Source organism: Oncorhynchus mykiss, chromosome 14 (assembly GCF_013265735.2).
Source record: "Oncorhynchus mykiss isolate Arlee chromosome 14, USDA_OmykA_1.1, whole genome shotgun sequence".
NCBI lineage: Eukaryota > Metazoa > Chordata > Actinopteri > Salmoniformes > Salmonidae > Oncorhynchus > Oncorhynchus mykiss.
The window spans coordinates 27058943-27299406 of record NC_048578.1 but is presented as its reverse complement, the minus strand read 5'-3'; the positions used below and the strand labels follow the sequence as shown (position 1 = coordinate 27299406).

At 44.3% G+C, this 240464-nt stretch overlaps 17 protein-coding genes and 1 long non-coding RNA gene across 37 annotated transcripts in view; 10 read left to right on the top strand and 8 right to left on the bottom strand.

Moving 5' to 3' along the window:
• Nucleotides 1–14963, top strand: part of macrod1 (mono-ADP ribosylhydrolase 1) — a 119061-nt gene extending 104098 nt beyond the window's left edge. Inside the window, exons 6-11 of one of the 2 annotated variants that reach the window (XM_021561605.2) lie at nucleotides 4621–4742; nucleotides 4819–4849; nucleotides 8611–8684; nucleotides 10938–11019; nucleotides 11250–11281; nucleotides 14773–14963. In XM_021561605.2, the coding sequence (XP_021417280.2) occupies nucleotides 4621–4742; nucleotides 4819–4849; nucleotides 8611–8684; nucleotides 10938–11019; nucleotides 11250–11257 (317 nt within the window). In that variant the 3' untranslated portion in view covers nucleotides 11258–11281; nucleotides 14773–14963. The remainder of the gene's footprint in view (nucleotides 1–4620; nucleotides 4743–4818; nucleotides 4850–8610; nucleotides 8685–10937; nucleotides 11020–11249; nucleotides 11282–14772) is intronic. The other variant, XM_021561604.2, reaches the window with a different exon arrangement.
• A 12703-nt stretch (nucleotides 14964–27666) lies between these two features.
• ccdc88b (coiled-coil domain containing 88B) lies at nucleotides 27667–49403 on the bottom strand. 2 transcript variants are annotated; one of them, XM_036943227.1, is made up of 28 exons: nucleotides 49149–49403; nucleotides 46001–46149; nucleotides 45646–45754; nucleotides 44867–44936; nucleotides 44701–44759; nucleotides 44424–44507; nucleotides 44154–44294; nucleotides 43753–43901; nucleotides 43400–43481; nucleotides 43142–43300; nucleotides 41413–41559; nucleotides 41099–41288; nucleotides 40776–40906; nucleotides 40500–40571; nucleotides 36448–37173; nucleotides 35798–35977; nucleotides 35331–35671; nucleotides 34987–35146; nucleotides 34578–34913; nucleotides 33866–34027; nucleotides 33441–33718; nucleotides 32942–33085; nucleotides 29873–30059; nucleotides 29445–29590; nucleotides 29135–29239; nucleotides 28653–28810; nucleotides 28159–28461; nucleotides 27667–27871 (listed from the first exon to the last, which is right to left on the bottom strand). In XM_036943227.1, exons 1-28 carry the CDS (start codon nucleotides 49206–49208, stop codon nucleotides 27792–27794), a joined length of 4908 nt encoding a protein of 1635 aa, XP_036799122.1. In that variant the 5' UTR covers nucleotides 49209–49403; the 3' UTR covers nucleotides 27667–27791. The 2 variants fall into 2 exon arrangements, with proteins under 2 accessions (XP_036799122.1, XP_036799121.1); XM_036943226.1 differs by having other exon boundaries at nucleotides 28144–28461; nucleotides 49149–49401.
• A 1523-nt stretch (nucleotides 49404–50926) lies between these two features.
• On the bottom strand, nucleotides 50927–55992 carry rom1b (retinal outer segment membrane protein 1b). The gene is made up of 6 exons (XM_036943637.1): nucleotides 55252–55992; nucleotides 53263–53505; nucleotides 52775–52962; nucleotides 51852–52098; nucleotides 51548–51709; nucleotides 50927–50989 (listed from the first exon to the last, which is right to left on the bottom strand). The coding sequence occupies exons 1-6, from the start codon at nucleotides 55399–55401 to the stop codon at nucleotides 50927–50929; spliced, it is 1053 nt and encodes a 350-aa protein (XP_036799532.1). The 5' UTR covers nucleotides 55402–55992.
• An 800-nt stretch (nucleotides 55993–56792) lies between these two features.
• Nucleotides 56793–63773, bottom strand: LOC110489054. Its single transcript, XM_021561607.2, has 7 exons — nucleotides 62990–63773; nucleotides 61277–62849; nucleotides 59747–59775; nucleotides 59265–59393; nucleotides 59065–59131; nucleotides 58417–58524; nucleotides 56793–58212 (listed from the first exon to the last, which is right to left on the bottom strand). The coding sequence occupies exons 1-7, from the start codon at nucleotides 63283–63285 to the stop codon at nucleotides 57550–57552; spliced, it is 2865 nt and encodes a 954-aa protein (XP_021417282.1). The 5' UTR covers nucleotides 63286–63773; the 3' UTR covers nucleotides 56793–57549.
• A 6735-nt stretch (nucleotides 63774–70508) lies between these two features.
• Nucleotides 70509–74343, top strand: LOC110489055. Its single transcript, XR_002468514.2, has 2 exons — nucleotides 70509–73050; nucleotides 73248–74343. It is a non-coding gene; the product is annotated as an uncharacterized LOC110489055 (long non-coding RNA).
• A 4605-nt stretch (nucleotides 74344–78948) lies between these two features.
• scyl1 (SCY1-like, kinase-like 1) lies at nucleotides 78949–97388 on the top strand. 2 transcript variants are annotated; one of them, XM_021561612.2, is made up of 18 exons: nucleotides 78949–79339; nucleotides 80612–80752; nucleotides 81139–81261; nucleotides 81837–82057; nucleotides 82448–82538; nucleotides 82692–82847; nucleotides 83007–83165; nucleotides 88604–88711; nucleotides 88829–88942; nucleotides 89103–89258; nucleotides 89433–89621; nucleotides 90959–91034; nucleotides 92136–92342; nucleotides 94054–94199; nucleotides 95841–95933; nucleotides 96263–96568; nucleotides 96749–96827; nucleotides 96968–97388. In XM_021561612.2, exons 1-18 carry the CDS (start codon nucleotides 79232–79234, stop codon nucleotides 97090–97092), a joined length of 2598 nt encoding a protein of 865 aa, XP_021417287.2. In that variant the 5' UTR covers nucleotides 78949–79231; the 3' UTR covers nucleotides 97093–97388. The 2 variants fall into 2 exon arrangements, with proteins under 2 accessions (XP_021417287.2, XP_021417286.2); XM_021561611.2 differs by having other exon boundaries at nucleotides 96965–97388.
• On the bottom strand, nucleotides 97310–103938 carry rarres3l (retinoic acid receptor responder 3-like). 6 transcript variants are annotated; one of them, XR_002468515.2, is made up of 7 exons: nucleotides 103792–103938; nucleotides 100575–100649; nucleotides 99631–99739; nucleotides 99347–99483; nucleotides 98941–99072; nucleotides 98249–98726; nucleotides 97310–98186 (listed from the first exon to the last, which is right to left on the bottom strand). XR_002468515.2 is itself a non-coding variant. In XM_021561613.2 (6 exons), the coding sequence occupies exons 2-6, from the start codon at nucleotides 100587–100589 to the stop codon at nucleotides 98607–98609; spliced, it is 513 nt and encodes a 170-aa protein (XP_021417288.2). In that variant the 5' UTR covers nucleotides 100590–100649; nucleotides 103792–103938; the 3' UTR covers nucleotides 97310–98606. The 6 variants fall into 6 exon arrangements, 5 of the variants coding, with proteins under 5 accessions (XP_021417288.2, XP_036799120.1, XP_036799118.1 ...); XM_021561613.2 differs by having other exon boundaries at nucleotides 97310–98726; XM_036943225.1 differs by lacking the exon at nucleotides 103792–103938 and adding an exon at nucleotides 103637–103758 and having other exon boundaries at nucleotides 97310–98726.
• A 10895-nt stretch (nucleotides 103939–114833) lies between these two features.
• LOC110489059 (phospholipase A and acyltransferase 4) lies at nucleotides 114834–117054 on the bottom strand. The gene is made up of 6 exons (XM_021561614.2): nucleotides 116907–117054; nucleotides 116477–116551; nucleotides 116112–116220; nucleotides 115828–115964; nucleotides 115422–115553; nucleotides 114834–115207 (listed from the first exon to the last, which is right to left on the bottom strand). Exons 2-6 carry the CDS (start codon nucleotides 116489–116491, stop codon nucleotides 115085–115087), a joined length of 516 nt encoding a protein of 171 aa, XP_021417289.1. The 5' UTR covers nucleotides 116492–116551; nucleotides 116907–117054; the 3' UTR covers nucleotides 114834–115084.
• Nucleotides 117055–117105: 51 nt separating this feature from the next.
• On the top strand, nucleotides 117106–120868 carry ints5 (integrator complex subunit 5). The gene is made up of 2 exons (XM_021561610.2): nucleotides 117106–117356; nucleotides 117624–120868. The coding sequence occupies exons 1-2, from the start codon at nucleotides 117277–117279 to the stop codon at nucleotides 120586–120588; spliced, it is 3045 nt and encodes a 1014-aa protein (XP_021417285.1). The 5' UTR covers nucleotides 117106–117276; the 3' UTR covers nucleotides 120589–120868.
• A 4675-nt stretch (nucleotides 120869–125543) lies between these two features.
• ganab (glucosidase, alpha; neutral AB) lies at nucleotides 125544–145700 on the top strand. 6 transcript variants are annotated; one of them, XM_021561615.2, is made up of 22 exons: nucleotides 125544–125810; nucleotides 126862–126963; nucleotides 128631–128739; nucleotides 128900–129027; nucleotides 131393–131572; nucleotides 135767–135836; nucleotides 136103–136166; nucleotides 136372–136468; nucleotides 136708–136888; nucleotides 137092–137245; nucleotides 137385–137620; nucleotides 139776–139902; nucleotides 139995–140074; nucleotides 141117–141257; nucleotides 141412–141610; nucleotides 141848–142156; nucleotides 142290–142366; nucleotides 142478–142552; nucleotides 142718–142831; nucleotides 142942–143054; nucleotides 143147–143247; nucleotides 144170–145700. In XM_021561615.2, the coding sequence occupies exons 1-22, from the start codon at nucleotides 125791–125793 to the stop codon at nucleotides 144277–144279; spliced, it is 2787 nt and encodes a 928-aa protein (XP_021417290.2). In that variant the 5' UTR covers nucleotides 125544–125790; the 3' UTR covers nucleotides 144280–145700. The 6 variants fall into 6 exon arrangements, with proteins under 6 accessions (XP_021417290.2, XP_036799111.1, XP_036799112.1 ...); XM_036943216.1 differs by lacking the exon at nucleotides 125544–125810 and adding an exon at nucleotides 125860–125879; XM_036943217.1 differs by lacking the exon at nucleotides 125544–125810 and adding an exon at nucleotides 125900–126110.
• Nucleotides 145701–145924: 224 nt separating this feature from the next.
• On the top strand, nucleotides 145925–157931 carry si:ch211-114c17.1 (pre-mRNA-processing factor 39). The gene is made up of 14 exons (XM_021561616.2): nucleotides 145925–146051; nucleotides 150785–151035; nucleotides 151193–151318; nucleotides 151483–151601; nucleotides 151835–152002; nucleotides 152634–152796; nucleotides 153002–153106; nucleotides 154433–154705; nucleotides 154791–154917; nucleotides 155042–155313; nucleotides 155768–155952; nucleotides 156181–156255; nucleotides 156423–156600; nucleotides 156955–157931. The coding sequence occupies exons 1-14, from the start codon at nucleotides 145988–145990 to the stop codon at nucleotides 157027–157029; spliced, it is 2181 nt and encodes a 726-aa protein (XP_021417291.2). The 5' UTR covers nucleotides 145925–145987; the 3' UTR covers nucleotides 157030–157931.
• Nucleotides 157863–161552, bottom strand: ubxn1 (UBX domain protein 1). 2 transcript variants are annotated; one of them, XM_021561619.2, is made up of 10 exons: nucleotides 161434–161552; nucleotides 160757–160819; nucleotides 160622–160675; nucleotides 160333–160478; nucleotides 160088–160172; nucleotides 159655–159846; nucleotides 159231–159282; nucleotides 159003–159122; nucleotides 158678–158861; nucleotides 157863–158439 (listed from the first exon to the last, which is right to left on the bottom strand). In XM_021561619.2, exons 2-10 carry the CDS (start codon nucleotides 160813–160815, stop codon nucleotides 158399–158401), a joined length of 933 nt encoding a protein of 310 aa, XP_021417294.2. In that variant the 5' UTR covers nucleotides 160816–160819; nucleotides 161434–161552; the 3' UTR covers nucleotides 157863–158398. The 2 variants fall into 2 exon arrangements, with proteins under 2 accessions (XP_021417294.2, XP_021417296.1); XM_021561621.2 differs by having other exon boundaries at nucleotides 157954–158439; nucleotides 160757–160815; nucleotides 161434–161480.
• A 3774-nt stretch (nucleotides 161553–165326) lies between these two features.
• ehd1a (EH-domain containing 1a) lies at nucleotides 165327–180912 on the top strand. Of its 2 annotated transcripts, XM_021561617.2 has the most exons (7): nucleotides 165327–165479; nucleotides 165804–166236; nucleotides 171116–171213; nucleotides 176091–176332; nucleotides 179103–179273; nucleotides 179521–179685; nucleotides 179935–180912. In XM_021561617.2, the coding sequence occupies exons 2-7, from the start codon at nucleotides 165848–165850 to the stop codon at nucleotides 180472–180474; spliced, it is 1605 nt and encodes a 534-aa protein (XP_021417292.1). In that variant the 5' UTR covers nucleotides 165327–165479; nucleotides 165804–165847; the 3' UTR covers nucleotides 180475–180912. The 2 variants fall into 2 exon arrangements, with proteins under 2 accessions (XP_021417292.1, XP_021417293.1); XM_021561618.2 differs by lacking the exon at nucleotides 165327–165479 and having other exon boundaries at nucleotides 165711–166236.
• A 4671-nt stretch (nucleotides 180913–185583) lies between these two features.
• On the bottom strand, nucleotides 185584–187684 carry map1lc3cl (microtubule-associated protein 1 light chain 3 gamma, like). Its single transcript, XM_021561622.2, has 4 exons — nucleotides 187482–187684; nucleotides 187192–187247; nucleotides 186995–187101; nucleotides 185584–186824 (listed from the first exon to the last, which is right to left on the bottom strand). Exons 1-4 carry the CDS (start codon nucleotides 187537–187539, stop codon nucleotides 186638–186640), a joined length of 408 nt encoding a protein of 135 aa, XP_021417297.2. The 5' UTR covers nucleotides 187540–187684; the 3' UTR covers nucleotides 185584–186637.
• A 2624-nt stretch (nucleotides 187685–190308) lies between these two features.
• Nucleotides 190309–198725, top strand: si:ch211-168f7.5. The gene is made up of 4 exons (XM_021561623.2): nucleotides 190309–190964; nucleotides 194526–194754; nucleotides 195231–195497; nucleotides 195687–198725. Exons 1-4 carry the CDS (start codon nucleotides 190704–190706, stop codon nucleotides 198206–198208), a joined length of 3279 nt encoding a protein of 1092 aa, XP_021417298.2. The 5' UTR covers nucleotides 190309–190703; the 3' UTR covers nucleotides 198209–198725.
• Nucleotides 198726–199278: 553 nt separating this feature from the next.
• Nucleotides 199279–201410, bottom strand: LOC110489067 (tetratricopeptide repeat protein 9C). 2 transcript variants are annotated; one of them, XM_021561625.2, is made up of 4 exons: nucleotides 201267–201410; nucleotides 200500–200849; nucleotides 200164–200346; nucleotides 199279–199916 (listed from the first exon to the last, which is right to left on the bottom strand). In XM_021561625.2, the coding sequence occupies exons 2-4, from the start codon at nucleotides 200843–200845 to the stop codon at nucleotides 199816–199818; spliced, it is 630 nt and encodes a 209-aa protein (XP_021417300.2). In that variant the 5' UTR covers nucleotides 200846–200849; nucleotides 201267–201410; the 3' UTR covers nucleotides 199279–199815. The 2 variants fall into 2 exon arrangements, with proteins under 2 accessions (XP_021417300.2, XP_021417299.2); XM_021561624.2 differs by having other exon boundaries at nucleotides 201208–201368.
• Nucleotides 201411–202164: 754 nt separating this feature from the next.
• On the top strand, nucleotides 202165–208680 carry LOC110489068 (transmembrane protein 179). 4 transcript variants are annotated; one of them, XM_021561627.2, is made up of 4 exons: nucleotides 202165–202694; nucleotides 202925–203384; nucleotides 203487–203565; nucleotides 208303–208680. In XM_021561627.2, the coding sequence occupies exons 2-4, from the start codon at nucleotides 203338–203340 to the stop codon at nucleotides 208456–208458; spliced, it is 282 nt and encodes a 93-aa protein (XP_021417302.1). In that variant the 5' UTR covers nucleotides 202165–202694; nucleotides 202925–203337; the 3' UTR covers nucleotides 208459–208680. The 4 variants fall into 4 exon arrangements, 2 of the variants coding, with proteins under 2 accessions (XP_021417302.1, XP_021417301.2); XR_005035962.1 differs by lacking the exon at nucleotides 208303–208680 and having other exon boundaries at nucleotides 202165–202644; nucleotides 203487–203944; XR_005035961.1 differs by lacking the exon at nucleotides 208303–208680 and having other exon boundaries at nucleotides 203487–203944.
• Nucleotides 208681–228029: 19349 nt separating this feature from the next.
• dnajc4 (DnaJ (Hsp40) homolog, subfamily C, member 4) lies at nucleotides 228030–239926 on the top strand. Its single transcript, XM_036943212.1, has 8 exons — nucleotides 228030–228145; nucleotides 228879–228951; nucleotides 229107–229242; nucleotides 229476–229566; nucleotides 231506–231678; nucleotides 233256–233423; nucleotides 238627–238713; nucleotides 238878–239926. Exons 3-8 carry the CDS (start codon nucleotides 229151–229153, stop codon nucleotides 238975–238977), a joined length of 711 nt encoding a protein of 236 aa, XP_036799107.1. The 5' UTR covers nucleotides 228030–228145; nucleotides 228879–228951; nucleotides 229107–229150; the 3' UTR covers nucleotides 238978–239926.
• Nucleotides 239927–240464: the final 538 nt, after the last annotated feature.

The window sequence follows — 240464 nt, the reverse complement described above, 5'->3', positions numbered from 1 at the left end:
ACTTTTCTTTTGGGTTCAGACTAGCATGACAACCAAATATGAAAGAGGATGTACACACACACACTCACACACACTCTGAACTGTATTATCCATGCATGGTCAACTGTGTATCATGTCCAAACTTCTCCTCTCATTCCCATCTCTCTCTCTCTTTCAGTAATATGTGCCTGACTCAGGTGATGTATGGGGAAACTAAACAAACAGAAAATCGATAATGTAAACAACAGTGGAGAGAGGCAGTAAATTACACCCCACAGACAGCACTGTCTAACTGAGGTGACAGAGCGGGGGGGGGGACAGTGAGGAGGAGGGTTGAGAGCGAGGGAGAAAGTGAAGTGTAGAAAGGAAGACTGGAGAAAGGGACGATTAAAGAGTAGAGAAGTGCGGAAATTATAAATTGTAGTGAAAAACAAAGTAGAGAATTGTGTTTTTAGATTTCGAGAATAAAGAGAGTTGGACTATATGATGGGCTCAGACTCAGTGGTATAGTGTGGAGGTGGCTCAGACTCAGTGGTATAGTGTGGTGGTGGCTCAGACTCAGTGGTATAGTTTGGTGGTGGCTCAGACTCAGTGGTATAGTGTGGTGGTGACTCAGACTCAGTGGTATAGTGTGGTGGTGGCCCAGACTCAGTGGTATAGTGTGGTGGTGGCTCAGACTCAGTGGTATAGTGTGGTAGTTACTCAGACTCTGTGGTATAGTGTGGTGGTGACTCAGACTCAGTGGTATAGTGTGGTGGTGACTCAGTGGTATAATGTGGTGGTGGCTCAGACTCAGTGGTATAGTGTGGTGGTGGCTCAGACTCAGTGGTATAGTTTGGTGGTGGCTCAGACTCAGTGGTATAGTTTGGTGGTGACTCAGACTCAGTGGTATAGTGTGGTGGTGGCTCAGACTCAGTGGTATAGTTTGGTGGTGGCTCAGACTCAGTGGTATAGTTTGGTGGTGACTCAGACTCAGTGGTATAGTGTGGTGGTGGCTCAGACTCAGTGGTATAGTTTGGTGGTGACTCAGACTCAGTGGTATAGTGTGGTGGTGACTCAGTGGTATAGTGTCGTCGTGGCCCAGACTCAGTGGTATAGTGTGGTGGTGACTCAGTGGTATAGTGTGGTGGTGACTCAGACTCAGTGGTATAGTTTGGTGGTGGCTCAGACTCAGTGGTATAGTTTGGTGGTGACTCAGTGGTATAGTGTGGTCGTGGCCCAGACTCAGTGGTATAGTGTGGTGGTGGCTCAGTGGTATATTCTGGTGGTGGCCCAGACTCAGTGGTATAGTGTGGTGGTGACTCAGACTCCGTGGTATAATGTGGTAATGACTCAGTGGTATAGTGTGGTGGTGGCTCAGACTCAGTGGTATAGTTTGGTGGTGACTCAGACTCAGTGGTATAGTGTGGTGGTGACTCAGTGGTATAATGTGGTGGTGGCCCAGACTCAGTGGTATAGTGTGGTAGTGACTCAGTGGTATAGTGTGCTGGTGACTCAGACTCAGTGGTATAGTGTGCTGGTGACTCAGACTCAGTGGTATAGTGTGGTGGTGACTCAGTGGTATAGTGTGGTGGTGACTCAGTGGTATAGTGTGGTGGTGACTCAGTGGTATAGTGTGGTGGTGACTCAGTGGTATAGTGTGGTGGTGACTCAGACTCTGTGGTATAGTGTGGTGGCGGCTCAGACTCAGTGGTGTTGACTCAGACTCAGTGGTATAGTGTGGTGGTGACTCAGTGGTATAATGTGGTGGTGGCTCAGACTCAGTGGTATAGTGTGGTGGTGACTCAGACTCTGTGGTATAGTGTGGTGGCGGCTCAGACTCAGTGGTGTTGACTCAGACTCAGTGGTATAGTGTGGTGGTGACTCAGTGGTATAATGTGGTGGTGGCTCAGACTCAGTGGTATAGTGTGGTGGTGACTCAGACTCAGTGGTATAATGTGGTGGTGGCTCAGAGTCAGTGGTATAGTGTGGTGGTGACTTAGACTCAGTGGTATAGTGTGGTGGTGACTCAGACTCAGTGGTATAGTGTGGTGGTGGCTCAGACTCAGTGGTATAGTGTGGTGATGACTCAGACTCAGTGGTGTAATGTGGTGGTGGCTCAGACTCAGTGGTATAATGTGGTGGTGGCTCAGACTCAGTGGTATAGTGTGGTGGTGACTCAGACTCAGTGGTATAGTGTGGTGGTGACTCAGACTCAGTGGTATAGTGTGGTACTGACTCAGACTCAGTGGTATAGTGTGGTGGTGACTCAGACTCAGTGGTATAGTGTGGTAATGACTCAGTGGTATAGTGTGGTGGTGGCTCAGACTCAGTGGTATAGTGTGGTGGTGGCTCAGACTCAGTGGTATAGTTTGGTGGTGACTCAGACTCAGTGGTATAGTGTGGTGGTGACTCAGTGGTATAATGTGGTGGTGGCCCAGACTCAGTGGTATAGTGTGGTAGTGACTCAGTGGTATAGTGTGGTGGTGACTCAGACTCAGTGGTATAGTGTGGTGGTGACTCAGACTCAGTGGTATAATGTGGTGGTGGCTCAGACTCAGTGGTATAGTGTGCTGGTGACTCAGACTCAGTGGTATAGTGTGGTGGTGACTCAGTGGTATAGTGTGGTGGTGACTCAGTGGTATAATGTGGTGGTGGCCCAGACTCAGTGGTATAGTGTGGTAGTGACTCTGTGGTATAGTGTGGTGGTGGCTCAGACTCAGTGGTATAGTGTGGTGCTGACTCAGACTCAGTGGTATAATGTGGTGGTGGCTCAGACTCAGTGGTATAATGTGGTGGTGGCTCAGAGTCAGTGGTATAGTGTGGTGGTGACTTAGACTCAGTGGTATAGTGTGGTGGTGACTTAGACTCAGTGGTATAATGTGGTGGAGACTCAGTGGTATAGTGTGGTGGTGACTCAGACTCTGTGGTATAGTGTGGTGGTGGCTCAGACTCAGTGGTGGTGACTCAGACTCAGTGGTATAGTGTGGTGATGACTCAGACTCAGTGGTATAATGTGGTGGTGGCTCAGACTCAGTGGTATAATGTGGTGGTGGCTCAGACTCAGTGGTATAGTGTGGTAGTGACTCAGACTCTGTGGTATAGTGTGGTGGTGACTCAGACTCAGTGGTATAGTGTGGTGGTGACTCAGTGGTATAGTGTGGTCGTGCCCCAGACTCAGTGGTATAGTGTGGTGGTGGCTCAGACTCAGTGGTATAGTGTGGTGGTGGCTCAGACTCAGTGGTATAGTGTGGTGGTGACTCAGACTCAGTGGTATAGTGTGGTGGTGACTCAGACTCAGTGGTATAGTGTGGTGGAGACTCAGTGGTATAGTGTGGTGGTGACTCAGACTCTGTGGTATAGTGTGGTGGTGGCTCAGACTCAGTGGTGGTGACTCAGACTCAGTGGTATAGTGTGGTGATGACTCAGACTCAGTGGTATAATGTGGTGGTGGCTCAGACTCAGTGGTATAATGTGGTGGTGGCTCAGACTCAGTGGTATAGTGTGGTAGTGACTCAGACTCTGTGGTATAGTGTGGTGGTGACTCAGACTCAGTGGTATAGTGTGGTGGTGACTCAGTGGTATAGTGTGGTCGTGCCCCAGACTCAGTGGTATAGTGTGGTGGTGGCTCAGACTCAGTGGTATAGTGTGGTGGTGGCTCAGACTCAGTGGTATAGTGTGGTGGTGACTCAGACTCAGTGGTATAGTGTGGTGGTGACTCAGACTCAGTGGTATAGTGTGGTGGTGACTCAGACTCAGTGGTATAGTGTGGTGGTGACTCAGTGGTATAGTGTGGTGGTGACTCTGTGGTATAGTGTGGTGGTGACTCAGTGGTATAATGTGGTGGTGGCCCAGACTCAGTGGTATAGTGTGGTAGTGACTCAGTGGTATAGTGTGGTGGTGACTCAGACTCAGTGGTATAGTGTGGTGGTGACTCAGACTCAGTGGTATAGTGTGCTGGTGACTCAGACTCAGTGGTATAGTGTGGTGGTGACTCAGTGGTATAGTGTGGTGGTGACTCAGTGGTATAGTGTGGTGGTAACTCAGACTCTGTGGTATAGTGTGGTGGTGGCTCAGACTCAGTGGTGGTGACTCAGACTCGGTGGTATAGTGTGGTGCTGACTCAGACTCAGTGGTATAGTGTGGTGGTGACTCAGTGGTATAATGTGGTGGTGGCTCAGACTCAGTGGTATAATGTGGTGGTAGCTCAGAGTCAGTGGTATAGTGTGGTGGTGACTTAGACTCAGTGGTATAGTGTGGTGGTGACTTAGACTCAGTGGTATAGTGTATAGAGTCATGTTGGGCTTTTAACTGGAGTACTGTGATGGTTGACCTTTGTGTTACTAACAGTGACCCCCCCCGAGACCCCCTCTAACCCCTACTATCCCCACCCAGACCCCCAAAGGTCCCCTTGCTCTTGACTGAGGCTCAGTGCACAGAGCTAATGTACTCTGAGACAAGCCAGCCCAGTAGGAAAAGGGCTTCAGTGTAGTAATAGATTGATGCAGTGTCCCTGTAGGAATTGTGTTCAGAATACCAGAGTAGTGCAGTTTGTTGATTGCAGTGTGCTGTAAATGAACGTAATCTCGCTCTTCGTCTCTCTCTCTCTCTCTCTCTGACTCTTTCTCTCTCTATATATATATGTCTGTCTGTGTGTTCCAGATGTGATCCACACAGTGGGGCCCATAGCGATGGGGGAAGTGGGGGAGGAGGAGAGGAGCCGCCTCAGGGACTGCTACCATCACAGCCTGCAGAAGGCCACCGATACCAAGCTACGCACTGTGGTGGGTGGAAGGGTTATTATCATCAATCAGTTTTAAATGTATTTTCTCTGTTTTACACTGTGTTTTATACCCCCAGGCGTTCCCGTGCATCTCCACTGGAATCTACGGTTAGTCAACAAAAGTGTTTGTCTCTGTGTGTTGTCTGTGTGTTGTCTGTGTGTTCTCTGTGTGTTGTTGTGTTTTCCAGCATCACTACTCAGAGGGTAGTGATGCAGAGGGGTGAATTGAGTTCAGCACACTAGATATCAGTTTTCAGTAGAAAGAGGTTTCCAGATTAGGGGTTGAGATTAAACAGGCAGATTAACAGAGATTAGGGATGAGATGGTGTCAACTGGGATGTAATCCCTCCATTTGCTGCTGGTGAGTGTAGCCATGGCAGCGCTCCAAGACTTCCCACGGTTTCTGACTAGTGTTCTTCACACAGAGTTCAGAGAAGGTCAAACTCAATGAAACTGTCTCAAACTCTATAGTTTAGAGTTAAATGCTGATTTGTGTGTTTTTACTCAATATTGTCACCAATTGAATTGTAGCGGGAAGATGATTGAGACAGTGGGAACATCCACAGTTAGTGCGCTATATAGGGAATAGGTTGCCATTTGGTACTCAGGAATATAAAATGTAGATAAAAGTGAAGCAGAGAGAAGAAGAGAGTAGACAGCCACTCTGTTAGAGAGAAGACGAGGGTAGACAGCCACTCTGTTAGAGAGAAGACGAGGGTAGACAGCCACTCTGTTAGAGAGAAGACGAGGGTAGACAGCCACTCTGTTAGAGAGAAGACGAGGGTAGACAGCCACTCTGTTAGAGAGAAGACGAGGGTAGACAGCCACTCTGTTAGAGAGAAGACGAGGGTAGACAGCCACTCTGTTAGAGAGAAGACGAGGGTAGACAGCCACTCTGTTAGAGAGAAGACGAGGGTAGACAGCCACTCTGTTAGAGAGAAGACGAGGGTAGACAGCCACTCTGTTAGAGAGAAGACGAGGGTAGACAGCCACTCTGTTAGAGAGAAGACGAGGGTAGACAGCCACTCTGTTAGAGAGAAGAAGAGGGTAGACAGCCACTCTGTTAGAGAGAAGACGAGGGTAGACAGCCACTCTGTTAGAGAGAAGACGAGGGTAGACAGCCACTCTGTTAGAGAGAAGACGAGGGTAGACAGCCACTCTGTTAGAAGAGAGTAGACAGCCACTCTGTTAGAGAGAAGAAGAGGGTAGACAGCCACTCTGTTAGAGAGAAGACGAGGGTAGACAGCCACTCTGTTAGAGAGAAGACGAGGGTAGACAGCCACTCTGTTAGAGAGAAGACGAGGGTAGACAGCCACTCTGTTAGAAGAGAGTAGACAGCCACTCTGTTAGAAGAGAGTAGACAGCCACTCTCTTAGCAGAGAGAAGAAGAGAGTAGACAGCCACTCTCTTAGCAGAGAGAAGAAGAGAGTAGACAGCCACTCTGTTAGAAGAGGGAAGAAGATAGTAGACAGCCACTCTGTTAGAAGAGAGAAGAAGAGAGTAGACAGCCACTCTGTTAGCAGAGAGAAGAAGAGAGTAGACAGCCACTCTGTTAGAAGAGGGAAGAAGAGAGTAGACAGCCACTCTGTTAGAAGAGAGAAGAAGAGAGTAGACGGCCACTCTGTTAACAGAGAGAAGAGGAGAGTAGACAGCCACTCTGTTAGCAGAGAGAAGAAGAGAGTAGACAGCCACTCTGTTAGAAGAGGGAAGAAGAGAGTAGACAGCCACTCTGTTAGAAGAGAGAAGAAGAGAGTAGACAGCCACTCTGTTAGAAGAGAGTAGACAGCCACTCTGTTAGAAGAGAGAAGAAGAGAGTAGACAGCCACTCTGTTAGAAGAGAGAAGAAGAGAGTAGACAGCCACTCTGTTAGAAGAGAGAAGAAGAGAGTAGACAGCCACTCTGTTAGCAGAGAGAAGAAGAGAGTAGACAGCCACTCTGTTAGAAGAGAGAAGAAGAGAGTAGACAGCCACTCTGTTAGAAGAGAGAAGAAGAGAGTAGACAGCCACTCTGTTAGAAGAGAGAAGAAGAGAGTAGACAGCCACTCTGTTAGAAGAGAGTAGACAGCCACTCTGTTAGAAGAGAGAAGAAGAGAGTAGACAGCCACTCTGTTAGCAGAGAGAAGAAGAGAGTAGACAGCCACTCTGTTAGAAGAGAGTAGACAGCCACTCTGTTAGAAGAGAGAAGAAGAGAGTAGACAGCCACTCTGTTAGAAGAGAGTAGACAGCCACTCTGTTAGAAGAGGGAAGAAGAGAGTAGACAGCCACTCTGTTAGAAGAGAGAAGAAGAGAGTAGACAGCCACTCTGTTAACAGAGAGAAGAGGAGAGTAGACAGCCACTCTGTTAGCAGAGAGAAGAAGAGAGTAGACAGCCACTCTGTTAGAAGAGAGAAGAAGAGAGTAGACAGCCACTCTGTTAGAAGAGAGAAGAAGAGAGTAGACAGCCACTCTGTTAGCAGAGAAAAGAAGAGAGTAGACAGCCACTCTGTTAGAAGAGAGTAGACAGCCACTCTGTTAGAAGAGAGTAGACAGCCACTCTGTTAGAGAGAAGACGAGGGTAGACAGCCACTCTGTTAGAAGAGAGTAGACAGCCACTCTGTTAGAAGAGAGTAGACAGCCACTCTCTTAGCAGAGAGAAGAAGAGAGTAGACAGCCACTCTCTTAGCAGAGAGAAGAAGAGAGTAGACAGCCACTCTGTTAGCAGAGAAAAGAAGAGAGTAGACAGCCACTCTGTTAGATGAGAGTAGACAGCCACTCTGTTAGAAGAGAGAAGAAGAGAGTAGACAGCCACTCTGTTAGCAGAGAGAAGAAGAGAGTAGACAGCCACTCTCTTAGCAGAGAGAAGAAGATAGTAGACAGCCACTCTGTTAGAAGAGGGAAGAAGAGAGTAGACAGCCACTCTGTTAGAAGAGAGAAGAAGTGAGTAGACAGCCACTCTGTTAGCAGAAAGAAGAAGAGAGTAGACAGCCACTCTGTTAACAGAGAGAAGAGGAGAGTAGACAGCCACTCTGTTAGCAGAGAGAAGAAGAGAGTAGACAGCCACTCTGTTAGATGAGAGTAGACAGCCACTCTGTTAGAAGAGAGAAGAAGAGAGTAGACAGCCACTCTGTTAGCAGAGAGAAGAAGAGAGTAGACAGCCACTCTGTTAGAAGAGAGAAGAAGAGAGTAGACAGCCACTCTGTTAGAAGAGAGAAGAAGAGAGTAGACAGCCACTCTGTTAGATGAGAGTAGACAGCCACTCTGTTAGCAGAAAGAAGAGGAGAGTAGACAGCCACTCTGTTAGCAGAGAGAAGAAGAGAGTAGACAGCCACTCTGTTAGAAGAGAGAAGAAGAGAGTAGACAGCCACTCTGTTAGAAGAGGGAAGAAGATAGTAGACAGCCACTCTGTTAGCAGAAAGAAGAAGAGAGTAGACAGCCACTCTGTTAACAGAGAGAAGAGGAGAGTAGACAGCCACTCTGTTAGCAGAGAGAAGAAGAGAGTAGACAGCCACTCTGTTAGAAGAGAGTAGACAGCCACTCTGTTAGAAGAGAGAAGAAGAGAGTAGACAGCCACTCTGTTAGCAGAGAGAAGAAGAGAGTAGACAGCCACTCTGTTAGAAGAGAGAAGAAGAGAGTAGACAGCCACTCTGTTAGCTGGTCCAAACAAATGGGTGTTTCTCTAATTGTATTGATTCGACAGTTCTCTTGGCCACCCATAACACAGTGCTCTTGGCCACCCATAACACAGTGCTCTTGGCCACCCATAACACAGTTCTCTTGGCCACCCATAACACAGTGCTCTTGGCCACCCATAACACAGTGCTCTTGGCCACCCGTAACACAGTGCTCTTGGCCACCTGCACACCACAGTAATTGCTGTGTTTTTGTGTCTAGGATACCCACCTGAGCAGGCTGTGCACGTCGCGTTGGAGACTGTCAGGAAGTACCTGGATGAACACCATGAGAAGGTGTGTGTGCTCTTGTTTGTTTGTGTGTGTGTCTAATTATTATTTTTTTCCTTTCCTTCTGGTATTCTGTCTCACAGCTGTTGTTTTTGGTTTTCTGGAGAGAGTCAGGAGAGGGCGGACTGCGACAACACGCACACACACACACACACACACTCGTGGCTAAGGCTGTGTTTTAATTGGCTCCTGACGGGCTTAGAGGACTAATACACACCTTTTCCTGACAGAAGAGAGAAGAGGGAAAAGAGGAATAGATGACTGGAGGGAAGTTGGTCTGTCTGTTATCTTTACTATCTTCTTCTTCATCATTCACTCCTTCCTCCTCTACTCTTCCTCCAGTTCTCCAGTGTACACTATTTTATACTAGTTGACACAACACAACAGCATGAGATATCTACATATTAAACCAAAACAAAAAGGAAGTCCCTAAATTCATAGTACTACAAAATATTCTATTTTGACCTTCAGATTCTGATCTATTGTCAATGTTACTCTGCACTCGGCCAGCATCCATGCAGCTGACTGTTTACCTGATGCCAATAACACCTGCTTCCTACCAAACCCCATGATATATACTGTATAGATAATGATAGCTTCTGCTGGATCTGTGGCGTAATTGTAGTGGACCAGCATCCAGCTCTGCTCCAGTCCAAACACGGACTTAATGGCAGTGTGTTCATTGAGTAATGAAGATGTGAAGGAATGGGAGGCTTCACTGTCAGCAGCAGGGTACCTTATAGAAGTCACTGCCAGCAGCAGGGTACCTTATAGAAGTCACTGCCAGCAGCAGGGTACCTTATAGAAGTCACTGTCAGCAGCAGGGTACCTTATAGAAGTCACTGTCAGCAGCAGGGTACCTTATAGAAGTCACTGCCAGCAGCAGGGTACCTTATAGAAGTCACTGCCAGCAGCAAGGTACCTTATAGAAGTCACTGCCAGCAGCAGGGTACCTTATAGAAGTCACTGTCAGCAGCAGGGTACCTTATAGAAGTCACTGCCAGCAGCAGGGTACCTTATAGAAGTCACTGCCAGCAGCAGGGTACCTTATAGAAGTCACTGTCAGCAGCAGGGTACCTTATAGAAGTCACTGTCAGCAGCAGGGTACCTTATAGAAGTCACTGCCAGCAGCAGGGTACCTTATAGAAGTCACTGCCAGCAGCAGGGTACCTTATAGAAGTCACTGCCAGCAGCAGGGTACCTTATAGAAGTCACTGCCAGCAGCAGGGTACCTTATAGAAGTCACTGCCAGCAGCAGGGTACCTTATAGAAGTCACTGCCAGCAGCAGGGTACCTTATAGAAGTCACTGTCAGCAGCAGGGTACCTTATAGAAGTCACTGCCAGCAGCAGGGTACCTTATAGAAGTCACTGCCAGCAGCAGGGTACCTTATAGAAGTCACTGTCAGCAGCAGGGTACCTTATAGAAGTCACTGTCAGCAGCAGGGTACCTTATAGAAGTCACTGCCAGCAGCAGGGTACCTTATAGAAGTCACTGTCAGCAGCAGGGTACCTTATAGAAGTCACTGTCAGCAGCAGGGTACCTTATAGAAGTCACTGCCAGCAGCAGGGTACCTTATAGAAGTCACTGCCAGCAGCAGGGTACCTTATAGAAGTCACTGTCAGCAGCAGGGTACCTTATAGAAGTCACTGCCAGCAGCAGGGTACCTTATAGAAGTCACTGTCAGCAGCAGGGTACCTTATAGAAAGAAGTCACTGTCAGCAGCAGGGTACCTTATAGAAAGAAGTCACTGTCAGCAGCAGGGTACCTTATAGAAGTCACTGCTGGTCATTATTAAGTGTTCTGATATCGTAGAGATCTTTTCTCTGGGCTGATGAAGACGTAGTCCGGACATACAGCTGTTATATTACAACTCGTTTTGTATGAAAACGCTTTGTTCTCAGTATTTAGCATCGCTTCTGAAGATCAACATTATTCTACAGTTATACCAGCGGTAGACAACGTCCATTCAGCCCATTCAATCTTTTTGTTGTTGTTGATGGGGTAATTATTATTCTGGGGTCAAATAAAACCTCCAGGCCACTGTTGAAAGTCTAAAACTTGATAGAAAGTAGGTAGAAATACTAATGGACCTATACATTTTCAGATAACTGCTCTTTTTCTGACGAACAAATTGTTCCAAAGAAAGTCTGTGCTGCCCTCCGCTGAACTTTGAAATCCTGCTGTGGCCCTCGAGACAAAATGATGGTCTTCCACTTATTTATATGGATGTTTGTGTGTGTGTGTGTATCTCATAAAGCTGGACAGAGTGATCTTCTGTGTGTTCCTGCCCACTGATAAGGAGCTGTACCTGAAAAACCTCCCTCTCTACTTCCCTTCCGGTGAGTCAACACATACACAGTGACACCATACATATCCTACACAGCCAAATCATCACCTCTGACTCATTTGACACCAGTGGGAGTAGCTAGTAGTTAACACTGGTTTGCTCTGGTAACACCACTCCATGTTAAAGGACTTGTCATGGTGGCTCCATATCTGGAGCTACTGTACTGACAGGCCTCTTAGCCAATCATCTCTCTTTACCCCTTATCTTTGTACCCGCCCTTAGCCTGCTGATCAGAGCGCCCTGTTCGAACACAGGTAACACGCATGGTGTGGAGTAGTGTCATGTGTGTCGCTAGCTGTAGCTATGGCAACGATGGTAGTTTTGCTATCAAGGGTCTGACAGTGATTGAACTGATCGTGCTGTGGTGTTTGTGGAACCCTTCTGTAGTTTCCTAACTCCTAACCTAGACCCTTTCCTAACCAACTGACAATGTAGCAGACTGTACAAATTGTCCTGTGCTAGTATTCTAGAAGAAGTCTAACCAAGGATCCCCATAGGTTAAGACTAGCCTTGAGGTGAATGTTCGCTGTTCAAACTGACTGTGTGGAATATTGTACTTGTCTTTTCCTGTGAGAGATGTATGGTGAGATCCTGGTTGAATAACTGTGGTTAACCCTCTCAGCCCTGCTTGTGTTGACAGATATTACTCACAGTATAATACATTATGTATATTACACTGAACTAAAATAGAAACGCAACAATTTATAAGATTTTACTGAGTTACGGTTCATATAAGAAAATCAGTCAATTTAAATTCATTAGGGCCTAGTCTATGGATTTCACATGACTGGGAATACAGATATGCTGATGGTCACAGACACCTTAAAACCAGTAGGTTCATGGATCAGAAAACCAGTCAGTATCTGGGGTGACCACCATTTGACTCAACACATCTCCTTTACATAGAGTTGATCAGGCTGTTGATTGTGGCCTGTGGAATGTTGTCCCACTCCTCTTCAATGGCTGTGGAATGTTGTCCCACTCTTCTTCAATGGCTGTGGAATGTTGTCCCACTCTTCTTCAATGGCTGTGGAATGTTGTCCCACTCTTCTTCAATGGCTGTGTGAAGTTCCTGGATATTGGCGGGAACTGGAACACGCTGTCGTACACGTCGATCCAGAGCATCCCAAACATGCTGAATGGGTGACATGTCTGGTGATTAGGCAGTCCATGGAAGAACTAGGACTTTTTCATCTTCCATGAATTGTGTACAGATCCTTGCTACATGGTCGCTGTGCATTATCATACTGAAACGTGAGGTGATGGCGGCGGATGAATGGCACGACAATGGGCCTCAGGATCTCATCACGGTATCTCTGTGCATTCAAATTGCCATAGATAAAATGCTGTTGTGTTTGTTGTCCGTAACTCATGCCTGCTCATAATATTACCCTGAGTTTCCCTGAGTTGATTTCTGACAGTTTTTGCAGAAATTCTTCGGTTGTGCAAACCCACAGTTTCATCAGCTGTCCGGGTGGCTGGTCTCAGACGATCCCGCAGGTGAAGAAGCCGGATGTGGAGGTCCTGGGCTGACGTGGTTACACGTGGTCTGCGGTTGTGAGGCCGGTTGGACGTACTGACAAATTCTCTAAAACAACATTGGATGAGGCTTATGGTAGAGAAATAAAGATTAAATTATCTGGCAACATCTCTGATGGATATTCCTGAGGTTATCTTGCCAATTGCACGCTCCTTCAAAACTTGAGAGATCTGTGGCGTTGTGTTTTAGTGGCCTTTTATTGTCCCCAACCCAAGGTGCACCTGTGTAATGATCATGCTGTTTAATCAGCTTCTTGATATGCCACACCTGTCAGGTGGATGGATTATCTTGGCAAAGGAGAAATAGACAACTGTGTACAAAAGTTGAGAGAAATACAGTGCCTTGCGAAAGTATTCGGCCCCCTTGAACTTTGCGACCTTTTGCCACATTTCAGGCTTCAAACATAAAGATATAAAACTGTATTTTTTTGTGAAGAATCAACAACAAGTGGGACACAATCATGAAGTGGAACGACATTTATTGGATATTTCAAACTTTTTTAACAAATCAAAAACTGAAAAATTGGGCGTGCAAAATTATTCAGCCCCCTTAAGTTAATACTTTGTAGCGCCACCTTTTGCTGCGATTACAGCTGTAAGTCGCTTGGAGTATGTCTCTATCAGTTTTGCACATCGAGAGACACATTTTTTCCCATTCCTCCTTGCAAAACAGCTCGAGCTCAGTGAGGTTGGATGGAGAGCATTTGTGAACAGCAGTTTTCAGTTCTTTCCACAGATTCTCAATTGGATTCAGGTCTGGACTTTGACTTGGCCATTCTAACACCTGGATATGTTTATTTTTGAACCATTCCATTGTAGATTTTGCTTTATGTTTTGGATCATTGTCTTGTTGGAAGACAAATCTCCGTCCCAGTCTCAGGTCTTTTGCAGACTCCATCAGGTTTTCTTCCAGAATGGTCCTGTATTTGGCTCCATCCATCTTCCCATCAATTTTAACCATCTTCCCTGTCCCTGCTGAAGAAAAGCAGGCCCAAACCATGATGCTGCCACCACCATGTTTGACAGTGGGGATGGTGTGTTCAGAGTGTTGCTGTTACGCCAAACATAACGTTTTGCATTGTTGCCAAAAAGTTCAATTTTGGTTTCATCTGACCAGAGCACCTTCTTCCACATGTTTGGTGTGTCTCCCAGGTGGCTTGTGGCAAACTTTAAACAACACTTTTTATGGATATCTTTAAGAAATGGCTTTCTTCTTGCCACTCTTCCATAAAGGCCAGATTTGTGCAATACACGACTGATTGTTGTCCTATGGACAGAGTCTCCCACCTCAGCTGTAGATCTCTGCAGTTCCTCCAGAGTGATCATGGGCCTCTTGGCTGCATCTCTGATCAGTCTTCTCCTTGTATGAGCTGAAAATTTAGAGGGACGGCCAGGTCTTGGTAGATTTGCAGTGGTCTGATACTCCTTCCATTTCAATATTATCGCTTGCACAGTGCTCCTTGGGATGTTTAAAGCTTGGGAAATCTTTTTGTATCCAAATCCGGCTTTAAACTTCTTCACAACAGTTTCTCGGACCTGCCTGGTGTGTTCCTTGTTCTTCATGATGCTCTCTGCGCTTTTAACGGACCTCTGAGACTATCACAGTGCAGGTGCATTTATACGGAGACTTGATTACACAGAGGTGGATTGTATTTATCATCATTAGTCATTTAGGTCAACATTGGATCATTCAGAGATCCTCACTGAACTTCTGGAGAGAGTTTGCTGCACTGAAAGTAAAGGGGCTGAATAATTTTGCACGCCCAATTTTTCAGTTTTTGATTTGTTAAAAAAGTTTGAAATATCCAATAAATGTCGTTCCACTTCATGATTGTGTCCCACTTGTTGTTGATTCTTCACAAAAAAAATACAGTTTTATATCTTTATGTTTGAAGCCTGAAATGTGGCAAAAGGTCGCAAAGTTCAAGGGGGCCGAATACTTTCGCAAGGCACTGTAAGCTTTTTGTGCATATGGAACATTCCTGGGATCTTTTATTTCAGCTCATGAAACATGAGACCAACACTTTACATGTGGCATTTATATTTTTGTTCAGTGTGTGTGTGTATATATATATATATATATATATATATATATATATATATATATATATATATATATATATATATATATAATATAATATAAAATGTAGTCATGGCTACTGAATTTCACAGGTTTCTGATGCACCTTGTTCTGTCTTTCCCTTAGGCTCACCTGTGAAGAGTAAACTCTGAAAAAGTGACATGTGGAGTTGTGCAATAAAGCGGCTCCACATGCAATATCTTCATCTTCCTCCTCTTCCTTTCTCCACACCGGCTCTGCACTAGAGAAGACCTGGGTACATATCTTAACGCTGGATGAATGTCTTGATCTGAATAAACTGCTTTATTATCAATGAACCTCAGGCTTCTGACCAAACTCATCTGACGAGCTGTTTGTACATGTTTGAATAATGAGATGTTGGGGGACTTTGTGTGTGTGAGAATAGTAAACAAACAACAATTTGACCATCTGGGGACATTTTGTTAGTCCCCACAGGGTCAAATGCTACTTCTAGGGGGTTTAGGGTTAGGAGCTAGGGTTAGTTTTAGGGTTAGGAGCTAGGGTTAGTTTTAGGGTTAGGAGCTAGGGTTAGTTTTAGGGTTAGGAGCTAGGGTTAGTTTTAGGGTTAGGAGCTAGGGTTAGTTTTAGGGTTAGGAGCTAGGGGTAGTTTTAGGGTTAGGAGCTAGGGGTAGTTTTAGGGTTAGGAGCTAGGGGTAGTTTTAGGGTTAGGAGCTAGGGGTAGTTTTAGGGTTAGGAGCTAGGGGTAGTTTTAGGGTTAAGGTTAGGTTTTGGGAAAATAGGTTTTTGAATGAGACTGAATTGTGTCCCCACAATGTTAGCTGTACAAGAGTGTGTGTGGAGAAGAAGAAGCTAATTAAAAGAGATCAGAGGATTACGTGTTGGCATTTTGGGGGATTGGATTCACTGAGTTTGTCAGGTGGGACCGCTCCCTGTGAGTCGTTTCGTCTTTAGTGTGCGTGTGTGTGCGTTTGAGTGTCTACATTTGTGTGTCTGACTGAGTGCGACTGCCTACCTGAAAATGTGTGTGTTGTCATTGTCAGGCAGACCAGGTGGTGGTTTGTTTGAAATGAAATGACAGTTTGTTCCTGTCACCCCACCCTGTGCTCTCGCTTTCATGTTTAGACAACTTTCTTTATTGATTTTCAAATTTTCACAACAGCACAAAAATAAATAAGCAATGCTGACAAGAAGCCCCAGCTATCATTACAACTCTCCTAATATCACTAGCTGTCTGAATATTTATTTTAGCTAAGGAAGAGGTAGAGGGAGGTAGGGAAAAGACAAGAATTGGGGAGTGAGGGGGAGAAGAGGTAACTGGAAGGAGGGGAGAAGAGAGAGATACATTTTTTATAAGCAGATAGACTGAGAGGACGAGGTTGAGAGAGACAGGGATAAAAAGAGAGTGAGACTCATTATCCCCAACCGAATGCTTGCTTAGGAGCCCTTCCCAAACGATGCAGATTAAAAAAAATAGTAACATGAGGAATAAAATACACAATGGAGCTATATACAGGAAGTACCAGATCAATGTGGAGCTATATACAGGAAGTACCAGATCAATGTGGAGCTATATACAGGAAGTACCAGTACCAGATCAATGTGGCGCTATATACAGGAAGTACCAGTACCAGATCAATGTGGAGCTACAGTGGGGAGAACAAGTATTTGATACACTGCCGATTCAACTGTGAAAGACAGAATCTAAAACAAAAATCCAGAAAATCACGTTGTATGATTTTTTAAGTAATCAATTTGCATTTTATTGCATGACGTAAGTATTTGATACATCAGAAAAGCAGAACTTAATATTTGGTACAGAAACCTTTGTTTGCAATTACAGAGATCATACGTTTCCTGTAGTTCTTGACCAGGTTTGCACACACTGCAGCAGAGATTTTGGCCCACTCCTCCATAGACCTTCTCCAGATCCTTCAGATTTCGGGGCTGTCGCTGGGAAATACGGACTTTCAGCTCCCTCCAAAGATTTTCTATTGGGTACAGGTCTGGAGACTGGCTAGGCCACTCCAGGACCTTGAGATGCTTCTTACGGAGCCACTCCTTAGTTGCCCTGGCTGTGTGTTCCGGGTCGTTGTCATGCTGGAAGACCCAGCCACTACCCATCTTCAATGCTCTTACTGAGGGAAGGAGGTTGTTGGCCAAGATCTCGGAATACATCCTCCCCTCAATACGGTGCAGTCGTCCTGTCCCCTTTGCAGAAAAGCATCCCCAAAGAATGTTTCCACCTCCATGCTTCACGGTTGGGATGGTGTTCTTGGGGTTGTACTCATCCTTCTTCTTCCTCCAAACACGGCGAGTGGAGTTTAGACCAAAAAGCTCTATTTTTGTCTCATCAGACCACATGACCTTCTCACATTCCTCCTCTGGATCATCCAGATGGTCATTGGCAAACTTCAGACGGGCCTGGACATGCGCTGGACCTTGCGTGCGCTGCAGGATTTTAATCCATGACGGCGTTGTGTGTTACTAATGGTTTTCTTTGACACGGTGGTCCCAGCTCTCTTCAGGTCATTGACCAGGTCCTGCCATGTAGTTCTGGGCTGATCCCTCTCCTTCCTCATGATCATTGATGCCCCACGAGGTGAGATCTTGCATGGAGCCCCAGACCGAGGGTGATTGACAGTCATCTTGAACTTCTTCCATTTTCTAATAATTGCGCAAACAGTTGTTGCCTTCTCACCAAGCTGCTTGCCTATTGTCCTGTAGCCCATCCCAGCCTTGTGCAGGTCTACAATTGTATCCCCGATGTCCTTACACAGCTCTCTGGTCTTGGCCATTGTGGAGAGGTTGGAGTCTGTTTGATTGAGTGTGTGGACAGGTGTCTTTTATACAGGTAACGAGTTCAAACAGGTGCAGTTAATACAGGTAATGAGTGGAGAACAGGAGGGTTTCTTAAAGAAAAACTAACTAAGGTCTGTGAGAGCCGGAATTCTTACTGGTTGGTAGGTGATCAAATACTTATGTCATGCAATAAAATGCAAATTAATGACTTAAAAATCATACAATGTGATTTTCTGGATTTTTGTTTTAGATTCCGTCTCTCACAGTTGAAGTGTACCTATGATAAAAATTACAGACCTCTACATGCTTTGTATGTAGGAAAACCTGCAAAATCGGCAGTGTCACAAACCGGCTCAAAGCCCGTAACAAAGGGAGACAACGTGGAGATAAGGAGTAACAAAATATATATTTATTTAACTAAAGCAACTAAGGAAAATATACAATGATGTGTGTAATCAGTAATCAGTAGTGTAAGTGAGTTTTGCGTGCATGAATGTGATAATGCAGGGTGTTGAAAGGTGCCAAAGCAAACAAACAAAAGGCCACCAAGAACCACAACACAATCTACAAAGGTGTCTGCATGGAGAGAGTCTCTTCCATGAATGTGGAAGAGGTTCATTTATCCTGGGAGACACCTGGCCCAGGTGTTTCCCATGAAGCTGACGACCCTCCCAACTCCGCCCACCGGCATCCTAATAAGGAAACAAGAACAAAGACAGAATACAGCAGACAGAGTGGGAGGGTCGTCACAGCAGTGTATCAAATACTTGTTCTCCCCACTGTATATTGTGAGGACCAGTACCAGCTCAACGTGCAGAGGTACAAGGTATTTAAGATAGATATGTACAGTGCCTTCAGAAAGTATTCATACACCTTGACTTATTCCCCATTTTGTTGTGTTAGTCTGAAAATACATGAAATAGTTTCTCTCACCCATCTACAGACAATACCCCATAATGACAAAGTGAAAACATGTTTAGACATTTTTGCTAGTTTATTGAAAATTAAATACAGTTCTCATTTACATAAATATTCACACCCCTTTACTAGGACACTCCAAATTGAGCTCAGGTGCATCCAATTTCCTTTGCTCATCCTTGATGTCACTGCAACTTGATTGGAGTCCACCTGTGTCCAAATCATTTGTTCTGACAGGATTTCAAAAGAAACCTGTCTATACAGTGCATTCGGAAAGTATTCAGACCCCTTTACTTTTTCATGTTTTGTTACATTACAGCCTTATTCTAAAATTGATTCAATTGTATTTTTTCTCATCTACACACACAATACCCCATAGTTTTTTAGAAATGTTTGCAAATTGTTTTTTTTACATTTTTACATTTTTTACATTTACATTTACATAAGTATTCAGACCTTTTACTCAGTACCTCAAGTATTTTTGGGTATGTCGCTACAAGCTTGTCACACCTGTATTTGGGGAGTTTCTCCCATTCTTCTCTGCCTTTCCTCTCAAGCTCTGTCAGGTTGGATGGGGAGCGTCGCTGCACAGCTATTTTCCGGTCTCTCCAGAGATGTTCGATAGGGTTCAAGTCTGGGCACTGGCTGGGCCCCTCAAGGACATTCAGAGACTTGTCCCGAAGCCACTCCTGAGTTGTCTTGGCTGTGGGCTTTGTCCTGTTGGAAGATGAACCTTCGCCCCAGTCTGAGGTCCTGAGCACTCGGAGCAGGTTTTCATCAAGGACCTCTCTGTCCTTTGCTCTGTTCATCTTTCCCTCGATCCAGACTAGTCTCCCAGTCCCTGCTGCTGAAAAACATTCAATGCTACAGAAATGTATTGTATTACCCTTCTCCAGATCTGTGCCTCGACACAATCCTGTTTCAGCGCTCTAAGGACAATTCCTTCGACCTCATGGCTTGGTTTTTGCTCTGACATGTACTGTCAACTGTGGGACCTTATATAGATAGGTGTGGGCCTTTCCAAATCATGTCCAATTAACTTAATTTACCACAGGTGCTCCAATCAAACATCTCTGGAAACATCAAGGATGATCAATGGAAACAGGATGCATCTGAGCTCAATTTCGATTCTCATAGGTAAGGGTCTGAATACTTATGTAAATAAGGTATTTCTGTTTGACATTTTTAATACATTTGCAAACATTTCTAAAAAGCAGTTTTCGCTTTATCATTATAGGGTATTGTGTGTAGATTGATGAGGACTAAAACATGTTTAATCCATTTTAGAATAAGTCTGTAACTGTAAAGTCAAGGTTTCTGAATACTTTGCAAAGGCACTGTATAAGGTCCCACAGTTGACAGTGCAAGTCAGCAGAAACTATAGCATGAAGTCCAAGGAACTGTCCATAGAACTCTGAGATAGAATTGTGATGAGGCATATATCTGGGGAAAGTAATAAAACCATTTATTGAGTGTTGAAAGTTTCCAAGAGCACAGTGGTCTCCATCATTGGGAAATATGGATGCTTTTCAGCGGTAGGGACTGGGAGACTGGTAAGGATGAGGGAACAGTGAATGGAGCCAAATACAGGCAAATCCTTGATGAGAGTCTGCTTCAGAGTGCAAACGTTCCAACGGGACAATGACCCCAAGCATACAGCCAAATCAAAGGTGGAAGGGCTTCAGAACAAGACTGGAAGTCCTTGAGTGGCCCAGCCAAAGCCATTTGAAAATGTGTGGAAAGACTTGATGTTCACCGCCGCTTCCTGTTTTACTTAACAGCTTTTGAGAGAATCCCCAAATACAGATTTGCAAAGCTGATACAGACATACCCAAGACGACTCAAAGCTGATACAGACATACCCAAGACCACTCAAAGCTGATACAGACATACCCAAGACGACTCAACGCTGATACAGACATACCCAAGACGACTCAACGCTGATACAGACATACCCAAGATGACTCAACGCTGATACAGACATACCCAATATGACTCAAAGCTGATACAGACATACCCAATATGACTCAAAGCTGATACAGACATACCCAAGACGACTCAAAGCTGATACAGACATACCCAAGATGACTCAGAGCTGATACAGACATACCCAAGACGACTCAAAGCTGATACAGACATACCCAAGACGACTCAAAGCTGATACAGACATACCCAAGACGACTCAAAGCTGATACAGACATACCCAAGACGACTCAAAGCTGATACAGACATACCCAAGACGACTCAAAGCTGATACAGACATACCCAAGACGACTCAAAGCTGTAATCGCCGCCAAAGGTGCTTCTACAAAGTATTGACTCAGGGCCACTATTCAATATAGACTGTGCCCTGTGTGTGTGTGGGTTTGAAAAAAGTTAGCAACGTAATAGAATTAAGCATTTTTTTCACAAAACGTTTTACCTAAATCCAATAACATTGTGACATTCTTTGTTTTCACGTTGAAGTCACGTTATTTGGCAACTCAACCAAATGTACATTTGAACTGACGTGTTTGTGTTGTCTGTATGTGTGTGTATGTGAACGTGTGTCGGTGTAGTGAGTGTGTGTGTGTATATATAGTCTTGTGAGTTTGGATAGAGTGCAAGATGTATCCAGGCTGCAACACAACCGGCTGTGATTGGGAGTCCCATAGGGCGGCGCACAATTGGCCCAGCGTCGTCCGGGTTTGGTCGGGGTAGGCGGTCATTGTGAATAAGAATTTGTTCTTAACTGACTTACCTAGTTAAATAAAGGTTCAATAAGAAATGTTAAAAAGATAGAGTCAGTGCAGATCGTGCAGGTAACCATTGAATGAACTATTTAGCAGTCTTATGGCTTGGGGATAGAAGCTGTCTCCAAGCCTGTTGGTCCAAGAGCCGAGGCTCCGGTGCTGTTTGCTGGAGGGTAGCAGAGTGAACATTCTATGACCTGGGTGTCTGGAGTCTTTTGCCAATTGTTGGGTCCTTCCTCTGACACTGCCTGTTATAGAGGTCCTGGATGGTAGGGAGCTCGGCCCCAGTGATGTACTGGGTTGTACACACCACCCCCTGTAGCGCTTTGTGGTTGAGGGTGGTGCATTTGCCATTCTAAGCTGTGATGCAGCCAGTCAAAATGTTCTCGATAGTGCAGCTGTAAAACATTTTGAGGAGCTGAGGGCTCATGCCAAATCTTTTCAGTCTCCTGAGGGGGACAAGGCGCTGCTGTGCCCTCTTCACCACTGTGCGGTTTACAGTCTGTTTACAGTCTGTTTTATTAGTATACTGTTTCTCAAGGTTTAAGCTGTTTCTCTTCTGGGTGGAGAGTTGTTTTTTCTTTCAGTCAGGCCATCACCAAGTGGGAGGGAGACAAAGAGAGAGAGGATGGAGAGTATATGCAGGGATAGAGGATCAGGTAGGAAGGTTGGGTGATGTGTATGGAGGAGGGTCTAATGGGAGGAGGGATGGAGGGGTGGGGGGATGTTTATGGATGGGGGAGCAGGGTGGTAAACTGCTAGTGAAATGAAAATGGCTCTTTAGCAGAATCCAGGACACTTGGGCGCTGCTGCTGGATAAATGTTTCTGATTTACCGCCTGAAAGCCTGTCAGAGCGAGGGAGTGGAGGAGAGGAGAGCGGGAGGGAGTGAGAGAGAAGGGGAGAAGTTTGAGCAGAGCCCGTGGGAGAAGAATCCTGAGACAGAAGGGGAGAGAGAGGGAAATGCGGGGTGTTCAAGAGGGAGACAGGTAATAAACTGAGTAATGTAGCGGTGTTCAACCACTTCCCTCTGTCCCAAAACACACACACATTCACAATAAAAAAAACAGCACAATTCACACGTTAACACCACATGTACAACCCCATAAGGAACGTTGTCCTTGGGTAACCTGGAGTCCTCAACACAGTTCTTTTAGACCTACTTAATTGTGTTCCTCTTGTTCCCGACCATTCCCACGAACCGCTACATTAATGTCTACTTGAGAATGTGTGATATTCATGTGTTTAAGTGTGCGTGTGTTTGCTGGGAGATCTGTGTGCGCGCTGTCCTGTGGAAAGTTTGACTGAGACACTATTCAATATAGACTGTGGCCTGGGTGTGTGTGTGTGTGTGTGTGTGATCGAAGTGTGTGTCTCTCATTCATACACACACACTCCAGACGTGCTGAAGACTGGGGACGGTGGACGGGGCGGACGTCTCCTCTCCCAGAGCGTTTACTTGCACCCTGGGGAGGTTAGGATTATTTTATTTTTATTTTGAGTGTTTAATGTATTAAAAGGGCCGAGGTAATGAATTATAATCTTTAATGCAGCGACCGATCGATACCACAAGAGAATAAATCAGCTTTTACTGAGAGGGACAAACCCTTTAATACACTAGGAGAGAGGGGGAGAGAGAGGGCGGGAGGGAGGGGGAGAGAGAGACATAGGAAAGGGAGAGAGGGAGAGAGAGGGCGGGAGGGAGGGGGAGAGAGAGACATAGGAAAGGGAGAGAGGGAGAGAGAGGGCGGGAGGGAGGGGGAGAGAGAGACATAGGAAAGGGAGGGAGGGAGAGAGAGAAGGACAGACTGAAGGAAGGAGAGCGATGGAGAGAGGAGTGGTAAAGAAGAAAGTGTGTGGATAGAGTTACCTTAGGGGTAGCCTCATTGACTAAAAGGCCCTGAAAGCTCTGAGATTTTGACAGTTTTGTGATGACGCAAGGTTGCAAGGTCAGACTCTGAGTTAAGACAAACACTTATTCTCTCTCTCTCCTGCTGTCTGTTGTTGTGTTTATGCTTTTCTCCTCTCAGCAAATCCTCGTCGATCTGAGTGTCTCCACAGCCCGGGGCTGGACTTTAATTAATTAGACGAAACCTTATTCCTCTCTCTTGATCAGAGTTCAGCTTTCTAGGTCCCTCATTGTACCTGCTCTAGTCCTACAGGTAGCTAGCACCTCCGTCTTTGGAAATAATACAGCAACAAAAATAAAGATATACCTTGAATATCTGATATCACCAAGGGCCGGTAACTACAGTACCATCTCTGAGTAAATAATACATCAAAAACAAGGAATGTAATATTTCCAAAGTCTCAATTCATCGTGCTTTTTAGTCGGGGAATAGGCCTAGTCTGTGTCCTGGAAACTGGACCCTGGTGTTTGCTGGGTCCAAGTCAGTGTTACTGTCTCTCAGTTTTTGCTAGGTCAGTGTGATTTCAGTCTGGCAGTAAAGAAAAAGCTGGCCATTAGTGGCTCTTTAGAGAAGGCCACCCACATTCACATTTGATGTCCAGGGCTGAAATAGTTAAATAGACATACTCAAGACAGAGAGAGTTCTTCACTGACAGAAAAACACAGATGGCATTACACCACTCCACTTGTCAATTACAGTGCCTTCAGAAAGTATTCATACCCCTTCACTTATTCCATATTTTGTTGTTACAGCCGGAATTCAAAATGTATTGTTTTTTTTCTCTCACCCATCTACACACAACACCCCATAATTAGAAAGTGAAAACATGTTTTTGTACATTTATTGAACATTTAATTCAGAAATATCTCATTTACATAAGTATTCACACCACTGTGTCAGTAAATGTTAGACTCACCATTGGCAGTGATTACACCTGTGAGTCTTTCTGGGTAAGATCTTTGAACACCTGGATTGTACAATACTTTTACATTATTATTTTTTTAAATCTTCAAGTTGGTTGTTGGTCATTTCTAGACAGACATTTTTAGGCCGATTTTAAGTCCAAACTGTAACTAGGCCACTCAGGAACATTCAGTGTTGTCTTGGTAAGCAAACTAGTGTCTATTAGGTTATTGTCCTGCTGAAAGGTGAATTTATCTCCCAGTGTCTGTTGGAAACCAGACTGAACCAGATTGTCCTCTAGGATTTTGCCTGTGCTTAGCTCTATTCCATTTATTTTTATTCTGAAAAGCTCCCTAGTCCTTGCCAATGACAAGCATACCCATAACATGATGCAGCCACCACCGTGCTTGAAAATATGAAGAGTAGTACTCAGTGATGTGTTGTGTTGGATTTGTCCCAAACATAACACTTTGTATTCAGGACTTAAAGTTCATATTTTAGCCAAACTTTTGGCAGTTTTACTTTAATGCCTTATTGCAAACAGGATGCATGTTGAATATTTTTATTCTGTACAGGCTTCCTTCTTTTCACTCTGTCGATTAGGTTAGTATTGTTGAGTAACTACAATGTTGTTGATCCATCGTCAGTTTTTTCCTATCACAGCCATTAAACTCTAACTGTTTTAAAGTCACCTTTGGCCTCATGGTGAAATCCCTGAGCGGTTTCCTTCCTCTACAGCAACTGAGTTAGGAAGAACACCTGTGTTTTTGTAGTGACTGGGTGTATTGATACACCATCCAAAGTGTAATTAAGAACTTCACTATGCTCAAAGAAATATTCAATGTCAGATTTTTTATTTTTACCCATCTACCCATATTTGTCCTTCTTTTTGAGACATTGGAAAACCTCCCTGATCTTTGTGGTTGAATCTGTAATGAAATGCATTGCTCAACTGAGGGACCTTACAGATAATTGTGTGTCGTGTAGAGAAATGAGGTACTTAAAATATCATGTTAAACACTATTATCGCACACAATGAGTCGATGCAACTTATTATGTGACTTGTTCAGCAAATGTTTACTCCTGAACTTATTTAGGCTTGCCATAACAATGAGGTTGAATACTTATTGACTCAAAACATTTCAGCTTTTTATTTTTAATGAATTTGTTTAAAAAATGACAAACATACAGTGGGGCAAAAAAGTATTTAGTCAGCCACCAATTGTGCAATTTCTTCCTCTTAAAAAGATGAGAGAGGCCTGTAATTTTCATCATAGGTACACTTCAACTATGACAGACAAAATTAGAAGAAAAAATCCAGAAAATCACATTGTAGGATTTTTTAATGAATTTATTTGCAAATTATGGTGGAAAATAAGTATTTTGTCAATAACAAACGTTTATCTCAATACTTTGTTATATACCCTTTGTTGGCAATGAGAGGTCAAACGTTTTCTGTAAGTCTTCACAAGGTTTTCACACACTGTTGCTGGTATTTAGGCCCATTCCTCCATGCAGATCTCCTCTAGAGCAGTGATGTTTTGGGGCTGTTGCTGGGCAACATGGACTTTCAACTCCCTCCAAAGATTTCCGATGGGGTTGAGATCTGGAGACTGGCTAGGCCGTTCCAGGACCTTGAAATGATTCTTACGAAGCCACTCCTTCATTGCCCGGGCGGTGTGTTTGGGATCATTGTCATGCTGAAAGACCCAGCCACGTTTCATCTTCAATGCCCTTGCTGATGGAAGGAGGCTTTCACTCAAAATCTCACGATACATGGCCCCATTCATTCTTTCCTTTACAAGGATCAGTCGTCCTGGTCCCTTTGCAGAAAAACAGCTCCAAAGCATGATGTTTCCACCCCCATGCTTCACAGTAGGTATGGTGTTCTTTGGATGCAACTCAGCATTCTTTGTCCTCCAAACACGACGAGTTTAGTTTTTACCAAAAAGTTATATTTTGGTTTTATCTGACCATATGACATTCTCCCAAACTTCTTCTGGATCATCCAAATGCTCTCTAGCAAACTTCAGACGGGCCTGGACATGTACTGGCTTAAGCAGGGGGACACGTCTGGCACTGCAGGATTTGAGTCCCTGGCGGCGTAGTGTGTTACTGATGGTAGGCTTGGTTACTTTGGTCCCAGCTCTCTGCAGGTCATTCACTAGGTCCCCCCGTGTGGTTCTGGGATTTTTGCTCACCGTTCTTGTGATCATTTTGACCCCACGGGGTGAGATCTTGCGTGGAGCCCCAGATCGGGGGAGATTATCAGTGGTCTTGTATGTCTTCCATTTCCTAATAATTGCTCCCACAGTTGATTTCTTCAGACCAAGCTGCTTACCTATTGCAGATTCAGCCTTCCCAGCCTGGTGCAGGTCTACAATTTTGTTTCTGGTGTCCTTTGACAGCTCTTTGGTCTTGGCCATAGTGGAGTTTGGAGTGTGACTGTTTGAGGTTGTGGACAGGTGTCTTTTATACTGATAACAAGTTTAAACAGGTGCCATTAATACAGTTAACGAGTGGAGGACAGAGGAGCCTCTTAAAGAAGAAATTACAGGTCTGTGAGAGACAGAAATCTTGCTTGTTTGTAGGTGACCAAATACTTATTTTCCACCATAATTTGCAAATAAATTCATTAAAAATCCTACAATGTGATTTTCTGGATTTGTTTTTTCTCATTTTGTCTAGTTGAAGTGTACCTATGATGAAAATTACAGGCCTCTCTCATATTTTTAAGTGGGAGAACTTGCACAATTGGTGGCTGACTAAATACTTTTTTGCCCCACTGTATTTCCACTGACTATGGGGTATTTTTTATAGGCCAGTGGCACAAAATCTAAAATTCACGCTGTAACACAACAAAAGGTGGAAAAAGTCAAGGGGTGTGAATACTTTCTGAAGGCACTGTGTTGAACCACCACTACAGACACATACTGACAAGTTCAGATGAACACTGGGCCGTGTACCGTACATGTCATTTAACTTTTATTCTAGTCTCAGAAATGTCTCTTTTTTTACACCCCTACTCTTCAAACGTACATGTTAATGACTACTGGCACAGATGTACAATGCATTTAGTTTTATTGACTGTAAGGAATGAGAAGGAGTTTCATTGTCTTTGTTCTGGGTTGTTATGTCACTGCTTTTGTCACCTTGTGGTTGCTGTCTGTCTGCAGGTGTCAGATGGAGATGTCTGACTGAGTGGCAGGCCCAATGTCATCCTCCACACTCACTCACGCTGGATGCATCTCAATTTCATAAACAAAATGTTCAGAGGCTGGGGCCTCATTTTGATTAATGTTGCCATGACAACTACATAATTCATGAATTGTATTAGCCTTCCATTTGTCTTTTTCTGAATCGTAATTCACCGGGGCTTCGGTGGAGAGCCTCTCTCTCTGCTTTTATCCTTTAGTGTCAGTCTTCTCTCCCCTCCATCCCCCCCCACCCTCCCCAGCTGAAATGCTGAGGTGTTGCTTCCTTGGTGTGGGATGCAGGGAACCAGAGAGGCCCTACAGTCGTGATGGATCTACAGCCCATGTTTCTCATTTCAAAGATTCTCCCGCATCTGATCTGTATTGGTGTCTAACTAGCTCTACACTGACACCTATTGGCCACAGAGGAGAAACTGCTGCTTATCACCCCAGAAGAACAGAGGCATCTCTTCAATGATATATACAAATACAGTACTAGCTGGTAGAAAAATATTTTGTTTACAGTCTATGGAATCGGAAATACTGTATTTTCTGGCACCTTTTACAAAAATCAGACAAAACATTTGAATTTGACACTTTTTTAATTTGAGTCCCTATCTGGATTTTGATCAGATCTGTATGCAGAGGTCGGATGTGTGCAAAGGATCATGTTAACTCCAGTTGAAGCAGAAAGGTAGTAATTCTCTTTTAGTTTGCCGGTTTATCCTTACTGGACTGACAGCAGGGGTCTGAGTTGAGATGTCCTTCAATGTTGTCCCCACTCACGGCTAAAACCAAACACACACAGAGGTCCTGTCAAAACCAGTCACTTCACTTCAATTTGTCAGGGTTGGTCAGGGACATCAGTGTCAGCTCATGTCTAACCCCTCCCTCCGTCCTCCCTCCACCTCTCCCCTATAGTCCACACCTGCATGTTCACCTCTCCCCCCACTCCTTCCTCTGATCCCTCCTTACCTCTCTTCCTTCCACCACCTCCCTCCCTTGTTATCCCTCTCCCTCCCCCGTTTCCCCCCACTCCCTCCCTCTTCATCCATCTCACCTTTATCCTCCTCACCTCTTCCTCCCTCCTCCATCACATTCTCCTGGCTGTTGTTGGCTGAGGTCATGGGTGTGTCTGTAGGGCTGCTCTGCCCTTCCCAGATCACTCTGTCTGCAGATTGGAGACGCTGGAGGGGTGAAGTCTTCTGGTCTCCGGGACTGAAGGACTGGGAGCCCAGCTTTCGATGGGAGCCCAGCTTTCGACGGCCCCCCAAACCTGAACGCAGCGGCAGCCCACACAGCCCCCCCGCCTGGTCAGAGTCACCCAGAGAGGTGGCATGTCGCAGGGGGGAGGGGGAGACGGGGGCACTGCGGTGGTCTGGAGGAGAGAAGAGAACAGGTGGGAAAGATGTAACGGAGATAGAATACAAGGGACAGTGAGGGAGAGTCGTATGAGTAGTAGTATCAGTACAAATGACTCATGTAGGGATTTGAATGTGATTTGTGTATAATAGTGTCTGTGGTCTCTCACGAGTTGTTGTTCTGTCTGTCTGTCTTGTATAGTCTCACCAGAACCAGCAGCAGTATGTGTGTCTGGTGGGTAGTCTGCACTGTCAGCCAGGTTCTCTATACTGCCAGCAGCGTAGAACAGAGCACGTCCCTCTCTCCCTCCTCCTCCTTTAGGCTTAATCAGCTTCTTCATCCTGTCTGCTATCCAGTTGGACTTCCTACAGAGATGGAGGAGGAAAGGAAGGAAGAAGACATAGTGAAGGAGATCAAGATGAATAAGAAGTGAGGGAGATGGAGAGAGTTGGTGGAGGGGATGACGACAAAAAGAGGAATTTGGCCTTGATCTGTGTCTGCACCCAAACGAATTGCAGGAGTCCAGAAGAAACACTGGAACCTCTCTCGACAAGTCCACCTGTCCATGACAGCATCTTTACAGCGGGGCATCAGCCTCCACAGCCCCAATCTTAACGGCACATCATTGACTTCAATGGACAACCTGTGTGTGTGTGTGTGTGTGTGTGTGTGTGTGTGTGTGTCTTTACTTGGCCTTGATGGGTGTAGGCATGCTGGGGTCCAGGACTCTGTACTGATCCATGATCTTCTCCACCAGCTTCTGTTTCTCTCTACGCAGCTCACCCATCTTCTCCCTGGAGAGAGGGAGGAGAGGAGAAAGAAGAGAGATGAGAAGTTAGGCGAAAATAGAATCATATTTACATTTGTGTGTGTGTACTGACTGGTACTCTCTCTGCTGTGTGTGTACTGACTGGTACTCTCTCTGCTGTGTGTGTGTGTGTGTGTGTGTGTGTGTGCACTGGCTGGTACTCTCTCTGCTGTGAGTGTGTGTGTACTGACTGGTATTCTCTCTGCTGTGAGTGGTGCTGGTCCTTGCGCTCCAGGCTCTGCTCCATCAGGTCTCTGTTGTGATTGGTCAGACTCTGGTTCTGCTCCAACAGGTGACGGTTCTCCTCCTCCATGTTCCCCTTCAGCTGGGTCAGCAGCTACACACAGGTTTCAGAATTATTTATAGTAAACAAGGTAAGGTGTGTGTGTGGTCTAACTTAAATATACGTCTGTGTTCCAAAAGTCATCACAAGGATAGTAAAACAAGGACAATTTGACAATGTGGACATTTCGCTGGTCCCTAAAAGCAACAATGCTATTTTGTGCTCAGGGTTTAGGGTACAGTTAGGGTTAGTTTTAGGGGAAATAAAAAAAAAATGGTCGCAACTTGGATAGTAAAACTAACGTGTGTGTGAGTGAGACCCTCCCTTCCTCCTGACCTGGTACTGGTTGGTGAGGCGGTCAGTGCAGAGCTCCAGTCTCTGGTTGTTCTCCCTCAGAGAGTTGATCTCTCCCTCCAGCCTGGTCCTCTCCAGCTGGGCAGCACTCAGCTCACCCCGCAGCATTGAGCCCTGAGCCAGCAGCTCACTCTGTACCTGAGCTGACTCCCTCTGCACGCCCTGAAGCCTGGGAGAACAGAACAACACAACCAGATAGGATCAGATCAGACAGACCGACAGACAGAGACAGAAAACCAAGGAATTACTTGACAAAATAAGACAGTGATACAGCAACTCAGGCTATTTGTCAGTCATACAACCAACTGCTTGGACAAACTGAATAGAATAAGGACAAATAGAATAGATCAGGGATGAAATTAATAGAACAAGGACGAACTGAATAGATCAGGAATGAACTGAATAGATAAGGGATGAACTGAATAGATCAGGGATGAAATGAATAGATCAGGGATGAACTGAATAGAACAAGGACAAACTGAATAGATCAGGAAATAACTGAATAGATAAGGGATGAACTGAATAGATCAGGAATTAACGGAATAGATCAGGGATGAACTGAATAGATCAGGGATGAACTGAATAGATCAGGAATTAACTGAATAGATCAGGAATTAACTGAATAGATCAGGGATGAACTAAATAGATCAGGAATTAACTGAATAGATCAGGGATGAACTGAATAGAACAAGAACAAACTGAATAGATCAGGAATTAACTGAATAGATCAGGGATGAACTGAATAGATCAGGGATGAACTGAATAGATCAGGGATGAACTGAATAGATCAGGGATGAACTGAATAGATCAGGAATTAACTGAATAGATCAGGAATTAACTGAAAAGATCAGGGATGAACTGAATAGATCAGGAATTAACTGAATAGATCAGGAATTAACTGAATAGATCAGGGACTAACTAAATAGATCAGGAATTAACTGAATAGATCAGGGATGAACTAAATAGATCAGGAATTAACTGACCAGATCAGGGATGAACTGAATAGAACAAGAACAAACTGAATAGATCAGGAATTAACTGAATAGATCAGGGATGAACTGAATAGATCAGGAATTAACTGAATAGATCAGGGATGAACTGAATAGATCAGGGATGAATTGAATAGATCAGGAATTAACTGAATAGATCAGGAATTAACTGAATAGATCAGGGATGAACTGAATAGATCAGGAATTAACTGAATAGATCAGGAATTAACTGAATAGATCAGGGATGAACTAAATAGATGAGGAATTAACTGAATAGATCAGGAATGAAATTAAATGACTAGAACAAGGACAAACTGAATAGATCAGGAATGAACTGAATATATATGGGATGAACTGAATAGATATGGGATGAACTGAATAGATCAGGAATTAACTGAATAGATCAGGGATGAACTAAATAGATCAGGAATGAACTGAATAGATCAGGAATTAACTGAATAGATCCGGGACTAACTAAATAGATCAGGAATTAACTGAATAGATCAGGGATGAACTGAATAGATCAGGAATTAACTGAATAGATCAGGAATTAACTGAATATATCAGGGATGAACTGAATAGATCAGGAATTAACTGAATAGATCAGGAATTAACTGAATAGATCAGGGATGAACTAAATAGATCAGGAATTAACTGAATAGATCAGGAATTAACTGAATAGATCAGGAATGAAATTAAATGACTAGAACAAGGACAAACTGAATAGATCAGGAATGAACTGAATAGATCAGGAATGAACTGAATATATATGGGATGAACTGAATAGATATGGGATGAACTGAATAGAACAAGGACAAACTGAATAGATCAGGAATTAACTGAATAGATCAGGGATGAACTAAATAGATCAGGAATGAACTGAATAGATCAGGAATTAACTGAATAGATCCGGGACTAACTAAATAGATCAGGAATTAACTGAATAGATCAGGGATGAACTAAATAGATCAGGGATTAACTGGATAGATCAGGGATTAACTGAATAGATCAGGGATGAACTGAATAGATCAGGAATTAACTGAATAGATCAGGAATTAACTGAATAGATCAGGAATTAACTGAATAGATCAGGAATGAAATTAAATGACTAGAACAAGGACAAACTGAATAGATCAGGAATGAACTGAATAGATCAGGAATGAACTGAATATATATGGGATGAACTGAATAGAACAAGGACAAACTGAATAGATCAGGAATTAACTGAATAGATCAGGGATGAACTAAATAGATCAGGAATGAACTGAATAGATCAGGAATTAACTGAATAGATCCGGGACTAACTAAATAGATCAGGAATTAACTGAATAGATCAGGGATGAACTAAATAGATCAGGGATTAACTGGATAGATCAGGGATGAACTGAATAGATCAGGAATTAACTGAATAGATCAGGAATTAACTGAATAGATCAGGAATTAAATGAATAGATCAGGAATGAACTGAATAGATATGGGATGGACTGAATAGATATGGGAAGAACTGAATAGAACAAGGACAAACTGAATAGATCAGGAATTAACTGAATAGATCAGGAAAGAACTGAATAGATAAGGGATGAACTGAATAGATCAGGGATGGACTGAATAGAACAAGAACAAACTGAATAGATCAGGAATTAACTGAATAGATCAGGGACGAACTAAATAGATCAGGAAATAACTGAATAGATCAGGAATTAACTGAATAGATCAGGGACTAACTAAATAGATCAGGAATTAACTGAATAGATCAGGGATGAACTAAATAGATCAGGAATGAACTGAATAGATCAGGGATGAACTGAATAGATCAGGGATGAACTGAATAGATCAGGGATGAACTAAATAGATCAGGAATTAACTGAATAGATCAGGAATGAACTGAATAGATCAGGAATGAACTGAATAGATCAGGAATTAACTGAATAGATCAGGAATTAACTGAATCGATCAGGGATGAACTGAATAGAACAAGAAGTTATATTACATGAAACAAGTTGAAGAGAATAAGTGATGACGGAGCAGTTAGTTGTTTGACTGAGAGGGTGTTTTTTTTTACCTCTCATAATCCTCTTTCAGTCTCTCTAGTTCTCTTTCTCTCTCCGCTTTCTTCTGCACCTCTCCCTCCATCTTCTCTCTTTCCATCTTCATCTCTGTTTCTTTCTCCTCCAGATGGGATTTGAGGCCCAGGAGCTCCTGATACCTGGAGAACATGAAGCAATTATGAACATTGCTATGACTTCTACTTAAACACTCATTAAGGTGTCATGACTCATTTCATAAACGTTATTTTATCAGGGTTTTTCTCACAAGTCAGTTTACAGTGTGTTCAATGGTATATGAAATTACAATCAGACTGGTTTCATAAAGTTAAGAATGCCTTATGTATACTTCTTTACATAAAGTGTTACTTTGTGTTCACTACCTTCCTTCTAGCTCCCTACCTTCCCTCTGGCTCCCTACCTTCCCTCCGGCTCCCTACCTTCCCTCCGGCTCCCTACCTTCCCTCCGGCTCCCTACCTTCCCTCCGGCTCCCTACCTTCCCTCCGGCTCCCTACCTTCCCTCCAGCTCCCTGTACTGTGTCTCCAGGTTACGGTTGTTGGTCCTCAGGTCAGAGTGTCTATTCAGCAGCTCCTCTAGCTCCACCTCCTGCCTCTGCTGCAACATTGTCATTCGCTCCTGGTCCCTCCTGAGCCCCTCCGTCCTGGCCAATGACTCCTCATGTTCCCTGGCCCACACCTTAGACTCCGCCTCCAGAGCAGCACACCTGGCTTCGCTCTCGCTGCACCTCGCCAACACTGCTGCATGCTGGAAGCTCAGGGCCGCCTGGTCAACCTGGGAGAGGGGAGGGGAGGGGGGGGGGGGGGTGTTGGAAACCAAACACTGTAACTCTGAGACAGTTGACAGTACTACAGTCTGAAGTGGCGAGAGGTAACAGTTTCAGTATAATAACTATATAAAACAATAGTAGCTGTATGATACCTGTAGCTGAGTGTTGAGTGTCTGCAGCTTGGTGCAGGTCTCCTGCAGGCTGATGGAGTGATGATGCAGGGTGTCTATCTGCTCCCTCAGGTGGCTACCGGCTGACTGGGACTGAGACAGCTGGCATAGCAACACCTCCCGCTCTGCGCCCACCGCTGCATTCTGAGGGGGAGGTGAGAAAGAGATGATTTGACTAGAGAATGTTGACAATCAAATGACTAGTTGTCACAGCATATCTCAGCAGATTAGAATCTGTCAGGTGAACACACACAGACACACACCTCCCTCTCCTAACCCCCTGCTGCATTCTGAGAGGTGAACACACACAGACACACACCTCCCTCTCCTAACCCCCTGCTGCATTCTGAGAGGTGAACACACACAGACACACACCTCCCTCTCCTAACCCCCTGCTGCATTCTGAGAGGTGAACACACACAGACACACACCTCCCTCTCCTAACCCCCTGCTGCATTCTGAGAGGTGAACACACACAGACACACACCTCCCTCTCCTAACCCCCTGCTGCATTCTGAGAGGGAGATGAGTTGATTACAAATATGTGATGAGGGTATAAGCAGAATATTCTTCCTAGAGAGGTACACTGGGGGACAGGGTACGGTCCACTGTAGCTAGCTTCTGTTATCTAGGACATATGATATGGCACAGCAAATATAAACAAATCAAATAATAACGACAGGTGAACACACACCTCTCTCTCCAGGTCTATCAGTCGTTCCCTCAGAGACCAGTCCGTCTTCTCTACTCCAGCTTTTGGGGTCGTAGGGAGGTCGTGGCCCTCTTTTGATTGGGCATCTTTAGCCTCTGGGTGCTCTAATGTGAGTGTGTCTGAGGATGTAGCCTGCTGTGTGTTAGCAGGGCTTTCTGGTGGGATATTAGCAGGGACGGCATCTCTCTCCCGCTTCTCTGAAAGAAGAAGGTCAGCGGTAACTGTCTTCAGTTCCGCCTCTGCCCTCTCCAAATCCTGCTTCAGTCGTGCATCCTCATTGGACAGTTTCTGAGACTGCACCTTCTCATTGGCTAGCTCCTGTGGGAAAAGGAGAGGATGAACACTTGTTTCTAGGCTCAAGGCACACATACACACACACACATACACACACCTGAGTCAGAGATCTGATTTTATCCTGGGCTTCTGTGTTCAGCTCTTTAAGCTCCTGGCTCTCCTTCTCCAGACCCTGTAGCCGAGTACCGAGCTCCTGCTCCAGGTCCTGTAGTTGAGCACAGAGCTCCTTGGATTGAGACAGCTCCTGACACACATGCCTACAGAGACAGAGAGATCAACTAGGTCAGACCCATAATATGGTAATAGTACAGAAACACACTGTTTGTACATGGAGGGGACTGTTCTGCTACCTCTATTTTAAATGAATTGTGTGTGTGTGTGTGTGTGTGTGTGTGTGTGTGTGTGTGTGAGCGCGCGCAGCTTCAGGTGTTTGTGTATCACCTGTGCTCTGTCTCCAGACTGCAGGCCCTCTGGTTGCTGTGTTCCAGGGCTGATGCTGTACTCTGTAGCTGCTGCCTCAGCCTGGCCACCTCCCTCTCCCTCTGCCTCTGCTCCTTTCGTTGGCTGTCCAGCTCGCTCTGGCACGCCTCCTTCTCATGCTCCAATCGCAAGGCCTCCAGCAGAGCCTGGTCCCGCCCCCGGGTCAGAGACTCCACCTCTAGTGCTACCTCGCGAAGCTCCGCCTCTAGCTCCTCCTCATTGCGCCGTGAGGATTCCAGACTCCTCCCCTGGCGCTCTAGCTCCGCCCTCAGAGCTTGGGTCGTCAGCTCCAATTGGTCACCCTGTCAAACAAGGTAGTGTTCAGGATCACAGTATTCAGTGACATTGTGTAATCTAGTCCTGATCTTTCTGTTGGTAGTAATGTGTGTGTTTTGCAGTGCATAGTGTGTGTACTGCAGCAGTGGCACCTTGCGTTGGGCAGTGCGTAGGGTGTCCACATAGCTACGGAGGGTCTCTCTCTCTCTCTCCAGCGTGGCTCGCTCCCCCTCCAGAGTAGCGATGACCGAGGCCTGCATCCGTTGTAGCTCAGCCTGGCTCCGCAGACGACATAGCTCCTCCTCCATCTCCAGGCGTTCCCCCTGTAGCACCTAACACAAACCAGAGAGGAATGATGTGGAAGGGACAGAGGGACGGACCATCTGACAGACAGACTACAGTAAGGAGGACTAGGAAGACTATGGTACTCTATGGAAGACGATGGTACTCTATGGAAGACTATGGTACTCTATGGAAGACTATGGTACTCTATGGAAGACTATGGTACTCTATGGAAGACTATGGTACTCTAGGAAGACTATGGGACTCTATGGAAGACTATGGTACTCTATGGAAGACTATGGTACTCTATGGAAGACTATGGTACTCTATGGAAGACTATGGTACTCTATGGAAGACTATGGTACTCTATGGAAGACTATGGTACTCTATGGAAGACTATGGATGGACAAGGGATTAAGTAACTGTCTATGACAGCTGCAATGTGAAGGAAGAAAGCCCTATGAGTCTGGTACATGAAACTACTGGCAGAGTAATGATTTTTTCGTGATTGGTTCCATACCTCTATCTGTCTCCTAGCCTCCGCCAGGCTCTCTGAAGCCTTCCTCAGTCTCTGGCCCTCGGCCTCCAGTAGCACCAGTCTCTGCTCAGCCTCCCAGGCTTTCCTGCTCTGCTCCCCCAGCTTGGAGCGCAGGTCCTGGGCTACAGACACCTGCTTGTCTGCCTCCTCCAGGGCCTGCTGGAGCTCAGAGGCCAGGCGCTCCACTTCAGGCCCAGGGAACACACACACGTCTTTTTCACTGAGTTCCACTGACTTTTCTTTGTCTTCTCTCTCCTTTGTTTTTGGTAGTTTCTCTTCTTCAGTGGCTGGGCTGGGGTCTTGTATCTCTTTCCGGTCAATATCTGCCTTCCCAAGATCTTCTTCCTTCTCATTTGTAACATGTTTTATCTCTCTCTCTATCTTCTCACATTCTGCTTCTTCTTCTCTCTTTTGGGGTTTCAGCACCTGATCCTCTGCTTCCACCCCTCTCTCTTCAGGATGGAGCAGCTCTGCCCCAACTCCAGCTTCTCTTTGGGTTCTAATGATGTTGGCTTCCCTTTCACTGTCCAACCCTCTCCGGGCAGTACCCTCCCCTTCTCCTCTTGAGGACTCAGAACCTTGGACTCCCCTCTCCTCCTTCTCTCCCCTCTCCTCCTTCTCTCCTTCTTCCTCAATACTTTGACGCTTTGTCAACAGCAGTTCCAGGCTCTTTTTCAAAGTGGCATTTTCATTCTTGACGTTCTGAAACTGAGAGTGGAGAGGAAGGTAGACAATGACAAGAACAGTTAATGTGTCAGACGACACAGTGAGGTCACATCTAGATACATGTCAGACGACACAGTGAGGTCACATCTAGATACATGTCAGACGACACAGTGAGGTCACATCTAGATACATGTCAGACGACACAGTGAGGTCACATCTAGATACATGTCGGACGACACAGTGAGGTCACATCTAGATACATGTCAGACGACACAGTGAGGTCACATCTAGATACATGTCGGACGACACAGTGAGGTCACATCTAGATACATGTCAGACGACACAGTGAGGTCACATCTAGATACATGTCGGACGACACAGTGAGGTCACATCTAGATACATGTCGGACGACACAGTGAGGTCACATCTAGATACATGTCCGACGACACAGTGAGGTCACATCTAGATACATGTCGGACGACACAGTGAGGTCACATCTAGATACATGTCAGACGACACAGTGAGGTCACATCTAGATACATGTCAGACGACACAGTGAGGTCACATCTAGATACATGTCGGACGACACAGTGAGGTCACATCTAGATACATGTCGGACGACACAGTGAGGTCACATCTAGATACATGTCGGACGACACAGTGAGGTCACATCTAGATACATGTCAGACGACACAGTGAGGTCACATCTAGATACATGTCAGACGACACAGTGAGGTCACATCTAGATACATGTCGGACGACACAGTGAGGTCACATCTAGATACATGTCGGACGACACAGTGAGGTCACATCTAGATACATGTCGGACGACACAGTGAGGTCACATCTAGATACATGTCGGACGACACAGTGAGGTCACATCTAGATACATGTCAGACGACACAGTGAGGTCACATCTAGATACATGTCGGACGACACAGTGAGGTCACATCTAGATACATGTCAGACGACACAGTGAGGTCACATCTAGATACATGTCGGACGACACAGTGAGGTCACATCTAGATACATGTCGGACGACACAGTGAGGTCACATCTAGATACATGTCAGACGACACAGTGAGGTCACATCTAGATACATGTCGGACGACACAGTGAGGTCACATCTAGATACATGTCGGACGACACAGTGAGGTCACATCTAGATACATGTCAGACGACACAGTGAGGTCACATCTAGATACATGTCAGACGACACAGTGAGGTCACATCTAGATACATGTCGGACGACACAGTGAGGTCACATCTAGATACATGTCGGACGACACAGTGAGGTCACATCTAGATACATGTCGGACGACACAGTGAGGTCACATCTAGATACATGTCGGGCGACACAGTGAGGTCACATCTAGATACATGTCAGACGACACAGTGAGGTCACATCTAGATACATGTCGGACGACACAGTGAGGTCACATCTAGATACATGTCGGACGACACAGTGAGGTCACATCTAGATACATGTCGGACGACACAGTGAGGTCACATCTAGATACATGTCGGACGACACAGTGAGGTCACATCTAGATACATGTCAGACGACACAGTGAGGTCACATCTAGATACATGTCGGACGACACATTGAGGTCACATCTAGATACATGTCGGACGACACAGTGAGGTCACATCTAGATACATGTCAGACGACACAGTGAGGTCACATCTAGATACATGTCGGACGACACAGTGAGGTCACATCTAGATACATGTCAGACGACACAGTGAGGTCACATCTAGATACATGTCGGACGACACAGTGAGGTCACATCTAGATACATGTCAGACGACACAGTGAGGTCACATCTAGATACATGTCGGACGACACAGTGAGGTCACATCTAGATACATGTCAGACGACACAGTGAGGTCACATCTAGATACATGTCGGACGACACAGTGAGGTCACATCTAGATACATGTCGGACGACACAGTGAGGTCACATCTAGATACATGTCAGACGACACAGTGAGGTCACATCTAGATACATGTCGGACGACACAGTGAGGTCACATCTAGATACATGTCAGACGACACAGTGAGGTCACATCTAGATACATGTCGGACGACACAGTGAGGTCACATCTAGATACATGTCAGACGACACAGTGAGGTCACATCTAGATACATGTCGGACGACACAGTGAGGTCACATCTAGATACATGTCAGACGACACAGTGAGGTCACATCTAGATACATGTCGGACGACACAGTGAGGTCACATCTAGATACATGTCGGACGACACAGTGAGGTCACATCTAGATACATGTCAGACGACACAGTGAGGTCACATCTAGATACATGTCAGACGACACAGTGAGGTCACATCTAGATACATGTCGGACGACACAGTGAGGTCACATCTAGATACATGTCGGATGACACAGTGAGGTCACATCTAGATACAGTGCCTTCGGAAAGTATTCAGACCCCTTGACTTTTTCCACATTTTGTTACATTACAGCCTCATTCTAAAATGGATTGAATACTTTTTCCCCCTCATCAATCTACACACAATACCCCATAATGACAAAGAAAAAACAGGTGTTTTGATATTTTTGCAAATGTATTAAAAATAAAAAACTGAAATACCACATTTATAGAAGTATTAAGACCCTTTTGGTAGTGATTGCAGTGATTTCAGCCTTGAGTCTCCTTGGGTATGATGCCAGAAATGTTCAAACGGGTTCAAGTCCAGGCTTTGGCTGGGCCACTCAAGGACATTCAGGGACTTGTCCCGAATCCACTCCGAAGCCACTCCTGTGTTGTCTTGGCTGTGTGCTTAGGGTCGTTGTCCTGTTGGAAGGTGAACCTTTGCCCCAGTCTGAGGTCCTGAGCGCTCTGGAGCAGGTTTCATTAAGGATCTCTCTGTACTTTGCTCCGTTCATCTTTCCCTCGATCCTGACTAGTCTCCCAGTCCCTGCCGCTGAAAAACATCCCCACAACATGATGCTACCACCATGCTTCACTGTACGGATGGTGACAGGTTTCCTCCAGATGTGACACTTGATTCTTGTTTCTCATGGTCTGACAGGCTGATGTAAATAAGGTATTTCTGTTTATTTAAAAAAAAAATTTGCAAACATTTCTAAAAACCTGTTTTCGCTTTGTCATTATGGGGTATTGTGTGTAGATTGATGAGGACATTTTTTTAAATTGAGTTAGAATAAGGCTGTAACAGAATGTGGGAAAAGGGAAGGGGTCTGAATACTTTCTGAATGCACGGTAACGGTTTAGTGACCCACATGATGAATAGCGTTCTCTTAGACCTAAAGACTTTTGTTAGCCTCCTAATGCCTAGGCTTTAGCTCAGAGGGTTAACACAGTCGGTCACATCAACTCACCTCTCTTAGCGTATTCTGGTGTTCTGCCTCCAGACAGGCCAACTCCTCCCTCACCTCCGGCAAATCAGCTTGCTGCAAAATATAGCAGACAGTTGGATCCTCCAATAGCAGTGCCCTTAGCCTGGACACTAATACAAGTACTTGGCAAGCCACAAGGCTCCCTGTGTAGAGTCTCATTCTTCTTTACTTTTCCTTGCTACTGTTGCCTTTGCCTGCCCCCTGGAGGTTTAACCTAGACTCAATCCATTTTGATAGATCGACTCTCGTGACCCTTACCCTCTGACCCCTGAACTCCTGTTCGGACTGCAGGTCCTCCAGGCGTCTCCTCAGCTCAGCGTTCTCATTCTCAGCTCCCAGAAGCCTCAGTGACGATGCCTCGCCCACCTCCACACTCAGAGGCTTCAGATCTGAGAGAGAGCGAATGAGAGAGAGAGGGAGTGGAGAGGGAGGGAGGGATATATATTTCATTGCTTTGGCAACAGTGGTACCATTCATGCTATTAAAGCTTATTTGAATTTGAATTAGAGAGGAGGGGTCGTTGACAATAATCAAATTAATTTAACTGAAAAGACACACAACAGACAGGCAGACTGACTGACCAATCTCTTCTCTTAGCTCCACTCTTAGCCCAGCCTCCTCGTCAGACTCCACCTCCAATTGGTGGAAATGTGGAGCCGCTGTCATCGTGCCTGTATTGTTGTTATGTCTAAGCTCCTGTCTAAGCTCCGCCTCCAGGCCCATATTCATCTCTAACAGCTCATCGACCCTCTGCCTCTCAGTATCCCGCTCCTACACACACACAGACACCAACAAATTAGGGGAAATATCTACGTGAGCCCGGACAGCAGATACCAAATTTCTTACTTGTGATTCAGAAACACATTACCACACACACATTACTATCATTACCTACCCCCTCCAGGTCTATGAGTCTTCGTCGCAGCAGTAGATTGTCTCTCTCCAGCTCACGTAGGCTCGAGCAGCGTTGTCGTGTGTCCGCCAGCTGCTCCTCCAGCAGGACCCGGGTCTCCTGCAGTGCCACACACAGCTGCTGCTGCTCCTAGGGGGGCGCCATACAGAGACGGGACAGAGACACAGAGAGAGATGGGGACAGAGGATAGAGACAGAGAGACGGGGATAGAGACAGAGAGACGGGGACAGGGGATAGAGACAGAGAGAGAGAAAGAGTCAGAGACGGGGACAGGGGATAGAGACCGAGAGAGACAGGGACAGGGGATAGAAACAGAGAGAGACAGGGACAGGGGATAGAGACAGAGAGACGGGGACAGGGGATAGAGACAGAGAGAGACAGGGACAGGGGATAGGAACAGAGAGAGACAGGGACAGGGGATAGAGACAGAGAGACGGGGACAGGGGATAGAGACAGAGAGAGAGAAAGAGTCAGAGACAGGGAGAGACGGGGACAGGGGATAGAGACAGAGAGAGACAGGGACAGGGGATAGAAACAGAGAGAGACAGGGACAGGGGATAGAGACAGAGAGGGACAGGGGATAGAGACAGAGAGAGAGAAAGAGACAGGGACAGGGGATAGAAACAGAGAGACGGGGACAGGGGATAGAGACAGAGAGAGAGAGAGTCAGAGACAGGGACAGGGAATAGAAACAGAAAGAGATGGGGACAGGGGATAGAGAGAGCGAAAGAGACAGGGGACAGAGACGGGGGATAGAGACAGAGAAAGAGTCAGAGACAGGGACAGGGAATAGAAACAGAGAGAGAGAGAGAAAGAGACAGGGGACAGAGACACAGAGAGAGAGACCGGGGATAGAGAAAGAAACAGAGACCGGGGATAGAGACAGAGAGAGAGTCAGAGACAGGGACAGGGAATAGAAACAGAGAGAGAGAAAGTGACAGGGGACAGAGACGGGGGATAGAGACAGAGAAAGAGTCAGAGACCGGGACAGGGAATAGAAACAGAGAGAGAGAAAGAGACAGGGGACAGAGACACAGAGAGAGAGACCGGGGATAGAGACAGAGACAGGGGATAGAGACAAAGAGAGGGACAAAGATAGAGAGGGGATAGACAGAGACAGGGGATAGAGACAGAGACGGGATGGACACAGAGACAGGGGATAGAGACAGAGAGAGGGAGAGAGACAGGGGATAGACACATAGACATAGAGACAGACAGGGGACAGAGAAGGAGACATGAGATAGGGACAGGGGACAGAAACAGGAGATAGGGACAGAGACAGACAGGGGACAGAGACAGAGACAGGTAACAGCATTCAATGTCCCAGTAGAAAAACAAGGCATAGCACCTACAATACCTAGCACCAATACTACAGGTATGTACAGATCTGAAGAAACTGCAAAGTATAATCACTATTGAGGGAGCTCACCTACTGTAAGCCCATCTGCAAACACAGAGGGAAGTAGCTAGGGGGAAGGGGCTGAGGGTTGTTTTGGGAATGGGCCAACCATCAGCTGAGTGTGGCTACAGTTGACGGTAGAGGTGGTGTGGTACCTTCAATTGTGCCTGTGTGTGGCAACAGTGTGTGGTGTATTGGTGGCGATACCTTCAGTAGAGTCTCTGTGTACTAAACAGTGTGTGGTGTATAGGTGTAGAAACCCTCAATAGTGTCTCTGTGTACAAAACAGTGTGCAGTGTATTTCGGAGATACCTTCAGTTGTGTACGAGTGACTTCCAGGCTGCGTAGTCTATGAGTGCAGCTCTGTAGTTCTGTCTGCAGCTGCTCAGCTCTGCCTGCACGGTCACGAAGACAGTCCAGCTCGTCACGCAACGCTCGCATTCCCCGCACCTCACCCTGAAGACTGCGGTTCTGCCCAACACACACAAGATAGAGGTGTGGTTAGAGGAGGACAAAAGTAGCAGAAAGTTCTGGTCCAGTTACTGGTAGTGAGACCAGAGAAAATCTTACCTCTTTCTGAAGTTTCTTCAGCTGCTCGTCCATAGTTTGTACTTCCTGCTTGTGATCCAATAGTTGATCCCCTTTGTCTTCCCTTTAGAAACAGACGTCATTATTGCAATAGTATTGTACTACTAAACTACAGACACCTCTTACAGAATAGTCCTCTTCCAATTTAAAAACCTTAAACACACACTTGTCTTTGTATTCCCTAGAAATGGACGACATACTGTATGTAGTTCTAACAGTTACCAGACATCTCTCAAAGAAAAGTCTTCCTCCAACTTAAAAACGTTTTGATGCACACACTGACATGACGGTCTCACACACACAAGCATACACACACACACACTCACACGTCTTACAGTTCTTGTTTGAGGCGTCGTAGTTTGGCCCTGCTGTCTGCTAACTGGACAGCCAGACCCTGGGGCTGCTCGTCAACGTGACCACCTCGGGTTGCCATGACAGACTCAGCCTGCTGGACCTCACTCTTCCAACACAACTCTGCTATCCTCTGAGAGAGAGGGCGGAGGGAGAGACAGAAGGAAAAAGAGAGACGGAGAGAGATGATAGGAAGGTGATGAAATCAGGATCAGGTTCTGTGTGAATCTCGGAGAGGAAGAACCCTTAAAGCTTTTTAAATCAGGTTTGACACAGTGATGCTTTCATGTGGAATACACTCTCCTATAGAGGCTGAAAGGCCTGGTTTCATCATTCAATTCCTCTTTGTTGTTCTGGACCTATTTGTGAGTATTTGTCTGTGTACCTCCAGGTGTGTGTCCCTCTGTGCCAGCAGGCCTTGGATCTGTCTGGCCATGGAGCCAAACAGCACCTGTAGCTCCACCCCCTCCAGCCCTCCCAGCTCCTCCCACTGCAGCGGCAGCACCGCTCTGGGGTCCTGGGTCACCTGCAGGAACAACAGTTTCTTACCTCTCTATGGTAATAACAGTATGTGACTGAGCATTCCAGCACAGAATGGCTGACGTGGTGAACGTTAATAGTGGATATGAATAAATGAGTAGGGAACTGAACTGACCTCCTGGATACAGTTGGCAATGGCAGTTTGAGTCTCGATGTCCAGCGACTGGATTTGCTGTATGAATGTTTCCTTCCTCTCACACTGTTGTTGATCAACAAAGAGTAGTCAGTAAAGTTGGCTCAGTGTGTGTGTGTGTGCGTGTGCGTGTGTATTTGTGTGTGTGAGCGTGTGTATTTGTGTGTGTGAGCGTGTGTATTTGTGTGTGTGAGCATGTGTGTGTGTGTGTGTATTTGTGTGTGTGTGCGTGTGTATTTGTGTGTGTGAGAAAAATCACCTGTACAGCACATCCCAGTAAAAGCAGGAGCAATCTCCTCAACTCCTCCACTGCTGCCTCTGAAGACACAGATACCACTCTTATGACTCTCTTGTTCCCATCATACTCTCATAGACAACATAGGAGCCCAATCAGAGATTCTGTACTTTCAACTGGCTCTTTTTACCTGTTAGGGGGTCTTGCCCCAAAATGGCAATGTTCGGAAGAGGCATCAGAATCAGCTGCCGTAGGTCTTCCTGTAGACAGAATCAGAGGGAGAGCTTGAAAGGATTCAAAGATTTATTTATTGAAATTTCCCTAACCACATTGCAGTTACTGTATTCAAATCAACATTGAAATGACAAAACCTTCCAGTTTAGTTCAGTTTAGTTCAGTTTAGAATATAAACACAGATGACATCAGAGGGGAAAGTAGGCCAATTTGTTCATGTATGTTTCTATGTAGTACGATGACTATATTTAGTTCTCAGACACAAGCCCTGGTAGAGAGAAATTAGGCTGCAGTGACCACATGCTGCTGGTGGTTTAAGGTTTCACAGCCCTGCCAGTGTGACCAGGAAACACGAAGTAAGAAGTGAAACCACAAAAAACAAAATGACATCGTAGCAACATCAGACAAGACGGAATTGTTGTCATGACAAACAGTCCTGTCAATAAATTGTATCCAAAACATTTCTGAATAAATCCCAGAATATTATTTGAAACTTGCTGGTGTCCCTCCCATGATGCTCCACTGTTCAGAGGGTTTGAATGACTTATCAAAAGCAGGAACTCAAACAGTGAAGACTCATGTTTTTGTGTGTTTTGTACATTGTATTGGACTAAAGTTCATTTCTCGCAGAGATTTTCCTGGATGTCTCCCTAGGCTCAAGTCTGGACCTTGTGTGGTAAATTACTCTGAGATGTGATTGTGTATCAAACAAAATCATGACACAAATACCAATACCTGGTAGAAGGCCCTGAGGTGTCGGTTGAGGATGGAGAAGTTCTGGACTCTGAGCATCTGGTCATCTCTCCCACTGCGGTACAAATGCTCCAGCTTGGGGTTGGGGTCTCTGGGAATGACAGACAGACAGACAGAGTGGGGATTGAGCCAGTGTGCACGTCTACTTGTGCCATAAAAGCTCTCACCTCTTGGCAGAGGTAACTATCCCAGCCCAGTATTTCACCAGCTATAATACCTTTGATCAGATAAAGTACAATAAATGTATTACATTGAATCCTTCAGTATACACTACATGCTATGGAATGTGTACTTCCTGCTTGTGACATTTGAGGCCTGTGCAAAGGTGTGAACTTACATGACCCTCATGACCTCGTTGAGAAAGATCCCATTGGTCAGTCTCAGGTAGCGGTCATGGGAATTCTGGGACTTGGAGTTCACCTCCATGTACTGGTTGAAGAGCATGACATTCTCCTCCCTGTCCACTACACCATCAAAGAGCTGTACCTGAGGGAGGGGGCATCCTATTAGGGCCTTTAATCTGTTTTATAGCGCGATCAACAATTAATGTCGCGGAGACTGCATTCACAGTAAACGCTGTATACACTATATAAACAAAAGTATGTGGACACCCCTTCAAATTAGTGGTTTTGGCTATTTACTGACAGGTGTATAAAATCGAGCACACCGCCATGCAATCTCCATAGACAAACATTGGCAGTAGAATGGCCTTACTGAAGAGCTTAGTAACTTTTAACATTGCACCGTCATCAGAAGCTATCTTTCCAAAAAGTCAGTTTGTAAAATTTGCTAGAGCTGCTAGAGCTGCCCCGGTCAACTGCAAGTGCTGTTATTGTGAAGTGGAAACGTCTAGGCGCAACAACGGCTCAGCCGCAAAGTGGTACACCACACAAGCTCACAGAATGGAACCGCCAAGTGCTGAAGCACGTAGAAATGGTCTGTCCTCGGTTGCAACACTCACTACAGAGTTCTAAACTGTCTCTGGAAGCAACGTCAGCACAACATCATCGGGAGCTTCATGAAATGGGTTTCCATGGCTGAGCAGCCGCACTGCACACAAGCCTAAGATCACCATGCGCAATGCCAAGTGTCAGCTGGAGGGGTGTAAAGCTCCACAATATTGGAGCAGTGGGAACACGTTCTCTGGAGTGATGAATCACGACTTCCCCATCTGGCAGTCCGACGGAAGAATCTGGGTTTGTCGGATGCCAGGAAAACTCTGTGCCCCAATGCTGTAAAGTTTGGTGGAGGAGGAATAATGGCCTGGGGCTGTTTTTCACGCTTCGGTCTAGGGCCCTTAGTTCCAGTGAAGGGAAATCTTAATGTTACGGCCTACAATGACATTCCAGACGATTCTGTGCTTACAACTTTATGGCAACAGTTTGTCAAGATCGGTGTGGACGAACTTGACTGGCTTGCACAGAGCCCTGACCTCAACCCCATCGAATTGGAACGCAGACTAACTAGACTGCGAGCCAGGCCTAATCGCCCAACATCAGTGCTCGACCTCACAGCAATGTTCCAACATCTAGTGGAAAGCCTTCCCAGAAGAGTTGAGGCTGTTATTGCAGCAAAGGGGGGACCAACTCCATATTAATAAACATGATTTTGGAATGAGATGTTTGACGAGCATACTTTTGGTCATGTAGTGTATGTTGGCTCAATCGGAAATGACCTTTAAATGTGAACCGCGCCACAACACAGATATTCTGCGCTACGGATTGAATCGAGCCCTAAATTCAATAGAAACATAATAAACAGTGCCTTTCGGAAAATATTCAGATCCCTTGACTTTTTCCACATTTTGTTACGTTACAGCCTTATTCTAAAGTGGATTAAATAAATAAAAATCCTCATCAATCTACACACAATACAACATAATGATAAACGAAAACAGGTCTTTTGAAATGTTTACAAATATATTAAAAACTAAAAACAGATACCTTATTTAAATAAGTATTCAGACCCTTTGCTTTGAGACTCGAAATTGAGCTCAGGTGCATCCTGTTTCCATTGATCGCCCTTGAGATGTTTATTCAATTTGATTGGAGTCCAACTGTGCTAAATTCAATTGATTGGATGTGATTTGGAAAGGCACACACCTGTCTATATAAGGTCCCACAATGGACAGTGCATGTCAGAGCAAAAACCAAGCAATGAGGGCAAAAAAATTGTCCATAGAGCTCAGAGACAGGAATGTGTCGAGGCACAGATCTGGGGAAGGGTACCAAAACATTTCTGAAGGTCCCAAAGAACACAGTGGCCTCCATCATTCTTAAATGGAAGATGTTTTACTCTTCCTAAAGCTGGCTGCCCGGCCAAACTGAGCAATCGGGGGAGAAGGGCCTTGGTCAGGGAGGTGACTAAGAACCTAATGGTCACTCTGACAGAGCTCCAGAGTTCCTCTGTGGAGATGGAAGAACTTTCCAGAAGGACAACCATCTCTGCAGCACTCAGGACCTCAGATTGGGGCAACGGTTCACCTTCCAACAGGACAACGACCCTAAGCACACAGCCAAGACAACACACGAGTGGCTTCGGGACAAGTCTCTGAATGTCCTTGAGTGGCCCAGCTAGAGCCATGACTTAAACCCGATCGAACATCTCTGGAGAGACCTGGAAATAGCTGTGCAGCAACGCTCCTCGTCCAACCTGACAGAGCTGAGAAGGTCTGCAGAGAAGAATGGGAGAAACTCCCCAAATACAGATGTGCCAAGCTTGTAGTGTCATACCCAAGAAGACTTGGTCTGAATACTTACGTAAATGTGTTCTGGATTTTGAATAAATTAGTAAGAATTTCAAAAAATCTGTTTTTGCTTTGTCATTGTGGGGTATTGTGATTAGATTGATGAGGGGGGGGGGGGGACAACTTATTCCATTTTAGAATCAGGCTGTAACGTAACAAATTGCGGTAAAAGTCAAGGGGACTGAACACATTCCGAAGGCACTGTACAACCTAAATAATATATATGGAGACCACATGGGGATCACTGCAAACAGAGAAAACTGCTATCTGGAATCTGTGGTATAGATCAATGAAACTCGAGATGGTCATATTTTACTGAGAAATAAATAAGAAAGGGAATAGGAAGTCACAGATATAAAGGTAAAACAACAAGATACATTCTATGAGCCATTGTAGAGAAAGCTGTGAAAAGGAGAAGTTTGAGAACTAAGTGTTGTTTGCTGTTATGACAAAAGTTATGACAAGCATTTACATCTGATTCAAGTTCAACCCATCCGTGTTGTTATAACTTCTGTAAATAAAGAGTTATACATTATTTACAAAATGCATAATCTCATAAGTGTTTTTAAATTTACACGTCGTTTATTTACAGGATTTGTATGTATTGATACTCCATAAAAGCAAAACAACAGCAATAGGCTATGTGTTTTTATATGTTATAAAAGACTATCATCATCACGTATATCTAGGTCTACTACTATAGCATCTGAAAGTGATTTAAATAAGCTTTGACACATACCCAAGTCACCAACGCACTTTCCATGAATTCTTCTAGAATGTCCATTATGTTAGAGTCCATGGTGTCGCATAAATAATTTACAAACTTCTATAAAAAATATAAATAAAATATATCCTACATTATTAAAGCAATTTTACTAAATACTGAATCCATTGTGTTCGTCATTTCAGTTCCCCTCCCTCTCTCTTCCTCTATCTCACTTTTTCAGTTAGTGCTGGTGGTAAGCACATTGCAAAACCACACCGGAATTTCTTAACGAACACATTTCATTAGTGCTTTAGGCCTACCCGGAACAATCACCACCTTTACCAGTGAGTTTGTTTCCAGAAAAGAAAGTCGCTCAATGACAAATGAGTAGGTGGTTTGAGATGGATGGAAAATATTAGACTACTTTGTGCGCACTGGGGTTCCTTGCCTAGACGTTTGTAACAATGTTTATATTACAATTCACTTATTCAGTTGTTTGTAGCCTATGCATCCGATTGATCAAGATATACTATAAACAAGTTCGAAATGGTCAATTCAGTAGGACGGGCGTTCGTTGCGCTTTCAGGTGTAATGCAATGGCGAACCCTGGTGGAATTATGGTGAAAGGTCGGTAGTCTACTATCTATGAACATCCTACTTGTAAAATAAAGCTGTTGAATGAACATTGTCGTAAAACACAGATCAGAGTGAATTAACCATTTGACAAAGAAACAAAAATAAACAGCCACTACAAATTAAAACATGTTTGCTATGTGTAAGATAGTGCACGTTTATAATACAAGCGACATTTCTTTTTTTTGTCAAAACACAATGGAAAATGTAATTACAATTTTCTACATGACCACACTTTGACGTGAACTTTCTCTTAACCCTGTCCATTGTTGTGGTATGTTTGATAGTCATACATCCCGAGTGTTCCTGTTGCTGTGCAGAGAACTGTTGTAGCAGTAGCATATGGATTAGCTATATAGGATTATGAAGGTGTTATGAGAGCTGTCCTAGTATACCTAGCAGCCCAGATTACATTATACAGTCACTCCTCTCCATACTGTCATAAACCTACAGTAGCCTAGGCCTACTGTATCACTGGCATCACTTTCAGTCATTACACACACCATCATCCTATACCTCTGGGTGAACTGAAATAACCCAATTCAGTTGAATGCTTATCTAGTACAAAAAGACTCAACTCCGCAAATCCATTAAAAGCAACTAACTTTAATATATTCAATGCCAGATGCCAACTTCACATGTTACTTAGCAGTGCATTAACAAACTCTATAGCCAGGCCAGTATTCAATTGACTGTAGGCCTTCTTCACACTGGGTGAATGTTTGTTACGTTATTACCTGTGTGGTTTACATTTTGTCTGATCCAAATCAAAGATCAGAAAATCAGTTCACTTCCGTGTGTGTGATTTTTCATTTACTCATGTACCAGTATGTGAATATTGTTTTTGAATATTTACCAAATGTATGTGTGTGTTCTTGGGTGCTTTTCAGTAGTTTGACTTTGTTTGTTCTTGACCACATGAAACATCACCCTCCCCCTCAATAGTTGATGTATTGTCCATCATGGAGCAACAGGACACAACATTCTCTCAAAGATTATCTTTCCAAATTCTGTCAAGTTAAAAAAAACTATGGATTGTTAGATCTTGTCATGTCTAGTCTGTGCGGAGCATGATAAAATAAGATTAATGATAAGATAAGATTCCCTATGTATTTTAGTGCTCAATACAGCCTCACTCCCCTTCTCAAACCCATATATTGTTACATATTATCTTTCATCTAGCTGGACGTGGCTGCCTTCTCGCCGTCCGCCCCAGCTTCTGCCTCGTCACCTGCCTCCACCTGTATTGATAAAGACGGGACACGTTAGTGAGATACAACCAAATTCATTACCAAATGCATTGCGGGTACTGTAGTACATCATACAACACTGACGGTCTGATCCGGAGGATGTATTGTTACAGAATGTTAAGATATAAATGTTTTGTGTAGGACAGGTACAGATGTAGGATCTTCATTTTATTACTCTTTTGTTGCTGAGAATTTTCCTGCACGGCAGGAAATGCAACCTTGTGGTGTATTTGAGTTTTAAAAAGGCTTCTAAAGTTTGTAATTTCCACTTTGAAATTTCAGACTTGATTTGCACTAACGAAAAATGTCCATTAATTCACATAATAATAATAATTCACATTTCCTTTTGCTGCAGGATTATTCTCCTGCTGTAGCAAACTGGCTCAAATTTAGATCCTAAATCTGTATGATTGGTCAGTCAGATCCAATAGGGGCATTTTTTTCATCTCTGTTTATTCTCCTTCTATCTGCAACATTTAGAGCGTTCCACATCCCTGAGCACACCCCTGACATGTTTCACAGAGCGTTATGGGTACTGTAGTTCACTACCTGTCCGAACTGCAGCAGTTTGAACACAGTGGTCTTGACATCCATCAGGGTCTCCTTAACCCCCTTCGCCAGGATGTAGCCCTCGCTGTCAGCTTCGGGGTTCTCCGGGTCCACGCCCTCCAGAGACGTGTGCAGGTACCGCAGGCTCACCAACACTGATATCTGTGGAGATGATGTTACATGGGTCAAGGTTCAACTCAAAGCAAAGGTTACAAAATGTATATCTAAAGCCATCATATCACAAGGGTAGAGGTTGATGGTAACAAAATAACCAATGAAAACTACTGTTTGTGCATATGTATACCTGTACGGAGATGACCGACAGAATCCCGGGGCCAATGGTGTTCATGAGGCCCATGTAGTAGTCGACCAGCGCCTGTCTGCAGCCGCGGTTGTACAGGTTCAGCTCCTCACTCTGGTGCTCATAGTTGTAGTGGGCAGTGTTGTCAGTCAGGTGGTTCTGGAGACAGGGCCGAGGGGAGCCGGGGTTACAGCAGCTGAAGGGGACTCCATCCATCAGGTAACGACCGTCCACGTTGCTACGCACACGACTGGAAAGGAGATTAACGGTTTGATTGAGCGTTTTCCTTGTACATTTTTACCTTACATAAATCACACTGGCTTTAATGATGGATGACACATCTATGAGATGGCACTTGGAGACATGGTGTATGGAAATCACATGTGAGTCATCATCACCTCAGATAAGTCAGACAACTATGGTTAGTGGGCTTCACCTCTCCTCTCCACCCCCCCCCCCCCCCTCTCTCTCACTCCTCCTCCCCCCTCTCTCCCCCTTCCATCCCTCTGTTCCCCCTCTCGCACTCCCTTTCCTCCTCCCACGTCCCCTCCTCCATCCCCCCCTCTCGCACTCTCCCTCACCTCCTCCCACGTCCCCCCTCCACCCATCCCCCCTCTCTCTCACTCCCTCTCCTCCACCCCTTCTGTCCCCCCTCCACCTCCCCTTACTCCACCTCCCCTTACTCCCTCTCCTCCCCCCCTCTCTCCTCACTCCTTATCCTCCCCCCTCCATCCCCCTTTCTCTCCCTCCATCCCACCCCTCCATTCCCCTCTCTCCCCCTTCATCCCCCTCTCTCCTCCTTCCATCCTCCTCCATCCCACCCCTCCATCCCCCTCTCTCCAACTCCATTCCCCTCTCTCCCCCTTCCATCCCACTCTCTCCCCCCTCCATTCCACCCCCCTCTCTCCCCCTCCTCCATCTCTCACTCTTTGACTTCTTTAGAGGTGAAGTCCAGGTATCTGTTGCTGATCCACTGCACCTCGAACCAGTCCCTGTAGTTGGTGTTGCCGCAGCAACGCAGTTCCATTTGCAGCCTGTCGATGGTCTCCTTCTGGAAACAGCGGCCCGGGACGTCCGTGTCCCGGTAGAACCGGATACCGTTCCTCAGGCCCACCTGGGATTGGACAGAGATGATGTCATAAAAAGACCAGGAAGTACTCATGGGAGCCAAGGCTTGTTCTCAATTAATCTTTCCTGGATTCCTCAGTTCTTATGTCCTTGCCTTCTTCTCAAAACGAATTGGAGAGGGGTGGGGGGACCGTGACCTTTTCCTCCAATACGGTTGTGGTGCAGGCGAGGAGATAGGATGCGAGGAATCACAGAAAGACTAACTGAGATAGGACCCGAATGTTGTCATTATGTTATTCGGCATTTACTGTCTCATCCTTCTTCATCCCATCCCAGAGGCCCTTACCTTGAGTGACTCCTCAAGGTGTCCCTGCAGGGCATAGCTGAGCACCACTGCAGACAGCAACCAGACACACACCATCCAGGCTAGGCCATACCAGGGCAGCAGGAAGGGCTTCCAGGGAGGGAATCGGGCAGAGTCCAGGGAGTCCTGACACACCCGCCCAGCAAACAGGTTGATCCCCATGGTTACCAAGCCCACCAGCATCAAGATGTTAGGCACCACGTGGATCTCTGTGTTGTCCATCACCTGGAGGGTCAAAGGTCAAACCTAGGGTCACCTTACTATACCAGTTATAACAAAGGCAATATACTAGTTATAACGCAGTAATAAACTACATCTAAACAATCTTTCTATGTTACATTACAGAGCTAAGCACCAGAAGATATGTTCTGCCATGTACCATTCCATGATGATGTTTCCATTTATGTACGTTCATCTAAGGCAATATGAGTCAGAGTCAGCACCCTACATAACTACTTCTAGTGCTCCACTATATCCACTTCAGTACTATGACACTGTAGGTAAAGTGCAATCAACTACATCATTTGTCTGTTTTTTCTGTTGTATTGGTGTTATTGAGTTCAGGAATGTTGTTGTTCTTTTTCAGTAACATTCATGTAACAACTTGTCAGATCCAGAAAATGAATGAGCGTTGAAGCTCGGCGTTTGTCACCAGCGGAGGCACCGAAAAACAATGTTTCCTTTTTGAAAAGCCCCAGATTGAAGCCACCCGTAGTCAATGGTTCATTGGAGATACACTGTACCGGTGCACCCTACATATCTGAGTGATAGGTTACGGCTTCCAAAATGTCACAAGTGTGAAGCTTCGACCAACCCCTCTCCCTCCCTCCCCCTCCCTTCATACATACAATCCATACACAGCATGAGTCATGAACACAGCCACATACATACCCACAGCCACCCACCAATATGCCCCCCTTCCCCCCCACACACAGCCACCCACCAATACGCCCCCCTCCCCCCCCCACACACAGCCACACACCAATACGCCCCCCTTCCCCCCCACACACAGCCACACAACAATACGCTCCCCCCACACACACCAATACACCCCCCTTCCCCCCCACACACATCCACACACCAATACGCCCCCTTCCCCCCACACACAGCCACCCACCAATATGCCCCCCTTCCCCCCCACACACAGCCACCCACCAATACGCCCCCCTTCCCCCCACACACAGCCACACAACAATACGCTCCCCCCACACACACCAATACACCCCCCTTCCCCCCCACACACATCCACACACCAATACGTCCCCTCCCCCCCCACACACAGCCACACACCAATACGTCCCCCTTCCCCCCCACACACACCAATACGCCCCCCTTCCCCCCCACACACAGCCACACACCAATACGCCCCCTTCCCCCCCACACACAGCCACACATCAATACGCCCCCCTTCCCCCCCACACACAGCCACACACCAATACGCCCCCCTTCCCCCCCACACACAGCCACACACCAATACACCCCCCTTCCCCACACACACAGCCACAGCCACACAGCCCCCCTTCCCCCCACATACACACAGCCACACACCAATACGCCCCCCTTCCCCCCACAGCCACACACCAATACACCCCCCTTCCCCACACATACACACAGCCACACACCAATACACCCCCCTTCCCCACACATACACACAAAGCTCGCCCGAATTCAAGCCAACTGCATAATGACAGCCGAGTGTGAATGAAGCTTTGATAGGTGAAGGTGTGTGAGACAGACGCCACACTAAGAGATAACACATTGGAACCAGCCAGGATAGACCACAGAAACAGTAGTGACACAGACAGTTGTGTGTGTGGTGTGTGTGCCGAGTGCCAGAAACGTGTGTGTGTCATGTGTGAGTATGACACGTGTGTGTGCCGTGTGAAATACAACAGTTGTGTGTGTAATTTGCCATGTGTGAACAGGTGTGTGTGTGTTATAGTTTGTGTGTGTTATAGTTCCAGCCAGTACCTCTGCCCTGCGGAGCAGCTCGGTCTTGAGGTACACTCCCAGGGAGAAGGTGAAGGCCCCAGCCAGCACGGCCAGCCAGGACAGCAGCCACAGACCCTGGGCCAGACGCACACGCCTCTGCAGGGGGAACTGCAGCTTCAGCAGCACCATGGCTGGTGCTCACAACAACCAACACAGCACACAGAGAGAGAGAGAGCAAGAGGATAGAGATAAGGACAGAAGGAGGAGATGTTGAGATAATCAAGTAGAGAGAGATAGCAGTGAAGGATGAGGAAAGAATATTGGTAGGTTCAAAGAAGGAAAGTTCTGGGCAAAGAAATAAGGTGGACTACTGCAATTCATAGGAGTAGGTTATGCGAAGGTTGTTGTATTAGACAGACAGGTACGGCTTGGCCTTTCCAGGGTGCGTTGGTGAGTTATTATCAGGTTGATCTCCTGTAAGTTGTTCCTGTGGGCTGAGATAAGAATGGAGACCTGTCTGATGTTGAAGGACAGGTTCAGGTTGGGACGATAATCCAAAACTTTCACGTAGAAAGGAAAATATTAGGAATCTCCGTAGTAATCCAATTGAAGTTGTGAGACAAAAACTGAAGGCCAAGAAAATAATGAATCTAATAGATATTTGATAATCCACGTCCTTTTTTGACAGCAAAACTATAATCCTTCAAATCATCAGGTTATGGTTGCACCACGACAGTGACTCTTCGATTCACACAATAACTGACGATGACAACCCCAGTTTGTTTTGGATGGAACCCCTCTGGTGTGGTCTGTGGGTGGTCAAGGTGCATCCTTAAATTCCTGCTGGGGCCATGGTGGAGGACACGAACTGGCCAATGTCGATTGTACAGTATGGATATGGTAATCCCCCATCATAGTCCTTGGGATCCTATTAGGAGAGGAGCACCAATAGGAAAGCAGGCCAGTGTCTGATCAGCAAACCTGTTCTGGGCCTACAGGTTGGATTTGACGGTTATGACGGGTAGACTCACAGGGAGTTGAGACAGAGGATTGGGAGGGGGGCAGGGCAGGGCTATATTTTATACAGGTAGATAGAGAGAGATGGATAAACGCTTACAGGCCGAGGGACTGGGGGAGAGCGATATACATACACTGAACAAAATTATAAACACAACATGTAAAGTGTTTCATGAGCTGAAGAAAAAAAATCCCTGAAATGTTCCATATGCACAAAAGGCTTATTTCTCTCAAATGTTGTGCTGAGGAGTATTTATGTCTATAACAAAGCCCTTTTCTAGGAAAAAACTCATTCTGATTGGCTGGGCCTGGCTCCCCAGTGGGTGTGGCTGCACCTCTGCCCAGTCATGTGAATGCCATAGATTAGGGCCTAATGAATTTCTTTAAATTGACTAATTTCCTTATAGGACCTGTAATTTAGTCAACTCTTTGAAATTGTTGCATGTTGCGTTTATATTTTTGTTCATTGTAGGTTAGAATAGGAGAGAGAGTGATGGCTTAACACCGGAAGTGGGTAATGTTCAGTAAAGACAAATCAAGAAACCTTGTCAGACATCCTTAGAATCAGTCCTTTAATGATCTACAACATGAAATGTATTCGGGGAGGATGACAGCAACTTTATTCAGTTTTAGCTAAGAGAGTTTATTAGGATGTACAGCATAGCATTCATAAGTAGGGCCCTGTGTTTTGGACAATCATGTCACATGACCTGGATTTGAACCTTTATTTCAAGCATTTTCATCAAACTGTCCACTTTTCTTTGTGTGTCAGATGGTCCAGCAGCATCCTCAGACAATTACTGGCATTGTTGGTGTAATTAATATCTCTGGATAAGGCTTAAAATAAAGGTTCAAATCTAGGTCATGTGACATGATAGCCCAAAACACAGTGGGTAGCAGCTGGATTGATGTTTTTCAGATATGAAGGTTACTTCATTGGCTTACTGGAGTTTACAAAATAGCAGTCATTGTTATAAAATAGAAAATTCTACTCACTGTCTAGACACGAACCAAAAACTCTTTCAATTCTGCATCACTTCATAAGGGAAAGAAGGAACTGTACCACATTGTAAACTTTAATCAATAATTATATTCTGTGAGTATGCAAATGAATTGTTTAAGTCTAATACTTTCTTTACCACTGCACAACAAGACATTTGGGAAGGAAGAATGTAATACTTACAATGCTATCACTCAAATGTATAGTGACATTTAGTGAGTCAAATAAATGCAGAACTACAGGCCTGAAACCATCACAAAGAAACCGTCACAATTTGAACAATCCTAGCCTATGCAAGATTAGATTACAATTACAGAAGTTCACAGGTTCCTTTCACTCCGCCCCCCTCTCGTCAGTTCCTCCTCCTCCCCGTTGGCCTTGTGCCCCCTCCCCCCACCTCCACTCTCATCCTCTGGGTGAGTCAGCTGGTGCAGGAAGTCATCTAAAACCCTCTGGGCCGTCAGATAGGACACATCAACAACAGCACCCTGCTTACTCTCAGCTGCTCTCCCTGCCTCTGCCACACACCCCTTGACAGCAGGCACACGGTAACCCTCCCCCCCTGTACCCAACTCCACCAGAGGGTAGGGGTTGGGAGGGGTGTCAGTGTGAGGTTGGTAGTTGGAAGGCCGGGGCTGTCTTGCTGCTTGGCTGGCAGCTAGCTTCTTATATACAGCCATACTGATGTCAGCGATTGAGAAAGGGGGACTCATCGAGCCAGAATCCTCATTTCCTGTCTGACCTATCACCCCAAACCCCTCCTCCTGCTTCCAGGGCATAAAAGCAGTGACCCTTTGTGGACCCGCCTCAAACTCCCTCAGTCCTATGCTTGACCAATCAGACGGCTTCTGCTCCAGTTTTGGAGCCTGTGATTCGATGTCTCCCGTAGATTGGCCGGTTTTCAAGGCGTTCTTCAGGAACTGCTTGACAGCGTCTCCAGAGTCAAAGTGCTTCTCTAGGAGCTCCTTGATCAGACAGGGAACCTGGAGGACAGCACAGACATCCTCTCAGTTTATACAATTACAACAGACACAGAGAAACCAGTAGAGGAGTTACAAATGATCATGTAGGTAGCAATGAGCTGAACACGAGTTGAGGAGATTATGGATACAGTGTTTTAATGTAAGGCCACTATCAACTTTACAAAGAAAGTGTGGGTTTTGCACAGTAGATGGTGCTGTGCTCACATTGATGTTCTCCAGAGAGACAATGGTGGCGTTGGCCTGCTCCAGCTCTGTGCTGAGATGGGCTATATGCTGCACCATATACTTCCTCTCAGAGCAAAGGCTCTCAGTCTGCAGGGATAGAACAGAGTACATGTTCACTACATATGGTATAACAGTAGTACTAATTGTGCTCTAAGTCTTCAACAACTGAACATAGGACATCAGTCAACACAACACTGTTTGTTGTAGAGGTGACAGAGCGGGAGAAGGATATTCAGAACAGTGTATGTTTCTATGTCTCTCTCTCTCATGGACTTGGGAGAGGCAAAGGTCAAGAGCCATGCGCCCTCTGAAACACAACCCAGCCAAGCCACAATGCCCACTTAACCCAGAAGCCAGCCGCACCAATGTGTCGTAGAAAACATGTCAGCGCGCACTGCCCCCAGCCAGCCACAGGAGTTGCTATTGCGTGATGGGACAAGGATATCCAGCCAAACCCTCCCCTTGTGCGGGTCTCCCGGTCGCAGCCGTCTGCTACAGAGCCTGGACTCAAAACCAGAATCTCTAGTGGCACAGCTAGCACTGCGATGCAGTGTCTTGCACCACTCGGGAGGCCACTCTCTCGCTCTCTTTTGACTCTCCATCTTTCATGTTTGACCTGATTCTTACCGCTGAGTGCAGTTTCTCCCCCAGAAGGCTGTTGGTGTGCTGGGTACCTGTGTGTGTGTCCTGGAGCCTGCAGCAGAGAGAGACAGCATCATAAGCAGGGGTCTGGCTATGAATTCTGGGCCTATTTTGTATGCCCGTCCTCCTATAGCTCCTCCAATGCCAGCCTCCACTGCCGTCATCATGTTATCATGAGCCCTGACCTCTTGAACTTCTCCTTCATGTGGCTAAGCTCCTCCCTAGCCCTGGCTAGCTCCGCCTCCAGGCTCTCGATGCAGACCACTGTTTGCATCAGGTTCTGGTGCAGCTCAGCATTCTCCTCCTGCAGTGTCCTATTTACACACAGGAGGATCATGGGAGATGTAGTTTTATTTGTAAAATGCAGTCACATTTCCTGAGGAGGCCATTTTAGCACATTAGATGCAGCTCATGTCAGCTTCTAGAGATTTCACACAGCCTTGTTAATCCAGACTGAACGCTGTGCGTTGTACCATTGTTACACCCATTTTTCATACAGTTTATCTGAACATGTTCTTCATCCATCTTTACTGATGGAGGTGATGAGAGAGCTCTGGAAGCCATTAGTGCAATCCATATCCAGTGACATTTCACAATCAAAAGCTCTTTAGAGTGCATCGATAAACAGAGAGGAGAGGAGGAGGAGAAGGAAAAAAATCACACTCACTGGAGTTCGCCTATGTCATCCGTCAAGGCCTGTGGAGAGAGACAGCAAAAGAGAAGATTAAAGATAACTCATTGATTTTCTAATTTAATAACTTTTAATACAGTTCTATTAGTTGTATTAGTAATGTTATTATCAACTTTTTTTTTCTTTGACTATTATTTGACTCATTACTATACACATCATTCACTTTGGATATTGTTACTATAAGCTTTGACAATGTACAGTGCAGTTTCTTCACTTGCTAATAAAGTTTCATAAACTGAATTGAATGTTTTTTGGACCGAGATGAAAATGACAGAGAGAATAATAGGGACATAACAGGGCGAAAGGGATTGTTTATTGAACTTGAGTTTATACGCTCCAAGAAAAGCTATGGATTGTGTGTCAGATATGGATCAGTGACGTTAATAGAGCCAGAGCCACAGCAGGGCCCTCTCTGTGCTAGTTGGGCCTCCCTGTGCTAGCTGGTCCTCTCTGTGCTAGTTGGCCCTCCCTGTGCTAGCTGGTCCTCTCTGTGCTAGTTGGCCCTCCCTGTGCCAACTGGCCCTCTCTGTGCTAAATGAACCTCTCTGTGCTAACTGAACCTCTGTGCTAGCTGTCCCTTTCTGCACTAGCTGGTCCTCTCTGTACTAGCTGGTCCTCTCTGTGCTAGCTGGCCCTTTCGCATTGGGTAGTGTGTTATTCCAAATGCAACACAAGGCCTATAAAGGTTACTTTATGTGGACAAGCGTCACAGACAGAGGATGACGCTTGAGTTATCCTTATATAACTGCTACTTTGTGGTTTAGGACACTAACTGACACTCCCTGTGTGGTTTGAATCACTTTGAGAATTTGTTTTATTTTATTTATTTTACCTTTATTTAACTAGGCAAGTCAGTTAAGAACAAATTCTTATTTTCAATGACGGCCAAGGAACAGTGGGTTAACTGCCTGTTCAGGGGCAGAAAGACAGATTTGTACCTTGTCAGGTCGGGGATTTGAACTTGCGCTCTAACCACTAGGCTACCCTGCCGCCCCATTAAAGAATTAAAGAACATTGGGACAAATCCTACTTGGGTATCACAACGACATCAATGCATGATTTACCTAACTCTACAGTTAGGACCTACTATCTATAGTATGATTTACCTAACTCCACAGTTAGGACCTACTATCTATAGTATGATTTACCTAACTCCAAAGTTAGGACCTACTATCTATAGTATGTATTTAGACTCTGACTCCATCGGCATACAGATGTAGGATCTTAATTTGATCACTCTTTTGTTGCTGAGAATTTTCCTGCAGAGCAGGAAATACAAACGTGTGGTGTATTTAAGTTTTTAAAAGGCTTCTAAAGTTAGACATTTTCACTTTGAAATGTCAGACTTGATTTGCCCTAACGAAAAATGTATCAACCCCTACAAAAATGTCCATTAATTGTAATCTACATAAGACATTTCCATTTACTGCAGGATTATTTTCCTCCTGTAGCAAACTTGCACAAATGAAGATCCTACATCTGTAGTTGACATCCGTTATTTTTCACCCTATATGAAGTAGGACACCAGCGGTAGGTTGACTGGCTGTGGCGGTCGTTCTGCTCGGAGTTAGGGCTGGCCGTGTCTTGTTCTCTGTTCCGGGACGAGTCCGACTTGCTGGAGGGAGACTCCGACTCTGGCCCTTGTACTGGAGGAGGGGAATGTGTGTGGATCAGGGCGTGATGGGGTAGCTGGGGTTGCTGGGTGTGTGGAGATGAAGGTGGGCTATGGCTGGACCTGTGGCTCTGATCAAGGTGTTTGTAGCTCCGGTGTTTGTGATGGCTGGGCTCAGGGCTGGAGCTGACAGTGCCATCTGTAAGAAGCGGGCCATACCGCCCATGCCTATTACCGACAGGACCCTGGAAGTCAGGCAGGGAAGCTGGTTCGTCTTCATAGCCAGCTGGTGGGTGGGGCGGGTAGGGTTGGCTGGAGAGGAGGGTTGGGGGGCTGCCTAGACGAGGAGTGTGGTTCTTGCTTTCATACCCAAACTTTGCAGGGAGAGATATTTTCCGTGACCGTGCGTCAGAGGCATTCCTCAGTTTCCTAGGCAGAGCCTGCGGTTTAGTAGCCGGCTCCCTCTCTTCCCCCTGCCCATCTCCCTGCTTTTTCGAAGGAAGCTGGGGCTGACTTTTCGGTTGAGATTTGGGGGATGCTGGGGCTTTGGCTGGACCCGGTCCTACGGTCTCGACAGGGACCCCCAGAGTATTGAGTCGGGCGGGGCTGATGACCTGTTTAGTGATCTCATCCAGGAAGGCAGAGAACTGTATCTTCCCCTTTACCATGCTCTGCCTGGCTGCATCCTTCAGAGCATCCACATCCTGCTTCCCCTTGGGCCCTGTCGCTTTGCCTGCCACCCGGGGGGACAGCACCTCCATGGACTTGGCCTTGCGGATGTCCCGTGGCGCCTCCTTGTTTTTCAGGATGCCTTTACTGGGGAGCTGGATAAAAGACACCGCCCTCTTCGGCCCAGCCAAGACCTCTTCACTGAAGGCCAGGCTCCGGCCCAGGCTGGCTGTCTTGTAGAGGGATCCGTGCTTCAGGTGTGGGGGTGTCCGTACTTTCCCTTTGTCAGTTCCTGTGTTCTGCAGCAGCCCCTCTTCACTGCGGCTGTGGCCTCGATTTAGCTCGGAGTAGCTGGGCTCTCGTCCTCCCCTCTCCTGGGCCCGAGGATGGGTCCCAGGACTGCCTCCTCCGTGAATTCGACCCTGTTTGACAGTGGCATACACCTGCAGCTCGCTGTCGTCCTCACGGAACTGTCGTCCTCCCGCAATGTTGGAGCAGGACATGGTATGCTGCGGCCGGCTGACGTGCTTCATGGAGAACTTGTCGTCAATGCCAGCCTCAGAGGACCATTCGGTGGAAGAGTCGGAGGGGGAAGATGAGAGGGAGGAGGAAGATGCTCTGGAGAGTGTGACGGTGGTGTGGTGGTCCGACATCTCGTCATCGTGATGAAGGTGCTGAGGATGGTGATGGTGGCGTCTAAGGGGTTGCTCCTGGTCATCTTGGAGATGGTTACCATGGGTATGGTGGTGACCGTGGCTTTCACTGCTGCGTCTATCATTGTCCCGTAACCTGCTGTAGCTGATATTGAGAGATTAGGTAGTAATGATGTATTCATTCAATAACCACACTCAATTATAGTCTTCATCAAATGTGCATTCTGTTCATAACTGTTTAAAAAAGGAAACTTTAATAAAAGAGAAACTCAATAGTGATCCTACCTGTGTGTCTCCCTTTCTTGATCCCGGTGCTGGTGGTAATGATCGGGGTTGTGATGGCAGTGCTTCCCTGGTTTCATCCCACCTGGAGAAGGACTATGAACAGGAGTGAAAAACTTCTCCATCATTTGTCTCTTCCCTGCAGGGAGGTCGTCGATGCCCTCCTGATGTCTCTCCTGTAAAACATAGTGTTGATCAGCTTCTGCTCTCTGTCTGGGGCTGCGGTCCCTGTCCCTGTGCCCGTCTGATGGTAACCTCTTGGGTCTAACTGCTCCCTGTCTGTCAGCCTCAGAGATCATAGCTCCAGAAGATGAACAACCATCACTCTGTCAGCTGGTTACCGGTATTACATATGTTCTGTATGAATGAGCAATTAATACGAAATCCTTCAAGATATGTGCACCACAAATGCCTACATTTCCAAAATGGGTCTAATTTAAAAGAAAATCTGAAATGTTTCCAAATATCTAACCCAACGCTGTTTCTGCTGAAAGGGGAAAGTAATTATCTCAATGAAGTATCCAGCTGTTAAGTTATTCTGGACAGTTCATCAGCCTCTCATCTTGGTGCTATCCATCTGTCTCCCTCACCCTCCAACTCTAGAATAGCTGCGTGACAGTGGAAGAAATATGCCACATCCCTGACCCAACATCAGTCAAACCACATCGAATCCTGATGTAGTGGTGTTTCATCCAACCAATTGAAAGCGCGAGACAGACAATTGTCCTTGTGAATGCAGAACCGGATCGAACCGTCACAGCTGGAACAAGAACATTAGTGCAGTTCATTTAGCCTATTGCTCTGGATTATTGATATAAATGTGGGGTTACCCTTGGCCTCTAGCGGCGCACTTACAGGCCTATTATCATTGATGATTATGGATTATATGTAGGCCTTGTCCCCCAGTTTCACTACAGTCAGTCTGAGAGTACGGTAGGGCTTGTCAAACATGAAACACATGCAGCCTAGGGTCCATTTTGTAGCCTGCCATCTGGTTGAATGTGGGCCCAGACTTGTACTCCCAACTCCAGCTGCCTAATAGAAGTGAATTCACATGTAATTCTGTTGAGGCCGACACTATACCGTGACAATAGGCTACTGTAAATAGAGGGATGTAAATCAACTTTTTGTTTGCCAATGTTTGGCCCTACAGACCATGATGTTTACAAAATGGCCCCCCAAATTACTTTGACACCCTTGATATCAGACCTATCAATTTAAAACTCACGCATCATCAATGACCATTCAATGCAAATTTGCGGTAAGAATTGTTTGTTTGTGTGACTCACACCCATGCCTAACAGGGACTAGTCATTATCTATATGCAAATAAGGTGGAAACTGAAACAGCTTATTTACCACATTTGTTAACTAAACAAAGCCTAAACAAAAGCTTTAAAAAGTCTAAAATATATCCTGTTTAAACCCCCACCAGACAAGACAGGGTTACATTGAATATTTTCAGTTTATGATGAGATGCTTAAACTACCAACATCCAGAGGACAGAACTACACTCCCTACTCTCCCCGATCAATAGATGAGTTGCCTAAGAGAGCAGATAGTGTTTTTCGCCTGGAGCGACTGATAGATTGTGTCATTAAAAATGTACATGTTCAGACACAACCCAGTCTGTTGTATTGTGTGTGTGTGTGTGTGTGTGTGTGTGTGTGTGTGTGCGTGTGTGCGTGTGTGCGTGTGTGCGTGTGTGCGTGTGTGCGTGCGTGCGTGCGTGCGTGCGTGCGTGCGTGCGTGCATGCTTTTTGTATTTGGGTGTACTAGATTGTGTGATGTATGTCTTGTTCGACATGTGCTATTATGGGCTAGGCCGTTGTTCTTTTCTATGTAGGCTACACTCTTAGAAAAAAAGGTTCCCAAAAGGATTCTTTGGCTGTCCTCTTAGGAGAAGAGAAGCCTTTTTGGTTCCAGGTGGAACTCTTTTTGGTTCCATGTACAGTGCCTTCAGAAAGTATTCATACCCCTTGACTTACTCCACATATTGTTGTGTTACAGCCTGAATTCAAAATGGATGAAATTGATTTTTCAATACCCCATAATGATAAAGTGAACACTTTTTTTAGAAATGTTTTCAAATGTATTGAAAATTAAATACAGAAATACAGTTACATAATTATTCACACCCCTGAGTCAATACATGTTAGAATCACCTTTGGCAGCGATCACAGCTGTGAGTCTTTCTGGGTAAATCTCCAAGAGCTTTGCACATCTGGATTGTACAATATTTGCACAATACAATTTTTAAAAATTCTTTAAGCTCTGTCAAGTTGGTTGTTGATCAGTGCTAGACAGCTAGAAAGCTGATTTAAGTCAAAACTGTAACTAGGCCACTCAGGAACATTCAATGTTGTCTTGGTAAGCAACTCCAGTGTATATTTGGCCTTGTGTTTTATGTTATTGTCCTGCTGAAAGGTGAATTTGTCTCCCAGTGTATGTTGGTAAACAGACTAACACAATTTTCCTCTAGGATTTTGCCTGTGTTGAGTTCTATTCCGTTTCTAATTATCTCCCAAAAAACTCCCTAGTCCTTGCCGATGACAAGCATACCCATAACATGATGCAGCCACCACAATGCTTAAAAATATGAAGAGTGGTACTCAGTGATGTGTTGTGTTGGATTTGCTCCAAACATAATGCGTTGTATTCCGGACAAAAAGTACATTTCTTGCCTAATTTTTTGCAGTTTTACTTTAGTGCTTTATTGCAAACAGGATGCATGTTTGGGAATATTTTATTCTGTACATGCTTCCTTCTTTTCACTCTGTCATTTAGGTTAGTATTGTAGAGTAACACAATGTTGTTGATCCATCCTCAATTTTCTCCTATCACAGCCATTAAACTCTGTAACTGTATCTGGCCTCATGGTGAAATCCCTGAGCGGTTCCCTACCTCTCTGGCAATTGAGTTAGAAAGGACGCCTGTATCTTTGTAGTGACTGGGTGTATTGATACACCATCCAAAGTGTACTTACACTGAACACAAATATATAAAATATGCACAAAAGGGATATTTCTCTCTAATTTTGTGCACAACTTTGTTTACATCCCTGTTAGTTAGCATTTCTCATTTGCCAAGATAATCCATCTACCTGAGAGAATGATTACACAGATTAAACAGAATAATCATTACACGGGTGCACCTTGTGCTAGAGACAATTAATGGCCACTCTAAAGTTCAGTTTTGCCACACAACACAATGCCACAGATGTCTCAAGTTTTGAGGGAGCATGCAATTGGCATGCTAACTGCAGGAATGTCCACCAGAACTGTTGCCAGACCATTTAATGCTCATTTCTCTACCATAAGCGTTGTTTTAGAGAATTTGGCAGCACATCCAACTGGCCTCACAACAACAGACCACGTGTATGGCGTTGTGTGGGCAGCTTAACTAGGTCTTTCCTTGCAGCACTCGACCCCACCACTGGACAATAATCAAGATCAGACAAAACTAGAACCTGCAGGACTTGCTTTTTGAATCTGTTGGGTCAAAAAAGCAGAGCATCTCTTTAGTACGGAGAGACCTCTCCCCATCTTTACAACCATTGAATCTATATGTTCTCGACCATGACAATTTACAATCTAAGGTAACACCAAGTAATTTAGTCTCCTCAACTTGTTCAACAGCCACACCATTCATTACCAGATTCAGCTGAGGTCTAGAACTTAGGGAATGAGTGTTACCAAATACAATCCTCTTATTTTTTTGGAGATGTTCAGGACCAGTTTATAACTGGCCACCCATTCCAAAACAGACTGCAACTCTTTGTTAATGGTTTCAGTGACTTCATTGGCTGTGGTTGCTTTTGCGTATATGGTTGAATCATCAGCATACATGGACACACATGCTTGGTAAAAATAGAAAAGAGTAAAGGACCTAGAGAGCTGCCCTGTGGTACACCATGCTTTACATTTGACATAAGAAAACCCTCTGCGTTCTATTAGGTAGATAGCTCTGAATCAATGATTTGGCAGAGGTTGAAAAGCCATAACACATACAGTACGTTTTGTCAACAACAAGTCATGGTCAATAATGTCAAACAGCTGCACTGAAATGTAATAGTACAGCTCCCACAATCTTCTTATTATCAATTTCTTTCAACCAATCATCAGACATTTGTGTCAATACAGTAGATGTTGAGTGCCTTTCTCTATAAGCATGCTGAAAATATGTTGGTTATTTGTTTACAGAGAAATAACATTGTATTTGGTCAAACAATTTTTTCCAACAGTTTGCTAAGAGCTGGCAGCAAACGGATCCGTCTGCTGTTAGAACTAGTAAACGCTGCATTACAACTCTTGGGTAGCGGAAATGACTTTGGCTTCCCTCCAGGCCTGAGGACAAAGACTTGTCTCTAGGATCAGATTAAAGATATGACAGATGGGATTGGCTATAGAGTTAGCTACCATCCTTAGTAGCTTTCCATCTTAGTTGTAAATGCCACGAGGTTTGTCGTGATTAATTGATAACAATATTTTTCCACCTCTCCCACACAAACTTTACAAAATTTTAACTTGCAATGCTTTTATTTTTTATGCATGAGTACAATGGCTTGCTGTTTGTTGTTGGAATTTCCTGCGTAAGTTTGCCCACTAATTGGCAACATCAAATGATTTTGGGATGACTACGCCATCTGATTTGATGAAAGATGGAGTTGAATTTCATTTCTGCCCATAACTTTAATTTAAAGTATTCCAATTTTTTTCCCATCTTTCTTTATATCATTGATCTTGGCTTCATAATACAGTTTCTTCTTATTTTTGTTGAGTTTAGTCACATCATTTCTCAATTTGCAGTAGGTCAGCCAGTCAGATATGCAGCCAAACTTATTGCCACTCCCTTTTCCCCCATCTCTTTCAACAATACAGTTTTTCAATTCCTCATCAAACTATGGAGCCTTAACAGTTCTAACAATCAGTTTCTTAACAGGTGCATGTTTATCAACCATTTCATAAATTCATCAAGTGCAGCACCTGGATGCTCCTTATTAATCACATCAGTTCCAACAAATGTTTGTAACATAATCCACATAAGAGTCACAGCAAAATATTTTGTATGATCTCTTATACACTATTTTAGGCCCAGTTTTCAGAAATTAGGCTTTTCTGGAAATAGCCACTATATTGAGATCACTGCATCCAGTGGGTACGGATACAGCTTTAGAACAAATTTCTATAGTATTAGTAAAAATGTGATCAATAGATGTGGATGATCTTGTTCCTGTAGTGTTTGTAAACACCTTGGTAGGTTGATTAATAATCTGAACCAGTTTACAGGCACTGGTTACAGTGAGATGCTTCCTCTTGAGTGGACAGCATGATGAAAAACAGTCAGTATTCAGATCCCCAATAACCTCACCATGCTCAAAGGAATATTCAATGTCTGTTTTTTTTGTTTTTTTACTCATCTACCAATATGTGCCCTTCTTTGCGAGCCATTGGAAAATCTCCCAGACCTTTGTGGTTGAATCTGTGTTTGAAATTCACTGCTTGACTGAGGGACCTTACAAATAATCGTATGTGTGGGGAACAGAGATGAGGTGGTCATTCGAAAATCATGTTAAACACTATTATTATACACAGAGTGAGTCCATGCCACTTATTACGTGACTTGTTAAGCACATTTTTACTCCTGAATTTATTTAGGCTTGCCATAACAAAGGGTGTGAATACTTATTGACTCAGGACATTACAGCTTTTCATTTTTTATTCATTTGTAAAATTGTATAAAAAAAACAATTCCATTTTGACGTTGTGGGGTATTGTGTGTAGACCAGTAACACAAAATCTCTATTTAATCCATTTTAAATTCACGCTGTAACACAACAAAATGTGGAAAAAGTCAAGGGGTGTGAATACTTTCTGAAGGCACTGTAGAAACATCTTGTGGACAGGGTTCTACCTGTAACCAAAAATGGTTCTCCTATAGCACCTAGATAGCACCTTTTATTCTAAGACTGTACTCTCCTTCATCAACCTGCTAGACTAGTCTGTGCTTGTCCCTTATGATTTCATTGTGATGTTTAAAAAAATAAATTGAACCTTTATTTAACTAGGCAAGCCAGTTAAGAACAAATTCTTATTTACAATGACGACCTACACAGGCCAAACCCAGACGACTATGGGCCAATTGTGTGCCACCCTATGGTACTCCTGTGATACTACTGTGATACAGCCTGGAATCGAACCAGGGTGTCTGTAGTGACCGTTGCGCCACTCGGGACAGCCTACTCAGATCCAATAATAGGCTTTGGGGCCTCCTGCATTGCTTTGAGAGATGATTAATTCCTAGTTTGATCGCCATCACGACATCTAACTAGCTAGTGATGCAGGAATTCTGTGAAGTAGCTTTGTGCCATCTGGTGGTGAAGGCAAACTCATTCCTATGCCCTCCAGAGTCCAGTCTGTACTTTTCCACACAGATTCACAATCACATACTGAGACTTTTGTTAGATTCTCAAGATTCTTTCGTAGAATCTTCTAGATTTGAGAGGCAAAAAATGTCCTTGGTGAGCTGATATTGATAATTGGGTGTCTAAAAAGACAGATTGACCTAGATAATTCAAACATTTTGTTGTGCCAAGATATCTAATGGAAAAGCTCATTACAAAACACAAACAAACCTGCTAATGAATAGATAGATAGTGGTTTGGTTGCTGATGTAGGCTACATTAATTATCATCACTTTTATTTTACAGCATATCAGGTTTGTTATGGGCTACTGTAGCCATCTTGAGTTTTTTTCTGATGATGTTATATTTGGAATGCCAATGATGAGTCATTTTACAGCTCCTCCGCTTATTTTTGTTAAAGTAAAAGGAAACTGGTTTGCTCTCCCACAGTTATCAACTATCTCTTCTACAAATGTCTAGTTGTTACATTGTTTAAAAAACGGGTGTGATTTATTGGTTGGTAGGCTACATAATGTTCGGCATTAAGCAAATTCAAATTCAGCAATGCAGTATATGGGAAGTAGACCCGGTAGAATGAACCAGTGAATTCCAGTTTAATCCGGGTTGTATGGACTGTTCACATCTTGCTATGTATTTATCCGAGCACCAAATGCGTTGACGTCAGCTGTTGTTATTCAAAAAGTATGTCGAATGACTCCCTCTTACAACAGCAGCCGTTGTAACCCGCGAAATGAGAACACGTCATAATACATAATGGTAATATTTACAGTACTGTATTATGATTGGCAAGTTTGACGCTGTTGTTGAAAAATTTACAGTACATAGATAGGTTGGTTCATGGTTGAGATGAAAGCAATGCAAGTAAGTACATTTTGATAGACTCCCACATTTACCAAAACCCTTTTTCATGACCATACATTAAAATTAGTAGGTTTGTTCGCTTATGTTTCACGGTGAAGTAAAAAGAGTGTAAGTAAAAGTACGCAGCCATTTTATAAATCGCGACAAATGTGGCCCTATTTCGTGAATCACTAGGTCGGAGGTATTCTCATTGTGACGTTTGCCGCATCACAACTCGTGTATAAATAACACCCGCAAACCCCCTTCCAACTCAAAACTCTTTATTGATGCCGTTCTATTGTTCTGTGGCGACTGACGGTTCGTTTTCGTCAAGATGTATTTTTTTCCTGAATATCTTATTAGTTTACTTTAATTTTAGAAGTGACGAATGATAGCTAAGACTAATATGTAACAGGTCTCGTGTGACTGTAGTATGGTAGTTTAAAGTGATCAGATAAAGTAACTATCTAACGTTACCTGCTAGCTTGTTTTTCGACGCCGACATTATTTGTTGCCTCAGCTTTTTTGCGATGGTTGCTTTTACTTGAGTACTGAATTACTTACGATTCGTATGCAATAAGATTAACATAGCTATAAGAAACGATCAAGCTGACGTGTCCGTTCTGAAAGATGAAAGCCACAACAAGATTATCGTTAGGTGGCAGGGTATTGTTGTTATCCTCGTCAGTTACGTAGTTAAACACAGAAGAATGGTTATTTCAGCTGAGTTGGCATCTCTACGCTAAGTAACAGCGAACATGTCACATTTGTTAACTACGGTACCTAGCCAAGAAGGCTTATTTACCAAGCAAAATCGCGGCGTTTGACGATGTAGTGGAGAAATGGCTGCCCGGGTGACTCAGTGCTGGTGCAGCTATCTGAAGTCAAAATGTTTTAAAGCTCATGAAAGAATCAGGTTGTATAAGTGTAATTGAAATAACCAAGTTACAAGACCAGAACCTTATGAAGGGAGTGAAGCCGTTCGAATAGCCAGCTAAATATTTGAATAGAAATAAGTGGGACCTACGCTCAATATCTACTTCAATGCGTATACTATTTTCTTAACCTAAAATGAAGACTAGTTTACAAGATAAATTTGAGCCCTTGGGAATGGGCCGTAAAATATACCACTTACAAGACTGCCATCTTGTGAAGACACGGAGAATGGCCAGCTAAATATTTGAAGATCAAGTTGAGCGTAGGTCCCTTATATCCGAGGCAGTTGATATACCTCAGTGCGTTAGAAGTGTTGCTTTTAGTTGGTTGCGCATCAGGAAAAACAATTTTATAGTGAAAAGGGAACCAAGGTACAAGACTATCCTTTCAAAAGTTTACGCTTTGATTCTAGCCAGAAAAAAATGTTTTATCTAAACTGAATAAGTACTGGTAGTTTGTCTCAAATCAGTATAGGCGACATGTGAAATAACCAAGTTACTGATCTTGAATCATATGAGAAGTTGTGAAGCCTCTTGAATAGCCAACTGAATATTGGAAGTTGTGCTGCAGTGGCCTTTTGATCATTTGAGTTATATTTATTGATTTACATTTTTTTTTTTACGTGAAGTACAATATGTGCTTATTTTGTGAAACTTTTATTTCAATAGCAAACGAAATATTGGAAGATAATTTAGGCCAACAGTGCCTGTTTGTCGGTCATTTAAGCTGCTTCAAGAAGTAAAAATATTTTGAGCCTAAAATGAACAAGATGTGCTGCCGGTTACATTTCCAAGTACAGCAGTTGCTTTGCTAGCACTAGCGGTAGGTCAAGGAGGTGCAGGCTCGTGACGTTGCTTTGCTAGCACTAGCGGTAGGTCAAGGAGGTGCAGGCTCGTGGCTTTGCTAGCACTAGCGGTAGGTCAAGGAGGTGCAGGCTCGTGACGTTGCTTTGCTAGCACTAGCGGTAGGTCAAGGAGGTGCAGGCTCGTGACGTTGCTTTGCTAGCACTAGCGGTAGGTCAAGGAGGTGCAGGCTCGTGACGTTGCTTTGTCACGCTTCAGATTTGATAAACTTCATCTAAACACAATTGGCTCTAGTTGGCGAAGAAAAGAAGATTTTGCTGTAGAAGAATGGACTGAAGAATGGACTTTTACGGGGTGGGGGGGGCACTTAGCTAGTATGCAGTTTGATCAGATGAGGAAGGACTACTTCAGGATCAGGCAGAAGGAAACTGGGAGGACCAGCGGGGAGCCAGGCAGGATCCAGGTGGATCGCGGGAGGAGCAGATGGGACCCAGTTGAGCGAGCGGAACGCAGCAGTTTTCATCAGAGGGAGCGCGCCAGATGGCAGGGTAGCGAGCTGAGAGCGGAGCAGTCCCAGGTCGAGCGTTGCCCCAATGCAGCCAGTGGGTCCCAGCAGAAATGAGGCAGACGAGTAAAAGGGTCAACTAGCTTCGCAAGTGACAAGTGTTTGTATGATGGGTAGTGGTATCGAGTAATGTTTAACTGGGCCAACATCTTTGAAATTAGTCCATATTAAATCTGTCAACACATTTTCTCGCGAAGTTTTCTTCCTCTTTCAGGTAAAGTGTTAATTTTCCTGGTTGTGCCCTCTTCCTGTGTGATGTCTGCTGTGATGAGTCCCCCTTGGCCTACTTGGTAGAGTGCACTGGCGAGAGGACTGTCTTAAAGGATTTCACCCTCCTGCAGCGCAGATGTAGTACCCCCCCTGGGCGGAGGAGTTTCTTCATTGAGTTCAATAGGTCTACTCCCCTGAGAAGTGGTCTACATGGGAGTGTTGCGAGTCGAAATTCTTCTGTTCGTTCGTGCTGCTTTGGTGCTGAGCAGCTACATCTGCTGGTTAAAGTGAGCAGTGAGTTTAAATGCATGCAACGATCATGTGGGGAGTAACTATTTCCCTCAAATATTGATATAACATTTATATTTGCCTCTTTGTAATGGTAACTGAAAAGGATTGTCCCTGCATTTAATTTGTAGTATTGGTCAAACTGGTGCATTTGTGGATGGTGGGGGGGAGACTTTCCAAGTTCTTCTTTTCACAGGCTCGCACCTTAAAGCAAACCTGACCATCCAAGGGAGTCCCTCTTTAGTACTGCTCACCACATTAATGAAAACGGTTGAGCACGTTCCGAAACAGATCATTCTAAGGATGGATCAAGGGAAATCTCTGGTGTTAAAATCATGTAGGAAGGTATTTTGTACTGGTTTTCTATAGTGAGTTAATCATTTGCATATACTGTTTTTCTTCCAATATTTTGTAGGGATACACACTTGGGTTCTGGGAGGGTTGTGGGGGTGTTAATCAAATATTTTCCTAGAGTTTTTTTCACACAGCTTCGTGTAAAGCAGCATTTTAAAGATCCAAATGATTAGCGTTGATGTTTGAGGAGCAAGGAGTCAACCCAGTGGTCCGGTCCACGTCTTTCGGGGTTCCTTTTGCCTTGTGGTGTGGATATTCCTTGGTGTCTACAATGATGTAGCAGGAGGCGGGCCACCTTTTGGGATGTGAACTTGCGGTGTTCTCCCAGGGAGTGTGGTAACTTAACTTTTAGGCTGATGCATTATATATCCTTGAGTTGAAATTTGCATTTGGGGTTTCTGGGGTCAGGGGAGGGCTTAACTGTGACTCTTCCAGATTATGACCCACCCCTCAATGAAAGATTGGAGGTCTACATCTCCCCCGTCTTAAGGAGAACAGCTGATGCCTTGAGGCCAGTGGTATTTAACTGTTTCTTGTGTAAAGTTATTGTGTACGTGAATTTGTGTATTTTAATTGTATTTTAGCAACTGTTAATAGAATTTTGATAGTGGGTTGGTTACTGTCTGGGTTTGTATGGGTGGGAATGGTGGAAGTCTTGTTTTCCAGTGTGCTGTGTCCTACGCTTTCAGTACTGAAGATCAACAGGAACGCCCCTAACTCATTGTATGTCAAGGTTTACTGTTGCTTCAAAACACCTCATTAGGTCTCAAGTAAGGTCCCTTACAAATGTTTTCACATTTTTATATTTCATTAATGACATTTGGCACCTTGCCTTAATTGCACGCCTTTGCAAATTAGTTAAATGTTTTGTATTGATGCAACTGAACATTGTCAAGGAATTATAATTGGTAATAAATGCATAGCTTTTTGTGATTGAAGACAGTTTTGGTATGCATTTGTTATTATGGGGGACTCTTGTGTGGGGGCTTTTCTTGTGCTTTTTCAGGTATGACTTAGCTTGGTGCTTTTAGATCACGGAAGTGACCTGGGCTTGATGGCAGCTCTTACAAGGTGGAAAGTGACGGTTTCAGATAAGTTCAATCCAGCTTGTATGTCCAAATGTGGGAATTTATGACATGGCACCTGGTTGTCTGAAGGGGCCCTATTGCTGCCGTAGTTGATTCGTCTTCAATAGAGAATAATCTACTTAGCGATACAACGACTCTGCCGCTACTTGCGGTATGTAGAAGTTGCACTGCTGTGCTTTCACTGAGTGCAAATCTCTTCTGGTGGAGACTTCTCAACTCAAACTTATGCTAATTATAAAGCATATTTTGTCTACGGGTAACAAATGTCAGTGCTGTGAGGGTGGGTATAGGGCTGTTTGTTTTTGATCTTTCAGAATTACAAAAGCCCAAACGAAGACTGCCATCTACCCGTGACATGACCACAGGAATCGCCCCTCCTTTGAACTCTACACAGGCAGGACCGTTTGAACACCTTCACTACATTAGACTATTTGTAGTTAGCTTTTGACTCTCCTCAGCTACCAACACTTGTGCAACTGTGCAAGGAGCAAGCAGTCTTGTATCGTAGTAGCCTTCCATTCCTCTTCAACTGCATATTTGGTTTTCCTTTGCAGCTGTCGTGCAACTGTGACAGCGTTCCCAAATTAAGGTAGCTGAGGAACACTGCGCAACTGTGCAGCTGTAATTTGGACTGTGCAATTGTTTTGCTTTTGGATTGGTAGTTGAGGGTGGTGGGGGGGGATTCTGCACTTTTTCTCAACAGAAATCTGAGTGCGTCTTGGTGAAGCACGAATGAAGTCTTCTGACCTGGCGCACGTAGTAAGGTGTTGGTGTACCTTTTCAGTCTTCATTTCAAATCGAACTCCAGACCCCTGCCATGTTTTAGTTTTGTTCAATGTACATCTTGAACTGGCTTTCTGTTAACCTCCTATTGTTAATAACCATCATCAAGCCATGCTTTGACTGGCATATGCCCTTAGGCTCAGAGCCCTACTGCTTTGCATCTTTAAGTTGAGTAAAACGTCATGTATGTTATGTGAGTACTATGGTGGTTTGTGTAGAAACCTCTTTGTTTCAGATCATTATCTTGTCTCACTGTCCGCTGACTGCGCCTCCATCTGAATGTAACGCCGTCGCAGGAAACTCGGCAAATGAATGTGTCCCCTGAATGACGTACCTACCATCTACCCCCTCCGCGCTTGAGCTTAGTCAAACCCCACCCCCACACTCGACGGTCTTCAGACTCCTCTCCCTCTGTGCTGTCTGTGCTCCTTTCCTTTCTCCCTTTTGGTTTCTCAGGTGACAATTTCTCATCCGACGTAAAATAGTCATGAATTGGCATCTGTTCTGCCTCTAACTGCGTGATGGAACACTGAGAACCCAGTCACTTTCAGATCAAGAGCCACAAGCTTGTCTTGCTGAAAATTGAGCATCACTTCAGTTTCTTGGTTACTAAGTTAAGTCGTTTTGGTTCCCTTTTGATTTTGAACACATCATGGCTATGTTTTAACACAACCTTTTGACTGCATGCATATCAGCTCTGCATAACATTTTGAACTTCAAAATGCGCAACATAACTTTCATATAGTTCATGTGTAAAATAGGCACATTCCAGTTGATGTTGGGTGGGTGGGTGCAACACTTTCTTCCTTCCTTTCAGATACCTCTTGAGTGAACTTGTCATTACTGGGTGCTTGCAGCTGCAGGGAGTCACGGGAAGTGTCTTGGTTTGATCCAGGTCTAGGAAGTTGAGAGCAACAGTGTAGAGAAACCGGTTGGTTGTGGTTTGTACTGTTTCTATCAGTCAAAGTAAATGACAGCTTAACATATTTTCAATTTCAGGGATCTGTTTTGTGAGGGCGGGGGGGGGGGTGTAATTGTTCCTCTTTTGTCTTTACAGCTTCAAATCTAACAGCCCAATCCTTGTGAGTTTTACTGACCTCTGAATCTGGACCAATGTCAGTGATAAGATCTACACTTACGTTGTGACTTTGTCTTACTGGTATCATGGGTAAAATGTGGAATTGCTCTAATGGCATTAAGTGTCTATGGGTTTGCTGGGGCTGGGGAAACCAGTTGTCTTTTCCTCTAGTTTCAGGCTTGCGACGATGCTAAAGTCCTCGGGTTCGTGTAGAGCAGCAGGTGCAAGGGTTTTTCTTTTCCTGGGAGAACAAACCCTCTGGTTTTTGTTCCTCCAGGTTTTGCTTTTTGTCCTTGTGTAAAAAAAAAAAAGCAAAAGACTCCGGTGGTGGCACTCCTGATCGTCCTCAGGATGGGGTTCAATTCCCTGCGGTGTCTTTGCTTTTCTCAACCTGCTGCTTAGTTGGGTAAGCCAGTGAAAACGGGAACCTAGGTAGTTAAAGTAAGTTCTAGGGTCATATTGTGAACTTTTTTAATCATTCAAGTATTACCTCTTAAAATATTGGCAGGTGCTATAGTTATTGAGGCTGTTTAGTATGTGCCCCTAGTGGAAACTGTCTCGTCAATAAAATTCTCAATTGCAACCAAATATGAACTGTTCCAAAAATGTTTCTACTTAGGCTTGTTTCCAACCCATAAATGTCAACTAGTTTCTACTGGAATTTATTTTGTTTAGTCATTGGTTGGGACATGACTTGCAGTTCAAGAAATGAGTAATTTACTGTATTTTATGAATAAAGTCTATGAACTGTACAAAATTGTGCTGTCATACCTCATTACAATGTCTTCAATATTGACTTAATTCCCTGGATTTATTTGGGTTATACATTACAATTTTACTTGACATGTTTTAATGTGCTTTTCATATTTGACAAGTCCAATTTGTGGCCTGAAGTATATTTTCATTACGGAGTAGAGTGAGTCTACATAACCAAGGAATGGGGGTGTATTTATTAATTAACCAGGTAGGTCAGTTGACCACGTTCTCATTTGTGACCTGGGCAAGATAAAGCGTAGCAATTCGATGAGATGACGCAAAGCAGTGTGACAGTTACAAACAAATGTATTGTCAACATAATATAATGTGCAAATGTAGGGAGCTAAGGCAATGAATAGGCCATGGAGGCTAAACAATTACAATTTAGCATTAACACTGGTGTTAGATGTGCAAGTAGCACTACTGGGGGTGCAAGAGGATAAGTAACATAAGGTGGTTGGGTGTGAGGTTTACAGATTGGCTGTGTACAGTGATCAGTAAACTGCTCTGATCAGTAAACAGCAGAGGGAACACCCCCCTATCCACATCGATGGAACAGTAGTGGAGAGGGTAGCAAGTTTTAAGTTCCTCGGCATACACATCACAGACAAACTGAATTGGTCCACTCACACAGACAGCATCGTGAAGAAGGCGCAGCAGCGCCTCTTCAACCTCAGGAGGCTGAAGAAATTTGGCTTGTCACCAAAAGCACTCGCAAACTTCTACAGATGCACAATCGAGAGCATCCTGGCGGGCTGTATCACCGCCTGGTATGGCAACTGCACCGCCCTCAACCGTAAGGCTCTCCAGAGGGTAGTGAGGTCTGCACAACGCATCACCGGGGGCAAACTACCTGCCCTCCAGGACACCTACACCACCCGATGTCACAGGAAGGCCATAAAGATCATCAAGGACATCAACCACCCGAGCCACTGCCTGTTCACCCCGCTATCATCCAGAAGGCGAGGTCAGTACAGGTGCATCAAAGCTGGGACCGAGAGACTGAAAAACAGCTTCTATCTCAAGGCCATCAGACTGTTAAACAGCCACCACTAACACTGAGTGGCTGCTGCCAACACACTGACACTGACTCAACTCCAGCCACTTTAATAATGGGAATTGATGGGAAATGATGTAAATATATCACTAGCCACTTTAAACAATGCTACCTTATATAAATGTTACTTACCCTACATTATTCATCTCATATGCATACGTATATACTGTACTCTATATCATCGATGGTATCCTTATGTAATACATGTATCACTAGCCACTTTATACTATACTATGCCACTTTGTTTACATACTCATCTCATTTGTACATACTGTACCCGATACCATCTACTGTATCTTGCCTATGCTGCTCTGTACCATCACTCATTCATATATCCTTATGTACATATTCTTTATCCCCTTACACTGTGTACAAGACAGTAGTTTTGGAATTGTTAGTTAGATTACTTGTTATTACTGCATTGTCGGAACTAGAAGCACAAGCATTTCGCTACACTCGCATTAACATCTGCTAACCATGTGTATGTGACAAATAAAATTTGATTTGATTTGATTTGCTCTGACAGGATTGATCAGCAAGTACCAGAGACAATGATGCATGTCAAGTACAATTGCACTGCATTCAGCATGTCTCATTTACTGAATCTCATGTTTTACTAAATATACAAACCGGTTCGGTCTGGCTCAGTTGGTAGAGCATGGGGCTTGCAATGTCAGGTTTGTGGGTACAATTTCCATGGAGAACCAGTAAAAAATTAAGCCCCCTCAAAATTAAGCCATTCATGTTTTGAGGTTGACTAAATTCGACACTGACCTCTGGTAGTCGAAACAACGCAACCTACTGGTTGGAGACATATTTCCAACCGAGTTCGACCTCATTGCTGTAAAACGACAGGGTCAATGTGGTCCCATGACCACGGAGACAAATATATTTTATTTGTTGATATTAAAATATTAATTCTGGAAGAAAGAAGTCAACGCTCACTCTGCTTTTCCAAAGGTGTGGAACGTAAGGATCTGATTTCTCTGGGGTGGCCAGCTTGCTAGCAGGCTGCGGTTCGCCATAGTTGTTGTTTACTTGATGTAGGCTGGAAGATATCAGAGATGTGGGCCTTTTTCGCTCGGGATCCAGTCAAAGACTTTAATTATGACATTTTACCGGAAACCCAAGAAACGTCCGGAATATGGACACTACATCGGGGCAAACGAAAGGTAAATCAAATTGTGGGGGCAGAAATATATTTTAACAGAATAATTATGTCTTGTTAGCTAGGCAACGTAGCGGTTAGCTGATACAAGGCAAGGTCTCGCTAGCTAGTTATTTTTGGGATGAAATTGTATGTAATTTCCATACAAGATTATCACTATCATATATATCTATCATATATATCTATCATATATATATATAAAACATTGTCAGGATATTTATCGCCTATAGAAGCTAAAACAGCACTGTTAGCTAACGTTACTGCTAGGCTAGTATAGATACCTAACTAGTAGGTTTTGTTTATGAAGGGCCAATCTCCGCTAGCTAACGTTGGCTAGCCAGTCACTGTTGTAACCTAACGAGCTAACAACCTCAGCTAGTTACATGCGAAATTTCGACCAACTAATTTCATGGAGTGGTGTAAAAAAATGTTTCAAGTACTAGCGTTACTTAAGTCGTTTTTATATTTTTGACAACTTTAACGTTTACTTCTACATTCCTAAAGAAAATAATATACTTTTTATTCCATACATTTTCCCTGACACCCAAAAGTACTCGTTACATCTTGAATACTTTAGCAGGACAGGAAAATGGTCAATTTACGCACATATCAAGAGAACATCCCTACTGCAACTGATCTGGTGGATTCATTAAACACGCTTCGTTTGTAAATTATGTCTGAGTGTACGTACCCCTGTACCCCCTATTTTAGCAATTACATTTACTTTTGATACTTAAGTATATTTTAAAACCAAATACTTTTAGACTTTTATTCAAGTAATATTTTACTGGGTGTTTTTCACTTTTACTTTAGTAATTTTCTATTAAATTATCGTTACTTTTACTCAAGTATGACAATAGGGTACTCTCCACCACTGATATCATGACTAATAATGATGTTTGCACAGTGTCAGTCTTGTTTTGACTGGTAGCTAACTAACTAGATGCTAACATTATCTAGTTTGTTTGTCATCAAAGGTTGCATTGTTTCCTTTACTTATTTTTCAAAGTAGAACCTTTGATGGCAGACTTGCCTAGGTGTCGTTCTGTGTTTCACCTGAAATAGCTACTAGACTGAGACAAATTGTGTATTGACATGACAACAACACTTATTGCAAGGTACAGAACCAAACAACACCTCTCCTGTGAGTGTGGTTGAGGCCTCTGGCCTCACCAAGGAGACTGTAACTTTATCTCTCTTAAACCACAATAACATCTCTCCTCATACCAATGATGAAACATGACATTATCACATTTTGACATCTCTCTCTCTTCAGACAGGTGGGGAGCCAGTATCAGTGTTTGTGTACGATGTGTCAACAGGGACAGAGGAACAGACCCAGCTAGCAAAGGCAGCGTTCAAACGCATGAAGACCCTTCGACATCCCAACATCCTGGCCTACGTAGATGGATTGGAGGTGTGTTTCACCCCAAATGCATATAGTGTAACATCACAATATAGTTGATATTTAAAAGGCAAACAACACTCTTTTTCTGTCACCATTGTCGCATTCTTTTGTATCTGTTTTTGTTTTCATTGTTTTTCATGCAGACTGTGGTGAGTATCGACTGAATCAAGAGAAACAGTAGCTAGTGTGCTAGTCGTTGGTGTACTCACCATATAATAGAGAAACAGTAGCTAGTGTGCTAGTCGTTGGTGTACTCACCATATAATAGAGAAACAGTAGCTAGTGTGCTAGTCGTTGGTGTACTCACCATATAATAGAAAAATACTTAAGACTGTAATGCACATTTTAACCAAGTCATGAATGCATTAATGTTGTCTCTTTCTGGTGCCTTGCAGACAGAGAAGAGCCTGTACCTGGTCACAGAGCAGGTCACCCCCCTGGCAGCCCACCTGAAGGCCCAATCAGACCGGGGGGGCTCTGGGGATCTGGAGATGTCCTGGGGCCTTCATCAGATTGTGGTCAGTAGACTGGAGGAGAGATGAGTGCTCTGATTTCCTCATGTGTTTCTGTATGTTGAGTTCCGCTTGTCCTTTATCAAGCCTCTTCCACCTCTACTCCATTATCCTTCTCCCTTCCTCTGTCTCTCTCTATCAATCTCTTTTTCAATGGAAAGGTGACTCTCCATCTTCTCTGAGAAGGCCCTTTTCTATGTTAATCATGCAGTACTGAATGTTCTCTAAACACTAGCCCGAAAGGCTCATAGGAAGTCACAACATCAGCTGCTACAGAATAACACAGTCTCACAGATACATTATCAGTGTGTCCCAGGCCCAGAATGGAGCCAAAATGTAACCATAACATTCAACACTGGCAGACAGTTGATACTGGCAGTTAAACAGGTCGAAGGTAGAAACATCAGTACTCCGTGACAACAGATGATTGTAGACTAACTTCCCCCAAGGGAATACTTCTGTCTACGTCTTCCCATACCTAAAATCATGTTTAATACATAGCAATCCATATCAACAGTAAATCAAATACAGGAAAGTAATTAATAAAATAATTGCTCACACACGCTATTTCCCCCCTGTAGAAAGCCCTTAGTTTCCTGGTGAATGACTGCCACCTCCTTCACAATAACCTGGGTATCTGGTCTGTGTTTGTGGACCGAGCCGGAGAATGGAAGCTTGGCGGTCTGGACCACATGACCCCAGAGAACGAGGACGCCTCCACATCACTACCCTCTGCTAAAGCTGTTCACTCTGACATGGACAAATACGACCCCCCTGAGTCACCAAACGGTGGAGAGAAATGGTGAGACTGACAGACAATCAGTTAAGAATGAGAGGGTGTAAAATACTGATTTCATTGCAAATTGTATTGCTGGTATCTCACATACAAAGATTTTAGTTCAATGCTTGATGTATTCTGAAGATACTTAATATTTGTAGTATGAAGTATATCTCTTGGGCTCCCGAGTGGCACAGCGGTCTAAGGCACTGCATCTCAGTGCAAGAGGTGACACTACAGTCCTTGGTTCGAATCCAGGCTGAATCACATCCGGACATGATTGGGAGTCCCATAGGGCGGCTCACAATTGGCCCAGCGTTGTCTGGCTTTGGCCTGGGTAGGCCGTCATTGTAAATAAGAATTTGTTCTTAACTGACTTGCCTAGTTAAATAAAAAAATATCTCTGTGTTCCAGGGCTGGGGATGTATGGCGGCTGGGCTGTCTGATCTGGGAAGTGTTCAATGGTCCACTGCCCCGAACCTCCTCCCTACGCTCCCTCGGAAAGGTACCCTCCTCCCCCACCTTCTAACATTTTACCAGAGCATCACACATTTTTAAGGAAATCCTAAAGTGATTCTAATATCATCCTGTCAAAATATCAAAAGTCATGAATGAATTGGAAGTGATTTGAAATGTATTATGGTATGTTGTCCCTCAGATCCCTAAAGCATTGGTGCCACACTACTGTGAGTTGGTAGGGGCCAACGCTAGGGCCCGGCCAAACCCAGCTCGCTTCCTCCAGAACTGCAGAGCTCCTGGAGGATTCCTTAGCAACAGCTTTGTGGAGAGCAACCTTTTCCTTGAGGAGATCCAGGTACAATTCCTAACCTCCATCTCCGCTATAGAAAAAGCTTGAGAGAGATGACACAACTTTCATTGAAATGTGTTGGCTTTTCGATAGAATGTTTTATTCTGTGAAGTGTGAAATATCTATGTATCTTATGTCTATCTAACATATATCTATGTGATCCAGATCAAAGACCCAGCAGAGAAGCATCAGTTTTTTCAGGACCTGAGTGAGAACCTGGACTCATTCCCAGAGGACTTCTGTAAGCACAAGGTGCTGCCACAGCTACTCACTGCCTTTGAGTTTGGCAATGCTGGTGCTGTCGTCCTCACACCTCTGTTTAAGGTATGTGTGCTGTGGAGGCAGCGAGGGGGGATTCAGAAGGAATCACCGGTCTGGCATTGAATTGCTCCTCTGTTTTATGCAGAAGTGGGAAAACTATGTAATATCTATGTAAAGCATAATCATTGGAAGTGGTTTGAGTTAAAGCCATTTCTTCAGGGGGAAAGCTTTTGGCAACTAATGATTTCCCGCCCTTCCTCAATCAGTCAAATATATTTTATTAAGCCCTTTTTACAAATAAAATAAAATATTATTGGTTGCATACACATATTTAGTAGATGTTATTGTGGGTGTAGCGAAATGCTTGTGTTCCTAGCTCCAACACTGCAGTAATATCTAACAATTCACACATCTAAAAAGTAAAAGAATGGAACTAAGAAATATTAGAACGAGCAATGTCAGAATCCGTGTGTGTATATAGATAGATAGATAGATATAGTACCAGTCAAAAGTTTGGACACACCTACAAATTCAAGGATTTTTCTTTATTTTTACTATTTTCTACATTGTAGAATAATAGTGAAGACATCAAAACTATGAAATAACACACATGGAATCATGTAGTAACCAAAAAAGTGTTAAACAAATCAAAATATACACTGCTCAAAAAAATAAAGGGAACACTTAAACAACACAATGTAACTCCAAGTCAATCACACTTCTGCGAAATCAAACTGTCCACTTAGGAAGCAACACTGATTGACAATAAATTTCACATGCTGTTGTGCAAATGGAATAGACAACAGGTGGAAATTATAGGCAATTAGCAAGACACCCCCAATAAAAGAGTGGTTCTGCAGGTGGTGACCACAGACAACTTCTCAATTCCTATGCTTCCTGGCTGATGTTTTGGTCACTTTTGAATGCTGGCGGTGCTTTCTCTCTAGTGGTGGCATGAGACGGAGTCTACAACCCACACAAGTGGCTCAGGTAGTGCAGCTCATCCAGGATGGCACATCAATGCAAGCTGTGGCAAGAAGGTTTGCTCTGTCTGTCAGCGTAGTGTCCAGAGCATGGAGGCGCTACCAGGAGACAGGCCAGTACATCAGGAGACGTGGAGGAGGCCGTAGGAGGGCAACAACCCAGCAGCAGGACCGCTACCTCCGCCTTTGTGCAAGGAGGAGCAGGAGGAGCACTGCCAGAGCCCTGCAAAATGAGGGCGGTATGAGGGCCCGACGTCCACAGGTGGGGGTTGTGCTTACAGCCCAACACCGTGCAGGACGTTTGGCATTTGCCAGAGAACACCAAGATGGCAAATTCGCCATTGGCGCCCTGTGCTCTTCACAGATGAAAGCAGGTTCACACTGAGCACATGTGACAGACTTGACAGAGTCTGGAGACGCCGTGGAGAACGTTCTGCTGCCTGCAACATCCTCCAGCATGACCGGTTTGGCGGTGGGTCAGTCATGGTGTGGGGTGGCATTTCTTTGGGGGGCCGCACAGCCCTCCATGTGCCCGCCAGAGGTAGCCTGACTGCCATTAGGTACCGAGATGAGATCCTCAGACCCCTTGTGAGACCATATGCTGGTGCGGTTGGCCCTGGGTTCCTCCTAATGCAAGACAATGCTAGACTTCATGTGGCTGGAGTGTGTCGGCAGTTCCTGCAAGTGGAAGGCATTGCTGCTATGGACTGGCCCGCCCGTTCCCCAGACCTGAATCCAATTGAGCACATCTGGGACATAATGTCTCTCTCCATCCACCAACGCCACGTTGCACCACAGACTGTCCAGGAGTTGGCGGATGCATTAGTCCAGGTCTGGGAGGAGATCCCTCAGGAGACCATCCGCCACCTCATCAGGAGCATGCCCAGGCGTTGTAGGGAGGTCATACAGGCACGTGGAGGCCACACACACTACTGAGCCTCATTTTGACTTTAATTTTCCACTTTAATTTTGAGTGTGACTCCAAATCCAGACCTTCATGGGTTGATAAATTTGATTTCCATTGTTCATTTTTGTGTGATTTTTTTTTAATTGTCAGCACATTCAACTATGTAAAGAAAAAAGTATTTAATAAGAATATTTCATTCAGATCTAGGATGTGTTATTTTAGTGTTCCCTTTATTTTTTTGAGCAGTGTATTTTAGATTCTTCAAAGTAGCCACCCTCTACCTTGATGACAGCTTTGCACACTCTTGGCATTCTCATGATCTGCTTCAAAAATATAAATGAAATATGCAACAATTTCCACGATTTTACTGAGTTACAGTTCAAATAAGGAAGTCAGTCAATTGAAATGAATTCATTAGGCCCTAATCTATGGATTTCACATGACTAAGCAGGAGCGCAGCCCTGGTTGGGCCTCAGAGGGCATAGGCCCACCCACTGGGGAGCCAGGCCCAGCCAATCAGAATTGGCTTTATTACAGACAGAAATACTCCTCAGTTTCATCAGCTGTCCAGGTGGCTGGTCTCCGAAGATCCCGCAGGTGAAGAAACGGAATGTGGAGGTCCTGGGCTGGTGTGGTTACACGTGGTTGTGAGGCCAGTTGGACATACTGTTAAATTTGCTAAAACGACAGAGTTGTCTTATGGAAGAGAAATGAACATTCAATCTCTGGCAACAGCTCTGGTGGACATACCTGCAGTCAGCATTCCAATTGCACACACCCTCAAAACTTGACATCTGTGGCATTGTTTTGTGTGACAAAACTGCACATTTTAGAGTGGCCTTTTATTGTCTCCAGCACAAGGTGTAACTTTGTAATGTTCATGCTGTTTAATCAGCTTCGTGGAAATGCCACACCTGTTGGGTAGAAGGATTTTCTTGGGATAAATGTTCTCTAACAGAGATGTAAACAAATTTGTGTACCAAATTTGAGAGAAATAAGCTTTTTGTGCGTATAGAAAGATTCTGGGGTCTCTTATTTCAGCTCATGAAACATGGGACCAACACTTTACATGTTGCATTAATATTTTTGTTCACATGATGGAATGTATAGACATGATGGATAGAATATGTAGTATGTCTGAAGAATACATTGTGTGTGTGTGTGTGTGTGTGTGTGTACGTGTGTACACACACAGTTGAAGTCGAAAGTTTACATACACCTTGGCCAAATACATTTAAACACAGTGTCACAATTCCTGACATTTAATCCAAGTAAAAATTCCCTGTCTTAAGTCAGTTAGGATCACCACTTCATTTTAAGAATGTGAAATGTCAGAATAAAAGTAGAGAGAATGATTTATTTCAGATTTTATTTATTTCATCACATTCCCAGTGGGTCCGAAGTTTACATGCACTCAATTAGTATTTGGTAGCATTGCCTTTAAATTGTTTAACTTGGGTCAAACAATTTCCCACAATAAGTTGGGTGAATTTTAGCCCATTCCTCCTGACAGAGCTGGTGTAACTGAGTCGGGTTTGTAGGCCTCCTTGCTCGCACACGCTTTTTCAGTTCTGCCCAAAACTTTTCTATGGGATTGAGGTCAGGGCTTTCTGATGGCCACTCTAATACCTTGACTTTGTTGTCCTTAAGCCATTTTGCCACAACTTTAATGTATGCTTGGGGTCATTGTCCATTTGGAAGACTCATTTGCGACCAAGCTTTAACTTCCTGACTGATGTCTTAAGATGTTGCTTCAATATATCCACATAATTTTCCATCCTCATGACGCCATCTATTTTGTGAAGTGCACCAGTCCCTCCTGCAGCAAAACACCCCCACAGCATGCTGCTGCCACCCCCGTGCTTTACGGTTGGAATGGTGTTCTTCGGCTTGTAAGCCTCCTCCTTTTTCCTCCAAACATAACAATGGTCATTATGGCCAAACAGTTCTATTTTCATTTAATCAGACCAGAGGACATTGCTACAAAAAGTACGTTCTTTGTCCCCATGTGCAGTTGCAAACCGTAGTCTGGCTTTTTTATGGCGGTTTTGGAGCAGTGGCTTCTTCCTTGCTGAGTGGCCTTTCAGGTTATGTCTAAAGACTCGTTTTACTGTGGATATAGATACTTTTGTACCTGTTTCCTCCAGCATCTTCACCTGGTCCTCTGCTGTTGTTCTTGGATTGATTTTGCACTTTTCGCACCAAAGTACATGCATCTCTAGAAGACAGAACGCATCTCCTTCCTGAAGCGGTATGACGGCTGAGTGGTCCCATGGTGTTTATACTTGAATTCTATTGTTTGTACAGATGAACGTGGTACTATCAGGTGTTTGGAGGTACGTTTGAAGGTAGGCCTTGAAATACATCCACAGGTACACCTCCAATTGACTCAATTGATGTCAATTAACCTATCAGAAGCTTCTAAAGCCATGACATCATTTTCTGTAATGTTCCAATCTGTTTAAAGGCACAGTCAACTTAGTGTATGTAAACTTCTGACCCACTGGAATTGTGATACAGGGAAATAAACTGTCTGTAAACAATTGTTGGGAAAATTACTTATGTCATGTACAAAGTAGATGTCCAAGCCGACTTGCCAAAACTATAGTTTGTTAACAAAAAATCTGTGGAGTGGTTGAAAAACGAGTTTTAAAGACTCCAAACTAAATGTATGTAAACTTCCGACTTCAACTGTATACACACACACACACTAACGTTGAAAAGTTTGAGGTCACTTCGAAATGTCCTTGTTTTTGAAAGAAAAGCACGTTTTTTGTGCAATTAAAATAACATCAAATTGATCAGAAATACAGTGTAGACATTTTAATGTTGTAATGACTATTGTAGCTGGAAACAATTGATTTTTAATGGAATGTACCTACATATGTGTACAGAGGCCCATTATCAGCAACCATCACTCCTGTGTTCCAATGGCACGTTGTGTTAGCTAATCCACGTTTAGCATTTTAAAAGGCTAATTGATCATTAGAAAACCCTTTTGCAATTATGTTAGCACAGCTGAAAACTGTAATAAAAGCAATAAAACTGCCCTTCTTTAGACTAGTTGAGTATCTGGAGAATCAGCATTTGTGGGTTCGATTACTGGCTGAAAAAGGCCAGAAACAACTCGGCAGTCTATTCGTGTTCTGAGAAATGAAGGCTATTCCATGCGGGAAATTGCCAAGAAACTGACGATATCGTACAAGGCTGTGTACTACTCCCTTCATAGGACAGCGCAAACTGGCACGAACTAGAATAGAAAGAGGAGTTGGAGGCCCCGGTGCACAACTGAGCAAGAGGACAAGTACATTAGAGTGTCTAGTTTGAGAAACGGACGCCTCACAAGTCCTCAACTGGCATCTTCATTAAATAGTACACGCAAAACACCAATCTCTGAAGAGGCGACTCCGGGATGCTGGCCTGGAGTCATATCTCAGACTGGCCAATAAAAATAAAAGATTAAGATGGGCAAAAGAACACAAACACTGGACAGAGGAAATCTGCCTAGAAGGCCTGCATCCTGGAATCGCCTCTTCACTGTTGACTTTCAGACTGGTGTTTAGCAGAAGGTTCCTTCTTCCATCTCTCCCTGTTTTTTCTGTGTCTGTCAGGTAGGTAAATTCCTGTCTGCGGAGGAGTACCAGCAGAAGATCATTCCTGTCATTGTAAAGATGTTCTCCTCTACAGACCGGGCCATGAGGATACGACTGCTTCAACAGGTACAGAGTACCACACGTCAGAGTACAGAGACGGCCATTACACCAGAATGAGTGTTTGCTGCAGATCTCTTGTTTTATTCCTCTTTCCAACCCCGTCCTCTTCTCTCTTTCCTTTAGATGGAGCAGTTTATTCAGTATCTAAATGATGCAGCGGTGAACTCGCAGATCTTCCCTCATGTTGTTCACGGTTTCACAGACACAAACCCAGCCATCAGAGAACAGACTGTCAAGGTATAACTGGCTTACCCAGTCTGTCAGACTGTGATTAACATACTCACACGACCTGATGGCTTCACTCACTTCTTCATTCAAGTGGAACTGACAGGGTTCCTTCCCTGTGGTTAATGGTGTTCCCACCGCTCTGTTCTCTGTCTTTCTTTTCATCTCCCAGTCCATGCTGCTGCTGGCCCCCAAGCTGAATGAGAGTAATGTGAATCAGGAGCTGATGAGGCACTTTGCACGACTGCAGGCGAGAGACGAGCAGGGACCAATCCGCTGCAACACCACCGTGTGCCTGGGAAAGATCGCCCCCTACCTCAACGCTGGGGTAACTCACTTTCTCTCTTTACCCATCTCCCCTTTTCTCTCCCTCTGCCTGACCATTTCTTCTCTCCCTCCCTCTGCCTGCCCATTTCTTCTCTCCCTCCCTCTGCCTGCCCATTTCTTCTCTCCCTCCCTCTGCCTGACCCTCTTATTCATGCCCTTCTCCTTTCCTCCACAGACGCGGCAGCGAGTGTTGATCTCTGCGTTCTCTCGGGCCACTAAGGACCCGTTTCCCGCTTCTCGGGCGGCCGGGGTTCTGGGCTTCGCAGCAACGCACAACTACTACAGTGTGACGGAGAGCGCAGCACGAGTACTGCCAACGCTCTGTACCCTCACTGTTGACCCTGACAAGAATGTTAGAGATCAGGTGAGAAGCACTACAAACACCTTACACCCCACACACATTGAACCACAGGACTGGGACATTTAACATTCTGTTTATAAATATTTCACAAAAACACAGGCTAAAGCTGCTTCTCCAATAGAAATCCCGATCACACTTGTAGGCGATGTCATGGCAGTGATGACTAGCTAAGCTCATGCGTAGAAACGCATCATCAGCTCTAGCAGTTGTCTTGCATAGAGTTGCTCCTGTACAGGTCGTCAAATCAAAAGCACTCCTTTGGTATTGTTGTTTTTGACGAAAATGAAAAGGTGTCACTCACGAAGTTAGAGTTGTGCCTTTTTAGATTTCGAGAAAATGAACAAAATTGACTTCTCAAACCCCAAACCAGGGCCTGATCTTGATCACAAGCGTTCCCGGAAGTCTCACAATGTTGCACCTCTGGATTTAGAAACTCTGTGATTTCACCCTGCAACATTTCATCTGCAATTGTGTGTGACAATCTATTTTTCCCTACACTCTCATTGCAACATTCCATCTGTTATCAGGTTTCCATCCAACCTTTTTACACCAGTAAAGTACGTTGTATAAAAGAAAAGGTTACGACAGGCCTGATGGAAACTGCAAATTTGGCAATGAACTTTCCAAATGTCGACACAAAAATATATACTCGATACGGTGGGATGTTTTTGTCTGTAAGATGTAATTATGCTACAAATGTCAGTGGACGTGCTTTTATGTGCAAATATTGATATAATAACCATCGTATCGAAGTAAACTTGGAGTCATGCTGTATGCTCCTCCCGCTACGACTCGGGAAATCATGCAGTTTATTAGGTTACAGATTAAATAAGTTCTGATGAACTTCACAGGGTGGTGAAAGTGCACAGTGATGAGCTTGATGCTTCTTTCTGATAAATATTGAGGGTTGTATTCTGGTGACATGATCATCTATACTTGGCTGCTCTTTGACAAATAAAAATAATCTTGTTCTGTAGTCGATAAGACTCTCATCATGTAGGCTATACCCACACTGGACCTGCCAGGTGTTCGTTAGCGCACATGCCAATACCAGAGTGGGGACATTCACTATATAACGCAACATTTCTGGTGACAAAACCATCAGTAGAGTTGAAAATGCGATTAAACCCATTTAACTTGTATTTTTTATTCGGTACATGGTCATTTTTATGTGCACTACATCATCACACACATACTTTTATCCACAGCAAGTTAATTTGATGGAAACACATCTCTAGTGGGAAAATCTGCGTATTTAATTTATGCATATTTTAGACTATTTGCTTGAAAATCTGTCACCAATTGGATGAAACATTTTTTTTCTGTCCTTCCTCCCTCAGGCGTTTAAAGCCATCAAGAGTTTCCTGACAAAGCTGGAGACTGTTTCTGAAGATCCAACCAAGCTGGCTGAAATAGGTCTGTAAACAAGCACTGTTCTCACATTAAAGGGATACTGCGGGATTTTGGCAATGAAGTCCTTTATCTGCATCTGCATTTTTTGTGTTCAGTATTTTATTTTTATTTGATTTAATCTGTATTTACCCCGGTAGACCAGTTGAGAACAAGTTCTCATTTACAACTGTGACCTAGCCAAGATAAAGCAAAGCAGTGTGAACAGACAACAACACAGAGTTACACATGGAGTAAACAAACATACAGTCAATAATACAATAGAAGACGTCTATATACAGTGTGTGTAAATGAGGTAGGATAAGGGAGGTAAGGCAATAAATAGGCCATAGTGGTGAAATAATTACAATATAGCAATTAAACACTGGAGTGATAGATGTGCAGAAGATGAGTGTGCAAGTAGAGACACTGGGGTGCAAAGGAGCAAAATAAATAACAGTATGAGGATGCGGTAGTTGGATGGGCTTTTTACAGATGGGCTATGTACAGGTACAGTGATCTGTGAGCTGCTCTGACAGCTGTTTTTTAAAGCTAGTGAGGGAGATATGAGTCTACAGCTTCAGTGATTTTTGCAGTCGTTCCAGTCATTGGCAGCAGAGAACTGGAAGGAAAGGCGGCCAAAGGAGGAATTGGCTTTGGGGGTGACCAGTGAAATATACCTGCTGGAGCGTGTGCTACGGGTGGGTGCTGCTATGGTGACCAGTGAGCTAAGGCAAGGCAGGGCTTTACCTAGCAAAGACTTATAGATGACCTGGAGCCAGTGGGTTTGGCGACAAATATGAAGCTAGGGCCAGCCAACGAGAGCATACAGGTCGCAGTGGTGGGTGGTATATGGGGCTTTGGTGACAAAACGGATGGCACTGTGATGGGCTGCATCCAATTTGCTGAGTAGAGTGTTGGAGGCTATTTTGTAAATGACATCGCCGAAGTCAAGGATTGGTAGGATAGTCAGAATGGTAGGATAGTCAGTATGAAGGAAGTTAGATAGCATTCACTCATAAAACGAACTAGCGCTAGCTGTACCTGAAGACTTCCAGTCATTGCGCTATGCTCGTTAGGAATCTGAGTACAGCCTTTGAGTGTCTATTTATCTCCCATTCACCCTAGAAAAGGATGTGATGTCATCAGCCCAGCCGGCGGGGGCAGCAGCCAGTTGGGCAGGCTGGGCAGTGACGGGGGTGTCCTCTCTGACCTCCAAGCTCATCCGAACCGGCCCGGGGGCAGAGGTGGGCGGCCCGGCCGACAACACCCCTGTTGCTGCTGGTACTGCCTCTCCTCGCACAGGGAACCCTGTGACAGATGGGGTACCCGTGGGTAAGGAACTGAGTTATGAACATGATACCTCTTAATCACTCAGATTTTATATACAGTGCCTTGCGAAAGTATTCGGCCCCCTTGAACTTTGTGACCGTTTGCCACATTTCAGGCTTCAAACATAAAGATATAAAACTGTATTTTTTTTGTGAAGAATCAACAACAAGTGGGACACAATCATGAAGTGGAACGACATTTATTGGATATTTCAAACTTTTTGAACAAATCAAAAACTGAAAAATTGGGCGTGCAAAATTATTCAGCCCCCTTAAGTTAATACTTTGTAGCGCCACCTTTTGCTGCGATTACAGCTGTAAGTCGCTTGGGGTATGTCTCTATCAGTTTTGCACATCGAGAGACTGAAATTTTTTCCCATTCCTCCTTGCAAAACAGCTCGAGCTCAGTGAGGTTGGATGGAGAGCATTTGTGAACAGCAGTTTTCAGTTCTTTCCACAGATTCTCGATTGGATTCAGGTCTGGACTTTGACTTGGCCATTCTAACACCTGGATATGTTTATTTTTGAACCATTCCATTGTAGATTTTGCTTTATGTTTTGGATCATTGTCTTGTTGGAAGACAAATCTCCGTCCCAGTCTCAGGTCTTTTGCAGACTCCATCAGGTTTTCTTCCAGAATGGTCCTGTATTTGGCTCCATCCATCCGTTGCTTTTACGCCAAACATAACGTTTTGCATTGTTGCCAGAAAGTTCAATTTTGGTTTCATCTGACCAGAGCACCTTCCACATGTTTGGTGTGTCTCCCAGGTGGCTTGTGGCAAACTTTAAACCACACTTTTTATGGATATCTTTAAGAAATGGCTTTCTTCTTGCCACTCTTCCATAAAGGCCAGATTTGTGCAATATACGACTGATTGTTGTCCTATGGACAGAGTCTCCCACCTCAGCTGTAGATCTCTGCAGTTCACCCAGAGTGATCATGGGCCTCTTGGCTGCATCTCTGATCAGTCTTCTCCTTGTATGAGCTGAAAGTTTAGAGGGACGGCCAGGTCTTGGTAGATTTGCAGTGGTCTGATACTCCTTCCATTTCAATATTATGCACAGTGCTCCTTGGGATGTTTAAAGCTTGGGAAATCTTTTTGTATCCAAATCCGGCTTTAAACTTCTTCACAACAGTATCTCGGACCTGCCTGGTGTGTTCCTTGTTCTTCATGATGCTCTCTGCGCTTTTAACGGACCTCTGAGAGTATCACAGTGCAGGTGCATTTATACGGAGACTTGATTACACACAGGTGGATTGTATTTATCATCATTAGTCATTTAGGTCAACATTGGATCATTCAGAGATCCTCACTGAACTTCTGGAGAGAGTTTGCTGCACTGAAAGTAAAGGGGCTGAATAATTTTGCACGCCCAATTTTTCAGTTTTTGATTTGTTAAAAAAGTTTGAAATATCCAATAAATGTTGTTCCACTTCATGATTGTGTCCCACTTGTTGTTGATTCTTCACAAAAAAATACAGTTTTATATCTTTATGTTTGAAGCCTGAAATGTGGCAAAAGGTCGCAAAGTTCAAGGGGGCCGAATACTTTCGCAAGGCACTGTATGTTTCTGTTTAGGTCATTGTGTAGATTAGGGTGGCATCCCCCACAGAAACATAGGATGAACTGGCAAAGCTGTACCCATCAATCCAAAACTTACATTCACCTTTCACCTCACTGTTCTTTTCATCCCTCCATCTCTCCTTCCTCCAGGCTCTGAAGTTAAACCACCACCGGCCTCCATGACTCTACCCTTTGCTTCTGGCCTTGCTATCCAATCAGACTCCCTTAAGGTGACAGAGAAGGACGAGGAGCCAATTGGAGACCGTTGGGATGACGAGGACTGGGGAACTTTAGAGGTACAGTTGAAGTCGGAAGTTTACATACACTTGGGTTGGAGTCATTAAAACTTGTTTGTTAACTGTGCCTTTAAACAGCTTGGAAAATTCCAGAAAATGTCATGGCTTTAGAAGCTTCTGATAGGCTAATTGACATCATTTGAGTCAATTGAAGGTGTACCTGTGGATATATTTCAAGGCCTACCTTCAAACGTAGTGCCTCTTTGCTTTTCATTATGGGAAAATCAAAAGAAATCAGCCAAGAATTCAGAAAAAAAATTGTAGACCTCCACAAGTCTGGTTCATCCTTGGGAGCAATTTCCAAATGCCTGAAGGTACCATGTTCATCTGTACAAACAATAGTACACAAGTATAAACACCATGGAACCATGCAGCCGTCATACCACTCAGGAAAGGAAGGAGACACGTTCTGTCTCCTAGAGATTAACGTATTTTGGTGTGAAAAGTGAGAATCAATCACAGAACAACAGCAAAGAACCTTGTGAAAATGCTGTAGGAAACAGGTACAAAAGTATCTATTACCACAGTAAAATGAGTCCCATATCTACATAACCTGAAATGCCGCTCAGCAAGGAAGATGCCACTGCTCCAAAACCGTCATTAAAAAAGCCAGACTACGGTTTGCAACTGCAACTGCACATGGGGACAAAGATCATACTTTTTGGTGAAATGTCCTCCGGTCTGAGGAGGATGGCAAAAATAGAACTGTTTGGCCATAATGACCATCGTTATGTTTGGAGGAAAAGTGGAGGCTTGCAAGCCGAGGAACACCATCCCAACCCGTGAATCACCGGGGTGGCAGCATCATGTTGTGGTGGTGCTTTGCTGCAGGAGGGTCTGGTGCACTTCACAAAATAGATGGCCCATGAGGATGGAAATTATGTAGATATATTGAAGCAACATCTCAAGACATCAGTCAGGAAGTTAAAGCTTGGTTGCAAACGGGTCTTCCAAATGGACAATGACCCCAAGCATACATCCAAAGTTGTGGCAAAATGGCTTAAGGACAACAAAGTCAAGGTATTGGAGTGGCCATCACAAAGCCCTTACCTCAATCCCATGGAAAATTTGTGGGCAGAACTGAAAAAGCGTGTGCGTGCAAGGAGGCCTACAAAACTGACTCAGTTACACCAGCTCTGTCAGGAGGAATGGACAAAATTCACCCAACTAATTGTGGAAAGCTTGTGGAAGGCTACCTGAAATGTTTGACCCAAGTTAAACAATTTAAAGGCAATGCTACCAACTACTAATTGAGAGTATATGTATACTTCTGACCTGCTGGGAATTTGACGAAAGAAATCAAATCTGAAAGAAATCATTAATTTTCTCTACTATTATTCTGACATTTCACATTCTTACAATAAAGTGGTGATCCTAACTGACCTAAGACAGGACATTTTTACTATGATTAAATGTTAGGCATTGTGAAAAACTGAGTTTAAATGTATTTGGCTAAGGTTTATTTAAACTTCCGACTTCAACTGTAATTGACATGAATGGGATTTGGGGTGGGATTTGACAGCTGGGACCGAGGGACGTCAACTGTCACTGAACACGGGAAACATGTGTTCTGGTTGATCAATTAAGTTATTAAACTCTGTCTTTCTCTCACTCTCTCGCTTTCTCTCTCCCCCCTCTCAGGACGCAGAGAAGGTACAGGCAGCTGACCCAGATGACTGGAACTCCTCTGATTGGTCAGGAATGTCATCAGTCAAAAAGGCCAGTGTCAGAGGAGTACGTATCTGGTTATATTTAGACCTAAGGGTTATTCAGGGAGGCAGAGTGTTTGAAAAAAAGTCAAAGATAATGGCACTGTAAAGTAACTACCACTCACACTTTTTGAGGAAAAATGTACTTACTGTGATGTGTGGTTGTCTCACCTAGCTATCTTAAGATGATTGCACAAACTGTATTCTCTCTGGCTGTGCCTGCTAAATAACAGGAATGTATTTACATATTCCTCTGCAAAGTGCTGAAAGTTCCAACCTACTGAACAGTGGTCCATGATCTAAAACTGTTATAGTGCTGAAACTAAATTCATTGCTGTCTCCGTCTCCATCTAGGTGTCTCTAGCCTCCTCTGAGGCAGTAAAAAAGCAGAGCTCTGATTGGAGCAGCTCGGGTTGGGATGCCGACGACAGCTGGTCCAATGAGAAGGAGGCTGACATCCAGGGTCAGAGTTCACCAGGAGAGGATGGGTGGGGCAATGACTGGGAGGAGGAGGGTAGGACTGCGCCGGCCACTAAGAGTGCTGCTTTGCCGGAGGGGGTTCGGTTAGCCAGCGAGTATGACTGGGACATTAAGGGAGACACGCAGACTGACTTCCTCGCCAATGTGTCTCAGAGAGCAACGCCTACCCCCACTGCTATGGTGAGGAGAGGAGCTTTATAAATAAAATACTTTGACAGGAGTAGGCTTTGTGTTTTGAAGAACTGACAAGCAGGTTTGTCAAAATGGAAAAGTTTGGTGTTGATGCTAAGTGGGGAATGGTTTTGATGTGGAAATGGAAGGATGTATGTTTTAATGCATGTGTTTTCTGGTTCATGCCAGGTTGGTGATGGCTGGAGTGCAGAGCCTGCTGGAGACTGGGGAGCCGAGGAGAGCTGGCAGTCTGTGGGCGGAAGTCCAGGTGAATCTCAACCTGCTCTAACATCTCTACTCCATTATTTCTCAATGATCTGAAACCAGGGAGTCATTTAACAAGATGCTATTCATGTTATAAGCTTCAAGACAGACGATAACAGATGTCTCTCTCTATTTCCTAAGCAGGCCTAACCAAGGCAGAGCTGGCCAAGAAGAAGCGTGAGGAGAGGAGGAAAGAACTGGAGGCCAAACGGGCAGAACGCAAGGCAGCTAAGGGTCCTCTCAAACTGGGCGCTCGGAAACTGGACTGACTGGAAAGAAAAGCAGACCGTGTGCTGTGATAACTTTTCCCTGACTCCCACAGAGAGGGTGGACTGTATGGAAGGATCAACAGTCCATAATCAAAATAACAAGAGAAACTGTGAACTGGACGACGGTGCAAGCTGCTTATTGTTTGAGAAAGGGATAAGAGACAGGACTCATCCAGACTATTCTGGGGTTTAAACATTACATCACACATTTAATTTGTAAAGAAGTGTATTTGTCTGAAAAGGACTGTGACAAAAGAAATCTGAACATGTTTTTATAAATAAATGATATCAATGTTGTTAGGTTGTAATTTCTGGTACAATAATCCAGACATACTCTGAGAAACTCAAGCTAGATTTATTCACCACAGTGGGTGTTGCAGCTGCACAGCACACCTAGAGGTCACAAGGACATACTGTATATTTATACCTTCAGACTAGGTGGCGTCACCTCCTTGTATTTCTAAGATAAATAATCAGTCTCTTGTTTCTGGACAGGAACTGAGTCTGTTCCTCCTCTTGGTGTTCTCGTGTCCCAGCCTGAGTCCGGAACCTTCCTGCTCCTCCGTGCCTTAGTTATTGGGAGTACACATTCCTACAGTCGACTGCAGTCCACTAGATAATTACACTTCTTATACACAAAGAGCTGAAACTTAACACTACCTTCATTCTCTAAGAATATAAAATATATTCATATTAAGAGTATATAATGATATAAAACTAACAATATTACAGTGCTCTAGAACATTTATTAGGATCCATCAGCCTTAACCCCAGACACATGGCTCCTATTCAACCCTCATGGAATCATTCTGGTACTCAGACTTTGTACTTTACCTGTCCCCAAACACAATGCACATCAATCATTCCAACTGACACACAAATTACTACTGTTAGGATTATTATACAAATTCAAATTGTCTAAAAAAAACTATATAAAGTGTGTGTATATGAGCTGTCACACTGCAGAAATAAGACTGATAGTCTTCATGCATGGGTCTGTATATGTGACTTACCTATCAAACGACATATGGTACTTCCCTGAAGGGTAATGATGCAGTCTGGTTCTTTTACTTTTGATACTTAAGTACATTTTATCCATGACATTTACTTCAGTATATTTAAAAAGTAGTATTTTACTGGGTGACTTTCCCTTTTACTTGAGTCGTTATCTTAACTTTTACTCAAGTATGAAAACTGGGTACTTTTTCCACCACTGCTTATAAGTAACTGACAATAAAAAAATAGCTAGCATAGCCTAGCAGCCTACAAGGTTATGGCCCCTCCAAGGCTGTATACCTTGGAATTATAACCAGACACTTTTCCTCCTTTTGTGCTTTCAATTCATGTCTGTTTAACTGTAAATACAAATATTATGGAAATACTCAACCCTTCCTTCTGAAAACACCAGAATTATACAAGTGACGATGGCAGTACTGTAGTTAAAAAAATAATCTATTAGGCTTATTGGTGACTGGCTGCTCAGGAAGCTATTATACAGTTGGTCACTTATATTCTTATTTTTCTTCATTCTTCTTGTTTCCACCTCCAAAGATGGCCGCTGCGATACCTGCAACAGCAAGGACTCCGAAGCCCACCATTGCAGCCATTCCCACAGTTTCCACAGCCTGACGAACCTGGGCAGAAAAATACTAACATTAATTTGAATGAATGAATGACTGATTCAGAAACAGTATCACAGCATAGATGCTTTGAATGTATAACAACAAGTACACCAGTTACTCTACACTCACGTATGTCTTGACCAAGTTGAGAATGTTATTATGACTCACAAAAATACTACGCTGAGCACAGTACAACTAGCGTTGAGCACCAGTCCACTGTACCTACCTGTCGAGACTCAGCCTTCCCATATCTCAGATCTGTGACAAAGTGCTCACAGTTCCCCCTGAAGACACAGTAGGGCATCTCCTGGTCCACATAGGCCTGGGCTTCCCTCAGTATCTCATGTATGGGTCTGACCTATAATGATAATATAATAATACTACATGCCATTTAGCAGATGCTTTTATCCTAAGTGAACTTGCATGCATACATTTTTATAAGGGTGGCCCCAGTGGGAATGGAAAACACTATCCTGGCATTGCAAGCACCATGCTCTATCAACTGAGCCACACAGGATCACACAGGCTGTGTCCCACATGGCACCTTATTCTCTACATAGTTCATTACGTTTGACCAGAGGCCCATGGGGTGCCATTTGGGACACAGCCTTACTGTACTTACTGCTACTGACCTGGTACTTCTCATCCAGCTGGTTGTTTACGCACCACTGATCATGCCCTACCACGTCCCAGATCTCTTCCTTCTTCACCTTAGCCTTGTCACTGAGCACAGACATCATGCTGTTGGCCCTGGCCCCAGGTCCCTCGGCTGGGGAGCAAAGAGACATGGGTGAGGGAAAGGTCCAAGGGAGGGGGTGCACAGACAAGACATCATCAGTGTCAAAGTTGAGTTGAATGTACTCTATATCTATAGTATATCAATTGTTGAGTACACTATATTGAGACTATTACTCACAGGGTGGGGCCAGGTGAACAACAAAGCCGTCACCAACGTACAAAGCCCAGTGCTGGTAGTTCCCTCTGAATATCTCTATCAGATCCCCTGGCTCCGGCTTCTTATCATACTGTCAACATATATATATAAAACAATTAAGTATGACTTAGCAATGTGTGTATTGCCATGGTTACACATACAGGGGTGTTGCTAGACACCATCTTGTTGAAGTGACAAGTATGCAGTTCTTAAAGGGAAAGTGCTCTGATCAGGAACAAAACTATAAAAAGTTATTCAGTCATGACTGATAAGGGAATTATATGCTTAAAGGTAATGATTCAACTATTCCACCCTGAAACCATATAATTGTATGAAATGTATAAGAACTATAAATCTATAATCTGATGGTGTGTGTAGTTTTAGTCAGAATTAGAACAAGGACCTTTTGCTCCTTATTAGTATGTAAGCAGGGTGCAAGTGTGAAACAAATGATAAGAGGAGCTATCGACAGACAAGTTGTACTACTGTGTTCCTTACAGGACATTCTGTCTCCACCCGTGGAGGGGAGAAACTGTTAGGCTTGCAGAAGATTATGAAATGTTGCAGATTAAAGAAACAATGTATCCGTGTCGTGGAAAAACACTGTCTGTCTGAGCAAGGCGTAGCTTAAGATTTGAACTTGTTTGTGTGTCTGTGTTATAAAGACTGGGTTTGTATTCTTGACTTTAGAACGCGCTTGTGAATAAACTGTACTAGTCTTTGCCTAATTATTATTAAACCCAAGGTCTTACAAACCTCTGGGATTGGTCAAAGCTTATTGATTATGAGTTATTATCATTGTGATTGAAAATTCTCATGACAATGACTCATGCATTGTACAAACACAATGTAAATATGTTCTAAACAAACAGGTAAGAAAGACTACATAGAGACAGAGGACAACAAAAAGACTGGACTTTACTTACCAATGTTGGAGCCATGGTTACTGTTATTTCCTTTACACAGCTTTGATTTCCCTTCACTGAGCTTCGATCTCAACCCTTTATGTCAAAATGAAACCAATGGGCTATATTTAGGGAGCCTGTTACCATAACACAGGAGCTCACAGAATATTAAGCAATCTATTGGCAAAAATTAGAAACTGATTTAATTTCACTGTGTTTTGGTGTCTATAAAAACATGAATTATGCAACGAAATAGATCGCTAGCTAACTGACCACAGACAGCACACAACAGAGACAGTCTTTGCGTGCTGTCAAGAGTCATGGTATGATGTTCGATCCCAGTTAGCTACCTAGCTATTTGTAATCTTCCTCACACACGTATTTCTGTCCAGATAATTTAAATACATTTAAAATCATATAATTTACAGTAAGTTCGGTGTCGTGGCCTCGATGTTGCTTACTTTCACTTAGAACACAGAAGTACAAGACTTCAACTTATTTTTCTTCCTCGATGAGGTTTAACGGCGGTTGGCATCCAATAAATGTTTCATTACCGCCACCTACTAGACCGGAGTACAACTCCCTTATACTTTGCTTGAAAACATAAATAAATAAACTATTACCCTACCATCTAACACTACACTCACAATTAAAAATAACATAGTAATAAAAAAGAATAATAGTAATTTTGTGACCCCAGAGAGTCAGGACACCCATTTAACGTCCCAGCCGAAAGACAGCACACGACACAGGGCAATCACTGCCCTGGGGTATTGGGATATTTTTTTAGACCAGAGGAAAGAGTGCCTCCTATCCCCCATCTAGGGACCGACCAAGACCAACCCTGTTTAGCTTCAGAAGCAAACCAGCAGTGGGATGCATGGTGGTATGCTGACGTCAAGTCTCGCACACCCAAAAACCTCTCTGCAGCTGCCACCACAACCTACATGTTTTGTGACTTTACGTTCCATCCCTGCAGTACAGTTGACAACCATTGCTATAAATTCTAAAAATTCAATCTTACTGAAATATAAACTCAGCAAAAAAATAAACGTCCCTTTTTCAGGACTCTATCATTCAAAGATAATTCGTAAAAATCCAAATAACTTCACAGATCTTCATTGTGAAGGGTTTAAACACTGTTTCCCATGCTTGTTCAATGAACCATAAACAATTAATGAACATGCACCAGTGGAACGGTCGTTAAGACACTAACAGCTTACAGACGGTAGGCAATTAAGGTTACAGTTATGAAAATGTAGGACACAATAGAGGCCTTTCTACTGACTCTGAAAAACACCAAAAGAAAGATGCCCAGGGTCCCTGCTCATCTGCGTGAACGTGACTTAGGCATGCTGCAAGGAGGCAAGAGGACTGCAGATGTGGCCAGGGCAATAAATTGCTATGTCTGTACTGTAAGACGCCTAAGACAGCGCTACAGGGAGGCAGGTTGGACAGCTGATCGGTCTCGTGAAACGGATGTGAAACGGCTAGCTAGTTAGCGGTGGTGCGCGCTAAATAACATCACTTGCTCTGAGATCTTGAAGTAGTGGATCCCCTTGCTCTGCAAGGGCCGCGGCTTTTGTGGAGCGATGGGTAACGATGCTTCGTGGGTGACTGTTGTTGATGTGTGCAGAGGGTCCCTGGTTCGCGCCCGTGTATGGGCGAGGGGGCGGTCTAAAGTTATACTGTTACACTCGCAGTGGCAGACCACGTGTCATAACACCTGCACAGGATGGGTACATCCGAACATCACACCTGTGGGACAGGTACAGGGTGGCAACAACAACTGCCCGAGTTACACCAAGAACGCACAATCCCTCCATCAGTTCTCAGATTGTCCGCTATAGGCGAGGCTGGACTGTTGTAAGGCAGGTCCTCACCAGTCATCACCGGCAACAACTTTGTCTATGGGCACAAACCCACCATCGCTGGACCAGACAGGACTGGCAAAAAGTGCTCTTGGAGCACTGGGTCCGTGGAGAGTCCATCATGGTCTGGGGTGGTGTGTCACAGCATCAACGGACTGAGCTTGTTGTCATTACAGGCAATCTCAACGCTGTGCGCTACAGGGAAGACATCCTCCTCCCTCATGTGGTACCCTTCCTGCAGGCTAATCCTGACATGACCCTCCAGCATGACAATGCCACCAGCCATACTGCTCGTTCTGTGCGTGATTTCCTGCAAGACAGGAATGTCAGTGTTCTGCCATGGCCAGTGAAGAGCCCGGATCTCAATCCCATTGAGCACGTCTGGGACCTGTTGGATCGGAGGCTGAGGGCTAGGAACATTCCCCCCAGAAATGTCTGGGAACTTGCAGGTGCTTTGGTGGAAGAGTGGGGTAACATCTCAAGGCAAGAACTGGCAAATCTGGTGCAGTCCATGAGGAGGAGATGCACTGAAGTACATAATGCAGTACATAATGCAGTACATAATGCAGTACATACTGACAGTAACTTTTGTTCAGGGACACATTATTCAATTTATGTTACTCACATGTCTGTGAAACTTGTTCAGTTTATGTCTTAGTTGTTGAATCTTGTTATGTTCATACAAATATTTACACATGTTAAATTTGCTGAAAATAAACACACTTGACAGTGAGAGGACGTTTCTTTTTTTGCTGAGTTTATATAATTTGTTGGCCTATCCCTCTGTACTGGTACAGATCTACTACTCACACCACTCCTCTCAGGATCTCACCTCCTTGACCCATCTTCCTCTGCCTCAGCATATGACAACTTCCTCACTACTCTGATCCTGGAAACCTCAACCTGCTTCTCTCACATGGGACATTTTTGATCCCCAGCCCCATGGGCACCCCTAAAATGTACACATACCACTACTTTCCCAAAAGCTCGACACATGTAACAACGTAATGTATTCGGTACAAAAGCTTGTATGCGATAACTTATATATCCGAACATCACTTTGTCGGGCAAAGACTCAACATCAACATTTAAAAAAACAGACAACGACTCCTCTGTTTCAGCACTCACCCCACCCTGTTTGCGACGTACCAAACAACGAGTATCACAAACACTGGGAATCTTCCCTTTCAGTTGGTCAACTTTTACATTTACCTCTACCCCAGTTACCACTCCTTTCAATGGCGCCTTTTTCTTGAGTCAAACAATTCACATCTCTTGCCCTCATTCGTATAACGCGGAGCGCTTGCTCACCCTGACCAGTCAGAAACACAAACAATTAACACAAGACCACTTCTGGTTAACCTCACCGATTCCACAGCACCCAACTCTGTTTTCACCCTGAAACCACAAATGGATCAGCCAAAAGGCATCAGGCGTCAACGATCAACTGGAGAAAAAAAAGCTAACAAATTCGAGGGGCGTCTCTGCTGGGAGCCTGCGCAATGACGTAGGGTTCAAAGTACTCCGTCAGGCCAGTAGATGGCAGTAAATATGTTTTTTCTGCATTACCCCTCGAAAGACACAATAGAAGAAGAAAATAAAGCCTTCCGTTTTTGGAGTGTCCTTTTGATATTTTTCCTGAACGTTACTTAAAAAATATCATAATATTTCAGTTCTAGAGTTGATTATTCGTAGCTTGTTGCTAGGGGAGAGTTGCTCATGTTCTATTTTCAGTTTGGGAAATTGAAAGATGTCTGCCTTGTTTGATGGAACTCTATCTGTACTTTACTACTGTCACGTGTGCACCTCTCCAGCCTCTAGGTCATCAGGCTGCTCGTTATGGCACACACCTGCCACCATCGTTACGCGCACTTGCGCATCATCAGACTCACCTGGACTCCATCATCTCCTTGATTTACCTGCCCTATATATGTCACTCCCTTTGGTTCCGTCTCCAGGTGTTTCTGTTTCATGTCTGTGCGTTGTTTGTGTTTGGTATAATGCACTGTTTATTTATGAAATATTCACTCCCAATACTTGTTTCCCGACTCTCAGCACACACATTACCCCTACTTTATTATTTATATTTTTCCAACTTTAACCTAACTACATTCCTAAGGAAAATAATGTACTTTTTACTCCACACATTCTCCCTGACACCCAAAAGTACTAGTTACATTTTGACACAAAAATGGTCCAATTCACACACTTATCATGAGAACGTCCCTGGTCATCCGTACTGCCTCTGATCTGGCGGACTCACTAAACACAAATGCTTAGTTTGTAGGAGTGTGACCCTGGATATCTGTCAACAAAAATAAACAAGAGAATTGCTTAATATGAAGAATTTTAAATTGTTTATGCTTTTACTTTTGATACTTAAATACATTGAGCAATTCCATTTACATTTGATACATCTGTCTATATAAGGTTCCCCAGTTGACAGTCCATGTCAGAGCAAAAACCAAACAAGATTCTCTGGTCTGATGAAACCAAGATTGAACTCTTTGGCCTGAATGCCAAGCGTCACGTCTGGAGGAAACCTGGCACCATCCCTACGGTGAAGCATGGTGGTGGCAGCATCATGGTGTGGGGATGTTGTTCAATGGCAGGGACTGAGAGACTAGTCAGGATCGAGGCAAAGATGAACAGAGCAAAGTACAGAGCTATCCTTGATGAAAACCTGCTACAGAGCGCTCAGGACCACATACTGGGGTGAAGGTTCACCTGACAACAGGACAACGACCCTAAGCACACAGCCAAGACAACACAGGAGTCAAGTCTCAGAATGTCCTTGAGTTGCCCAGCCAGAGCCCGGACTTGAACCCGATCGAACATCTCTAGAGAGACCTGAATATAGCTGTGCAGCGACGTTCACCATCCATTCTGACAGAGCTTGTGAAGGTCTGCAGAGAAGAATGGGAGAAACTCCCATTCTTGAGGGTTTTATGACCCCTCACGCCCCTGGTAAATCTCAGGCCACAGACAAATTCCTTTGTCCTGTTACTATGGAGAACCAGCCTCAGAACATTAAACATGAAATAAAGGGACTTTGGAACAATGGTTTCTGTCGGCCACAATGGTGGTCATGACGATAGATGGAATATGAAAATGTATGTAATTTTTGTTTTGTTATTAAAGGTTAATAGATGACGTTGTTACGCCCACTTCTGACCCAAGGGTATAAAACCTGTGAGTAAAGAATTTACAGACAAGACTACGTGACCCAAGCTGCAGCCAAGGTCTAAAAAGTCAACGAACCCAAAACGCAACGCAAGTTTGAAGACAGAGAAATCTTTTTCTACCCAAGCTACGGATGAGTAGCTGTGTCTAAGCGGGTGAATTCAAGTCGAACCACCTAGCCTCCATCTCCCATCGAATCGTGGTATCTACACTGTTTCATTCCTTTGCTGTTAGCTCTGAGCTACAGAGCTGTCTGTCGTCAGAAGACCCCTTCCAGAGCAAGGGTGAGGGAACTGTCACGTTCGTCGTAGTGAGAAGACCAAGGCGCAGTGTGAATTGAATACATGTTATATTTTAATGAAGACGGACACTAAACAAACTACAAAAACAACAAAACGAACATGAAGCTATACTACAAATGTGCAGACACAGGCAACTAGACATAGACAATAACCCACGAAATACCCAAAGAAGATGGCTGCCTAAATATGGTTCCCAATCAGAGACAACGATAAACAGCTGCCTCTAATTAAGAACCAATCTAGGCAACCATAGACATACATAAACACCTAGATGGTAAACAACCCCAAACCTACAAAACCCCTAGACAGTACAAAACACATACATCACCCATGTCACACCCTGACCTAACCAAAATATATAAAGAAAACAAAGAATACTCAGGTCAGGGCGTGACAGTACCCCCCCACAAAGGTGCAGACTCCGGCCGCAAAAACCTAATCAAAAGGGGAGGCTCCGGGTGGGCCTTTTTCACGGCGGCGGCTCAGGTGCGGGACGTGGACCCCGCTCTACCTCAGTCTTGGCCCACTTAGGTGGCGCCTCTAGAGCGGGGACCCTCGCAGCGGGCGCCACTGGACGGAAAGGCGCCTCTGGACAGCCTCTGGACAGCGGCTCTGGCAGCTCCGGACAGGAGCGAGATTCCTGCATCGCTGGCGTGACAGGCGGCTCTGGCAGCTCCTGGTTGGCTGACGGCTCTGGCGGCTCCTGGCTGGCTGACTGCTCTGGCGGCTCCTGGCTGGCTGACGGCTCTGGCGGCTCCTGGCTGGCTGAAGGCTCTGGCGGCTCCTGGCTGGCTGACGGCTATGGCGAATCCTGGCTGACTGGTGGCTCTGGCGGCTCCTGGCTGACTGGCGGCTCTGGCGGCTCCTGGCTGACTGGCGGCTCCTGGCTGACTGGTGGTTCAGGACTGGAGGGAGACTCTGGCGGATCCTTCAAACTAACAGCTCTCTCTCTTCACTCTCCTCCAATTTCATCAACAACTCCTCGAATGTCTCATAATCTCCCCTCCGTTCACTCTCCTCCAATCTGTCCAATAACTCCTCGACAATCTCAGACTCACCCCTCAACTTCGCTGACTGCTCCAAGTGACCCCCCCCCCTAGAAATGTTTGGGGCTGCCTCTCGGGCTTCCAGCCGCGCTGCCGTGCTGCCTCCTCATACCGGCGACTCTCTGCTTTCGCTGCCTCCAGCTCTGCCTTGGGGCGGCGTTATTCCCCTGGTTGTGCCCAGGGTCCTCCGCCGTCCAGAATTTCCTCCCAAGTCCACGAGTCCTGCGATCGCTGCTGCTGCCTTTTACCACGCTGCTTGGTCCTTTGTTGGTGGGTTATTCTGTCACGTTCGTCGTAGTGAGAAGACCAAGGCGCAGCGTGAATTGAATACATGTTATATTTTAATGAAGACGGACACTAAACAAACTACAGTTCTAGAGTTGATTATTCGTAGCTTGTTGCTAGGGGAGAGTTGCTCATGTTCTATTTTCAATTTGGGAAATTGAAAGATGTCTGCCTTGTTTGATGGAACTCTTGGGGTATCTGTACTTTACTACTGTCACGTGTGCACCTCTCCAGCCTCTAGGTCATCAGGCTGCTCGTTATGGCACACACCTGTCACCATCGTTACGCGCACTTGCGCATCATCAGACTCACCTGGACTCCATCATCTCCTTGATTACCTGCCCTATATATGTAACTCCCTTTGGTTCCGTCTCCAGGTGTTTCTGTTTCATGTCTGTGCGTTGTTTGTGTTTCGTATAATGTTCTGGTTATTTATGAAATATTCACTCCCAATACTTGCTTCCTGACTCTCAGCACACACATTACCCCTACTTTATTATTTATATTTTTCCAACTTTGACCTAACTACATTCCTAAGGAAAATAATGTACTTTTTACTCCATACATTCTCCCTGACACCCAAAAGTACTCGTTCCATTTTGACACAAAAATGCAGAGTGCAGCGACACTCACCATCCATTCTGACAGAGCTTGTGAAGGTCTGCAGAGAAGAATGGGAGAAACTCCCCTAATCCAGGTGTGCCAAGTGTCATGACTGTCCTGATCAGGTCAGGTTACAGGAGACCACAACCCTACAGATTATCTCTCAACCCCAACAGAGGAGGAGAGATCTAGGGTTCTGAAGATGTGGGGGTTTTATGACCCCTCACGCCCCTGGTAAATCTCAGGCCACAGATAAATTCCTTTGTCCTGTTACTATGGAGAACCAGCCTCAGAACATTAAACATGAAATAAAGGGACTTTGGAACAATGGTTTCTGTCAGCCACAATGGTGGTCATGACGATAGATGGAATATGAAAATGTATGTAATTTTTGTTTTGTTATTAAAGGTTAATAGATGACGTTGTTACGCCCACTTCTGACCCAAGGGTATAAAACCTGTGAGTAAAGAATTTACAGACAAGACTACGTGACCCAAGCTGCAGCCAAGGTCTAAAAAGTCAACGAATCCAAAACGCAACGCAAGTTTGAAGACAGAGAAATCTTTTTCTACCCAAGCTACGGATGAGCAGCTGTGTCTAAGTGGGTGAATTCAAGTCGAACCACCTATCCTCCATCTCCCATCGAATCGTGATATCTACACTGTTTCATTCCTTTGCTGTTAGCTCTGAGCTACAGAGCTGTCTGTCGTCAGAAGACCCCTTCCAGAGCAAGGGTGAGGGAACTGTCACGTTCGTCGTAGTGAGAAGACCAAGGCGCAGTGTGAATTGAATACATGTTATATTTTAATGAAGACGGACACTAAACAAACTACAAAAACAACAAAACGAACATGAAGCTATACTACAAATGTGCAGACACAGGCAACTAGACATAGACAATAACCCACGAAATACCCAAAGAAGATGGCTGCCTAAATATGGTTCCCAATCAGAGACAACGATAAACAGCTGCCTCTAATTAAGAACCAATCTAGGCAACCATAGACATACATAAACACCTAGATGCTAAACAACCCCATAAACCTACAAAACCCCTAGACAGTACAAAACACATACATCACCCATGTCACACCCTGACCTAACCAAAATATATAAAGAAAACAAAGAATACTCAGGTCAGGGCGTGACAGTATCCCCCCACAAAGGTGCAGACTCCGGCCGCAAAAACCTAATCAAAAGGGGAGGCTCCGGGTGGGCCTTTTTCATGGCAGCGGCTCGGGTGCGGGACGTGGACCCCGCTCTACCTCAGTCTTGGCCCACTTAGAGCGGGGACCATCGCAGCGGGCCCCGGACTGAAGATCATTGTAGAGGGCGCCACTGGACGGAAAGGCGCCTCTGGACTGAGGAGCGGCTCTGGCAGCTCCGGACAGGAGCGAGATTCCTGCATCACCGGCGTGACAGATGGCTCTGGCAGCTCCTGGTTGGCTGATGGCTCTGGCGGCTCCTGGCTGGCTGACGGCTCTGGCGGCTCCTGGCTGGCTGACGGCTCTGGCGGCTCCTGGCTGGCTGACGGCTCTGGCGGCTCCTGGCTGGCTGAAGGCTCTGGCGGCTCCTGGCTGGCTGAAGGCTCTGGCGGCTCCTGGCTGGCTGACGGCTCCTGGCTGACTGCCGGTTCTGGCAGTTCAGGACTGGAGGGAGACTCTGGCGGATCCGGACTGGAGGGAGACTCTGGCGGATCCGGACTGGAGGGAGACTCTGGCGGATCCGGACTGGAGGGAGACTCTGGCGGATCCGGACTGGAGGGAGACTCTGGCGGATCCGAACTGGTAGGTTACGGACTGCGACCCGTCGTGGTAGGTTCCGGACTGTGACCCGTCGTGGTAGGTTCCGGACTGTGACCTGTCGTGGTAGGTTCCGGACTGTGACCTGTCGTGGTAGGTTCCGGACTGTGACCCGTCCTAGGAGGTTCCGGTCTGCGGCCCGTCGTAGGAGGTTCCGGTCTGTAGACTGTTGCCGGACGCTCTGGACTGGGTACTGTTGCCGGACGCTCTGGACTGGGTACTGTTGCCGGACGCTCTGGACTGGGCACTGTAGCCGGACGCTCTGGACTGTGTACTGTAGCCGGACGCTCTGGACTGGGCACTGTAGCCGGACGCTCTGGATTGGGTACTGTTGCCGGACGCTCTGGACTGGGTACTGTTGCCGGACGCTCTGGACTGGGTACTGTAGCCGGACGCTCTGGACTGGGTACTGTTGCCGGACGCTCTGGACTGGGTACTGTTGCCGGACGCTCTGGACTGGGTACTGTCGCCGGACACTCTGGACTGGCGAGGCGCACTGTAGGCCTGGTGCGTGGTGCCGGCACTGGTGGTACTGGGCGGAGGACACGCACCTCAGGATGAGTGCGAGAAGCAGGAACAAGACACACCGGGTTGTGAAGGTGTACTGGAGACCTGGTATGTATAGCCGGCATCAAATCTTCCAGAACTTTAACACAAGTTTCAGGCTGAGTACGAGGAACTGACACAGGTGGCATCGGACAGCTAACACGCTCCTCAGGGCGAATGCCGTGCATACTACGCCAAACCAACAGCTCTCTCTCTTCACTCTCCTCCAATTTCGTCAACAACTCCTCGAATGTCTCATAATCTCCCCTCCGTTCACTCTCCTCCAATCTGTCCAATAACTCCTCGACAATCTCAGGCTCACCCCTCAACTTCGCTGACTGCTCCAAGTGACCCCCCCCTAGAAATTTTTGGGGCTGCCTCTTGGGCTTCCAGCCGCGCTGCCGTGCTGCCTCCTCATACCGGCGACTCTCTGGTTTCGCTGCCTCCAGCTCTGCCTTGGGGCGGCGATATTCCCCTGGTTGTGCTCAGGGTCCTCCGCCGTCCAGAATTTCCTCCCAAGTCCATGAGTCCTGCGACCGCTGCTGCTGCCTTTTACCACGCTGCTTGGTCCTTTGTTGGTGGGTTATTCTGTCACGTTCGTCGTAGTGAGAAGACATTATATTTTAATGAAGACAGACACTAAACAAACTACAAAAACAACAACACGAAAGTGAAGCTATACTACAAATGTGCAGACACAGGCAACTAGACATAGACAATAACCCACGAAATACCCAAAGAAGATGGCTGCCTAAATATGGTTCCCAATCAGAGACAACGATAAACAGCTGCCTCTAATTGAGAACCAATCTAGGCAACCATAGACATACATAAACACCTAGATGATAAACAACCCCATAAACCTACAAAACCCATAGACAGTACTAAAAACACATACATCACCCATGTCACACCCTGACCTAACCAAAATATATTTTAAAAAAACAAAGAATACTCAGGTCAGGGCGTGACAGGAACAGACTCCTAAGCCAAAAAGGACACTGCCATCGTGAGGACGCCCAGAAAGGTGCGCCGGAGAAGTGCGTCTTCGAGCAGCCTGAACTGTCCCCTGAACGGTCCACGCAGAGAATCCTCGTAGGTCTTCCCCAAGTAATTACATCATTATATTCTGACCCATAAGAGCGGCAGTTTGGGGCAAGGCTAGGGTTAGAATAGCATAGCTGACAAATTCACCCAAATGTATATTTCTCTCGTGTACTTTCTTTTTTCTCTCTCTCTTTGAAATCCCCATTTTAGGTAACACGCGCCATAGTGTGTTGGCCCGTTATACTAAGTTCTAATCAATAGCCTATAATGTGTTTTGTCTATGTGTATCTTTTATCATCATTTTAGCTTTCTAATCAATAAATATTCACCTAAGATTGGTGTGGTACGAACTCATTGGTGAGATCCGGGTCCGTGCAGATTCACGGACTATACGACGTTCAGAACGAGATTGTTGAGGTAACTGGTTAATTAGCGGCTGTTGTAAAATCGATATTCTGATATTCTTTGAGTTAATTTGGGAAATAGAAACTCAATAAAAACTAGTTTTCCCATGGTGCCCCAGGTTAATGAATTAATAATTGCTTGATTCAGTTAATCACACAATTAGAAACTTTAATCATTCGATGAGCAACAGTCTTCACATGAACTAATACAACGTCACGACACAAGCTTGTAGCGGCATGCCAAAGAAGACTCGAGGATGTAATCGCTGCCAAAGAGCTTCAACAAAGTACTGAGTAAAGGGTCTGAATACTTATGTAAACGTCATATTTCAGTTGTTTATTTTAAATACATTTGCAAAAATGTCTAAAAACCTGTTTTTGCTTTATCATTATGGGGCAGTGTGTGTAGATTGAGGGGGGGAAAACAATTTATTCAATTTTAGAATAAGGCTGTAATGTCAATTTCTTTTTTTTTTTAAGTCAAGGGGTCTGAATACTTTCGAATGCACTGTACACCTTCTGACTAGGCGGAGTCACCTCCTTGTATTTCTAAGATAAATAATCAGTCTCTGTTTCTGGACAGGAACTGAGTCTGTTCCTCCTCTTGGTGTTCTCGTGTCCCAGCCTGAGTCCGGAACCTTCCTGCTCCTCCGTGCCTTAGTTATTGGGAGTACACATTCCTACAGTCGACTGCAGTCCACTAGATAATTACACTTCTCATACACAAAGAGCTGAAACTTAACACTACCTTCATTCTCTAAGAATATAAAAGATCTATATATTCATATTAAGAGTATATAATGATATAAAACTGTAAGGATATTAGACAGTGCTCTAGAACATTTATTAGGATCCATCACCCTTAACCCCAGACACATGGCTCCTATTCAACCCTCATGGAATCATTCTGGTACTCAGACTTTGTACTTTACCTGTCCCCAAACACAATGCACATCAATCATTCCAACTGACCCATAACACGAAAATTACTACTGTTAGGCTAATTATACAATTATAAACAGATTCAAACAGGCTCAAGTCAAATTGTAGATTCCTCCTATATATTTATTGGGTCACTGAGTTATTTAATATCAAATCATAAAGTGCAAAATAATTCTGCCCATCACCATCAACTATCTTTTTAGAGTTGGGTAGGTCAAGGGAAGGTTCTGTTTGTGCCTTTGTTTGATGGCAGCACTATTTACTGGTGTTATGTGGTCAGATGAGCTGTGCTGTGATTTTTAAATATGTTGTGGATGGGTAGGGAGGGAAGTTCATATGGAAGAAGACAGTAAAATCAGATGCATTGTTTTATAAAGGCGGAATCTTGTGTACCATGTAAACAATTCCAAAACAAAACCATGACAATAAAATACACATTGGGTGTTTTATGTGAAAGGCTGTGCACTGTTTTACAAAGATATTCAGAACAATTTCTACTTCTGCCAAGAGTCAACATCCAAATCCACTGAAGTTCCTTCTGGGACTTGCAGTGGGCCAACAGAGGTGTTTATTTTGTTTACTAAGACAAGTATAAGTTAAGTAGACATTTACAAATATAAATCAAAGAGGATGTCAAGACTAAATCTACTAAGATAAAATGCTAATAAGATTCAGTTAATCAATATTTAATAAACAAACTCTTCAAACTCTTTTTTAAAGATGAAACACCAGTTATGATTTCAAATATTTTCAATCAAACATTTAAATAAAGTAAGAATTTGTTCAAATCTAATTTTATTGGTCACATACTCGTGTTTAGCAGATGTTATTGCGGGTGTAGCAAAATGCTTGTGTTTCCAGCTGCAACAGTGCAGTAACATCTAACAACAATACTCACAATGGACACAAATCCAAAGTAAAGGAATGGAATTAAGAATATATAAATATTTGACGAGCAATGTCGGAGAGGAATAGACTAAGATACAGTGTAATAGAATACAGTACACACATATGAGATGAGTAATGCAAAATATGTAACATTATTAAAGTGACCAGTGTTCCATTATTAAAGTGGACAGCGATTTCAAGTCTATGTACAGTTGAAGTCGGAAGTTTACCTACACTTAGATTGGAATCATTAAAACTAGTTTTTCAACCACTCCACAAATTTCTTGTTAACAAACTATAGTTTTGGCAAGTCGGTTAGGACATCTACTTTGTGCATGCAGTCATTTTTCCAACAATTGTTTACAGACAGATCATTTCACTTATAATTGCCTGCATCACAATTCCAGTGGGACAGTTTACATACACTAAGTTGACTGTGCCTTTAAACAGCTTGGAAAGTTCCAGAAAATGATGTCATGGCTTTAGAAGCTGCTGATAGGCTAATTGACATCCTTTGAGTCAATTGGAGGTGTACCTGTGGATGTATTTCAAGGCCTTCCTTCAAACTCAGTGCCTCTTTGCTTGACATTATGGGAAAATCAAAAGAAATCAGCCAAGACCTCAGAAAGAGTGTATGTAAACTTCTGGCCCACTGGGAATGATGAAAGAAATAAAAGCTGAAATAAATCTATCCACTATTATTCTGACATTTGATGTTCTTAAAATAAAGTGGTGATTCTAACTGACCCAAGACAGGGATTGGATTAAATGTCAGGAATTGTGGAAATGTATTTGGCTAAGGTGTATGTAAACTTCCAAATTAAACCATTTATAGGGCAGCAGCTTCTAAGGTGCTACTGATGGCTATTTAACAGTCTGATGGACTTGAGATAGAAGCAGTTTTTCAGTCTCTTGGTCACTGCTTTGATGCACCTGTTCATAATGCTGTCGGTCATTAAGAAGCGATACAAGCAGCATTTGATGTATCCACTTCAACCCTAACCAGGAGTAGTTCTGTGGGTCCTTTAATTGTTTTATTTAACTAGGCAAGTCAGTTAAGAACAAATTCTTATTTAGCTAAACCCTAACGACGCTGGGCCAATTGTGCGCTGGTTATGATACAGCCTGGAATCGAACCAGGGTTTGTAGTGATGTCTCTAGCACTGAGATGCTGTGCCACTCGAAAGCCCTGGGTCCTTTAGACAATTTACTTCATGATAGAAACATTATAACTTCAGTGGAATACCATTTTATCCCATTATAAAGAGAGTCTACATAAATATGTTAAAACTTTAGTAGGGAAACTTCATAGCTTATAAGTAACTGTCAACATTTTTTAACAGCTAGCTTAGTCTAGCAGCCTACAAGGTTATGGCCCCTCCAAGGCTGTATACCTTGGAATTATAACCAGACACTTTTCCTCCTTTTGTGCTTTCAATTCATGTCTGTTTAACTGTAAATACAAATATTATGGAAATACTCAACCCTTCCTTCTGAAAACACCAGAATTATACAAGTGACGATGGCAGTACTGTAGTTAAAAAAATAATCTATTAGGCTTATTGGTGACTGGCTGCTCAGGAAGCTATTATACAGTTGGTCACTTATATTCTTATTTTTCTTCATTCTTCTTCTTGTTTCCACCTCCAAAGATGGCCGCTGCGATACCTGCAACAGCAAGAACTCCGAAGCCCACCATTGCAGCCATTCCCACAGTTTCCACAGCCTGACGAACCTGGGCAGAAAAATACTAACATTAATTTGAATGAATGAATGACTGATTCAGAAACAGTATCACAGCATAGATGCTTTGAATGTATAACAACAAGTACACCAGTTACTCTACACTCACGTATGTCTTGACCAAGTTGAGAATGTTATTATGACTCACAAAAATACTACGCTGAGCACAGTACAACTAGCGTTGAGCACCAGTCCACTGTACCTACCTGTCGAGACTCAGCCTTCCCATATCTCAGATCTGTGACAAAGTGCTCACAGTTCCCCCTGAAGACACAGTAGGGCATCTCCTGGTCCACATAGGCCTGGGCTTCCCTCAGTATCTCATGTATGGGTCTGACCTATAATGATAATATAATAATACTACATGCCATTTAGCAGATGCTTTTATCCTAAGCGAACTTGCATGCATACATTTTTATAAGGGTGGCCCCAGTGGGAATGGAAAACACTATCCTGGCATTGCAAGCACCATGCTCTATCAACTGAGCCACACAGGATCACACAGGCTGTGTCCCACATGGCACCTTATTCTCTACATAGTTCATTACGTTTGACCAGAGGCCCATGGGGTGCCATTTGGGACACAGCCTTACTGTACTTACTGCTACTGACCTGGTACTTCTCATCCAGCTGGTTGTTTACGCACCACTGATCATGCCCTACCACGTCCCAGATCTCTTCCTTCTTCACCTTAGCCTTGTCACTGAGCACAGACATCATGCTGTTGGCCCTGGCCCCAGGTCCCTCGGCTGGGGAGCAAAGAGAAATGGGTGAGGGAAAGGTCCAAGGGAGGGGGTGCACAGACAAGACATCATCAGTGTCAAAGTTGAGTTGAATGTACTCTATATCTATAGTATATCAATTGTTGAGTACACTATATCGAGAGTATTACTCACAGGGTGGGGCCAGGTGAACAACAAAGCCGTCACCAACGTACAAAGCCCAGTGCTGGTAGTTCCCTCTGAATATCTCTATCAGATCCCCTGGCTCCGGCTTCTTATCATACTGTGAAAAATAAAATGATGAAACCATTAAGAATGATTTAGCAATCTGTGTATTGGCACAATGTTGCTAGACACCATCTTGTTAAAGTGCCAAGTATGCAGTTCTGAAAGGGAAAGTTCTCAGATCAGGGAACTATAAAAAGTTCTTCAGTCATGACTCATGCATTGTACAAACACAATGTAAATATGTTCTAAACAAACAGGTAAGAAAGACTACATAGAGACAGAGGACAACAAAAAGACTGGACTTTACTTACCAATGTTGGAGCCATGGTTACTGTTATTTCCTTTACACAGCTTTGATTTCCCTTCACTGAGCTTCGATCTCAACCCTTTATGTCAAAATGAAACCAATGGGCTATATTTAGGGAGCCTGTTACCAAAACACACGAGCTCACAGAATATTAGGCAATCTATTGACAAATAAATTAGAAACTGATTTCACTGTGTTTTGGTGTATATAATAAAACATTATGCAACGGAATAGATAGCTTGCGTAGCTAGCCTCTGTTCACTGTTCATACGTTCACTGACCACAGACAGCACAAAACAGAGACAGTCTTTGCGTGCTGTCAAGAGTCATGGTATGATGTTCGATCCCAGTTAGCTACCTAGTTATTTGTAATCTTTCTCACAAGTATTTCGGTAAAGATAATAATTGAAATACATTAAAATCATTATACTTACAGTAAATTCGGTGTCGTGCGGATGTTGCTTGCTTTCACCTCGAACACAGAAGTCATAAGCGTCAGCTATCAGCTGACTCAAAAAAAGAAAACAAATCAGGGCGGCGTCTCTGTTGGAAGCGTGCGCGCTGACGTTGGTTTCGAAGTACTGTGTCAGGCCAGTAGATGGCAGTAAATATATTTTCTGCATTGCCGTTCGGTAAACATGATAGAATAATAAAATAAAGACTTCCGGTTTTGGAGCGCCCTTTTGATATTTAGACCGAACATTACTTAAAAAATATCATAATATTTCAGGTGTAGAGTTGGTTATTCGTAGCTTGTTACTAGGGGAGAGTTAATGTTCTATTTTCAGTTTGGGAAGTTGAACGATGTCTGGCTTTTTTGACGGAACTCTCCTGACAGTCACCATGCAGACCTCTCTCGCTCACTCACCGCAGAATGCACTTAGGTTTGTTGCTTAGCATAGCTAGCTAGCCAACCAGCCAGTAGTAGTAGCTACAGTATGTGGCTGATTCCCTACTGTACCAGAAAGTTATAAGGCTGTTATTATGCTAAGGGTATTGTGGAGAGATGTGGTTAGCATTTTTCAATTATATTTATGAAATATTCTAGTCAGAGAATAGAAAAATTCAACCAATTAGAATCACATTTGTTAGTTTATAGATTTTTTTGCAACTGTGAACTTTTATTGTGAGTGTGTGTGTGTTTTGTGTAGCCCCCAGGAGCTGTCCCAGGAGATCAAATCCTTCATCAGTGGCGTGGACCAGACCCAGGGTCGTAAACTCGGCGTCCGTGAGCATGCCCGCTGTGCAGTGCGTCTGCTACGATCCGTGCCTGCCTGTCGTGGGGCGGTGCTTGAGCACCTAAGGGGCGTTTACAACGAGCATGTATCAGCCTTTCTTCAGAATCTGGAGGCGGACGGCGAGGGCGACGGGGACTCCAACCTGGAGGACGTCATCATGGAGGTCCATGGCGTCCTGGCAGAGTTCATCAGACTCAACCCCCGAGCCTGGGCTCCCCTCGTCTCCACCTGGGCTGTAGACCTGCTGGGGCAGCTGAGCTCCAAGCATGCTGGTCGCAGGGCAGCTCCCCAATCCTCCAGCCTCAACGAGCTGCTGCAGCTGTGGATGTCCTGTGCAGCTACCCGCTCCCTCATGGAGGCCTATACCCAGTGCCTGGCGGCCATGATAGCCTGGTGTCCTGATCAATGTGTGGACGCTCTCCTGGACACCTCCGTGCAGCACTCCCCCCACTTTGACTGGGTGGTGGCCCACATCGGATCCTCCTTCCCGGGCACCATCATCAGCCGCGTCCTGGCCTGTGGCCTTAAAGACTTCTGCTCCCACGGAACGGCTGACAAGGGTCAGGGAGACAAGAGCAACCGAGTGCCTAAGATCGGCTCTGTGGTGGGGATCCTGGGCCACCTGGCGGCGCGGCACTCTGACAGCATCCGGCAGGAGCTGCTGAGGATGTTCCAGGAGAGCCTCAGTCCCCCGACTATACCCCCCAGCTCTGGGTCCACCTCCTGGGAGCACTCAGCTCAGCTACGCCGAGGCGCAGTGCCCTTCCTCCTCCAGCTGGCGGTGCTGTCACCCTCTCTGCTGGGCGCCGTGTCTGCTGAGCTGGTGGAGTCTCTACGGCCTCCAGTCTTGCTCCAGCTCCAGGCTGTTCTACAAGGGCTTCCCAGGGACGAACTGGACAACATGATGAGGCTGGTTGTTCACCTCATCGCCCAGAGCCCTGCTGGAGGGGCACGCATCCTCCGTTTCCTCGCTGACACGGCCACCCCCGCATCCGTCATTATCTCCGGCCCAACGCCTTCCCCTCACGAGGGGGTCCGGGAGGCCTGCGACCGCCTCCTCCAGATGCTCCTGCTGCATCTCCACAAGCTGGTCTACACCTGCTCAGAGGGGGACGACGGCTACTACAGCCGCCCCCACTCTCCCTCCTCCCAGGCCCCCCGGGTAGTCCCCTTCCTGGAGGAGATGCAGTCACACGTGGGAGAGCTGTGTGCCGAGACATTGAGGCTGGAGAGGAAGCGCCATCTCTGGCTGCACCAGCTGCTGTGTCTGCTGTCTGTGTACAGGGGCCCCAGTGTGGCCACGGAGGCCCTCTGTCAGCTGCTCACCCTGGCACGGAACCCAGACCAGCTGGCCCTGGCCTGGCAGCTCCACACCCCGCTGTCCACCTGCCTGCCAGGCCTCATCCCTGCAGCAGTAACCCGCTGCGTGGCCCAGATCCACACACACACCCTGGGACCCAAGCAGCTCTGCCAGCTCCTCCTCAACCTGGCCTCTGCCATGCAGAGTGTACAGGAGGAGGAGAGGAGGGGTCCTGGAGGCATGGGAGGAGGAGGTGCTAGTCCTCAGTCCTCCATGGCAGTGCAGGTTGGAGCAGCGGTCTCGGGACACCTCCATGATTTCTGCCCTCTGCTCCTCCACAGTGACCCGGCGGTATCCCACGCTGCCGTGCGGCTCCTGTCCCGCAGCCTCCTCCCCCGTGCCACCCTGCCTTCCCACCTGCTGCTCGTCTGTCGGGCCGCCGTCACACACTTCTTCCTGGCGCTGCGGAGGAGAGTACAGGCAGGGAAGGGGAGAGACGGAGGGCAGGGAGGAGAGGCGGTGAACTGTTCGGTGCTCCTCCTGTCCCGTCTGGCAGGTTACTCCCCTCTAACCCTCAAATGTGTCCTGCTGCAGCTGGTGGAGGGAGCTCTACATAAAGGAAACGCTGACCTGTTCGGAGGGCAGAGCGAGGACATTAGAGGGGACACCCCCATCTCCCCGTCCTTGGCCCCTGACCGGGGGGGCTTCCTGCTGGACATCAACTGCAGGTTTGGCACTACGGTCAACTTCTCTGGCAGTGTGTGGTCTGTGTTCCATGCTGGGGTGATAGGAAAGGGTCTGAAGCAGCGCAGCGCTACGCCTCACCCCGACGCCGCCAGTGTCATACAGAACGTCCAGACTCTGCTGGCTGTCACTGTCCAGTGCTGCAGCGCGCCATCTGGGAATGGTGGCAACAGTGGCGGCGCCCGACACCAATCCTCCGTCGTTCCCGACGAGCCGCCGCCCATCAACGCTGAGGCGGCCAAAATGATGGCGGTGACGCTGGTGGAGTATATCTGCCCCGACGTGGCCAACGGGGAGCTGTCATGGCCGCCAGAGGAACACGCCCGCACCACTGTAGAACGTGACATACACATCCGCCGCTGCTTCGAGGCCCACCCTGTCCTCTTCCCTTTACTCCATGTTGTGGCTGCCGGGCGTCCTGCTCTCTGTTACTGTTCTGCGGTGCTCCGGGGCCTGCTGGCCACTCTGCTGGCCCACTGGGAGGCTTCGAGGGAGCCTTTGGCAGTAGACTCCCCCTGGCACCTCCAGGCCTCCTGCATGCTGGTGTCATGTATGGGCGAGGGCCAGCTGCTGCCCCCGGTGCTGGGCAACGTCCACGAGGCCTTCCCCTACCTGACGCCCTTCGAGGTGAGGCTTCTCCTCCTGGCTGTGTGGGAGTATGTGAGGGGCAATGGCCCCATGCCACAGAAGTTTGTCTTCAGTGCCGAGAAGGGCCTGTTCTGCCGGGATTTTGCACGGGACGGAGACGTGGCGAGATACGTAGCGCCCATCCACAGTGTCCTGCATAAGAACATTGACCGGCTGGGGCATCTATGCTGGCGTTTCCAGCTCTGAACAAGGGAATGAGAGAACTGAAGGAGGGATGGATGGATGAAGAGGATGCAAGAAGGGGACGCTTGGGATTGATTGTGAAAGATGAGGAAGGTGTGGTTATAGGTCATTGTGGAGATGTTGCTTTGCCGTTTTCTAAGTTTGGTTTTTGCTCTATCACTGTCATCTAGTTCTGTATGCACTCTGAAGCATACAGTGCCTTCAGGAAGTATTCATACCCCTTGACTTTTTCCACATTTTGTTGTGTTACAATGTGAGATATTAAAATGGATGTAATTGTCAACGGTCTACACAAAATACTCTTTAATGTTAGTGGTGGAAAAAGCACTCAATTGTCATACATGAGTAAAAGTAAAAGATACCTTAATAGAAAATGACTCAAGTTAAAGTCACCCACTAAAATACTACTTGAGTAAAAGTCTAAATGTATTTGGTTTTAAATATACTTATGTATCAGAAGTAAATGGAATTGTTAATGTACTTAAGTATCAAAATTAAAAGTTGAAACCATTTAAAATTCCTTATATTAAGCAAACCAGACGTCACAATTATAAAAAAAAAATGATTGACGTATAGCCAGGGGCACACTCCAACACTCAGACATCATTTACAAACAAAGCATTTGTGTTTAGTGAGTCCGCCAGGTCAGAGGCAGTAGGGATGACCAGGGACGTTCTCTTGATAAGTGTGTGAATTGGACCATTTTCCTATCAAAATATAATGAGTACTTTTGGTTGTCAGGGAAAATGTATGGAGTAAAAAGTACATTATTTTCTTTAGCAATGTAGTGAAGTAAAAGTCATATAAATAGTAATGTACAGATACCCCCAAAAACTACCTAAGTAGTACTTTAAAGTATTTTTTACTTAAGTATTTTATGCCACTGTGTAATGGCAAAGTGGAAGAAAAATGATTATATTTATAAGAATGAAACACTAATATATCTTGATTGGATAAGTATTCAACACCCTGAATCAATACGTGTTAGATTCAACTTTGGCAGTTTTTACAGCGGAGTCTTTCTGGTTAAGACTCTAAGAGCTTTGCACATCTGGATTGTACAATATTTGCACATTATTATTTTAAAGCATATCCATAACATGATGCAGCCACCACCATGCTTTAAAATACGAAGAGTGGTATTCAGTGATGTGTTATGTTGGATTTGCCCCAAACATAACGCTTTGCATTCAGGACATGAAATTCATTTTTCTGCAACTTTTTTTTGCAGTTTTACTTTAGTGCCTTATTGCAAACAGGATGCATATTCTGTGCAGGCTTCCTTCTTTTCACTCTGCCAATTAGGTTAGCATTGTGGAGTAACTACAATGTTGATACATCCTCAGTTCTCTTATCACAGCCATTCAACTCTAACTGTTTTAAAGTCACCATTGGCCTCGTGAAATCCCTGAGTGGTTTCTTTCTTCTCCGGGAACTGAGTTAAGAAGGACCCCTGTCTTTGTAGTGACAGGGTGTATTGATACACCATCCAAAGTGTAATTACAGTTTTTCCCAATTGCTAAAACACAATTTTGCTAACTAGGCTGGTTTTATCAAAATACTTAACACAATTCAAAAAACCACACATCCAAACTGCAAAAAACCTCATATATCCTGCAAAATGAAGCCCTGCAACCAAAACTACATATAGCATTATCGAAATCAAACGTTTGCATGAAATGGCACACACTTCATTCATATAACCAGATTTTTGTCTAACCAACTACACACTGTTGGACATAATGAAAAGCACTCATCTTTAGTATGCTTTGCCATAATACTAAAATTGTAGAAAATTATTAATATAATTTTTTATATTTCACCAAACAAGTCAGTGTAACATATGCACAGTATATATATTTACATTGGACTGAACAAAAATATGATCACAAAAAAACAGTAAACTGAAAAAGAAAAGGCAAGAAAAATAATAAGGCAGCATCTTGCCGCACAGCTGGGTCTGGCCACAACGCCTCGGCCACATCACAGGCAATATCTTCCCTTGCCAGACATCGAGGGAAGAAGTGCCTTGAGTGCCTTATCCATCCCTGAATCGCACCCACATCAATCTCATCACATGCCTCTTCCATAGCCTGCACAAGAGGCATGTGCACAAGGGGCTGCCGGTCGTATACCTTCCACCGTCATGCCGAAAATAACTCTTCTATGGGGTTCAGAAATGGTGAGTATGGTGGGAGGTATTGCACGAGAAATGGTGGGTGGTCAACAAACCAGTTTTGGACTGGGGCTGCACGATGAAAGCTCACGTTGTCCCATACTACAACGTACCGGGTTGATGGTCTGCATCATTCATACGCTCTGGTGGTATGAGAACGTTGTGGAGTCTGTCCAGAAATGTGAGAATATGGGCTGTGTTGTATGGTCCAAGGTTGGCATGACGGTGGAGGACACCATGCGTATTGGAGATGGCAGCACACATTTTGATGTTCCCACCACGTCGGCCAGGAACATCTATAATGGCTCTGTGGCCAATGACGTTTCTCCCCCTTCTTCTGGTCTTTGCTAGGTTGAACCCAGCCTCATCTATAAAGATGAACTCATGTGGGATTGCATGAGCATCCATTTCCAGTTCTCCCTGAAAACAAAGAACAAAAGCAGTCAATATGGTGTTATCCAGTACACTGGGAAACAATGTTGTGTAGTGTACTGCAGTCAATATGGTGTTATCCAGTACACTGGGAAACAATGTTGTGTAGTGTACTGCAGTCAATATGGTGTTATCCAGTACACTGGGAAACAATGTTGCGTGTAGTGTACTGCAGTCAATATGGTGTTATCCAGTACACTGGGAAACAATGTTGCGTGTAGTGTACTGCAGTCAATATTGTACTTACATCCACATATGCTCGTCTGACCTCTTTTTTTATTTGAGTTTCTCTCAAATGACACCTTATAAAGTTGTTTCATTCTGATTTGGTTTCGCTTGAGAATGCGAGCCAATGTGGACAGACTGACTCGTTGAATGTTGTTGAATATGGTGTTGTCTTGGATGATGTGGCTTTGAATTTATCGTAATCTGATTTCATTTTCCAAAACCAAGTTTACAATGTTAGCTTCCTGTACCCCGGTGAACATTTGGCCTTTAGAAAAACAAAAAAACAAAAATATAGGGCTTGGACAATGCAGCCTAAAGATATTTCCCCCACAGTAGAGTAAATGCTACAGGAAATTTGTGCAGTTAGTGTATGACATCAGCCATTCATGAAGTAAACAGGTGTCACCCAACTGATACACTATGACATGGGGTGTACTACATAGTGTGAAAGAAATGTTGGTTACATACCTGTACTCCAGTCTAAATGTCCGGATGACACAGGCGACAGTAAAACGGCTCAAGTTGGGCTGCACTCTCTGTCCAGCCTCTCGCATTGTCAGCCCATGGTTGATGACATGATCAACTAAGGTTGCTCTGATTTCATTTGAAAGTTGTCTTCTTTGGCCATGAACTCCTTTACCAGCTCTACCCATCCCTCTCCCCTCTCTCATTCTCAACCTCCCTCTTCCTCCCTCTGTAATTGCTTCCATTGTTGTTGTAAAACAAAAGGTGCTCACCTGTGGTCTTTCCATAGTGCTTACTTCCTGATTGAAGTGGTAACATTTAACCAGAGGTGTTTGGCCAGGTGGCCAATTAGCTCATGTAGTGTCATTTTGAATGGCTGTGTTTTGAAATGGCAAACATGTGACTTTATGTCAGATTGTTGTGTTTTATGCAGAGAACCATGTGAAGTGCATTTAAAAAGTGCCATTTTGAATTGCAAAATGTGTGTAAAGCAGAAAATGTGTTTAGACTTTTGGAGACTTGAGAAGAGGTTTTGCTCTCTGTGTGTCAGTTTAAATAACTGTGCTGTGCATGTCATTTTAGTGTGTTAGCAATTGGAAAAAACTGTAATAACTTCACCATGCTCAAAGGGATATTCAATATCTGTTTTTTTAAAATGTATTACCCATCTACCAATAGGTGCCCTTCTTTTCAAGGCATTGGAAAACGTCCCAGTTCTTTGTGGTTGAATCTGTTTGAAATTCACTGCTCGACTGAGGGACCTCACAGATAATTGTATGTGTAGAGTACAAAAAAAAACATGTCAAACACTATTTATTATTGCACATCGAGTGAGTCCATGCAATTTATTATTTGAGTTGTTTAGCAAATTTCTGGTCCTGAAATTATTTAGGCTTGTCATAACAATGGGGTTGAATACTTACTGACTCAAAAGATTTCAGCTTTTTTTAATTATTCATTTGTAAACATGTCCCCCACAAATATTTAACTTTAACATTGTGCAGTATTGTGTGTAGGCCAGGGACCCAACATCTAAATAGAATCCATTTTAAATTCATGCTAACACAACAAAATGTGGAAAAGGTGAGTGGGTGTGAATACTTTCTGAAGGCACCTTAGTTCACCAAATGCTGAGAATGTTACATCTACTGTTTTGTATCATTTTATAGACTGAGTAGGATTTTGTATCTAGCTGTTACTGTAGAGGGATAAAAACATGTAGTATACAATAAATAACCAGAAAAAGAGATGAGCACATTTTTAATTCAAATATTTGACCTTTGAACTTGGCTAAGTTTCTACCTTCTGCAGGTCTGTGTCCTTGATTTTTCTGAACTGACAAAGAAATATATTTATATTTTGGGGGAAAGGTACATTGATTATATTGTAATTTCACACCAGCAAACACATCCCACAGGTACATCATGAGGTATCACTCAAATATGCTGTATGAGATTACAAACAGGACCATTTGTTTGAACCACAATACGTGCTCTGTGTAGATGTTTCACAAAGTGTTTTTATATTGGTAGAGCCTGTAAGTGTGTTTGTCCCTGAAGGGAAATTCAGCAAGCACATTGCAACCAGAGTAGTACAAATAAATCAGTGGACTGCTCCAGAACTGACTACCAATTCAAGCTGATGTGTCCGTGTCTGAGAGGATAAATAAATACAAGGAGCGAGATAAACCGTGTGGACACATTCCAGAAGACTAAATAGTTTCGAATCTAATTGCCTATGATAATTATAAATATTGAACAGAATCCACCAATATCGAATGAGGTCCTACATATTTAAAGACTCCAAAAACTCTCACTCTGCTTTTTCGGGTATCTTGTTTTTCTCCGCGGTCTTTGTTAGTTCAATGTGAAACGGGGCTGGGCCAAGGTTGGAACTAAACCAAGATGGCCGCCTTCATAGTAAGGTAAGACAAACCAATTCGGCGGTTAAATATGCATTTAGCCAGCTATTGATTTCGAGAAATATTTCGCATGTACGGTGATCCAGGGACTTTCGCTCGCCATACCTCGACCAGTCCACTCTCTTATCTTTTTACTGTCTCTAGCTAGTAGCAGTCACAGGAAGAAGCTCGAGCCCCCTTGAATTGAATTAAGTTAGCGGCTTGAGAGCCCTCTATGCAGCTAAGTTAACATTTCAAGATGATCTCTAATTATATAATTTTCTACATACGTTTAACTAACTCTGATCAGTGAAGTGTCATAACGTGCGTGTCTGTCTTGTCTCTATGTCCAAGGATTTAGCTAGTTGGGGTATGGTTTTGGCTAGTTAAGTTATAGCGTTAGTGAGTCATTATACACGTTTAGATGAGCTTAATCAACAGGATTTGGAAATTGGAAACAGCAACAGCCTATCAGCAAGTGGCAATTGTATCAACTTTTGATGATGCATAACTAGGTTAAAGTCCATTGTAGTGTAAATTCCCACATGCATTTCACCGTCTAGGCCAGTATTTCCCAACTCCGGTCCTTGCGTAACCAACAGCACACTTTTGTTGTAGCCCCGGACAAAAACGCATGATTCAAGGGCTTGATGATTAGTTGACAAATATAATCCGTTATGATTGTCTGGAGCCACAACCGACATATGTACTGTTGGGTATACTCGAGAACCGACATTGGTTAACACCGGTCTAGGCATTTGACTTGTCAGCATCATTATCTATCACTAACTTTGCCAAGTTTAATGCAGTGTTTCTTAACCCTGGTCCTCGAGTAGCCCCAACAGTACACATTTGTATTTTAACCATGGACAAGCACACCTGATTCAACTTGTCAACTAATCATCAAGCCTTTGATGAGCTGAATGAGGTGTGTTTTTCAGGGCTACAACAAAAATGTGTACTGTTGGGGGTACTCGAGGACCAGGGTTGGTAAACAATGGCTTAATGTATGTAGTATTTCATTCTCCTCTTAACCTTTACTTTCCATTTCTGTTTCTCTCTTCTGCCCTCTCAGGATGGGGCCTCTGTTAGTGTTGTGGCTGGCTGTCTTCCTCAGTGGGACCTGGGCGGTGGACCGTGGGAACTTCAAAACCTGTGACCAGAGTGCCTTCTGCAAGTAAGTCCTGGATGATACACAGCTACACCACTTAGCACCTTGATGAAGATGAAACACAATTAATGAAAGTACACTACGTATTTATACTGAACAAAAATAAACACCTAAAGTGTTGGTCCCATGTTTCATGAGCTGAAATAACAGGTTCCATATGCACAAATGTATTTCTCTACTACAAATTTGTGCGCATTTCTCCTTTGCCAAGATAACCAATCCACCTGACAAGTGTGGCATATCAAGAAGCTGATTAAACAGCATGGTTGTTACACAGGTGCACCTTGTGCTGGGGACAATAAAGGGCCACTAAAATGTTCACTTTTGTCAAACAATACAATGCCACAAATGTCTCAAGTTGAGGGTGTGTACACTTGGCATGCTGACTGTAGGAATGGCCACAAGAACTGTTGACAGAGAATTGAATGTTCATTTCTCTACCATAAGCTGCCTCTGTAATTTTAGAGAATTTTCCACTACTTCCAACCGGCCTCACAACTGCAGACCACGTGTAGCCACGCCTGCCCAGGACCTCTACATCTGTCTTCTTCACATACGGGATCTTCTGAGACCAGCCACCTGGAAAGCTGATGAAACTGTGGGTTTGCACAACCAAAGAATTTCCACACAAATTGTCAGAAACCGTCTCAGGGAAGCTCATATTCGTGCTTGTCATCCTAGGCAGGGTCTTGACCTGACTGCAGTGCTGCGTCATAACCGACTCCGTGGGAAAATGCTCACCTTTGATGGCAACTGGCACGCTGGAATAGTGTGCTCTACACAGATTAATCCCAGTTTCAACTCTACTGGGCTGATGGCCGACAGAGTGTATGACTTTGTGTGAGCGAGCGATTTGCAGATGTCAACGTTGTGAAGAGTGCACCGTGGTTGTGGGGTTATGTTATGGCCAGAAATAAGCTACGGACAATGAACACGATTGCATTGTATCGATGGCAATTTGAATGCACAGAGATACCGTGACGAGATCCAGAGGCCCATTATCATGCTATTCATCGGCTGCCGTCACCACATGTTTCAGCATGCAAATACACGGCCCCATGTCGCAAGGATCTGTACACAATTCCTGGAAGCTGAAAATGTCCCAGTTCTTCCATGGCCTGCATATTCACTCACCAGACATGTCACCCATTTAAGCATATTTGGGATGCTCTGGATCGACGTGTACGACATGTACATGTGTTCCAGTTCCCACCAATATCCAGCAACTCCGCACAGCCATTGAAGAGGAGTGGGACAACATTCCACATGCCACAATCAACAGCCTGATCAACTCTATGAGAAGGAGATGTCACGCTGCATGAGCAAATGGTGGTCACATCAGATACTGAGTTAAAAAATGTTTTTTATCTCGGCCCCTTCCTTTTTTATGGTATCTGTGACCAGCAGATGCATATGTGAATTCCCAGTCATGTGACATCCACAGATTAGGGTCTAATTTATTTAAATTGACTGATTTCCTTATGAACTGTAACTCAATAAAATCCTAAATTGTTGCATGTTGCGTTTTTAAAATATTTTAGTTCAGTAAGTGACTGACGGTAATGCGTGAGCCTTCAACAAGTCTCTCCTCACTTATGATCCAGAATGTTCACAATATGTACTTCTATGTGCAAATAGAACATGTTTATCAGGGTTTGTGTTTGTGCACTCAGGCGTCAGCGAGCGTTGAAGCCTGGCCAGTCCCCGTACAGAGCCCTGCTGGAGACCCTGGAGCTCACCAACACTAAACTCACACTGCAGCTCATCAATGACAACAACAAGGTCTGGTACACTCGCACTTCAATCGACAGATGTAATATGATGTTATTATATGTCCATACATGTATTAACAGGTGTGCTTGAAACCCCTATGGGATCTGGTCTCTTGTTTAAAAAAAAAAAAAAAAACTTCTTTTTTTTACCCCTCTCTCTTCCCCCGCAGGTGCGTCTGCTGCTCGAGCTCTATCGTCTCCAGGGCAACATGACCCGGGTGAAGATAAATGAGTTGAAGCCGCTGAAGCCTCGCTTTGAGGTCCCCGATGTGCTCATCAACGACCCTCCTACAGAGCCGTAAGTCTGAGAGCCATCTGCAGTAGTGGGTGGGTGATGGGTGACACTGAGCCATGTGGATTTTATTTTAAATTATTTAACCTTTATTTTATCAGGGAGTCGTACTGAGACCAACGTCTCTTTTACAGATGAGCCCTGAATTACAGAAAATGCACACATCACTACAAATGCAAGTGGAAAGAACAACATGGTCATAAAACAACCACACATTCATCACTGACACGGTCCTCAATCAGCTGTCTGAATTGCCCTAGAGGCACCAAAACATCCCATTTAAGAACATTTTGAAGATTGCTCCACAAATAAGGTGCAAAAAAGGTAAATCACCTTTTAGTTAACTCAGTAGAGACCAAAGGAGTTAACCTGTTTGTCTAAAATTGTGTAAAGATGTTAGGTACAGTGGGACTTTTTGTAAAAGGGCTTTTATAAATGAAAAAAGCAATGTATCAACATATGTGACATCAGAGGGCCAACCAACTTTCTGGTAGAGAGTGCAGTGATGAGCACTTAAATTGTCGCCCGTAGTCAAGCACAGTGCGCTATGATAAACTGCATCTGATGGCTTTAATGAGGTGGCAGCTGCGTTCATATAGATGTCGCCATAGTCTAGGACCGATAGGAACATCGACTGAATAATCTGCTTTCTACTATTTAGCGAGAGGCAGGACCTATTTCTATAGAAGAAGCCCAATTTTTATTCTCAGCTTCTGAACTAACACATCAATATGTTTTTTAAAATACAGCTTTATCTACCCAAATCCCCAGATATTTGTAAGCAGGGACACGATCAATATGATCGATATGCAATGAAGGCAGCCTGGTCAACCATGGGGGCAATAGCATACACAACAGTATCATCGGCATACAAGTGCAGGTTAGTTTTTTACGGACCAGTCGATATTCTTAATGTAAACCGTAAAGGTACCTAGAATCGACCCTTGCGGGACACCTTTCGTAATATCCAGGAAACCTGTTTTAACATCATCAGTAGATACACATTGAGTTCTATATGTCAAGTAACTTTTAGACCAGTTACATGCAGCCTGGTGTAGGCCAATTTGAGGAAAGCCTCTGAATTAGTAGTGCGTGATCAACAGTATTGAAAGCCTTTGACAGGTCAATAAAGAGGGCTGCACAATGTTTCCTTTTATCCATAGTTAACCACATTTATATCCACCTTTGTGAAGGGGGAGTACATGGGCTGACTTCCAAACCTTGGGGATAGTACCAGATACAATCATTCAGGTTAAAAATATGGGTTAATGATTCAGCAATCAGGGGGGCGGAGAGCTGAAGTAAAAATGGATCAAGCAACTCAGCCCCAGTGGATTTTACATATCCTAAGCAAGGCATCTAGCACATCATAGATAGTAAATTGTTGAAATGAAAACAGATTGTCTAGAAGTTGACGGATTAACCTTTGAGTCCGCTAGAGCCTGGCAGAGGGAAGAGCAGTCGATTGACTGGCCAGGGTCAATTAAACCACCGCTTAAAGCTTGCTGAGATAAAATGATGATTAAAAGCACAAAATGATTATGATGATTAAAAGCACTTCCATTCTTTGCAGTTATTATGCCAGAGTCAGACAGAATGTGCATAGGCAGGGAAGAGGAGGAATTTGTACGCTTTAGTGCATTTCCTGTTTTCCAAAATTGGAAGAATCCCCAGCAGAGTCAGAGATGGAGCTTAAAAAGTAGCTTGATTTAGATTCTTAGTCAAGATAGTACATGGGTTTCTCAATTGTCTGAAAGATTGCCAGTCCACTACAGAGTCAGTTTTCCTTGCTTTGGCCCAGGCCTGATTTCTCATCTGAATGAGCTCAGATAGATCTAACCTTTGGTTTTCTTCAGAGTTATCTTTGACTCTGACTTTTAAAAGGGGCGTGTGTAACTGCCAGAAGAATGGATATGGAGGAGAAATGTTCTAGAGCGAACTCTGTGTCAGGAATACAGGAAATGGTGGCTAAAGCAGAGTAGAACATGTCATGTAAAAACCCTTGAGGAGAAATGGGGAGAATGAAATTAAATGGGGGGGAATTAAATGAAATGGGGAGAATTAAATTAAATGGGGAGAGTGAATGAATTGGTTAGGACAGAGACTAGCAAGGGAGTTAAAATGAAATATAGTTAGTGTAGGCTAGTGGAGGATGCAGTGACACACTACCTGAGGACATGCAGAAGATGAATGACCTGGCTTTCAGGAAGTGGTGTAGATTTGTTGATAATGTTATAGCCACCAGCACCAAGAGAGAATGCATCTGTATGAATAGACAGCGGAGACAAGATGGCACAGAATAATGTCATCTCTCAATAATTTGTGTATTGATTCCACCCATTTTCTCTCACACTCGTCTCTCCTTCCTCAGTCTTTCTCTCCTGTCGCAGGATGAGAATGGGGTGGTTCTGTCTTTGGGGGCAGACTCTCAGTGGCTGATCGTCAGTGCTAAACCGTTCCGATTGGACATCATGGAAGGGCGGGAGGTTCTTCTGTCACTTAACTCCCGTGGTCTGCTGGCCTTCGAGCACCTCCGGATCCGCAAGGATACGTAAGTGACAGCAATGCACCCACATATCCCGCCACAATGCAAGTTTGTATTCATGTTCTCACAGTATACATGTTTATTTGTTTTTCTTGCTTTTTCACTGCTTGGTGTTCTGTTAATCCATTAAATAATTTCCCTCCATTCTGTTCAATGTCTCAGCATCTCCTATAAGATAAAAAACAAAGTTTACAGCGCGTGGGAAAATATCAAGTGGGTATTCTCTAGGTAAATTCCTTCAGCTTTGTAGGTGTGTATTTGTCTGTGCTGAGTAGGAGTATGGAGTTGAGTGTAAAAGTTTAGATAGACATCCAAAAATGACATGCCCAAATGGCTCGAGGATGTGGTGACTTGGCTTGGTAGCTTTTTCTTAAATAATTTCTTGTCTAGGCATGAAAACCAGTTCTAAGCTCTCTACCTGTCTTCAGATGTTCACAAGCCTTTTTCCTCTCATACTTCTCTTTTGACTTCAAACGTCTTCATGATAGTCATTTCACCACACTGTTGACCCAACGCAGTCATGTTATACAGTGCCTTTGGAAAGTATTCAGACCCCTTGACTTCATCCACGTTTTGTTACGCTACAGCCTTGTTCTAAAATGGATTAAATAGATTGAGGATTTTAATCTACACACAATACCCCTTAATTCCAAAGCGTGAACAGGTTTTTAGAAATGTTTGCAAATGTATAAAAAAACTGAAATATCCCATTTAGGTAAGTATTCAGACCCTTTGCTATGAGACTCAAAATTGAGCTCCGGTGCCTCCTGTTCCCATTCATCATCCTTGAGATGTTTCTATTTGAGTCCACCTGTGGTAAATTCAATTTATTGGAGATGATTTGGAAAGACACACACTTGTCTATGTAATATCCCACAGTTGACAGTGCATGTCAGAGCAAAAACCAAGCCATGAGGTTGAAGGAATTGTCCATAGAGCTCCGCAACAACAGGATTGTGTCGAGGCACACATCTGGGGAAGGGTACCAATTTTTTTTTGCCATTTTGAAGGTCCCCAAGAACACAGTGGTGTCCATCATTCTTAAATGGAAGATGTTTGGAACCACCAAGACACTTCCTAAAGCTGGCCATCTGGCCGAACTGAGCAATCGGGGGAGAAGGGCCTTGGTCAGGGAGGTGACCAACAACCCGATGGTCACTCTGACGGAGCTCCAGAGTCCCTCTGTGGAGATGGGCGATACTTCCAGAAGGACAACCATCTCTGCAGCACTCCACCAATCAGGCCTTTATGGTAGACAGACAGAAGCTACACCTCAGTAAAAAGGCACATGACAGCCCGCTTGGAGTTTGCCAAAAGGCACCTAAAAACTCTGACCATGAGAAGCGAGATCCTCTGGTCTGAAACCAAGATTGAACTCTTTGGCCTGAATGCCAAGCGTCACGTCTGGAGGAAACCTGGCACCATCCCTACAGTGAAGCATGGTGGTGGCAGCATCATGCTGTGGGGATGTTTTTCAGCGGCAGGGACTGGGAGACTAGTCAGGATCGAGGCAAAGATGAACAGAGCAAAGTACAGAGCAGTCCTTGATGAAAACCTGCTACAGAGTGCTCAGGACCACAGACTGGGGTGAAAGTTCACCGTACAACAGGACAATGACCCTAAGCACACAGCCAAGACAACACAGGAGTAGCTTCGGGACAAGTCTCTGAATGTCCTAGTGTGGCCCAGCCAGTGCCCGGACTTGAAAATAGCAGCAACGCTCCCCAACCAACCTGGCAGAAAGTGAGAGGATCTGCAGAGAAGAATGGGAGACTCCCCAAATCCAGGTATGCCAAGCTTGTAGCGTCATACCCAAGAAGACTCGAGGCTGTAATTGGTGCCAACGGTACTTCTGCAAAGTACTGTGTAAAGGGTCTGAATACTTATGTAAATTCAGCAAAAAAAGAAACTGCCCTTTTTCAGGACCCTGTCTTTCAAAGATAATTGGTAAAAATCCAAATAACTTGACAGATCATCATTGTAAAGGGTTTAAACACTGTTTCACATGCTTGTTCAATGAACCATAAACAATTAATGAACATTCACCTGTGGAATGGTCGTTAGTGTCTTAACAGCTTACAGACGGTAGGCAATAAGGGTCACGATTATGAAAACGTAGGACACGAGGCCTTTCTACTGACTCTGAAAAACACCAAAAGAAAGATGCCCAGGGTCCCTGCTCATCTGCGTGAACGTGCCTTAGGCATGCTGCAAGGAGGCATGAGGACTGCAGATGTGGCCAGGGCAATAAATAGCAATGTCCGTACTGAGAGACACCTAAGACAGAGCTACAGGGAGACAGGACAGACAGCTGATCGTCCTCGCAGTGGCAGACCACGTGTAACAACACCTGCACAGGATCGGTACATCCGAACATCACACCTACCGGACAGGTACAGGATGGCAAAACAACTGCCGGAGTTACACCAAGAACGCACAATCCCTCCATCAGTGCTCAGACTGTCCGCGATAGGCTGAGAGAGGCTGGACTGAGGGCTTGTAAGGCCTGTTGTTGCCTGTGATGACCTGCCTTACCTCGCCTATGGGCACAAACCCAACGTCACTGAACAGGAGTGGCAAAAAGTGCTCTTCACTGACAAGTCGCGGTTCTGTTTCAACAGGGGTGATGGTCGGATGCGCGTTTATCGTCGAAGGAATGAGCGTTACACTGAGACCTGTACTCTGGAGCGGGAACGATTTGGAGGTGGAGGGTCCGTCATGGTCTGGGGCGGTGTCACAGCATCATCGGACTGAGCTTGTTGTCATTGCAGGCAATCTCAACGCTGGGAACGTTACAGGGAAGACATTCTCCTCCCTCATGTGGTACCCTTCCTGCAGGCTCATCTTGACATGACCCTCCAGCATGACAATGCCACAAGCCATACTGCTCGTTCTGTGTGTGATTTCCTGCAAGACAGGAATGTCAGTGTTCTGCCATGGCTAGCGAAGAGCCTGGATCTCAATCCTATTGCGCACATCTGGGACCCCCTCCCCCCCAGAAATGTCTGAATTTGCAGGTACCTTGGTTGAAGAGTGGGGTAACATCTCACAGCAAGAACTGGCAAATCTGGTGCAGTCCACAAGGAGGAGATGCACTGAAGTACTTAATGCTGCTGTTGGCCACACCAGATACTGACTGTTACTTTAGATTTTGATCCCTGTCCCTTTTGTTCAGGGACACATTATTCCATTTCTGTTAGTCACATGTCTGTGGAACTTGTTCAGTTTGTCTCAGTTGTTGAATCTTATGTTCATACAAACATGTTAAGTTTGCTGAAAATAAATAAATGCAGTCGACAGTGAGTGGACATTTTCTTTTTTGCTGAGTTTATATTTCAGTTTATTTTTTTAAATAAAATAGCAACCAAATCTCAAAACCCGTTTTGCTTTGTCATTATGGGTATTGTGTACTGATTTGATGAGGGGGGGAAAAAACAATTCAATCAATTTTAGAATAAGGCTGTAACAAAATGTGGAAAAATCAAGGGGTCTGAATACTTTACAAAGGCACTGTATTTAGTGGCTGCCTAGTCTAATCCCATAGCACTGAGTAGACAACAATATCCTCAAGGCTTGTTTGTTCCAGTCAGTGTGTGCTTCCACTGGGGTAGTGTGTGTTCTCGGAGGAGGTCTGTGTGTAAGGCAGGGTACTGGTTGTCACTTGGGGGTTAGTCCCTTGGGGTGTTCAGCTAAAAAAATAACCACAAGGTAGGGAGTTGCTCCCCTTTGTCATTAGAGTGAAATCTTAGAGGGTTAAGTAGTTTGACACTAGCTGTATTTTGATACTAGTGAGAAGGCTGTGTGTGTGGGGGTTCATCATGATTTTCCTTATTTCAAATCAAATTGTATTTGTCACATGAACCAAATACAACTGGTGTGGACCGTGGTGTGAAATGCTTACTTATAAGACCTTAACCAAGACTTCTGTTCAATAAATGGTTTAACTCATTAACTTGTGTTAAATAGTTTGTGTGGGGGTACAGGTTGTGGTACAGGTTGTGGTAATTTGTACATGTAGGAGAGGTAAAGTGACTTATGGCTTGGGGGGGAAGAAGCTGTTAAGGAGCCTTTTGGAACCAGACTTGGTGCTCCGGTGTGTGTGTTCCCTCATCCCTGTGTGCTTCTTGTACCTAATTTAGATGTTTAATTACTCAGTTGTCAGGAAGTTGTCTCTTTTGGGGATGTTTCTCTCTCCCACAGTCAGGTAGACCCAGAAGGAGCTGAGAAGAAAGAAGAAACTGATGCTGCCAACGAACCGGCAGAAGGAGAGGTGTGTGTGTGTGTGTGTGTGGGGGGGGGGTGAAGAGAGAAGTAACACTAGAACGAAGGTTGCCCCCAGTCTTTTGATTAGGATCAGTAAACTGAATGAGAGATGCAGTTAAATGTTTTGTAGCACTGCTTACTGCCCTTGCCAACGGACTGAAACGCACATCAACCCCCTTTTCGTTGCTTTTCCCATTTTCTTTCTCTCCACCACAATGCTTCTCTCCCGCTCTTTCCATCGGTCTCCATGTTGGTTCTTTTGTTCCTTCCTAGACGGCAAAGGAGGATGGAATGTGGGAGGAGACGTTCAAGTCGCACACAGACAACAAACCCAATGGTACGGATACATCTCTGTGGACCTGTTGTTTCAGATCAATGGAGAGGTGAAAGAGGAGGCTTACTTGGTATTCTGATCCTGGGTCCTCATCTCCTGGAGATATTATTTTCTGATTGATGAGTTTTATGACTTGCTTTAGGCACAGTGACTAGTGCTGAATTGGTTTTGAATGTAGTGTGTCCTGGTTGGCTGTTTTCTCCCACAGGCCCTTCCTCCATTAGTCTGGACTTCTCTCTGCCAGGGGTAGAGCATGTCTATGGCATCCCGGAACACGCAGACAGTCTTAAACTCAAAACCACTGAGTGAGTGATACTGACATTGGCCCCTTATATTGGTTAATTGAGACTGTAGTTAATTAAGACTACATGTTTTCACATGGCTTTCCACCGTATGTATTTTCTGACGGTGCAGGACATCCTAATTAGTTCTGTTTGTTTATGCATTTTCTTTTATTTTCAATGTTGTAGGTTGAAGATTTTTTAATTAAGATGAAATTAGACTATATGACTTATACAATAATATATGCGCATGTGTTTTCCAGTGGAGGGGATCCATACCGGTTGTTTAACCTAGACGTGTTCCAGTATGAGCTGTTCAACCCCATGGCCCTGTACGGTGCCATCCCTGTCATGCTGTCCCACAGTGCACAACGCACCATGGGCATCTTCTGGCTCAACGCTGCTGAGACCTGGGTGGACATCAGCTCCAACACCGCTGGAAAGGTAAGAGACACACACACACACACACACACACACACACACACACACACACACACACACACACACAGTTAGTCAGTAAATCCTTTTCTCCATGGTTCCTAGTGAGACACCTCTCAACCACCCTGTGTATAGACATTGAAGGGTATAGTCAGAGAGAAACCAAACACACCTTCTTACCCCTACTCTGGTTCTCTCTGGTTGTTTAGACTGTGTTTGGCCAGATGCTAGACTATGTTCAGGGCTCCAGTGAGACGCCACAGACAGACGTGCGTTGGATCTCAGAGAGCGGCATCATTGACGTCTTCATCATGCTGGGACCCACTCCCACTGATGTCTTCTCCCAGTACTCATCACTCACAGGTCAGACTCTCACTACAGAAACCCAGTTCATATGCCCTGTGCACTTTGCCAGTTCACCAGTCTATTTTCTAAGTCCCTGTGGAGGTTAGTGTCGCAGATCGTGCTACTTCCCTCATATCACCCTCACACACTGCTCCAGGTACCCAGGCCTTCCCTCCCCTATCTGCACTGGCCTACCACCAGTGCCGCTGGAACTACAATGACCAGGAGGATGTGGCGGCTGTGGACCAGGGCTTCGATGAGCACGACATCCCCTATGACTTTATCTGGCTGGACATAGAGCACACGGACGGCAAGCGCTACTTCACCTGGGACCCTCACAAGTTCCCCCAGCCCAAAGACATGCTGCAGGGCCTGGTGGACAAGAGACGCAAGGTGAGCACATGAATGTGTTACAGCTGTCTGGCCAGGGCTCCCTTGTAGTAGATGTTTCTGGGTTCTGTCTTATTGGGACTCGACTGTTTAAATCGGTGGTCACAAAACCGGTTGATAGTGATCGACTTGTCCATCTCCAAGGCATTTCTAGTGGATCGCCAAACATTTCTGTTGGTGGTAGGTCCAGCCAATTCAGCTGCCCTGCGCGCCGGGTAGGCTAACTGTTGCCATTTCATGTGTCTGTAGGTACAAACTTTGCCGGTGGGCCTGGAGAGGAAATCAAGTGCACTATGCCTTTCCTGGCCAATCAGATTGCTCAGATGACTGAGTCTGCAGTAAAGTAGCAGGCGTAAAATAAAGCTATGGTTAAGTTGATACTGTGAGATGTCAAAACGATTTAAACCTTGACTAGAAAGAGACTGTCAACGAATACAGCAAAGAGCTGCTGTTTTTGAGTGAGTTAATGTTTCAGTTCTTACTCAGCACTGTCAACACTTTGTAGTATTCAACACTTTGTAGTATTCAACACTTTGTAGTATTTAACACTTTGTAGTATTTAACACTTTGTAGTATTCAACACTTTGTAGTATTCAACACTTTGTAGTATTCAACACTTTGTAGTATTCAACACTTTGTAGTATTCAACACTTATTTATAAACCATAAAATGCTAGTTCTTCCTGTTTCTCCTCAGCACTACATCAAGCAGTGCAGCAGTAATGAATGAGTAGGAAAGTGTATTTATATGCTTGCCGTGTTAATATTAGCGGCTTGGGTCTTTTTTTAATATCGGAATATTTCCCTTTCTCTGTTCATTGGAGAAACAACATGAATTTATGCATGAGGCAGAAATAATGCGGTGCGACTCGAGTTTCGCCATCAGCTGCAAGACGATGTCCCTTTTTGGTCAGTGGAGGAAAGAGAGAGCGGAGGGATTGCTGCTGCTCTCTCCCTCCGCTGAGACTGACCCTCAGTCTGCTGCTCTCTCCCTCCGCTGAGACTGACCCTCAGTCTGCTGCTCTCTCCCTCCACTGAGACGGACCCTCAGTCTGCTGCTCTCTCCCTCCACTGAGACTGACCCTCAGTCTGCTGCTCTCTCCCTCCACTGAGACTGACCCTCAGTCTGCTGCTCTCTCCCTCCACTGAGACGGAACCTCAGTCTGCTGCTCTCTCCCTCCGCTGAGACTGACCCTCAGTCTGCTGCTCTCTCCCTCCGCTGAGACTGACCCTCAGTCTGCTGCTCTCTCCCTCCACTGAGACTGACCCTCAGTCTGCTGCTCTCTCCCTCCACTGAGACTGACCCTCAGTCTGCTGCTCTCTCCCTCCACTGAGACTGACCCTCAGTCTGCTGCTCTCTCCCTCCACTGAGACTGACCCTCAGTCTGCTGCTCTCTCCCTCCACTGAGACTGACCCTCAGTCTGCTGCTCTCTCCCTCCGCTGAGACTGACCCTCAGTCTGCTGCTCTCTCCCTCCGCTGAGACGGAACCTCAGTCTGCTGCTCTCTCCCTCCGCTGAGACTGACCCTCAGTCTGCTGCTCTCTCCCTCCGCTGAGACTGACCCTCAGTCTGCTGCTCTCTCCCTCCGCTGAGACTGACCCTCAGTCTGCTGCTCTCTCCCTCCGCTGAGACTGACCCTCAGTCTGCTGCTCTCTCCCTCCGCTGAGACTGACCATCAGATGCAGGCGCCATCAGCCCAGTAAAATAAAAAGCTAATTCTTTAAATGTATGCTCACTCAGCTGTGCCTCACAAGTAATACAACAATGGATTTATTACCGGTGGGATCATTTTGTCCACCTCAAATGTTGAAATATAATTTTCAAACATGTCTCGAACAACAATGTATTGGCAGGGCAATTCAAGCAAAGCCAGTATGCAGTGATAATATATTGGGCCTATAGCTTACTGCACAAACCTCATTGCTACAGGACTGTTTTTAATTGGTTAATGTTGCATAGGCCTACATTTTTTTTTAAAGTCATGTTAATAAGAAAAATCTGAGGTAGATCTCGGCATGCATTTTGACTCGGTGATCTTGACTCAGAAAAGGTTGGTGACCACTGGTTTAAATGGTTGAAGAATGAAAAAAGGTTGACAAGTCATCTAATCTCAATTTTGCTGTTTTCCTTCTCCCTCATTATCCCCCTCTACCATTAGATGGTGACCATTGTGGACCCCCACATCAAGGTGGACAGCAGCTACAAGATCCACAATGAGATCCGCTCCAAAGGCTTCTACGTCAAAAACAAAGATGGTGGAGACTACGAGGGCTGGTGCTGGCCTGGTAAGAAACTGGGAAATTAGTCTGACCCACAATCAAAGAACACATTGCAGTTACTCAACATCTCTCTCTAAGCTTTCCCTTTTCTAATCTAGGTAATTCTGGTTACCCAGACTTTACCAATCCTGAGATGAGAGCTTGGTGGGCCAGTATGTTTGCCTACGATCAGTATGAGGTAAGTTCCTTTTAGGCTGTGGCGGTTACGAAATTTCGTTAGCCGTTGATAGTCAAGCAAATAACGGTCAGTCTCACGGTAATTGACAGTTAATTAACAAACACATTTAGCATCTCCTGGCTTCCACACATAGCTTACAAGTCACTGATGAGACCTTTTGGAACATCTACATTTTAAAAGTCTAATAAATCCATGTAATATAGCCTACACCTTCACAATAAATCCATGCCTTTTGCAGCCCTTCTCCCTGAGTGCTGCCTGCTCCGATGCACCTCATCTCACTCACACAGCTCTCCATCAGGTGATCAGGTCTTTCTCATAGGCTGCAAGTGAAGACGGACACATCTGTGACGCAATTGCACGCGTCCTTATCTAATTCTGTGGTGCTCATTGAAGATATTGGAAGAACTGTCCACATTTACTTTGTATCAGCCAACAAGATGAGTTGGCCTAATGAACAGCAAAATAACTAACCTATGTCAATCTACTATCCCCCACAGTACAAAAGTTGACCTATTCTGTGCGAGAAATAAATATTCCAAACATAGTCTGGGACAGTGGTGGGATGCTGTAGATCCAAAATTAATTCAACCACTAGCATCATCATCTATCATCACTAGCCTATAGAAAGCTGTTGGGCACCTCTTTTTATTAGTGGCCATCACTGTTTTTTCACGCGGTCCTGTGGCATTTGACTCCCTTCATGACTCGTGACCACCGGTGTGGCGGTAATACGGTCACCACAACAGCCCTACATGAAGTGTGGGGTGGTCACTGTAACGTCCCTACATGAAATGTGGGGTGGTCACCGTAACATGAAATGAAGTGTGGGGTGGTCACCGTAACAGCCCGACATGAAATGTGGGGTGGTCACCGTAACGTGAAATGAAGTGTGGGGTGGGCACCGTAACATGAAATGAAGTGTGGGGTGGTCACCGTAACAGCCCTAGTCCCTTCTGCCCGGGTTTGATTTTTGCCATGTCGTCTCATTCCCTGTGTCGTTCTTTTGCTGAAATATCTCTTCCCCCATCTCTGATCTCAGGGATCCATGGAGAACATGTATACATGGAACGACATGAACGAGCCGTCAGTGTTTAACGGACCAGAGGTCACCATGCATAAAGACGCCCTGCACGGGAACTGGGAGAACCGTGACCTCCACAACCTCTACGGACTCTATGTGGTGAGTGTGTTGTATGTGCCCATCTTCACTAGTAGAACTGGGACTTACAATTGCAATGGTAGACTTTTTCTTGACGAAATGACTGTTGGACTGTTTGAATGTTTTAGTTTTGCTGCTTGAACTTGCAGTAACCACCCTCTCTTCTCTCCTTCAGCAAATGGCCACAGCAGAGGGTCTGATTGAGCGTTCAGGGGGAGTGGAGAGGCCGTTTGTCCTGACCAGAGCCTTCTTCGCTGGCTCCCAGCGCTACGGTGCTGTGTGGACAGGTGATAACACTGCTGAGTGGGAACATCTGAAGATCTCCATCCCCATGTGTCTCAGTCTGGGCCTGGTTGGTGTTTCTTTCTGTGGAGGTGAGTCTGACTCAGGCTTAGTGAAAACCTCTATTTTCCTCTCCACTAAAAGTCACAACTAAGCAATTAATACATCGGAAATATTTTGCACAATTTTATGTTGCCGTTATCGACTTGTTTACATTACATTTATTATGGTTTGTTGCCTGTTTCTTTAAACCCCACCACATTGTTATTGGTTATTCTCCCTCTGTTAAATCTATGTACCACTCCTGTCCTTGTTTCTCCCTCTCCTAGCTGATGTGGGTGGTTTCTTCAAGTCTCCCAGTACTGAGCTCCTGGTGCGTTGGTACCAGACAGGGGCTTACCAGCCCTTCTTCCGGGCCCATGCCCATCTGGACACCCCACGCAGGGAGCCCTGGCTGTTTGGCCCAGAAAACACTGCTCTGATCAGGGAGGCTGTCCGCCAGCGTTACGCCCTCCTGCCCTACTGGTACCAGCTGTTCTACCACGCCCACCACTCTGGCCAGCCCGTCATGAGACCTCTGTGGGTGGAGTATCCTCAGGATACGGCCACGTTCTCCATGGATGACCAGTTCCTGCTTGGTGAGTGAGCTCATGTTTATATTGATCTGTTATTCCCTAGTAGAACTCTGTGTCAATAGATATTCCTGTCTTTGCTTATCCGTTATGACTGATGCCATGACTGAGTCACATTCCATCTATCCTACTGTTTCAGGGAGAGATCTGCTGGTGCACCCTGTGACTGAGGAGGGGGGCAGGGGTGTTACTGCCTACCTGCCTGGAAAAGGAGAGGCGAGTCCATCTCAGGAACTGTCATAACATTGTCACTTATGTCTTGTGTAGGTTATATGTCAGCCGTCTAATTGAAACCCTCTCCTAGCTGCTCTGTTCTGTGTCCTTCAGGTCTGGTTTGACGTCCACACGTTCCAGAAACACAACGGAGCCCAGAACCTCTACATCCCTGTCACCATCAGCTCTGTAAGAAACTCTACAACACACTCACAACCAGTCTGTCATGACCAGGGGGCTACATGCTTAGTTAAACAGTCACATACAGTTAAGATTACATCCTGTATGTGCTGTTGAGAGAATTGTGTAAGCTTGGAAAGACACTCCCTGTTTGACTCGCTCTCTCGTTACCAGATTCCGGTATTCCAGCGCGGTGGTTCAATTATTCCCAGGAAGGCCCGGGTTCGAAGGTCATCATCCTGCATGGAACATGACCCCTACACCTTATTCGTTGCGCTTAGCCCCAAGGTAAAACAAACACAGACATTATCACTTATACACTAAATGTTCCCCATTTAGATGGATTTCTGAAGCAGGAGAAGTGGGATTCGGGATTTGACCTTTTTTACGTCCATTAGAGATTTGCCCAGGGCGAGCTCTACATAGATGACGGCCACACCTTCAACTTTGACAAACAGAAACAGTTCATCCACAGAAGACTTTCCTTTGCCAATAAGGCCCTGTCCTCCAGGTCTGTCAGATCATTTTTCTCTCTCCAAATTGTTTAGTCATTATTACTCCTGGCTTTTTGTTTAACACAGATTTCCCTTTCTCTCCCTGCAGAAACCTGGCCCCTGGTTCCCAGTTTATCACTCCCTCCTGGATTGAGAAGATAGTCATATTGGGGGCCAGTAAGCCCAGCAAGGCCACTCTGAAGACTCCTGGTGAGTTCTTCCAATGTCTTATTCATACTATGGATTAGTGTGCCGAATTAATTTGCCAGTAAGTCATTGTGTTTGAAAGTTTCTGGTTTTCACACCCAAGTAGGCATTTGAGACGGAAACAGTTTGGGAATAAACTATACTGAACAAAAATATAAACGCAGCATGCAGCCATTTCAACAATTTTACTGAGTTACAGATCATATAACGAAGTCAGTCAATTTAAATAAATTAAGGCCTAATCTATGGATTTCACATGACTGGGGAGCCAGGCCCAGCCAATCCAGAATGAGTTTTTCCACACTAAAGGGCTTTATTCCAGACTAATACTCCTCAGTTTCATCAGCTGGCAGGGTGGCTAGTCTGACTATCCTGCAGGTGAAGAAACCGGATGTGGAGGTCCTGGGCTGTCATGGTTACACATAGTCTGTGGTTTTGAGGCCGGATGACATACTGCAAATTTCTCTAAAACGACGAATGTGGCTTATGGTAAATTAATGTGCATTTCTGGTGGACATTCCTGCTGTCAGCATGCCAATCGCACGCTCCCTCAAAACTTAAGATATGTGTGGCATTGTTATGTGACAAATCCACATTTGAGTGGCCTTTTTGTCCCCAGCACAAGGTGCACCTGTATAATGATCATGCTCTTTAATAAGCTTCTTGATATGCCACACCTGGCAGGTGGATGGATTATCTTGGCAAGGAGAAATGCTCACTAACAGGGATGTAAACAAATGAATGCACACAAATTTGAGCATATGGAAAATGTATGGGATCTTTTATTTCAGCTCATGAAACATGGGACCAACACTTGTTATTATATTTTTGTTGTCATTTTTTGTGTATCTTTCACTGTGTGTATAATGACAGGTCATACTCAAATGACTGTTATTGCTATGTTCTGATGTCTTTTTCTCTGTAGATGGCAAGGAGAATCTGCTGGAGTTTGAGTTTGATGCCTCCATGTCGGTGTTAACCCTTCGTAAGCCAGGCGTCAACGCAGGGGTGGACTGGACTGTGGTGCTTCAGTAACCATGGAGATGAGAAATGGGGGGGGGGGGGGGGGGGGGGCTGAACCTGACTGAACAGGAAAGGATGAGAGAGATAGAGGAACTGAGTGGACACGGGCTGCAATCGTAACGCACCAAGCAAGATATTGGAACGACTGCTCTGTGGTACTCAGACTGGACAGGTGATACAGGACTATTCTCTCTCACACACACACACTGTCATAACAATTTTGTACACACAAACACACGTGGACAGGGATTTGCTCTGTAGATCTGAACTGGTTACTAGGTAGATTGTTCTTTGTTAGCGGCATTTAGGGCAAAATTCTTCAATTCAAATCAGGGTATCATTGTCGTTAATGTTTTGGGAGTACTCGGACGTTCAAGTCTGATGGATGATTATTTTAGGTTTTCCATCAAGTATGCTGTAGATGTAAAAGATCATTGAATAAGTTTGCTGACAACAAAATTAAGACACTCATTCAGACTAGTTAGTATCTGTTTAATTCCATATCTGGCCATCTCTTATGACTTTAAATTCTTATATTTTTCATGTTTTTATTCCATTACATATTCCCCCTGTAATTACTGAAGAGAAATTGACAGGAAAGCCAAACCGCTCCCTTTGCTTTCAGCTTATGTGCCACATTCTATTCAGGTTTTTATTACCAATCAAGAATGCTGCACTGATCAAGATCTGTAAATGTCATGTGCATCTCTCTAATTGCCATAAGGTGTATTGAGTCTTATATCTGATATTCCTAATTTTAAGGTTAGTCATTCCTTCTTATTTTGCCCCTAATGCAGTTTCTGACAAGAATGTGCGTGCTTACCTCAGTCATTATTATGCCATTTTTAAAAATGTGCTGGAGAAAAGACACAAAGTATGGTCGACTGAACTAATGAATGGCGAGGATTTGGCTTTATAAGTTGGGTCATATTTGGGAATTATTCTAAAACCACTTGACTTGGTGGATGCTCATCCTAATAGCAGTTAGGGCCATTCAGATTAGATTGTCAGTTGGGGTACAGGGTCATGGTCCACTGTCTTCAGTGTCATATGCTCTTTCTAGTGTTGATTTAATAGTCTAAATGCGACTTAGGAAAGATATGTTTACTAAGATGCAGTGAGCTCTCTGGAGACAAGCGACCGGTCCTGGTTGGTCAAAGCATCGTTAAGCGGTTGTATTCCCTACTGTCGTTGGTAATCAAGCATTTTGAAGAGTTTTTCTTCATTATTTTGTGGTTGAATTCAAAAACTTACTGCAGCATTCTCAGGATGAGTGTTGGAACTGGGAACCAATTGAAGCCAGTTGTATGTGATAAGATGACGGACCAAGTGAAAATAAACCTGACCAAATGTGAGAGGGCATTGTTGTTTTTAATTATGAATTAATGCGGTTTACGTAGATGGGGATGTTAATAAAATAACTATATTCCCAATCTAATGAGTCCTTGTTTTGTTCTTATTGTACCAAAGATATGTTAACCCAAAGCTTTCCTTTGCAATGTGTGTGTGTATACAGATGACGAATTTGGCCTACAATAATGCCAGCCATTTTAAAGGAAAGTCATTGATCAAGGATCCGCGTATCCATTTCCATATGAATACTGTCAGTGGAATACATATTTGGCCGAAAATACCGTGAATCAACGCTCAGCAAAATTTTTATTCGGTTATCTTGCAGACAGTACTTGTCGCATGGAAGTGACGTATTTTTTTTTTTGTCATGGCGGCAGAAGGCTCGGATTCAGAAGACCTGAACACCAACGGGCTAATGGAGGCTCCTTCAGGTTGTAAAAACATGAAATAATCTAAATATATTCACGAAGTTATTCAATGGTTCATATGTATAGTCGTTTGTATCTTTAACGTCAGCTAACAGTCGCAACTACGCCTGTGAAAAGATGGCTGGCTAGCTAACGTTAACTAGCTGACATGGCTAATATGAGTTTACGTTGCGCCAACTGGAGAAACCGAAAGTTGCCTCCCCCTAGCAAGTACCAGAGTTAATGCACTAGCACAGGGTTGGGCAACTTTGATGGGGGGGTGGTGGTCCACAATAAATCTGAACTCATTATGGGGGGCCTCAGTGGCTCGCGGGTCTGCATACACACATCCATACCTACACATGTAGTCAGAGCCGGTCCTAGCCTTTTGGGGGCCCTAAGCTACATTTTGTTACCCCCACCTTGTGAGCAAAATATTTAAACTTTTTCCACCAGACAGTGGATAGAGGGGGAGAAAATTACCTTTTTAAATACATTTCCTGCAATTCTACCAGGCTGGCCCCTGCTAAAAAAAAATATTGGTCCAGTGAAAGTCATCAATCTTTTAAGATCAATTGATTAGTCAATTTTGGAACATATTTTTCCATATGTTTTAAATAACTATATGTGTTGAGCTTGTCTGATGCTTTAAGCTTTTGATTAAATAAGACACCAATGCCTTGAGGGAACCAGAGATGTAGGTAACCTTAAGCTGACCCAACTCTTTCTTTCTGTTCCTGCTGGCTTTCGCCAATTCTGCCATTACTCTCCTGAAGTTTCCGGTAATAGGCTACACAAGGAGTCGGCAACCATGTAGCTTGCACTAGCGAACCTGTAACATTGTATAAAGTATTCTGGGCCCTCAGTTTCCCACCAGTGAGCTCAAGACGGACACAGTTGTAGGCTCACCGTAGCTGACGACCAGCACCTCAACTGTTTTACTGCTTGAGCTCCTGTTCCTCTTCTAGAATATTAGCTCAAAAGTATTGTGGAGATCCTGCAACTACATATAAACAATACCAGCACCCAAAATGAGTACCTGAACCTATTTCAGTCCATGACAAGCACTGATAAGTAATCGGGTAGACCTATTTTATGACGTTTCCACTGGATCATGACCTTTTTTTCCCCCTTACACGCTGAGTGGTTATCGAAAGGGAGAGGGCTGGAAAGATTTTTTCAAATACATTGAGGAAGTAGTGTAATGCTCAATGGATGTAAAAACAGTCTTCGTTTGCTTACTATTTGATGTGAAAACATTACTTTGATAAGCTCCACAGCTCATTAGTGGTGGTGCTTGAAGCCAATCAAAAATACTATACCCCATTTATATGCCTACATTTGTGCGCAGGCCAGGTAGCCTATAGGCCTACTTCTATGCATGCGTGTCCTTACTCAACATTGACATGAGCACTCCAAACAGAAGGCAATGACTAAATTGTGTTGTTCACTTCACATGTGTAGCATAGGTTGTGCGCTCTACAGTGTCAACTCTGACAATGAACTGTAAGACTGGAATAATATTGAATGCATTAACAGAAATTACCATAACGAAAGTAAGAAACATTGTAGATTAGGAATTACCGAGAAATGTACTACTGGTGATATATGATGGGGAATTGAAAGACACTAACAATCAAATGCAAACAATTCACACAATGAAGTTATGAAACAATGAATGTTCACAAATTGGTGGGAGAGAGCGCATTCTGGAGATAGAAGTGCATTGTGCATCTGGGCGCATGGTCAATCTGACGTCTGCATTGGCCATGCAGCACTTACGGTGATACGGCCTCAGCAAAAGACTGGGTATTCATACTTCTTGCGCTTCGCTGAGCAGTGCAGTTCTGTTGTCAAGGGAGTGAGTTTGTGTTTATACAGGATGTACCGCCCCCACACACACACACACACACATATATATATATGTAGCAGTCATTCAACCTACTCATTCAAGAGCTTTTCTTTATTTTGACTATTTTCTACATTGTAGAACATCAAAACTATACAATAACACTTATGGAATCATGTAGTAACCAAAGAATTGTTAAATCAAAATATATTTAATGTTCTTTAAAGTAGCCACCCTTTGCCTTTGATGACAGCTTTGCACACACTGTCCATTCTCAACTGGCTTCATGAGGTAGTCACTGGAATGCTTTTCCACAGTCTTGAAGGGGTTCCCACTTATGCTGAGCACTTGTTGGCTGCTTTACCTTCACTCTGTGGTCCAACTAATCCCAAACCATCTCAATTGGGTTGAGGTCGGGTGATTGTGGAGGCCAGGTCATCTGATGCAGCACTCCATTACTCTCCTTCTTGGTCAAATAGCCCTTACACAGCCTGGAGGTGTGTTGGGTCATTGTCCTGTTGAAAAACAAATGATAGTGCCACAATGCGCAAACCAGTTGGGATAACGTATCGCTGCAGAATGCTGTGGTAGCCATGCTGGTTAAGTGTGCCTTGAATTCTAAATAAATCACAGACAGTGTCACCAGCAAAGCACTATCACACCTCTTCCTCCATGAGTCTCACAAAGACACAGCGGGTAGGAACCCCAAATCTAAAAATTTTGTCGGTCTAATATCTCATCAGACAAAAGGACAGATTTCCCCCAGTCTTATGCCCATTGCTCGTGTTTCTTGGTCCAAGCAAGTCTCTTCTTATTGGTGTCCTTTAGTAGAAGTTTCTTTGCAGCAATTCAACCATGAAGGCCTGATTGACGTAGTCTCCTCTGAGCAGCTGCTGTTGAGATGTGTCTGTTACTTTTTTTTTTTTACATTTTTTGGGCTGTTATCTGAGGTGCAGTTAATTGTCGATTTCTGAGGGTGGTAACTCTAATGAACTTATCCTCTGCAGCAGAGGTAACTCTGGGTCTTCCTTTCCTGTGGCGGTCCTCATGAGAGACAGTTTCATCATAGCGCTTGATGGTTTTTGAGACTGCACTTGAAGAAACTTTCAAAGTTCTTGAAATTTTCTGCATTGACTGACCTTCATGTTATAAAGTAATGATGGACTGTCGTTTCTCTTTCCGTATTCAAGCTGTTCTTGCCATAACATGGACTTGGTCTTTTACCAAATAGGGCTCTCTTCTGTAACCACCTCTACCTTGTCACAACACAACTGATTAGCTCAAATGCATTAAGAAGGAAAGAAATTCCACAAATTAACTTTTAACAAGGCACACTTGTTAATTGAAATGCATTCCAGGTGACTACCCCATAAAGCTGGTTGAGAGGATGCCAAGAGTGTATAAAGCTGTAAGCAACGCAAAGGGTGGCTACTTTGAAGAATCTAAAATATATTTTGATTTGTTTAACACTTTTTTGTTTACTACATGATTCCATATGTGTTATTTCATAGTTTTGATGTCTTCATTATTATTCTACAATGTAGGAAATGTATACTGTATATTTGCTACTGCTCTACTAAAAATATTTTGGTTGACCAACAGCCTATCGACCAGTCGACTATTTGGGGTCAGCCCTAAATTCTATACATTTAGAAAGTGTGGCAGTTTTAAAGCAACTTTGCTGCAAATCTACACATTTTGCCATGGGGTGGTGAGAAAATGTTTGCAGTTTTTAATATGATATCTGAGTGCAAGTGACTAACCAAATTCAATTGGGGCCCCGGGTCGATAATTCGACCATGATTACTACTTGCCTAAACATCAGCCCGTTACCATGGTTATCCCATGAATATCAGTCTGAAATAAGTCGCTGTAAAAAAAGACACAATAGTCTCTACAAGACAGAATGTTGAATAAAATGATATTTCCACTTACTTTACCGGTTGTACATGCTGTTGATCCTTTTGGCGGTAGGAGGTGGAGATAGGCTGTCCACAGGAAAACTTTGCGGTGCCAGTAGGTTATTACTTGTATTTTCAATCTGTTGACGCATTTCACGTGATGCACAATATGTAAACAAAAGCACGTTTCCTCGCAATAAGCTTGAAGTGTTTGCTGTTCGGTTAGTCTTGGCCATATTATGCAAGTGTTGGTCACATGTGAATTGCATCAGTATTGAAAATATGAACCAGAAATACAAATGATATACAGACCACCCAAGGTGGGGTTGATAATACTACTCAGTGGATATTTTGTCTAACATTCCTACCTGCAAAAGGACCAACCACACGGACAATCGGAAGTATCATTGTATTCAGCATTCTGACTTGTAGAGGTTGTGAGAGAGAACTTTTCTGATTCAAATGCAAATTTTTGCCCGACATAGAATTCTATGCAATTCAACGTTGAGTCTTCAGGCACGTTTACTAGAAATTTAGATGGCTTGCCACTAGACTAATTTACCAATCTAAAAAATGTTAGCTGAAATGGGCTAATTGAGTGACTGACATAACAAGAAAAACTGCTGATGCACAACCACATTTTGAAATTGCCTTGTGTATTCTACGATTTTAACTCTCAACAGTAGGTTGAGACCCCGACTGAGTTCCAGTCAGGTCGCCAGTTACCCATCCCTGCACTAGCTAGTACTTGCCAGGCCGGGTCTTTTATTATGGTGTAGTAAGCTGATCTAATTTGATTTGTGTGTAGAACCTAGAAATACTAATGAATGATTGGCTAAAAACACCATCAGTGATTGGAATTCCCCTTATAATGGCAGTAATCTACATTTAATCTGTAAATTACATTTGATTAGGACTATGCGTCATTGAGCAGGCCAGCCATTTCTTTGTGTTATAGATAAAACAAATTCTTCCATGTGTAACTTTCTACATTTCTCATTTAATAGCTCTGGAAGCCATGGAGGCTGTCCAACTTCCAACAGAGAAGGAAGAGGCATCAGAGGAGAATGGTGGAGGAGGAGCCTCTGAGGCTCCAGAAGCAGCAGCTGCGACATCATACAACATGCCTCTGGCAGAGAATGAGGAGGAAGAAGACGGAGAGTTCCCTGCGGACTTTGACCGACTCTGGAAGCTGGCCCATGACAATCCACAGGACTTCTCTAGCTGGACTGACCTACTGCAGTACTGTGAGCAAGAGGTGAAAAGAGCTGAGGAGACAGACAAGACTCCTATTGCCATTTTGTCATACGCCTAAAGCTCTTCTGCATTAATAATGCATAGCTAACTATACCACTGTTCAGATGTGCACTGTTGAAGTGGAATTTGCAGCTAACCAGATTTCTAATTGTCCCCAGAGTCACATGACAGCGTCACGTCGGGCGCTGGTAGCCTTTCTGGCACGGTACCCACTGTGCTACGGATACTGGAAGAAGTTTGCCGACCTGGAGCGACGTGCTGGCTACACCAACAAAGCTCAGGAGGTATGAGGATGAGGAAGAGTGTGTTTGGCACATGGATGTGTGTCTTGTTATGTGGTCTGCTGACTGACATTTTTTATTGACAAAAAGGCACATTCTTCTCTCTCACAGTATGTAATGGCTTTAGTTCCATAACATTCATGTGTAATGTTGTTTTGTTGTTCCAGGTGTGTGTTCAGGGTCTGAAGGCCATTCCCCTGAGTGTAGATCTGTGGATCCACTACATTAACCTGCTACTGGGCACGCTCAACATGAACCTGCCAGAGTCCTCTCAGCGCATTCGCAGGTACACACTCCTATACTCTTTAACACACAGTACCACACTTATATACATTCAACACTAGCCAGCCTTTACTTTCAATATTAGCATGAACACTCCAAATCTTTTAATTCAATATTTATTCTCATTCACAGAATGAATGTTCAAATAAAGATATGGAGCCCTAACTCTTTTTTAATAGATGTCAGATAGATAGATGTCAGATAGCCTGATCCCTGTCTCTTGTCACTTCTCCCCAGTGCATTTGAGGAGGCGGTGACGGCAGCAGGACTGGACTTCCACTCTGACCGTCTGTGGGAGCTGTACATCGAGTGGGAGAAGGAGCAGGGAGACATGAAGGCTGCCACTGGAGTCTACGACAGAGTCCTCAGAGTCCCCACTCAGCTGTACAGCAGCCACTATGAGAAGTGAGACTATACACATTCACAAACAGTACACTCTCTGTACTAAGAAAAACAGTAGAGCTTCAAATCAGTCAAAACTCTAAACTATAGGGCCTCCCGAGTGGCGCAGCGGTCAAAGGCGCTAGAGGTGTCACTACGGACCCTGGTTCATTTCCGGACTGTATCACAACCGGCCGTAAACGGGATTATCATAGGGCGGTGCACAATTGGCCCAGCATCGGGAGGGGTTGGCCGAGGGGGCTTTACTTGGCTCATCTCGCTCTAGAAACTCGTTGTGGCGGGCCTGGCACCTGCAGGCTGACCTCGGTCGTCAGGTGAACAGTGTTTCCTCCGACACATTGATGCGGCTGGCTCCCGGGTTAAGCGGGCGGGTGTTAAGAAGCATGGTTTGGTGGGTCATGTTTCGGGAAGGACGCATGACTCAGCCTTCGCCTCCCGAGCCCATTGGGGAGTTGCAGCGATGAGACAAGATCGAAAAAGGGGGTAAAAAATATATCTAAAGTATAAAATCGTAACCTTTTATTAAATTATAGATTTTAATAATTATCAAACTCACTTCCCATTATGGACCTCATATTTGCTGACCTGGTGAATCTGATCCACTTTCTCCGTCCCTCCTATCTCTCTCTTACAGATTCAAGACTCATCTTAATGCCCATGCGCCCAAGGACGTCCTCTCAGCAGTGGAGTATGAGGGGTTGCTTGAGGAATCTAAACAGAGCCACAAGACTGAGAAGTCTGAGTTGGCTGAGGGGGAAGAGGAGTTACCACCTGGGGAAGAGAAGGAACCTACAGAGGTGGATTACAAATGACAAATCCCTAGTAGTGTTGGATTAAGATTTAACATGGCATTTACACGAGTGTCAGATGCTGCCAAAATAGCATAAAGTGGAGACATTTCAAGCTATGGAGTAAGGCTATGGTATAGGATCTTAACTTTGATTTTTACACTGATTTAAAAGTCTGCCATCATAACTGTTATGTTATGTTTCACCCAATCAGGAAGAACTGATTCCGAAAATGCGAGAGCTCCTATTGGCTCGCAGAGAGAAGGTGTACCAAGACCTGGAGGGAGAGGTCAGGAAGAGGTGGAACTTTGAGGAAGCTGTGAGTTACCCCTGGCACACACACACATCCCTTCCATGTGCAACTCAGAAGCAATGATTGAAGCATGCATGATACGCTATATATACAAAAGTATGTGGACACCCATTCAAATGAGTGGATTCGGCTATTTCAGTCACACGTGTTGCTGACAGGTGTATAAAATCGAGCACACAGCCATGTAATCTTCATAGACTAACATTGGCAGTAGAATGGCCTTACTGAAGAGCTCAGTAACTTTCAACATGGTACCGTCATAGGATGCCACCTTTCCAACAAGTCAGTTTGTAAAATGTCTGCCCTGCTAGAGCTGCCCCGGTCAACTGTATGTGCTGTTATTGTGAATTGGAAACGTCTCGGATCAACAACGGCTCAGCGTGGTAGACCACACAAGCTCACAGAACGGGACCACCGAGTGCTGAAGCACGTAGCGCGTGACAATGGTCTGTCATTGGTTGCAACACTCACTACCAAGTTCCAAGCTGCCCCTGCACAATACATTTTTTTCGGGAGCTTCGTCAAATGGGCTTCCATGGCTGAGCAGCTGCACACAAGCCTAAGATCACCATGCGCAATGCCAAGCATCGGCTAGAGTGGTGTAAAGCTTGCCGCTATTGGACTCAGGAGAAGTGGAAACGTGTTCTCTGGAGTGATGAATCACGCTTCAACATCTGGCAGTCCGACGGAAGAATCTGGGTTTGGCGGATTCCAGTAGAACGCTACCTGCCACAATGCATTGTGCCAACTGTAAAGTTTGGTGGAGGAGGAATAATGGTCTGGGGCTGTTTTTTAGGGTTCGGGCTAGGCCCCTTAGTTCCATTGAAGGGAAATCTTAATGCTACAGCATACAATGACATTTTAGATGATGCTGTGCTTCCAACTTTGTGGAAACAGTTTGGGGAAGGCCCTTTCCTGTTTCAGCATGACAATCCCCCTTGCTCAAAGCGAGGTCCATACAGAAAAGGTTTGCCGAGATTAGTGTGGAAGAACTTGACTGGCTTGCACAGAGCCCTGTCCTCAACCCCATTGAACACCTTTGGGATGAATTGGAATGCCAGTCCGGCCTAATCGCCCGACTTCACTAATAATCTTGTGGCTGAATGGAAGCAAGTCCCTGCAGCAATGTTCCAACATCTAGTGGAAAGCCTTCACAGAAGAGTGGAGACTGTTATTGCTGCAAAGGGGGGACCAACTCCATATTAGTAAACATGATTTTGGAATGAGATGTTCGAGCAGGTGTCCACACTCTTTTGGTCAAGTAGTGTACTTTCATTGGTTGGAAACATTTACTTATCTTCTCTTCTGTTCCCATTCCTCCCTTCTTTCCAGATCAAGCGTCCATATTTCCACGTGAAGCCTCTGGACCGGACCCAGCTGAGGGCCTGGCACTCCTACCTGGACTGGGAGCTCACCGAGCTGGAGGGGGGCGGTGAAAAGGAGGTGAAGACCGAGACCGAACCAGAGGCCATGGAGGGCCAGGAAGAGGAGGAAAAGGAGGGGTCAAAGAGCAGTGAGATCGTTGCCGGGGGAGACCGGAGGGTACGGATCCTGTTTGAGCGCTGTCTGATTGCCTGCGCTCTCTACGAGGAGTTCTGGACCAAGGTAAGGAGGGGCTGCAGGGGTGTGTGTGTCAGTAACATGTTTGTATGTCAGTGTGACTAATGTATACTGTATGCATGTTTTTCAGTATGTTCAGTACCTGGAACCTCAGAGTCTGGACGAGGCGCGGGGAGTGTTTCGGCGAGCCTGTGAGATCCACCTGGCCCACAAACACACCATGCACCTGCAGTGGGCCACCTTCGAGGAGAGGCATGGTGAGAGAGGAAGAAACACGTCACATTGTTCACCTTTTCACTTTCACCTCAAATGTGATACACAGGACACCATTACCCAGTGTTGTAGCCCACTCACGCCCTCCTCCCCTCCATCTCCTCCCAGGTGACCTAACAGAGGCACGGCGAGTGTTGGAGGCTCTGGAAACCTCAGTGCCGGGGTTGGCCATGGTCCGGCTGCGCAGGGCGGGGCTAGAGAGACGGGCGGGCCGGCTAGATGAATCAGAAGCTCTGCTCAGGGACGCGGTGGCCCAGGCCAAAGAGACACCTTACCTCCATGCGTTCTACTCCATCAAACTGGCCCGGCTGCTGCTGAAGCTCTGCAAGAACCCCAGCAAGGCCCGGGGAGTCCTGCAGGAGGCGCTGGAGATTAGCCCGGTGAGAGGAGGGGAGATAGATCTAAGAGAGGCAAAAATGAAAAGATTTAGGGAAAGGGGGATACCTAGTCAGTTGTCCAACTGAATGTATTCAACTGAAATGTGTCTTCTTTTTAACCTAACCCCTCTGAATCAGAGAGGTGCTGGGGGCTGCCATAATCAACATTCACGTCTTCGGTGCCCGGGGAACAGTGGGTTAACATCGTTGCTCAGGGGTAGAACGGCAGATTTTTAACAGCTCTGGGATTCAATCCAGCAACCTTCCGGTTACTGGCCAAGCGCTCTAAGCATCGACTGAAAGAGGAAGGATCACATTTAAGATGCATTTGGGATTGAATATCAGGGATGGAACATGGAAAATAGTCCAGATCTAAACCTCATAGAAAATGTAACCTGTCAGAGCATCATTTATCATTGTTTGTTGTTCCCTCTTTAATGTCCCCTCTGTTTTCCAGGATGACGGTAAGCTGCACCTGAACCTGCTGGAGCTGGAGGTGTCCGGTGACCCCAGAGGGTCGGCCGAGGGGGTGCAGCAGTGCGTGGCGCGGGCGCTGGCCGCACCCCTCTCCCCACAGACCAAGATCCTCTTCTCCCAGAGGGGCCTGCAGTACGCTGAGGACTATGGGACCTCTGTGCAAAGGTCAGGGGTCATAGGATTGTTTGTTGTTTTTAGATACAATCAGGAACCCGGAGAAAATAAAACAAGCATTTTATTCTGCCCATATTTGATTTAATGGTATGAAATCAACCAACCAGGAGAAATGACTGTACTGTTGCTGTCCTATGGCCTGCAGTGTTCCAACAGTCTGAGGAGCATCACTTTACCATGTTTTAAATGACTGTACTGTTGCTGTTCTCTGGCCTGCAGTGTGCTAACAGTCTATGAGGAGCATCAGAAGCTACTGAAAGAGCTCGGCAACAAGAAGAGAGTGGCTGAGAACGGGTGAGATTATAACGTATCTATCAATATCATGCAAGGGTTTATACCTGTCAAATTGTGTGATGTTGTGACACATTTTTTGTTGATCTGAAGCTGTTCATGGAGAAGCAAATGGGTAAACTGTTCATGGATTGGTTATTGACGCAGTTGTTATATTGATTGATCTGCAGAGACAGTGAGGACCCAGAGAAGATGAGTAAAGGAGAAGATGGCTCTGCTGTGCCCGCTCCACCACAGGCCCCTCCCACAATGCCCCATGTCCCCATGACGACACCACCTCCACCCATGATGGGTGGGGACATGAGTGCGGTTCATGCAGGCTATGGAGGATATGGAAGCTGGCATCAGGTATGACAGGGATGGTTACGCTGTACAAACTGATACGAGCCAAATATCGTCTACATACGGTCTTAAACGATCAGTGCTTCTTTTGAAATTGAGCCAGATAGAGGAGAGACACTGAAGCTCTCAAATTCAAATCTGAACATCAAAGCCAGTTCCACTGCTTTTTTTATTATTCCCCTCTAATCAGGGACTGATTTAGACCTGGGACACCAGGTGGGTGCAATTATCAGGTAGAACAGAAAACCAGAAGTAGTCCGAACCTCGTAGGGTAAGATCTGAATACCCCTGCACTAAAATGTTTAGAGAGCGGGTGTTCCTTCACTTGCCCTTTTTTAAAGTGTTGTTCTCCTCTTTCAGCAACCACAGTATGGGGGATACGGAGGCTACCAGCAAGCCTGGAACTACAATCAGGGTTACTACCCTCCCAGCTAAGGGGGAAGAGAACTCCTGTGACACACCAACTGACAGCAGGGGTTACCAGAGATGATTCAGCATTGACGACCCAGTGTTCACGTGTTTAAACTCCATGGATGCACCCCAAATGGCACATTATGCCCTATATAATGCACTACCTTTGACAAGGGCCCATAGAGCTCTGGTCAAAAGTAGTGAACTTTGTAGGGAATAGGGTGCAAACTCATATCTTTTATCAGGAACAGGGGTGGGACCTGTGACGTCTACTACTCGTTTGGTCTTTGAAAATGTGCTCTTGTACATTGTTTTAATGATAAACTATTTTTGTATTCTCTTCTACATGCAGCCCCTTTCATTTTAAGCAAAACCATCTCTCCATACCTCCTGTATTATTGTCATTCCAGAAGTATAGGCTAGTATTTTTTTCTAATGTACATAATGGTGTTTTATAGTTGTGAAGTCAAAGCTCTTTTCATTAACGAGCAGGTTAAGATCAATCTATTGTGTCCTTCATTCAAGTTTCTGCCCATTCGAGTCCTCCAGACAGAAGATAGGGAAGCCATGTTGTATGCAGGTGTACCAGTGCCTCTGGACTCAGAGGTTAAGTAAAGAATAATAACTGAATAGGTACGCTGTGCTGTACCTAGTGGACATGTCTAAAACCAACAGCATCAGTCATGTTTGGTCAAACTTCAGAGTAGAAAACTGTTAAATGTTTGGCAAAATCCACCACACAACTTTAGCCTTTTTTAATCACTGAGTTTTTGAAATACCATTCCATTTCTGTTGTGTTTTAGTGCATCCAATCCATTGTACTCAAAAAAGGCATGCACAAATACACTGCAAATGTATGACAATGTAACTTTTAATCTTCACTTTTACATTGTTCAATAAAACATTTGAGTGAAGCACAATGTGCATTTTTGGGACTCTTGATATGACACGTGATTTCTTAAGAGTGTATCTTTCTTAACTGTCATGCACATATAAGCAACTCTCACCAGTCAGTGAGATACAAAGCTGACTTAGGTCATCAAGTTTTGCAGCTTTCTCGTAAAAGTACATTATGTGAAGTTTTAAAGTATGTTCAGTCCACCATGTAACTCCAAGTGATTATGCAATAACACCACTGTCAAATGGTTTAACTTATAGAAACTACAACTTCAACACAGTGGAAAGTCGCAGTGTCTCAACACCAGCCATGTCTTACACTTTAGGCCTCATGAGAATCAATAGTCATCCATCTTGTGTTGCTATTTAACATTAAAGCTCAATGTTTGTTGAAGGAGAATCAATCCATAGTTGACATCCTGGTCATTGTCCTGTTGTGATAAATGATGTGTGGAATTGAGGTTGGCTCATAAAGCATGTTTTTACTTCAGGGTCCTCATTTCTTGGCAACGACCAGCACAGCTGAAGGCACCAAACCTGAACAATGACACAAAACAGTTAAGACAGTACGACACAAACTACAACACACCTAAATATCAGATTAGATTCCTCTAAAACTGATCTGACAACACAGGATAGATGAAAGTAGTACGTCTTTGGCTGGTTTTGACGTCTCGTCCTTTCAGATTAGTGCAGATGAAGGAGAGGAAGCCCCTTTAGACTATTGCGATTCTCTCTGTTCAAGCCCAGTAAGAGGGGCATCCTGTCTGCTCACCCAGCTCCTGCAGGGGTTTCTCCATGTCCAGTTCTGTGTAGACGCGGCGGGGGTACGGGGACAGCAGCGTGAAGTCCTGGCCTTCGGGGGCGTTGCCGTTCATCTGGATGTAGACGCGCACAGCAGCTAGCGGCTCCTGTGCCTTGAACACGGAGGTCAGCGCCGAGCCGTCCAGCATACGCACCTGAGGACAGGAGGATAAATAAACTACATTGACTGTTGAGACAAACTCATCAAAAATATCTGTTGTGTCAAAATGCGTTGTACATCAGTTGTGAGTATGAACAGAATGTGAACTAGGCTGTAGACATCCATGGCCCCTAACCTGGATTCTGCACTCGTTATAGTCCTTCTTGGCGGGAGGCGGGCCCTGACTGGGCGGAGAGGAGGGAGGGCCCTCTGCTGAAGGGGAGGTTAGAGCTGTACTGGAAGAACCGCCTCCAAACTGGAGAGGAGTAGAAGGGGTTAGTGAGTTCAACTCTATGAAAGACATGGAGACATTATTTAGCAACAGTTCAGCATACGAGTCAGATGCTGTAGGTGCAGTCAGTACCTTAAGTGCTCTCTCCTCTCTGTCCCGTGCTATCTTGTCTCGCACCCGCTGCCTGAGAAAGAGAGGGTATTCATTGGACAAAGAGAACAGTTGTAGAATGGGAATAGACTTTATTTGCACTAAGACATTTACAAAAACTAACTATTGGCTGTGTATGAAAACCTTACTAGCTATTCTTGTTTCCTCAATTCCTCTCAAAGCTCATTGAAGGAGGTTGTTCAAGGATCCTCTCCTCCAATGTCCTTTGAGACAACAGCCATTGGCCAATTTCGAGAGTATCAAATCCATCTGTGATGCATTGTGGGTAAATTGTGACTGCCTAGCTGATCTACAAATAATAATACTTATATGTAAGGTATTTTGTAAATCAGTTAATCGGCAGTCGCCTGCAATGTCAAACAAGCCTTTTGACTTCATGGCTTACTTGGCCATTTTGTCATCGTTCTTCTCTCTCTGGCGCAGGTCGACCATTTTTTTCATCTCATCTTCCTGCAGTTTCTGTTTGACCTGCAGCAGCTCCTGGCCCTGCCTCCTCCTCTGCTTCTCTCTGTCTACTTCCTCTGCTCGTTCCCTCTCTCTCCGCTCCTCCTGCTTCACCCGCATCAGCTCCTCTAGCCTGGTACACACAGAAACACACACATGGAAGTAGACAAAGAAATAGACACACACACAAAGAAACAGACACAAACACAGGCACAGGCTTCATTGTATGCTGTCTCATTGCATTTTCTACTGAAAGCTTTTGCTGACACTTGAAAATCTCTTTGAGTAACATTATTGACCAAACCTGACATTTCCCCACTGACAGAATAAAACAAGTGTGTAAACAGAACCTCAGTAGAGGTGAATTATCTGACCTCTTTATCTGCTCACGTTTCTCCTCCTCTGTCATTGGTCGTTTGGTATCCCCGTCATGGATCATCTGGTCACTACCGTCTGTAGCTAAAAAGGTAGAGTTGACATAGAAGAGGTAGGGGACAAGAAAACTATGTAAACCAACAACCATGTTAACCAGTAATGGGAAGTACAAGCCATAGTTATGAGGTTATAACAATATGAGTAATAACAATACAATATGCTGCCATGACCATTGACCACTTACCAGGGTCTGTTCCTTCTGCTGCGGTTTGGGCTGCTGGACTGGGCTGTTGTGGGTCACTTCCTCCAGTTCCACTTCCACCAAGCACGTTCCCCACAGGAGGTACATAGGGCTCGTCAATGTCTGGGTCACCCTCATGTTCCATTAGCCTGTGGAAGGAAGCCATAATGGAAGAAAGAAATGACAAATCAGTTATTCCATGTAAATTACTCAACTGACCATCTGTAAAATTCAGCTGTGGATTTAGAAGCCTCTGAGGCCAGCTCACCAAAGCCTCTGCCAGCTGACTTACCAGTCCATGGCCCGCTCTATGCCCTGGTTTCCTGTGTGTGCCACAGCCTTTTCCCTGAAAGCAGTAGACAGACAGGACCAGAGTTGATATTTAGTGTGTCGAAAAATAGCCACATTAATTCAGTTAGCTACTTACGCTCTGTTTCTGTCAAAGCCCATTTCCAGCAGGCTGTCCAACGTCGTTTGTTCTGCCATCTTGCTGAGAGAACGTGGAAGTTAAGAAGACAAGTTTCACTTTGGAGTCAGATACTGTAGGCAAGGAGGTGAGCATGTAAAGTAGCCCTAAACAGGTATTAACTATACTAGTGTAAATAATTTAGAATCAGGTTGAACCAATTACATGTTACCCGAATAACTCGTGAGCTAGTTACATGGGTTGTTATTACATAGTTCCATAATGTGCTAGCTGTGTAGTTATTTAACTGGCTATGAAGATAACAAAGCAGCATCCCTTAGGTAACGTCCCGCAGGAAATATTTTAGTATCTACACAGACCACCACATGAATATCATTCATAAACCAAAGAAGAATTGCCCAGTAACTTTGCCGTATTATCTATGTCTACATATAGCTAGCTATTGTTAGCCAGCTAACTGACGTTAGCTTGATGGACGAGTGAGATGGCTCATTTCAGTTAGCCTCTCCTGCTAGCTGTAACAAGAAAAACTGTTTGCAAAGTAAATTGATGATGCTCTGTACAATAGAGCTAGGGTGACTATTGCATTATACTTGCGAAAATGATAGAGATCAACAATTTCATAAACGTTATTTTACTAAATAGCATTATTTGTTTGAGAAACATTAGCAACTCACATTCGGAATCAGTCAACAAACACCGCTTCCAATCTTGTCACATGCGAGCATGTATGGAGGCCCAATAGGATACAAAATGACCGCATTTTCCAAACATTCTCATTCACAGAAAATTGCTGCCATCTAGTGGACCTTACACTAGCAGTATCCGTACAACAGTATGCATTATAGTTGTCCCCAGTCGTGTGTATAAACCCTGGATGACTGACAGGGGGTGCTGTAATGATGCCACCGCTACATAAATGCATTTATTCATGTCTAGATTCGTTTTTGACATGTTTATTATATTACAGAAAACCTTAATGCATACTTTTAAATTACATTATGTGAGCCAAACATACAAATAAAAAATATATTAAAACATTTTCCTTTAAGTATTTTATTTTAGTACTAATGTTACTTTCCCCACTACAGCAAAACATACTTAAATACATGCAATTTTGTTCTAGAAACATTTAATTGAAGTATTTTAGAATTCCATTCATTCCTATTGTGGACTGCTCCAACTGGAGTTCCAATATTACCAACCGGTGGCTTCAAAGACTCTCAATGGCCAATACATTGCAACAGCAGTCCAGGGTTTGTATACATTATTGCTCGTCCCCAAAGATAAAATCTGTGAGGGGACTGTGGGTCTGTCTCCGTCCGTTAGGATGTTCTTTCCGACGTTATTCACACTTGATATATCAGACAGCACTGGCCCGATTTGGACTCAACTTAGAAAAAGATACGCCCCTCAGCCCGTTTGACCTAAAGTCCTGAAATTCGTATATACTGTAGGTCCCTCAGGTATATAAAGAACACGTCTTTCATTATGGATTTTCTGGCATTTTGAATTTTGTGAAAAAACGATTAAAACGCTACCACAGACAGAAGTGGAAACCTATAAATATCTTTGATGCTACTCTTCTGGCAGCTAATGACCGATCTGCACCAAACTTGATATGTGATATCTATGGTCAAAGGTCTCTCAAAGCAATATTTTTCAGACTAGAACCTAAAACAACATGGCTGGTATTGGCCAATAAACGTTCATGCCGGCGTGGTCTGGCACATAAATGCATATGAGTCACATAAATGCATATGAGTCACATAAATGCATATGAGTCACATAAATGCATATGAGTCACATAAATGCATATGAGTCACATAAATGCATATTCATATTATAACAACATTTGGCACACATGTTGCAAACACTGTCAACACTCAACACATACAAAAACATTCATATCGACCTCACGGTGGCGCTATAACGGGCACATGTTTATATCTCTTGATCTGTTGACTCAAAGTGATGAAATTTGGCACACATGCTCAGGGAGATGAGTCTAGCTAACCCACTCAATATCTCAGACACCACTGGGACGATTTTGACGAAACTTGGGTGAATGAAGGTTCTTGCCATAGAGATCCATCGGTCATTTACAAAATGACATTGATTGGCCCAAGGGGGGCGCTGCATCCTTTGTGGGGGACAACATGTTTACTGTTGCCTTGTTTTATTATGGGTAAGCTCCACTTCTGTTTGCAGTTTGTTTTATATCTATAGGTCTATCTGATTCCCAAGCATGTGTTTACTTTCACAATGTGGGTTTAGTGTGTGTCTGAGTGTGTATATTTTTGTTTAACTATCCTTGTCGGTCCCCATGAGGAAAAATGCTATTTTAGGCTTAGGGGTTAGGTTTAGCGTTAGGGTTACAATAAGGTTTAGGATTATAATTATGGTAAGGTTTAGGGTTAAGTTTAGGGTTAGGAGTTAGGGTTAGGTATACTTTCAGGGTTAGGGGTTTGGGGTTAAGGTTAGACTTAGGGTTAAGGTTAGGGTTATGGTTAAGTTAAGGGTTAAGGGTTAAGGTTAGGGCTAGGGTTCGATTTAGGGTTGGGGTGAGGAAAAATAGGGATTTGGATGGGAACACATTTTTTGGTCCCCACAAGGATAGCAGTACAAAACTGTGTGTTTGTGTGTGTGTGCTGGTATGTGTGTACGTGTGTATTGTGTGTACGTCAGCGGAGTCTGCTGAGGGGAAGATGGCTCATAATAATGGCTGGAACGGAGCAAATTAAATGGCATCAAATACATGGAAACCATGTACATGGAAACCATGCATTTGATGTGTTTTGATACCATTCCACTTCAGCCATTATCACAATCCCGTCCTCCCAAATGAAGGTGCCACCAACCTGCTGTGGTGTACGTGTGTGTCGGCTTTGTGTGCTTGCGAATGTCTTACTGCATGGCTATAGATGTTCAAACAGGATGCAAAGTTTATGGGCAGGGTCTGTTACATATTTACTGTATGTATAATGATTAATTTATCTCTCCCTCTCACGGTCTTAAGCAGCCCTCGCTCACTTCCTTAACTAGTACTTTACTGAACTTCAGTTCCTGAGGGTGAGTAGGTTCAGTTTGTTTTTAAATTGTTATGTTTAAATCTCAACCTGTCTAGATTATGAGATCCCATTGGATGAGATGAAGACATTTAATCAATTGTAATAGATCATTCCATCCATAGTCAGTTTTATTTAGGACGCTGGTAGCCTTTCATCTTGCGGTTTCCTCTTCTTGTAACTGGCAGGCACAAAGAAAGTCCGCTGATAAGTGATTCAATGATTATCTTTAGTGATGTGTGAATTCCCTGATCAGAGAAAGAAACTCAAATGAATTTAAAAACAAAGAAAGAGAGCAACATGTAAGACTGAAAGGTGAACAAAGTTGAAGGAGGAAATAAGGGGCCAAAGTCACACTCTCCTGAATTGTTTTATTGTTTTGTTTTGCAAAGCTGGAAGGGTGGAAGGTGAAGATCAGTGAGTCAAAGTCTATAGAGATTCTGGGAAGGACAGCGAGAAAGAGAAGGCCTAGGATTCTGGAACTAAAGGGTTAACAAATAATAACTGTTTTATAAGTTCAATACTGTTTGAAATCCTCTGAATTCAACAAATGTAATCGAATTCATGAATCCATATAAAAGTATTTCATTGATTGAAGTTGAATAACTGACCCCCCTTTACAGAAGAACCAGACATCCTCCTGTATGTGCTGAACGGGACCAACCCTTTGAGGACATTGCGCTGGTGGGCACAATCACCATGATTTTATTGCTACAGTTGAGTGATACACAATCTGTATTGTAAATTAGCAATAAGGTAGATCAAAGGTAATAATAAAATAAAGTAGGTGTCATTCTTAATGGTGTCTTAGCTCCATTATCACATGCTTTTTATGCAGTGTCATCACATGTTCAGATTTATGGCACAGTGTTGTAATTCTCTTTGATCAACAGGGGGCAGTCTAATCTCACGCTATATGACAAGACAATTTGAGACTTGTGATAAGAGTACGTAAATGGTTTTACCATCGAATCATGTGGCTTTACAGCTGTGTGATGAAGTGCGCTATAACTCCAGTGTCTGGTGTCCGCTGGCTGTAACAGCATCTCCATATGGAATTAGCTCAGGGTTCCAGTGGAGCTGCTGTTATGGGCGGAGAGACACCTCTGGTCATCACCCTGGGTGCACTGTGTAGACCTAAATCTACTGTATGTGACGTTGTATGTACTGTACTTGAGTAGGCCTTTTAATACGAATGTATTTATATTGTGTTTCTTTTCAGTGTTTCTTTTCACAATAAAGATACTGGCATTTACTGTAATTGTCTCTCTTGTTTAGTGTGTCTGGTCTTTACCACAGCCTACCACATATTTGGGCCAGCAATGAACACACACACACACACACACATTTGTATTTGGCTATCAGACAGGGTATTATAGAGCTGAGTCCAACTTTTAAGGAATTGCCGGATAGTGAGGCCAAACTAGCAATGTGCTGCAGCTGTCATAAGACTGGGTAAGATGACGATGAGCCAATTGCCGGTTTCTTCATCCTCGTTCCTCACTTTCATAATTTTGAGCGACGATAGGCCTACGTACTTCATTCATTCGGTGGGACTTTTATTTTGAAGTTCACATTCCACTTCCGCTTTCTGCGTGTCACACACACAAGTGTCAGCCAGCAGGTGAACGCGGTCACATAACTCTAAAGGACAGGTAAAAGTTATGTTTTCCTCCTTTTAAAGGATAGTGGGTTTTATTATTAAATGTTTAAGAGAAATTACGCTCTCGACTTCTATGAAAGATTGCCAATAGCTGGCTAGATACATTCATTCTCAAGTTACTGGAGAGGGATTGTGCTTGGTGCGTGATTGACTAGTAGTACAAACTAGTTGGGGCGTGTTTGGTTAGTCGGGAGGGAGGGACAATCAACACTTTAAGACTCGCCTACTTTAGCCAACGTTACTCTACTACTGTGATCTATGATAAGAGTTGCACTAACAACTTAGCCACATCGCCATCTCTCTCTGCTGTTTTCAGATCCAAAGCGACACTGCTGTGTCAAACCAGCTCAACAGCCCACCATGTTCCGCACTAGGGATAAAAAAACGCCAGAACCGTTCCAGGATGTTTCGCAAGGTTTGAAGAAACTTTACCGGACTAAACTCTTTCCCCTGGAGGACAGCTACCAATTCCACGACTTCCATTCACCGGCGCTCGAGGATGCGGACTTCGACAACAAACCCATGGTTCTTTTGGTCGGTCAGTACTCGACCGGGAAAACTACCTTTATTCGGCACCTGATGGAGCAAGACTTCCCCGGTATGAGGATCGGGCCCGAGCCGACGACAGACTCTTTCATAGCTGTGATGCACGGTGACCAGGACGGGATGATACCTGGCAACGCCTTGGTTGTCGACCCCAAAAAACCCTTCCGCAAACTCAACGCATTTGGTAACGCGTTCCTCAACAGGTAAATACTCATTCCAAGTTCCCACGCACTAGTAGGGGAGGGTATGCCTTTTGTAAAGTACAGTATACAAAAAGGCTATACCCCGTACCTAGGACTAATATCCAGCAGCTCATTTCATAACATTGTTACTTGATTGTTGATCACCTGATCTGATGAAGTGTCAGGTGACAGTCATAATGTCATTGACAGTGACACCACTCCCAGCATTCCATATAATACCTCCGGCACAAGCCTCTCCATGTAGGGACTCTATGAAACAACATCTCTACTGTTGCATCATATTCCTCCAGTCATTTAGCCCAAGGTGTTTATACCTTCAATTCATCACCACAACAGATTGTAGCCTCTGTTGCATCCACTACAAACACCTGTTTGTTAACCCACCTGGAAAAGTCACCTTGCCAAGTAGACAACCTTTTCCCCTTGGCTATTTGAACAGTGTGTAACAGCACCTAGCCTAAACTAGATGAGTCACATCCTAGTCTGGCTACACTGCAGCAAATTGATTTGGGCTCATGTCAATGTAAGGTAAATGAAGAAAATATGAATGACTGTGTTTACAGTAGCCAGGCAACACAGTGAGTTATGTCTTCCTCTTAGTTGAATGGACATCCCAGGGCAGGTTACAGCTGCCACATCAGTAGTAACAGCTGGCCAACTCCCACTGTGGCTTCTGCCTGCTATGAGACGAAGTCAAAGTGCAGTGCTGGTATGTTCTTTATGGTAGTGTGACTGCACAGTAAGTCAGAATCTAGGCTATAATGGTTGCAGGCAGCCTAATTCTGCTATTTTAACACTTAATTGGGCTCCCTGTCTAAACGCAGCCGACTAGTCAATACTCATCTGGTCTCCTTGTGTGTTCAATGACTCATTACCATGACAAATCAAAGTGATTCAGTGGTCCAGACTGCTCTATGGCACATTCTGACACCACAGTCAGTTGTTCTAGTCTGTTCTATATGGCATTATGACAACAATCAATGGGAGTTTCTGTCCTGGGGCTTTATGTGTGCTCTCTGTTTTCTTTCAGACTTCAAACTAGGGCTGGGAATTGCCAGGGTCCTCACAATAGGCATCGGCTAATGGGGATCCCAATCATATCCAATCTCTAAATAAACCAAATTATCACAATACTGAGGTGCAATAGGATGTGTAGGCTATTCTGATTCTCCCCATTTTCTACATGTATTATTAAGATTCGATGCTGTGGTTTTATTGAGATTTAATGTTCCAAACGTATTGCTCACCATGCGTCTGCTGCAGAGGGACAAGAGCCATGAGAAAACTGGTTTTGATCAGTAATGGAAATAAAAGTGCTGAAAACAAATTGGCTCCCTATTTAAAAAGAAGATGGAGAACAAACTATGAAGGAAAAATCCTGGCATTTTGGTGGAGGTACAGTACAGCCAACAAGTGCCAAAATTATATTGTCAAAAACAATACTATATGAAATATTGTCAAATATTATCCCGATATGTAACTTTTTATTTTCTTCCCCCATCACTACTTTAAACACAGAATCCCTCAAGGTTGGTTTATTGCAGTGTCCTTTACTGAAGTAGTCCTTCTTTCCAATGGATATCTCCTCTGTGAGAGCTTGGCTGTCACCACAAGACACAGCACCTAAACAGATGGTTAGATAAACCTGGCCTTGTCTCTCTCTGTGCTACAGACTGACTGGACAGGTTTTAGAGGAAGTCATGTGCTCAACCTGGCAATAGGTAATTTCCTCAACCCCAGATTAGCTGTGGTGCTTCGCACACTGCCATATGCTGGTTCAAGACACATGGGTCACCACTGATACTGGACTACACTGCTGCTCACTCCTGTTCAGGGGTACTACATTGCCCAGGATGCATCTGTACAATAGATTTCTGTTGGCTCATAGCAGAGAAAGTCAATGAGGGTCCATTGATAATTAGCCTCGCTTAGAGGCTAATTGACGAGATGAACAAGGCGTCACAAGGCCCATTAGACAGGGCTGTTTCACAACAAGACTGATGACTATTGTAACCGAGGGAGCAGCACAGACACAGATGGTGAGATGATTATAGATCTATAACGAGTGTTGGCCTTTAATTACCACAACCAGCCATCGGCCTCTGTGTGTGTGTGTGTGTGTGTGTGTGTGTGTGTCCACAATGGTTGTAGTAAGAGTCAGCGGGATGGGGTTCCGTTTTACTGAACTCAGCCTGTTATTTCAGGACACTGACTCTGCACATTACTGCATGGGGTCTTCCAGTAACATCTCAAAGGGAAATGTTAAGTACTTGGGCCTACTAGCACACAATGTCCACCATGTCCTCAAGCCTCATAGTATTTCTTCACTTTGGGGAGTTGTGGGGCTGCCTGATGAAGGGTTCAGAGAGGGTGGGGGAAGAAGGTATTGGGGTTACTGTTTGAGTAGTGTCTGGTGGAGCGGGAGAGATTCTGAGGTTAGCACAGTTGTGCTGAGCTTTGTGTGAAAAATATTAGATCAACTGGAAGGCTTGGACTTTCAAATCCCATTTGTCAACAACGGGTGTAGACTCAACAACGGGTGTAGACTCAACAACGGGTGTAGACTCAACAACGGGTGTAGACTCAACAACGGGTGTAGACTCAACAACGGGTGTAGACTCAACAACGGGTGTAGACTCAACAACGGGTGTAGACTGACGGGTGTAGACTGACGGGTGTAGACTGACGGGTGTAGACTGACGGGTGTAGACTCAACAACGGGTGTAGACTCAACAACGGGTGTAGACTGACGGGTGTAGACTGACGGTGAAATGCTTACTTGCAGGCCCTTCCCAACAATGCAGAGAGAAACATATAAAATAATAGAAAGATAATAACACAAGGAATAAATACACAGTGAGTGACGATATGTACATGTAGATGGGGGTAAAGTGACTAGGCCACAGGATAGATAAACAGTAGCAGCAGCGTATGTGATGAGTTAAACAATTTAGTGTGTTAGGGGTGGGGGGGTATTGCAGATAGTCCGGGTGGCTATTTGGTTAACTATTTAGAAATCTTATGGCTGTTCAGGGTCATGTTGGTTCCAGACTTGGTCTATGACTTGATGTAGAACTTTTTGAGGATCTGAGGGCCCATGACAAATCTTTTCAGGCTCCTGAGGGGGAAGAGGTGTTGTGCCTTCTCAATGACTGTGTTGGTGTGTGTGTGGACCATGTTAATTCCTTAGTGATGTGGACCCTGTAGTCCACGATCAGCTCCTTTGTCTTGCTGACATTGAGGGAAAGATTGTTGTCCTGGCACCACACTGCCAGTTCACTGACCTCCCGCGGCTGGTTTTCCCTCTGTAATCTGTGATAGTTTGCAAGCCCTGCCATATCCGACTAGCGTCAGAGCCAACGTAGTAGGATTCCATCTTAGTCCTGTATTGACGCTTTGCCTGTTTGAGTCCTCGTCTTAGGTCGTAGCAGGATTTCTTATAAGCGTCAGGATTAGTGTTCCGCACCTTGAAAGCGGCAGCTCCAGCCTTTAGCTCAGTGCAGATGTAGCATGTAACCAATAGCTTCTGGTTGGGATATGTAATATTCCTTTTGTGATATGATACTCCTCTACCACAGGACTTTTCACACCCCTATTTATTTTACTTCTTGTTTGGCCTTAAATTTCCTCTCCTATGAGTGTTTGTGTGATAATTTAAGCTAAGAGCTTAGTTCTACTAGTATTGTGACAATGCCTGTAGTATAATGTCCAGAATATAAGTTCTGGGGGAGCGGTGGGGCAGCGGAGTTCTGGGGGAGCGGAGATCTGGGGGAGCGGTCGGGCAGCGGAGTTCTGGGGGAGTTCTGGGGCAGCGAAGTTCTGGGGGAGCGGTGGGGCAGCGGAGATCTGGGGGAGTTCTGGGGCAGCGAAGTTCTGGGGGAGCGGTGGGGCAGCGGAGATCTGGGGGAGCGGTGGGGCAGCGGAGATCTGGGGGAGCGGTGGGGCAGCGGAGTTCTGGGGGAGCGGTGGGGCAGCGGAGTTCTGGGGGAGCGGTGGGGCAGCGGAGTTCTGGGGGAGTTCTGGGGCAGCGGAGATCTGGGGGAGTTCTGGGGCAGCGGAGATCTGGGGGAGCGGTGGGGCAGCGGAGTTCTGGGGGAGCGGTGGGGCAGCGGAGTTCTGGGGGAGCGGTGGGGCAGCGGAGATCTGGGGGAGCGGTGGGGCAGCGGAGTTCTGGGGGAGTTCTGGGGCAGCGGAGTTCTGGGGGAGCGGTGGGGCAGCGGAGTTCTGGGGGAGCGGTGGGGCAGCTGAGTTCTGGGGGAGCGGTGGGGCAGCGGAGTTCTGGGGGAGCGGTGGGGCAGCGGAGATCTGGGGGAGCGGTGGGGCAGCGGAGTTCTGGAGGAGCGGTGGGGCAGCGGAGATCTGGGGGAGCGGTGGGGCAGCGGAGTTCTGGGATGAGAAGGAAAATAAGTGGTTAAACGTAACAATCATTGTTCCTGCTTGAGGAAACTGCAGTCTTCTGTTTGTACGACCTAGCCCTCTCTCTCCAGATACAAAACATGTTGTTTTCTCTGTGTGTGTCATGATTTGCTCCCAATTATACACTTACCCACTTGAAGTTTTAGGCTGAGGGACATTATGTTTGGGCTGACTAATGCATGACTATAATATGATGTATTGTTTAGGCTTGCCAGTGAGTCAAGGTTATTCATAAGTTAGTTATTCTATGGACGGTTTAATAAATGATGCAGCATTTAACTCTCACTTGTTTTTGTATTTTGTTTTGTTCTACTTCTAGACAAACCATTCAATTCCCATTTCTAGACGTGACAGGTTGACTGTAAGCAGTTTAGACGTAGATTAATGCCTGTCTTTGTTTCAACATCCCTTTCTCTTTATTTCTACCTCTTTCACTTCCACCCTCCACTCCATCTCCTTACAGATTTACGTGTGCTCAGATGTCCAACCCGGTCCTGGAGAGCATCAGTATCATCGATACCCCTGGAATCCTGTCGGGAGAGAAACAGAGGATAAGCAGAGGTCAGCCTCACACCCACGCAAAAACACTTGCTTGTATGTTTTTTTCCACAGTTCTCTATAAAGGTGTCAACCACTAAGTGGGTCAGAGGTAACACAGGCAATTTAAACCTCACCTAAGATGAGAGAATAGTATGCTAGACTTCTCTTTTCTGTTAAGAGAAGTACAACTAATGCAACTGACTCTTATGACATTTGGGGTCCCTAGGAAGGGAAGCTGACTAGAACTGAGATGACTGTGAGTTTCCCCACAATCCCTATGTTGCACATTTTCTGATAATGTTCAGCCAATATCTTATTGGCTCATTCTGCTAATACTATTTGGTCATATAATTTCTTATTGGGTCATTTTTTTCCCCCCACTTCAAGTGAAAGGTTGAGAGATCAAATTGTATTTGTCACATCATGCTTCATAAGCAACAAGTGTAGCCTAACAGTGAGTTGCAGAGTTGAATGCTTAGTATATACAGTGCCTTGCGAAAGTATTCGGCCCCCTTGAACTTTGCGACCTTTTTCCACATTTCAGGCTTCAAACATAAAGATATAAAACTGTATTTTTTTGTGAAGAATCAACAACAAGTGGGACACAATCATGAAGTGGAACAACATTTATTGGATATTTCAAACTTTTTTAACAAATCAAAAACTGAAAAATTGGGCGTGCAAAATTATTCAGCCCCCTTAAGTTAATACTTTGTAGCGCCACCTTTTGCTGCGATTACAGCTGTAAGTCGCTTGGGGTATGTCTCTATCAGTTTTGCACATCGAGAGACTGACATTTTTTCCCATTCCTCCTTGCAAAACAGCTGGAACTCAGTGAGGTTGGATGGAGAGCATTTGTGAACAGCAGTTTTCAGTTCTTTCCACAGATTCTCGATTGGATTCAGGTCTGGACTTTGACTTGGCCATTCTAACACCTGGATATGTTTTATTTTTGAACCATTCCATTGTAGATTTTGCTTTATGTTTTGGATCATTGTCTTGTTGGAAGACAAATCTCCGTCCCAGTCTCAGGTCTTTTGCAGAGGGTTTTCTTCCAGAATGGTCCATCCATCTTCCCATCAATTTTAACCATCTTCCCTGTCCCTGCTGAAGAAAAGCAGGCCCAAACCATGATGCTGCCACCACCATGTTTGACAGTGGGGATGGTGTGTTCAGCTGTGTTGCTTTTACACCAAACATAACGTTTTGCATTGTTGCCAAAAAGTTCAATTTTGGTTTCAGCTGACCAGAGCACCTTCTTCCACATGTTTGGTGTGTCTCCCAGGCGGCTTGTGGCAAACTTTAAACAACACTTTTTATGGATATCTTTAAGAAATGGCTTTCTTCTTGCCACTCTTCCATAAAGGCCAGATTTGTGCAATATACGACTGATTGTTGTCCTATGGACAGAGTCTCCCACCTCAGCTGTAGATCTCTGCAGTTCATCCAGAGTGATCATGGGCCTCTTGGCTGCATCTCTGATCAGTCTTCTCCTTGTATGAGCTGAAAGTTTAGAGGGACGGCCAGGTCTTGGTAGATTTGCAGTGGTCTGATACTCCTTCCATTTCAATATTATCGCTTGCACAGTGCTCCTTGGGATGTTTAAAGCTTGGGAAATATTTTTGTATCCAAATCCAGCTTTAAATTTATTCACAACAGTATCTCGGACCTGCCTGGTGTGTTCCTTGTTCTTCATGATGCTCTCTGCGCTTTTAACGGACCTCTGAGACTATCACAGTGCAGGTGCATTTATACGGAGACTTGATTACACACAGGTGGATTGTATTTATCATCATTAGTCATTTAGGTCAACATCGGATCATTCAGAGATCCTCACTGAACTTCTGGAGAGAGTTTGTTGCACTGAAAGTAAAGTGGCTGAATAATTTTGCACGCCCAATATTTCAGTTTTTGATTTGTTAAAAAAGTTTGAAATATCCAATAAATGTTGTTCCACTTCATGATTGTGTCCCACTTGTTGTTGATTCTTCACAAAAAAATACAGTTTTATATCTTTATGTTTGAAGCCTGAAATGTGGCAAAAGGTCGCAAAGTTCAAGGGGGCCGAATACTTTCGCAAGGCACTGTGTATATATATATATATATATAATGATTTTTTGTTGTTGTTGAAATAGTGACACCAGAAGTAAATACACAGTGAATAACAAGTAAAAAAGAACATGGCTATATACAAGGAGTACCAGGTAGCTATGTACATATGGGTAGTGTTAAAGTGACTAGGCAACAGGATCGATGATAGACAGCAGCAGTGTATTTGGTGCCTGTGTGGCGTCAGTGTATTTGGTGTCTGTGTGGCGTCAGTGTATTTGGTGCCTGTGTGGCGTCAGTGTATTTGGTGTCTGTGTGGCGTCAGTGTATTTGGTGCCTGTGTGGCGTCAGTGTATTTGGTGTCTGTGTGGCGTCAGTGTATTTGGTGCCTGTGTGGCGTCAGTGTATTTGGTGTCAGTGTATTTGGTGCCTGTGTGGCGTCAGTGTATTTGGTGTCTGTGTGGCGTCAGTGTATTTGGTGCCTGTGTGGCGTCAGTGTATTTGGTGTCTGTGTGGCGTCAGTGTATTTGGTGCCTGTGTGGCGTCAGTGTATTTGGTGTCTGTGTGGCGTCAGTGTATTTGGTGCCTGTGTGGCGTCAGTGTATTTGGTGCCTGTGTGGCGTCAGTGTATTTGGTGCCTGTGTGGCGTCAGTGTATTTGGTGCCTGTGTGGCGTCAGTGTATTTGGTGCCTGTGTGGCGTCAGTGTATTTGGTGCCTGTGTGGCGTCAGTGTATTTGGTGCCTGTGTGGCGTCAGTGTATTTGGTGCCTGTGTGGCGTCAGTGTATTTGGTGCCTGTGTGGCGTCAGTGTATTTGGTGCCTGTGTGGCGTCAGTGTATTTGGTGCCTGTGTGGCGTCAGTGTATTTGGTGCCTGTGTGGCGTCAGTGTATTTGGTGCCTGTGTGGCGTCAGTGTATTTGGTGCCTGTGTGGCGTCAGTGTATTTGGTGCCTGTGTGGCGTCAGTGTATTTGGTGCCTGTGTGGCGTCAGTGTATTTGGTGCCTGTGTGGCGTCAGTGTATTTGGTGCCTGTGTGGCGTCAGTGTATTTGGTGCCTGTGTGGCGTCAGTGTATTTGGTGCCTGTGTGGCGTCAGTGTATTTGGTGCCTGTGTGGCGTCAGTGTATTTGGTGCCTGTGTGGCGTCAGTGTATTTGGTGCCTGTGTGGCGTCAGTGTATTTGGTGTGTGTGTGGCGTCAGTGTATTTGGTGTCTGTGTGGCGTCAGTATGCATGTGTGCCCGTGTTATGTGTATGTGTCATAAGAATGTGTGGGTTAAAAAAAAGAAGTAAAGGTACTCCGATTAGCTATTTAGCAGTCTTATGGCTTGGGTGTAGAAGCTGTTCATGTTTCTGTTGGTTCCAGACATGAACAGAATCTACCCCCAAGCAAAAAGACTGCTAAACAAGACTGCTAGAGAGCTGGGCAGAGATCCCAAAAGAGTAGAGACAAGGAAAGAAGGGACAACATGGAGAAGTATGATAGAGAGAAACATAGCTACGAGCTATGAGATGATGAGGGGAAAGTATGAGAGATAAACAGAGCTATGAGAGGAGGAGCAGAGGGAACGTATGAGAGATAAACATAGCTAAGAGCTATGAGAGGAGGAGCAGAGGGAACGTATGAGAGATAAACATAGCTAAGAGCTATGAGAGGAGGAGCAGAGGGAACGTATGAGAGATAAACATAGCTAAGAGCAATGAGAGGAGGAGCAGAGGGAACATATGAGAGAAACATAGCTAAGAGCAATGAGAGGAGGAGCAGAGGGAAAGTGTGTAAATGCATACATCTATGTGTGTCAAGATGACTCTATTTAGCCTTGGGGGGGTGAAATTCTTTACTTCAATACCACATACATACCTCAGACCACTATCATTACACACACACACACACAGAGCTGACTGTATTGTTCATCGGGGGTATGACAGTGCCGGGGGCTGGTGTTGTGCGTGTTAGAAGCAACAGTTGTTGGTAGACTGGAGAGAGTGGTGCAGTAGTCATTGTGTGGAGACAGTTGTTTCAAACTCCATTTGATGGAAAGAATGTCCTCTAAATCCCACAGGCCTCTGACTTTCAGATTCCCAGATTCCCCCATCTCTCTCCGTCTCCCCCATCTCTCTCTCTCTCTCCTGTTTTGATATGCTAGTGTTATGATTTCCCTTTCTCCTCTCTGTCTGTGATTCTGTCTCTTTCACTCACTTTCTCTTGCTCGCATTTGTTCTCTCCCACTCACTCTTTCCACTGCCCCTCCCACCCCCCTGACACACACATGCACAAAGCCTACCCCTGGAATGCGTGTGCAGCAGATCTGGTGCTGATTGTGTGGCCAGCTGCGTAGATTAGCTTTTTAGACTGACTGCCTGCATTCTTCTCCGATCAGATGACGGCACTAATCAAAACCATAATTCCCCCCTCTATTTCTCTTCCTTTGTATTTTTAAAGAGCCTCGGCTCGCTGCGCCAGAACTCCCCAGGCTTCTGTTCAGAAAAGGAAAAGCCTCTCTGTTCCTATTGCTTTTCAGACTCCTCTGTTTCCTGTTGTTTTTTAAATAGGCTAAAGAGGATGGCACTGAACACGTTTGAATATTTGGACAGAATCGGAGACGTTTTGAAACATGCTGCATAGGTTCTATACTTTCAGTATGTCCATCAGTAGTGTTGTCCATTATAGGGTCATGTTAGCCACAATACACCACAACCCACACCATCAAAACCCAATATCCACTTTTCCTATTCATTTTGTCATCATCTTTCTCCCTACAATCTCATTTGGGGTTCCTCCTCAACATAAGTCTTGCTGATAGACAGTCCAGACTGTGTGAATCCAGCGTAACCCGCCTTGCCGCTCTACAGGTTATGACTTTGCAGCAGTACTGGAGTGGTTTGCGGAGCGTGTGGACCGCATCATCCTCCTGTTTGACGCCCACAAGCTGGACATCTCAGACGAGTTCTCTGAGGTGATCCGCGCCCTGAAGAACCACGAGGACAAGATGCGCGTGGTGCTGAACAAGGCTGACCAGATCAACACGCAGCAGCTGATGAGGGTCTACGGTGCCCTCATGTGGTCGTTGGGGAAGATCATCAACACCCCCGAGGTGACTTATTATTTGTTTTATTTCGACAAAGATGTGCCTGAAATCGCACCCTATTCCCTATATACTTCACTACTTTCCTTATATACTTCACTACTTTCCTTATATAGTACACTACTTTCCTTATATAGTACACTACTTTCCTTATATAGTACACTACTTTCCCTATATAATACACTACTTTCCCTATATAATACACTACTTTCCCACAATCAAAAGTAACTCTATATTGGGAGTAGGGTGCCATATCAGATGCAGACATTTTTAAATACATATAGAGTTGCCTTAGCTGTCGGATGACAACAAAACAAAACAACATTTAAGGATAAAAGAAACAGTAAAGTCTAACAACTTATTTCCATTGTGTTCTTTCTGGGGTCACCCACACTACTCTAAGTCGCTTTGGACAAAGGTGTGCTAAATGGCATATACACTACTGTTCAAAAGTTTGGGGCCACAATGGACAATCTTTTCTTTTTATTCTGAGATATGGCTTTTTCTTTGCAACTCTGCCTAGAAGGCCAGCATCCCGGAGTCGCCTCTTCACTGTTGACGTTGAGATTGGTGTTTTGCGGGTACTATTTAAGGAAGCTGGCAGTTGAGGATTTGTGAGGCGTCTGTTTCTTAAACTAGACATTAATGTACTTGTCCTCTTGCTCAGTTGTGCACCGGGGCCTCCCACTCCTCTTTCTATTCTGGTTAGGGCCAGTTCGTTCTGTGAAGGGATTAGTACACAGCGTTGTATGAGCTCTTCAGTTTCTTCAAAATTTCTTGCATGGAATAGCCTTAATTTCTCAGAACAAGAATAGACTGACGAGTTTCAGAAGAAAGTCTTTATTTCTGGCCATTTTCAGCCTGTAATCGAACCCACAAATGCTGATGGTCCAGATACTCAACTAGTCTAAAGAAGGCCAGTTTTATTGCTTCTTCAATTAGCACAACAGTTTTCAGCTGTGCTAATATAATTGCAAAAAGGTTTTCTAAATATCAATTAGCCGTTTTTAAAATGATAAACTTGGATTAACTAACACAACGTGCCACTGGAACACAGGAGTGATGGTTGCTGATAATGGGTCTCTGTACGCCTATGTAGATATTCCATAAAAAATCAGCCATTTCCAGCTACAATAGTCATTTACAACAATGTCTACACTGTATTTCTGATCAATTTGATGTTATTTTACTGGACAAATGTGCTTTTCTTTCAAAAACAAGGACATTTCTAAGTGACCCCAACTTTTGAACGTGTGTGTGTGTGTGTGTGTGTGTGTGTGTGTGTAATAATGTGTATATACATAAACTCAGCAAAAAAAGAAACGTCTCTTTTTCAGGACCCTGTCTTCCAAAGATAATTCATAAAAATCCAAATAACTTCACAGATCTTCATTGTTAAGGGTTTAAACACTGTTTCCCATGCTTGTTCAATGAACCATAAACAATTAATGAACATGCACCTGTGGAACGGTCGTTAAGACACTAACAGCTTACAGACGGTAGGCAATTAAGGTCACAGTTGTGAAAACATAGGACACTAAAGAGGCCTTTCTACTGACTGGAAAAACACAAAAAGAAAGATGCCCAGGGTCCCTCCTCATCTGTGTGAACGTACCTTAGGCATGCTGCAAGGAGGCATGAGGACTGCTGATGTGGCCAGGGCAATAAATTGCAATGTCCGTACTGTGAGACGCCTAAGACAGCCCTACAGGGAGACAGGACGGACAGCTGATCGTCCTCGCAGTGGCAGACCACGTGTAACGACACCTGCACAGGATCTGTACATCCGAACATCACACCTACCAGAACCAGGAATGCACAATCCCTCCATCAGTGCTCTGACTGTCCGCAATAGGTTGAGAGAGGCTGGACTGAGGGCTTGTAGGCCTGTTGTAAGGCAGGTCCTCACCAGACATCACCGGCAACCATGTCGCCTATGGGCACAAACCCACCCTCGCTGGACCAGACAGGGCTGACAAAAAGTGCTCTTCACTGATGAGTCAGATGTTTAGTCTCACCAGGGGTGATGGTCAGATTCACGTTTATCGTCCAAGGAATGAGCGTTACACCGAGGCCTGTACTCTGGATTGGGATCGATTTGGAGGTGGAGGGTCCGTCATGGTCTGGGGCAGTGTGTCACAGCATCATTAGACTGAGCTTGTTGTCATTGCAGGCAATCTCAATACTGTGCGTTACAGGGAAGACATTCTCCTCCCTCATGTGGTACCCTTCCTGCAGGCTAATCCTGACATGACCCTCCAGCATGACAATGCCACCAGCCATACTGCTCATTCTGTGCATGATTTCCTGCAAGATAGAAATATCAGTGTTCTGCCATGGCCAGTGAAGAGCCCGGATCTCAATCCCACTGAGCACGTCTGGGACCTGTTGGATCAGCGGGTGAGGGCCATTCCCCCCACAGAAATGTCCGGGAACTTGCAGGTGCCTTGGTGGAAGAGTGGGGTAACATCTCACAGCAAGAACTGGCAAATCTGGTGCAGTCCATGAGGAGGAGATGCACTGCAGTACTTAATGCAGCTGGTGGCCACACCAGATACTGACTGTTCGTTTTGATTTTGACCCCCCCTTTGTTCAGGGACACATTATTCCATTTCTGTTAGTCACATGTCTGTGGAACTTGTTCAGTTTGTCTGTTGTTGAATCTTGTTATGTTCATACAAATATTTACACATGTCAAGTTTGCTGAAAATAAACACAGTTGACAGTGAGAGGCCGTTTCCTTTTTTTGCTGAGTGTGTGTGTGTATTGTGGTCCTCAGGTGGTGAGGGTGTACATCGGGTCGTTCTGGGCCCAGCCTCTCCTGATCCCTGACAACAGGAAGCTGTTTGAGGCTGAGGAACAGGACTTGTTCCAGGACATCCAGGGGCTTCCCCGGAACGCAGCGATACGGAAACTCAATGACCTCATCAAGAGGGCACGGCTGGCTAAGGTGAGACGGGATGGGGGAGGGTTCCCAGATGGGTGTAGGGAAGGTGTGATGGAATATCCAAGAGGGCACTTTAGCAGAGAGGAGCAGAGTTAAAGTTAGTAGTATTTTGTTGTGGGTCAACCGGTAGTTTCTAAAGGATGTTTGAACCCTTGTCCATGCCTACATCTTTAGGTTTATTATGGCAGAATATCAGTCTTGGTCAATAGCTTGTTTCTAAAGGTTGTGTGACCTTTGAACCCTTGTCCAGGTCCATGCCTACATCATCAGCTCTCTGAAGAAGGAGATGCCCAGTGTGTTTGGGAAGGAGAACAAGAAGAAGGAGCTGATCGCCAACCTGGGAGAGACGTACCTGAAGATAGAGAGGGAACATCAGATCTCCCCTGGAGACTTCCCTAAACTCAAGAAGATGCAGGTGAGATGGAGCCTCTGAATCCATATCTAGTTTAGCCTTTGTTTCCTCAGAGAAAAGTTGATGGTATAGTTTCCGTACACACATCCACACCAGAGGTTAATGAATGTGACTCTACAAACTGAAGTGTTATCCTGTCCTCCATATTATGTTGTTAAAGAAATGAAGACCATCCAATGATGAACACATTCTTTATTAATGACATCAGACCTTTAACATAGTATACATCTCCCCTCTCCTTCATCTCTGTAGGAGCTCCTGGCTGGCCACGACTTCTCTAAGTTCTCTACCATGAAGCCCAAGCTGCTAGAGGCTGTGGAGGACATGTTGGCCAACGACATCGCCCGCCTCATGACCCTGGTCCGCCAGGAGGAAGCCGCCATGCCCAGCCAGGCTGTCCACGGAGGCGCCTTCGAGGGCACCATGTCCGGCCCCTTCGGCCACGGCTACGGAGAGGGAGCCGGGGAAGGCATCGACGAGCTGGAGTGGGTGGTGGGCAGGGACAAACCCTCATACGATGAGATTTTCTACACGCTGTCGCCGATCAATGGTAAAGTGTCGGGCGCGGCAGCCAAGAAGGAGATGGTGAAGTCCAAGCTGCCCAACACGGTCCTGGGCAAGATCTGGAAGCTGGCCGACGTGGATAAGGATGGTTACCTGGACGACGAGGAGTTTGCGTTGGCCAATCACCTGATCAAGGTGAAGCTGGAGGGGCATGAGCTGCCGGGGAAGCTTCCGGAACACCTAGTGCCACCTTCTAAACGCCACCAGGAGATTGATATGGGAGAGTGATATGGGACTGGGAGGAAGGGGGAAAACCACAATCTAATGAGCCAGGGACAGACTGGGGAGGGCTGGGTTAAGGAGGGGTTGTTTTGAGGCGTGGGGGAAAATGTTTCTGAAGATTAGCTGAGGGATGGTTGGGCGGGTGGAGAGTTGGTACTTATGAATGGACATTAACGGAACGAAATGGGTTGATTGCTGCATGAGGGAATGGGATGGGGAAACTTGCTAAATAAATGTTTTGCAAATATATCAGATCCAAAAAATATACTGTCCATATGTTGATCCAAAGAGACATAATTAACATCCTTTTTGAAGAAAAAACAATTCTAAATTAGAATATTTTATCTATATTTTTGTATTTCCTGTCTGTTTACTATGAGATGCATTCAAATGCTTCCATTTTATTATTTTCTCAGATGAATTAAAAGGAAATATTTATCCCAAGAAGGTAGTCTAGTATTTACTATGTTGGAAAACTTTTACATACTGGCCGTGTTGCAATTTACACATTCAATCATTTCATCCAAACTGCTCGCGAGCATCTGCGTAGCCAGGCGCTAAAATTTAGCATGGTTCTATGTTAGACACTTGACGCACTGAAAGTCCTGCTTCTCCCATCTACTCATTGGTTTTTAGGAGCATATACCCACGTGGGTGATTGAAAGATGAAGTCCACACTCCAGTCCTGTTGGTTGCAGTAATGCACCTTAAAGTTGGTTGCCACAGAAGACTGAAGGAGGAGAGATTACTAGAAACTAACTAGGTTTCCCCTTTTATCTGTGGATTAATTGTCGGAGTTGAGAACACACAATTTTGTGTCAGAGTTTTGATATTTCAACCGGCGTGTCCTGGTCGCATCTGGTGGGGATTAGACCAACTCAACGTACGCACTGTTATACATGTGCAGCCGGTTTGGTCATTGTGTTATTTAGAAATGTCAAACTGTATTGAATTGAATATGTAAGTGCCCCCTGTAGGTGAGAACTGGTCACAGTCTGCTGGGCTGGAAGCAAACACATGATGACAGGACTCGGCTTATGTATCTGCTTGTAAAATATGTTTTGAACAAGGGTGGAGAGATACAGCTGTCGGCCTATTGATCAAGTGAAGATACTGACAGAGTGTGAGAGAGAAGGAAGTGATTATGAGATTCTGGAACACTTTCACAGTGAACATGTGGAGATCATTTACAATGCTGGAAGGACAGTTGGAAAAAGTTCCAGAACGTTAACACAAATCATAAACGGACAGAGACATACATTTTTAGTTGAAACCATCGAAGCTTTCAAAAACCAGTTTTAAACAACTAGACTGGTTTCACCACAACCTGTTTTGCACCATTTCAAATGCTCTTATTTCCATATTTGATTCAAACAGAGTACAAGAGTAACCATATGTTTACACTCAACCGATTTACTTGATTGATTGCAATTGACAATGTTGACTTTTTCCACAACTCACATACCATCACTATGACATGCCCCCCACCCAACCCTGCCTAGTTGTTTTGCACACAATGCCTTGTCTCTATGGTAATCATAGATATTTTTCACTCAAACGACATCTACCTCGTAGAGAATGGTCCAGGGACAGGAATGTGAGTTATGCAGAGGCACCCTGGTCTTCTGTGTGTTGGCATGCTCACTGTATAACAGGCTCATCTGCTGTTTGAATGCAGCATGTGGGTTGTTTTACATCTGTAGAAGCAGTTGTCTGTTCACACCTTGAAGCTTGTTTTTGTGCTTTGTGTTGCACCTTTTACTATTTGAACTTGATGCCCACTACATACAATGAAGGTTATACCTACTGTAGCTGTTTTATTCTTTATGTTTCCTTTGTGTCTCTGTGACAGCAAAACAACATTCTGCATCTTTCTCTCCTTTAGAACTACGCAAATGTATTGGCATCAAACACATGGAAACCATTCCAGCCATTACCATGGGCCCATCCTCCCCAATTAATGTGCAACCAACCTCCTGTGACACAGACACACGTTTTGCCTCATGTCAAACGCTCACCTATGGGCCCAGCATGAAACTCAGACTGTGTGATACTCTGTCATGCTCTGACCCTGTTCCACATGATCCCCATACTCTGTCATGCTCTGACCCTGTTCCACATGATCCCCATACTCTGTCATGCTCTGACCCTGTTCCACATGATCCCCATACTCTGTCTTGCTCTGACCCTGTTCCACATGATCCCCATACTCTGTCATGCTCTGACCCTGTTCCACATGATCCCCATACTCTGTCTTGCTCTGACCCTGTTCCACATGATCCCCATACTCTGTCATGCTCTGACCCTGTTCCACATGATCCCCATACTCTGTCATGTTCTGACCCTGTTCCACATGATCCCCATACTCTGTCATGCTCTGACCCTGTTCCACATGATCCCCATACTCTGTCATGTTCTGACCCTGTTCCACATGATCCCCATACTCTGTCATGCTCTGACCCTGTTCCACATGATCCCCGCAACATGTCATTGTGTGACTGGTTTAGGTTTAAGACCAGTTTACCCCGTTTTCATTTTGATTGGGACCATAGCCATCTCTTGTATTGTATATAGTAATAACTAAAGACACATCTGTTACTGTTCTACTGACAGAGTATTCACTGCCCTGGAAATGATATAGTTCCTGTTGTGAGTAATGGATATGGATGAGATACTGTTCCATCAATACAGTGCTTGTTTGGCATCTTTGTGCTAGGGTACTGTACAGTCGTGTCCAAAAGTTTTGAGAATGACACATATATACATTTTCACAAAGTCTGCTGCCTCAGTTTGTATGATGGCAATTGGCATATACTCCAGAATGTTATGAAGAGTGATCAGCTGAATTGCAATTAATTGCGAAGTCCCTATTTGCCATGCAAATGAACTGAGTCCCCCAAAAACATTTCCACTACATTTCAGCCCTGCCACAAAAGGACCAGCTGACATCATGTCAGTGATTCTCTCGTTAACACAGGTGTGAGTGTTGACAAGGACGAGGCTGGAGATCACTCTGTCATGCTGATTGAGTTCGAATAACAGACTAGAAGCTTCAAAAGGAGGGTAGTGCTTGGAATCATTGTTCTTCCTCTGACAAACATCGTTACCTGCAAGGAAACACGTGCCGTCATTGCTTTGCACAAAAAGGGCTTCACATGCAAGGATGTTGCTGCCAGTAAGATTGCACCTAAAACAACCATTTATCGGATCATCTAGAACTTCAAGGAGAACAGTTAAATTGTTGTGAAGAAGGCTTCAGGGCACCGAAGAAAGTCCAGCAAACACCAGGACCGTCTCCTAAATTTGATTCAGCTGCGGGATCGGGGCACCACCAGTACAGAGCTTGCTCAGAAATGGCAGCAGGCAGGTGTGAGTGCATCTGCACGCACAGTGAGGCGAAGACTTTTGGAGGATGGCCTGGTGTCAAGAAGGGCAGCAAAGAAACCACTTCTCTCCAGGAAAAACATCAGGGACAGACTGATATTCTACAAAACAAAACAACAACAATATTTTGGGTCCATGGCCAGGAAACTCCCCAGACCTTAATCCCATTGAGAACGTGTGGTCAATCCTCAAGAGGACAAACAAAAACCCACAAATTCTGACAAACTCCAAGCATTGATTATGCAAGAATGGGCTGCCATCAGTCAGGATGTGGCCCAGAAGTTAATTGACAGCATGCCAGGGCGGATCTTGAAAAAGGTCAACACTGCAAATATTGACTCTTTGCATCAACTTCATGTAATTGTCAATAAAAGCCTTTGACACTTATGAAATGCTTGTAATTATACTTCAGTATTCCATAGTAACATCTGACAAAAATATCTAAAGACACTGTAGCAGCAAACTTTGTGGAAATTAATATTTGTGTCATTCTCAACTTTTGGCCATGACCATGTCTGTGTTGAAAGTATCTGTTCTGGTGTACTGTACAATCTGTTTACAGCTCAAATGATCTTGCTTACATGCTTCAACGTCTTCATAATATCAGTAGTAGTATAAGGCAGATGGGAAAACATCATGCTATCAGTACCCTAAGGTAAACCAACAACACATTATGCATGACATGACACTAATGAGCCATTTCACAAGTCTTCCTTAGCATCTCTGTTCTTCACGTGATTAAATAGAGCACCTTGCCACTCGTAACATTGACTCCACCGAGAGAGACCCACCCAGTTGTCCGGTTTACACCCCTCTTCAACAGCAGTACCGGTTCTAGAACATGTGCAAAGGGTGCTAGAATGGCCACGATGGTGTGAAGTGAGTGGGTATGCGTATCCTCTTAACTCAACCCTTATACTCTCACTGTCTCTCTCCCCTTGTCTGTTTTGTTTTCATGTCTCTAAACCTGTTGAGAAGCTGTCTCCATCTCTTTCTCTCTTACCTCCATCAGTCCATTTCTGGGTCACTGTCATTCTGTCCTTCTCTGAAAATACCTTGGCCCCATAGACTAAGACATCACATCATTGTATCTGTCCCATTATGGTGTTTGTGAGAGCATGGGCAGTGCCATTGAGGCCATCTCCATTTTGAAGTAGTTTTCAACTACTACTTCCATGAGTTGGCAAATAAACTGAAGGGGTGCACACTGCCACCTAGTGTGTTTTAGTTTGAACAGGTAAAAAGCCAAGGTATAGATCACATAAATATGGTCTTCCATGTCAAAGTTACAGGACTTTTATGTTGAATCCATTTGTTTGGGGCACTAGAGTCCTCTATCGCTACACTCGGACTCCCCCCCTGTGACACACTGACCCATACTGTTAAATGCAGCCAGGAGGTTATGTAACACAACTATGTGTAGAAGGGTGTCACATCTAAGACAGAGGTGGGAAGTAGCATGGCAGCTTTGTGTGAAAGTACAGTGTGTGTGTGTGTGTCATGGCATTCCTGTATGTCTGTATGGGGCACAGGTCTGTCTCCAATAATCATGCATGACTAGTATAACTCATGACGCTCTGAAGTTACTGGAACTTAGGTGATGCATGTGAAGTCATGCATTCATGACTTTGTCCTTGAACAGAAAATACATGCTGTTATGATGATTATATGATGCTATGGGGAATAGTAAAGTACAAGAATGTTTGACTAGCCAAAAATCAAACCAGATTATACATTAAAAGGACAGGGAGTTTATTTGGGAATTTCGATTACATTTGATTTTACAGAGCACGGCATTGTTAGACATACAACATGAACATATCTAAGTCTTCATTGAGTGTAAACAGTCCAAATAACACGCGTAACACTTTGTCTGACTTGTAACATTGTGTTTAATAACACTGTGCCTGAAGGTCACAAATTCACATTTTGTGGAAATTATGTTTCATGAGGAAAAGGGAAAGGAGAGCTTAAAGTGCTAAGAGGTAAGACCAGCAGACTCCTCGCGTCCTCTCTCTCCTCATCTCCATCTCAAAACCCATTAGATTTGAAAGCTCGAGGTCCCTCCCCTCTGGCCTTCTCCTCCAATAGGTTTTGAGAAGGAGACGAGGAGAGAGAACGTGAGGAGTATGCAATTGAGATCTTCCCATTGACCTTATTTTCCTCCGTTTCAACATATTTATTTTGAGGGGTGGAGGGGGTAACAGAGGAGATATAGGCCCTTGGGGGAGACCCCAGAGCACCCAACAGACCTGGGTGGTTCCTGGAAGTGATACAATATCCCAACAGGAGGGAATTTCACTTGTCAGGGTGAGTACCCACATTGTAGGGCTTCCTTCGCCAACCTATTTCTCTCTGGTGTTACGACAATGATCTCTACAGATATTTTACTAAATTATTAAAGAGTTATTAGAGAGGTTTCTTTCTATCTCTTAAATCTCATTGGACTCTTTCATTAATCAATGTATTCAATCATCTCAGTCCAGCTCTGGCAGAGCTGACGAACGAACCAAGAGAAGGACGAAGGTGCAGTACTGTGAGTCCCTTTGTGAAGTAGAAGGGCGGGAGAATAGCTCAATCTCAAGTGCTTGAAAATCGCTGTTTCCTCCCGTTCACTGTCACTTCATCGTCAAAGACTTGACAGGTGAAAACAATATGGTGGAAGCTCATCATTACTTGGACTGGCTTTCACTTGGCCAGTTCTGCCAGATCAGTGCAGTGAAAGAGAGAAAGCGAGGAGAAGACAGATCTTTCAGAAAATTGAGAAGGAGCCCATTGTTTGGGCTCAGCAGGGAGGGGTAGCGTCCATGTCCCCTCCGAACATGTCCTGTGAGGCATAGGTGATGTAAAGAAAGCCATCCGGGTCGCTGTACTGGGAGTAGACGTCTCCCATACTGGACGACATGCAGGACATGCTTCTTTCTGACACCAACAGGTACAGAGCCTGGGTGGACTCCAGGTCAATCTTACTCCTGAGGAGAGGTAGAGGATAGGAAGAGGGGTTATCACATGGGTCCCGTGAAGACATGGTCAATACCATATGCAAACACACGCACACTAAACACACACAGACTGTCAGCAAATCTACTTAGATTTTATCATAATACAAATCCTTTTTCACACACCCTCAACCAGTGCTCACCTGAGTAGACAGAGGAACTGACCCAAGGTCAGCTCGAATGGAACCAGGAATTTGGTCTTGTCCAATAGGGGAAGGGTTTTCTCACGGAGGTAACGCTCTACGATCACCTTCACAGTTAGAGAACACAGATAGACAACTGTTAGCATTCCTTGCATTTGATTGGAGGCAATCATTTACCAAAATGCTAAATTACTCACGGGTAACTTGTTTGGGAATTTGGTACGAATACTGCACACTTCATCTTTTCTTGTTGCTAGAAAAAGCATAACAGAAGAACATTACCACTTTATTACAGACCACCAGAAGTTATAATATAGGGTGTAGAATGAACTAAAACACCAGGTGAGTCAACCAAAATGTATCATGCACTCTTCAATGATAGGCTATGATCCTCTTAATCACCATAATTATAATTGATCAAGAAGACTGGAGCTATCATAAAGAATGACTACAGAATAAAACAATCGACTAGAATAGAAGCACCAACCAAGGCATTTTCTTTGCTTGAAAGACATCAGCTCCATAGATTTCTCGAAGGGAGGCATTTTTCTTCTTGGGGTGGTGTTTCTTCTTGCTGTGGCTGCTGGCTACTTGTGCCGGCGGTGGTCCTTGACCCAGGCTGGCGGTAATAGTCCCCTCAGGTGGAAGTTTGCACAAACCCCAACACTTCACTGTTCACCGCTGGCTTTTATAGGTAGGCGGGCTGCCCTGGGAGGGGTCGATACGTGGCTAAGCTATGGGAATGCTTACATGAACAAAGCTTGGACCCACTCCTAGTACTAATGATATGTTGTGTATTCGTCCTGGCCTCATGATTGGTTCAGATCCACTTCACACAGACTGGTTATCTCAGACCACTTACAGCATATCTCAGACGTTGGTGTCACGAGGGCTCACACACTCACTGTTGAACAATAACAAACAACTCAAGAGGATGTAAACCTCAAACTGTAGCCAATAGTTTTGATATTTGATTATTTTGTGGTTTTGAAAGGAATAATTAAATGTTATACTATCTACTTACTCATAAACAATCAATATGTGATATATTCATGTTTGTATTACTCACTGTACATTTGAAAACTAAGATATATGGGGGCCTCAATCTGGAATGATGGATGTCTGTGTGTGTGTGTGTGTGTGAATAATTAGAGTTAGAGAATGGGATACCTACACCATATTGTCAAATCCCCAGGGGTTGTCTGCAAGAGTTCTGTTACAAAGGGTTGTGGTGAAAACTTCTAGATCTCACTCTTTCACCTTATCTCTCTCTCTCTCTCTCTCTCTCTTTCACACACACACACACACTTCTTTGACCCTTGGCTGGACTGATAGCCAGCTTCAGGTGACCACACACGTGATCATTAGGGCACAAAGGCCTGAATAGAATATTCCCATTAACAATTAACAAATATTCTTAATGATGATTTCTTATCAAAATATTCAAATGAACATTATTTAAAATAAAATAAAAATGTTGTTTACTGGATTTTCACCGAAAAGCAACTATATATCCTCTATAAATACGACAGTAAATACAAAACTTGTTTAGTTGACCATTATTTTTTATTGTACCTTTATTTAACTAGGCAAGTCAGTTAAGAACAAATTCTTACCCCGCTGGGCCGCCATACATAGACACGTCTTTAAGTTGTACGTATCTATGGCAGTGGATAAGAAGTATGCAAATGAAGGTTTTTGTGCTAACCACAAGGGGTAGCTGGTTGAATTATATAAAATTAGTCTCAAAGTACTGCACTGTTCACAAATTCACAAATAAGCGTTGACAAGTTCACAAATGCCGTTCGTAATGTCACCACTAGGTGCCCTCATCAGCATTTGTCTTGAGTAGATTTACTAGTGTTTACAAAAGGTCATGTAAACAAACACTTAATGCCATTACTAATGGCAACCTATGAAGGGCATAAGCTAGCTGTTCATTACAACAATGTTTTCTGACAGTAACCATCAATACTAAATGTATTGGCTATACACTAACTCCAAATGGCATGTGCTGATGGCTGAAAACTTTATGCAGGGAAATGCTTGGCACTTGTCTTGCTTTTTGCCGATTGCATATTTCGGAAAACTAAACAAATAAGCCCACTAGCAAACATAATAGGCCGAGACAATAACAGCGTTACTTTTGTATCGAGGAGCGTTCACTTTGGCAGTGTTCGCACATAACTAGCGCAGACTGCTAGCTAGCGAGCTAAGGTAACAACTACCTTCCTGGCTAGATAGCTAAACTATCTTGCTGGCCAGCTAACGTTAACTAAGTGAGAATGTGATGAGGACAGGGCTGCTTGCTTGGTTAAGTCGACTTTTGATTATTTACTTATTCAAATACGCTCGCTACGGCAAGTTACTCACCTGTCAAACCAATCACGTTGTGATCTAGGGCTGAATGATGTTCAAAGGCAACCATTGAAAATGTCAAAAAAATTATCGCAAAAGAGCAGAGGTATTTCTTTATTATATGTATATAATATAGGCGCTTTATCTGTGGAATAAAGACCGACACAAATATTTATGTGAAAGGCTAGTAATCAGTCAATCGATGCATCGGGCGGGCTCTAGTTATCTTTATGCTATGCTTTATCCCTCTCCTTTTGCATTATATGCACTTTGAAAAACGGGGCTTTACGGATTTGTGTATCTTGCTCTCTAGGTGGGAGAATGTTGCCCCACTTACATAATTAGAGTTTGAACAATCCCCTTTGAAATACTCAAATACTCAATACCCCTTTGAAATACAGGTTTGTTTTACAGTGAGAAAATATGAATTATAGAATAGATCTAGAGATCAAATAAACTACTCTAGGCCAAAACCCAAACTGTTCTTGGCATGAACCTGGTGTTGTCACAAGGCTGCTCTCTGCTGGTTGAAGGTTGACATAACAGAGCAGGGGGTGGAGATGGGGGAGGTGCACCTGTCCGAATCCAAAGGGGCAGAACTTGTCCCATACAACCCAAATAGGTGATTGATGCAACTGTGACTTGAACATTTCGTTTACAGACTCACAATAATAGTAAACTTGTCAATCTACATATTTCATTCGAGGCGTCTTTGTAACACTTTTTGAAAGTCTTTGCGTCTTTGTGTTATTATGCTTTTATAGACTAAGGTATGCACGTGGTGAACGTTATCACCGTTATTATAGCCCATCACTCATCGTGTATTTGAACATTTTCCTGTGTGTTTTGGAATAGTTTGGCGGCCAAGGGATTTTCAAGGCGTTTATTCGAAAACTTCCCTGGCCAATCCCGTTCAAGCTTTGGTACGTTACCTCCTCGGCTCCTCCCCCTGGACACATTTTTCTTGATCCAATGTAACGTTATTTACAGCATTGTTACGTCGGGTCTATCGTGAACATCATTTGCATGAAGTACTGAATGGTCGGACACAATTGGGTGATCATAATACGAAACCAAAATTGAGGAATAAGATGGAATATGGTTTGATCATCTCTTTAGTGTCATACATTTGACTCTTTAGTCAACGTGCTTCAATGTAATATGGCTTAGATTTAATTAAGTAGGCTAGGCTATTTTGCCAACGAATCATTGGTTTAACTGAGCGGGAGGATACAATGTTGCTATATTGTCAATCGTGAGAACATATGTTGCACTGACTTTAGCTGGACCGTAGCCCATTGTCATTGAGACTGAGCTCCTAGTCTAAAGCGCCCCGGATTCAGCCTCTACAATGCCTGGCCGCCGCAGTTGTGTGAATTCGCTCTGGTCTGGCACGGAGCGGGTTCGGATTGGCGAGCGGCTGAAAGCGACCCTGGCTGGAATCCTTGAGCTGGATTTGCTCCGGGGCCAACATCTGGACATGATCGATGCGGCGCTGGACCTCAAAGACACCAGTAGCACCGGTACCACGGTGACTGTCATCACGGATCAACAGGAGGAAAACCTCGAGAGCGCAGTCTCTGATGGCTCTGCGACATCCCGCAGGCAACAGGTCAGTGCGTAGCCCCAGATCTCTTGACAAGATTGGTTGCTATTAAATATGAATGCATTCAGATCTGCCAGTAGGGCATTTGTATCCCGTTGCATCAAACAGACTGCTGCGCTTCAATAGCCTTGATTGAGCGATGGAGTCATAAGCACGGAGCTATAGCTACTGATTACACAATGGCGTTTGACCTGTCTAATAGAATTGACAGTAATCCATCCGCCTCCACAGCTTCTTATTCCGTTTTGTATCAGTCAAGGTTATGTAGAATACAAAGGGTGTTATGGTTCTGTCCCCTGTATGGATCTCATATGATGAGATTGTCAACGTCCACATCTTTTCACAGCCCAGTTTTCCCCAAGGACGTGACATAGAATGTATCTGTGTAAAGAATGTACACTTGGTACACACCCTGTAGATACAAGCATACACCTAGGTCAGGTCATACTGTAGATGACAGATGCCTACAGAGTTCTATATTCTGTATCGGCCAAAAATCTTCTGTGTAAATAGGCTACTGTAGTATGTGAATACATTGATCTTTTTGTGTGAGATAAGATCATTTGATTGGGAAAGTCCCATAGTAAGACAACTTGGTACACACATTGAAGTAGACCTATTGAATAAAGACCCTATTCATTTTAACTCTCACCATGGATGCGGCCTTCAGCTTTCATTGTTACCATTTGGACAACTGTTAGGCCTAGTTGGTACAATACTAAGAATAGAATTCAGAAGGCCACAGAGCCCTACATTGCCTCATAATGGAGTTGGAAGTCTGAAGCTTAACCTGAGTCTGTGAACACTGTCCTCATGTTGGGTAGGTTACCATGCTGGTTAGTTGTTACAGTGTTCAGTGAACAGTCACTTAGCTCCAGTAATAGGGACAACTCAAGTCATTCCCTTTTTATTAATCAATTAGAGAATGGTCAAATGATCCCGAGGTAAGGAACCAGCACAACATTCTACTTACTGCTTTTTCCTTCTCAGAAACACTGCACCAATTTATTCTCTATAGATTCCCTGTGCCGTTCAGCAGCTATGCTATGTTAAATGGTATTAGTCATCACAAACACCAGAGAGTAGCTCTACTTGCCCTTCCATCCGCCAACGCAGACCCTATTAGCATATTAAACAACAGATTGAGAGACAAGTTGCTTCTGCTGTTGTTGTTTCCAACGTGACCAACGTTATCACCGACCCAATTCTGCCCACTGGGAAGAGGAGAGAGGAGAGAGGGGAGAGGAGAGAGGGGAGAGGAGAGAGGAGAGAGGAGAGAGAAGAGAGGGGAGAGGGAGAGGAGAGAGGGGAGAGGGAAAAAGTGATATGGAAGGTGGTAGAGAGGGAAGAGGGAAAAGGTGAGATGGAAGATGGTAGAGAGGGAAGAGGGAAAAGGTGAGATGGAAGATGGTAGAGGGAAGAGGGAAAAGGTGAGATGGAAGATGGTAGAGGGAAGAGGGAAAAGGTGAGATGGAAGATGGTAGAGAGGGAAGAGGGAAAATGTGAGATGGAAGATGGTAGAGGGAAGAGGGAAAATGTGAGATGGAAGATGGTAGAGAGGGAAGAGGGGAAAGGTGAGATGGAAGATGGTAGAGAGGGAAGAGGGAAAAGGTGAGATGGAAGATGGTAGAGAGGGAAGAGGGGAAAGGTGAGATGGAAGATGGTAGAGAGGGTGAGTCTCTCTCTCTCTCTGGCTATTTTAACTATCACAGTGGGGTAATAGTAGTACAGTACTGTTGCACCCCATCAACACTTGATTTGCTGCCAAAGCCCACACTGTGATCACCCTCACCAGCATTCTTCTATGTACATTTGGACCATGACATGTATTGCTGGCCCTATATCAACCTCCAGCCCATACAGAGAAACATGACGTCAGAGGGCATTATCTTGGATTGAAACGTCTCCTCTGCTTCTTCAGTTAAAGTAAACAGAATTAATCAATAATGCATAGTGCGCAATGCATAAGCATATGTTTATCAATAACCAATGTTTGCCTGCTGGTGCTGTTGATAATGTAGCTTACCTTTCCCAACATGACATCTCAAAGTATTTAGCGTTATCACAATGATGCGCCCCATTCTGAAAATAACAACTTAAAGGCTTTATAGAGCATTCGTAAAGTGTTCGTAAGCCCTACATACTGTAGATACCTAATGAAAGTACGTCACAAAAGTATGTTATGTACATTCATATTATGTAGTCCTTCATTCTAATTGGAGTATTTGCTGTGATTTGTCTGTGCATTGTGTAGATATATTGTTTCTTTAGGGTAAATGTCTGTGTCTCTCTGTCTCACATAGAGGGATATCATATTACAGAGCTCTTAGCGCTGAGGGCCTCCACCTCTCTCTCTCTCTCTCCTCCTGATTTGATCATAACCATCTCACTGTAACATTACACTGGGGTAACATGGTTCACATTATGTCCATGGAAGAGTGTGGGGGGTGAACATGGCCCTGACGGTTATCAGTGTGTTTGTGTGCTTGCGCAAGCTAGTGTTAGTCTTAGTATTATTTGCTATTTGTGTTTTAGTGTGTGGCAGGCAGGCTCTGGATGAGTTAGATATACTTCTGCTACGTCTGTTGTGTGGGTGGAGTGAGCAGGAACCAGAGAGCAGGAACCAGAGAGCAGCTGTAGCTATGGTGAGGAGGGGGTGGCTTTAACTTATTATGGAGTGGGGTTGGGGGTTGGGGGGGTTAAGATGCCACTCTCTGCCTCTCACAGGCAACCCCCTCCCCCACTACCTCTTTCATATACTTGCTCTTTCACTCCACTTTTCACTCACCATTAGCTCTCCCACTCTCAAGCACCCACTCACTTCCCCTTAGAAAATACCTTTTCTAACTTCATCAAATGTGGAAAAAGTAGCGAAAGATAGAGAAAACTAAACATGGCTGGTAAGCAGGATCAAGGTCTAACTTTTTTCCCTGCACCCACCCCCCCTGTCACCCCCCCCCTTATCCCTCTCTCCTTCTGCTCTTTGTTACATCATCTGTCTTCCCCTATTCTTCCTTTAAGTCCCCCTCTGAGTGAGGATGCGTCCTAAATGGCACCCTATTCCCTATGTAGTGCACTACTTTTGACCATCACCCTCCATCGCCCTGTGGGTCCTGGTCAAAAATAGTGCACTACATAGGGAATAGGGTGCCATTTGGGATACCTTCCCTTCTCAGTTAGGCAGTATGAGTCACCTGTATTGTCTCCTGTTTATCTCCGTAGTAACGGAGGATTGATCAGGCCTGGCAGTGAACAAAGCCCCCTGTTGTCCCCCCCACCCCTATCACCCAATCAGGCTAATATTAGGGCATCACCGCAGAGGTCATGAGTAATCACGTTCATCTAAGTAAGAAGAAAGTCATGAATTGGCTATTGAGGAGAAAGAATACGTCATATTCTGTTTTTGTGTCTGAGTCTTGAAACACGAGTGTTCCAGAACTTCCAGTAAGGCTGATGACATCAGTGTTTGGTAAATAAGAACATTAGAGATCCATTCTACACCACTCTCTAATTATCATCTCTTTAAAGACATGTTGTGACTCGAACACCCGTTGTTCTGTTTTTCAGGTTCCCTCTCCCCCTTCAGAAACAGTGTTGCCATGCCACACCAGCACGTTGGACAAGGACCGTGTGGGGAACTCTGGTGGAGATGGGCTGGTTCATTCCAGAGGTGAAGGGGTTGGTGGGGATGACTCACGCTGGTCCACCCTCTCTTGGGATGCCCCGTCTGACCTGCTCTCCCCCCCGGACCTTGATGGTGCAGTCCAGGTGGACTATGACTCCAGGCCCAGCTCAGGTACTGGACTGTGTGATCCTACCATGGGGGGTATTTTGGGGGTGGTCTGTGACACTCATACGGCTTTGGCCAGGGCTGGACTATCACATCTGGAGCCCTGGGATACCTACCTCCAGGGCCCCCCCCACCCGAATAAACAATGGCTTGTGACGTGTTCATATGCTATCTGGGGGGGCCCCGACCGCCATGTTCGTAATAGGCTATCTGGGGGGGCCCTGCGTGCTCGTTCGGTAATCTGGCCCTGGCTTTGCCCAACAACACTTCTCACCTCAAGTTTTGTTTACTTTGTGAGATACCGTGTTGCAAAGCCGTATTAAATATTAACCTTCAACTTTTCTGTCCCTGTTCCTTTATTTACCCTCTCATGTTATCTTTTCAACACCACTTACTCACTCCTTTCTTGCAAATCACTCTTTCTATTTATCTTTCTCTCTCCCATCTCTCTTCCCCTCACTTTATTTCTCCCACCCTCGTAGGCTTTTATTCGGTCAGTGGCAGCTCCCTATCAGACTCCTGCTACTCTGTGTCCAGTGAGGCAGTCCTGGCCCAGGGGGGTCCAGTACCAGGTGGGCAAGTCCGGGCCGGACCAGGAGCACCCTCAGGGGGAGCCTTCAGGCTGTGGGAACAACGGCCCCTCTCTGCAGACCACAGTGACATACAGTGGCCGGAGGCCGCGCAGCAGCCAAGAACTCAGCGCATTGAGGAGAACACAGAGATCAGTGATAGGAGACCAGTATCTACGGGTCAGATATAACACGCATATGGACATTCAAATGCACTCACATAAACACACTTACACTTCAGTACAGTTCATCTGTATTTAACCAGTAGTTTTCCAGAGAGTCCTGGGACCATGATCCTAGATAAATGCTTTTGCTTCTTTATAAGCTGACTGACATTCATAAACTTTCACTCTCGTCCTTTGAACCCAGGTGACCTGGAAATGAACAGTCTCTTCTTCCTGTCTGACCTGTGCTCCAGCCTGGGTGACCCCCATCCCGGCTCCCTCCTCCCACTCGCTGACCCCCGACCCCAACTCGACCCCAGGTTCTGTTCCGATCTGGTGTCCCGGAGGACCAAGGAGGTGTACCATTACCCCAGCCCCCTCCATGCCGTGGCCCTCCAGAGCCCCCTCTTCACCTCCAGTCAGGACCCCTCACCCTCCTCTCGCCTCTCCCCGAGTCCGGACTCCTCTGCCCAGGCTGAGGAATCTCAGTCCACCCCCCTCTTCCGGCCCCCCCAGCCTCCTCACCCCTCCACCTTCACCCAGCTGGAGCAGTACATCACCAGGCTGGCTCGTCAGTACCGCAGCCGGGTTTCCCCCTCTGACACCCCCCCTACTGCCACCCCTGGGCCAGGTTGCCACAGGGGGCCCAGAACCCCTGGCCACGGCTCCACTCAGTCGCTGTTGGCCTTCGAGAGCCGCAGTACCCCCTCCAACCTGACAGGGGGCAGTGTGACACCCTGCAAGTCTTTTCTGGGTAACTCTGCGCGGGTCAGCCTCAGCAATATCGGTAAGAAGGCCAGTAGGAACTCCATCAACCTGGGCCACCTGCCCTCCGTGACAGGAGAGGACCTCAAAATCAACCTCCACCTCAACCTCAGTCTCAACCTCAGCCCCAATCTGAACAAAAACCTGGGTTTAGACTCAAACTCCAAGGAAGGTATTAGCACTAGTGGTGTATTAAGGAGTGACCATGCTATCCCCACTGCCTCCCCCTCTCCTTCCACCTCCATCTCCACCGCCGCCACTCCCACCCCTGCCCTGAGGTCTCGGCCACGCATCTCAACATGTCCCTCCAACCTCAATCACCGGAGCTCTCTGGAGGTCACCGGGTCAGGGGCTGGATCAGGGCTAGGGTTCTCCCGCTCGCTGGACTGGAGTGGACTGGATTCTTCACCAGGGATAGTGACAAGGAGTCAACCCAGCGTCAATGCCCCGGACGCCAGCCCTAGTAAGCTCAGCGAGGACTCGGCGATGGTGGGGGAGATCTCCCGTCTCTCTGGCCTGCCCCGGGCTGTGGTGGTGGGCCTGATGGAGCAGGGCGTAGAGCTGGATGTCGACTGCTTCCAGAGCGACGCCGAGAGAAGAGGTCAGGGGTCAGAGTTTAAAACCCAAAGCTCCTCCCCTTCCTCCCACCAGACAGCCCAGAATGACCACCAGTCTCATCATCATGATTATTCCAGCGTCCATCACCTCCACGCCAGTAACAAGACTGACCTTGACCCCCAGAGGCCGATCCAGCTGTCCCTCAGTGTCACCCACTCCCCACAGTCCCACTCCGGCCTCACACCTCCCAACTCCTCCAGTCCACATTCCAGTAGCCCCAATCACCCTTACCAGTCCACCTCAACTCACCCACCTACCCATCATCATGTCACCCACCACCACACACACACCTTCCACTGCCAACAAACCTCTTCCACATCTGACCCCGCCTCTTCCCCCTCGTCCCGTGACCGCCCCAGGGTACGCTCCCCACCCCGCCCTCTCCAGCCCTCCCCCCTTGCCAATACTCCATTCTCTGTGTTCCGGCGGGATGACCCATTCCAGTGCTCCCTGCCTCGCGTCAGGGACAGCAGCTCACCACAAAGGGGCAGCATCCAGCCCAGAGGGGGGTCACTACGGCAGGGTGCAGGGGGTGCAGGGGGTAGATGGAGGGTAGATGGGGAGGGAGAAGGATGGAAGAGGGTGGATGGGGAGGGGCTCTACCAGGGGAAGCATGCGTCCAAGGAGTTGGTGAGGGCATCGACAGTGAGCAGCTTCCACAGGAAACAGAGGTGCTACAGCAGCAACTGGGGAGAGGAACGCAGTCACGACACGGCCCAGACGCCAAAGAAGGGGGCAGCCAAACTCTGGAGGGGCTTCGAAGGACGTTCATGGGGGAAAGAGGCTGAAGAAGAGGAGAACAAGGAGAGGTGGAAGAGAGAGGGGATCAGGAGAAAGGAGAAAGATGACCAAAAGGAGAAGCATGCCAAGGCAGAGAGGCGAGATAAAGAGAGCAGTGCCTCAAAACGCAAAGGGAAGGGTGGTGGTGGCTGGGACAAGCGTAGCTCCAGCCTGAGGCTGTCCAGACGGGCTCTGTTCCGCAGTGAGTCCCAGGGGGACGTGCTGGAGCCTCGAGCCCAGAAAGAGGAGCGTCTGAGGGGGGCACAGTGGACCTCCTCCCTGGAGCTCAGCATGGAGCGGGTTCGTCCGTTGGCGTTGGGAAGAAGAGGGGAAGAAGACAAGCGCCTGTCCTCTACTGCCAGCCTCTTTCACCTCTCTCGCTCTCAAAGTCTGGAGGGAAGCTGTCCTTCCCTCTCTCCTCCTCTCTCCTCCCCATCATTCTCGCCATCCCCCCCTCCTTCTCGGGCAACCCTCACACGCTCGCGCTCACTGAGGGACCTGAGTAGAAGGGTGTTTAGCTCAGTGAGGTCTCTGAGTTTGAAACACAAGACGTCTAGAAAGTGAGATGATCACAATAAATGAAAGTGTTTTTGCCACTAAATCAAATGTATTTATATAGCCCTTCTTACATCAGCTGATATCTCAAAGTGCTGTACAGAAACCCAGCCTAAAACCCCAAACCACTAAGTTACAGTCAATATTTCAGTCGGTTGTATTTTGGTTGATAAGGCGGTGCCAATGTTATGAATCTGTTGAACTTGACTCTCAGTAGTGTGTGACTGTGAGTGGTCCCCTCTGCATGCAACTCTGTGACTTATCTCTGTGCGCTATCATGGCTATCGTAAGCTTGTTCTCCTCTCTGAGTGTATATCAAATCAAACCTTATATACTGTATGTTGCCTTCGAAGTACAATCATATTGGCCATAAAGACCAAAATCAACAAACAAATTGTGCTATAAATTGATATTGTGCTCAGGATTTTGAAATGGATCTCAATAAAGTAATACTAAGAATAAAATGTTATTTGAAACAAATGTGTGTATCTTGGATTATTATTAATAAAGGAAACTTCTAATTAAACTTTTGACTCTGTGAATACATCCATCTCCACCACTTCTACACTGAGGTATAAAACATTATGAACAGCTGCTATTTCCATGACACAGACTGACCAGGTGAAAGCTATGATCCCTTATGGATGTCACTTGTTAAATCCACTTCAAATCAGTGTAGATGAAGGGGAGGAGACATGTTAAATAAGGATTTTTAAGCCTTGAGACAATTGAGACATGGATTGTTTGAGTTCCATTCAGAAGGTGAATGGGCAAGACAAGTGCCTATGAACAGGGTATGGTTGTAAGTGCCAGGCGCACCGGTTTGTGTCAAGAGCTGCAACGCTGCTGGGTTTTTCACGCTCAAGTTTCCCGTGTCTATCAAAAATGGTCCACCACGCAAAGGACATCCAGCCAATTTAACAACTGTGGGAAGCATTGGAGTCAACATGGGCCCGCACCCCTGTGGAATGCTTGACACCTTGTAGAGTCCATGCCGCAATGAATTGAGGCTGTTCTGAGGGAAAAACTCAATATTAGGAAGGTGTTCCTAATATTTGGTATATTGCTGTAGTAAAGGCTGTAATTAAAAAAAATATTTATTAAGTTTAATCAAAACATTTTGTACACAAAAAGGAACATTACTGATTATGTGACCAGAAACAACCACTTTCAGAAGTCATAACAGGACTGAGTTTGAACAGTGCACAAAGTCTCTCTTTAGCACCCTCGCTTTGACCTTCAACCCTTATGCTGAACCTCCAACAATTTAGCTCCATCTCCTTGTTGGTCATCAGGCACAAATATTCTCTATAGCATAACAGGATCTTCAATAGGATCAGCCTGATCAAGGCTCTGCACAGAATCAATGATCTATAAAAAATGAATAATCTTGCCTCATAAATAACTAGTCATTATGTGATCCATATTAGCAAACCTGCGCAGCACCTTACTCAGGCCGATTCCCTGAAACATGCTGTAACTCTTCTCAGGTGTCCAGTCCAGGCTTGGTTCCTCTTTTCTTCTCTTCTCAATCCTCAGGGTCAGAACAACAGAACATCCCTCCTGATGGGAACTTAATTCTGGGTGACTCCTCCGCTGGCCCCCTCCCCGGCTCTCTAACTGGAGGAGAACATGCCCCGGTACAGAGCCTTCTCCTTCTGGTACTCCGTGTTCCGCCTCTCCTCTGCTCGCTGCAGGTGCCTCCTCACATTAGTGTCTGTCAAAGAGAGACAGTCACAAATACAGTGATTTCAATTTCAATCAACATTAGGGGAATGGGAATAGCATAGAGACAATAATACAATATATTGTGTTCTACTTCATTCTGTTGAGGAATTGTACCGCATGCCTAGGCTTATAACACGCCCTCACAAATCATAAATAATCTGTTTTGTTTTACTGAAAGGCTGTGGTAGGGACAGCAGCCCCTAAACAGGAAGATAGTAACCAAAAAGCTGAGCTACCATTGGGTTGTCCTTTGCTGGCCTGAGTGAGGTATTGCTTGGCGCTCTGTGCGTCTCCCAGCTCCAGAGTGGCCAGTCCTGCTCTGTACAGGGCCTTGATGTCATCTGGCCGCAACTGCAACACCCGCAAGCTGTACTCCTGGACACGCGTGTAGTCGACACACTCCCTCTGCAGCAGACAGGCTGAGAGAGGGGGAGACCAAGTGACAGAAAAGAGAAGATAAAGGTAAGTCCAGAAAGAGGCGGATTGTGCATTGTGCTTCGTATTATCCTCCTTTAAGTGGATCATTTGAAACAACTCATCTACTGCATGAAACATGTCAAGGCCTGTAATACCTGCTAAATTGTTGTAGCAGTCAATCTGTGTGTTCCTAAGTAGTTCTTCCTGTCCTGCGATGAGTACAGGAGCCTCAGGACCAAATCCCTTCACTGCCGCAGTGACATCAGAGTCTAAACTACGCAGAATGAGCAACGAACGGTGGTAACGTCCAATTGCAGACCGAAGGTGTTTCTCTTTGTAGAATTTGTTCCCCTCTGTTTTTAAGTGGACGGCATCTTGTAGCTGGGAGTCTACGTTGGCACCTGAGGGGCCAAGCTTGGTAGGCGTTCCTGAACAGCTTACCCCTGCAGCCCCAGACCTCAGCTCCCTACACTCATCTCCTGGTGTCTCTGGACTTGCCATGGAACTTGATGGCCGGTAGTGATGGGATAATAAGTACATGAGAAGACATGATATTAGATGACTGAACACATTTTATTACATGGGTGGTCCACACCAACACTAAATGTTAAGACAAAACTAGATATGATTAAAGAAATGAAGATGCTCTAAACCCGAAATCACGATTGCTTTTAAAAGAAGAACTAGCTAGTCATTTCAACTCATTCACTAACTGTTACCTGGGTGTCCTACTAGGTCATGTGTGTGCAAGCAAGAAAATGGGTTTTACTGGTGCTAGCTCTTGCGTGAACAAAATGCAAAGTAACTGCAATTGACATGGCCATATGTTAACCGTTATAAATAAAAGTGTAATGGCGGCTTACCTTACAGTCTATTGATCTTTGCACAAAATACAAATACTTGAACTTGCCCACCTACTTACTGTAGCTAGTAAATAATGAACATGCAAACAACCACAGCATTGGTAGAGGCAGGCACTTCCTGCTTTTTCTTCTTCTGTGGTGAGAGGAACCCAACCCATTTCACTGCAACGGAACTTATTTTTAGTTTAGCGCTACATGCCTTAGCAACATGGACATAACTCTGTGACGCATTCATCAATGAAACAAAATTAATCAATACTGAAAAAAAAAATAGTGTTGTCTATGTTTATCACTTTGGTGAATTGATGAAGAGCGTTCGAAGGTTGTAGAGGTGTGTTTGGAACAAATGCAATAGTTCATACATTGTGGATATCATAGGCTGCAGTATTTCTTATTCATAGGACAGCCTTCAATAGTTCCAAGGAAAAAGTGCAGATGAGCCTCTTGCAATTTGCAATGCCTTTTCCATTGTTAGGGGAGTCGACCCCGCCCTACATTCTATCCCATGCATCTTATACTGCATAATAAACAAAAAAAGTTTTTCTCAAAAGGTCAATGCATGGAGCAAGTGACTGGCCCAACCGCTAGGTTACCTGCCCCCCAAGCAAGCAAGGCTACCTGGATAATGACTGAATAAAAAGTATCACTCAATGACAGTTTTGACAGCATTTCACAGCATATTTTATGCCCCCTTCAAAACAACTGGGAACTGTGAATTGGGAACTCGGGCATCTCCGACTTAAAAAACAATCCTTTGGACCGATCATCCAACTCGGAATACCAAGTTAGAAACTCGGGCATCTTTCTAGAGCTCCGACTTTCCGACCTGAAGATGATTTGACCTCGTTTTTTTCAAGTTCCCAGTTGTCTCGAAAGCACCAATAAATAGGCCAGTTGGCCAGTGCTCCGGTATGTGTTGATTGCTAGTGCGTCACTGGCACATTTGTTAGGGGAGAATTGTATAACGGATTGCCAGCCATCATGCAGGCTGTGCTTTAAATATCCGCTGATTTATTTTGGAAGTTTGACAGATGGTGGTTTAATAATTCCAGATAACACCGAATAAACGGGTAGGCACTGCCTGAAGATCCTGTATTTAGTTAGTTCTGATCGATCTTTTGGACTATGGAACTTGATCGGGGACTGTTGGTGGCTCACTGCGCAACCCACACACCCTGTCAGTCCTGTTCGGGTTGATGGTGGTTGTCCCGCTTGCGCTCAACGGCTCAGTTTGTGCGCATTTCACCACGGGTTCATGGAGGACGGAGAATTGAACCGAAGTTACTTGGGAACCGGGTGAGATTTCACACTTGGTGGTACAACAATGGGGCCCACCGGCTGCTAGCCAGTTCGCTACTTTTGTCGGGTTTTCACGGTGATGTACGGCGCAGTTCAGGGCTGGCGAAGCATCATCTATCTCCAGGGACGGCATGACAAGTGAATGCACTTTACATGGGCTTTGAAATAGTTCATCAATAGCACATAAAGTAGGCGTATTATATTTATTATTATTTCAAAAAGCAATTATACAAATCAAACATAAATTACATAAACAACCAGATAATAATAATCATGACCATTATGAAATATAGAATGGTGCAATGCATTCTATGTGTTATGGGCTAACTACTATTACATAGTTATAACAGTTTATGTCAAATGACAATGTTTCCACTTGTTCACTGTCACCTATGCTATTATTGTATTCCTTTTCCAGCACCTTGTTCTCTGCCTTCCTGACCCTGAGCCTGTATCTGGAGGGGTCATTGTCACCCTCTCCCTTAGGCTGGCCTCCTGGTGCAACACTGTCACTGATGACAACACTAGAACCTACAGGTCATGTTTATACACTGAGGCCTACATATCAACAGGAAATACTTTAGGGTATTGTCATGTCATTTGGTCAGGAAAAACTCTGGTCCCTAGTACTGTGCATCGACCATCAAGAAAAACTCTGGGCCCTAGTACTGTGCATGGACCATCAGGAAAAACTCTGGTCCCAAGTACTGTGCATCGGTCATCAGGAAAAACTCTGGCCCTACTACTGTGCAAGGACCATCAATGAAAAACTCTGGGCCCTAGTACTGTGCATGGACCATCAAGGGAAAACTCTGGGCCCTAGTAGCATGAATGGACCACCAGGGAAAACTCTGGGCCCTAGTACTGTGTATTGACCGGTGTGTTGCATACATTGTAGTGAGTGTGAGAGTCAAGCTGCAGGGGTGTGGCTGTAGCGTTGTTTAGTATTGACAGTTTCCTGTCTCTCTGTTTTTGTGCAGCTGTGCAGAATCCCAGTCCGTCCCCATGTACCTGGATGTAGAGACGTCGTCCTTTTACACTGAGCTCCCCCTGGCAGAGGTATGTAGTCTGCCATAGCTGGCCCATCTCATGCCAGTGGACTTTCCCCACTCAAAATATACATCTTCTGCATTGCCTTGACATCAGCGGTGGAAAAACTATCCAATTGTCATATTTGAGTAAAAGTAAAGATACCTTAATAGAAAATGACTCAAGTAAAAGTGAATGTGAAAGTCAGTAAAAGTCTAAAACTATTCGGTTTTAAATATACTAAAGTATCAAAAGTAAATGTAATTGAAAGTAAAAGTAATTCCTTTATTAAGCAATCCAGACATCACCATTTTCTTGTATTTTTAATTGACTGATAGCCAGGGGCACACTCATTTACAAACAAAGCATTTGTGTTTAGTGAGTCCACTAGATCAGAGGCAGTAGGGAGGATCAGGGATGTTCTCTTGATAAATGTGTGAATTAGACCATTTTCCTGTCCTGCTAATCATTGAAAATGTAACGAGTACTTTTGCTGTCAGGGAAAATGTATGGAGTAAAAAGTACATTGTTTTCTTTATGAATGTAGTGAAGTAAAAATAAAAGTTGTCAAAAATATAAATAGTTAAGTACAGATACCCCCAAAAAACTACTTAAATAGTACTTTAAAGCATTTTTACTGAAATACTTTACACCACTGCTAAACATGAGTGAGTCAGAGTGTTCTTGTGATTCAGTTTCACTCTCTCTCTCCCACTCGGTGCTCTCTCTCCTCTCTCTCTATTTCTCTCTACCCCCCTCCCTCCCTCTCTCAATTCAATTCAATTCAAGGGGCTTTATTGGCATGGGAAACACATGTTTACATTGCCAAAGCAAGTGAAATGGATAAACAAAGTATTTATTTAACCTTAATTTAACTGGGAAAGTCCGTTAAGAACAAATTCTTATTTACAATGACGGCCTACCAAAACTCAAAAGGCCTCAGGCCTTAAAAATAAAAATAAAAATAAAAAGTTGTCTAAAAAGGATGAATTTGTTGTTGCCTAATTCTTTTTCGGGTGATTTCTACACTACTTTCCTTGCATCTATAGCATTTCTTAATATTATGTAGTTCCTTTAGCATTGATGTCTCATGATTGAGTATTGCTCTGTTCAGGAAGACTGTGATTTTGCTGTGATCTGATAGGGGTGTTAGTGGGCTGACTGTGAACGCTCTGAGAGACTCTGGGTTGAGGTGATAATGTAATCTACAGTACTACTGTCAATGGATGAACTATAGGTGTACCTACCATAGCAGTCAACTTGAAGCCATTGACTATGTACAGACCCAGCGTGTGACAGAGCGGCAGGAGTTGTAACCCATTTTTGTTGGTTGTTTTGTCATAGTTGTGTCTAGGGGGGCATATGGGGGAGGGAATGTTGTCACCTCCAGGTAGGTGTTTGTTCCCCTGTGTGCTGAGGGTGTCAGGTTCTTGTCCAGTTCTGACATTTAGATCGCCACAGACTAATACATGTCCCTGGGCCTGGAAATTGTTGATCTCTCCCTCTAGGATGGAGAAGCTGTCATTGTTAAAGTATGGGGATTCTATTGAGGGGATATACTGTAAGTAGCACGCATGAGGAACTTTTTCTCTGTTGAGATCATTTCCTTATTAATTTCTAGCCAGATGTAAAATGTTCCTGTTTTGACAAATTTAATAGAGTGGGCTAGGTCTGCTCTATACCAAATTAGCATACCCCCTGAGTCTCTTCACCGTTTCACACCTGGTAGTTTGGTGGATGGGACTACTAGCTCTCTGTAGAGGGCAACCAGTGGGTCTTTCTCCTCTATACCATGTTTCTTGTAGGATGACAATATCTGTATTTCCAATTTCTTTGATGAAGTCTGTGTTCCTGCTCTTTAGGCCAAAGGCAGATGACCTAAGACCTTGTATATTCCAGGATGAGATGGTAAGAGCTTTGTGTTCCATAGTGTCTAGTGTTTTTTTGTGTGGTTTAGGCCGGGACCATCATAGTAGGTGTGAGCAGAGCATGTTGAGCATCTGATACATAACTCTTAGGTCACAGGATGGAGCTTGGGGGGGTGCATTAGTGGGGATTGGGCCTGTTGCTATGCTCACAGCCTGGGCATATGTGTAGCTGTCATGCTGAGGTCCTTGCTGCAGGGACGAGGGACATGGGGGGCAGAAGGGGCATGGGTCTGATCTGGGAGGGCCTATATAGGGTGTGACCGGGGTTTGTTTGGGTTGGTCTCAGCTGGTCGGGGTGTGGTTGGTGAAGCTATGGTCTGGGTGCAGGTCTTCTTGGTGAGGGGTCTCTCGGTGTAGGTCCTTCGGGAGGGGGTCTTGCAGGTCTGGGAGGGTGTCTCGCTGGTCTGGACGGGGTGTCTGTTGCTCCTGTGTGAGGTGCTGGGGCTGTGGTTGAGGGTGACGTCCTTTAGGGTCCTGACAAAAGTTGGGAGGCTGTTCAAGTCCAGGGTGGAGTGGTGGGCCAGGTAGACATTAGGTTTTGAGGCACAGTCCCAGGAAATGCTTGCACTCACCCGCTGTATAGTGGCAAGGTGAATGTATTTTCAAATCAAATCAAACTTTATTTGTCACCTGCGCAACAAGTGTAGACCTTACCGTGAAATGCTTACTTACAAGCCCTTAACCAACAGTGCAGTTCAAGAAGAGTTAAGAAAATATTTGCCAAATAAACTAAAGTAAAAAATAATAAAAAGTAACCTAATAACATGACAATAACGAGGCTATATACAGGGGGTACCGATACTGAGTCAGTGTGCAGGGGTACAGGTTAGAGGTAGTTTGTACATGTAGGTGAAGTGACCATGCATAGATAATAAACAGCGAGTAGCAGCAGTGTACAAAACAAATAGAGGGGGTCAATGTAATAGTCCGGTGGCCATTTGATTAATTGTTCAGCAGTCTTATGGCTTGGGGGGGTAGAAACTGTTAAGGAGCCTTTTGGTTATAGACCTGGAGCTGCGGTAGCAGAGAAAACAGTCTATGACTTGGGGGACTGGAGTCTCTGACAATTTTATGGGCTTTCCTCTGACACGCCTATTATATAGGTCCTGGATGGCAGGAAGCCTGGCCCCAGTGATGTACTGGGCCGTACGCACTACCCTCTGTAGCGCCTTACGTCAGATGCCGAGCAGTTGTCATACCAGGCGGTGATGCAACCAGTCAGGATGCTCCCGATGGTGCATCTGTATAACCTTTTGAGGATCTGGGGACCCATGCCAAATCTGTTCAGTCTCCTGAGGGGGAAAAGGTTTTGTAGTGCCTTCTTCACGACTGTCTTGGTGTGTTTGGACCATGATAGATCGTTGGTGATTTGGACACCAAGGAACTTGAAACTCTCGACCCGCTTCACTACAGCCCCGTTGATCTTAATGTTCGTCCCACCTTTTCCTATAGTCCACGATCAGCTCCTTTGTCTTGCTCACATAGAGGGAGAGGTTGTTGTCCTGGCACCACACTGCCAGTTCTCTGACCTCCTCCCTATAGGCTGTCTCATCGTTGTCGGTGATCAGGCCTACCACTGTTGTGTTGTCAGCAAACTTAGTGATGTTGTTGGAGTGACGTTTGACTACGCAGTCGTGGATGAACAGGGAGTACAGGAGGGGACTAAGTACACACCCCTGAGGGGCCCCAGTGTTGAGGATCAGGTGTGACAGACGATTTGTTGCCTACCCTTACCACCTGGGGGTGGTAGCAGGGTGGAGAAAACGACTTGTGTGTTGGGGAATGTAGAATACTTTTTTTTCACACTGTCCTGCTGGGCCCTCAGGTTGTTTGTGCCCGTGTGAATTATAATGTGGCTGGGGGACTCTAGTCTGTCCTCTGACAACAGCTCCAGGGCGTGCCTAGTGTTTGGGCACATGAGTTTAGCCACTTTGAATTTGGGAAAAAGTTTATTCTCTTGAATATGTTTGCCTTTTGAGTCAATGAGGAGCACTAATTTCTGTCTTTTGTTTGTCCTCAGTGGACGTGTGGGGTTTGTCAGGAGAGCTATCAGGGGAGCTGACAGGGGGGCTGTTAGGAGGGGGTGGGGTCTGTTGGGTTGGTGCGTCCTGTGTTGTCTGTCCCTGTTTAGTGTTGAGGTTGTGGTCCGGGTCTGAGGTTGGCTGTTCTGCTGGCTTCTCTGGGGGAGTGTCCTGCTCTCTGTCACACTTCAGCTTTCTCACCTCCTCTTTCAGTGCTGTTAGCTGTGCCATGTCTCCACCTTCAGCCCTCCTGGTCTTGTCGTTGGGGGGGTGTTGTTGTGCTGGTCTGTTTTGTGGGTCGGTTCTGTCTGGACTGTGTGGACTAGCTCTCTGAGCTCCACCATGTCTCTCTCCAGCTCTGTGAATTTATCCCTCTCAATGATGGAGGAGCAGTGCAGTTGTGGGACCTGGGTGTATTCAGTGCTGGGGGGGATGGGGACTATCCTCGTCTGCAGGACAATTTGGAGATGTGTGATCAGACTCACTCAGAATGGGGGAGTCGTCACATAGAGAGACAGATTTTCCTGCTCTGCTCTCTCTTTGATCCCATAAAAGTCCTGCTGGAACTGCATGAGGATGCCCTGCACCATTACTGTCCCAGACCTGTACACGTTGACAGAAGTTGTTTAAATTTCCTCAATGTCAAGTATTCTCTCTCTCCCTCTGTACTCTCTCTCCTCTCTCTATTTCCCCCTACCCCTTCCTCTCTCTCTCTCTCTCTCTCTCTCTCTCTCTCTCTCTCTCTCTCTCTCTCTCTCTCTCTCTCTCTAATAATACTAATCATATATAGTTATAATAATGTTTATCTTTCTCTCCAGGTCGCTCTGTGGAATGTGACAGAACTGTGGTTGACTCACTCCATCCTGTTCTTCATACATCTCTACCACTCCCACAGCCACCACATCAATGGGCCCTGCCTCCCCAGGGAGAAGGAGCCCCTAACCCCCACACCCACCATCAACCAGAGCTATTAGCATCTTTATCTAACGCTGGCCTTAACCCCAATGAAACCCCATGCAGCTATCCCACCAACACCCAGTGGTTTTATTTTACCCTAACCCTAATCACCTTTCTTCTGCTAAACCTCATCAAGTTTAGTGCTGCTTTTGATACCATCGATTACCACATTCTTTTGGAGAGATTGGAAACCCAAATTGGTCTACACGGACAAGTTCTGGCCTGGTTTAGATCTTATATGTCGGAAAGATATCAGTTTGTCTCTGTGAATGGTTTGTCCTCTGACAAATCAACTGTAAATGTCGGTGTTCCTCAAGGTGCCGTTTTACCTCTTGGGGATGTGATTTGTAAACTTTCACTGCTATGCGGATGACACACAACTGTACATTTCAATGAAACATGGTGAAGCCCCAAAATTGCCCTCGCTAGAAGCCTGTGTTTCAGACATAAGGAAGTGGATGGCTGCAAACGTTCTACTTTTAAACCCGGACAAGACAGAGATGCTTGTTCTACATCCCAAGAAACAAAGAGATCTTCTGTCGAATCTGACAAGTAATCTTAATGGTTGTACAGTCGTCTCAAATAAAACTGTGAAGGACCTCGGCGTTACTCTGGACCCTGATCTCTCTTTTGACGAACATATGAAGACTGTTTCAAGGACAGCTTTTTTCCATCTACGTAACATTGCAAAAATCAGAAACTTTCTGTCCAAAAATGATGCAGAAAAATTAATCAATGCTTTTGTTACTTCTAGGTTAGTCTACTGGAATGCTCTACTTTCCGGCTACCTGGATGAAGCACTAAATAAACTTCAGTTAGTGCTAAATACAGCTGCTAGAATCCTGACTAGAACCCAAAAATGTTATCATATTATTCCAGTGCTAGCCTCCCTACACTGGCTTCCTGTCAAGGCAAGGGCTGATTTCAAGGTCTTACTGCTAACCTACAAAGCATTACATGGGCTTGCTCCTACCTATCTCTCTGATTTGGTCCTGCCGTACATACCTACACGTACGCTATGGTCACAAGACGCAGGCCTCATTATTGTCCCTAGAATTTCTAAGCAAACAGCTGGAGGCAGGGCTTTCTCCTATAGAGCTCAATTTTTATGGAACGGTCTGCCTACCCATGTGAGAGACGCAAACTCGGTCTCAACCTTTAAGTCTTTACTGAAGACTCATCTCTTCAGTGGGTCATATGATTGAGTGTAGTCTGGCCCAGGAGTGTTATATCTGGAGTACTTCTCCTGTCTTATCCGGTGTCCTGTGTGAATTTAAGTATGCTCTCTCTAATTCTCTCTTTCTCTCTTTCTTTCCATCTCTCTGAGGACCTGAGCCCCAGGACCATGCCTCAGGACTACCTGGCATGATGACTCCTTGCTGTCCCCAGTCCACCTGGCCTTGCTGCTGCTCCAGTTTCAACTGTTCTGCCTGCGGCTATGGAATCCTGACCTGTTCACCGGACGTGCTACCTGTCCCAGACCTGTTATTTGACCATGCTGGTCATTTATGAACATTTTAACATCTTGACCATGTTCTGTTATAATCTCCACCCGGCACAGCCAGAAGAGGACTGGCCACCCCTCATAGCCTGGTTCCTCTCTAGGTTCCTTCCTAGGTTTTGGCCTTTCTAGGGAGTTTTTCCTAGCCAACGTGCTTCAAGACCTTGCTTGCTGTTTGGGGTTTTAGGCTGGGTTTCTGTACAGCACTTTCTGTACAGCACAGCTGATGTACGAAGGGCTATATAAATAAATTTGATTTGATTTAATCACCACCACCATTCACCACATATGTAACACATTTGTCTCTTATTTAACAAGGTTCAACCTCCAACCTCACATTATGCTACTTGGTAAATTGTTTTTTCAATCAAAAGGGATTAACTGACTGTAACCAAACAAGGAAGAATAAATTAAGCAGTGTTATGGCATTTTTTAAATCAAATGTTTAACTAGTACCAACTACCATCTCATCCTAGAGTTGTATATATGGTTTCATGTGATAACTCATTTCATAACAAGGTAGCTTACTGAATGACTGGACCATGCCAAATTAGTTACAGATAAATATTAAGTTATTATTTTACAGTGTTGTCTGTTTCAACAAAACACGACCTAAAAGTGTTTGTTCAATATGTACAGTACCAGTCAAAAGTTTGGACACACCTACTCATTCCAGGATTTTTCTTTATTTTTTACTATTTTCTACATGATATAATAATAGTGGAGACATCAAAACTATGAAGTAACACATAAGGAATCATGTAGCAACCAAAAAAGTGTTAAACAAATATATTTTATATTTGAGATTCTTCAAAGTAGCCACCCTTAGCCTTCATGGCAGCTTTGCACACTCTTGGCATCTCATGTTCTTATTGGTGTCCTTTATTCGTGGTCTCTTTGCAGCAATTCGACCACGAAGGCCTGATTCACGCAGTCTACTCTCAACAGTTGATGTTGAGATGTGTCTGTTACTTAAACTCTGTGAAGCATTTATTTGGGCTGCAATTTTCTGGATTGACTGACCTTCATATCTTAAAGTAATGATGGACTGTCGTTTCTCTTTGCTTATTTGAGCTGTTTGATTTGTTTAACACTTTTTTGGTTAATACATGATTCCATAAGTGTTAGTTCATAGTTTTGATGTCTTCACTATTATTCTACAATGTAGAAAAAAATGTAAAATTAAGAAAACCCTTGAATGAGTAGGTGGGCCCAAACTTTGTACTGGTACTGTATGTCTGTTATATCCAACAGTTCCAAAATTTGCAAATGTACCATTTGTATGTTAGTGCTCAAGGAAAAAGTAATTAATTGTTTTGAGTGTGTTAATGCACATTTGTACTGAGCCGCTTTCATTGAGAGGCAAGAAGCATGTGGTATTTGTGAAAGAGAGCCACTATATTCAGACAGGCTCACTATGTGAGCAAGACACATGAATGTTCTATTGTGTCACAGAATGACTCTCTTCCTCAAGTGAAGGTTGTTGTATGATGCTATATGTGTAGACGCAGCTGCTTTCAAGGCATTTGAAGCATCCAGATTTCTCAGAAATATAGAATTTTGATGATAGTGTCATCAAGTGTAGTCTTTAGTGTGAACTGGGCTGAGCCAAGAAGGTTTGCAGAAATAAAGAGAATAGAGGAATGCCCAATACTTGTTGGAAAAACAAGTCTTGACCTTCAAACTCTGTACCCTGACCTTAGTAGTTGTGGTGATTGCAAAGAATGCGGAGAGAGAAAGGATGTCTATAATCTATTGCATTTTGTAGTATTACTGTCAATATTGATTTGTTTTTGTTTTATACTGGTTATTTATATTCATATTTTTATTTATCATCCTCATTGTGAAAATTAATAAACATCTCCCTATAAAAATGATTCTTAGTAATTTTTTGGGTGGAAAAATAGCTTATCATTTTGGGTATTGAGTAGTTTCTGAATGTTTATAAGTAGTTGACATCTCTTTGGGTATAGAACTACTGTTTTCTCTGTGGTGCTGATTTCAAATATTTGAGAAACAGATGCCTCACAAGTCCTCAACTAGCAGCTTCATTAAATAATACCCGCAAAACACCAGTCTCAACGTCAACAGTGAAGAGGCGCGACTCCGGGATGCTGGCCTTCTTGGCAGAGTTGCAAAGAAAAAGCCATATCTCAGACTGGCCAATAAAAAGAAAAGATTAAGATGGGCAAAATAACACAGACACTGGACAGAGGAACTCACCACTGTGTTTTGCGGGTACTATTTAATGAAGCTGTCAGTTGAGGACTTGTGAGACATCTGTTTTTCAAATTAGACACTTTAATGTACTTGTCTTATTGCTCAGTTGTGCACCGGGGCCTCCCACTCCTCTTTCTATTCTGGTTAGAGACAGTTTGTGCTGTTCTGTGAAGGGAATAGTACATAGCGTTGTACGAGATTTTCAGTTTCTTGGAAATTTCTCGCCTTCATTTCTCAGAACAAGAATAGTTTTAGAAGAAAGTTCTTTGTTTCTGGCCATTTTGAGCCTGTAATCGAATCCACAAATGCTGATGCTTGTCACGTGTTCTCCCTCTCCGGCCTCTAGGTCACCAGGGTACTCTTTATGGTGCACACCTGTCACCATCGTTATGCACATCAGACTCACCTGGACTCCATCACCTCCCTGATTACCTTCCCTATATATGTCACTCCCTTTGGTTCCTTCCCCAGGTGTTATTGTTTCTGTTCCAGTGTCATGTCTGTGCGTTGTTTGTGTTTATGGTTTTGTATTTAGTTGTGTTTATTTATTAAAATACTCAGTCCCTGAACTTGCTTCCCAGCTCTCAGCGCACTTGTTACAATGCTCCAGATACTCAACTAAAGAAGGCCAGTTTTATAGCTTTTTTAATCAGCACAACAGTTGTTTCAGCTGTGCTAGCATAATTTAAAAAGGGTTTTCTAATGATCAATTAGCCTTTTAAAATGATAAACTTAGATTAGCTAACACAACGTGCCGTTGGAACACAGGAGTGGCTGATAATGGGCCTCTGTACGCCTATGTAGATATTCCATAAAAATCAGCCGTTTCCAGCTACAATAGTCATTTACAACATTAACAATGTTGACACTGTACTTCTGATGAATTTGATGTTATTCTAATGGACAAAAAATTAGCTTTTCTTTCAAAAACAAGGACATTTCTAAGTGACCCCACACCTTTGAAAGGTAGTGTATATCACCGATGGACATCTCGTATCAAGACACAAGTACTTTGGTTGTTGGACACTCTAAAGACCATGCAGGATCAGCTGTGGAGGACAGTCTCTCCATGGTGAACCAGAGAGAGAGCAGCACTGAACCCAGCCTCAGTCTGGGATCTGTCTCAGTGACCATATAAAATAAAAAATAGTTTAGACAACCTTTCTCTGCCTCTCCACCTCTCATCCTCCTGCCTACCCCCCTCAAGCAAAGAGTATGAATTTGAGATCTCTGTAAAGTATCTTTCTTCTTGTTCTCCAGCCCAACGTCCAACCCCTCAGCTCAGTGCCAGAGGCTGCTGTGCTTCGTGGTTTCAGGCGCAGGGCGGTAGTGGTGTTCCACTCCACAGAGGAGTGGAAGAGGTGTCTGCAGGAGCAACAGGAGGAGGAGGGGGATGAGATCCCTGAAACATATTTCCACAAGGTCAAAGGTCAGAGAAATGCAATACAGAAGATAACCAATAAGCAATTACCTTTTATAGGATAATTTTGTGAGCATTCACACAATTCAAAAATATCTATAGAGTAGCAGCATATTAATCTTTGAGTTGTTCTGAGTTGCATAATTTGCACACATATTCTGTAACATTCTGTAACATTCTGTTCACACCTATACATTGAAAGGAGAACCTAACTGATGGTATGGTTGTTTTTGATGCTGTGTTGATGTCCTCTCCTCTCCTTTCCTCTCCAGTGAGCTGCACTCTAATTGGTGAAAAATATGCATATATATATATATATATATATATATATATATATATATATTGGGGGGGGGGGGACTTGAGTGCCGCTATGACTGTGTAATTATTCCTTAGTATGTTTGGTCTGGTAATATGTCAGGCCTTGGGGTTCCTATGGTTACAGCAATAGCGTTACTGATTTTGGTTTGTTTGTCTGTAGGTTGGGACTGCACCTGGTTCAAGCAAGAGCAGCCATACCATATGGTCATCAGCAGTACTGGGGACCACTGTAGCCCAGATATGTGAGTCATTGTCTATCCAGTCAACCTCTGATAGATGACAGCAGCCCAGATGTGAGTCATCGTCTATCCAGTCAACCTCTGATAGATGACAGCAGCCCAGATATGTGAGTCATCGTCTATCCAGTCAACCTCTGATAGACGACAGCAGCCCAGATATGTGGGTCATCGTCTATCCAGTCAACCTCTGATAGATGACAGCAGCCCAGATATGTGAGTCATCGTCTATCCAGTCAACCTCTGATAGACGACAGCAGCCCAGATATGTGAGTCATCGTCTATCCAGTCAACCTCTGATAGATGACAGCAGCCCAGATATGTGGGTCATCGTCTATCCAGTCAACCTCTGATAGATGACAGCAGCCCAGATATGTGAGTCATCGTCTATCCAGTCAACCTCTGATAGATGACAGCAGCCCAGATATGTGAGTCATCGTCTATCCAGTCAACCTCTGATAAATATATTTCACCTTTACATATTTTCCTTCTATTCCTCCTGATTCATTCATACATTTGTGATTTTTTTGTTGGTTTAAATGATCTGTTTATTGGATAGGACAGAAATAGACTGGAATGATAGTGTAGACACTTGCTGATAGCAGTGGGCCGATTGGAAACCATTCTGCAGTGGTATATGATCTAGAATGTTATTGTATGCTGTAGCATTAAGATTTCCCGTCACTGGAACTAAAGGGCCTAGCCCGAACAATGAAAAACAGCCACAGACCATTATTCCTCCTCTACCAAACTTTACAGTTGGGACTTTGCATTGGGGCAGGTAACGTTCTCCTGGCATCCACCAAACCCAGATGTGTCCGTCAGACTGCCATATGGTGAAGTGTGATTAATGACTCCAGAGAACGCGTTTCCACTGCACCAGAGGACGCTTGGCATTGCGCATGGTGATCTTAGACTTGTGTGCGGTTGCTCGGCCATGGAAATCCATTTCATGAAGCTCCCGACGAACAGTTATTGGGCTGATGTTGCTTCCAGAGGCTGATTAGAACTCAGTAGTGAGTGTTGCAACCGGGGACAGACTATTTTTACACACTACACGCTTCAGCACTCGGCAGTCTCATTCTGTGAGCTTGTGTGGCCTACCACTTCACAGCTGAGCCTTTGTTGCTCCTAGACATTTCCACTTCACAATAACAGCACTTACAGTTGACCGGGGTAGCTCTAGCAGGGCAGAAATTTGACGATATGATTTGTTGGAAAGGTGGCATCCTATGACGGTGCCACGTTGAAAGCCATTGAGCTCTTCGGTAAGGCAGTTCTACTGCCAGTGTTTGTCTATGGAGATTGCATGGCTGTTTGCTCGATTTTATACACCTGTCAGCAATGGGTGTGGCTGAAATATCAGAATATCCTAGTTTGAAGGGTTGTCAACTTACTTTTGTAGTGGCGTAAAGTTCTTAAGTACAAATACTTGAAAGTACTGTACTAATTACATTTTTTTTGCAGTATCTGTACTTTACTTTCCTATTTATATTTTTACTTCACCACATTCCTAAAGAAAATTATGTTTCACTCCATACATTTTCCCTGACACCCAAAAGTACTAGCATGAGAGGAAAATGTTCTAATTCACACACTTATCAAGAGAACATTCCTGGTCATCCCTACTGCCTCTGATCTGGCGGACTCACTAAACACATGCTTTGTTTTAAAATTATGTCTGTGTTGGAGCGTGCCCCTGGCTACCCAATCCCCCCCTTTTTTTGTGCAGTCTGGTTTGCTTAATATAAGGAATTTGAAATGATTTATACTTTTACTTTTGATACTTAAGTATATTTTATCAATTACATTTACTTTAGTCATAGTCATAACTTTATGTTCCTTTTCAGTCAGTCAACTTCGGTACAACATACTATGGGGAAATTTACAAAACAAAAAAATATAAACACAACATGTAAAGCGTTGGTCCCATGTTTCATGAGCAGAAAAAAAGATCCCAGAAATGTTCCATATGCACAAAAATGTGTCGCACTGCATGAGGTCACACCAGATAATGACTGGTTTTCTGATCCACGCCCCGACCTTTATTTTTAGGTACTGTATCTGTGACCAACAGATGCATATCTGTATTCCCAGTCATTTAAAATCCATAGATCAGGTCCTAATGAATTGATTTCAATTGACTGATTTCCTTATGAACTCTAACTCAGTAAAGTCTTTGAAATTGTTGCATTTATATTTTTGTTCAGTGTATAATCACGGCCCAAACCGATCCCAATGGATACTAAATGAAACGATCCATTGCAGACCACCCAGACACACGCCCAGACACACGCCGCGCTGCCTAGTGACTAACCCCATCCCAGCTGTAAGCACACTGTGTGTTATACTGGGAGCAGTGACATCCAAGATATAAAACCTCACAAGTGTGTGTTGATGCTCAAACTCGCCACAACACAAATGTCTCTTATAGTCAAGCCATTAAGCAATGCCCAAGACGCTGCCAGATCCCTGGTAGAGTGGGCACATACACCACTAGGTAACCATTGCCCCTTGCTGCTATATGCCAGGGAGATATCCTCCACAATACAGTGGAAGAGACGCTGCTTAGAGAGCGCCCTGCCGCGAGCTCGATTAGCAAAACAGGCAAAAAGTTGGTCACATAACCGGATATCCCGGGTCCGTTCAATGTAAGTGCGTAAACCTCGCAGCCGACACAGGGCACGTACCCTCTTGCTCTTCAGAAGCAAAAGGAGGAGGTGAAAAGGGAAATAGCTCAAAAGCTAAGGACCAGTAGGACATAGCCATGGCTTTTGTGGCGAAGGCCGTATTTGAATGCAACATCATCTTAGAGTCACCGAACTGAGTACAGGAAGGGTGTACGGATAACGCCTGGGAGGTCCCCAACACATTTAGCTAAGGCCAAAGCTATGAGCAGGGAGGTTTTGTAGGAGAGGATCTTCTGACCCCCGACTCCAGAGGCTCAAAGGGTGCCGCACACAGTGCCTCCAAAACCAGCGCCAAATCCCATGTGGGCGCAATGGGTTTAGAGACCGGTCTGAGACGATGTACACCATTCAGGAACCACACCACCAGGGGATCAGCCCACGAATAGGTTCTGTCAATTTTGAATTGTACTTTACATGGTAAAAAATACACAATGATTTAATTGTATATCCCCCAGGGGCAAATCCAGTGTTTTTTAGATAGAATAAAAGCCTAATTAGATAAAACCCAGACAGGAACTATTATTTTAGCAGGCTACCTAAATCACACATTCGGCAAGTTGGACAGACATAGCAATAAAAAAGGCTAATTTAAGGAACCTCCAAAGAGGCTGAACAATGTAATCTCTAAAAAATAATTTGCAGGACATCTGGAGATTACTATTCCCAACTACAAAAGACTACTCCTTTTTTTCTCAATGTAAGAAAAGTTATTCAAGAATTGACTAGGCCTGAATTTGAATTTCCCCAAAAACACTCAACAATATACTGGGTTAAAAAAATCCATCACATAGTGATATCGGATCATTCTCCTGTATCATGCTGAATAACACCAACTGAAAATACATTTTAAGACATAATATGGAGAATGAACAAAGTGCATTTTCAGACCCAAAATGTATTACATGAATGAAAAAATGTAAGACCTTTACCATTACAAATGTTGACATAGAGGACGGAGAAAAATGACCCCCGACAAAATGTAGGCGTACATTCAGAAAATGAATATCTCATACTCAGGCAAAAGTCAAATCTGAGTTAGAAATTGAAATTAAAGAAAGATAAATCACCATCTTAGAAAAAGGCCATAAAAGTATTTAAAAGGTAAAGATGAAAATACAATGTCTCAACTTAAGCAGGAACATGATATTTTACTTTTGAAGAGAGCCAACAACGACAGGATAAACTCAAATAAAGCATACTATTTCATGGCAAATAAACCTTGGAAACGCCTCGCAGCCCTCACAAAACGAATACACGCCAAAACAGTTATCATTTTAAAATGCTTTAATTATAAACAACAACGCTATTAATAACCATTTTTAAAGCTTCTATGAAAATCTATAGAAATCATAATTTTACAACAGTTGGACTGATCCTACAGCCTTCGTAGACTCAATAACCCTGAAGCAAATATCAGCAGACAAAAAAATGAATCAATAAAAATATAAATCACCCAAAATGAAATACTGTTAAAACATTTGCAAGAAGAAAAGCACCAGGTATGGACGGCTTTCCATATCATTTTATTTGACATTCTGGGACAAAGTAGTGCCCCTATTTACTCAAATGACATCACTCAAATCAGTGCTTCTGAGTTCCATGTATCAAACAGTTATTTCAGTTATATTAAGACCAGGAAAATCTGGAGAATTCCTTGCAGATTACAGACCCATGCATTTAATGAATTGCAACAAAATTATAACAAAACTCATAAGCAACAGAGTGGTAAAAGTCGTACCAGACTTGATCTATATTAATCAAACAGGGTTTATTAAAAATAGACACAATGTCACGCCCTGACCTTAGTATTCTTTGTTTTCTTTATTATTTTGGTTAGGTCAGGGTGTGACATGGGTGATGTATGTGTTTTTGTTCCTATCTAGGGGTTTTGTATGTCTATGGGTGTTTACTAGTCTAGGTGTTATGTATGTCTATGGTTGCCTAGATTGGTTCTCAATTAGAGGCAGCTGTTTATCGTTGTCTCTGATTGGGAACCATATTTAGGCAGCCATATTCCTTGGGTATTTCGTGGGTTATTGTCTATGGTTAGTTGCCTGCAGTGGTGGGCCGTCAGGGCCAGCAAGGCCTTCTCTGCTGGCCTCAACATCATCAGAATATATATATTTTTAAAATATATTTTCCCACAAATATGTATTAAATTATTCCCCAGAGTAAGAGTTATACTCTTTTCATAGCGTTCCTCTTGGTTGCACTGCTTCCAGCCCCAGGTTGAGATTTGGAGGGCTGGTCTTTATGTTAGATCTTTTATCCAATCATATTCAGCCATCATGTGTTGCCAGGGGTCTAAAATCTGCCCTCAGGCCTTCAGAATCAACAGTGCGGGCGCTTGTAGCTTAAAGTGAATGGAAATGAAAATTTAGTGTCAACCAATCAGCTTTAGAGTTGGCTATTGTACGCCTGCTGGCTGGCTCCAGTGTTACACAGGAGCCAGCTAGCAGGCGTAGTGCGGGCACGTCTTTTAAATTGGATTACCAATATTGAGAGGCAGGTCTATGCAGAACCTCAGAACTACGAAACTGAATTTGATAAATTAATTAATTCGCGTACTACTAAGCTGTTTTTTCAACCCACAATGGCAGAAGGAGGAGAAGATATCGATTTGGTCGAGGATATAATTATAACGCCATTCTCAAGACAAACCTTTCTAGAAAAGTTAGACATTGTAAGGAGAGGTCGCCCGACGCCGACGCTACAAAGCCTGTCACAGGCGGGAAAGGGGTTCGTTCGCCACTTTCAAAGTTCCAACTACGAGCGCTATCAATGGCTCACAGGCTCCGAGAAGCACTGCAAACTGTACTGCTGGGAATGCTTATTATTACAACTGAGCGAGAGAGGCGCAGGTTCAGTCAAATCTACGATGACACAGCGCGCATCTCAAATTCACCCAGCACACGCAGAGGCCCAGCACAAGGAGACCCTCGCACATACTACCAACAACTCCACAGCAATATTCTGGACAACATTCTTTGCCAGATACGAAACAGGTTTCAAGACCACGAAAAATGAATGTTTCTCTCCCTCCTGGACCCCCAGCACTTTCAGACCTACCGGAAAAAATTCCCACAAACAGCCTTCTCCAGTTTAACAGAGAGTCACGGAACACTGTTCAACCTATCCAAGCTAAAAACAGAACTGACTGTAATGTATGCTATGACTGATTTTGAAGGGAAAAGTCCCTCTGATCTCCTTGATTTCCTTAAGCAGAAAAATCTGAATGAGGACATGGGGCAACTTTACACATTGGCATGTGTGACAGTGACTATCCCTGTGTCCACGGCTTCTGTCGAGCGGTCATTCTCGGCCTTAAAGCGGATCAAAACATATTCCAGAAATGCTACTGGACAGACTTGGCTTTCAGCATTAGCCTCCATGTCGATAGAAAAGGACTTATTGGTGGAACTAAAACGCACAGATAGACTGTACAACAGAGTCATTGAAGTCTTCTTGAGGAAAGAAAGGAGGATGGATTTTGTGTTCAAATAATCAGTCTTTGGTGAGTAGGCATACAATGCATTTAATTTTTTATTAAATGTGTTTGTATGTTTCGCATTTTATTTCATTAATATTAAATAGCCTATATATTAACAAAATAAAATGGCATATAGCCTATGTTGCAAATTATTTGTTTTCTTTCTTTTATTTTCAGTGAATAGTTATGTCCTTATCATCACGGTAAAACTGCTTTGGGTGCGACGCAACGCCTGGTTATACTGCGTTGGCCAATGGCACGCCACTGGTTGCCTGTGTCTGCAATTGTTTATATATAGCGTCACGTTCGTTTTGTACAGTATGTTTAGTGTTTCTTCGTTAATAAATATAAGAATGTATTCACATCACGCTGCGCCTTGGTCTCCTCCATTCAACGAACGTGACACACAAACAAATATGAGAAAAGTATAATACAATATGCTAAAAAACAAGATGTAGATTTATCAATAATGGCTGTTGATGCCAAAAGGGCTTTTGAACCTCTTGAATGGCCTTTTCTATTCAAAATTTGGAAGCAATCAACTTTCCATCTGAAATATTTTATATAAATATCTTAAAACAAAAATATACACTAATTATACATTATCTGATGAAATTGCTTTAGAAAGGAGGCACAAGACAGGGATGTCCTCTCTCCCCCATTCTGTTTGCACTGGCAATTGAACCACTTGCAGAAAGAATGAACAGGACCCAAACATAACAGGTCAACAAAGTTGAGGAAATTAGTATTGGTAAACAAGAATATAAACAACATTTATTTGCAGACTGATATTATTATTATTATATCTGATATTAAACCCTACTAATATTAAACTCAATGACCCCCTCGTTCAAAAATATTGTTGGAATACTCTAAAATCTCAGGATATAAAATTAACATGGAAAAAAATGAAATAATGGCATTTGGTAATAGGAAAAATAATAACTCATGATCTACAGCAATCCTTTAAGTGGACCACAAAAAATATGAAATACTTAGGATGCTTAACAACTGACAACGAACAACAAATATATAAAGATAACATCATCCCATTACTCAACATAAGAGCAGATCTAATTAAATGGGACAATCTATCCATAAATCTTACAGGTAGAATAAACCTCTACATATCCCTAAGTCTTAGGTTGGTTTTAACCTTCCAGACTTGTAATTGTATCAACTCGCCACTCAGGGCTTTTATTTTTGAAATATTGTTAAATTCACCAGAGAGGAACAATGGGTGAAGATGTGCATTCTCATCCCCATAATCTTTTCATGTGTCTGTTTTCAAAGGATAAAGCTGAGAACATTAGCAATTTCATAGTTAAGAACACTATAACAATATGGAAAAACGTGAAACAGATTCTACAAGAACCAATATCACTCCCAAAAAACACTCCCCTATGGAACAATCCTTGGATAGCTTTCCAGAATTCACAGATAAATTGTCCCACATGGAAAACTAAAGGAATAGAAACCGTAAATGACTTGCTAATAGGAAATAAAATGATTCCATGACTGAAATAAAAAGCCATTTTGGACTGACCGATGTAAACATTTTCAAATACAAGCAACTTAAAAGTTTTATATCATGACTTTTTTTTCTCTGAAATCTTTTGTACATCAGAACAAAGTTGAGAATTATATTTGAGTCAGAAAAGGATACTCATATGATAGGTAAGATATTTATAACCTTGCAGAAAGCTGACTCAAATACGGACAATGTCTTCGAAAAAACGATTGGATCCAAGATCTAAAAATAAGTGATATTGGCACAAGATGGAGGGAGTGTTGGAACATAACTGACAAAATTATAGTTGACAAAAATGTACTCTTAATCCAGTATGAAGTAATGTACAGAATGTATTATACAAGAGACAAAATTCACAAATTCTACTGCATAGCGGCAGAGTCATGTCTTAAGTGTAATGATTCATGCCTTCTGGGAGTGCTATAAAGTCCAAAAGGTATGGGTAGAGTTAGAAAGTTGTCTGTCAGAAATGTTACAATATAAATGTACTTTTAATCCATATACCTGCATATTTCAGACATGGAATATGAGGGTGCTGTGAGATACCCAATGGGGTCGCTGGACCGTACTTTCCTTGTCCATTATTTTGAAAAAAATTGTAAAAACTGGAAATCAAATGACCCTCTTTCATTTAAGACAGTGGATGACTCAAATGCATTATTGGGCTACAGAGAGAAACAAAATAGTACAATTTGAAGCCATATGGCATAAAATATTACAAGCACTGGAGATATTCAAAGGATGAGGAAGGATAATTTTTTATTTATTTTGAGACGGGCAGGATGGTTGTGGATACAGTGGGAATATGTGGATGGTGGCGGAGCAGAAGTCAGACGTTTTATGTGCCCACAACCGATTGTGTTTTTTTGTTTGGTTATCTGCGCTGTTTGTAACAAATGTTTTACTAATTTTGTACATAATGTTGCTGCTACCGTCTCTTACTCACCACGGACTAGCGGAATCAAAAATTTTTTACGACTCTGACGAGCCCTAGGCAGAGGATATATGGCTCCCTCGGGAACAGGCCCCGACCCCCGTGATCTGCGTGAAGAGGAGGCGGAGAAAGAGATGCCCGGAGAGCAGGCTGCCTTCTGAGAAGTCGGAGGCGATCGAATAAACCCCCACTACCCTCAATTCTGCTTGCAAACATGCAGTCTTTGGACAATAAAATCGACGAGTTACGGGGAAGATTAAACTACCAACGGGACATTAAAAACTGTAACATCTTATGCTTCACAGGGTCGTGGCTGAAGGTTCGAAAATATCATCATAGAGGTGGCTGGTTATACGATGTACCGGCAGGACAGAACAGTGGCGTCTGGTAAGACAAGGGTTGGCGGACTATGTATTTTTGTAAATAGCAGCAGGTGCACTATATCTAAGGAAGTATCGAGCTATTGCTCGCCTGAGGTTAAGTATATCATGATAAGCTGTAGACCACACTACCTACCGAGAGAGTTCTCATCTGTATTCTTCGTAGCTGTTTACATACCACCTCAGTCAGAGGTTGGCACTAAGATAGCACTGAAAGAGCTGTATTCCGCCATAAGCAAACAAGAAAATGCTCATCCAGAGGCGGCGCAGGGAAACTTAAATCAGTTTTACCAAATTTCTATCAGCATGTTAAATGTGCAACCAGAGGGAAAAGAACTCCACACACAGAGACGCATACAAAGCTCTCCCTCGCACTCCATTTGGCAAATCTGACCATTCCTGCTTACAAGCAAAAATTAAAGCAGGAAGCACCAGTGACTAGATCAATAGAAAAATGGTCAGATAAAGCAGATGCTAAGCTACAGGATTGTTTTGCTAGCACAGCCTGGAATATGTTCCGGGATTCCTCCAATGGCATTGAGGAGTACACCACATCTATCATTGGCTTCATCAATAAGTTCATTGATGACGTCGTCCTCACAGTGACCGTGCATACCCTAACCAGAAGCCATGGATTACAGGCAGAATCCGCACTGAGCTAAATGCTAGGGCTGCTGCTTTCAAGGAAGCTTATGAGAAATCCCGATATGCCCTCCGACAAACCATCAAACAGGCAAACTAGCAAGTGTCTTCACTGACATTTTCAACATCTCCCTGTCCGAGTCTGTACTACCAACATGTTTTAAGCAGACCACCATAGTACCTGTGCCCAAGAACCCTAAGGTAACCTGCCTAAATGACAACCGACCCGTAGCACTCATGACTGTAGCCATGAAGTGCTTTGAAAGGTTGGTCATGGCTCACATCAACACCATCATCTCAGAAACCCTAGACCTACTCCAATTTGCATACCGCCCCAACAGATCCACAGATGATGCAATCTCTATTGCACTCCACACTGCCGTTTCCCACCTGGAGAAAAGGAACACCTATGTGAGACTGCTATTCGTTGACTACAGCTCAGCGTTCAACACCATAGTGCCCTTAAAGCTCATCGGTAAGCTAAGGACCCTGGGACTAAACACCTCCATCTACAACTGGATCCTGGACCCAGGTGGTGAGGGTAGGTAACAACACATCCGCCACACTGATCCTCAACACAGGGGCCCTTCAGTGGTGCGTGCTCAGCCCTCTCCTGTACTCCCTGTTCACTCATGACTGCACGGCCAGGCACGACTCCAACACCATCATTAAGTTTGCCGATGATAGAACAGCAGTAAGCCTGATCACCGACAACAACGAGACGGCCTATAGGGAGGAGGTCAGAGACCTGGCCGTGTGGTGCCAAGACAACAACCTCTCCCTCAACGTGATCAAGACAAAGGAGATGATTGTGAACTACAGGAAAAAGAGGACCGAGTGCGTCCCCATTCTCATCGACAGGGCTGCAGTGGAGCAGGTTGAGAGCTTCTAGTTCCTTGGTGTCCACATCACCAACAAACTAACATGGTTCAAGCACACCAAGACAGTTGTGAAGTGGGCACAACAAAACCTATTCTCCCTCAGGAGATTGAAAAGATTTGGGTCTTCAGATCCTCAAAAGGTTCTACAGCTGCACCATGGAGAGCATCCTGACTGGTTGCATCACTGCCTGTTATGGCAACTGCTCGGCCTCCGACAGCAAGGCACTACAGAGGGTAGTGCGAACGGTCCAGTACATGACTGGGGCCAAGCTTCCTGCCATCCAGGACCTCTATACCAGGCTGTGTCAGAGGAAGGCCCTAAAAATTGTCAAAGACTCCAGCCACCCTAGTCATAGACTGTTCTCTCTGCTACCGCACGGCAAGCGGTACCGGAGCGCCAAGTCTAGATCCAAGAGGCTTCTAAACAAATCAAATCAAATCCAATCAAAGTTAATTTGTCATGTGCACCTAATACAACAGGTGTAGGTAGACCTTACAGTGAAATGCTTACTTACAGGCTCTAACCAATGGTGTGGAAAAAAAGGTGTGTGTGTTATTAAGTAAAGAAATAAAACAACAGTAACATTGACTCTGTACCGGCAACCCCCTGTATATATTGTTATTTTTTACTGCTGCTCTTTGATTACTTGTTACTTTTATCTCTTATTCTTATCCGTATTTTTTTAAATAAACTGCACATTTGGTTAGGGGCTCATAAGTAACATTTCACTGTAAGGTCTACTACACCTGTTGTATTCAGCACAACATTTGATTTGATTTGATCTGAGCAAGTGTGATGTCATCAATGTTTGTAGAAATTAATTTACGTAAATGTTAAGTTGTCTATTGTCTTTGTTTAAGTATGTTTTTTAAGAAAACTCAAATAAAATTGTACAAAAAAAGGAGGTTGATGCACGCCACCACTGACATATTTTCGGTTCTGACCAGCACAAGCCAGCCTGACAAAAACAGGGGGAAGTGCCTGAGTGCCAGATACTCGGGGTAATTGACATCAGTGTCCCTACCCCCTGAATCGAGTTACCATTGTACAGCAAACCCCACCCTCCGTGGGGATAGAAAAGTGTGATAAGCGAGTGAGTCTAGCTAAATACTCAGAAACGGAATGTGCTGAGATGGAGTCAGACAGCTTTTTTTCTGGTTTCTTATGAAGCCTAGAGACTAAATACGGGACAGTAGCATGGTTGTGTGCAACACTGCTTTCCCCTCGACTCCCCCGCCACCAGCCAATCGCTGTAATAGCATTCTGAATTTGTAGACTCCGAGGTGCTTGTAGGCCTAGAATGGGACGCAAAGTCCCGTCCCTTTTCGTAACCAGGAATATCAGCTGTACCAGCAGTCCTGGATCTTTGACATAGCAACCACTCGGACTGCTTGCTTCTGGAAACAGGAGGATATTTCCTCCCTCAAAACGAGCACTGAGGCCTCGGGAACTGTAGATGTGATGAAGCCGCAAAAGTGTGGGGGACTCACAACAAATTGTAGCCTGTACCCTGACATTACTGTTTGCATGATCCAGGGTGATACTGCGCATGCACACTATTGGTTGTAGCAAACAGCGGGATTCCGGTGAAGTACCATCTGAAGGGGTGGGACGACATCTTCTGGACTGGGAGAGTTTGGTTCTTCCAGCGAGGCACTGATTTCATCGGGCTCGTCAGGCATGATTGTAGATCCTTCAACCAAAGTTGCGGGAGTACCGAAGTTGACTGACTGAAATGTGATGCTTTTCATGGCACTCCGATTCCGAAGTGACTTTTTCATAGCAGGTTAGGAGGCTAATGTTAGGAAAATGGTTTGCGAAAATGCTCTCCCAACCTGCTACAAAAATCACTTTTCAAAGTGTTGTGGAAACAGTGTGTCCCATGCAGGAAAATTATTTTAATTAATTTTCGGGCTGAATCGGTTTATAAAATGTTCCCGAAATTACAAGAGTCCAATATTGGGAGAAAACTGTGGCTAAGGAGCTGCTTTAAACTGAATAGCTAGTAAACTGGCTTGGTAGTAGCCCTTCACAGGCAGTCATGACTCTCAGTTCCATTAGATTTCACATACAGTGCATTCAGAAAGTATTCAGACCCCTTGACTTTTTCCACATGTTGATAAGTTACAGGCTCATTCTAAAATGGATTACATTAAAAATGTTCTTCATCAATCTACAATGTGAGTATTCAGACCCTTTGCCATGAGACTTGAAATTGAGCTCAGGTACATCCTGTTTCCATTGATCATCCTTGAGATGTTTCTACAACTTGATTGGAGTCCACCTGTGGTAAATTAAATTGCTTGGACATGACATTTGGAAAGGCACACACCTGTCTATATAAGGTCCCACAGTTGACAGTGCATGTCAGATCAAAAACCAAGCCATGAGGTCGAAGGAATTGTCCGTGGAGCTCTGGGACAGGATTGTGTGAGGCAAAGATCTGGGGAAGGGTACCAAAAAAACAACTGCAGCTTTGAAGGTCCCGAAGAACAAAGTGGCCTCGATCATTCTTAAATGTAAGAATTTTGGAAACACCAAGACTCTTCCTAGAGCTGGCCTCTCAGCCAAACTGATCGATCGGGGGAGAAGGGTCTTGTTCAGGGAAGTGACCAAGAACCCGATGGTCACTCTGACAGAGCTCCAGAGTTCCTCTATGGAGATGTTAAATCAGTTTCTCGCCAATATTCGTGTAACTGTTTGAAATAAACAACACCTTGTCCTGACAAGGTAACGTACACAAAAATAGATCTAGTTATAAAGATGCTTACCACATACGGTTCCCTCCACCGCTCTAGCATAAACAAGTAAAGTCAAGCCTGAATAACGAACATGTTTCGTTACAATTTCTGGAGTCGGCGCTGACTGAACTAAAGCCTTGAGCGTTTGGTAAAGTCATAAACATGTTCAAAAACAGTCGGTGAGAGACACAAGTGTGTGGTCTCAAGTTTAAACAAAAATAAGTCCAGGAAGTGGTTTTGGGGATAGAGGGTCATAACAATCAGGTCAGCCTCGCCCACTCTCACAGCAGAGTTGTGTTCAGTTCGCTTGAACAGTTTGTACTGAACAACACGTTTCCCCAATACCTTATTGAAAAGACTTTTGATTTAATGTAGATAATTGCTGTTAGCAAGAAAAACAATCCACTTGATGCATCTCTTGTAGAGAATGGAAAGGCATGAAAGGGTTAACCTTCAAAATAAAAAACGTTTAGTGGCGTATGGTCGTGCTCAGTATGGAAAAAACGTTTAGAAAGGGAATGAAACTGGGTACTATCGTCCTGAATTTGTCAAATAGGAACACATGTGTTTTCCGTTTTTGCTACAGCGTCCCTTATTGAAAACTACCCTACCCAGACAACAATGTTGCAGACAGCAGCACTGCACTCTGTAAAAGACACTTATGTAACAACCCGTTCCCATTATTTTTTTTGTTATGAAACGAAGAAAATGCCGTTTTTTGGTACGTCTGTGCTTCTTTACCCTTGATTCTGTCTTTTGTTAAAATACTAGTGTGTTTTTGCCACATGAAATCATAGGTCAACAGTCTCTTTAGTTGATTTAGCTAGCTAACGTTAGCTACTACTGGCTAAATTCTACCTAGTTAGCTAGCTAGCCATGCTAACTAGAGTACACTGTGTGTTGACTGTACAATTTCGACCGATAATAACTAAATATATATGCATAAAGTAAGTTAACTGGGTAGCCAGTTATGTCCACAAGTGTATAACTACAGATACTATCACGTTTGTTTAATGCTTCTCCACACTAGCTAACGTTAACTAGCCAGGACAGCTAACAAATGTTCAAAACATAATCAATTGAATAACTAGTTAGTTGATTTGCAAGGGACAGGACAACGTGTAACTTGCTGTGAATTACTGTAGATAATGACTGAACTGTTGTTGTATTCATGCTGTGACTACAGTGTCTTCAAACTCTTCTAATTTTAAATTGGCCAGCGTCAATCTCAGTGGAAAGATTCAAGGGACTAGCTATGTTGACTATATTTATCAAGTAAAAAAAAGACTAGCTATGTTGACTATATTTATCAAGTAAAAAAAAGACTAGCTCTGTTGACTATATTTATCAAGTTGTTGACTATATTTATCAAGTAAAAAAAAAACTAGCTATGTTGACTATGCTCAAAGCCTGCAAAATATATGACGCCCTCTTTGCTCTTGTTTTGTTGCAGTGACTGAGTGGACTCTCCTCTTTGTCCTGTTGCTGACCACTATCTTTTCAATGACACCCTACTGACTGAACGGTATATGTGACAACGGCACCCTATTATCACATTATATGGGGAAAGTATTTGTAACTGTCTTTGATGTAATAGGCATGTGATTGATAACTCATCCCTAGATATAGTTTTTATACTTGCCACTACTGATATTGTCCTATGTCTTTTCTCCTCCGTAGGTAATTTGTTTTTGTAAACTCTATAGGCAACAATACTTCCCACCATGCAGTTGGAGGCCCAGCTGCGTCTTTGTCAGAGCTGTCTATGGTGCTGCAAGAGCGGACTGCGCCTGCTCTTTCAGAGCTCTGTGCACAGGTATGCTCTCTCCCTCTACAGTATTTACCTTTGTGCACAGCTATACAATGTGCATGGTAGTGTGTTTGTGTGCATTTGACACTTGTCTAGTTACACTGTACTTACACTAGTATGCTGATGATTGTGGTCTGTTAGGCATTGTTGAGTCCAAGGTCCCAATACTGTACTGTATGTGGTCCCAGTACTGTGTGTTGTTATCCTGTATAATTAGCATTCATTGTGTCTCATTGCAGAGCGGCATTTAACCACTACGACCTTCTTGGTGTAAAACCTGATGCCACACTGGAGCAAATCAAGAATGCATTTTTCGATAAATCAAAAAAGGTACGACAATCTCCTAACCTATCAACTAAAAGCTTTAAATACTTAATAAATTCATAAAAGGCACATGGTTTAAGCAGCACATATTTAGGGTTTATTGTTGCATGCAATTATGGTTTAAAAGGAATTGCAGCTTCTCTCTCCGACCACACGAGTGCACTCTTCCACAGTATTTTTCTATCTTCCAACATCACATTCCCACTGTGTTCATGAATAAATATACAGTGAGCTCCAAAAGTATTGGGACAGGGACACGTTTTGTTTTGGCACTGTACTCCAACACTTTGAATTGTGACTATGAGGTTAATGTGCATTTACATCCATATTGGTTGAACCTTTTAGAAATTACAGCATGTATTGTACATAGTAACCCCATTTTAGGGGCCCAAAAATATTGGGACAAATTCACTTATGTCTTTTAAAGTTGTCAAATTTAGTATTTGGTCCCATATTCCAAGCACATGATTACATCAAGTTTGTGACTCTACAAACTTGTTGGATGCTATTGCTGTTTGTTTTGGTTGTGTTTCAGATCATTTTGTGCCCAATCGAAATTAATGGTAAATAATGTATTGTCATTTTGGAGTCACTTTTATGTAAATAGGAATATAATATGTTTCTAAACACTATATTAATGTGGCTGCTACCATGATTATGGATTATCCTGAATGAATCATGAGTAATGATGAGTGAGAAAGTTAGACACACAAATATCATACCCCCAAGACATGCTAACCTCTCACCATTACAATAACAGGGGATGTTAGCATTTTTTGGGGGTGTTATGATATTTGTGCGTCTAACTTTCTCACTAATCATTATTCACGATTCATTCAAGACTGCCTGTAATCATGGTAACATCCACATTAATGTAGAAGAGACATTCTGTTCTTACAAAATGATAGTCACAAGCGAGATGTAATCATTGCGCGCTAGGAATATGGGACCAAATACTAAACTTTTGATTACTTTAATAAACATATAAGTGAATTTGTCCCAATATTTTTGGCCCCCTAATATGGGGGGGACTATGTATAAAAAGTGCTGTAATTTCTAAACGGTTCACCCGATATGGATGAAAATACCCTCAAATTAAAGCTGACGGTCTCATACTCACGTATCATTTATAATCCAAAGTGCTGGAGTACAGAGCCAAAACAACAGATGTGTCACTGTCCCAATACTTTTGGAGCTCGCTGTTGTACTGTTTGTTTTGGTGTTGTGAGGATCTCTATGTTAACAAGGATGTACAGTATATTTACCAGTACATATTTGTATTGTGTGTGTGTGTTGTATTATGTCAGTACATGAGTTTTCTGCAGTTTGTAGCTACACAGTAAGTTTATACAGTGCCTTGCGAAAGTATTCGGCCCCTTGAACTTTGCGACCTTTTGCCACATTTCAGGCTTCAAACATAAAGATATAAAACTGTATTTTTTTGTGAAGAATCAACAACAAGTGGGACACAATCATGAAGTGGAACGACATTTATTGGATATTTCAAACTTTTTTAACGGTATAACTTAACTTAACTTAACTTAAGGGGGCTGAATAATTTTGCACGCCCAATTTTTCCGTTTTTGATTTGTTAAAAAAGTTTGAAAATATCCAATAAATGTCGTTCCACTTCATGATTGTGTCCCACTTGTTGTTGATTCTTCACAAAAAAATACAGTTTTATATCTTTATGTTTGAAGCCTGAAATGTGGCAAAAGGTCGCAAAGTTCAAGGGGGCCGAATACTTTCGCAAGGCACTGTATCTATCTGTATGTATGCATGTACAGTAGTAACCCTGGTTTGTCCAAATCCTCATCCTGACTGCTCAAATGTAGTGTACAAGAATCCATTTAGCACCGATTGAAACAGCGCGACCATTCAACAGTGTGATGGTATCTACTGCTTTTTCATCACTAATCCTCACTGCCCCCTGTCTCTCTACCAGATGCACCCAGACAGTGACCCGTCTAACCCGGGGCTGCATGGCCAGTTTGTGGAGCTGAACGAGGCCTACAGGGTGCTGAGTAAGGAGGTGTCCAGGAGAGAGTACGACCTGCGGCAACGGCACCCTTACACCGGGGGACAGGCCTTTAGACCCACCTCCACATACAACCCCAGGTACGTAAACAAATGTGCACACACTCAAGCAAGCAGGAACTAACCCATGCATACACACACACACACACACACACACACACACACACGTGTCCCATTATGGCTGGTGAAAACCAAACACGGCATTCCACAGTAAGAAGCTCATACAAATGGTCAAGCATGGTGTTGGTGGTAGTGTGATGGTTTGGAGATGCTTTCCTGCCTCAGGACCTGGACGACTTGCCTTAATAGAAGGAACCATACATTCTGCTCTGTATCAGAATTCTACAGGAGAATGTCAGGCCATCTGTCTGTGAGCTGAAGCTGAAGGATAGCTGGGTCATGCAGCAAGACAATGATTCTACATAGAAATGGCTAAAAATAAACACATTTGAAGTTTTGGAATTGCCTATTCAAAGTCCAGACCTAATCCCAATTGAGAATTTGTGGCAGGACTTGAAACGAGCAGTTCATGCTTGAAAACCCACATATGTCATTGAGTTAAAACAGTTCTGCATGCAAGAGTGGGCTAATATTCCTCCACAGCGATGTGAGAGACTGATCAACAACTATGGGAAGTATTTGGTTGGAGTCATTGCAGCTGAAGGTGGGGGGGAAATTACTTTTTCACACAGGGGAATCAGGTGTTGCACAACTTTGTTAAGTAAATAAATAAAACAAGTATCACTTTTGTTTATTTGTTAACTCAGGTTCCCTTTATCTAAATTAGGTTTTGGTTGAAAATCTGATAACATTCAGTATCAAAAATATGCAAAAGTAGAGAAAATTAGAAAGGGTGCAAATACCTTTTCACGGCGCTGTATATACTGTATTTGTATTTATTATGGATCCCCATTCGGTCCTGCCAAGGCAGCAGCTACTCTTCCTGAGGTCCAGCAAAATTAAGGCAGTTTATACCATTTTAAAAACATTACAATACATTCACAGATGCTATCTTCTGTATACCACCCTTACCTTGTCACAGCACAACTGATTGGCTCAAATGCATTAAGAAGGAAAGAAATTCCACAAATTAACTTTTAACAAGGCACACCTATTAATTGAAATGCATTTCAGATGACTACCTCATGAAGCTGGTTGAGAGAATGCCAAGAGTGTGCAAAGCTGTCATCAAGGCAAAGGGTGGCTACTTTGAAGAATTTCAAATATAAAATATATTTTGATTTGTTTAACACTTTTCTGCTTACTACAGGATTCCATATGTGTTATTTCATAGTTTTTACATCTTCACTATTATTCTACAATGTAGAAAATAGTACAAACAATGAAAAAACGTTGAATGAGATTGTGTGTCCAAACTTTTGACTTGATTTGATTTACTGTATATATATACTCTGGACTGTGAAATTGCTCAACCTAATATTTCTTAGTTCCATTCTTTTACTTTTTAGATTTGTGTGTATTGTTAGATATTACTGCAGTGTTGGAGCTAGGAACACATGCATTTCTCTACACCCACAATAACATCTGCTAAATATATGTAATTGACCAATAGCACATGCACAAACAGCCCTGTGTGAGTTCATACACAAATCTCAAGAGTTTTTCCCCTTTTCTCTCTCTCTGTCTACCTCTCTCAGGGCGGAAGCTCAGGAGAGTATGCGCTACTGGGATCAGTTCAAACACTCTCAGCCTCAGGAGACCACAGCTGAGGCGTGGGAGAGGAAGAGGAAGAGGAACTTTAGAATAGTTAGCTACTGTATGCTCATCATGGGCCTGAGCATCAGCGCTCACGTTCTCTTCTTTAGGTAACATCATGGGACTGAGCATCAGCGCTCACGTTCTCTTCTTTAGGTAACATCATGGGCCTGAGCATCAGCGCTCACGTTCTCTTCTTTAGGTAACATCATGGGACTGAGCATCAGCGCTCACGTTCTCTACTTTAGGTAACATCATGGGCCTGAGCATCAGCGCTCACGTTCTCTTCTTTAGGTAACATCATGGGACTGAGCATCAGCGCTCACGTTCTCTTCTTTAGGTAACATCATGGGCCTGAGCATCAGCGCTCACGTTCTCTTCTTTAGGTAACTTCATGGGCCTGAGCATCAGCGCTCACGTTCTCTTCTTTAGGTAACATCATGGGCCTGGGCATCAGCGCTCACGTTCTCTTTAGGTAACATCATGGGACTGAGCATCAGCGCTCACGTTCTCTACTTTAGGTAACATCATGGGCCAGAGCATCAGCGCTCACGTTCTCTACTTTAAGTAACATCATGGGACTGAGCATCAGCGCTCACGTTCTCTTCTTTAGGTAACATCATGGGCCAGAGCATCAGCGCTCACGTTCTCTACTTTAGGTAACATCATGGGACTGAGCATCAGCGCTCACGTTCTCTACTTTAGGTAACATCATGGGCCTGAGCATCAGCGCTCACGTTCTCTTCTTTAGGTAACATCATGGGACTGAGCATCAGCGCTCACGTTCTCTTCTTTAGGTAACATCATGGGACTGAGCATCAGCGCTCACGTTCTCTTCTTTAGGTAACTTCATGGGACTGAGCATCAGCGCTCACGTTCTCTTCTTTAGGTAACTTCATGGGACTGAGCATCAGCGCTCACGTTCTCTTCTTTAGGTAACTTCATGGGACTGAGCATCAGCGCTCACGTTCTCTTCTTTAGGTAACTTCATGGGACTGAGCATCAGCGCTCACGTTCTCTTCTTTAGGTAACATCATGGGACTGAGCATCAGCGCTCACGTTCTCTTCTTTAGGTAACATCATGGGCCTGAGCATCAGCGCTCACGTTCTCTTCTTTAGGTAACATCATGGGACTGAGCATCAGCGCTCACGTTCTCTTCTTTAGGTAACATCATGGGACTGAGCATCAGCGCTCACGTTCTCTTCTTTAGGTAACATCATGGGACTGAGCATCAGCGCTCACGTTCTCTTTAGGTAACATCATGGGACTGAGCATCAGCGCTCACGTTCTCTTCTTTAGGTAACATCATGGGCCTGAGCATCAGCGCTCACGTTCTCTTTAGGTAACATCATGGGCCTGAGCATCAGCGCTCACGTTCTCTTCTTTAGGTAACATCATGGGCCTGAGCATCAGCGCTCACGTTCTCTTCTTTAGGTAACATCATGGGCCTGAGCATCAGCGCTCACGTTCTCTTCTTTAGGTAACATCATGGGACTGAGCATCAGCGCTCACGTTCTCTTCTTTAGGTAACATCATGGGCCTGGGCATCAGCGCTCACGTTCTCTTCTTTAGGTAACATCATGGGACTGAGCATCAGCGCTCACGTTCTCTTCTTTAGGTAACATCATGGGCCTGAGCATCAGCGCTCACGTTCTCTTTAGGTAACATCATGGGACTGAGCATCAGCGCTCACGTTCTCTACTTTAGGTAACATCATGGGCCTGGGCATGAGCGCTCACGTTCTCTTCTTTAGGTAACATCATGGGCCAGAGCATCAGCGCTCACGTTCTCTTCTTTAGGTAACTTCATGGGACTGAGCATCAGCGCTCACGTTCTCTACTTTAGGTAACATCATGGGCCTGAGCATCAGCGCTCACGTTCTCTTCTTTAGGTAACATCATGGGACTGAGCATCAGCGCTCACGTTCTCTTCTTTAGGTAACTTCATGGGACTGAGCATCAGCGCTCACGTTCTCTTCTTTAGGTAACTTCATGGGACTGAGCATCAGCGCTCACGTTCTCTTCTTTAGGTAACTTCATGGGACTGAGCATCAGCGCTCACGTTCTCTTCTTTAGGTAACATCATGGGACTGAGCATCAGCGCTCACGTTCTCTTCTTTAGGTAACATCATGGGCCTGAGCATCAGCGCTCACGTTCTCTTCTTTAGGTAACATCATGGGACTGAGCATCAGCGCTCACGTTCTCTACTTTAGGTAACATCATGGGCCTGAGCATCAGCGCTCACGTTCTCTTCTTTAGGTAACATCATGGGACTGAGCATCAGCGCTCACGTTCTCTTCTTTAGGTAACATCATGGGACTGAGCATCAGCGCTCACGTTCTCTTCTTTAGGTAACATCATGGGCCTGAGCATCAGCGCTCACGTTCTCTTTAGGTAACATCATGGGACTGAGCATCAGCGCTCACGTTCTCTACTTTAGGTAACATCATGGGACTGAGCATCAGCGCTCACGTTCTCTTCTTTAGGTAACATCATGGGCCTGAGCATCAGCGCTCACGTTCTCTTCTTTAGGTAACATCATGGGACTGAGCATCAGCGCTCACGTTCTCTTTAGGTAACATCATGGGACTGAGCATCAGCGCTCACGTTCTCTTCTTTAGGTAACATCATGGGACTGAGCATCAGCGCTCACGTTCTCTTCTTTAGGTAACATCATGGGCCTGGGCATCAGCGCTCACGTTCTCTTCTTTAGGTAACATCATGGGACTGAGCATCAGCGCTCACGTTCTCTTCTTTAGGTAACATCATGGGCCTGAGCATCAGCGCTCACGTTCTCTTTAGGTAACATCATGGGACTGAGCATCAGCGCTCACGTTCTCTACTTTAGGTAACATCATGGGACTGAGCATCAGCGCTCACGTTCTCTTCTTTAGGTAACATCATGGGCCTGAGCATCAGCGCTCACGTTCTCTTCTTTAGGTAACATCATGGGACTGAGCATCAGCGCTCACGTTCTCTTCTTTAGGTAACATCATGGGACTGAGCATCAGCGCTCACGTTCTCTTCTTTAGGTAACATCATGGGACTGAGCATCAGCGCTCACGTTCTCTTTAGGTAACATCATGGGACTGAGCATCAGCGCTCACGTTCTCTTCTTTAGGTAACATCATGGGCCTGAGCATCAGCGCTCACGTTCTCTTTAGGTAACATCATGGGCCTGAGCATCAGCGCTCACGTTCTCTTCTTTAGGTAACATCATGGGCCTGAGCATCAGCGCTCACGTTCTCTTCTTTAGGTAACATCATGGGCCTGAGCATCAGCGCTCACGTTCTCTTCTTTAGGTAACATCATGGGACTGAGCATCAGCGCTCACGTTCTCTTCTTTAGGTAACATCATGGGCCTGGGCATCAGCGCTCACGTTCTCTTCTTTAGGTAACATCATGGGACTGAGCATCAGCGCTCACGTTCTCTTCTTTAGGTAACATCATGGGCCTGAGCATCAGCGCTCACGTTCTCTTTAGGTAACATCATGGGACTGAGCATCAGCGCTCACGTTCTCTACTTTAGGTAACATCATGGGCCTGGGCATGAGCGCTCACGTTCTCTTCTTTAGGTAACATCATGGGCCAGAGCATCAGCGCTCACGTTCTCTTCTTTAGGTAACTTCATGGGACTGAGCATCAGCGCTCACGTTCTCTACTTTAGGTAACATCATGGGCCTGAGCATCAGCGCTCACGTTCTCTTCTTTAGGTAACATCATGGGACTGAGCATCAGCGCTCACGTTCTCTTCTTTAGGTAACTTCATGGGACTGAGCATCAGCGCTCACGTTCTCTTCTTTAGGTAACTTCATGGGACTGAGCATCAGCGCTCACGTTCTCTTCTTTAGGTAACTTCATGGGACTGAGCATCAGCGCTCACGTTCTCTTCTTTAGGTAACATCATGGGACTGAGCATCAGCGCTCACGTTCTCTTCTTTAGGTAACATCATGGGCCTGAGCATCAGCGCTCACGTTCTCTTCTTTAGGTAACATCATGGGACTGAGCATCAGCGCTCACGTTCTCTACTTTAGGTAACATCATGGGCCTGAGCATCAGCGCTCACGTTCTCTTCTTTAGGTAACATCATGGGACTGAGCATCAGCGCTCACGTTCTCTTCTTTAGGTAACATCATGGGACTGAGCATCAGCGCTCACGTTCTCTTCTTTAGGTAACATCATGGGCCTGAGCATCAGCGCTCACGTTCTCTTTAGGTAACATCATGGGACTGAGCATCAGCGCTCACGTTCTCTACTTTAGGTAACATCATGGGACTGAGCATCAGCGCTCACGTTCTCTTCTTTAGGTAACATCATGGGCCTGAGCATCAGCGCTCACGTTCTCTTCTTTAGGTAACATCATGGGACTGAGCATCAGCGCTCACGTTCTCTTTAGGTAACATCATGGGACTGAGCATCAGCGCTCACGTTCTCTTCTTTAGGTAACATCATGGGACTGAGCATCAGCGCTCACGTTCTCTTCTTTAGGTAACATCATGGGCCTGGGCATCAGCGCTCACGTTCTCTTCTTTAGGTAACATCATGGGACTGAGCATCAGCGCTCACGTTCTCTTCTTTAGGTAACATCATGGGCCTGAGCATCAGCGCTCACGTTCTCTTTAGGTAACATCATGGGACTGAGCATCAGCGCTCACGTTCTCTACTTTAGGTAACATCATGGGCCTGGGCATCAGCGCTCACGTTCTCTTCTTTAGGTAACATCATGGGACTGAGCATCAGCGCTCACGTTCTCTTCTTTAGGTAACTTCATGGGACTGAGCATCAGCGCTCACGTTCTCTTTAGGTAAAATGGGAAAAGACTAGAGTGAAACTGATACTTGGACATTAAAACTGTATGTATGTATGTACACTCAGCACATAATTAAATACGAAATGCAGGACTTCTGTCATGTTAAAGGAAAGGAATCACACTTCTGTCACTCAAATGCATTTCTGAGTAATGTGCCAAAATGTGTCATTTGACTATTACTGCTATTACTATGTTTTTACTCATTCATAGTCTAGACTAAATGGTCTGTAGACTCTGATAACTGTCTGTTTTGTAGGCACAGGTGCCCCTGGCTCAGACCCAGGTTGTGCTGTCATATATCTAGTAATCTGTGTTTTGGCACGATGACTTGAAAGCACTTTTATTGTTTGTAGAGATTCAACTTTTCCTGGTATGACTATTTGTACTAGTACGGAATAATAAAACATGAATAATAATCAAAATACCAATTGAACTGACAACGATATTCCACTGTGTGCAAGTCTGTTGTCTGACAGGTCTCTCTGTCTTCCGGTCACACAGAAAGTTGGAGTCAGTCCATAACAACTTCATGGACGAAAAGGACAGGGTCATCACACAGATCTACAACGAGTCCAAAGAAAGGGCAAGGTGTGTGAGAATTCAAACGTGTTATAAGTCTTTATTGCATGTGTTACTACACTGTTCTAGTTACGGTAGTGGTAATTATCAACCTTGCATCGAGTATGTATTAATATGATTTGTTTGTAGGATATATCTGAGACTGGACCTGATTTCTTCATTTTGATTTGCAGAGTGAACGGGTTTAAGAAGCAGACAGAGATTCTCAGACAGAAACATGCAGACTTCCTGGAGAAATACAAAATCACTCGCAACAGTGGAGAGGACAAGTAGGAGTTTCATAGAATAAGAGTACACCTTAAAACAAGGTGGATTGAGTTGGCGGAAGGCCAATGAAGAGGAATGGATTCAGTCAGGAAGGGGAGTGAACGGTTGAGTGTGTTAGGAGTAGTTAGCTTTCAAAGAAAATAACATTGGGGCAAACGTTGATGATGTGCACAGCTGATGTTTGCTTGGACCTCGGATACTAAGCTGAGGAGTAAAAGAAAAAAATGTGTATTAACAACAGTATGTAATGCCTGGTTGAAACTGGAACTGGAACAGCAAATGGGGTACATGTCTTTGTCACAGTAGAAAGTCGACCCCAGATGTTCTAGGTTTCTTCAGAAGGAGAATGTTTGTGGAGGTTTGGTCCGTAATCAGAAGACTAACAGCAGTAGGACCTGGTCGTTAGCAACACATCTCTTCCTCTGTTGGATGGAACCAAGACTCCTGTTAGCCAGTTGCTAATTGGTTCACAGTGACATGCCGTTTTCCCCCATGCCCGTTCAGAGGAAGTCTGATTGGGGTTCATATGACAGTGGGAATTTGCACACTGGAGATCCAGTACAGTGTTGCGTACTGAAGACAAATCAAAGGTAAAAATCCCTTCATGATGGATAGGGGGTGCTGTGTACAGCTTCCCTTGAACCAATGGGATTCAGTCATTGTGCCTCTCTGTGAGTCAATGATATCATGGAACTCTTGACATCGCTACTGGGCCCATGTTGGACCCAAATACAGTCATAAAGAGTTTTTCCTGACAATGATACCTATAGGCAATATTTCAGGCCTAGAGCATTTCCTGGTCATATGATGAGGGAAAACTGTTCCCAGATACAATGCATTCGGAAAGTATTCAGACCCCTTGACTTTTTCCACATTTTGTTACATTACAGCCTTATTCTAAAATTGATTAAATATTTTTTCCCCCTCATCAATCTACACACAATACCCCATAATGACAAAGTATAAAGAGGTTTTTAGAAATGTTTGCAAATTTATATAAAAAAAAAAAACTGAAATATCACATTTACATATAAGTATGGGCCACACTAGGACATTCAGAGACTTGTCCCGAAGCCACTCCTGCGTTGTCTTGGCTGTTTGCTTGGGGTCGTTGTCCTGTTGGAAGGTGAACCTTCACCCCAGTCTGAGGTCCTGAGTTCTCTGGAGCAGGTTTTCATCAAGGATCTCTCTGTACTTTGCTCTGTTCATCTTTCCCTCAATCCCGACCAGTCTCCCAGTCCCTGCCGCTTTAAAACATCCCACAGCATGATACTGCCACCACCGTGCTTCACCGTAGGGATGGTGCCAGGATTTCTCCAGACGTGACACTTAGCATTCAGGCCAAAGAGTTCAGTCTTGGTTTCATCAGACCAGAGAATCTTGTTTCTCATGGTCTGAGAGTCCTTTAAGTACCTTTTGGTCACTCTACCATAAAGGCCTGAATGGTGGAGTGCTGCAGAGATAGTTGTCATTCTGGAAGTTTCTCCCATCTC

Excerpts from the sequence above, each read along its gene's own strand:
- LOC110489067 (XM_021561625.2), bottom strand. The coding sequence starts at position 200,845 with ATGGCAAGTCCAGAGACACCAGGAGATGAGTGTAGGGAGCTGAGGTCT. Across the intron at positions 200,347-200,499 it reads CTGCTACAACAATTTAGCAG|CCTGTCTGCTGCAGAGGGAG; the intron begins GTATTACAGGCC and ends CCCCTCTCTCAG. Across the intron at positions 199,917-200,163 it reads CAGCAAAGGACAACCCAATG|ACACTAATGTGAGGAGGCAC; the intron begins GTAGCTCAGCTT and ends TCTCTTTGACAG.
- LOC110489068 (XM_021561627.2), top strand. The coding sequence starts at position 203,338 with ATGGACCACCAGGGAAAACTCTGGGCCCTAGTACTGTGTATTGACCG. Across the intron at positions 203,385-203,486 it reads CTAGTACTGTGTATTGACCG|CTGTGCAGAATCCCAGTCCG; the intron begins GTGTGTTGCATA and ends GTTTTTGTGCAG. Across the intron at positions 203,566-208,302 it reads CTGAGCTCCCCCTGGCAGAG|GTCGCTCTGTGGAATGTGAC; the intron begins GTATGTAGTCTG and ends CTTTCTCTCCAG.
- rarres3l (XM_021561613.2), bottom strand. Across the intron at positions 99,484-99,630 it reads TGTTCACCTGGCCCCACCCT|CCGAGGGACCTGGGGCCAGG; the intron begins GTGAGTAATAGT and ends TTTGCTCCCCAG. Across the intron at positions 98,727-98,940 it reads GGAAGGCTGAGTCTCGACAG|GTTCGTCAGGCTGTGGAAAC; the intron begins GTAGGTACAGTG and ends TTTTCTGCCCAG.
- ehd1a (XM_021561617.2), top strand. The coding sequence starts at position 165,848 with ATGTTCCGCACTAGGGATAAAAAAACGCCAGAACCGTTCCAGGATGTT. Across the intron at positions 171,214-176,090 it reads GAAACAGAGGATAAGCAGAG|GTTATGACTTTGCAGCAGTA; the intron begins GTCAGCCTCACA and ends GCCGCTCTACAG. Across the intron at positions 179,274-179,520 it reads AGAGGGCACGGCTGGCTAAG|GTCCATGCCTACATCATCAG; the intron begins GTGAGACGGGAT and ends ACCCTTGTCCAG.
- ganab (XM_021561615.2), top strand. The coding sequence starts at position 125,791 with ATGGCCGCCTTCATAGTAAG. Across the intron at positions 136,889-137,091 it reads GCTCCAACACCGCTGGAAAG|ACTGTGTTTGGCCAGATGCT; the intron begins GTAAGAGACACA and ends CTGGTTGTTTAG. Across the intron at positions 143,055-143,146 it reads AATAAGGCCCTGTCCTCCAG|AAACCTGGCCCCTGGTTCCC; the intron begins GTCTGTCAGATC and ends CTCTCCCTGCAG.
- ints5 (XM_021561610.2), top strand. The coding sequence starts at position 117,277 with ATGTCTGGCTTTTTTGACGGAACTCTCCTGACAGTCACCATGCAGACC. Across the intron at positions 117,357-117,623 it reads TCACCGCAGAATGCACTTAG|CCCCCAGGAGCTGTCCCAGG; the intron begins GTTTGTTGCTTA and ends TGTTTTGTGTAG.
- dnajc4 (XM_036943212.1), top strand. The coding sequence starts at position 229,151 with ATGCAGTTGGAGGCCCAGCTGCGTCTTTGTCAGAGCTGTCTATGGTGC. Across the intron at positions 229,567-231,505 it reads TTTTCGATAAATCAAAAAAG|ATGCACCCAGACAGTGACCC; the intron begins GTACGACAATCT and ends TCTCTCTACCAG. Across the intron at positions 231,679-233,255 it reads ACCTCCACATACAACCCCAG|GGCGGAAGCTCAGGAGAGTA; the intron begins GTACGTAAACAA and ends TACCTCTCTCAG.
- LOC110489054 (XM_021561607.2), bottom strand. The coding sequence starts at position 63,285 with ATGATCTCTGAGGCTGACAGACAGGGAGCAGTTAGACCCAAGAGGTTA. Across the intron at positions 62,850-62,989 it reads CAAGAAAGGGAGACACACAG|CTACAGCAGGTTACGGGACA; the intron begins GTAGGATCACTA and ends TCTCAATATCAG. Across the intron at positions 59,776-61,276 it reads GGTGTCCTACTTCATATAGG|GCCTTGACGGATGACATAGG; the intron begins GTGAAAAATAAC and ends CTCTCTCCACAG.
- ccdc88b (XM_036943226.1), bottom strand. The coding sequence starts at position 49,208 with ATGGACTCTAACATAATGGACATTCTAGAAGAATTCATGGAAAGTGCG. Across the intron at positions 35,147-35,330 it reads AGTCTGGAGACAGAGCACAG|GCATGTGTGTCAGGAGCTGT; the intron begins GTGATACACAAA and ends CTGTCTCTGTAG. Across the intron at positions 30,060-32,941 it reads CTGAAAGAGGATTATGAGAG|GCTTCAGGGCGTGCAGAGGG; the intron begins GTAAAAAAAAAC and ends CTGTTCTCCCAG.
- scyl1 (XM_021561611.2), top strand. The coding sequence starts at position 79,232 with ATGTGGGCCTTTTTCGCTCGGGATCCAGTCAAAGACTTTAATTATGAC. Across the intron at positions 89,259-89,432 it reads CCCCCTACCTCAACGCTGGG|ACGCGGCAGCGAGTGTTGAT; the intron begins GTAACTCACTTT and ends TTTCCTCCACAG. Across the intron at positions 91,035-92,135 it reads AACCAAGCTGGCTGAAATAG|AAAAGGATGTGATGTCATCA; the intron begins GTCTGTAAACAA and ends CATTCACCCTAG.
- LOC110489059 (XM_021561614.2), bottom strand. Across the intron at positions 115,965-116,111 it reads TGTTCACCTGGCCCCACCCT|CCGAGGGACCTGGGGCCAGG; the intron begins GTGAGTAATACT and ends TTTGCTCCCCAG. Across the intron at positions 115,554-115,827 it reads AGCTGGATGAGAAGTACCAG|GTCAGACCCATACATGAGAT; the intron begins GTCAGTAGCAGT and ends TTATCATTATAG.
- si:ch211-114c17.1 (XM_021561616.2), top strand. The coding sequence starts at position 145,988 with ATGGCGGCAGAAGGCTCGGATTCAGAAGACCTGAACACCAACGGGCTA. Across the intron at positions 151,036-151,192 it reads TGCAGTACTGTGAGCAAGAG|AGTCACATGACAGCGTCACG; the intron begins GTGAAAAGAGCT and ends AATTGTCCCCAG. Across the intron at positions 153,107-154,432 it reads GGTGGAACTTTGAGGAAGCT|ATCAAGCGTCCATATTTCCA; the intron begins GTGAGTTACCCC and ends CCTTCTTTCCAG.
- rom1b (XM_036943637.1), bottom strand. The coding sequence starts at position 55,401 with ATGGTGCTGCTGAAGCTGCAGTTCCCCCTGCAGAGGCGTGTGCGTCTG. Across the intron at positions 53,506-55,251 it reads AGCTGCTCCGCAGGGCAGAG|GTGATGGACAACACAGAGAT; the intron begins GTACTGGCTGGA and ends TTGACCCTCCAG. Across the intron at positions 51,710-51,851 it reads TGTCGGTCATCTCCGTACAG|ATATCAGTGTTGGTGAGCCT; the intron begins GTATACATATGC and ends TCATCTCCACAG.
- map1lc3cl (XM_021561622.2), bottom strand. The coding sequence starts at position 187,539 with ATGCCTCCCTTCGAGAAATCTATGGAGCTGATGTCTTTCAAGCAAAGA. Across the intron at positions 187,248-187,481 it reads CAAGCAAAGAAAATGCCTTG|CAACAAGAAAAGATGAAGTG; the intron begins GTTGGTGCTTCT and ends TGCTTTTTCTAG. Across the intron at positions 187,102-187,191 it reads AATTCCCAAACAAGTTACCC|GTGATCGTAGAGCGTTACCT; the intron begins GTGAGTAATTTA and ends CTAACTGTGAAG.
- si:ch211-168f7.5 (XM_021561623.2), top strand. The coding sequence starts at position 190,704 with ATGCCTGGCCGCCGCAGTTGTGTGAATTCGCTCTGGTCTGGCACGGAG. Across the intron at positions 190,965-194,525 it reads CGACATCCCGCAGGCAACAG|GTTCCCTCTCCCCCTTCAGA; the intron begins GTCAGTGCGTAG and ends TCTGTTTTTCAG. Across the intron at positions 195,498-195,686 it reads TAGGAGACCAGTATCTACGG|GTGACCTGGAAATGAACAGT; the intron begins GTCAGATATAAC and ends CTTTGAACCCAG.
- ubxn1 (XM_021561619.2), bottom strand. The coding sequence starts at position 160,815 with ATGGCAGAACAAACGACGTTGGACAGCCTGCTGGAAATGGGCTTTGAC. Across the intron at positions 160,676-160,756 it reads GGCTTTGACAGAAACAGAGC|GGAAAAGGCTGTGGCACACA; the intron begins GTAAGTAGCTAA and ends TACTGCTTTCAG. Across the intron at positions 159,847-160,087 it reads AAACGTGAGCAGATAAAGAG|GCTAGAGGAGCTGATGCGGG; the intron begins GTCAGATAATTC and ends TGTGTGTACCAG.